The sequence below is a fragment of the Salvelinus alpinus genome, chromosome 28 (assembly GCF_045679555.1).
Source record: "Salvelinus alpinus chromosome 28, SLU_Salpinus.1, whole genome shotgun sequence".
In the NCBI taxonomy this organism is placed as follows: Eukaryota; Metazoa; Chordata; class Actinopteri; order Salmoniformes; family Salmonidae; genus Salvelinus; species Salvelinus alpinus.
Window position 1 is genome coordinate 5,185,867 of NC_092113.1, and position 288,358 is coordinate 5,474,224.

The 288,358-nt window shown below is 41.9% G+C and overlaps 8 protein-coding genes across 15 annotated transcripts; 2 read left to right on the plus strand and 6 right to left on the minus strand.

Moving 5' to 3' along the window:
- Nucleotides 1–436: 436 nt before the first annotated feature.
- On the minus strand, nt 437–34,568 carry LOC139556984 (TBC1 domain family member 25-like). 3 transcript variants are annotated; one of them, XM_071371219.1, is made up of 8 exons: nt 34,395–34,413; nt 22,447–22,556; nt 14,072–14,265; nt 10,794–10,948; nt 8,963–9,087; nt 8,605–8,796; nt 7,815–8,090; nt 437–4,695 (listed from the first exon to the last, which is right to left on the minus strand). In XM_071371219.1, exons 3-8 carry the CDS (start codon nt 14,176–14,178, stop codon nt 3,019–3,021), a joined length of 2,532 nt encoding a protein of 843 aa, XP_071227320.1. In that variant the 5' UTR covers nt 14,179–14,265; nt 22,447–22,556; nt 34,395–34,413; the 3' UTR covers nt 437–3,018. The 3 variants fall into 3 exon arrangements, with proteins under 3 accessions (XP_071227320.1, XP_071227319.1, XP_071227321.1); XM_071371218.1 differs by lacking the exon at nt 14,072–14,265 and having other exon boundaries at nt 34,395–34,568; XM_071371220.1 differs by lacking the exons at nt 10,794–10,948; nt 14,072–14,265; nt 34,395–34,413.
- Nucleotides 34,569–37,909: 3,341 nt separating this feature from the next.
- On the minus strand, nt 37,910–57,981 carry LOC139556987 (5'-nucleotidase domain-containing protein 2-like). The gene is made up of 14 exons (XM_071371222.1): nt 57,281–57,981; nt 56,580–56,764; nt 56,392–56,466; nt 56,202–56,257; nt 55,975–56,068; nt 55,334–55,462; nt 47,661–47,721; nt 46,847–46,949; nt 44,184–44,285; nt 43,952–44,033; nt 40,106–40,192; nt 39,765–39,905; nt 39,417–39,481; nt 37,910–39,264 (listed from the first exon to the last, which is right to left on the minus strand). The coding sequence occupies exons 1-14, from the start codon at nt 57,633–57,635 to the stop codon at nt 39,003–39,005; spliced, it is 1,797 nt and encodes a 598-aa protein (XP_071227323.1). The 5' UTR covers nt 57,636–57,981; the 3' UTR covers nt 37,910–39,002.
- Nucleotides 57,982–58,556: 575 nt separating this feature from the next.
- Nucleotides 58,557–67,220, minus strand: LOC139556986 (coiled-coil domain-containing protein 22-like). Its single transcript, XM_071371221.1, has 15 exons — nt 66,827–67,220; nt 66,138–66,315; nt 65,325–65,457; nt 65,008–65,114; nt 64,614–64,698; nt 62,648–62,817; nt 62,322–62,534; nt 61,990–62,181; nt 61,630–61,866; nt 61,446–61,547; nt 61,221–61,328; nt 61,005–61,100; nt 60,816–60,875; nt 60,601–60,675; nt 58,557–60,455 (listed from the first exon to the last, which is right to left on the minus strand). Exons 1-15 carry the CDS (start codon nt 66,874–66,876, stop codon nt 60,342–60,344), a joined length of 1,920 nt encoding a protein of 639 aa, XP_071227322.1. The 5' UTR covers nt 66,877–67,220; the 3' UTR covers nt 58,557–60,341.
- A 3,803-nt stretch (nt 67,221–71,023) lies between these two features.
- LOC139557007 (sodium-coupled neutral amino acid transporter 3-like) lies at nt 71,024–94,611 on the plus strand. Its single transcript, XM_071371265.1, has 16 exons — nt 71,024–71,187; nt 75,212–75,336; nt 76,586–76,661; nt 76,792–76,907; nt 77,786–77,859; nt 78,252–78,344; nt 78,865–78,946; nt 85,415–85,497; nt 85,745–85,803; nt 87,301–87,426; nt 90,782–90,861; nt 91,088–91,188; nt 91,352–91,476; nt 92,250–92,394; nt 92,628–92,731; nt 92,976–94,611. The coding sequence occupies exons 2-16, from the start codon at nt 75,278–75,280 to the stop codon at nt 93,078–93,080; spliced, it is 1,428 nt and encodes a 475-aa protein (XP_071227366.1). The 5' UTR covers nt 71,024–71,187; nt 75,212–75,277; the 3' UTR covers nt 93,081–94,611.
- A 19,319-nt stretch (nt 94,612–113,930) lies between these two features.
- LOC139556988 (semaphorin-3F-like) lies at nt 113,931–220,734 on the minus strand. Its single transcript, XM_071371224.1, has 19 exons — nt 220,560–220,734; nt 220,336–220,419; nt 181,046–181,179; nt 147,178–147,338; nt 146,749–146,811; nt 146,489–146,608; nt 137,326–137,419; nt 137,095–137,214; nt 136,571–136,716; nt 136,089–136,203; nt 135,834–135,903; nt 134,218–134,362; nt 133,568–133,790; nt 128,215–128,303; nt 128,037–128,078; nt 127,773–127,930; nt 119,405–119,472; nt 119,021–119,151; nt 113,931–118,903 (listed from the first exon to the last, which is right to left on the minus strand). The coding sequence occupies exons 1-19, from the start codon at nt 220,565–220,567 to the stop codon at nt 118,493–118,495; spliced, it is 2,382 nt and encodes a 793-aa protein (XP_071227325.1). The 5' UTR covers nt 220,568–220,734; the 3' UTR covers nt 113,931–118,492.
- A 9,033-nt stretch (nt 220,735–229,767) lies between these two features.
- Nucleotides 229,768–241,317, minus strand: LOC139556989 (forkhead box protein P1-like). Of its 2 annotated transcripts, none has more exons than XM_071371226.1 (14): nt 241,249–241,317; nt 240,578–240,637; nt 234,816–234,988; nt 234,083–234,160; nt 233,769–233,889; nt 232,542–232,728; nt 232,278–232,382; nt 232,091–232,178; nt 231,875–231,949; nt 231,546–231,711; nt 231,277–231,353; nt 230,881–230,982; nt 230,645–230,766; nt 229,768–230,464 (listed from the first exon to the last, which is right to left on the minus strand). In XM_071371226.1, exons 3-14 carry the CDS (start codon nt 234,978–234,980, stop codon nt 230,407–230,409), a joined length of 1,344 nt encoding a protein of 447 aa, XP_071227327.1. In that variant the 5' UTR covers nt 234,981–234,988; nt 240,578–240,637; nt 241,249–241,317; the 3' UTR covers nt 229,768–230,406. The 2 variants fall into 2 exon arrangements, with proteins under 2 accessions (XP_071227327.1, XP_071227326.1); XM_071371225.1 differs by having other exon boundaries at nt 231,546–231,714.
- Nucleotides 241,318–252,508: 11,191 nt separating this feature from the next.
- On the plus strand, nt 252,509–267,141 carry LOC139557009 (probable G-protein coupled receptor 173). Of its 2 annotated transcripts, XM_071371271.1 has the most exons (4): nt 252,509–253,532; nt 253,700–253,762; nt 259,860–259,925; nt 262,167–267,141. In XM_071371271.1, exon 4 carries the CDS (start codon nt 262,410–262,412, stop codon nt 263,571–263,573), a length of 1,164 nt encoding a protein of 387 aa, XP_071227372.1. In that variant the 5' UTR covers nt 252,509–253,532; nt 253,700–253,762; nt 259,860–259,925; nt 262,167–262,409; the 3' UTR covers nt 263,574–267,141. The 2 variants fall into 2 exon arrangements, with proteins under 2 accessions (XP_071227372.1, XP_071227371.1); XM_071371270.1 differs by lacking the exon at nt 259,860–259,925.
- Nucleotides 267,142–270,596: 3,455 nt separating this feature from the next.
- On the minus strand, nt 270,597–285,970 carry LOC139557008 (histone-lysine N-methyltransferase SUV39H1-like). 4 transcript variants are annotated; one of them, XM_071371266.1, is made up of 7 exons: nt 285,858–285,970; nt 284,781–284,926; nt 278,021–278,683; nt 277,197–277,343; nt 273,096–273,225; nt 272,648–272,698; nt 270,597–272,048 (listed from the first exon to the last, which is right to left on the minus strand). In XM_071371266.1, the coding sequence occupies exons 1-7, from the start codon at nt 285,967–285,969 to the stop codon at nt 271,915–271,917; spliced, it is 1,383 nt and encodes a 460-aa protein (XP_071227367.1). In that variant the 5' UTR covers nt 285,970; the 3' UTR covers nt 270,597–271,914. The 4 variants fall into 4 exon arrangements, with proteins under 4 accessions (XP_071227367.1, XP_071227369.1, XP_071227368.1 ...); XM_071371268.1 differs by having other exon boundaries at nt 284,781–284,955; nt 285,858–285,942; XM_071371267.1 differs by lacking the exon at nt 272,648–272,698.
- Nucleotides 285,971–288,358: the final 2,388 nt, after the last annotated feature.

Sequence of the window (288,358 nt, forward strand, 5' to 3'; positions counted from 1 at the left end):
TGCAAATGGAATGTAAAATTTGTGAGGAGTGAGGTTCATTTTGTTTAATGTTCATAGATTGAAAAATATGTATATTTTTTGTTTTTCATTGTATTGTCCACTGATAAATACTTCGTCACGCCCCTGTACATGGATGGAAACTCTGACGATACACACCTCTGCCGGTAAAATGTACATGTAATTTTGAGCGAATATTAGATCATCCACTTGTATATCGATTTTCAAGTGAATTAAAATCTAGCTATTGCCTTCATATAGTGGAAGAAAATTTAGGCCTATGGTTCTGGGAAAGAAATTATCTGACCCTTTCTCTCTGTTAGTATGTGTAATCTAGTGCAAGCTTGTTGAAAGTATAATATTTTTTGGGGTCAATTATGCATTAGTCAGTCATGACTGTTTACTGTTTTGTGCATATATCAAGTAAGAAATAAACAAGTCAAATATTGCATTTGTTTATTGTACAAATACGCATATTGCTAGCATTTCAGTCCAGCAAGTTTTCTCAAGGGGTAAATGTTTAAAACAGGCTTTATAACACTATCATACAAAAACAAAGAAAACAAATAATCATATCAACTGAAATCATAAGGATAACAAATCCAGGACAACTTTTGATCCTTGTTAAAAAGGCCTGGCCCAGTTAAAAAAAAAAAAAAAATCCTGATTTTCATATCATCTTTCTACAACCTCAGATGAAATTAACATTACCAATATGTTAGAAATATGGTCAATGCTGTTGGGGGGGAAAAAATTTACCATTTTTTTTTCAAGAGTTCAGCACATTGCAACAGATATTGCACTCAGAAGGGAGAATCAAAAGGCAGGAACTTAGAACACTTGAGAGAAAATGCAAAGTAATTACATTTATCATAAAATATGCTTTCTCCCACATAGGACTAATGCAGATGGGCATCATGATTATGTTTTCTGGTTCATTAAAATATTCAGTTTGGGCATTATTATCCATTACACCATCTACACCTGGTATATGAATAAGATTTAAAATCCAAATGACAGACAATACGATCACTTAGTGTTCATGAAAAGGTGTCCATGTCTTCTTTCAACATGTGATCATTCACATTAGGCATGGTGTATTACGAGATTATGATCCATTTCAAAATGTGTCCAGCATGCCAGCAACAAGTCCACTCCGACATTGGATTTCACACTTAAATAGACATTATAAACTGGGTAGTTAGGGTCCTGGATGCTGGTTGGCTGAAACAGCATTTCAGCCTTGTGTACATCAGACAATATACCACAGTATGATGCAAAAATACTTGTTTACTGTTCTATTTATGAAGGTAACCAGTTTATAATAGCAATAAGGCAACTCAGGGGTTTGTGGAATATGGCTAATATACCACACATCCTGTGGCCTTATTGCTTAAATATCCTTAGAGACACCAACTCAACCCATTTTCTGGCCTGTCTTCCACATGTCTTCTCTACACCTACAGCTAGATGTACTACTTCACCTGATGAAGGCATTTTGTGCTGGGTATTGGCATTTAAACTGATATCAACCCCCCTTGTCTGATACATAGCACTTAAACCTGGTAAAATAAGGGTTAAATAAAAAGTACTCCTACAAAATGATCCAAAAAAGACCCTGTGGTTTTGGTACGTCGCACAAAGGCATACATTTGCCTTGTGATAACCAACCTTAATGGCTATGCACAAGCTGTTCAATATGAAGATTATTTACTCCACCAAAAAGACTCAATTAAGAGTAGTATCAAGCTCACACAAAAACAAACAAAATCAATGCTACTAAAACACAACTTTTGGAGATAGATGCACGTTCACCCCATTTCCATTGCTACTGCACATGATACCAGGGTAATATTCAATGGGCAAACATTGTGGAACATCGCAGAAAGAAATGTAATGAAAAGAGCTGACGTGACTCCCAAGACTTTGAAAGAGCTCCAAAAATCTATTTAAAAAAAAAATCTATTCCTGAAGTGTACTTTTTGAAGATGAGGCTTTTCCATGAATCCAGCATTATTCTACATGTCAGAGGCATTTTTGTTCTAAATAATATATTTATATCTGGACGTTCAACAATGTTGTGCCCTGCTGAAAGCGGGCAATATCATTCACAGCGAAATGTTTCGCTTCAGAGTACAGCTCAACCAATCAATCAATCCTAGACTAACATAATCCTTAATTTTTTATGTTTACATATATTTATAACCACTCTCCTACAGCCATGATAAATCCTACTCTAATTAAATATTTTAGCACCATATAGTAGCTATGTACAATGTATCCATCCCCTATGATCACAGGGCCATTCATGATCAGGACAAATGCATAATTTGTGCAATGTGACATATTAAACAGTTTGATCGACTGAATGATCCATTGATTCATTAAACCCACGAATAGCAAAACATTCCCCTTAATATAAAGTTCAGTTCATAGCAGTTATATGCGATCTAAAAGCAAACAAAGTCAATTGAGAGAGCAAATGTAGAAACTGGCCATGAAACTACAGTAATGAAACCCATTAATTTCAGAAAAGGCCTCTCCCAATATAACTTTTCTTTGCCGTTCATATTCCTATACAGCACACCATACTTCATAGTTTATTTGGAAAGAACTTAATCTCACCTTGATACTGAAAATGTGACCTTGCAACACAAAATGATATACAGTACTGAAATTATTTTGATAGAAAAGGTAATGATACCAGAGGTGATCAACAGTATGCAATTATGACTCATGAATATAACATTTACAAAACTCAGTTAAGTCCTCATAATCACTATGATGGGATGTGTACGGTCAAATACAGGCATATTTGACATATTCTCAAGAAGAGGGCATTTAAGGGAATCACATGACTCATTCACATGAGTCAGAACTTAAGAACATAAATTTAAGAACATAAATGAGAACTTGTTCTCAACTGGCCTACCTGGCTAAATAAAATGTGAAATAAAAAAATAAAAATACAACATTTGAAATCTGTGTAATGCAAGTGTGTTGGGGATATAGTGACAGAAGTCAAGAGGATGGTGAGAGGGAGACAGGTGACGGGGAAGGTATGGTGTCTGCCAGGTTATAGGTGGAGTTTGGGGAGGATGGTTGTGGGGATGACAAAGGGGTAAAAAGAAGCCTGGTGGCAGAGGGGGGCGGGGAATACAGAGCAGCAGTGACTGTGGTGGGTGAATCCGAGCTGACCTCATCCCCTTCCTCTGAGTCCCATACCTCACTCTGCAGGTAGTCTGCAAACAATGCCTTGGCGCGCTGCAGCACCCTGCCCAGATTGTGTCTACGAACAAGGCGGTCAAAGTGCATAGCCAGCTCGTTGTAATCAAAGCCGTTCTTTATAATGTGGTCTCGATGCTCCAGCAGGATCGACAGGCACAGGAACAACATGAAAGGATTTCCTTTGCCAAACTCTTGAGGAGGTGGCAGGGAACAAGGTTTGATGGTGGTATTCTCTGGTTTGGTTGAATTTGGAGTGTGGGGCGCAGTGCTTAAAGCTCTGCTGCAAGGAGATTGAAGGTTACTAGAAAAGGACTTGTTCACCGGTCCGACGGGTAGCGAAGGAAGAGCTCTCCCAAAGGACAAAATTGGCGAGGAGAGCAACGCTCGAGACAACAGCGGAGAGGAAACTAAGGACCTCCCTGTGGGGGTAGCGGGTGAGTTGGCTCCGGTTCCATTCGGCACCGCCATCCTTCCGTTGGGTAAAATGGGAGAGGTGAACTTTGGTGACGGGGTGTCCGGGGAGGCACCTCTCCAACTTGAGGGGGAGGGAGTGGAGCCTGGAGACAGAGAGGAAACATTTTTCCAGTCTGGCAGACCAGGAGGAAACGAGGAGACCGGAGAGGCTATTTGTCCATTTGGGGAGCTCCTCTCCTCTGTATCTGGGCAGGAAGACTTATTAATGTCCTTTATAAGAGGCGCTCTCTCCCATGGGTGTGAGGCGGCTTCCATCTCAACAGGACCCACTGGTGGGTCTCTCTGCTCGAAATCAAAGCTGTCTTTGTTCCGTGCACTGTAGTATTTGAACTCGCCAAAGCTGGTCTGCTTCTCGAAGGAAGGAACAGGCACGTTGTTGTGAGCTTTCTCCTTTCCCACGTAAGGCATGTCAAAATTCCCCTCACCCGCTCTTCTGGCTCCTCTGTCCTCCCCCTCTCCTTCCTCCATTTTGATCTTTCTCCCCCCATCTGCCTCCACTCTTGAGGGCCTCAACATGTGTCGTCTCCGCTGCTTCTCTTTCAGCTCCCCTTCATTTCCAGCATCCCCTGTAACGGCGGGCCTCTTTTCAACACCACTCTCACATGTCACTATGGTTTGGTCTGTTTCTAGCGGTGGCCCAAGAAGCTCCACTTCTGTTTCGGGAGGGTCAGGGGGCAGGGAGCTCCAGGTGACCTCCAGCATCCTCAGGGCATCGTCGAAGGCAAACTCCCGTTTGAGTTCCAAGAGCAGCCAGCGGTAACAGAAGAACAGGTCATCAGCTCCACGGGACACCAAATAACAGTAGAACTCGGGGTCTGAGTACTGCAGAAGCAGCTTCAGATGCTGGAACTTGACGGACATGAAATGGCCATCTGGACGGAAGTTGCCCTCTAGGCGTTTCATGATGCCACAGAAACAGATGAATGCATGTGCCTCATTGTCCATGACGGCAAGTATCGGCGAAGCAATATCACTCATGCCTTGGCAGTACGACACCTACGAAACAAAGAATTTAAGATAAATTAAACCCAGCAAAAATATACAGGGCTACAGACAAACATTTCTCCCTGGTGCCACTAACTTTTAGTTGATGGCACCAGCCCAGCTTTAATAAAGCACTGTGAATGATTATGAGGTGTAAGTAGACTACTGAGATGATATTGAAGAAAGTGGTTTCATCTAAACATGTCCATGCAGGAATGCATGATTCAAGATATTTTGATGTGCAACCTAACCCAGTGATTGACAAATTGTGTTGACAATTAGGATATTTTTCTTATATTTTACTGTTAAAATAGGTCTCCAGAATTGTATTTTGTTCAATAGAGATTAATTTGCCAACATCTTTATGTGCATTAATATCATATGATAATTTATTTGGGGCTATTACACCACCTGAGTAAGTGTAAACTCAAAACACATTAGCTAGATCGCTAACGCTAAACATAATACCCACATGACATTAGTGGTAGGTGGGTTGTTTGTCCAGATCTGTAAATCGGCTAACCAGTAATCATACCACGGGAAAATCATTCAAAGCTGCACCAATTTTCAATATAAATCCACAAGAACAAAGAGGAATAGCTGATAGGCAGTGGAGAGGCCAGGTGCGTCAATGTGCATGAAAGAACATAATACACGCTGCTCAAAAAGCTCCCCTATTGAACTTGTTTAGGGACAATACAATTATCCTACCGAGATTAGCCTACAACAGCACAATGCATTGAATTATTGCATTATTGTTTAAAAATTAGAACAAAATTCTACTCTATGCTGTAAAATGCAGTGAATGTCATTTGAATAATGGTGCTAAAGCCCTGTGATTTGAATGTTTCATTCCGAATGAACTGCATCTATCCAAGGCAACCATTTGGATCAGTTGTGGGTCTAATCTCGACAGGTTATAGGACTGAATCATTTAAATACGTTTGGAGGAGCGCGTCTTTGGTAACCCGGATGAGAGGCACTCTTTGGAAACGAGGATGGACACTTGAAGCAAAATGACGTATGCAGTTAGGCATGTTTTAGAATGTGCCGTATATTTTCAATTCAAGGCACTCTCAGGAATGGACCATTTAAACACATTTTATGGATAGGCTACTTGGCAGTAATGCCAGGATAAAAGAAAGACACCCAACGACATATTGCTGTTGAACCAGACTCCGTTATAGTAGGGTAAGGTTAGCCTACTGAGGGCTTGGTTTTTAATCAAGTGAAACGGAAAACAAGCAGCTGTTACATTAAAGTAAATGAAACGTTTCCAAAAAAATAAAAATAAAGTCACTGCACTGGCATCATCTAATTTCTCGTTTCATGATGGGCATATATGGAGGGGGATTTAAGCACATCCAAAATAATAATGAGCTGCCTAAAATAATGCACAATACATAGATCAAAAGAGGGATGTCCGCTCACTGTTTTGCTGCTGCCAAACTTGATCTTATAATAACGCTTTGGTGATTAAGATTTATTTCAAAGGGGTCTCACGAGCCAAAGCCTTAAAGGACAAGAAAGGCACAGTAGCAGGCCAGCCTGGCTGTATTTTTGCTTCTGATACTGAGACGTGCTGTCTGTTGCGGTTCATCATTCTCCCAAGTCGTCCTATAATAATGTGGCGACATATGCTTCCAGCAAGCCCAGTTATTCAGGAAAGCTTAATGCACGCTCTGCTTCCTCCACGATCCGAGAGGCTATTCCTCGTGCACTTAGAACCTGACGCTTCAATATTGCCTAATTATTCGTCATTTAACTTTTAAAATGCATGGCCTTTTATTTGCAGCATAAACACAACCAGTTAGTGTTTTTATCTGATTAGAATTCAAAAGTCTCCTGTAGGATACTTGTGCACGTTCGTCCACACTTAACAGAATTCCAGCATCCAAACAGCGCAATGGGCAACGTCCATTTGATGAATGTAAAAAAAACATCAAAAAGTTATGCCATTAGGAGATTGTCAAGCTATGCCTTCGATATAAGGTCAGGAGGGATGTATTTACTCTTTGTCGAGCACGACAGTGTATAATTGTGGTGTTAAAAACGCAAACCATGATGTTGAAGCGCCATATTCTTTGCTTATTGGTTGCGTGGTGCATAGGCACAGAAACCGGTTGGTGGAAGATTTGTTGAATATATTTTATAGCATAAATATATCAAGTAAATGTGAAAAATCTGATGCCCCCCTAGCTGATTATTGTCTGCAGCCGGCTCTGACCGTAGTATAAGGAAACGGGCAGGGATAGTGAGCTCATCTGTGGTGGTCGGCGAACCCTCAACCTTCTGACCCATAGCCCTGCATGGCATCGACTGTGCCACAAAAGCATGCTGAATTACCCCCCCCCCCTCGAACGATCCCTAATCTAATAGTAAATGCAATGTCCTAAAAAAACATTGCAATTAGGCCTCCACTCACAATGGCCAATGCTCATTTAGCACGCTACGTATCATAAATCCATTTCAAATATCTTGGTTGTAAAATAGTTGCTATATAGCTCAATATTGAGAGTCAAGAATTACAAATTGTACCTACAGAAAGCTGATAATCTCTTCTTTTCAACAGTGACAAGCGTAATTGAAATGTTATAGCCTACAATCAGAACAAATGTTTTTCTCCCAGAGTGTGGGGGAGAGGGAGTGCGTGGCTCGCTAAACACAGCAGAAGCCCCCAGCGAAACAGGCACAGGGCAGAGACTTTCATTACAGGAATCATGAGGATAATGCACATTACTGTTTGACCAAATCATGATTTTAGTAGCTTAAAAAAAATAGGATGTTTAGAGTGAGGTGAGCATGTACAATATACAGATCGCATCAATGCGACCAATTACAAATATAACTCGCACAGCCAAATCAAAGGGTCGCAAGATGCGACTAAATGGTCGCAGTCTGGAGCCCTGACATATGAACACCAACAACTGGACTTACATATCACTCACTGCAAGCAGACTGAGTTTACTAATCATAACTCACTCAATAGCAAATACACAGAATCTAAGATGCCAAACACCAGTGTTGAGCATATAATTTGTTCACTGAACATAACACCACACCTCTTAGCATGTCCGCATGTCAAGGAATTTAAAAAGAAAGCAAAACTAAAAAAAAATAGATCCCCACACCTGTGGATGTGTAATGGCAAAGGTGGTGAGCAGGTCGGTGAGAGCGGTGAGGTGGGGGCTGTCCTCGGAGCCGGCGTAATAGGGATGGGCCCGGTCGGTCCTCAGGACGTCCTTCAGTACGTTGCCCCTGATGAACTCCAGGTCCTCTGGACTGGCCCTCGCTGACCACTCCCCCTTCAGTTGGTCATACTCCCTAGTCTTGCTCTTCATGTAGTCCATTCTCTCCTGACCGGTCAGCCCATCGGGGTACACGTTCAGGAGGTATCGCCAGACAACCTGGGCACAGAGGAAAGGGTTTTTGACATACAGGATATCTCTAAAATATCTGCGTTCATACAACACAGTAATATAAAAATATAGCTCTCCTACCGCCAAATGGCATTTCTTTGTGCCATTTGTTCTTGTTCCACACTGAATGACCTACATAGATAGTCAGTTTAGATTCCAAAATACAACAAGGATACATCCAAATGCTCTATTCCCACATCTAATCCACATTTTGGGAAATTATTAACATCCAAAGAGCATAAGTAAACACTTGCCGTCAATGTTTTGGAGACCATAAGCCCTTCTCAATCGAAACTCAAATGTTTGTGCAAATCTCTCATTGACATCATTGCAAGGATAGGGGAAAGTCTAAGTTTCACACACTCAAGTTAGGATTCGGCCCCATGTGATTCGATATTTAAGCAATTTCAATTATATTTGTGAAACTGTCTGGTATTGAGGTTTAAAAGAGCTGTCCGGTAGCAGACTTGCTGTTGAAATCGCTCAGTGAATGTACAATTACCTTGCGTAGAGAGGGCTCCACCCCACCATGATAGATACGTAGCCTCAGTTCCTCTGGCCGGGACAGCTGGCCCTGGCCGTTGAGGTAACTGTGGAACTCGGCATCGCTCAGAGGGGGCTTGAAAGGCTTCACCTCCTCCCCATACGACCAGCTCAAGGCCTGCTGTACTCTAGACAGCGTTCGACCCATCATCTGAACACAGAGACAGACAGCGAGAGATTGAATCCCAGGTGGGTCATTGTAAGCAACACTAACCTAGTGGACATATTTAGCATTAGCAGAAGGACCTGACTCAAGGCAGCACTGGCTGGTAAACAATGTGTCTGACAGGGTGAAGAGTGAGAGCATCATCAGTAACCTGGGAGAGCAGGGACTGGGTGAAGGGAAGGGCGGCAGCAGCCAAAGACCTCCTATCCCCAGGAAGCTGGTCAGAACCAATCACGTCTTTGGGGCTTATTATGTCCCAGTCTTCCATAACGGGACCTTAAGGGAATAAGAAAGTGGGAAAAAACAAGGTGATCAATCAATGGAACTGTATGAATGAGAGGCCCACAATTAAATTACAAAAAAAGTTAAATGGGGAACAGATGCTCTGTACAAACTACAATTGCAAAGACTTTACTGAGTTAGTTCATATATAAAATCAGTCAATTGAAATAAATTAGGCCCTAATCTATGGATTTCACATGACTGGGAATACAGATATGTATTTGTTGGTCACAAATACCTAAAAAAATAAAAAGGGGCTTGGATCAGAAAACAAGTCAGTATCTGGTGTGACCACCATTTGCCTCATGCAGCAGGGCATCTCCTTCACATAGTTATTCAGGCTGTTGATTGTGGCCTGTGGAATGTTGTCCGACTCCTCTTCAATGGCTGTGCGAAGTTTCTGGATATTGGCGTGAACTGGAACACGCTGCTGCACACGTTGATCCAGAGCATCAAACACGCTCAATGGGTGACATGTCTGGTGAGCATGCAGGACATGGAAGAAGTGGGACATGTTCAACTTCCAGGAATTATGTACAGTTCCTTGCGGCATGGGATCGTGCATTATCATGCTGAAACACGAGGTGATGGTAGTGGATGAATGGCACCAAAATGGGCCTCAGAGGATCTCGTCACGGTATCTGTGCATTAAAATTGCCATTGATAAAAATGCAAGTGTTCGTTGTCCGTAGCTTATGCCAACGCATAACATTACCCAACCATGGGGCACTCTATTCACAACATTCATATCAGCAAACCGCTCCCCAACACAACATCGTCTTGACCGGACTGCAATTCGGCGTTGTAACTGACTTGTGGGCAAATGCTCTCCTTCGATGGTCACTGCCTTGCTGGAGAAGTGTGCTCTTCACTGATGAATCCCGGTTTCAACTGTACCAGGCAGATGGCAGACAGACGGATGAGCTTCCCCGAGACAGTTTGACAGTTGTGCAGAAATTCTTTGGTTTTGCAAACCCTCAGTTTCATTAGCTGTCCAGGTGGCTGGTTTCAGACGATCCCACAGGTGAAGAGCCGGATGTGGAGGTCCTGGGCTGGCATGGTTACACGTGGTCTACAGTTGTGAGGCCAGTTGGACGTACTGCTAAATTCTCTAAAACATTGGAGACGGCTTATTAACGTTAAATGTTCTGGCAACAGCTCTGGTGGACATTCCTGCAGTCAGCATGCCAAATGCATGCTCCCTCAAAACTTGAGACATCTGTAGCATTGTGTTGTGACAAAACTGCACATTTTTGAGTGTCATTTTGTCCCCAGCACAAGGTGCACCTAATGATCATGCTGTTTAATCAGTTTCTTGATATGCCACACCTGTCAGGTGGATGGATTACCTTAGCAGAGGAGAAATGCTCACTAATAGGGATGTAAACCAATTTGTGCCCAAAATTTGAGAGCAATAAGCTTTTTGCGCATATGGAACATTTCTGGAATCTTCTATTTCAGCTCATGAAACCATGTTGTGTTTATATTTTTGTTCAGCATAATTTAACACATATCCCCCCAAAATACACAGAGAAATAAGGCTAATACTGAAATCACACACACACACACACACACCAAATCAACGACTGAACTAGTTCTTAAAGTGGTGACCCAAAGGAACACAAACAGAGATAAAAATAAACAGAGATTTGCTTTCACTAAATGACCTAAAATGGTTATACAAGTGAACGTCTGCTTACTGTCTTCAGAGAGATTAATGTCCATCTTGAGCTGTAGATAAGGTTTAGCTGCACTGACAAAAGCAGATTCTAAATCAAAGTCAGAAAGGAGAGATAGATACACTTCCACACCTCCACGGTCCTGGGACAGGTAACTTATCCCAAAGTTGCGTTTGCTAAGTAGGAAACAAGAAATAAAAATAGATAAAAAAATAAAATAATCTGATATCTATTCTAGAAAGCATGCCAATCCAAGGCATTCCATATACAGCGAATTCGGGAAGTATTCAGACCCCTTGACTTTCCACATTTTGTTACATTAAAGCCTTATTCTAAAACAGAATACCCCATAATGACAAAGCAAAAACAGGTTGACATGTTTGCAACTGTATTAAAAATAAACTGAAACTCACATTTATATAAGTATTCAGACCCTTTACTCAGTACTTTGTTGAAGCACCTTTGGCAGCGATTACAGCGTCGGGTCTTCTTGGGTATGACGCTACAAGCTTGGTACACCTGTATTTGGGGAGTTTCTCCCATTCTTCTCCCATTCTCCCCAAAAATGTTTTTTTTATTTTTAATAAATTTGCAAAAAATACAAACCTGTTTTCTCTGTCATTATGGGGTATTGTGTGTAGAATGATGAGGGAAAATGTGTATTTAATCAATTTTACAATAAGGCTGTAACGTAACAAAATGTGGAAAAAGGGAACGGGTCTGAATACTTTCCGAATGCTATGTATTTTTAGTTTTTATTTCATCTTTATTTAACCAGGTAGGCATGTTGAGAACAAGTTCTCATTTACAATTGCGACCTGGCCAAGATAAAGTAAAGCAGTTCGACACATACAACACATAGTTACACATGGAGTAAAACAAACGTACAGTCAATAATACAGTAGAAAAATAAGTCTACATACAATGTGAGCAAATGAGGTGATAAGGGAGGTAAAGGCAAAAAAAGGCCATGGTGGTGAAGTAAATACAATATAGCAAGTAAAACACTGGAATGGTAGATTTGCAGTGGAAGAATGTGCAAAGTAGAAATAGAGGGGTGCAAAGGAGAAAAATAAATAAATACAGTAGGGGAAGAGGTAGTTGTTTGGGCTAAATTATAGATGGGCTATGTACAGGTGCAGTAATCTGTGAGCTGCTCTGACAGCTGGTGCTTAAAGCTAGTGAGGGAGATGAGTGTTTCCAGTTTCAGAGATTTTTGTAGTTCGTTCCAGTCATTGGCAGCAGAGAACTGGAAGGAGGCGGCCAAAGGAGGAATTGGCTTTGGGGGTGACCAGAGAGATATACCTGCTGGAGCGCGTGCTACAGGTGGGTGCTGCTATGGTGACCAGCGAGCTGAGATAAGGGGGGACTTTACCTAGCAGGGTCTTGTAGATGACCTGGAGCCAGTGGGTTTGGCGACGAGTATGAAGCGAGGGCCAGCCAACGAGAGAGTACAGGTCGCAGTGGTGGGTAGTATATGGGGCTTTGGTGACAAAACGGATGGCACTGTGATAGACTGCATCCAATTTATTGAGTAGGGTATTGGAAGCTATTTTGTAAATGACATCGCCGAAGTCGAGGATCGGTAGGATGGTCAGTTTTACGAGGGTATGTTTGGCAGCATGAGTGAAGGATGCTTTGTTGCGAAATAAGAAGCCAATTGTAGATTTAACTTTGGATTGGAAATGTGAGTCTGGAAGGAGAGTTTACAGTTTAACCAGACACCTAGGTATTTGTCCACATATTCTAAGTCAGAACCGTCCAGAGTAGTGATGATGTCCCTCTTCATCATTTATTTTTTAACTTTACTGTAGGCAAAAGCTTTTTCCCACAACAATACTTTCTAATATTTTCTGCAGAATGGCGAAGTTGCATGAAGATGGTGGAATTCAGATAATGCTAAAACGATGACAGCTTATCCATGAAGTGTTTAAGCTACAGCACGTAACAAGGTTCAATGCACCAATAAAAATCAGCACAATCTACTATTGCGGCTTTTCTAAAAGCCGGCATCTTGGAGCTAAAATTGGGATCATGTATACTGTGCTAATGCTAGGGCTGGCATAATTACCGTTTAACCAAAGGTTATGGATGAAGACCGTAAAATAACCATCAGAACTGTTTTACAACAACAAAACACGCCCAGAATTTGCGCAGTTGAGTTCGTTTCTGCAATTACATGGTTTAACTTGAAACTCTGTTGCTCCTTGCTGAAACAAGCAAGGTGTTGAGGCAAACAATGAATAATGGGCCTGTAACCTCTAACCCTGGTCATTTGACTGGTAAACTTATGGGTACACTCGCAATGGCTGCCTGGTATTATGATGCAATAATTTCTATGGTGTTGAGTTCTGAAAATATTAAAAATACTTCTTCATGTCACTGAGGGAGAGGGGAATGTATAACGTTTACATTGTGTCCGGATATGTTATCGTTAGCCATCAGGGATCCTATGGGAGGAAAAGAGTCTGGTACGAGTCAACATGACAGCTGTGAGTTGGGGAGGAGTGAACACTTTGGGGCAGTGGTCAGATCAGAGGAAGAACAGATATCACTAAGGTTCTGTCAAGCAACAGAGATGCATTGACTATTCAGATGTGTAGGAGACTTAGAATAGGAGAAAGGGTTAAATAGCAGTGCTTGTGTGAATATGTCTTGTCTTATGCAGCTGTATTGACCCAATGGGTGAATAAACTTGGTCTAAGCTAATCGTCCGTGAAATTTTATAAAGGTTCATTTTAGTGATGCACGATATGACATTCTTGGCCGATATCAATATCCAATATTTTCCTTGCCACCGATATTTAACATTTTAGTGGCCTTAAGCATTCTAGTACAGTTAAATAGTTCACACACACACAGCAGTCTAAGGCACTGCATCTCAGTGCAAGAGGCGTTACTACAGTCCCTGGTTTGAATCCAGGCTGTTTCACATTGGCCGTGATTGGGAGTCCCATCGGGCGGCGCACAATTGGCCCAGCGTCGTCCGGGTTTTGCCGGGGTAGGCCGTCATTGTAAATAAGAATTTGTTCTTACCTGACTTGCCAAGTTAAGGTTACACACCAAGTTATTTTGTTGGCATTTACATTCAGTACTGTGCATACGTTTTAGGCAGGTGTGAAAAAATGCTGGAAAGTAAGAATTTTTTTATTATTTTTTTAAAACACGTTAATAGATTATATTTATCAATTTACTAAATGCAAAGTGAGTTAACAGAAGAAAAATCTATATCAAAACAATATTTGGTGTGACCACCCTTTGCCTTCAAAACAGCATCAAATTCTTCTAGGTACACTTACACACAGTTTTTGGAAGGAACTCGGCAGGTAGGTTCGCCCACATCTTGGAGAACTAACCACAGTTTTTCTGTGGATTTAGGCAGCATCAGGTGCTTCTCTCTCTTCATGTAATCCTAGACAGACTCGATGAGGTTGAGATCAGGGCTCTGTGGGGGCCATACCATCACTTCCAGGACTCCTTGTTCTTCTTTACACTGAAGATAGGAAAAAGGCATTAAGAACTGTATGTTTGGGGTCGTTGTCATGCTGCAGAAAACATTTCGGGCCAATCAGATGCCTCCCTGATGGTATTGCATAATGGATAAGTATCTGCCTGTACTTCTCAGCATTGAGGAGACCATTAATTCTGACCAAATCCCCAACTCCATTTGCAGAAATGCAGCCCCAAACTTGCAAGGAACCTCCACCATACTTCACTGTTGCCCGCAGACACTCATTCGTGTACCACTCTCCAGCCCGTCGGTGAACAAACTGCCTTCTGCTACAGCCAAATATTTCCAATTTTGACTCATCAGTCCAGAGCACCTGCTGAAATTTTTCTTCACCCCCGTATATAGTTGAGCCGCTTGGCCTTGTTTCCACGTCGGAGGTATGGCTTTTTGGCTGCAAGTCTTCCATGACGGCCACTTCTGACCAGACTTCTCCAGACAGTAGATGGGTGTACCAGGGTCCCACTATTTTCTGCCAATTCTGAGCTGATGGCACTGCTGGACATCTTCCGATTGCGAAGGGAAGTAAACATGATGTGTCTTTCATGCAGTAAGTTTCCTTGGCCGACCACTGCGTCTATGGTCCTCAACGTTGCCCGTTTCTTTGTGCTTCTTCAAGAGCTTGGACAGCACATCTGGGGAAACCCATGTCTGCCTTGACATTTCTGCCTGGGAGAGACCATACTGATACAGTGTAACTACCTTGTTTCTTGTTGCTGTGCTCAGTCTTGCCATGGTATATGACTTAATAGTAAACTGTCTTCAGCAACCTCACCTTGTTAGACGAGTTTGGCTGTTCCTCACCCAGGTTTATTCCTCCTACACAGCTGTTTCGGTTTCAGTTAATGATTGTGTTTCAACCTCCATATTGATGATCATTAGCACCCGTTTGGTATAATTGTTCAATCATACACCTGACTATATGCCTACAAAATCTCAGACTTTGTGCAAGTGTACCTACAAGAATTGAATTGACAACGACCCCAAAACATACAGCGAGTTATTAACTTCTTATGGCTGCAGGGGCAGTATTGAGTAGCTTGGATGAAAGGTGCACAGAGGTGCCCAGAGGAAACGGCCTGCTCCTCAGTCATAGTTGCTAATATTTGCATATTATTATTATTATTGGATAGAAAACTCAGAAGTTTCTAAAACTGTTTGAATTATGTCTGTGAGTATCCTATCCTATCCTTCCTGTTTGGATTTTTTCTGAGGGTGCTAGATTTTCAACCAAGCTCTCATTGAAATTACAGCGAGGTATTGATGAGTCACTTCCTACGGCTTCCACTAGATGTCAACAGTCAATAGAACTTTGATGACTCTAATGTGAAGGAGACAGGAATTAGTCACCACTGCCACGAGCTGACCATACTTTGACCACGCGCGTTCACGTGATAGGCATCTCCGTTCCATCGCTCAACTGAAGTCAATCTAATTCTCCGGTTGGAACGTTATTCAAGATGTATGTTAACAACATTCTAAAGATTGATTCAGTACATCGTTTGACATGTTTCTACTGACTATTATGGAACTTTTGGACATTGTCACATTATAGTGGACGCGCTTTGTGACTTTGGAATTGTTTACCAAACGCGCTAACCAAAGTAGCTAATTGGACATAAATAACGGACATTATCGAACAAATCAAGCATTTATTGTGGACCTGGGATTCCTAGGACTGCATTCTGATGAAGTTCATCAAAGGTAAGGAAACATTTATTATGTATTTTCTGGTTTCTGTTGATCCCAACATGGCGGCTAATTTGGCTATTGTTCTGAGCTCCGTCTCAGATTATAGCATGGTTTGCTTTTTCCGTAAAGTGTTTTTGAAATCTGACACAGCGGTTGCATTAAGGAGAGGTATATCTATAATTCCATGTGTATAACTTGTATTATCATCTACATTTATGATGAGTATTTCTGTTGAAACGATGTGGCTATGCAAAATCACTTGATGTTTTTGGAACTAGTGAATGTAACGCGCCAATGTAAACTCCGATTTTTTAAATATAAATATGAACTTTATCAAACAAAACATGCATGTATTGTGTAACATGAAGTCCTATGAGTGTCATCTGATGAAGATCAAAGGTTAGTGATTCATTTTCATCTCTATTTCTGCTTTTTCTGACTGCTGTCTTTCGCTGGAAAAATGGCTGTGCTTATTGTGGTTTGGTGGTGACCTAACATAAATCGTTTGTAGTGCTTTCGCTGAAAAGCATATTTGAAAATCGGACACTTTGGTGGGATTAACAACAAGATTACCTTTAAAATGATATAAGACACATGTATGTTTGAGGAATTTTAATTATGGGATTTCTGTTGTTTGAATTTGGCGCCCTGCACTTTCACTGGCTGTTGTCATATCGATCCCGGTAGCGGGATGCAGCCATAAGAAGTTAAGAACTAACTTCAGCATAAAGAAGAACAAGGAGTCCTGGAAGTGAAGGTATGGCCCCCACAGAACCCTGATCTCAACAGCGAGTCTGTCTGGGATTACATGAAGAGAGAGAAGCACCCGAGGCTGCTTAAATCCACAGAAAAACTGTGGTTAGTTCTCCAAGATGTTTGGGCCAACCTATTTGCAGAGTTCCTTCAAAGACTGTGTGCAAGTGTACCTAGAAGAATTTGATGCTGTTTTGAAGGCAAAGAGTGGTCACACCAAATATTGATTTAATGTAGATTTTTATTCTGTTCACTCACTTTGCATTTAGTAAATTGATAAATATAATCTATTAACGTGTCTATTTTTGAAAGCATTCTTAATTTACAGCATTTTTCCACACCTGCCTAAACTCTTGCACAATACTACTGTATGTCACCATTACCAGTAAAACATTTTAAAACCAATTTCTTTCACTTACTTGGTGTGCTGTTTTGTTGTTCATTTGTTCAGTCGTTTAATTCTCAACCAGGACTTCTGATACTATGGAACGATGTTAGGGTCTTTGCGTGTCAAATAATACAGGACCTGAATATGACTGCACGTCACATAATAATTTAATGCATTCATTCATTTTCTACGTAGTTATTACACTACCACTCGTATTTCATGTCACGATTCATCGATACGTATGCTATGATGCTGGTAAAGTTGTCTCGCGCACCTACAGTGCTGGTCATTTTTTTTTAAATTAGCTGGATGCATACAATGTTCTCCCAAAAAACATAGTAAAATGACAATCTGTTTCAGTAGCTAACTATATAGCTAGCTGTCATCATCTCAAATAACCAAAATTTATAAGACAGTTCTTATTTGATTAATAGTGGTCGGACCCATCTATGTTAAGCTAATCACAATAAGGAATAGCCACAAGTGGAGTTCGCGGTTAGCCTTCAAAATAAAAGTATGTCATTGACAGTGATGCAAATGAATACAAATAGTAGAATTATGCCATAATTGAATAGGTCATGCTAAACGAGGTTGGAATGTTATATAAAAAACAAAATTTAAATAATTTGTTAATTTGACAAATCTGTTGAAATCACACTGGATGTATTATACTTTAGAATTGCATTGGGGGCAAACTTATTTCACTGTACAGCCTTCACTATGGATTGTGGATCAATGACATGGGGTATCAAGTCTACTCAGTGACACCCAGAGAACATTAGCGTAGTAGCTCTTATTGCGGGACTCTGAAACAACTCAATTGAGCCACATTTATTGTCAACCTGTGTGTATTGAACACTATTCCAGAGGAAAAACAATACTGCGTGGATGTTTGAGTCTGATAACTCAGAGGCGGATGTTGGGGAAAAAATCTCTTGGGTATTGAGTAGACTGAAACCCCATTTCATTGATCCCAATCCTTACATGCTGACCAGACCGGACACGTCGCATGCGCGAGCGTCGCAAAATAAATTTCGAAATCCATGTTATACAATTATTGCGCCAACTAGCGTCTGCGTTATCAAGAGCTAAAATAGAAGTCATTCCTATTTCTGACACAGATCGCTCTGCAAGTCCTGCCTCTCCCATCTCCTGCCTCTCCCATCTCCTCATTGGTTTATAGAAGCAGGTACCCACGTGGGTGATTGAAAGACGAAATGTTTTGCCGGTTGTCGTGGTAATACTATGAAAGTGTAGATGCCAATCACCATATAAGTTCAAAGATGAAAAAGCCTGGAAGGAGGCGAGATGACTAGAAACGATTCGGTTGGCCGTTTTATGTGTGGATTAATTGTCGGAGTAGAGGACCTTGTGCATTTCAGGTAAAATAACAACTCAATGTTTATATCCCAGGACAAATTAGCTAGCAACAGCAAGCTAGCTAAATAGGACAAATTGGCTAGCAAGTGCAAGCTAACTAGCTCAATTGCCATACATGTTTAATGCTTTTCGACCTGTCCCCAAATTAATGTAATTGGTTCAGAGTTTGTTTTGATATTTTAACCTGTGTGTCATGATCGCCTTTGGTGTAGGGGGACAAAATAAATTAATGCACGATGGCGCAAGCGCGCAGCCAGTTTGGGTTACATGTTAGATAAAGCTGTACAGTGCAATCACTTTCAAAAGAGGAACTTTTATTTTGAAGGCAAACGGCAAATTCCAGTATTGTGTCTAATCCTTATTGTGGCTAGCTTCACAACACATAACCCGGTCCGGTCGAGCATCACTAGCCAGATGAAGCTAGCTGGCAGCTTATGACGTTAGCTTTGGTCAACAGGGTTAAGTAGCTGGCTAGCCATTTATTTTCATGAACTAAAGTTCAATTTCAATAGGCGGACAACAATACATACTCACAAGGATTCCTAAATCATTGCTAAGAATAATGAAAATGACTGCAGCTTCTACTGGTCATTGTTTTCAGGCTGGTTGTATCGGTGCTAGCTAGGTACCAAGCTAAAGCTAGCTACCCCAGAAGTTGCGGTCGAACAAATAATGCTTTATTACCAACGCGGTATTGTAAAACACATCGTTCGTGGCCAGTGTTTGCTTGTTTGCAGACTTCTTTGTACAGCTTTGACAGTGCTACTGATAGTAGGGGCGGCTTTCCATGCTTGCACGTGCAAATACAGAACAACATTCTATAATAGAACTGTGTTATTTGACGTGTATCTTTTTTGCCACGCAAAGACCCAAACAGCATTCCATAGCATGTCGTGAAGCTAATAGCACTGACGCTATTACTGTGCAACTCTGGTAGGGCAACATGTGTACCGGTGCTCGACCAGTCTGCGAAAGCCAACATCACCCACGACAGAGAACGGTTGATTGTCAAGGGCAATGAATTCCATTATCTTGGCGTTAATGGATTTTGCCTTTGAGTTGTCTCGCTGAAAATGTATTTCAAATGACTGCTCGACTTGTTGACTGTTCGATCCACACAGCAGACATTGTAGGCTAGGTTAGGATGGCTGTGTTGCATATGTAGCACTTGTCAGCTTTGACATTGGTTTTGCACATGGGCGTTAAACTAGACATCGGGCTGATACCGATTTTGGCATTTTTAGCTAACGTCGGCCGATTCCAATATGTTCACCGAAATATTGTGCATCCCTAGTTCATTTAGAACCTAACAGTGGTAATGTAGAATGTTAATTCAAATAAGGAATTAGAATACTGCAAGTTAAGAGAACCTCTGATTCAAATGACTGATGTGACTCACGCAATGAGATGTATTCTTTGTAATGACAGTTGAGTTGAATCAACAAATCACAGCACATATTGATGGTTTTTACTTCCTGCTTTTACTTCCTGTCTTGTTCCTATGGGTACACTCACGATGGCCTGCCAGTCCACCCATTATGCCATCATTGACTTGAACGGGGACGCCAATTTTATTTCTATGGCAGCACATGCAGTCAGGAGCGGAGGAAAGGAGAAAATGTGCGTCAAAAACATAAATAAAATGTGGCTGGCCGAATACCATCATCCAAAATTCCATGACAGTCACAGCCCTAACTAATGCCAACTGAGAACAATATACAAAAGGGCGAACTTAGTGCATGTCCCCCCCCCTTCATCATATCCAATTAGTAGTTACCGTCTTGTCACATCGCTGCAACTCCCGTACAGACTCAGGAGAGGCAAAGGTCGAGAGCTGTGCATCCTCCGAAACACAACCCCGCCAAACCGCACTGCTTCTTGACACAATGCACGCTTAACACGGAAGCCAGGCGCACCAATGTGTCGGAGAAAACATTGTACACCTGGCAACCGCGTCAGCCTGCATGCGCCCGGCCCCCCACAGGAGTCGCTAGATCGCGATGGGACAAGTAGGGCTGGGCGGTATACCGTATTTTATGATATACCAGAATTGATGCAAGGTCGGTTTGTATTTTTACTTTATCTTCTATACCGGTATTTGAATGTTTGGTTTGTTAAATGTGATACGCCGCGTGTAATATCAATTTTTATAGTTTACTTCGCTACTTGAGTCATCTCTCTCCGCTCTTTGTCTTAGTGCCACTTTCCACACAGACCTAGCCACGCCCCCGTCACTCAAGGAGCGCATTTGATGTTCTTCAAAGATGTAATTCAACCACGAGAAACTTGTGTTCAGTCTGCATGGTCAATGCAGCACATGCAACAATGTTGTTGACAACAATGCTGTTTTCACTTTACTTCTTATTATAAATCCACTAGCCCTAATTAGACGCTAATTGTTAGCCGCTAATGCTAATAGCTTATAAATGTACTGAGTAAGAGCAAACATAGCTAGCTAATACATCCTGATAATACCAGTGATGGTGTAGAACTAAAATCAGCATGTTTGTGCAACAGTATCTTCTAAATCAAGAGGAATATGCAAAGCAAGAATGTTAGCTACATGAAGTAGCTAAGAGAAAACATCCAATGTAGCCAAAGCTTATAGGGTCCCCTTGGAAACACTTAAGTTCCTATCCTGTCACAATAACTCCTCCCTGGCATTTTAATTCGTTGTCATCTCAAACAATGTAATCAAAGTGGCCACTATTATATTCTAACTATAGAATAGTCATTCTATTTCTATGATTCCAACAGTTTTGCTCTAATTCGCAAGTCAAATCATGATTACAACATTTGGTTAAAAATAAGTCCTGGATTATTTGCCCATATCGTGCAGCCCTATGTGGCAGTGTGGAAATTATCTCAATTGAGCAGTGGTGTAAAGTACTTAAGTAGAAATACTTTAAAGTACTACTTAAGTTTTTGTTGTTGTTGGTATCTGTACTTTATTTTTGACAGCTTTACTTCACTACATTCCTAAAGAAAATACTTTTTACTCCATACATTTCCCTGACACCTAAAAGTACTCGTTACATTTTGAATGCTTAGCAGACCAGGCAAATGGTCCAATTCATGCACTTGTCAAGAGAACATCCCTGGTCATCTACTGCCTCTGATCTGGAGGACTCACTAAACACAAATGCTTAGTTTGTAAATTATGTCTGAGTGTTGGAGTGTGCCCCTGGCTATCTGTAAATAAAAAATATATATATATATTCTTTAAATGGTGCCATCTGGTTTGCTTAATATAAGGAATTTGAAATGATTTATACTTTTTCTTTTGATAATTAAGTACATTTTTTCAATTACATTTACTTTGATACTTAAGTATATTTAAAACCAAATACTTTTACTCAAGTAATATTTTACTGGGTGACTTTCACTTGAGTCATTTTCTATTATGGTATCTTCACTTTTACTCAAGTATGACACCACTTCAATTGAGTGCAGGAAATGCTGAAATGCTAAGTGCTGAAATTTGTTTGGTTGAAGTTGAATTGAACAGTATAAACCAATCAGAATGGAGAAAGACTCATTGAAATCACTTAGAATGTATGTGTTGCCACCCTACGATCACTCACTACTCATAAAGCAAATGTAGAACTTGTATTATTCAAAAACAAAAAATACCGTCAAATACCATCATACCGTCCATTTAAAAGAAAAATACTGTGATATAATATTTTGGCCATATCGCCCAGCCCTATGGACAAGGACATCACGGCCGGCTAAACCCTCCCCTAACCCGGACGGCGCTGGGGCAATTGTGCGTCGCCTCATGGGTCTCCCGGTCACGGCCGGCTGCGACACAACTCTGTATTGAATCAGGATCTGTAGTAACGCAGCTAGCACTGTGATGCCTGGGGCTGCCCACTTTTATGCACCTCCGATATTCTGCTTTCCATGTCAATCAACAACACTGTAGACATTATGATGTTGATGCTCCTCACCCATTTAACTCAAAGGCTCGGATGAGGATGTGCTGTAGCACCTCTAGTGATGTTATCTGAGGATCCACAGCAAACGAGCGGAGCTCCACTGGCAGCATCCCCTCCCACTTCTGAGGAAAGTGAGAAACAATCATGTAATTGTAACCATTAATTGTAGGCCCATTTTATAACATCTGTAAATCCCCAAATCAAATTTTATTAGTCACATGGGCCGAATACAACAGGTGGTGTAGTAGACCTTACAGTGAAATATCTTACTTATGAGCCCCTAACCAACAATGCAGTTCCCAAAAAATATATGGATAAGAATAAGAGAAAAGTAACAAGTAATTAAAGAGCAGCAGTAAAAAACAATAGCGAGACTATATACGGGGGGGGGGGGGGGGGGGGTACCAATACAGAGTCAATGTGCGGGGGCACCGGTTAGTTGAGGTAGTATGTACATGTAGGTAGAGTTATTAAAGTGACTATGTATAGATGACAACAAAGAGTAGCAGTGGTGTACAGGAGAGGGGGGGGGGGGCAATGCAAATAGTCTAGGTAGCCATTTGATTAGATGTTCAGGAGTCTTATGGCTTGGTGGTAGAAGCTGTTTAGAAGGCTCCTGGAACTAGACTTGGTGCTCCGGTACCTCTTGCCGTGCGGTAGCAGAGAGAACAGTTTATGACTAGGGTGGCTGGAGTCTGTCAATTTTTAGGGCCTTCCTCTATATCAGGCGGTGTCAAAGGTCCTGGATGGCAGGAAGCTTGGCCCCAGTGATGTACTGGGCCGTTCGCACTTCCCTCTGTAGTGCCTTGTGGTCGGAGGCCGAGCAGTTGCCATACCAGGCAGTGATGCAACCAGTCCGGATGCTCTCGATGGTGCAGCTGTAGAACCTTTTGAGGAATTGAGGACCCATGCCAAATATTTTCAGTCTTCTGAGGTGGAATAGGTTTTGTTGTGTCATCTTCACGACTGTCTTGGTGTGCTTGGACCATGTTAGTTTGTTGATGATGTGGACACCAAGGAACTTGAAGCTCTCAACCTGCTCCACTGCAGCCCGTCGATGAGAATGGGGGCGTGCTCAGTGCTCTTTTTCCTGTAGTCCACAAATCATCTCCAAAATCATGTGACTGAATCAATTTCATTCTTCCTTTCCAATCAAAAGGCTAGCCTGGGTTTCAGACTGATAGTTTAGAAATGTATTGTAACTAAATTCTCAGTTTAGAACCCAGGCTACCAGTCTAGAACCAAAAGGCAACAACAAAATGTAAATGTATTGCATAGCAGACTGACCTTTTACAATCTTTTTATTTTGTACAATGAATGGGTTGTATACCAAATAAGGCGTAGGCTGTGTGTGCCACAAGACAGCAGAAACACCCACTTTTAACTTACTAGCTGACGTGTCACTAGCTACATCATGGAGTTCTCAATGGAGTCGAATTGCGATGAGTTTTGGCGGAGTATACCTCCGACTAGGCCTACATCGAGTCGGTAACCTGTTGCCTTTTCTTTGGGTGCTGCAATCCGTAGTTTGATAAAAACGTTATTCTATGTGATCTCTGTCAAATTGCACCGGCTAATCCACTGTTTTCCAAAGTTAGCGACTTCCAAACCTGCATTACCACTCGATACATTTATAAATAATTATTTACGGCTTACTGTGTACCTGTCCTTGTCATAGAGTTGTCCGTGGGAGTTGGAATGCATAGATTTTATTTAAAGAATTGCATTCTATGCACCCCTTACCGAAACGAAAAAAAAAAAACTTGCCGTGCAATGACGGGCTGCTACTTCTCCATTAACAAACAGCTCCATTGGCCGAGGCTGCGTAAAATGATTTTTCAGTCAAAAACTATTGATTGCAGCACCCAAAGAAAATAACGCAGATATACAGGACAGACATAGGTAAGAGGAATGCATTAAAGAATGGACATTTTTACAAGTATTGACTGTTGTATTCGGAAGTAGGCCTACACTCCGCCAAAACGCTTCGCAACTCAACTCCATTGAGCTGTACAGTTGAAGTCGGAAGTTTACATACACCTTAGCCAACTACATTTAAACTCAGTTTCTCACAATTCCTGACATTTAATCCTAGTAAAAATGTCCTGTTTTAGGATCACCACTTTATTTTAAGAATGTGAAATGTCAGAATAGTAGTAGAGAGAATTAATTATTTCAGCTTTTATTTCTTTCATCACATTCCCAGTGGGTCAGAAGTTTACATACACTCAATTAGTATTTGGTAGCATTGTCTTTAAATTGTTTAACTTGGGTCAAACGTTTTGGGTAGCCTTCCATAAGCTTCCCACAATAAGTTGGGTGAATTTTGGCCCATTCCTCCTGACAGAGCTGGTGTAACTGAGTCAGGTTTGTAGACCTCCTTGCTCGCACACGCTTTTTCAGTTCTTCCTACAAATTTTCTATGGGATTGAGGTCAGGGCTTTGTGATGGCCACTCCAATACCTTGACTTTGTTGACCTTAAGCCATTCTGCCACAACTTTGGAAGTATGCTTGGGGTCATTGTCCATTTGGAAGACCCATTTGCGACCAAGCTTTAACTTCCTGTCTGATGTCTTGAGACGTTGCTTCAATATATTCACATAATTTGCCTTCCTCATGATGCCATCTATTTTGTGAAGTGCACCAGTCCCTCCTGCAGCAAAGCACCCCCACAACATGATGCTGCCACCCCCGTTGGGTTGGGATGGGTCTCGTCGGCTTGCAAGCCTCCCCCTTTTCCCTCCAAACATAACAATGGTCATTATGGCCAAACAGTTGTATTTTTGTGTCATCAGACCAGAGGACATTTCTCCAAAAAGTACAATCTTTGTCCCTATGTGCAGTTGCAAACCGTAGTCTGGATTTTTTATGGCGGTTTTGGAGCATTGGCTTCTTCCTTGCTGAGCGGCCTTTCAGGTTATGTCAATATAGGACTCGTTTTACTGTTGATATAGATACTTTTGTACCGGTTTCCTCCAGCATCTTCACAAGGTCCTTTGCTGTTGTTCTGGGATTGAATTGCACTTTTCGCACCAAAGTACGTTAATCTCTAGGAGACTAAACGCATCTCCTTCCTCAGCGGAATGACGGCTGCGTGGTCCCATGGTGTTCATACTTGCGTACTATTGTTTGTACGGATGAACGTGGTACCTTCAGGCATTTGGAAATTGCTCCCAAGGATGAACCAGACTTGTGGAGGTCTAATTATAAGTGAAATAATCTGTCTGTAAACAATTGTTGGAAAAAGTACTTGTGTCATTCACAAAGTAGATGTCCTAACCGACTTGCCAAAACTATAGCTTGTTAACAAGAAATTTGTGGAGTGGTTGAAAAACAAGTTAATGACTCCAACCTAAGTCTATGTAAACTTCCAACTTCAACTGTATATAGAGCACCACAGTAAGGTCGGTCTTATGTAGTAAAATTTTAAATTGTGTTTTTTACATTGGATAAAAGTAGAGACTCAGAGCTACAAAATGGTATATCATACTGCATTTGAGGAACAATGGGGAAGTAATTCTGCTTTGAAAGTTGATAAACTTGTAAACTCACTTTTGAGAAAATGGCCTTTGAATGTTTTGGTATCTAGTGAAGAGCTCTTCTTTTTTTGGTATATATATATCCATATACATACAGTGGGGAGAACAAGTATTTGATACACTGCCGATTTTGCAGGTTTTCCTACTTACAAAGCATGTAGAGGTCTGTAATTTTTATCATAGGTACACTTCAACTGTGAGAGACGGAATCTAAAACAAAAATCCAGAAAATCACATTGTATGATTTTTAAATAATTAATTTGCATTTTATTGCATGACATAAGTATTTGATCACCTACCAACCAGTAAGAATTCCAGCTCTCACAGACCTGTTAGTTTTTCTTTAAGAAGCCCTCCTGTTCTCCACTCATTACCTGTATTAACTGCACCTGTTTGAACTCGTTACCTGTATAAAAGACACCTGTCCACACACTCAATCAAACAGACTCCAACCTCTCCACAATGGCCAAGACCAGAGAGCTGTGTAAGGACATCAGAGGTAAAATTGTAGACCTGCACAAGGCTGGGATGGGCTACAGGACAATAGGCAAGCAGCTTGGTGAGAAGGAAACAACTGTTGGCGCAATTATTAGAAAATGGAAGAAGTTCAAGATGACGGTCAATCACCCTCGGTCTGGGGCTCCATGCAAGATTTCACCTCGTGGGGCATCAATGATCATGAGGAAGGTGAGGGATCAGCCCAGAACTACACGGCAGGACCTGGTCAATGACCTGAAGAGAGCTGGGACCACAGTCTCAAAGAAAACCATTAGTAACACACTACGCCGCCATGGATTAAAATCCTGCAGCGCACGCAAGGTCCCCCTGCTTAAGCCAGTGCATGTCCAGGCCTGTCTGAAGTTTGCCAATGACCATCTGGATGATCCAGAGGAGGAATGGGAGAAGGTCATGTGGTCTGATGAGACAAAAATAGAGCTTTTTGGTCTAACTCCACTCGCCGTGTTTGGAGGAAGAAGAAGTATGAGTACAACCCCAAGAACACCATCCCAAACGTGAAGCATGGAGGTGGAAACATCATTCTTTGGGGATGCTTTTCTGCAAAGGGGACAGGACGACTGCACCGTATTGAGGGGAGGATGGATGGGGCCATGTATCGCGAGATCTTGGCCAACAACCTCCTTCCCTCAGTAAGAGCATTGAAGATGGGTCGTGGCTGGGTCTTCCAGCATGACAACGACACGAAGCACACAGCCATGGCAACTAAGGAGTGGCTCCGTAAGAAGCATCTCAAGGTCCTGGAGTGGCCTAGCCAGTCTCCAGACCTGAACCCAATAGAAAATCTTTGGAGGGAGCTGAAAGTCCGTATTGCCCAGCGACAGCCCCGAAACCTGAAGGATCTGGAGAAGATCTGTAGGGAGGAGTGGGCCAAAATCCCTGCTGCAGTGTGTGCAAACCTAGTCAAGAACTACAGGAAACGTATGATCTCTGTAATTGCAAACAAAGGTTCCTGTACCCAATATTAAGTTCTGCTTTTCTGATGTATCAAATACTTATGTCATGCAATAAAATGCAAATTAATTACTTAAAAATCATACAATGTGATTTTCTGGATTTTTGTTTTAGATTCCGTCTCTCATAGTTGAAGTGTACCTATGATAAAAATTACAGACCTCTACATGCTTTGTAAGTAGGAAAACCTGCAAAATCGGCAGTGTATCAAATACTTGTTCTCCCCACTGTACATCCTTTTTTAAATTTTCTTTTGAATATACCTTTATTATCCCCCAATTGGAGTAAACTAATAAACATTAACACTTAGGCTTTTACCTTCAGTTTACACATCTTAGACAAACTATTTTACAATAGTTATATTTGGTTTGTTTTTAGTCCTTCCTCTATTTCTGATGTCCATCCAGTTTGATTTCTATTTGTAACTGTGATATTACACAACATTTCTGAACCTATATACATTTTACAGATCCCGTATGTTTTACATTGGTTATCTTGTTGTTTAGTCCCACCCTTCAGCTCCATTCAACCCCTCCAATCTATCTCTTAACACCATCCATTTTGGATTTCTATTTGCCAGATATTTTTCAACTGTGCTGTGATGCTTCACAAAAGTACTGACCCTTTCTATTCTCATAGCTTCTACAGATTGTAAATTTAAAATATTTTTTTTTGCTAAAATAATTTTATTGATTGACTATGGCTTTTCAAATCACCCAGTATTGCTATCTGCAGCGTTAGTTCTAGGCAAATGTTGTACGAGCTACATATGGACAATACCAAAATAAATTATCTAATGACTGCCTCCTCACAGCAAAATCTGTGAAAATCTGCTAAAGTAATTTAAATTGAGAAATTTGAAGTTTTGAATCCGGCGTTGTTTTACGTATCAATTCATAAACCATGTCTCTTCCCAACTCTTTTGCAATTTATATGGCACAGCTGTCAGTTTTTTGGTCCTTAAATTAAATTGGTATATGTTTGAATTTATCACACTTTTCTTTAACCATTTATGTTCTTTAATGCAGGGCCAACATACAAGTTCCTTACTTTTCCCCCTTCTACTTGCCTCTTCCATTTTTGTGGTAATGCTGCAATTAGTTGGGCAGAGCAAACATTTCCATATGTCTGTGTTAGCTGCATGTGTGAAATAACTCAACCAGTCCTATTTATGATATCATTCACAAAAATACCTTTTATAAGCATTTCTTCAAAAAATGTATAAAAAATAATAAAAATAGTACACTGCTCAAAAAAAATAAAGGGAACACTTAAACAACACAATGTAACTCCAAGTCAATCACACTTCTGTGAAATCAAACTGTCCACTTAGGAAGCAACACTGATTGACAATAAATTTCACATGCTGTTGTGCAAATGGAATAGACAAAAGGTGGAAATTATAGGCAATTAGTAAGACACCCCCAATAAAGGAGTGATTCTGCAGGTGGTGAACACAGACCACTTCTCTGTTCCTATGCTTCCTGGCTGATGTTTTGGTCACTTTTGAATGCTGGCGGTGCTCTCACTCTAGTGGTAGCATGAGACGGAGTCTACAACCCACACAAGTGGCTCAGGTAGTGCAGCTCATCCAGGATGGCACATCAATGCGAGCTGTGGCAAGAAGGTTTGCTGTGTCTGTCAGCGTAGTGTCCAGAGCATGGAGGCGCTACCAGGAGACAGGCCAGTACATCAGGAGACGTGGAGGAGGCCGTAGGAGGGCAACAACCCAGCAGCAGGACCGCTACCTCCGCCTTTGTGCAAGGAGGAGCACTGCCAGAGCCCTGCAAAATGACCTCCAGCAGGCCACAAATGTGCATGTGTCTGCTCAAACGGTCAGAAACAGACTCCATGAGGGTGGTATGAGGGCCCGACGTCCACAGGTGGGGGTTGTGCTTACAGCCCAACACCGTGCAGGACGTTTGGCATTTGCCAGAGAACACCAAGATTGGCAAATTCGCCACTGGCGCCCTGTGCTCTTCACAGATGAAAGCAGGTTCACACTGAGCACATGAGCACATGTGACAGACGTGGTAGAGTCTGGGGATGCCGTGGAGAACGTTCTGCTGCCTGCAACATCCTCCAGCATGACCGGTTTGGCGGTGGGTCAGTCATGGTGTGGGGTGGCATTTCTTTGTGGGGCCGCACAGCCCTCCATGTGCTCGCCAGAGGTAGCCTGACTGCCATTAGGTACCGAGATGAGATCCTCAGACCCCTTGTGAGACCATATGCTGGTGCAGTTGGCCCTGGGTTCCTCCTAATGCAAGACAATGCTAGACCTCATGTGGCTGGAGTGTCAGCAGTTCCTGCAAGAGGAAGGCATTGATGCTATGGACTGGCCCGCCCGTTCCCCAGACCTGAATCCAATTGAGCACATCTGGGACATCATGTCTCGCTCCATCCACCAACGCCACGTTGCACCACAGACTGTCCAGGAGTTGGCGGATGCTTTAGTCCAGGTCTGGGAGGAGATCCCTCAGGAGACCATCCGCCACCTCATCAGGAGCATGCCCAGGCGTTGTAGGGAGGTCATTCAGGCACGTGGAGGCCACACACACTACTGAGCCTCATTTTGACTTGTTTTAAGGACATTACATCAAAGTTGGATCAGCCTGTAGTGTGGTTTTCCACTTTAATTTTGAGTGTGACTCCAAATCCAGACCTCCATGGGTTGATAAATTTGATTTCCATTGATAATTTTTGTGTGATTTTGTTGTCAGCACATTCAACTATGTAAAGAAAAAAGTATTTAATAAGAATATTTCATTCATTCAGATCTAGGATGTGTTATTTTAGTGTTCCCTTTATTTTTTTGAGCAGTGTATATTTGAGTTGAAAACTTTGAGATGTAGCCATTATTTACTATTTTACACCTAGGGTTACTATACATAACTTTATCCCATTTTATAAGAGATTCTCCAAAATTGAAATATTCCAGGCATTTATATACAAACTCCAGTCATACTTTATCAAAAGCCTTTTCAAAATCAGCTATGAAAACCAGGCCTGGTGTCCTTGATATTTCATAGTATTCTATTGTTTCCAGTACTTGTCTTATATTATCTCCAATGTATTGTCCATGTAAAAAACCTGTCTGATTAGGATGAATAATATCTGACAAAACTTTTTTAAATTCTATGCACCAAGCATTTTGCTAGGATTTTTGCATCACAACACTGAAGTGTAAGAGGCCTCCATTTTTTTTTTTTAAATGGACTGAATCTTGTGTGTGTGTGTGTGTGTTATATACACACACACACACACACACCACTTGGGTCCTGTTTCAGTAATAATGATATCAGACCTTTCTGCGTGTCCGATAATCTACCATTTATATAGGAGTGGTTAAAACATGCTAATAATGGTCCTCTGAGTATATCAACAAAAAGTTTGGTATACTTCCACTGGTATGCCATCCAGCTCTGGAGTTTTCCCAGCCTTAAAGGCTTTAATTGCGTGAAGAAGTTCCTCCTCTGTAATTTGGCCTTCACGTGAGTCTTTCTGTACAGATGTTAATTTTACATTATTTGTAACAAGTTTCAATAAAAAAAAAAAATTGGTAGCATTTCTATGTTGAAGATTGAAAAAGAATTTGGTACATTTTCCCCCATATTCCATCCAGTTCGCTTTATTTTTTGAATATATTACACTGGATCTTTCTTGAATAAGTTCCATTTATTTTTGTTTTTCCTCTAACTTATTCTGTGCTTCTATGGTACAGTTTTTATTGCTATCAAACGTAGTGTTAGTCCTTCAATTTCCTTTGTTAATATGGACTCTTGATCTAAATTGCTTTTGTTTTATAGATGAGTACTGAATTGCATGCCCTCTAAAGGCACATTTAAAAGTGTCCCATACAATAAAGGGATCTGCTGTACCTATGTTGTCTGAAAGTCAGTTATAAATTATTCTGTCCTAGTTCATAATTTATCATCGAGTATGCTTTGATTAAATTTCCAATATCCTCACCCACGTGGAAATACTGTAAGAGTAATATATATTCCAATTATGTGATGATCCGACCGCATTCTGTCCCCTATCAACACTTACATTTTTGGTGCCAGAGAACGGCATAAGAAAGTAGTCAAGACGACTAGCTTGATTAAGCCTCCGCCATGTATATCTCACTAGGTCAGGGTATTTAAGCCTCCATATATCCACTAATTCCAATATATCCATGACATTCATGATTTCCATATGTGCCTGAGGGTGATAGTTTGTAGTGTGATTTCCTGTCCGGTCCATAGAGGTATTTAAGACCCTATTAAAATCTCCCACCATAATAATAATAGTCTAGTGTTGCTTGTAGAGTTGATAAATTATTATATATATTTTCAAAGAAGCTTGGATCATCATTATTTGGACCGTATAGGTTAATAAGCCATATCTGTTTATTGTCCAATAACATGTTTAACATGTTTTGTCATTTTGTTGACTTTTGATTTTGTGCCACAATAATTATACCCCCTCTCTGAATGTCCGAGTGTGACCCCCTCCCCATGGGTTACTACAGCTAGTATTGCCAGCACTGCCACTGCCTGGGTGGGGGCACCCCACCGGCTAGGTACAAGGTCGTCAAGGTTCTCATTAGCAGCTTTGAGAATTTCCTTGTATATTATGCTCTCCCTCCCTTTAGGGGGCTTTGGCTTTGCAGGACCAACCCTGCCAAGCAGGCTCAGAATCTTGAGGGGGCAGTGCTGCTCTGGTGGAGTGCTTCAGAGATGTTTAATTTCTCATAACAAGAATAGACTGACGAGTTTCAGAAGAAAGTTCTTTGTTTCTGGACATTTTGATCCTGTAATCGAACCCACAAATGCTGATGCTCCAGATACTCAACTAGTCTAAAGAAGGCCAATTTTATTGCTTCTTTAAATCAGCACAACAATTTTCAGCTGTGCTAACATAATTGCAAAAGGATTTTCTAATGATCAATTAGCCTTTTAAAATGATAAACTTGGATTAGCTAAGAACGTGCCATCGGAACACAGGAGTGATGGTTGCTGATAATGGCCCTCTGTACACCTATGTAGATATTCCATTAAATCAGCCCTTTCCCGCTACAATAGTCATTTACACCATTAACAATGTCTACGATGTATTTCTGATCAATTTGATGTTATTTTAATGGACAAAGAAAAAAGCTTTTATTTCAAAAACAAGGACATTTCTAGGTGACCCCAAACTTTTGAACAGCAAAAAATTGCAAAAAAAAAGGTTTCGCTTTGTCATTATGGGGTATTGTGTGTAGATTGAAGAGGAATAAAATCAATGTAATACATATTAGAATAAGGCTGTAACGTAACAAAAGGTGAAAAAACTCAAGGTCTGAATACTTTCCCAATGCACTGTATTCACCAGTATTTACCCACCAAAGCTTTAATGCTAATTAGCTGCTAATGTGGCTATCATAAAGAACTACAAATGCCATGATGATCTGGACGAGACTGCCGAATCGAGACAAAGGTAAGAATCTCTCAATTAACTATCTAATGTTAGCTTAACGTAGTAATTAATAAATTGGCTACATGTCTTTAAACGGACAATTCTGTGAACAGTCTTGTGCAAGTTAATTGACAATACCTGTTAACAAAGGTGTCAGCTAGAGATGACGTGCAGGAGCTTTCAGGGATTTTTAGTTTTGCATGATGTCTACTTTGATGCTAATTAGCATTCGAACCTGAGAGTAAATAAAGCCAAACATATTGATAAAAGTGACCTTGTCCGTGACTTATTTTAAGCCCTTATTTTAAGTGTTTCTAAATCTCCTATGCGAAAATGGAGTGCGAAACAAGACACTCTTGTCTAATGAATCGCACTCCACACTGCCCTTTCCCACCGGGACAAAAGGAACAATTTGTCTAATAAAAGTAACTCGTTTTCATTGCATAACGATTACAGTTTGGAGTAAACGGCTTCCGTTGCAAAACGTTTTGCAACAGACAAAACATTTTGCAACGGAAACCGAATAACGAATACATTAAGCCGAATCTGTTGCAAAACCTAACTCTCGTTTGTGTTTTCCGTTTGGAAGTCTAAGTTCTGAGTCCAAGTTCGGTTTGTTGCAAAACTTTCGCCACAGACTAAACTTTTTGAAAACAGAATCGGCGTAATGAATACACCCCTGGAGTGGTGATGTTTACTAAATTACTTGTACCAAAAACCATTTAGCTAAAGTTATATCATCCTGCCACGTTACTGTGGGGTTCTGTCTCTGAATCACTGAATTAATTATTTGGAATAACACAATTAACCTACTAGCTAACTGTCAAGACTTGCTAAACTCGGTTGACTCTCAATTCTGCTTTCTATTATTTTCCTAGTGCATGACCACAACGCATCACATCAGCAAGTAAGCCCAATGTCAATCACAGAATATTCCTAATTTGTTTAGCTAGCTTTATTTTTTTTAAATCAATCATTTACTTTTTATAGTCAGAAGATCCAAGAGGGTTGAACTGGGAACTAGGAAATCACTGAATTCCGACTTCAACGCGTTCAAGACAACCGGGAACTCGGGGGGGGAAACGAGCTCGACAGGAAAATTCTTTTGAACATTCGTACAATTCGGAAGTCTAAGTCGGAAACTCGTGCATCGTTCTTGAGCTCCGACTTTCCGACCTGGAGATCACTGACGTCAAGATGACCCCCCCCCCCCCCCCCCAGTTAATTCTTGTCTTCAAAACACCATACTGTACACTTTGCTCATTACTATAGACGTTAGCAACTGTAGCCTCAATGCTAAAAACAACAAAGCACTGGTCTGGACTAGGCAGATGAAGTGGTTGCTTAACAGTTCCAAGATCAAAGTAGGCTAGCTACAAGCTACCGCAAATGTCATGTGAAATGGCTCAAATAGGTCGGCCACAGTCATGACAATAACTAGCTTACTATCTGGAAATGTGATACCTGGCAACATAGGCAAGAGTACACCACTTTCACATATTCCTCACCTTGACTTTGACACGCACTACGCCCCTCTCCTCCTCAGTTGTCATGTTTAGGAGTTCACTGAACACACGACAGTTGTATTCAATTATATTTGTCTTGTATTATAGCCATTTGTAAAACGATAACTATCGCGCCGACCAATTTTTCCGTTACCGCTTTGTCCAGACCTGTAAATCTGCGAGAATAAGAGCAATCTATTTCCTGTTTGACTGGAATAAGCTTTCAAAATAAAAGCGCTTCTCAAACATTTGCAGAACTTCACCGAAGCTAATTTGTCAAATTATCAATTCTTATTTCCGTTAACATGTTTTGAGTACCAGAAAACAGATATAATGTACAGATTAACTAAAACATTTGTCAAAATACCTTTCTTGGTAACAAATGGGACTTTTAATATTTCCAAAATGTATTGAAGTTTCAACTTTTACGAATGGAAATCAGGATATGACGCTCATACATATTACATAATTTAGTGATGCTTCTGAATCTTTTTTTGTGGTTGTTGCATGCAGAGGAATGTTAAATCACCAGTATTTTACTTCGGTTTGACAATTCACTGGAATCTACAAATTATCATTATTATATGGTCACGGTTAGTGTGACATGGTTGGGATCAATTACATATTAAATTAGATTGGAAAACAATAATTGAAAACAAACATTTATTTTTTATGAGGGTTTTCCAATTCTTGAATTCACCTTGCATACCTACTTCCCCCCTTCCATAGGGAGTGTTGAGTGTGCTATCCATAAACGTATTCAATAGCTCTGAGTCACTACAAAACAACACCTTTTGTTAAAAGAGCTATGCTTGATTTATGGTGGCATTTGGGCATGGCATTTTGGAAGAAATACATTTTCCAGATGTTTTATTTTAATGTGTTTTGGTACATCTTCCCATTCTACATCAACTAAACTGAACAAAAATACACTACATGGCTCGTCGAATATCTAATTTCAAAATCATGGACATTAATATGGAGTTGGTCCCCCCATTTGCTGCTATAACAGCCTCCACTCTTCTGGGAAGGCTTTCCACTATGTTGGAACATTTCTGCGGGAACTTGCTTCCATTCAGCCACAAGAGCATTAGTGAGGTCAGGTACTGACGTTAGGCGATTAGGCCTGGCTCACTGTCAGGGTTCCAATTTATCACAAAGATGCTCGATGGGGTTGAGGTCAGGGCTCTGTGCAGGCCAGTCAAGTTCTTCCACACCGATCTCAACAAACCATTTCTGTATAGACCTCGCTTTGTGCACTGGGCATTGTCATGCTGAAACAGGAAAGGGCCTTCCCCAAACTGTTGCCACAAAGTTGGAAGCACAGAATTGTCTAGAATGTCATTGTATGCTGTAGCATTATGATTTCCCTTCACTGGAACTAAGGGGCCAAGCCCTAACCATGAAAAACATCCCCAGACCATTATTCCGCCTCCACCAAACTGTACAGTTGGCACTATGCATTGGGGCAGGTAGCATTCTCCTAGCATCCGCCAAATGTCCCAATTTTTCCATGGCCTGCATACTCACCAGACATGTCACCCATTAGGCATGTTTGGTATGCTCTGGAATGAGGTGTACGACAGCGTGTTCCAGTTCCTGCCAATATCCAGCAACTTCGCACAGCCATTGAAGAGGAGTGGGACAACAGGCCACAATCAAACCGCCTGATCAACTCTATGCAAAGGAGATGTGTTGCGCTGCATGAGGCAAATGATGGTCACACCAGATACTGACTGTTTTTCTGATCCACGCTCCTGCATTTTTATAAGGTGTCTGTGTCATCAATCATCAAATGTATGATATACTAAAAGGGTGTGATTAGCTAATCATTTTGTTTAATATAGCCCTTCCCCGATAACAGTTTGCCACTAGAGGGAATGTTCAAGATCCGTGTATATCCTTGTAATTAGTGAATTTCAAGACGGTAAAACCAATGACATAAAACCTAAGGACATAAATTATGTTTGTAAAAAATAAAAATAAACGGTATTTTAATAGCCTTCTTTGTTTTTATTGATTTATACAATATATTATACTTTTGTTTACCTTCTAGAATTCAAAATAATAAATAGACATCTCTAAATCCCAAGAACATGTCACGACATCTCTACTCAACACTACTGGGACAAGGCTTAATTAAAGCCAAGTCGCTGTTGCCCTGCTCAGACGTTGTATGCATCAACCAATGGTTGTGTGACACGTCATTGACAGTGCCATTCAACCACTATAAAACCAGTTATTACGCTGTTAGTATATATTCACTACAGTACGATTTGATACACATTTGGATGTTTTATCGTTTTTGTTAGTCATACTTCACGGTTCTTCTTTTTAGTCACTTCGCGAAGCAGACTCAACAGACCGGGCTTTGGAAAGTCAATGGGAGAAATCCTTCGTCCTTCGTTGTTAATTTTCGTGAATTCTAAAGGCAAAACATAGATTCGAGCCAATGTCTTAAGCAGCTGAACCTGTCATTACTACAACCTCGTGAAAGTGACAAACTGACACATTTAAATTTTTTGTCAAAAACGACTTTATATCAAAAGAGTGCCTTTCGTTGAATGGCCTGCACATGCGCAGTTTGGGCGACACGACGGTTTGGCAAGACGTGTGGCAAGTCAGTTAAGAATGAATTCTTATTTACAATGACGGCCTACCAAAAGGCTAAAGGCCTCCTGCGGGGACGGGGGCTTTTTCATTAAAAATGAAAAAATATATAAATATAGGACAAAACACACATCACGACAAGAGACACAACACATCACCACATAACTATGCTAGCTAACGTACTGTCTTTGATACTAAGACTCCCAGAGCATTTCACCTCCCAGGTTGAAATAATCCACCGAAGGCTGTTAGCTGGCTAGCAAGTAGCATCCCAGCTGAAGTCTAAATAGGCTATATTAGTCCTTGGGCCAGCAGGCCAAATTTCACATAATTTGTCCCCTTTGTGGTGGCAACCATTTCGCTACACTCACATTGACATCTGCAACCATGTGTATGGGACCAATAACATTTGTTTTGAAAGTTGAATTATATGATTTTCATTAAGATCCATGTCTGCGTTATATTTTGGTATGATTGCCACGTATCGGAGTTGGATAAATGTGGTTACCACTGCATTATATGTGATGACCCCTATGGGGCTTTTAATTAACTATGCAAGTTAGGTAAGATTTTTTAAAATATTTACAATGAAGGCCGACTCGTGATACAGCCTGGAATCGAACCAGGGTCTGTAGTGATGCAGTGCCTTAGACCGCTGTGCCACTTGGGAGCCCTTGAGCCTTCTTGGATGGGCACTTCTAATGTAACTATGGCAGCACCTAAGGGGCTTGAATTTTCAAGCTCCACCATTAGATATGGCAGAACACGTGAGCCAATCACGGCGCAATTCGAGAACATTACCAACCCCTACGCTGCGTATTTTCAACTGGCTGCCCCACCACCACAGAAAGCACTATGCTTTAACACCTGCATTTTGGAGCTGTCTTAACTCAAGAAAGCAAAAAATAGACCATGTTTGTATGCAGCTTTATTAACTCAATGATTATTATATATATTTTTTTTTACAATGTTTGCAAAGTGATATGTGACACGTATTATCAAAATAACATGCAAAACAGGCAAAAAGGGTGGAGCAAATATATAAACCATTACCACACAGTTGTCAGCTAAATTACACTTTTATTTCGTATCACTTAACTCTCGTTTATGAGAGGGAGATACCCTATTTTTATTGTTCTGTTTCAGCAGTCATATTTGGTACTCTTTACTCATTTATTACTTTGAAGTGACACAAATGGATAATTAAGCTTTTAAGCAACAAAAGATGTGATATTCATTTGAGACTTAAAGTTTTGCAGTATAAAGGACTTGCATTAGCCTATATTGTATTATTGCAAACAAAAACATGTATGAGGTGTAACTATTTGCCATTTTAAAGTGTTAACTCATGGTTGCAAAAATGCCACTGATTCAAGAATGACCCAAAATAGATTTCTAGTGACTGCAACAACTTAGCTTGCCCTGAACCATACTGCAATGTGAATGGTCATACTCAAATACAGTAACAGCCAAGACTATACCCAATAAACTTAAGATCCATTACTCATAACTCAAACTGATGAGGTCATAAGATCAGTCTGTTACAGTGAAGAGGCTACATGGTTAAAATAAAAAAAATAAAAAAGAGTAATCAAGTAACAGATATCCACACCATGTACAAACAGTTATTGTTCAAATTGTTTTGGTTTTTAATTACAAGTTGCAACCTCAACTTAACTAACCTAAAAAGTAACTAAAGGCTTAACCCATCAACTGTTCTTGCCAACCAAGTGATATTGGGTAACTTGAATAGCCAGATATTCAGATATTTTACTATTACTGTATGCTGGTTCAGAGGGGTTGTGTTAAATACGGAAGACACATTTCGGTTGAATGCATTCAGTTGTGTGACCCTTTTCACTTTCCCTACTGGCATACAACAACCCAGGAGGTGGCACTCATGATCTGTGCACCATGCCCCAATTCTCCTTACACCCGGCATAGCTTCAGTTCCTGCCTCTTTATATCAAGTTTGAGGTTTGTAAAACCTCGGAGCGGCCCTCAGCGGATGTGAGCCATCTCCTCCAGAAAGGGAGTCTTCATGCAGCCAGTGCAAAGCTGGTCCATCCACAGGGGTGCCTCGTGCTGCAGGGGGGTGCGACGAGGGTAGAAGGTGTAGGAGAGGTCGTAGTTGAGCAGACAGCTGATGGAGGCCATGTAGAGGTCAGAGAAGCGACACAGGCGACGGGAGAAGAAGGTGGGGTTGTGGCAGGTGCGGAAAATGCTGCCAAAGTGAGGGTTGAACAGGTTCTTGGTCACAGCTCTGAGGGGGAAAATGAAAGAAAGGGCCGAAGGAAGTTCATAGGTCTGGACGAAGCTTGCCAAGTCAAAACTACACTGAATCCTTAAGGTCTGACTAGCTGTCTGACAGTTTTGATAAATTAAGTATAATTTATCTACTATAACTAGACTCACCGAAGCTCTTCTCTTTCCTTCAACCAATCCTGTAGAACTTCCTTTGACTTTGGATCTCGATGCATCTGCACAGGTTCAATAAAAAATGTTTTACTTGAATACTTTCATCTCAACATTCAAGAAAAACATGGTGTCAAGTGTCTCCATTCTCAAGTGCATGGCTGATGGGTAGCAAAATCGTAATATTAGCTTGTGGTAGTCATGTTTTTTGTGTGGGTACAATTGATTGGGAATTCATCCCATAAAGGCAAGGGACCCGTCATGGTAAATACAAGACGTGTAACTTAACCTATTGCTTTGATCTCACAGTTTACTGAGTTCTATGTGGTAAAATGCCCAATAGTGTACCTGCATGCGTTCCAGCAGACCGGTGAGTGCCTGCAGCCAGGTGAGGCTTTGTGCATACTGCTCCGTATTCACCACCCTGGTCTCCACCTCCAGCTCTGGTACTATGGCCCCCGTCCGCCAGCCGTGACGCAGCATCAGGTCCTGCGGGAGAGCATGAGTAGTCAGCCCAGTACAACGATTAGCCACAGCATGCCACAAGTTATTACATTGTAAGCACCGCAATGCAAGGCACAGTCCTTAAAACAAAATAAATTAATGTGTGCATTTCTTGTGTTCTGAAATCACATTTACACTGCCTGTATCAGTAACCAAAAAATCTGACATAATATAGTATGACTCACTGCCAAGTCACTGTACAGATGATCTCCAAAGTAGAGAACCTTGGATCCCCTCCATCCTGTGAGCCTGAGAAAGTCAAACAGGTTGCCCTACAACAAGGAGACAGCATAATGAATGACACTAGGAATGATGATTAAAGGTCCAATGCAGCCGTTTTGATCTCAATATCAAATCATTTCTGGGTAACAATTAAGTACCTTTCTGTGATTGTTAAAAAATAAAAAATGGCAAAAAAATAAACAAAAGTAGCTTTTTAGCAAAGAGCAATTTCTCAAGCAAGAATTTAGATTGACCACTCCGAGACAGTCCTGAGTGGGGAGGGGAAAACAAAACAAAAATTACGTATTGGCAGAAAGGTTTGGAACACCTTCTAATTGGTCTATGAACTAATTTAATCGCCTGGCCTACCAGGCAGGCCAAAACTCCATCCCACCAAAAACAGGCAAGAATTTCAGGTGGTCTTTCATTTCAGACAGCTCTTACACTAAAAGGGCATTATCATAATATTATTCCAATCTCATAGTGTGGACATATACACTGAGTGCAAAAAACATTAAGGACACCTTCTCTATCGATGACAGACTGACCAGGTGAATCCAGCTGAAAGCTATGATCCCTTATTGATGTCACTTGTTAAATCACCTTCTATCAGTGTAGATGAAGGGGAGGAGACAGGTTAAAGGATTGTTAATCCTTGAGACAATTGAGACATGGATCATGTATAGGTGCCATTCAGCGGGTGAATGGGCATGACAAAAGATTTAAGTGCCTTTGAACGGGGTATGGTAGTTGGTGCCAGGTGCACTGGTTTGTGCTGTGTTATTCATAATTAACAGCTTTGTGTGTATCAAGAATGGTCCACCACCCAAAGGACATCCAGCCAACTTGACAACTGTGGGAAGCATTGCAGTCAACATGGGCCAGCATCCCTGTGGAACGCTTTCAACACCTTGTGGAGTCCATGCCCTGACAAATTGAGGCTGTTCTAAGGGCAAAAGGGTGGGCGGGTGGAACTCAATATTAGGAAGGTGTCCTTAAATGTTTTGTACACTCAGTGTATATGAAACACACATTTTCCGACTGCACTGGGCCTTTAAGTTTTAATGCTTGAAGTAAAAACAGGACTGTGGATTGGCAGAACTATAACATGACTAATGACAATTAATATAAAGATGTGGTCTTCCACCAAATTCTGCTGAGGCCTTAGCAGCAGACAACTATTGGCCTTGACTATGGGTCAATCTGCCAATGATGTTGGCAGTGCTCTTAGGGTGAGAGGAAAAGTACTGCATGGCTACCATGTCCTACTGTGGCAATTAGGGTTGCAAAGCTACTGGTAATTTACCAAAGTTAACAGAATTAACAGGTAATCTATGTCAATTTATGGTAACTTCAGTAATTTATACTTGAATAACTTCATATATAGTATACATTTTTTAAATCTGTGTCCATGTGTTTCTAGTGGATAGACCCTATTGGTCAAGCCAAAATAGCTTAATTCATGGGGGGGAAACATCTAAATCATCAATGGCATTATTTTCAATGAACTCTACAACTCTTTCAACCATTAACTTTTTTCCCAACTGCCACCAGTTTGGTGCAAAAACATTTACAACAAAGACATATTGACATAGTAAAATAAATGTGTGTAAAAAAATGTAGGATATTTCATGCTGAAACGCTCATATTAAAACACCAATGGTATTCACTAAGTTGATGGTTTATATTTAGGATAATGCTTAACAGTTTGGTCATTCAAATGTTTTAGTTTAAAATCATCTTATTTGATTATTTTATATTTACATGTGACAAGACCACACAGAGGGCCAGAGATAATTACAGATAATCTGAAGTACCCAAAAAGGCCACACAAAATGTAATCTGATAAAATACAAATAAAAACTTGAAAGTCACCCAAATTCTGGTAGTTTACAGGTAAACTTTGTTATTGTCCAGTAATATACCCTCCATTTGCAACCCTAGAGGCAATACATGTCACAGCATCAAAATATAATCCACTTTTCACTAAACCTGATCCATTTTCAGCTACAACAGGGAACTAACTTCAAGGACAAGACTAACATCTTTGCGTAGACTTCAAAGGCCATCTTTGTAAGACCAGCATTACTCAGACTAGGGACATCTGATTCAGGTTGATTAAATAGTAACTTGTGATGTGTGGAACTTTAGTCCAATAGTCTTGCAACACCATGGTTGTGGGTTCGATTCCCATGGTGGACCAGTGCGCAAAAGTACGTAAATGTATGCACTCACTACTAAGTAGCGATGGATAAGGGCGTCAGCTAAATTCCTAAAATGTAATGCCATTCCAATCATGTGTCATTCATTTCCCACAGTAAAAGGATCAAATGCAACATTGACATCGTGAATCTCACAAATGACCACTATCTGGAACGCAAGTAGTCAATGCTGGTAAGTCCTGCAACTGAGTTAGTCACTCTGCAATTCAAATGGACAAGTTCATAATTTACAAGCTGGCAAAGAACTTTGGCCCACACTCTCACGTATCATTTTGGGTATATATACAGCGCATTTGAAACTATTCAGACCCCATTACTTTTTCCACATTTTGTTACATGACAGGCTTATTCTAAAATGAAATAGTTTTTTTCCTCATCAATCTACACACAATACCCCAAGACAAAGTGAAAAAAAGGTTTAGAAAATTTTGCAAATGTATAAAAAGAAAATACCTTATTTACATGCAGTAATTATTTAGACTCTTTGCTATGAGACTCGAAATTGAACTCAGGTGCATCCTGTTTCCATTGATCATCCTTGAGATGTTTCTACAACTTGATTGGAGTCCACCTGTGGTAAGTTCAATTGATTGGACATGATTTGGAAAGGTCCCACCTCTATATAAGGTCCCACAGTTGACAGTGTATGTCAGAGCAAAAACCAAGCCATGGGGTCGAAGGAATTGTCCGTCAAGCTCCGAAACAGGATTGTGTTGAGGCACAGATCTGGGGAAGGGTACCAAAAACTTTCTGCAGCATTGAAGTTCCCCAAGAACACAGTTGCCTCCATCAATCATAAATGGAAGACGTTTGGAACCACCAAGACTCTTCCTAGAGCTGGGCGCCCGGCCAAACTGAGCAATCGGGGGAGAAGGGCCTTGATCTGGGAGGTGACCAAGACACCGATGGTCACTCTGACAGAGTGTCACATCTGGAGGAAACCTGGCACCATCCCTATGGTGAAGCATGATGGTGGCAGCATCATGCTGTGGGGAGGTTTTTCAGTGGCAGAGACCAGGAGACTAGTCAGGATCGAGGGAAAGATGAACGGAGCAAAGTACAGAGAGATCCTTGATGAAAACCTGCTCCAGAGCGCTCAGGACCTCAGACTGGGGCCAAGGTTCACCTTCCAACAGGACAACGACCCTAAGGACACAGCCAAGACAACACAGGAGTAGCTTCGGGTCAAATCTCTGAATGTCTGAGTGGCCCAGCCAGAGACCGGACTTGATCAAAAATCTCTGGAGAGATGTGAAAACAGCTGTGCAGCGACGCTCCCCATCCAACCTAACAGAGCTTGAGAGGATCTGCAGAGAATGGGAGAAACTTCCCAAATACAGATGTGCCAAGCTTGTAGCATCATACCTGATATTTCAGGGGGGTTTTCTTCATATATTTGCTCAAATCTAATTTTTCCTTTGTCATTATGGGGTATTCTGTGTAGATTGACTGACATAAAAAAAACAGATTTAATTCATTTTAGAATAAGGCAGTAACGTAACAAAATGTGGAAAAGTTCAAGGGGTCTGAATACTTTCTGAATGCACTGTATAAAGTAATATTTCTGGTTAATGTCTCCGCTCCTACCTGTTTGTAAATCTGGCCCTTATCCAAGCTCTTGATCTTGTCCCACTGAAGGTCCCCGTTGCCATCCAAACGTCTAAAAGGTCTGCAAGTAGAAAATATGATCGGGTCACACAATGACCTGAACAGTATGTAGAGTGCTCTCATTTTCTGTAAATTTGTGTAAAGACCAAGGTTATAGAATTTAGACACTTCTTGGTTGAGAGTATAAAGATATACAGAGTATCAGACTTACTTGCCACAGTTGTTGAAGAAGTGTGGTTTGTCAGCTTGAACAATGACAACGTCAAAAAAGTCCCTCCAGTCCTGTCCTACCATGTATTTCATCCCTTTGTCGCTAAATAATCAGGAAAACAGCTGGTTAGTGAACAACCACGAAATGTACAGTTACTGTTGAGAGCTGAAAGTGCCCACAGATGGCACGTTCATAAGGTTAAAAAAATTTACAAATAAAAAGCAAAGCTTCCCCCGAAAGTCAATTGAATTAAAATTGCCAAAATTATATAACCTAATTAACCTACTCCTGTGTATGCAGAAATAAATTCAATCATTCAAAATAGGCTACTACACCAGAAAGCATGATTTGGCCACAGAGGAACATTAGCTTCTTTAAAAAAATAAAAAATAAGCTGTGGATTGTTTAAATCGCATTGCCTAAAGTCGGAAGGGCTCGGAATTTGGGCAGCGTGTGGGGCAAATACCAAATAGATGATTGTCAAGTTACAACTGTCAGTGAGAGGTAGAGAGCCCCACCCATGCATATCGCAATATTTCAAAATACAAATCGTGAGAAAACAGTTTGGAGAGCAAATGGCTATATTGCTGTAAAGAGAAGACAATAAAAATCCTCATCTGTCTTTTAGTTATCAAAATTCTCAACTTAATTGAGCGACCAGTATAGCCTATTTTATTGGCACCTGAAGAGAGCACAGGCCATATCCCCGGTGAGTGCGCATATTCACTCTTTAACATTGTTGGATCAGTGCCACATGAGTTTGTTTTTGGACAATAATTTCCTCCTCCAGGTTAGATGGACATCATATTGTATTTGTGTCTCCCCGTCTCATAGGCTTATTATATGGATCAGGCAATGTTGTTTTTATTGATCTGTTTGTCAGCAGAGTAGGCTACCCTGTAAGTTGATGTATTAAAACATTCTGCTAATGCCTCCAGTCATATAAAGTTTAGTAGAATTGCATGAAATGTGTTTATAAAAAAGGCCAAATTCTTCCCGTGCAAAGAAAGAATAATCTACTATAGCATAGACCTACTCTACAACGCGCTCAGCCATGCATTAAACAGTATTTTCTGCGAACAGTGATCGAGTTATATCATTGGCCTAAATTATGACTATCCAATCTACTCATCACATTAATAGTAGGCTCTCTTACATAAGTCTGCAAATGCGATGATGCATGGAATGCTTTATTATAAAGGTGCATTTTTATGGTGAACATGAGCTTCCCCAAACAACTTGAAAGCGCACGCCGCCGCCTTTGCCTGTATGTACAGCACCAGTCAAAAGTTTGGACACACCTACTCATTCAAGGGTTTTTCTTTATTTTTACTATTTTCTACATTGTAGAATAATAGTGAAGACATCAAAACTATGAAATAACACATATGGAATCATGTTGTAACATGACAAATCTAAATATATTTTAAAGTAGCCACCCTTTGCCTTGACAGCTTTGCACACTCTTGGCATTCTCTCAACCAGCTTCATGAGGTAGTCACCTGGAATGCATTTCAATTAACAGGTGTGCCTTAAAAGTTAATTTGTGGAATTTCTTTCCTTCTTAATGCTTTTGAGACAATCAGTTATATTGTCACAAGGTAGGGGTGGTATACAGAAGATAGCCACCAAGCGCTATGATGAAACTGGCTCTCATGAGGACCGCCCCAGGAAAGGAAGATCCAGAGTTAAGTGGATTAGAGTTACCAGCCTCGGTTACCAGCCTCGGAAATTGCAGCCCAAATAAATGCTTCAGAGTTCAGGTAACAGACACATCTCAACATCAACTGTTTAGGAGACTTCGTGAATCAGGCCTTCATAGTCTAATTGCTGCAAAGAAACCACTGCTAAAGAACACCAATAATAAGAAGAGACTTGCTTTGGCCAAGAAAAATGAGCAATGGACATTAGACCGGTGGAAATTTGTCCTTTGGTCCGATGAGTCCAAATTTTAGATTTTTGGTTCCAACCACTGTCTTTGTGAGACGCAGAGTAGGTGAACGGATGATCTCTGCATGTGTGGTTCCCACCGTGAAGCATGGAGGAGGTGGTAATGGTGCTTCGCTGGTGATATGGTCACTGATTTATTTAGAACATAGATCTAAATTTAGAATTTAGAACGCCATCCCATCTAGTTTGTGCTTTGTTTTTCAACAGGACAATGACCCAACACAACTCCAGGCTGTGTAAGGGCTATTTGACCAAGAAGGAGTGATGCGTGTCGCATCAGATGACTTGTCCTCCACAATCACCTGACCACAACCCAATTGAGATGGTTTGGGATGAGTTGGACCGCAGAGTGAAGGAAAAGAAGCCAACAAGTGCTCAAGATATGTGGGAACTCCTTCAAGACTGTTGGAAAAGCAGTCCAGGTGAAGCTGGTTGAGAGAATGCCAAGAGCAAAGCTGTCATCAATGCAAAGGGTGGCTACTTTGAAGAATCTGAAATATAACATATTTTTGCTTAACAGTTTTTGGTTACTACATGATTTCATGTGTGTTATTTCCTAGTTGTAATGTCTTCACTATTTTTGTACAATGTAGAAAATAGTAAAAATAAAGAAAAACCCTTGAATGAGTAGCTGTGTCCAAACTTTTGACTGGTACTGTGTATCTCTGATTTTATTTAACTGTCAGTTTGATTTGGTTGATGGTGACACTTACACAAAGCTATATGGGCTGTTGGTTATAAGGAAGAGCTTCTTGCCATGGCTGGCCAGATGGTGCAGAACTGCATATGTCTCATCTCCTCTAAGAATATATTTCTCTGTGGGAGGGAGATGAAAGGGTCAATTCAGACAGGAATATCCCCTTCCCTTGAGTATTTCTCAAGTATGTAAATATTCCACTTCCGTCAGAACGTGTTGTCCCTTGGAAGAAACTGATAGCTTTGTCCATTGGGAAACAGTCATGTACCATTTAAGCAAAATACAAAGGCATTTAAAGTAATTGTGAGACTGTAGTACAGCAGAGTATAAAGAGACATATGATACTGTCTTGAAATGCCCTCTCCTCTCAATTTTTGACAAACCTGAACTCTGTAAACACATCATTAAACAAAACGTATTAACATTATAAATTGTCAAGTGTACTGTCATTTTTTTATACACTTAAAAGTATGTTCCTATTTTTGCACTTTAAAGTATGTTAGCAACATTTGATCAATTATCTTGACTTATCCTTAGCAATTGTTTTGGAAGAATCAGATTTAAAATACTTGAAAAAGATTAGTACTTCTTATCTTATCCCCAAAACTATTATCTGCAGGGCAGTTAAATTGCTCTCCTGTTTATGTTTTCAAATACAGAGAATGAACAGTGGATCAAGACAACTGCTTTTTATTTAGGGGATTCTAACAAGGTTCTGTTTAAAAGAACCTGCAAACTGGGCATGGGTGAGATGGGGAGCATCCAATACAAACATATGAGATTTAATGTCTAAAACCGAAGATGAAAAAAAAAAAAATGGTACATCTCACCCAAGTCTTGCATTATCCACTTGTACATGTAGCCTTTGATATGCACCATTCCAATGGCATCCTGAGGAAAATAAAAAGAGTGTGGATAAGCTCAACTTTCACTGAGAATGTTTGTATACAGTTGTCTTGCTCAAGGTCTAAAAGACATTTGACTGAACACTTTTGTGGGCTTACTCCCATCTAAAAGGGCATTTAACCAGCCACGTTTTTCCTCTCTTGGGAGAGATCCATTGAATGTTTGCAGAGTGTGCTGTAAAGATCTAGCGTTCCTGGAATCTTGCCACTCACTTCTGTAACTGGGAAGTACAGTCTGTTCAGAACCAATCATAGACATCCTGAATCAGCAACTTAACAAAATAATGCACAAGCTACATGCTGTTCATCAAATCAAATTTGATTTGTCACATGTGAAATGCTTACAAGCCCTTAATCAACAATGCAGTTAAGAAAAATATCTAAGAAAAAAAGTCACAAATAATTAGAGTAGTAGTAAAATAACAATAGCGAGGCTATATACAGGGGGTACCGCTACAGAGTCAATGTGCGGGGGCACCAGCTTCGAGGTAATTGAGGTAATAACTCTACCCACATGTGTATAAATTAAAGTGATTTATGCATAAATAATAACAGAGAGTAGCAGCAGTGTAAAGGGGGGGGGGGGGGGGGGGGGCAATGCAAGTAGTCTGGGTAGCCATTGATTACATGTTCAGTAGACTTCTGGCTTGGGGGTAGAAGCTGTTTAGAAGCCTCCTGGACCGGTACCGCTTTCTGTGCGGTAGCAGAGAGAACAGTCTATGACTAGGGTGGCTGACAAGTCTGACAATTTTAGGGCCTTCCTCTGACACCGCCTGGTATAGAGGTCCTGGATGGCAAGAAGCTTGGCCCCAGTGATGTACTGGGCCGTACGCACCACCCTCTGTAGTGCCTTGCGGTCGGAGGCCAAGCAGTTGCCATACTATGCAGTGATGCAACCAGTCAGGATGCTCTCAATGGTGCAGCTGTAGAACCTTTTGAGGATCTGAGGACCCATGCCAAATCTTTTCAGTCTCCTGAGGAGGAATAGGTTTTGTCGTGCCCTCTTCACGACTGTCTTGGCGTGCTTGGACCATGTTTGTTTTAGATGTGGACACCAAGGAACTTGAAGCTCTCAGCCTGCTACACAACAGCCTCGTAGATGAGAATGGGGGCGCACTTGGTCCTCCTTTTCCAGTAGTCCACAATCATCTCCTTTGTCTTGATCAGGTTGAGGGAGAGGTTGTTGTCCTGGCACCACACGACCAGGTCTCTGACCTCCTCCCTATATGCTGTCTCGTTGTTGTTGGTGATCAGGCCTACCACTGTTGTGTCATCTGCAAACTTAATGATGGTGTTGAAGTCGTGCCTGGCCATGCAGTCATGATTGAACAGGGAATACAGGAGGGGACTAAGTACACACCCCTGAGGGCCCCCGTGTAAAGTATCAGCATGGCGGATGTGTTGTTACCTACCCTTACCACCTGGGGGCAGCCCGCCAGGAAGTCCAGGATCCAGTTGCAGAGGGAGGTGTTTAGTCCCAGGGTACTTAGCTTTGTGATGAGCTTTGAGGGCACTATGGTGTTGAACGCTGAGCTGTAGTCAAAGAATAGCATTCTCACATAGGTGTTCCAGGTGTGAAAGGGCAGTGTGGAGTGCAATAGAGATTGCATCATCTGTGGATCTGTTGGGGTGGTATGCAAATTGGAGTGGGTCTAGGGTTTCTGGGATAATGGTGTTGATGTGAGCCATGACCGGCCTTTCAAAGCACTTCATGGCTACAGACGTGAGTGCTACGGGTAGGTAGTCATTTAGGCAGGTTACCTTAGTGTTATTGGGCACAGGGTCTATGGTGGTCTGCTTGAAACATGTTGGTTCATAGACTAAGACAGGGAGAGGTTGAAAATGTCAGTAAAGACAGCAGAGTACACGTCCTGTTAATCTGTCTGGCCCTGAGACCTTGTGAATGTTGACCTGTTTAAAGGTCTTACATCGGCTGCGGAGAGCATGATCACACATTCGTCCGGAACAGTTGGTGCTCTCATGCATGTTTCAATGTTACTTGCCTCAAAGCGAGCATAGAAGTAATTTAGCTCATCTGGTAGGCTTGTGTCACTGGGCAGCTTTCGGCTGTGCTTCCCTTTGTAGTCTGTAATAGTTTGCAAGCCCTGCCACATCCGACGCTTTGCCTGTTTGATGGTTCGTCGGAGGGCATAGCGGGATTTCTTATAAGGTTCCGGGTTAAAGTCCCGCTCCTTGAAAGCGGCAGCTCTACCCTTTAGCTCAGTGCGGATGTTGCCTGTAATCCATGGCTTCTGGTTGGGTTTGTACGTACAGTCACTGTGGGGACATCGTCATCGATGCACTTATTTATGAAGTCAGTGACTGATGTGGTGTACTCATCAATGCCATCGGAAGAATCCCTGAACATATTCCAGTCTGTGTTTGCAAAACAGTCCTGTAGTTTGGTATCTGCTTCATCTGACCACTTTTTTATTGACCGAGTCACTGGTGCTTCCTGCTTTAATTTTTGCTTGAAAGCAGGAATCAGGAGAATAGAATTATGGTCAGATTTGCCAAACGGGAGGCGAGGGAGAGCTTTGTACGCGTCTCTGTGTGTGGAGTAAAGGTTGTCTAGAGTTTCTCTCTCTCTGGTTGCACATTTAACATGCTGATAGAAATTAGGTAAAACGGATTTAAGTTTCCCTACATTTAAGTCCCCGGCCACCAGGAGCGCCACCTCTGGATGAGCGTTTTTGCTTATGGCGGTATACAACTCATTGAGTGCGGTTTTAGTGGCAGCATCGGTCTGTGGTGGTATGTGGACCGCTACAAAAAAATACAGATGAAAACTCTCTAGGTAAATAATGTGGTCTACAGCTTATCATGAGAGGCTCTACCTCAGGCGAGCAAAACCTCGAGACTTCCTGAGATATCATGTACCAGCTGTTGTTTACAAATATACATAGACCGCCACCCCTTGTCTTACCAGAGGCTGCTTTTCTATCCTGCCGATACAGTGTATAACCCGCCAGCTGTATGTTATTCATGTTGTCGTTCAGCCACAACTCGGTGAAACATAAGATTACAGTTTTTAATGTCCCGTTGGTAAGATATACGTCCTTTTAGTTCGTCCAATTTATTTACCAGCGATTGGATGTTGGCCAGTAGTACGGATGGCTGGGGCAGATAAGCCACTCGTCGGGCAGGTCCTCCAAGGCACCCTGATCTCTTTCCGCGATATCTTTTCCATCTCTTTCTCCTGCGAATGACAGGAATGAGGGCCTGTTCGGGTGTCTCAGCCCAGTCAAAACTGTTCGCTGCTCTGGCACCCCAATGGTGGAACAAACTCCCTCACGACGCCAGGTCAGCGGAGTCAATCACCACCTTCCGGAGACACCTGAAACCCCACCTCTTTAAGGAATACCTAGGATAGGATAAAGTAATCCTTCTAACCCCCCCCCCCCCTTAAAAGAGTTAGATGCACTATTGTAAAGTGGTTGTTCCACTGGATATCATAAGGTGAATGCACCAATTTGTAAGTCGCTCTGGATAAGAGCGTCTGCTAAATGACTTAAATGTAATGTAAATGTAATGTAAATGTGTCTGGAGTAAATCCCTCTCGTCCGACTCAAGGAGAAATTCTTCATCCAGTTCAATCACTGTTCTGATTTCCGGAACCTCTTTTCGGTCATAAGAAACAGTAGCAGCAACTTTATGTACAAAATAAGTTACAAAAAATGAAGAAAAAAAATGAACAAAATAGCACGGTTTGTTAAGAGCCCATGAAACGACAGCCATCCTCTCCGGTGCCATCAAACCATTATCAGCGGCCAAAACCACTAGCTAGCTAAGTTCCATCTGTGTTTGTCAATGAAGCTAGCTAGTAGCTAGCAGGCACATTGAGCAGCAGGCCACGTTAGCTAAATCAGCTTATCAAGTCACTGACGAGTGGCAAAGAGCTTCGGTGCCGTTTTGTTTTGAACTTTCTCACTATCTATTACCGGAGTGAGAGGCTGTCTGGCAGTGTTTAATAGTAAATCATGTTACAAAACAGGTTGTGGTGGGACACGAGGGGGCCATACTTGCGAACATTGGAAAAGTTTAGGTTTAAACTTTCTCTCAGTCTCAAAATGGGCATCAGTCAATTACGTGTTGATAGTAGTTGCTTGTGATTAAATGCTGTTCCCATTACATAACCTGGCATATTCAGCCCTATGCTAACTTTAGCAGGTGGCAGTGACTATTTTCTTGTAATAAATTCTGCATCAGCCTATCAAATATCTTAGACTTTATATCTATCAACCAATGGCATTTCTTAAAATAGGTCAACTTGGCCACCAAATTGCATAGACGTGTAGGCTACAGTTTACATGTACAATGTTTTTATATGCATTTTTATAATCATCCACTTTGTCACGTGTTATTTGAATCAAGCATCGAGTACTAGCAGTGAACAGTGTTTTCTTTAACAAAAATGCTTTATGCGAGGGGGCTCGAACCCACGGTTAATGTGCACTGGTTTTAGTCAACCGCTTTGACTCTAAAACCACAGTGAAACAGATGAGCATGGGATTTTCTCATATATACAAAAATGTGCCTTTGAATTTTGTCAAGTCAACGAGGCATCATGCAATATTGGCACTCAACACTTGAGAAGGACCAAGCGGAACAAAAGTAAACCTTGAATTTGGAGTTTTAAAATAGCCCTCTGGTTGCCACGTTGACCTATTTTAAGAAATGCCATTGGTTGGTGGATATAAAGTCTAAGATATTTGATAGGCTGATGCAGAGATTGATGATAAAAAGATTTTGGGGGCTGTTTTGTTAGACTTAAGTTCAGCTTCTGACATTATCGATCAGTCTGCTGCTGGAAAAACCTGTGTGTTATGGCTTTACATACTATATTGTGGATAAGGAGTTACCTGTCTAACAGAACACAGAGGGTGTTTTTTAATGGAAGCCTCTCCAACATAATCCAGGTAGAATCAGGAATTCCCCAGGGAAGCTGTCTAGGCCCCTTACTTTTTCAATCTTTACTTACGACATGCCACTGGCTTTGAGTAAAGCCAATGTGTCTATGTATGCGGATGACTTAACACTATACACGTCAGCTACTACAGCGACTGAAATGACTGCTACACTTAACTGCAGTTAGTCCTAAATATTTCAAAAATTAAAAGCATTTTATTTGGGACAAATCATTCACTAAACTTCAACTAATTATTGTAATAAATAATGTGGAAATTGAGAAAGTTGAGGTGAATAAACTGCTTGGAGTAACCCTGGATTGTAAACTATCATGGTAAAAACATATTTATACAATTGTAGCTAAGATGGGGAGAAGTCTGTCCATAATAAAGGACTGCTCTACCTTCTTAACAGCACTATCAACAAGGCAGGTCCTACAGGCTCTAGTTGTCGCACCTGGACTACTGTTCAGTTGTGTGGTCAGGTGCCACAAAGAGGGACTTAGGAAAATTGCACTTGGCTCTGAACAGGGCAGCACGGCTGGCCCTTGGATGTACACAGAGAGCAAACATTAATAATATGCATGTCAAACTCTCCTGGCTCAAAGTGGAGGAGAGATTGACTTCATCACTACTTGTATTGGTGAGCGGTGTTGACATGTTGAAAGCACCGAGCTGTCCGTTTAAACGCTTAGTACACAGCTCAGACACCCATGCATACCCCACAAGACATGCCACCAGAGGTCTCTTCACTGTCCACATCAGACTATGGGAGGCGCAAATTACTACATGGAACACTATTCCACATCAGGTAACCGATGCAAACAGTAGAAATACACTTCATGGAACTGCGAAGCAACCCAAACACAGGCACAGACACATGCATACATACATACATACGATAACACACACACACGGATTTTGCGTTGTAGATATGTGGTAGTGGAGTAGGGGCCTGAGGGCACACAGTGTGTTGTGAAATCTGTTATGAATGTATTGTAATGTTTTTAAAATAGTATAACTGCCTTAATTTTGCCGGACCCCAGGAAGAGTAGCTGCTGCATGGAGATCCATAATAAACAAATACATTTAGTTAGCAGTGCCAATAGCCTGTGCGTCAGCCTGCAAGAGGGACTTCAACAAGAAGCTCCTAATTAATTGTATTCATAATTTACAAGGTTTTTGCTGCATTTCAACACACAAACACAATAAATAATTCTACATTTCAACAGGGAAAACAACTCGTGTAAAATTCGAGCCCTTGCCACAATCTGCGACAATTACGTGGAGCTAAGCACTCTACACAGAAAGCTAAGCAATTACGTCTACGATTTTAATTGGCTGATGCGCATTTTGAGACTGACAAAAAGTTGAAACTTCAACTTTTTCTAATGTTCGCAAGTATGGCCCCATGATGCTCACAAATGGCTGTGGAATTTTGGATTGTTGACAAGTGGCAGTTGGGATGCAAGTGCGCATTGTCTCAATTCTCATTTTGCCCAAAACTGTGAAAGACTCGAGTGATCACTATCAAACACATCAGCAAGAGGCCACTCAATAAAGGGCTTATGGGCCAAGTATTGTCTTATCGTCGCTGTCTGACGAAAACCTCATGTCCAAAACATAATCTTTTCAGGAAATTCTTAAAAACTACCATATTTTCCCATTAACAAAAATACATGAAACTTTAGAAGCTATTTTGAATACATTTTCTTCCTAGAGTCAGCATACATTAAGAGGTTACTGCTTTGAATAAATAGCTACATTAAAAGGCTAAAATGTTATCAGACAGCGACGATATGTAAACAAGTCTGAGGCACTGCGTCATGTGGGCAGGTCTATCTCACTGCCTGTTGGTTCTGCCACACAGTTGGATAGAGAGCAATCAGCGCAGCTTTTTCTCCATGCATGACAATTGTCCCTAGGTTTTACCATCCCGTGTTAGATGGCATGATCGAAATCAAAATACAACACTCAAATATCCAATGAATCTAGGAATGTAACAGCTTCCCTAAATCTCGCAAATCTCTGTTTTGGAAAATACTGACTATGACCAAATTGATGATATTTACAGTTTTTGTAATTTTTTACATTAAAATCAATGTTCATTACAAATATCGAATTCAGCTGCTATTTAAAGTCAGTGAGAAGATAAAATGGTATGCGACTTTTGGGTTCTCAGGACACAGATGGGGAACCTTTCACTATGTCTTGACAGCATTTGAACAGAGCCCAACACACTGGTGGGCTCTGTTCAAAGGCACCAAAAGTTACCTCACCGACATAGATTTGTCTGTCTTTAGCTATGCCGAACCTTTTCCATTTAGACACACAAAGCAATTGTAAGTGGCTCCACTTGAAGGGGAGGGAGAGAGAGGAGGAATAAAATAGCTTTTGGCACACTGACTGACCGACACCGCATGAAAAACAAAGTTAACCCACATTCTCAACTGCCATGCACAATGGTAGACAAAAAGAAAATTCACAGACATTGACTTCGGTGCAACAACTCAGGAGTCAGGGTGCAGCAATGAACTAAGTTAGACTTTTTAGTTAAAAGCCTTGTATTTTCAGAACCAGCTATTTGCCCACATTTTAAAAACTGGTCCCACTTTGATGTCTGAATTAAAATAAAGTATTATCTTTAAGTGCATCAGAATGTGGGTATGTTTTGTTGCTGAATGCACTCACCGAAACATCTTTGTAGAGATGACCAGGGTCATATTCAATGTCATTGGAGTTGAAGTAGTCATTGGCAGCTGCCAGGAGAGTCATCTCTGGGATGGAGAAAACATCCATGAACTGCTTCATCATTGGACCCTGTAAGATAACGTTAGCCCAACGGGATAGAAGACAAACCAAGTTATACATATTCATGCACACCAGTCAGTTAATAGATTTTTATTCCCGTAGTATAGTATGAGAACACCGACCATTTGGTTTGCAGGGCATTTAATCAAGTGGGCAAATAAACTCAACTTCTCCCAAGGCACTGAAAGAACAGAGCAATTAACGAGTCAGACCATGTCTATTTCTCCAGTAGCTGGCCTAAAGTCTCCATAGGATTGTTTGTGATTAAAAGAAAGAATGTGGTGTAGAGCAGGTCACGGACATGGTAAAACGTGTCTTATAGTTACTGCCATTGCAACTAGAATGAATTGCAATTGTGAACTATTTTACTTTAAAGCTCATCGCTTTTGCATGCTTTTTCAACATTTAGGACTATAGGTCAAATATGTTTATGCACAATCTCCGATCCTTGTCTTTCATCTAGCTCATCTGTTCAGGAAGATACAGGCAAGTGTTGTCGAAGAATGTGGTGAAGTAGTGACCTTTCCATAGAAGCCACTGACTTCCTGAAGAGGGACATGGTGAGTTCCACCGTAGAGCTCCAAAACCTCGTCATCTGGAACAGGCTTCAGACCCCTGTGGGAATTAACATCTCTTTCACTATGGTCTCTTGACTACAGAATTTAATCCATGACATAGCAATAGCAAAGAGTATTGTTATTAGAAAAAAACTTTTGTTTTCCATATAGTCACCTAGCAAGTAACTTACCTGTATACAGTCCCCAGCTGGATGTAATGGAAGGCATCTATTTTCATCAACAGTCCCTGCATGGAAAACAATTTTATTAGTTCAACTACCATTTCACTCTAGTAAAAAAAAAAAATATTCCAGCTAATTTCAAACTTTTCCTGTTGAATGTTTATACTATAAGCTTTTATACAGAAAAAAAAGCACTTACCTTCTGAATGTCATAGTGGAGACCACGTGCAGCGAAGTTGGGAATATAGTCATACTTGCTAATGCCCTCTGGATACTGTTAGGGGAGTTAAAAGTAATAATTTAACAAATTCAAATCAAACAAACGTGCATCATGAACATTTGTATGAGAATATGAGGCAAACAGCATCGCATTTCCATCAAACAAACCTTGTAGTGTTTGACAAGGAAGTCTCGAGCTGTATTGTAGATCATTGTATCAAGAGTGTTGGAGTACAGAGCGAGTGTGTAGTCATAATCAAAGCCATAGATGTCCACTTCGTCCAAGTCAACCTCATTGTTGGCATAGATGGTGGAGGGGTTCAGTAAGTTACATACACCTGGAGGAATCAGATCTGCAGAAAAGAAGGGGGGAGACATTAAACAAAATACCAGATCTACCATGATCAGTCTTCATGAATAGTCTTCAATGCATTGTGTGGGTAAACTGAAGTCTGGACAATTTTGGGCAGTTAGTTAAAAATGGCCAAATATGTATTTCATTAGGTTATGAACATTTCACTCACAGTTAGCACATCCTTCAGAGTTTATTACAGACAAAATAATTGGAATGGGAGGGGGGGGGTGTTAATATAAAAGACTAGGTTTATTGGTCAACCTTATTCTAATCAAGGGGGGAATTTTGTTACTAAAATGACAAATGAGAGGTTGAAAAGTTTCCAGAGTGTAGCAATAATAAGATGATATGGCAGGAGTCTAACATTTGTCAACTGACAACCAACAATCTATCTGGTATGGATGGTAAAACTGTATTGACAAAAGGGAAATGGGTTAGTGATTATACAGTTTCAGTTGGCAAAAAAACTAACATATTTTAGGCAAACTTTAACAGTTACATAAAACCATCTTACCGTGCACAAGCCGTTTCATTTCATTATACCTTGACCAAAGGTAAGTCTTGGAGTCAATCTTGAGTCCTGTAGTGAATGCCCTTTCAGACAAGGTAGGCGACACCTTCTGTTTGTTGCCCGCTACGTGTCTGTGATTTGCGGGTGATGGAGAAGTTGGGATGGCTGTGGACGGTGCAGGCTGGATACCTAAATCTGCTCCACAACTTTGTTCATTTTCGCAGCATTTTCCTATTTGGGTGGTCGGACCTGTAGATGCCACGCTACCACAAGAAGCCACATAAACTTTGCAAAGCGACGTTGACTTACTTGCCTGCCATAACGCATGACTAAACGTTCTTATTTTTTGACAGGACATTAGTACTTGGCATTTATCAGAGTATCTTTAGAACGTTATCTCAATCAAAAAAATATGTCGTGGATAGCCTATAATATGCACTGAGTCTGATGCACAAGTAAGATCCAGTGCATATTAGACACTCCCATTGCCGGACAGATTTTGGGGCGGAGTCAGCTCTCTCGCTTCGCCTCTTCCTCTGTGGTATCAACGTCCCCATCGTATCATGCGCCGTGAGACGATGACTGATTTCACGTTCAGCCTATGGTGGGAAAGAATGCAGTCTTCCCAAAATGTGTTTCCATGCACAGTTCGACCTACGCCTGCTACGTGACTGATCTAAGCCTCCAGCTGGCAGAAGCATCTCATGTTTTATTTCATGGATGAAATATTTATAAAACCTGGGAACCGTAATTAGATTAAATCTAGGTTTTATTCTAATAATCATATTTTAAGAAAATTGTCTGTGGTGAAAAATGTTGGTAAAAATTAGCGTTACATGTTATTAGACGCCAATGGATTCAGCAAGTGGTTTCCCGCAGTAACAAGTTACACATTGTACGGTTGGTAGCCCATCTAGTGAATATTACGAGATCAACCATGTCATGTGTCAATTGTAACTGCATGACTAGTTTGGAACACATCAATTTATATTAAAACATTGAAAATATATTAATACATGCAACTCAATATTGCAAGTACATTCTTGAAAATAACAGCATGATGGATCCAAGAGAGGTACATGTGTGGATATACTAATGATTGATAATGGATATTTGTGCCTGATGCAAATGTTCCAAAAACAAGAAGCCTTGTTTACATGTGTTATGTGAGTTTTGTGATCTGATCAAGGTGATGCATCTACCAAGCCACTGTCCACATTATGAACAGATTAGCTGGTGTCTCCCTGCATGCACATTTTTGACAGATATTCTTTCAAAACAATATTCATGTATTTATTTTAAGACAATTGCTGATGCCATAAGTCAATGGTGCTCAGTGTCAATGATCTTAGAGGCCAGTATGATGATTTAGTTTGACCATCAGGATCTGTTAACACTTGACTGATATCCAGAAACAATGGCAGTGATTACACAGGCAGCATAATACTTTTTTCCCTAATTGGCATTTTGACCAATCAGATAAGCTCTTTTGTTAATAAATGGTTAAAAGATCAGAATTGGACTGCCTGTGTGAACACAGCCACCTCCTGAGGTGATCAGGAAGAGCTGATCACAAAGAGATCACAATGTGTTTTTTAATCGTCTACACCCGTCAAACAATGTGGCACAATTAGAACGTTGACAAGATCAGGACAAAGGACACATGTTGGCACCAGGTATAAACAGGGCTAAAGAGCCAGTACAACAGGCATTCCCATAGGATCATGGGAAAAAAGGCCAGAATACAAACGTGATGCAAAGGACGTCTCAGCATTTCAACATTAACTAAACCTTAACATGTGAAAGAAAACGCAACATAGCACAGGACTTTAAATGTTCATTTGCTGCTGACTAACATTTTTATACAAGTTTTGCATGAATCATTGTCAATCAATGTAGTTTATTTGTTATCTAATCTTGGCCATTTCAGGAGATCAATGCCCAAAAGGCAAGGCAATTTACCCTAAGCCAAATAATACTCAGCAAGAGACAAAAGCAGCATTTGATTTCAAGGCATGAGAATGACCTAGAAAGGACAAACCTAGTAATCTCCTTATCGATTCCAGTTTGTAAGACAAAATATGGCATGGATCTCTTTCAGCACAAGTCAACAGTATCTTAGGCCATACCTAGACCTTGCATTTGTCTGTGGAATGGGAGGGGCAAAATTAAGAAATTCACCTTAACACATGGAACTGCATTGCATTTCAAAGTAGCATCAAGATTACTTGAAGTATTGTACATTGAAAAAAAAAGCTTAAAGCTGGTCATTTGTACAGCAACCATTACTCAGGGGGATTGTGATGGTGCATGTTACTTCTGAAACATAGTGCACTTTGAGGGTACATAGACCTGACATTTTCAAAGCACACTAACCTCATCCGATTCAGCAGAATCACTTACAATGACTAGGTTTACTAGTCTAGGACTGGATGACATTCAAACGACCTCGTGAGTTCTAAATCAATCATTCATTTCCAATGACTGGTCTAAGAATGTAGGTAATGATTGATGTACTCAAATTCATAGGGACGTAAATCAGTGCTTGTGTAATTGTACCTCGATCATCAAGACATTCACTTGATGGGTCAATCAGAACTACTGCAATTGAGATAAGATCTACTACACATTTCTAATAGAAAGTATGAGAGCATCATTTGTACAGAACCTATTTTTTGATTGTGTGGAATCAATATGGAACCAGTATGGGACACCAGGGATGCAAGGCAAGTATAATTAATTCATCACTGTTTTATGCATCACACATCTCTTTTCTATATCCTGCATGGATTTTGTTCAGCCAAGGTTTGTGCATAAAAAATTAAGTATTTTCAGTACAAAATTCAATCTCCCCTCCCCCACATGCTGTCAGTGCTCCCAGAATGCAAAACCAAAGGTGACGTTGGACGAAGGAAAGCGTTGAAAGTCTTGAGACGAGATGGAGTGTGCTTTCTTGGTTCCACACACAGGACAGGCAGTCTCGAGGGCATGCTACCTACCGGTCAGTTTGACCAGCAGACAAGTAAGGCGGCCACTACGGTGCATCATGCTGAGGAGGGTCACATCAGGCCTCTCTGATCTTGGCAGCCAGAGCAGAGTTCTCCTGGCGAATGGCTTTGTAGTCCTCCAGGATCTTCTCCAGGTTGCTTACAGTCTTTTTACCATTCTCTGTTTCAATCTATGGAGAAGGGAACTTTAAAAGTTTGCTCTACCAAGTCAGACCTATATCGCTATGCCAAATAAAATCACAAACTATGACTCATGTTGTACAGTAGCAGTGCAAGTTAGTGGTTTGGTATAAAATAAGAGGTCCATATATATACCTGTTCCTCCAGGTCTCTGATCTCTCTCATGATTGTGCCAGTGTCCTCAATAGTTTGGATCAACTGAGTGCAGTTCTATACCAGGAAAGAGAATCAAGTCACACAACTAACCAATATAGTTATAAGGCCCTAAAATTACCAGTGCACCACACCCAAGGATATACACATTGCTCTTCAGTTTCTACAAAGGTTATATTCTGCCAACAAGCTCTTACCTCATGCAAGGCTGCCAGGTACTTGTAGGATTTGCGGACAGATTCGTCTTTCTTCGCATCCTGCACAGTATGAGGAAAAGTATGATTAGGCAATTGAAGACAACTGTGGTATAGAGAACAATTGAAATAAAATGATCAGGTATTCCTTAGACCCCTAATATAAAAAAGTAAAATCATGGAGTTCTCCACCTTGAAGACCAGCTCATCAGTCACAGCGAACGTTCGGTCCAGTTTTCCAGTCAGGCTGTTAATCTCTTTCTGCAGCTCCTTAGTGTCAGACAGAATCTACAGAGAAAAATACCATACTTAAAATCACTCTACTCAGATTCAAATTTTGTTTTAATTACTTTGTTTTTAAGGAGATACTCAGGACTGTATTGATGCGAGGTGTCTCAGACAGTGCACCTTTGTAATTTCTTCCTTCTGTTTCCGAATGTTGCCAACGATCTCCAGGATCCTCGCAGTGTACGCTGAGCGGGAGATATCTTTGGGGAGATTCTCAAACTCTGTTATCTGAAGGACAAATCAGATTTCCAAAAACTGGTGTTAGACATAATGCTTGGACAGGAACCAAATTAATACACATTGTGGAAGTAAATCATCCCAAATACATTTAATTAGTTCTAATACCAGTTGTTTATACAGTCCCTCCTTCTTCTTGGCCTCCTCCGCAGATTGACTGATTTTTTCATGAAGCTCTTTGATTTCAGATAGCTTTCGGGAGGACTCCATCTAAAGAAAAGAATGGAAGTTGAATTAAGAGTTTCTTTCTGTCACACACACACTTGGGGATATCTAAGGAGATGAACACTACCTCTTGGTTGCTGCAGAGCTCCTTGAGCCTGCGGTGCTCGTCGATAAGTGGAGCTCTGTGTTTCTCCCACTGGGCGGCCAGGTTGACCACTCGCTCGGCACTTCCCTCCACTAGGGCCTGCAGCTTGGCCAGGTTGTTCTCCCCGTCCGGCAGCAGGTATATGGTCTGCTTCTTTACCCGCACAGAGTCCTCCTCCTCCGTGTTGCTCAGCTCTTTCTGCTTCAGCTCATCTGACACCTGCACACAGACAAGTGTCGCAGGGTGACTATATCTTACATATCATAGTTCATTCCACTGTGTTAACTCTGGTCCGAGGTCTACGCAAATACAGTTTGTCTATTTTGAAGAGGCTCCAATTACCTGATGTATGGACACAGTGAGCTGCCTCATGTCTCCGCCCACCTCCTCTAGGCTGAGGGAGAGCTGCTGGAGCTGCTGCTGCAGGGAGGCCAGCTCCTCCTGCTGTCGGGCCTGCAGGTCCTCCTCCGACTGATGTGAGCTGGGGAGGGAGTTGGCCGCTGCTGCCATCTGCTTGGCAGCTTTCTCAGGCTCCTGACAAACACACCCAGAGAGAGGCATGGACCGGTTAGAGAGAAACAAAGGCTGGATTCAGATTGGAAATCAAAAAGGGGGAACATTTGGAGATCTTGCTCAATGTCTTTGGAGCAGGCTTTGTTTAACCCATCATTCACCTCTGTGAAAGTTAATTTTTCAGTGTGGGTGAAGCGGGTGCCCTTGGCGAGGATGTCACCAATGAGGGGAGAGCCCCCGAAGGACTGCAGCAGCTCTGTGAGGTCAGAGCCCGACCCGTGAGCACCGAGGTTGTCCGGGCGGGTCTGGGCTGCAGTGCGCAGCTGCTCTTCGATCCGCTTCTGTAGACGGGCACGCTTCCTGGAGCGATATTCCTGGGTGGACACAAGGAGACAGGAGTTCACAGATGAAAACACTGCATTGAACACATATTATTTTTGTTCTCAAATTCATGTCAAAAACTTAAACTATCCCTTAAAGAGCATACCTCAGGCGTGAGGCGGGAGAGTAGGCCTTGGCTGTTCCACTCGTTCTCCCACTCCTGGGCGGCACTGAGCTCCCCTGCATGCTGCTCCAGCAGGGAGGCCGGCACAGAGGCATGCTGCGACGGCTGGGCAGTTACAGGGAGAAGGAAGTCCCTGTGGTAGTCATTTTCCTCTGAAGAGGGGGAGAAAAGAATGACGTGGTATACTGGTATTGAACTGTCACCATATGCTCTCATTTCAGTAGCAAAGAAGATCTTGTACCAAGCCTAATGTAACACCTGCTTATGTACAGTACCAGTCAAAGGTTTAGACACACCTACTCATTCAAGGTTCTTTATTATTTTTATTTTTTTTCTACATTGTAGAATAATAGGGAAGACATCAAAATTATGAAATAACACTTTGCACACTCTTGGCATTCTCTCAACCAGCTTCTTGAGGTAGTCACCTGGAATGCTTTTCAATTAACAGGAATGCCTTGTTAAAAGTTAATTTGTGGAATTTCTTTCCTTCTTAATGCATTTGAGCCAATCAATTGTGTTGTGACAAGGTAGGGGTGGTATACAGGAGATGGTCTTTTACCATATAGGGCTAAGTCCCGTGTGTGCGGTCCCGTGTGGCTCAGTTGGTAGAGCATGGCGCTTGCAATGCCAGGGTTGTGGGTTCATTCCCCACGGGGGGACCAGGATGAATATGTATGAACTTTCCAATTTGTAAGTCGCTCTGGATAAGAGCGTCTGCTAAATGACTTAAATGTAAATGTTAAATGTAAGGCAAGACCAGCTCAAATAAGCAAAGAAAAATGACAGTCCATCATAAAATTAAAACATGAAGGTCAGTCAATCCGGAAAATGTCAAGAACTTTGAAAGTGTCCTCAAGTGCAGCAAAAAAAAAAAGGTGCTATGATGCAACTGGCTCTCATGAGGACCGCCACAGGAAAGGAAGACCCAGAGTTACCTCTGCTGCAGAGCACAAGTTCATTAGAGTTACCAGCCTCAGAAATTGCAGCGCAAATAAATTCCTTACAGAGTTCAAGTAACAGACATCAAATGTTCAGACGAGACTGCGTGAATCAGGCCTTCATGGTCTAATTGCTGCAAAGAAACCACTACTAAAGGACACCAATAAGAGACTTGCTTGGGCCAAGAAACACGAGCAATGGACATTAGACCGATGGAAATCTGTCCAATCGCTATGTCTTTGTGAGACGCAGAGTAGGTGAACGGATGATCTCTGCATGAGTGGTTCCCACCGTGAAACATAGAGGAGGTGGTGTGATGGTGCTTTGCTGGAGACACTGTCTGTGATTTATTTAGAATTCAAGGCACACAACTAGCATGGCTACTACAGCATTCTGCAGCGATACGCCATCCCAACTGGTTTGCGCTTAGTGGGACTATCATTTGTTTTTCAACAGGACAATGACCCAACACATCGCCAGGCTGTGTAAGGGATATTTGACCAAGAACGAGAGTGATGAGTGCTGCATCAGATGACCTGGCCTCCACAATCACCCAACCTCAACCCAATTGAGATGGTTTGGGATGAGTTGGACCACAGTGTGAAGGAAAAGCAGCCAACAAGTGCTCAGCATATGTGAGAACTCATTCAAGACTGTTGGAAAAGCAGTCCAGGTGAAGCTGGTTGAGAGAATGCCAAGAGTGTGCAAAGCTGTCATCAAGGCAAAGGGTGGATACTTCAAAGAATCTAAAATATGTTTAACACTTTTTTGGTTACTACATCATTCCACGTGTTATTTCATAGTTTTGATGTCTTCGCTATTATTCAAAATTTTTGAAAATAGTAAAAATAAAGAAAAACCCTTGATTGAGTAGGTGTGTCCAAACTTTTGACTGGTACTGTATATAGGCTACTCATTCAGAATCCTACACAACTGGAAGAATTGGATTACAGAATGATATGCAATGACAGTAAGTTAAGAGAGTCCTGTGTATTCTGGGGTTTACCTTTCAATTGCTTTTTCCCAGGCACTTTGAGGCAGTGGGGTAAACTAAGGGTCTGAGAGTGGAAACTGTGGGACGGTCCTGGGTTCTAAAAAAAAACGTGAAGTGAGAACGCATACAATAAGAGGGAACACTGTTGACACAAAGACGCATAGATTCAAATAGGAAGTGTGTATAGATTCAAATTGGAAGTTTGTAGTTCTGGGGAATATTGACTTGAGTAAATATCCATGAAGCCATGAAAAACAGGATGAACATGAGTCATTATTGCCTCACTACACAGCCTTAATCTAGCTTCCTTCATGATCTAGGCAACCCAAAGTTATTTGTCAGTGTATATTCAACTTAGCAGGCCACGTCATTGATAATGCTTTGTAGCATAGCTAGCAGGACGTACCTGTGTTTTACAGAGGAGGGGTAGTCTGCAGGATGGAGAGAGCCAGGGCAAGGCCAGCTGAGCTTTAATCTGGGCAGCTATGGATTTCTGGAGGAGGGCCGATTTACCTGTTAGGGGGTACAATGTATGAGACAAAGAAATACTTTCTGATAATTGTCATTTTTAGAAGTTCACAAACATTCAATGTCTTTTTATTGATCAGATTACAGTTCAGAAAGCAAAAAATAAAACCAATTTATAATGGGAGAACTAAGGCTAAGGGATGAATGGTATTTATTAATGACAAGAAGTACAATGGTGGGACATTGAGTCTGTACCTGCTGGTTGGTCCGAGGCCTCAGCACTTTCTCTGGGCAGCTTCTCCACTAGGAACATGAGCAGGGAGCGGATCTCTGGCTCATTGCTGTACAGAAAGGTCTGGTAGCCAATCTCTCCCTTGTAGCCAAGGTCCTGCAAATAAAACACATGTCAACCTCGTTATGGAGTCTGTTCATACACAGGCCATTGACCTTAGCATAATGCCTCACCCTTTAGAACATGAGGGTCATTCCGGGTAAGAAATGGAACCAGAAATGTCTATGAGATTTCCATGAACATGTCCAATGATGTAGCCTGCTTCACAAAATGATCAAACCAAATGTATTCACACTTGGCAGATTCTAAATCTTGTAAGTAAACTGTTAATCTCAGTAGACCACTCAACTGAAGTTACGCAAGCAATTGGGCTATTCAATAGTCAATCAAGCAAGGAAACAAAAACAGTTCAAAACAATGCTCAATGAGATGGAATGGCATTAGTCTATATGACATGACTTCACATTGTAGCAGGAGGTCAAATTGGTTGCTGAATGACTTCTATTCAGGCATCAGTGGTCCAGACTGCATGCATGTAGTTGGGACCATGAACAACTGAGCTTGATCTAATGGCAGTAAATTCATTTCAGAATACCAAAGAAACCCTGGACTGAGTGTCATGCAAAGGGGGTATAGGTCAAATGGGTACATCAATAAGTCATGCGTGGTTATCCATTTACAGCCAACAATATCTTAATCTTCATGTGATCAAAAGGAGTGAGCCCCATTTTGCAACAGGAGGGGGAGCACTATGACTATCCCTTTCGACCTCTCACCTGACAGGCCTGTGCCAGGCTCATGCCCACACGGAAGCGGGCAGACATGCCTGGGGGTAAGGAGGGGGACAGTCCGCTTCCCAGGGCCGGGTCGATCACTCGCAGACATCTCACCACCGCCTCCACTATCAGCTCACTGGTGAAGTGCTTCACACTCTGCACATCCTTCCCCACTTCCCTGTGCAAACAGACACAGCATGAGGTGCAGGTGCACAGGGTTAACCTCCCACTTGTGTCACACCCACTTCTCATGTGATCAGCCGGTTAAACTTTCAAATGACATTCAAAGTTCTGTGGTGTAACTAACATGCTAGATAGAAAGATGGACGAATTCTGCTCATTACACTATCGACCATGTTTTATTATTGGCAGAGTGAAAATTAAACAACTAACCGTAGCTGTTAGAACAAAATAAGCACATTTTAAACGTTTGGATGAATGTAGCCATGATTTGCGCTCTACACTTCAACAAACGTTCACAAGGAAAATATTGGCTGATAACTTAATGGCTCTGGTGAGTGAGTAAATGTAGATATGGGTATCAGTGGCTATCAAATCAAAGACAAGGGTTAGCCAAACTCACTACAGTAGACACATGAGCTAGCAAACGTTAGCTAACTAAATTGCAAGCTAGCAACAACAGGTTATTTATTGATAATGTTAGAAAGTAACTTTAGCTAGATACTTACGTGCCAGTCTGTCTAAGCGAGTGAATTAAAATCTTATCAACTTCATCCATCACTGTAAGAAGTGCCTTGCAATTTCTTTTGAAAAAAAATCTTCCCCTAAATTACATATAATTAGGCTTCTGTTGGCTAGCTAGACAGCGGTTTAACAGGCTTGTCCATTGGAAAAAGCTAGCTAGCGAGCCTGTGTTAGATGGCGAAATAGCTAGCTAAGCTAACGTTATCACTCCACAGCGCATGAACAAAAGGCACTGGCTATTTCAGCAACCGTTCCATTTAAAAAAATGCTGTGTGTTTTCCTAAATGTCTTGCAAATTGCTTTTCATTTTACGAAAGCTAGCTAATACATTCGTTTAATCTAAAATTGTGCATCTCTAAACTAAAGGGAGGAAGTCGTATGGGAGGAGTACATGGTAGCAGTGCTTTATGGGATGCTGAGTTTCAACAATCTTCTGCGAGTATTGGGGAAAAAACTGGAGAGCTCGGCAAGTAAAACTCTGATTCCCAGCAAGCCCCCACTATTCGCTTAGTGACAACCCATGACTGGCAACTGCGAGTTGGCACGTGCATTTTGGAAATTGTATTATTTTAAACGTGTGCCTGTTTTCAGTGGGATGTGTATTAATAGGACTTGTTAATTACACTTTAAATATTGTACAACTTATTTCGGACTTATTTTTATTTGGTACAACATTTTTTTGTACACTGTTTAAAGGGGCAATCTGCATTTGCTACATCCATTTTTTTTTAAATAAACTAATGATATGTACCAATTAATACTTGAAGAATATAATTTATAAATGCCTCACGAGTTTAGTTAATCTATCATAACCCATCATAACCCAAAATATAAGCTTGTTTTACTCCAAACTTTGTAAACAAAGTATATGTAAACCAACACTATACAGCCTCAAAACATGGTTAAAACTACAATGTTGATATCATGGATAGTCAGTCCTTGCATCCATAGCTCTATCTATGAATTTGAGAGTGGTTACATTTCTCTAGCCCCATCCCTCAGCCTTTTACCGAAACAGGGGTGGGGATCTCACTTTGTTTGATATTGTTTCAGCTGCTGATTGCCCCTTTAAGGTAGAAACATAATTCAAACTTTAAAATGTGTAGACTGGTCAGGACCAGTGTGCTTGTATACAACTTTTTGATAACATTCATACTTTTTGTCCTTCATCCACATTAATGGGATTTCTTTAACATTCTAAAGCTCCCATTGTTGAAAACTCCTGTGAATTCCAACATTCTATTGACTGTAAAGAACGTAACTTTTGACACAAATCAGCTACTTTGACCACTTTCCCAACAACTTATGAAATCTTGGCCTACTTCCTGCGTTTCAAATCTGAAATCAGAACAGTATACCAATCAAACGATGCAGCTGTTTTTGTAACCACATCAAAAAGGGGCGTCAGGTAACATGGCGGTTAGGAGCGTTGGGCTAGTAACTGAAAGGTTGCTGGGTCAAATCCCTGAGCAAGGCAAATAACCGTAATTGCTCCATGGTCACTATCAATAATGGCTGATCCCCTGGCTGTGACCCCACAGGGGAAGTGGGATATGCAGAAACACATTTCCATTTCACACCTCACACTTGTACAGGTTACCCATTTGTACATACAGTGAAACAGGACTATATAAGCACCCTCTAATTATATTTATTATAACTACATTTCATCTCAACTTTTACAAACAACTGAACTTTCTCAACAACTTACATAAAAACGTACCTACCTATTCACTATTACAGTATTACTGCTACACGTACTTCTGGGCTACTTACAATTAAACAAGTCAACATTTTTCAACACTAACAAACTTCTAAACTTCTTCCACTAGATGCAACATCATATAGCTCTCCCCAAATAATAACCCAAAACTTTTCTAATTCCTTGTGAGTAAAAGTCTACTAATCTGAACAATTATTTGTGATGAAATATGGGATCTAACTGCCCCACACTCCTAAGTAATACGGTTGATAAGTAGTCTATCAAAGTAATCAGACAAGCTATTTTAATATATTTAACTATGACTATATTTCACTGCTTCACTTAAAGGGGGCAATCTGTGATTGCCACATCCATTTTTTGACTTTTAAATTGGTGATATATACCCATTGATTCTTGAAGAATACAACTTATTAGTGCTGAGTGATTAGTGTTTTTTGAGGTCGGTTCTGTTTTGGAAAAATAATAATAAAACATTTGATTTCTGTTTCGATAATTTAAAAAAATTTAAAAATACATTATGACATATGACATTGAAATAATTTTAGAGCTATTTAATTGAAATTCCAAAGCCAAATATTGAGAACATTAATTTGCCAAAACATTGAAAACATTCCATTGTCTAACAACACAGAAGAAAACAATTAATAAGAGCCCAATGATGGTAGTGACTGTCCATCACTGCATACTTATTAACCATAATGTATTCACATGACCATACTTTCATAAAATATTTCAGTTGTGTATATAACTTTTTTTTTATTTGATGACTTTATTATTTCATTTCCTAAAGTCATCATCTCATCTCTGCTCAGGCAGTAGCAGCCAGCCAGATAACCATGTAACGTTATCTCTGTTTCTCTCAATTGAGTCATCCTATTTAGCTAGGCTATTAGCTAGCTGGTAGATGCCTGTGCTGCAGAGCCGTCTGACAAAATTAGTCTAGTAGTTCTTCAAAGTAGATAAAGCATACTTTCAAGATTTGCTTATTACCAACTACTATTCAGTGTTTAATAGTCACATGTACCGGGTTGCAGGTGTGATTGAAGGGTACAGTGAAAATCTTATGCTTCGAAGTCCAACATGCAGGACCAAGTTAAATAAAATAATGAAAATGGTGTTAAAAAACAACAATATACATAGAAATAGCACTTTACACATAATAACAACTGTGGCAGTGATGAAAAAATATATGTCCATTGGGGTGGAGGTAGACTACTACAACTATCAATCGGGTAGAGCTACCTCACGAACTGTCTCTATCCATCCCTCTTGTTGTTGTGTTGTGTACATTCTTCTCTCATGCTGTCTCATGTGGTCTGTGTCAAAGATTATGGATGTACTGACAAGATACATGTCTCTCTGCCCTAACAATGGGAGACTACAAAGCGGCACGGTGGACTGTCTAGCTCCCACCTATCCTTTCTTTAGATTGGTGGATACATGTTGACGTCAACTGCCTGTATTCAACGGAGAGCGTGCTGCGCTACTAGCCTCATGCCATAAATATGTATAGCCATCTCGAGACAAGTTCGATACAAAAATAAATTCTCAAAATTTCCCGGGATGTCACGTGTCCTATATCAGTACACTCACAACAACTTAAGCGTTACGACATATCTATTCGATCAAATAAACCTTGCGCAGCAAATAAGCCATACAGAATATGTTATGTACACACCGCTTTATTGCACAGAAAAGGGGGGTCAGAGGGTGTTTTATGTGCTGCCATATACTTTCCCTTTTTTCAGGCACATTTGTTTCCTTCACTCACTCAGAAACTCAGCCTTGGTACAGTATCATATAAATAGCTTAATACTAGATACAGTAACAGAGGGAAGTTGCCACCATCGCAATTGGATGAATAAAAAATGACAGAGCTATCTAGATAGATTCACATTCACACAAGACATAGTCAACATATGAATAAGTCCCTCAAGGTTTTTAATTTGTACAAAGAGCCCTCTTATTGTTTCTCAGTTTTAGAAAGACAATGTCTATCCACCTTTCCAAACTAGCGTCACATGGTGGCACTTATTTGTGGGTCCTCTGTTGGCCGAATGCACTGTTACTCTCATAGTGGTGCCTTGTGGTTTACCTTTCCCTTCCAGTGTATTTCTCATGGGGGGCTGAACTCATTCCACTGAGCCAGACTCTTATGCAACCTGAGATTGATCACCTCACCATATTTATTTCTAATATTGCAATTTTTGGGAGGAGAGGGCATGTGAGAATACAGTCTTCTGATAAGAAAAGTCAATGCCTCTTCCAAATGTGATGGAATCCCAATGGAGCAATTCACCAGAGTTGTTGTGAGAATATGCCCCTGCATGCCTGTTTTTGACAGCAGAGATGGGAGTGGCCATGTGTGACATCACAAGAAACTTGAGACCATCATTTTGAAAGGCCCTCCCTTTTAGTGCTTTTTCCTATACATGTGCTCCCACCCAAATCGTCTCCCTTTCCCCTAAGCAGACACTCTCTGTTCTTTCTTCTTGTCTCTAAACTCAGGCCAATTACAACTGAGAAAAACAACACCTTGGTCAAGAAAACATATATTTTTCTCAGGACACCCTTCACTATCTCTCTGTCTTCATTGAAACTATACATGTTCTGCATTAGAAGGTAAGAGAACCCAGTCCTTTTTTTCTTCTCTATGTATTGCCATGCCACGTGTGGGTCATATGAAGTACTTTACAAGAAGGGTTAAATACTATGGGAATTTCACTGATCCACATCAGTGAGGTTTGTTGTGAGGTAGTGTTTGTGGAATTTGTCATTATCAGTTGAACTACTTGATTTTCTTGACTTCCACAACATATTGAAGCACTAAAGTCTTTTTTTCATTATTCATGATTGGGAATGTTTTCCTGACCAGTTTCATGTGTGGATTTTTGACTGTTTTTGGTTGTCAGCTTTTGAAGCTTTTAAAAGCCCTTTTATTTCTACCAATATGGATTGAGTAGGTGGGTGTCAAATGACTTGTTGGAAGACTGGTCTGAATATGCCCATTTGGAAAGGTTACAGACAGACACTGTGTGATAGGTCGAGTGAGCTCATGAGAGTAAGGACACCAACTGACAGTGAATTCAGTGGCCACTGTCTCTTTCTTTGTGTGACTGACACTGTATTCAAGAAATTGCTCAGAATAGCATTTGACTGTTTTGTAATGTGAATCATACAACCCAACACAACAGTATCTTGGATCTTTGTCTGTAAATGCAAAACCCCCTTGACCGAAACGTCACAGTATGTTTTTAACAATGGATCTATAATAAACTCTATTGTTATAATGGAGAGAGTGTCTATTGGACAATAGTGTCTAATGGAGTGCCTTCGAATATAGTTGTTTGAGCACAAAACCCCCTTTTCCTCTTTGTCTATAAATACAAAAATCAGTTGATCCTACTGTACCATTGGAGACCTTAATTTATAGCTCTTCCTCAAATAGAATCTCATGACAGAATCTCATACATAGTTTATTTACCCAGTCAATTTTCTTATCCACTAGCCTCGATGTCAAGTATACAACTACACCTAACTCCAGGACTATTGCTAAAGCATAAAAACCTCTCAATCGGCCAATGGAAAGCAATAAATTATATTAAGGTTATTACATAATATGTAATGTATACACTGCTTTATTGCACAGAAAAGGGGGATCAGAGGGTGTTTTATGTGCTGCACTCTGCTGCAATATACTTTCCCTATTTACAGGCACATTTGTTTCCCTCACTCACTCAGAAACTCAGCCTTGGTACAGTATCATATAAATAGTTTAATACTAGATACAGTAACAGAGGGAAGTTACCACCATCACAATTGGATGAATCAAAAGCGACAGAGCTATCTAGATAGATTCTCATTCACACAAGACATAGTCAACATATGAATATGTCCCTCAAGGTTTTTAATTTGTACAAAGAGCCCTCTTATTGTCTCTAAGTTTTAGAAAGGCAATGTCTATCCACCTTTCCAAACTAGCGTCACATGGTGGCACTTATTTGTGGGTCCTCTGTTGGCCGAATGCACGATTCAACAGGTTACACAGGACTTTTTCTTCCCATTACAGATTAGGCTATAGGTTTTCTGATAGGTCAGTCAATAATAATAATACATAAGATCAGAAATCTATCTAGTTTTCTTTTTTAGCGAAATCTTAAAACAGCCATTTTATCGGAAATGATAGATGGTTTCCATACCACTCTAATTTTAGACCATTGCATTTTTTACCTGACATCACACAATTGATTTACATTACCAGACATCTTTCTTCACTCAGAGAGGACTTCCTGGCTGTATTGGTTGCCGACCACTATGGCTTCCTAAAATATCCAACATAAACATCAGAAAAAGACTACATTTCAACGAAAGAGCCTTGCGATGTAAATAACGCATACAAAAATAGATGGTGTGTCTGCGCGCTTGCGTGTCTAGGTGTGTGTGCATGTGTGTGAATGGGTCACCAGTGCATGTATGTGTGTGTTTGTTTGTAGTTGTGGTCGTTGGGTGTTGATTTCAACAGAGACATTTTGTGTTGGTGCGAAGTGAGAACCGAGCAGAAAGGCATATTCTGGAGTTTGATTCCAAAAACACAATGCAAGTATGGGCTTGCCCGACAGTTCCCGTTCACTCACAACAAGGTGCCTGTCATAAAAAAAGCATTTGGGTTACGTAAGAAACGTATTTCCAGGGGCTCTTAATGTATTGGAATAGATATAGGGAGTAGGGAGAGATTTAGCAAGGAGAAAAATCCCACACGTAACGTAGAAATGTCGAAATGTGAAAAGGAAGAGAGACAGAGAAAGGAATGTTGGTGAAATGGCTGTAGGAACAGCAGACCAACACCTACTGTACTCTAATCTGCAGGAACCAATGGGAGCTGAACACTACCAGAATTTATGTTTGGTAGATTTCTTTCCACTGAACTGGTGTGATTTTACATGTGGCTTTTCTAAATGCTGTTGGGTATTATTGATATAGAAACTAGAGTTGGCCCAAAGGGTAGAATTTAGGTACAATTTACCCATATCAAAGTACTGTACACTTAGTATGGGTCATCATCAGAAGGCACATTCTGAGGGATCATCCAATATATTAGGGTATGTAGGGTGCCCGCTACCTGAATCACCTTTGAAAAGCATGTGATGCATCATGTGATGTCAGAGTGAGTCGAACCATTATCAAAATCGCGTTTGACATGATAGGTTACAAGGCTGAGATCTCCAGCAACTGGTGGGGAGTTGCAGCTGGTAAAAACCTGGACTTGCTCCAAACTGCAACTTGGGAGCCAGTGAGCCACGTATCCATCTCAGGGGTTAGGAAAAATTCTGGCGTGCATATAAATGTGAATTCCAACGTCCCACATCACTTGTGTTATAAAACACACCTCCCTAGGGTCATTGGATTCAGCAGCGCAACACAGTTTGTAAGAAGCAGTAATGTTTTCTATGGTAAAGGTCAAACAGAAAAGCTTACTTTCAAAAGCACTATCCAAGATATTTAGGTTTTACTTTCATGCCATAATACAATAGACAGAAATGTTGTGTGGGGGTAGCAAACAACATTAGTTATGAGTTAATCATAGGACTACATTTTTAAAGTTTCGTTTTCTTTGGCTAGTAAGACCGTATGTTTCTGAATGAAAAGACTATTGTCTGTAAATACAGCACACTGAGAACAAAGGTAGCCTAGCTATAAAAATATAATATACAACATTGCCTAAGCTGTGAGCCAACACAACTCACTAGGCTTGATAAAGGGCCACATGCCTTATTTTGTCAATGTATCAGAAGGCGATATGTAAGCAGCCTCGTATGACACTATTTGTTCAGCAAATTGCAATATTTATTGTTTGCCAATTTCGTCTGTACTGACATCAAATCACAGCTGGCACCTCAGTTAGCATAGTGCTGGTATCTTACCCTATGGTAGCCCTGCAGTGGAGAGGGACAAGAGTGAAATCCAAATCGATTAAAAAAGAGACGAATGGCACTCTGGATAAATAAAATCTAGAAAAATAACAGTGAACAACAAAGTCTGTGTTCACAATAGAGTCTGTGTTCACAACAAAGTCTGTGATGACAACACAGTGCTTCCAGGTGTTGGTAATGGATACTGTTATTACGTTTGTTAGCCTCTTCTATTGAAAGGAATTCTATTGGAAGGATTTCAAAAGTAGTCAGACGTCTCATTACTGGCATTGCAACCTGAGCTGTCAAATGAAATGACACATGCAAGGAGAGAGTGGTGCTATAGATTCCACTGGTGGGAAGCAGACATGTGGTCCCATAGTGACAGCAGACACCTTGACAACTCCCACAGTTACCCTAGAGCAGGGCTCTCCAACCCTTTTCCTGGAGAGCTACCGTCCTGTAGGTTTTCGCTCCAACCCTAATTAGCTGGTTGATAAGCTGTATCAGAATAGTTACAACTGGGGTTGGAGTGAAAACCTACTCAAGGGTAGCTCTCCAGGAACAGGGTTGGAGAGCCCAGCCCAAGAGTCTAGGCTTTGCGACGTGCAAATTCCCCAAACCGTTTTCATTGAAGGTCAAACCTGACTATACATTTTTTTGTCTATCATCTTGAATGACATGCAAACGATAACTTGCTCATTTATCTAAGGTCAATCCTCTTTGCTTTGTTTCAGATTGGAACTCTAGCCAGTAAAGAACCATCAGTCACACCCACCCGTCTTTGTATCAGCTAAAACAATATGGAACTCCAAAAGCTATCAAATGGCCTCCACCATGGCTTTGTCCCTTTCGAAGATGGGTATGTGTCCTCTTTGACTGCACATATTGCTACCTGGCATGCATGATAATATCTTTCCCCCAGTTGTGTGCATGATAGTATTTTTTTGTGTATTTCTGTTTGTTTTCTGACAAAGAAGACTATTACCACCCTATAATTACACTCATTGGCCAGTTTATTAGGTACACCACCCATTCATGAAAATGGTTCGCTCCTACAGAGAGTAAGTCACATGGCCATGGCTTGCTATATAAAGCAGGCAGACATGCATCAAGGCATTCAGTTACTGTTCGATTGAACATTAGAATGGGTAAAACAAGTGACCTACGCGACATTGAGCGTGGTATGATTGTCGGTGCCAGGCGCACCGGTTCCAGTATCTCAGAAACAGCTGGCCTCCTGGGCTTTTCATGCATGAAAGTGTCTAGGGTTTACCAAGAATGGTGCGACAAACAAAAAATATCCAGTCAGCGGCAGTCCTGTGGGCGGAAACAGCTCGTTGATGAGAGGTTGGGGGAGAATCATGCAAGCTAACAGGTGGGCCACAAACAGGCAAATAACGACGTAGTACAACAGCGGTGTGCAGAATGACATCTCGGAACGCACAACTCCTCGGTCCTTGTCACGAATGGGCTATTGTAGCAGACGACCACACCGGGTTCTACTCCTATCAGATAAAAACAAGAAGAAGTGGGTCCAGTGGGCACACGGTCACCAACACTGGACAATTGAGGAGTGGAAAAACATTGCCTGGTCCTATGAATCCCGTTTCCTGTTGTGTCATCCTGATAAAGTCAGGATTTAGCTTAAGCTGCACGAGTCCATGGCTCCATCCTGTCTGGTTTCAACGGTATAGGCTGGTGGTGGTGGTGTAATGGTGTGGAGAATGTTTTCTGGCACACGTTAGGTCCCTTGATATCAATTGAGCAAAGTTTCCATGCCCCGAAGGATTCAGATTGTTCAGGAGACAAAGGGGGGTCCGACCCGGTACTAAATGAGTGTACCTAATAAACTGGCCACTGAGTGTATATTATCTATACCTGGAAAAATGCCTGTGAAAACGTGCTTTTCGGAAATACTAGTTTTTACATTTCACCGTTTTTACATTTATGCATTTTAAACATTTAAATGGATACAGCACTCTTTCATGGACAGCATTTTCAAGCACCCAATTGATTATAATGATGCTTGGCTGATTTATGACATTGATAAAACTGAGTGTTGTTTAACCTCAGTGTTTTCTATTTCCTTGGTTTGATTGACATAATAGCATCCCGCAGGCAGAAGAGGAAGAGGAGATGTTACCACATAAGAGTGATGGGACCAAGAAGCCCCAGTTTACAGATGTGAGTATGACGAACTATGGCCACAGGTCTGGAGCCGACAGTCATCGTTTTTATGCTGAGATGTCATGTCATGAAATGTCATTATGAGGAGTTATAACAACTGACATTCATGTATTTGTATCCTTGGCAGTTTGAGGGAAAAACCTCTTTCGGAATGTCCGTCTTTAACCTCAGTAACGCCATCATGGGAAGTGGAATTCTGGGATTGTCATACGCCATGTCAAACACAGGCATCGTTCTCTTTATGTGAGTACAGCAGCACACTCATGTGTGCCGTGTCCCTATGTGATTCCCTGAAGTGACAACAGACAACCCACTGGGCAAAGACGTCAATTCAACGATTTATCCACGTTGGTTGAACGTAAGTTGTTGAAATGACGTGGAAACAACGTTGATTCAACCAGTGTGTGCCCAGTGGGGAATTAGTACACACACACACCCCCACCAAGTTAAATATTAACTTGCCAGGTCAAGATTTGGGGGGAAGGATTATTTATCTCGTGTTTCTTTTTGTCAAAAGGTCACAGATGCAGCTACTCCCAATATGGTTTGATACACACTGTTACTGCATAATGCGTTGCAACAATGTTACCAAAACAGTACAGTGGAAAGCTGACAAAAATGTAATTAAAAATAGTCAATATAATATTTCACATTTATGGTCTTTGAATGGTTAAAAGAACAGTGGAGAAGAGTGGTGTGTGTTGGTGTGTCCATATGTCATTTTAATGGTGAGATTTGAGACACATGCAACTTCGAAATCAAATTTCAGGAGTTAAATATAGCTTAGAGTTGGCAGATGAATCACAGCTTGCGTGTGGGCAAACCACATATATGGCTCCCAAGCATGCTTTGCACTTTGGGTTGCTCACATTCATGTCAGGTTCAGGCAGGAGTCAATTTTTTTTTGAATGCTTATGAATAAATAATTTGAGCATTGTCGTTATCAAGTTGCTATCACAGGAGGCCAGTTTCTTCTTCCAGTGTTTACTTCGTAGTAAACTGTTTGATTAATCTGTGAAGAGGTCGGCTACTCATTATTTTAACATTGGATGAAACCACATGAAATCAATTATGTTGTTTACCATTCCAAAATGTCTAAGTCAGTTGTTTGTGCTTCGCAGAATCCTGTTGATATGTATCGCCTGTCTGTCCAGCTACTCGGTTCACCTTCTGCTTAAGAGTGCTGGAGTTGTGGGTGAGTATGTGTCACTAAGGACCAGCCCATGGAATCAAAGACAAATTAGTAGCTGAATCATAGAGTGTATCATTACAAAATGAGAAAAGTAAACTTTCTGTGAACAAACTTTCCCTTCACATCTGGACCATTGAAAAACCTGTTGTTTTACCCCTTCACAGAAATACATAGCTTTTTTATAGAGAAAACTGTAGTAGGGATCCACTATATGAACCAAGCTGTCTGTAAATTAGTAGTTGTGGGTTTGATTTCCTGCTGGGGTCACATATACTGAAATGTATGCACTATCTGTTGTACGTTGCTTTAGATAAAAGTGTATTCTTATGACATGACAGATAGATTCTGTTCCATTTCTACTCTTTCACAGACTAATGTCTCTTTTGTTGCTTCAGGTATTCGTGCGTATGAACAGCTGGGTTTCCGTGCTTTTGGACAACCAGGAAAAATAGCAGCGGGAGTCATTATAACCTTTCACAACATCGGCGGTAAGTGGCCAGGGGGGCCATGGTCTCATTCGTCGGATCAGGCAATGTTTTTCCACTCCTTAATTGTCCAGTGTTGGTGATCGTGCGCCCCACTGGAACCGCTTCTTCTTGTTTTTAGCTGATAGGAGTGGAACGTGGTATTGTCGTCCAGTGGTGGAAAAAGTACCTAATTGTCATACTTGAGTAAAAGTAAAGATACCTTAATAGAAAATGTCTGTAGGAGCGAATCATGTGTGAACGGGTGGTGTACCTAATAAACTGGCCACTGAGTGTATATCCATGTACAGTACTTCCACTAACACATAGTATCTGTTTTGAAAATAACCACAGTGACACATACAAATGCACTCATGGCTTCGCGACACTCATGGATTTCATGGCTCATAAAAGTTTAAGTGGTTCAGGACAGAACTTTTTCCTCCAATGTTTGTGTTTTAAACACAGGTAAATGGGCTTTGTATGTCTGTTTTCTTTTGAAAATAGAAGTTAACAACTCTGAAATATGTTTAATCCCCTCCAGCAATGTCCAGTTACCTCTTCATTGTGAAGTATGAGTTGCCTCTGGTCATTCAAGCCTTCCTGGGCTTGTCATCGAACACTGGGTAAGTGGAGCAGCACATTTCTTTTTTTGTTTAAAAATAATCTTTATTAAAGTTTTTCACATTTTACAATTAAGCAATAAGGCCCGTGTGGTATATGGCCAATATACCACGGCTAAGGGCTGTTCTTAGGCACGACCCATTGGCCATATACTGCAAACCCCCGAGGTGCCTTATTGCTATTATAAACGGGTTACCAACATAATTAGAGCAGTAAAATAAATGTTTTGTCATACCCGTTGTAAGGGGTGCGTGTTGGTGGCAGGGAAGTCAGGTGCAGGAGAACGAACTTGGTATAAACGGAGTTGTTTAATAAATGCTGACAAAACTCCAAAACAACCAAAATTTACAAAATAACAAAGTGGGTACAAAACCCGAATCACACCAACACTAAATAGCACATCACAAACAAACAAAACAAACTTTAACAAGGACATGAGGGGAAACAGAGGGTTAAATACACAACATGTAATGAATGGGATTGGAACCAGGTGTGTAGGAAGACAAGACAAAACCAATGGAAATGAAAAATGGATCAATGATGGCTAGAAGGTCGGTGACATCGACCGCCGAACACCACCCGAACAAGGAGAGGGACCGACTTCACACCCGTGGTATACAGTCTGATATACCACGGCTGTCAGACAATCAGCATTCAGGGCTTGAACCACCCAGTTTATAATCATAAATAATTCACACAAATACAAATAAACTTTCACATCAATGTATTTGAGTTCACAATTACATAACATGATTTACAGATTAAATAGTATCCATGGAAGTTTTTTGGAGTCCATCATATTTCTTATTCTTTTATTACATTTTTATTTGTAAAATAATAAATATAAATAGTGTTTGAGCAAAAAAATGGTTTTATAAACTTATAGGCATCTTGTCTTCCAAATTGTACTTTTCACAATGCATTGTCCACAATTATTGTCCACAATATTTGTTTAGTAATGTCAATGCATAATATTGTCCACCATCCTTCTTTAGTAATGTCATCCATGTGAATATTGAAGACGGACTTGGGATTTATACATAGGCCTACGTCATAATTCTCATCAGATTCCATATTTCTTTAGTTTTGTAGTATTTCACTAAAAGGTGTTATATTTTCTTCGTCATGACAAAACAATTCCACTTTACTACAGCACGCACTGGTAAACGTCGTACTGAAATCAACCAGGCAGGATCTCTGACATTTTCTGACATTTGCGCGCAGAGTAGATTTTTTAAAACATTATTTTCTATCTGCATGGAAGCCCATTCCCGCCACCCACATTTTTTTATCTGACTACGAGTTATGTGATAGAAAGTCATAATTATGAGATATGTAAGTCATAATAATGAGATAGTACGTCATTATTATGAGATAGTAAGTCATTATTATGAGATACAGCTGAAGTCGGAAGTTTACATACACTTAGGTTGGAGTCATTAAAACAAGTTTTTCAAATACTCCACAAATTTCTTGTTAACCAACTATAGTTTTGGAAAGTCGGTTAGGACATCTACTTTGTGCATGACACAAGTCATTTTTCCAACAATTGTTTACTGACAGATTATTTCACTTATAATTCGCTGTATCACAATTCTAGTGGGTCAGAAGTTTACATACACTAAGTTGACTGTGCCTTTAAAAAGCTTGGAAAATTCCTGAAAATTATGTCATGGCTTTAGAAGCTTTTGATAGGCTAATTGACATAATTTGAGTCAATTGGAGGTGTACCTGTTGGAGGTGTACCTGTACCTGCCTCTTGATTTTCCCATGATGTCAAGCAAAAAGAAATCAGCCAAGACCGCAGAAAAAAATGTGTAGACCTCCACAAGTCTGGTTCATCCTTGGGAGCAATTTCCAAACGCATGAAGGTACCACGTTTGTCTGTACAAACAATAGTACGCAAGTATAAACAACATGGGACCACACAGCCGTCATACCACTCAGGAAGGAGACACGTTCTGTCTCCTAGAGATGAACGTACTTTGGTGTGAAAAGTGCAAGTCAATCCCAGAACAACAGCAAAGGACCTTGTGAAGATGCTGGAGGAAACAGGTACAAAAGCATCTATATCCACAGTAAAACAAGTCCTATATCGACATAACCTGACAGGCCGCTCAGCAAGGAAGAAGCCTCTGCTCCAAAACCGCCATAAAAAGCCAGACTACAGTTTGCAACTGCACATGGGACAAAGATTGTACTTTTTGGAGAAATGTCCTCTGGTCTGATGAAACAAAAATATAACTGTTTGGACATAATGACCATCGTTATGTTTGGAGGAAAAAGGGGGATGCTTGCAAGCCGAAGAACACCATCCCAGCTGTGAAGCACGGGGGTGGCAGCATCATGTTGTGGGGGTGCTTTGCTGCAGGAGTGAATGGGTCTTCCAAATGGACAATGACACCTAGCATACTTCCAAACTTGTGGCAAAATGGCTTAAGGACAACAAAGTCAAGGTATTGGAGTGGCCATCACAAAGCCCTGACCTCAATCCTATAGAAAATGTGTGGGCATAACCATCCCTACGGTGAAGCATGGTGGTGGCAGCGTCATGCTGTGGGGATGTTTTTCAGCGGCAGTGACTAGGAGACTTGTCAGGATTGAGGGAAAGATGAACGGAGCAAAGTACAGAGAGATTCTTGATGAAAACCTGCTCCAGAGCGCTCAGGACCTCAAACTGGGGCGAAGGTTCACCTTCCAGCAGGACAACGACCCTAAGCACACAGCCAAGACAATGCAGAAGTGGTTTCGGGACATTCTCTGAATGTCCTTGAGTGGCCCAGCCAGAGCCCGGACTTGAACCCGATCTAACATCTCTGGAGAGACCTGAAAATAGCTGTGCAGCGACACTCCCCATCCAACCTGACAGAGCTTGAGGGGATCTGCAGAGAAGAATGGGAGAAACTCCCAAAATATAGGTGTGCCAAGCTTGTAGCGTCATACCCAAGAAGACTCAAGGCTCTAGTCGCTGCCAAAGGTGCTTCAACAAAGTACTGAGTAAAGGGTCTGAATACTTATGTAAATGTAATATTTCAGATTATTTGTTTTTATAAATTTGCTAACATTTCTAAAAACATGTTTTTGCATTGTCATTATAGGGTATTGTGTGTAGATTGATGAGGGGAAAAACACAATTTAATCAATTTTAGAATAAGGCTGTAACGTGTGGTGGTTAATTTCTGTATTACAAAATGAGGAGAGAGACAAACTTCACACACCAGTCAGAGTTATACTTAAAACTTCATATGGCTGCAATCCCGCTAACGGGATTGATATGACAACAGCCAGTGAAAGTGCAGGGCGCCAAATTCAAAAATTCCTCAGACATACATGTGTTTTATACCATTGTAAGGTAATCTTGTTGTTAATCCCACCAAAGTGTCCGATTTCAAATATGCTTTTCAGCGAAAGCACTACAAACGATTATGTTAGGTCACACCAAACCACAGTAAGCACAGCCATTTTTCCAGCGAAAGATAGCTTTCACAAAAAGCAGAAATATAGCTAAAATGAATCACTAACCTTTGATGATCTTCATCAGATGACACTCATAGGACTTCATGTTACACCATACATGCATGTTTTGTTTGATAAAGTTCATATTTATATAAATGTGAAAGACAAGCCTGTCCTCTCCCCTCTCTGGGCCCCAAGTGACTGAGCCCCAGCTGAGGGAAAAGTGCAACTGCCAACACCAGAGTCCGAAGGGATACATTCTAATAACAAGTATATCACATAAGCATATTATGCAGATAAGACATCTTAATTATTTATGTTATCCAACTAATTCTGATTCATCCGCCACAAACGTAACAAAATGTTGACATGTTGAAAAAAAAATCTTATTTGCATCAGATGCTGTGTATACATTTATCACTCTTATTTTCGTTCCTCTAAAGATGCACTCCAATATCAAATCATCATTGTCTACAAAGTCTGTTTTTCTAAATTATTTTCGATTATTTACTTACCCTCTGCTGGGGACTTGGTTTCTCAGCCTGGTCTCATAGACTAGACGTAACATAGTAAATGTTAATCCAAGACACTGAAATTAGTAGGGTTATTGGTAGGGGTGGATAGCTAACATTAGCCACAACAAATAGTAATTCGTAACATATCATACATTTTGCAAATTTGTAACATATTGTACGTATTGCAATTCACAACATATTGTACGAATTGTAATTTGTAACACATCATACGAAATGGATGATGGACATCCACAAATTAATACATACCATACGAAACGTAACATATTATACTAAATGGAGTGTCTCAGATGTACTTTTACTGTGTTCCATCTACCACTTGGGTTTCTCATCTTTCTTCTTAACTTGGTTTTAGATTGAGAAGTGTGAACGGTGTTTCACTCCACCTGCTTGAGCGGTGTGGGGAACTAGCTCTGGGGGGAAGGGAGCAGAGGGGCGGGGGCAGGGGGAAAGGGAATCGTCCTCTTCTCTCTCTCTCTTTTCGGGGGTCGGGTAATTAGTACTGAAGTCTGACTCGCTCTCGTCCTCAAAGGAGTTCCTCACTCTCTCTGTGGCTGAACTTGGAGGATTGGATACTCTCGCCGACACCTTCCTCGGAGATCTGGTCGCCTTCACTCTTGGATTCAGCTCCCTCGGCTTCTCTCTCATTCACTGGCACCTGTCTCTCAGCTGCGCTCGGACCAGTCGAGCGATGGAACTCGTTGTCGGGGTCGGTGGCTCTGTCTCTGTCTCCTCTTCTGGCTCTTCCTCTGGGCTGGATTGTGGACCAACCTTCACTTTGTAGGCATAAGACTGGGGACACTTGAAGAAGTCATGGCCCTCTTTTACACACAGGGTGCACTTGCTTGTAGACTCACATACCCTGGATTTGTGTCTAAGATCTCCACATCTCCAACACTTCACCTCTGGGCATTCCTTGTCCTGATGGTCTAGCCCCTGGCAGATGTAACAATGAGGGGCCTGTCCAGGGCAGGAGATCTTCCTCTTGTATGGGCCTAGGGAGATTGAGTTACGGATTGTTATCAAATGCCCACTTGTTGTTTCGCGCACGTGCACTTTGTACTTGCGTACTCCATACCATATCCCAAACATATCCACAGGTTTCAATGAAGGTTGTAAAACAGTGAAGTACCTGTTTGGAAACATTTCGACATTGTGTTTTGGAACTCTTCCCGTCCAGAACTTTCAAAGACCATCTTGACGTCCAGCTCTTTCCACTTTGCGGCTGCCTCTTGGGCTGACTGGACTTCTAGAAAGAAACGTAATGGGGGTTGTTCCTCTAAATTTCTCCTGTTCGGCAGCGCAATGATATAGTAAATATTGAGATCAAATGTTTCAAATGAGGTGACAGTACAGAATGTCACCTTTTTATTTGAGGGTATTTTCATACATATCTGTTTTACTGTTTAGAAATGAAAGCACTTTATTTATCTAGTCTGAAGGTGTCATAAGTATTTGGACAAAGTCACTTATATGTGTACTGGAATTAAAGTAGTCAAAAGTTTAGCATTTGATCCCATATTCCTAGCACACAATAACTACATCAATCGTGTATTATTTTGGTTGTGTTTCAGATTATGTTGTGCCCAATAGAAATTAATGGTAAATAATGTATTGTGTCATTTTGGAGTCACTTTTATTGTAAATAAGAATGTAATATGTTTCTGAACACTTCTACATTAATGTGGATGCTACCATGATTACGGATAATCTTTTTTTATTTATTTATTTTTTTTTTTTATAAATTTTATCCCCTTTTCTCCCCAATTTTTGTGGTATCCAATCGCTAGTAATTACTATCTTGTCTCATCGCTACAACTCCCGTACGGGCTCGGGAGAGACGAAGGTCGAAAGTCATGCGTCCTCCGAAGCACAACCCAACCTAGCCGCACTGCTTCTTAACACAGCGCGCCTCCAACCCGGAAGCCAGCCGCACCAATGTGTCGGAGGAAACACCGTGCACCCGCCCCCTCGGTTAGCGCGCACTGCGCCCGGCCCGCCACAGGAGTCGCTGGAGCGCGATGAGACAAGGATATCCCTACCGGCCAAACCCTCCCTAACCCGGACGACGCTAAGCCAATTGTGCGTCGCCCCACGGACCTCCCGGTCGCGGCCGGCTGCGACAGAGCCTGGGCGCGAACCCAGACTCTGGTGGCGCAGCATAGCACTGCGATGCAGTGCTCTAGACCACTGCGCCACCCGGGAGGCTCTATTACGGATAATCTTGAATGAATCGTGAATAATGATGAGTGAGAAAGTTACAGAGGCATAAATATTATCCCCCCCCAAAAAATGCAAACCTCCCCTGTTATTGGTAATGGTGAGAGGTTAGTAAAAGCCAATCTATTTCTCCCTTAGATTAAATCAATTGCCCCTAAACAGTATGTTTTCTACATAGTCTACATTGCATGCCTTAATGAAACTAGAAGTAACTAACTTTTGTGTCTGGCTGTGTTTTTTTATTTTTATGTTTTAAACTAGAGAGTGGTTCCTGAACGGGAATTACCTCATCATCATCGTCAGTGTGTGCGTCATCCTTCCACTTGCCCTGATGAGACAATTGGGTATGTGACTGATCTCATCATGAACTTCGACCTTTCATAATGGCCGCTAATGACCTCTATGTCTGTCAATCATTCAATCAGCACCTCTTGATTCATATATTCATAAAACAAAACATTTGGATGTGTATCTGTTTAGGACCTATTTTAGGTCAGGAGCAGACGTGTTCTGGAAACCAAATATTGTCAGCTGGGCTGTGGGATGGTTGTTGTTTTTGTTGTAGTAACAATCCTTGACTGCATCTTGCAGGGTATTTGGGCTACACCAGTGGCTTCTCCCTAACCTGCATGGTCTTCTTCCTTTCCTCGGTGAGTGACTTTTTGATGACATCTGATGACAGATGTCTATGTTGTATTATTATATTACTCTATATATTATACCAACAATCATACATTTCAATGTTAAACTAATACTGCATATGCTTTTCACCATTTTGGGAAATTAAATCTCTCCTGGTGATTGTCTGTTTTAGTGATTCTTTACCCTTGTTAATGTGCTAGATGTGTTCATAGTGTTCAGAGCTTATCATAGGACATGACTAACGACTGTGATTCTAATGTGCCCTTGATAATTTATGAGGAGATATTTTTATCTTGTGCCACTCTACCTCGCATGACATTTCATGTGAGCTCCTGTTTCCTATACTCACTGCCAGCCAGGCCTTGTTGGGGAAATTTGCTAACATGGATACAGGTGTAGGATCTTAATTTGAGCCAGTTTGCTACTGCAGGAAAATACTGCACCAACAGGAAATTTGAAGTATTATGTGGATTATAGTGAATGACTGTTTTTGTGGGAGTTGATACATTTTTCATAAGGGAAAATGTAGTCTGAAATTTCAAAGTGGAAATTACAAATGTCATTAGCCTTTTTAAACGTCAAGTTTTACATTTCCTGCATTGCAAATTGAGATCCTACATCTAAGTTAACCTTCTGAAATAGGTAATTATCTAATTATGTTGACATACAAGGAAAAAGGGGGGCAACATTATAAATGAACCATATTCATCCCAATAATTATTTAGATATTGTCAAATGTAAAATCTATACCTCAACAATTGTTGATACTATTCATGTAATGAATACTCAGGGAGAAAAAGGTGTAGATTCACACGAAGAGCGCGGTAGGTGTTTATTTCCCCTTCGCAGAATACAGGAATCATGGTCATACACAGGCAGGCAATGGTCATACACAGGTAGGTGAATCAAAACTAGGACAGAAGGCTATAACTGGTTCTCACAAATGAGCTAGGAAAAGGCTTAGTAGAGTCAAAATTAACAATACCTCACAAAGGCACAAACAGAATGAACTGAACTAAATAAGGAGCTGATGAGCCCAGGTGAGTAACTAACACAGGTGAAATCAATTAACAAAAATGAAAGACAGGGCTATGTTGAAGAACACAAAGAAGCAGGGCTACGTTCAAGAACACAACGAAACAGAACACAAGGTTGACTAAGAAAATAAATACAGAACCTTACAATTCAAGGTTGCTTGAATAATTGAGCACAATCCTAGATTATACTATTGTGCATGTTGCTGATGCAGTTCTGGGCATTAACAAGATACTTTTAAAAATGCTGCAGAAAGGTACATTAATAATGTAATAAATTCTATCGTTGAACTTGATCAATTAACCGAAGGAGGAATGAGGCTTGGGACAGGAATTCACAAATTAACCAGAGATACAGTATGTCATCATGGTTGTCAGTGATAGAGGGTCAAGCTGTTCCGCTAACTCTGACAGCTCAGCTTCTTTCTTTCTTTCTTTCTTTCTCCCTCTATCTCTTTCTCTATCTCAAAGGTCATATACAAGAAGTTCAACATCCCCTGTCCCCTGGTGCCATATGGCAGAAATCACACAACAATCATCAACACCACCGTGGAAGAGGGACAGTGCGAAGGCAGAATGTTCACCATCAACCAGGAGGTTAGGAAATTAAGTGTTTACGGCACTGCTACACAAATATCAGTTCAAATATAATTGTTTGTGTTTATTCCACATCACCTCTGCTCTTAGGTTCTTACTGTGTTAAGACCACATAAGGTTAGGAGCTATTTGCAGTTGGAGCAGAGGTCATTCAATATTATAATGACATGATATCATGTTACTGCCGGGCAGGGCTGGGTAGGTTACTTTCTAAATGTAATCCATTACAGTTACTTGTTACCTGTCCAAAATTGTAATCAGTAATTTAACTTTTGGATTACCCAAACTCAGTAACGTAATCTGATTACATTCAGTTACTTTTAGATTACTTTCCCCTTTAGAAGAAGACAAAAATGTATGTTACCAATTAAATTATATTTATTGCAGGATAAATCAATCTCAAAGTTTACATAGCTGGCCATATATGGATGTTCAATTTTACTTTATGGGTTGATTATGTAGGCTTCTTCTAACCCATCGCTTTCTACTACATATAATACAATAATATTATGTATTTACATTAAAAACCAAAGTCTATCAGAATTCCTGTCATTCCAATAAATGTTATACCCCTTGATCTGCAAGAATAGGACTCGGAAATATAGATTAGCCAACTGATTTTATGCAAGCATGACCCCAAAACTAAGGACTTATTAGCCAGCCCCACTCTGTTGTTTATGATTTTGTTGTCATGGAGGACTGATTGGGCTCATTGATTTCGAGTTGAAAAATAAATGCTGGAATGGCATGCTTTGAGCACTACTGAAAAGTGCTAATTACATGTGAAAAATGAATGCCATATGCTGCATTTGCTATAGGCCTATTGTTGACCTTTTTGTTGGTGACAATTTGATATCTTGATCATATGCAGCTGTTTAAATGACAAATCCACAGATGAAACAATAACAAAACGGTCGCCCCGCCTCTGTTTTGGTAAAAAGCTGAGGGATGGGCCTGGAGAAATGTAACCACTCTCAGATTAATAGACAGAGCTATGGATGCAAGGACTGACCATCCATGATATAAAAAATATTGTTTTAACCATGTTATGAGGCTATACAGTGTTTGTTTACATTTACAATGTTTACAAACATTGGAGTAATACAAGCTTATATTTTAGGTTCTCATGGAGTGTGACAGTTGAACTAAACTCGCATTTATAAGTTATATTCTTCAACAATCAATGGATATATACAGTGAGGGAAAAAAGTATTTGATCCCCTGCTGATTTTGTACGTTTGCCCACTGACAAAGAAATTATCAGTCTATAATTTTAATGGTAGGTTTATTTGAACAGTGAGAGACAGAATAACAACAAAAATATCCAGAAAAATGCATGTCAAAAATGTTATAAATTGATTTGCATTTTAATGAGGGAAATAAGTATTTGACCCCTTCTCAATCAAAAAGATTTCTGGCTCCCAGGTGTCTTTCATACAGGTAACGAACGGAGATTAGGAGCACACTCTTAAAGGGAGTGCTCCTAATCTCAGTTTCTTACCTGTATAAAAGATACCTGTCCACAGAAGCAATCAATCAATCAGATTCCAAACTCTCCACCATGGCCAAGACCAAAGAGCTTTCCAAGGATGTCAGGGACAAGATTGTAGACCTACACAAGGCTGGAATGGGCTACAAGACCATCGCCAAGCAGCTTGGTGAGAAGGTGACAACAGTTTCTGTGATTATTCGCAAATGGAAGAAACACAAAAGAACTGTCAATCTCCCTCAGCCTGGGGCTCCATGCAAGATCTCACCTCGTGGAGTTGCAATGATCATGAGAACGGTGAGGAATCAGCCCAGAACTACACAGGAGGATCTTGTCAATGATCTCAAGGCAGCTGGGACCATAGTCATCAAGAAAACAATTGGTAACACACTATGCCGTGAAGGACTGAAATCCTGCAGCGCCCGCAAGGTCCCCCTGCTCAAGAAAGCACATATACATGCCCGTCTGAAGTTTGCCAATGAACATCTGAATGATTCAGAGGACAACTGGGTGAACGTGTTGTGGTCAGATGAGACCAAAATGGAGTTCTTTGGCATCAACCCAACTTGCCGTGTTTGGAGGAGGAGGAATGCTGCCTATGACCCCAAGAAACCATCCCCACCGTCAAACATGGAGGTGGAAACATTATGCTTTGCGGGTGTTTTTCTGCTAAAGGGACAGGACAACTTCACCGCATCAAAGGGACGATGGACGGGGCCATGTACCGTCAAATCTTGGGTGAAAACCTCCTTCCCTCAGCCAGGGTATTGAAAATGGGTCGTGGATGGGTATTCCAGCATGACAATGACCCAAAACACACGGCCAAGGCAACAAAGGAGTGGCTCAAGAAGAAGCACATTAAGGTCCTGGAGTGGCCTAGCCAGTCTCCAGACCTTAATCCCATAGAAAATCTGTGGAGGGAGCTGAAGGTTCGAGTTGCCAAACGTCAGCCTCGAAACCTTAATGACTTGAAGAAGATCTGCAAAGAGGAGTGGGACAAAATCCCTCCTGAGATGTGTGCAAACCTGGTGGCCAACTACAAGAAACGTCTGACCTCTGTGATTGCCAACAAGGGTTTTGCCACCAAGTACTAAGTCATGTTTTGCAGAGGGGTCAAATACTTATTTCCCTCATTAAAATGCAAATCAATTCATAACATTTTTGACATGCGTTTTTCTGGATTTTTTTGTTGATATTCTGTCTCTCACTGTTCAAATAAACCTACCATTAAAATTATAGACTGATCATTTCTTTGTCAGTGGGCAAACGTACAAAATCAGCAGGGGATCAAATACTTTTTTCCCTCACTGTATATACAGTACCAGTCAAAAGTTTAGACACATCTACTCATTGAAGGGATTTTCTTTATTTTTACTATTTTCTACATTGTAGAATAATAGTGAAGACATCAAAACTATGAAATAACACATTTGGAATCATGTAGTAACCAAAAAATGTTAAGCAAACAAAATATATTTTATATTTGAGATTCTTCAAATTAGCCACCCTTTGCCTTGATGACAGCTTTGCACACTCTTGGCATTCTCTCATTGAGAAAACAGAAGTGTCAAAGTTTTTTCCCCACAAACATCCTTTCTGAATTTAAAAGTAATCCTGGAAGTTATCATCTAGTTTTTCAAAAGTATCTGTAATCGGATTATAATATTCTTGCTGGTAACGTAACGGATTACAGTTACTGTTTTTTGGTAATCCATTTCTCCTCAACCCTGCTGCCCGGACAAGTGCTTGTCCATGTGTTTTGAGGCAGAGCCAGTGTGGCACAATTATCCACACAGTCTTGTGAGTTTCCTCAAACACTCCTCATGCGACGCCTCTAATTTTAGTTAACCTTTATATGGTTTTCAGACGGCGTATACCATCCCCATCTTAGCGTTCGCCTTTGTTTGTCACCCCGAGGTGCTTCCCATCTACACTGAACTGAAAAAGTAAGTCGATAAAACTCCCAATTAGCTCCCTTCATAAACACCATAGCATGCTGGGATGACAGCCTTTATCTTTCTTTACTGATACTCATTTGCAGTACAATACATACGCATGTACCTACACCTTTTGGCTTTTGATTAAATCAAGGGTCATTTTTTATGTAATAAATGTAATATCATTACTCTACCTCATTAATTGAAAAAAAAACTGCTTTCTTTTCCACCAAAGTGCCACCAAGAGGCGTATGCAGGGTATTGCTAATGTGTCCATCATGGGCATGTTCGTCATGTACCTCCTCACCGCCATTTTTGGTTACCTCACCTTCTACGGTAAGACCAGGGCTTCAAGAGGGCTTAAGTTGTATACAATCTACAGAAAAAAAGAATGATTTTAGTATTTCAAATGATACTCAATTTGTGTGTGTGCATGTGTGCATGCGTGTTTGTGTGCGTGCGTGTGTGTATGCGTGTTTGCGTATATATGTTTATGTAGTGAACACAGAATCTGAGCTCCTGCACACCTACAGCAAAGTGGACCCTCTGGACACACTTATCCTGTGTGTGCGTGTGGCCGTACTGGTGGCAGTCACCCTTACTGTCCCTGTGGTTCTCTTCCCTGTAAGAGCCTCCTCTCATAAGCTCTAATTACATACTCAAATTACTGTATTTCTAAAGACACTTCAAGTGGTTTTCATTTCAAACATTGTTTGCATTTAAAAACCGACATAGCCTTGATGTACAGGTAACTGCCAAAATAAAGGAAACACCAACATACATTGTCTTAGTAGGTTGTTGGGCCACCACGAGCAGAACAGCTTCAATGCGCCTTGACATAGATTCAACAACTGTCTGGAACTCTATTGCATGAGAAATTCCATAATTTGGTGTTTTGTTGATGGTGGTGGAAAACGCTGTCTCAGGCGCCGCTCCAGAATCTTCCATTAGTGTTCAATTGGATTGAGATCTGGTGACTCACACACACACACACACACACACACACACACACACACACACACACACACACACACACACACACACACACACACACACACACACACACACACACACACACACACACACACACACACACACACACACACACACACACACACTCTCTCTCCCTATGCTCCTATGTGTGAAAGCACCTGCTTTTAATATAATTTGTATCCTTCATTTACTCAGTTGTTTCCTTTATTTTGGCAGTTACTTTTTTATCCATTTCACTCTAAATGTTAACCTATTGTGTCACACAGAATAGCTGATGCCAGATTGTACATTCTACATTCTGTTCATTTAGATTGACTTTACACATACCTCATAACTTGACAGCCATGTTTCAAGTTTCACCCTAGACACTCCTCTGAGTCTTCTCTGTTGTGTATGGTTTCCAGATTCGCAGAGCCATTCTCCAGCTCCTGTTCCCAGCGAAACCCTTCCACTGGGCACGTCACATCACCATCGCCCTGTGTCTCCTCTTCGTGGTCAACGTACTCGTCATCCTTGTGCCCAACATCCGAGACATCTTTGGCATCATTGGTGAGACTTATATATTCATGAATATAGACTACTACAGTTCTTGCCGTCCAGCCTCCGATGCTCATTCTCTCCATACTCACAAACCAACCAGACACACTGTACCATGTTTCATCATCATCATCCTTATTAACACTATGGGAAGGAAGACCTTCATATTGACATTATATATTACAAATGCCTCATACAAGAGTACTTACCAGTGGAACAACTCATTGTCTCCTTTATCTGTCCAGGGGCCACCACTGCACCTAGCCTGATCTTCATTCTCCCAGGATTATTCTACATCCGCATTGTTCCCACTGAACAAGAACCAATGAAGTCAAGACCAAAGATCACAGTAGGTCTTCATATCATTCATACATTTTCCTTCCATTGTCTAGACACGTTTGTTAAAACTCCCCACACAATCCCCAGGTTTTGGCACCATATAGCATGACCCTTTCGCTACAGTTTGGAGTGGGTGGGTGGTATCACAATGGGTGCCAGTAAAAACATCCTAAACCCGGGTTTGGGTGGAGATTTTTAACAACATGAATGACTTCAAGGCAAATTCCAACAACTCTTTCTCTGGCTGGTTTCAGGCTGCCTGTTTCACAGCCATGGGCTTCATCTTCATGTCAATGAGCCTGACGTTCATCATCATCGACTGGACGACCGGAGAGAAACGAGCTGGAGGTGGACATTAGAGCACATCCATTGACGATAAGGGTCCAAACGCCACACAGCAGCACGCCCTGTCGCCGTGCCACTTCTCAATCCCGTCTGGATTGTAAGAAGGATCAAACACCGTCGAAATGCTGGACCCACATGATCATGAGTCTTACCATACCACCACAATGGTAAGACCATTTCCCCACCAATTCAAATCAAATGGACATGCTACACTTCAATGGAGGCGAGTCTTTGAGGAACCCAGTGATGTCACTTTCTTTGTGGTAGGAGTTCTAGGCAGTGTCAGAGGAGCTGACGAGGGTGTTGCCTGTGGAAACCCCTAAACCACTACTTGCTGCCTGTGTCAAAAGCCATTAAAAAAGTGACAGAGATAGAAGAGGGGAAGGGTTAATTTTCTCTATGCAAGGGGACTTGATCTCTTGAACAGTCAGTCCTTAGCTACCCAACTGCCAAACAATTCACCCCAGGTTCGTTTCTCGATCAAATATCGGCTGTGGTTTAATCAACCAGCTTTAAGGAGAAGAAAATGTTTTCTAAAAGGGATTTACTTTTATGTCATTACCCTGTTTGTGAAACCCTATATTTGGTTGTTGAACGTCATTTCAGCAACATTTGTTGAGGTAATTGACCGAGTTGTGGGACTGGTAGTGTCCAGTTTTTTTTCTCAGAAGCTGCAGACCATAATAAACCAAATGAGCCAAGAATGATAAATTAAACACTTTTCTGTATGGTTTACCTATTTATATTTTATCATGTTGCTTCATGCCAAATAATGTATTTACTCAAATGTTCCAGTTATCATGGAGCAACCAGTCTTTTCTGTATCTCTATTAGAATGAGAAAGATATAGTTAATATTTTTAGCTATCTAATTTCATCATTCTGTAGAATCAGTCTCTTCAAGATATTGCAAGTTTGGCTTTGAAATCTGTTGGACACTATGTCTTCAATTTGGTATCCCATCTAGTCTTCACCACAATATTCAGAACAATGAAATGACACGTTTCAAAACACATAATGAGCATAGTGAACAAAACAACTGTGAACCCAAAATACTTTGTATAGTATAATTATCATACGTTCTCCTTTTGTGAAAAAGTTTTAAGCTGGTGTTATGCAAATAGGGAATCCGCAATAATGTCTCTGTATATTTGACATCCAACAAAGCAATGAGGCAATAATGAAGAAGCGAGTGCCATATAAACTGAATGATGACATTCAGCTGTGTCTTATTTGACATGAATAGTCTGTGCAAATGTTCAGTTCATGTCCCTGCTTATAATGATTTGTATAGTGGAGACTGAGGTCAAATATTGACATACAAGCAATAGTTAATGTGGCGCAAGAGGATCTCGGAGCCCATTTGGGTGGCTGAATGCTTGTTAAGGAAGGACACGGCTGAGTGTCTTGGAGACATCGTTACAAAAAGGTGACAGCTTTTTGTAATGTCACCAGCCTACCGTCTGTTGCTAAGCACATTTTGTGTTTGACATGGCACCATTGTCAATTATATTCTATTTTCAATAAAGACGAATGGTTGTCAGTATTTATTGAGACGTCTTTACTGTGATCTGCATGCTCTATGTCTTTTGCTTTTCACAACATTCACAAATTAAATTGTAATTCTCCTTCAGCATGCAGACAATAATAATTAAAGAGGAACTCCAACCACAATCAAGCTTTTAAAGTTAGATTTTTGGTTATAGACATGTTGATTGGTTTTGGTCCTAAGATTTACAGCTCAGTAAAACTAACTTTTAAAACTAGACTGAAAGGAAGTCGGGAACATAATGAAATCCATGCTAAATTAAATTGATTCCTCATAAAGAACATGAGTGACATCATTCACACTCGATAACATATACCCATTTAATAAATATTCACAATATGACCACTTCTCACAAACCAGCCCCATATTTCAGAATTTCCTCAGGAAGTGTAGCAAAAATCAGAAAGGCTGGAGTTACTCTATGGTTTCCCATTTTTTGCCAATGCAATTAACTATGAAGTACAAAGAATAAGAAAGGCAGCCAACCAGGAGAAATAGTGTACAGACACTTACTACAGCCTCCATTAACCAGGGAACCACTTTTCCTTTTTTATACGAGTGCACCATCAGTACATGCTTATAAGACATGCTAAAACCATTGATCGAACAAAACAAAGGCTGACCAACAGCACGCATGCTGCCCACACAACAATGTACAGAGTGGTTCCGGATTCAGAGAGAGAACGATCTCTTTCCTGCTGTGCTGCTCTTACATCACATAGCATAAAACAGAACAAGGAAGTCCTCGCAATAGATCTATGTCTCTAGCATTCAGAAGTTTCAGGGGCCTCATAAGCTGTATCTGAACTTAATCCAATGAGTTCCATTGTGACACCATCTTGTTTTGGAATATAAAACCTTTTAAAACATTGTGTGTTTGAGCTACAGACTTTGTTGTACCATTGGATTTGTCTATTTCTTCTGCATCCGTAGATATCATTAGTCTGTGTGATTAACGGTGGCTGAGCTAGAGCGGTGTTTGTGAGACAAGGGGCAGATCCCGAAGGGGCCCGGGGTCCAGTGGCGTTCGGTGTGGTTTAAAATGAGGGAGGATGATAAAAAAAATGATGAGCATGGCCTTATTTCTATTACAGCTTATCGTATGACTGTTATTCATAATCCATTCACCCAGCTCAATGTAACATCGATAGGTTTAGGCTACGACATGATACTCTAATTTTCCCTGGACCCATCATGAGGTTGCTACAACCTAGCCTATGAATGGAAGTTTACAACGAAGGTGCACAGGTCGAGAGAAATTTGAGTAATTAAGGTGACAGTTACACATTCAATACCCCTTGCACGCTCTTACCTGCATCTAGCTGATCTAGGGTGTAATCATTAGTACAACAGCTGCAAACAAGTTTGTTTTGGACAAATTCAGGTATTCAAATCCCGTTGTGTTTGCTTCCATTTAAGAACGTTTTTCAACAGAATAGGTGGAATGAATACACCCCTGATCACACGTAAACACAGTCACCTTCATAGCAGCCACAAACAAACAGTATGATCACTCTGATAGTTGTAGCTGTAAGTCCTTCTCACATCTAAGCGCGCTCCTCTCACCTTTTCCCTTCACTTGGGGACTTCAATGTACAACACATCAGCTGTCTGTGACATGGCGAAAAATCCTTTCCAAGCCAAACTCTTATATCGTAACCGTTAACCGCTACACACGGCCTACATCATTGTCACCGTTATTAGCTAGCGTTATAGTCAACATAGCTACTAGAACTAACGTGTTAGCAACCCGCTACAATCATGCAGTACAGTGTAAAAGTCAGCAAGCAGTTTTAGCAGTTACACTGGTGGGCTTGGAATAGTTCCAGTGTTGGATAGCCATAGCCAGCTACCTAACATAGCATCCCTCTCTGTTTGAGCTGGTTGTTTGAGTAGGCTAAACTAACTACAGTAGCTGCATTTGCTAGCTCAGTGAAAGTCAAATAAAATACAATGAAATATAGCTAGCTCTCTCTCGCTCTCTCTCTTGCTTCTCCTTCATTTTTTAAGAAATGTATTTGTTCAAAACTGTTCAACTATTGTCTTTCTCTCTCTTCGAGTCAACTACTCACCACATTTTATGCACTGCAGTGCTAGCTAGCTGTAGCTTATGGTTTCAGTACTAGATTCATTATCTTATCCTTTGATTGGGTGGGCAACATGCCAGTTCGTGCTGCAAGAACTCTGATAGGTTGGAGGACGTCCTCCGAAAGTTGTCATAATTACTGTGTAAGTCTACGGAAGGTGGTGAGAACCATGAGAATCCTAGGTTTTGTATTGAAGTTAAAGTTCCCAGAGAAGGATGGAAACTAGCTGTCCTACAGAGTGATGTTGAGACAACTGTAGACGTCATTGCAAAACAATGTGTTTTAGTCAATTATTTGGTGACGTGAATAAATTTAGTATAGTTTTATCTAAAAGGACAACTTTTTAATGTTTCACAATTTTTATTTTCATGAAATTCACTGAGGAGGATGGTCTTCCCCCTTCTCCTCTTAGGAGCCTCCACTGCCAGGGCCGGATATCTTTATAAAAACGTCTGTAGAGTCTGAACGGTTTGAGCTACAAACTATTTAAAGTTATCTATGAAAAGCTGAGACTCTCACAAACATGTTTTGCTTCATGACTCTCACAAGCTACACAAGAGTCATAAGAAGGTAAGAGGTTATTTTACATAGAAGATTATATGAAATCCCAGGACATAGCGTCTATAATACTGTAATAAGCTCACGTAATTGCTGTCACAAACTCCAAACTACACACAGTTGTCACTGACTAGTTGGATAGTCATTTCCCAGTTAGAAAACAATAGCTGCACTTACAGCATTCATATAAATTCATTTTTATCAGGTTTTCGCTTTGGCAGATCTTATTTGTTTTTTTGAAATGTGTCATTAAAACTCATGAACGCAATTGTTTGTCAAATTGTTTTGTATTGTACTTATAGCCCTGGTTGTCCTGAAAATATAATGGTTAAACACTTCATGGTGAGGCTAAGTGCTGGATGTAATATCTAGCTTAGATGTCAAAGAACGCACATCTGCAGTTTCACATTGCACATCGCTTTCTCGTTTAATGACGTGCCACTCATCCTGACAACCCATTAGTCCGTAAAGCAGCACACTGTCGTAAACCATAGCAACGTACAGTATGACGAACAGCACGTCGAACCATACATAACACCCCCCCCCCCCCCCTTTCCAAAACCAGGGATTGGTACCATATATAAAAATGTCCATAGGGCAAGAACCTAGAGTGATACCTGTAAGAAAGAAACATTAACCCTTAAACGGAAGAGGTAAATAACGGCTCTCCGAACTAGCCAGTTCAGTCCATTAACCTGGAGGTTGACTAAGACACCTAACGGAGCTGTCGTGTCTTTGGTTATGCCGGATTAAGTGATATGACATGCTATTCTATAAAATCCTTTCTCCGTAATTAATATTACCTGATTGAGCTAATCATGTAAATGTAATTAACTAGAAAGTCGGGGCACCACGAAATAATATTTATAAAGCTGTTATCTTCCGAATAAACTGAAAGACCTAGTAATACTTTACATCAATAGCAGTCAATATTAATCGTCACCTTATTTCAGTCTCATCCGAAAGTTGTAAATTCTTGGTTATCTTCACGAACCCTGGCTAACAAGTTGAATCAGCAATACAAAATTGGGTTTAATTATTTATTTACTAAATACCTAACTAATCACACAGAATTACATATACACAGAATGAATCATACCTTGATTACAAATTATGTCATAAAGGAAAACGTCCCTAGCGGACGGAAAAGATATGACAGCTGGTTACACAAAGAATGGGGGTTGGGTTTGAGTGAAAGAGCAGGAAGACTGGAGAACAAAGGGAGAAGCTATGTCTCTATCGTAAATACAGTATCTTATGCATTTGGAAAAGGAAAATGCAATAAATATTTACTCTGAGCTGCGCTTCGGTAGGTTGGTGGTAGATGGAAGGCCGTGTAGCCCAACAGAGTCCTTTGTCCTTTGAAGAACGTCTCTGCTGGTGGTCGATCCGGGTAGAGTATCTGCAAATGAAGAAGTCCGATCCATGACTCGGCAGCGGATGTTCGGATTGGGATCGCCGTTGCAGTCCCCCCTCTGGTGGTTGACCCGGGTAGGGTGTCTGCAAATGAAGATGTCCGCTCCATGGCTGGGCAGCGGATGTCCGGATTGGGATCGCGTTCCGGACCCGTCGTCTGGTCGTCCAGACTGGAAGATCTGGGCAGTAACTTAGGCAGATGTTAACAACGCACACACACTCATGAAATATATCATTATATTTCCTCCCAAATGAGCGGCGTTGTGGCACTAACTGATGGTTGTATGGGGAAGTTGTTTATGGCTCTATCACTTTCTACGTGCCGAAGAAAATGAAACAAAATGAATGAAAGCATAAACAAAACAAAATATAGTTATGCCACCTTAATCATCTAATTGGACTGTATTCCATCTACGTCCATGGTCTTGGCAAAATGACCCTATCATGGCATTGTCTAATGTCATATCTAGGGCTTTCCTAATTTGTGGGGTGTTGCTTAGGGTACTATCCTAAGTTGATAACTATATGATAAGTCTACAGCTGTAAGGCACTAGTTTTGGGCAGTCTACAGGGATGACCTATGGACTTCTGGGAAGAAAACTGGTGAGTACTGTAGCTGTAGAAAATAAATTGAAATAAATGTTCAACTTTACTAAGGTTGGTATTTTGCTCGGACCCTTAAGTGATCCTAGCATAAATCCTAATTGGATGTTCCGTTGTGCATGTGTGTTTATGCTTACGCAAGCGCACATGTCAAGGGAAGGAAACCAAGTATCCTGGCAGATTACAACTTGTTCAGAATGAGTCTGACGTAGTCAGGTCATTTTCAGGTCAATGCCTGGAGGTCAGTCAGAATTGGTGTCGAGGGAGTCTGTAGTGGTTTTATTACCAGTCACTCTCTTCCACTATTGTAGTGGCGGTAGGTATGAAGAAGTCTACTTCATAGCTATGTTATCCACGGAGGAGCTAACCTCATGACGGAAGTACTCTAAGTATTAGACCAGTCGTACGTGGTGTGATCATGGTTCATGACTTCTAATAACTTTTCTCCTGAACAGAGGGTTCTATTTATTAGTGGCGTGTGTTAACCATTGGAAGAGTGCCATGGAGATTCCCTTCCCCGTGTTGCACTCTGAGTGACTCCTATGTTGCTATTATCAATAGCAATTTAACTTGTGAGGTTACTAATCCTCTTACTGAGTGTTGCTAGACTGACTGTGGTATTGGTACTGGTACTCAAGGGGTCCAGTTGTCCTACCAATTTATTCTGAAATGTTATCCTACAGGAATACATGATTAGAGCATTTTACTAGTTGTCTTGTAGTGACAACTACACATGGCAAGGAATGATTATTGTTGCCATTTGTTTTGGAGGTGGACAAGTCCACTGGACTTCCTTTACGACCAGTGTGGTACACCTCAGTACTATCTTAGATGTGTTCTAAGATAATCCCCGTCTAGGAGCCTGTCTGCTCCTCACTGTTCTTAAAGGGGAGTTTACAACTAGATTTGATTTATGCTCTGGCGGCCTTGTACGGTGTTGTCCGTAGTCTCGACCCCCCCACCGGCCTCGATAAGGCTCATCATGGGTCTGGGTTACTATTCCCCCCCTTTGTGTCTCGGGACCCCCCCATCAGCATGTGGTGTTGGTATCCGAAGCGCAAACGAAAGGTTCGTACCCTATGTTCGAGTTGTCAGTGGCCGCGTTATTATGAGAATGGCTGTAACCTTTCAACCAAATCTCCTGGTGTTTGTGCTTCAACACCCTCAGTGGCTGTCGAGGTCTGTCAGTCACCACCGCGTCCGCGTGTGGCAACCTCTTCAGTACCTGCAAACGGAGACGAGGATATCGGTCTGTGATATCGCAAAGTGTTTCACCAGTGGGAGTCATCGGGTCAATTGCTGGACTGACGCCATTAGTGTCATTGTAAGGGTTGACAGTCCCCCACAAAGCGGAAGGTGTGTCAATGTTTTTCTTGCTGAGACGACCGCAGTGCTTGCGGAAGTGTCCGAAGGGCAAGAGAAGTTAATCTCAACTACTGTATTGCACGACTGCAAGGAGGAGGGAAGTTGCTCATTCACAGAGACAGCTGGCTCAAAATCATGAAAAGAATGGTCAATCAGATTGGCTGATGGAATGTGTCGAGATATCGTAATATCTCCTTGGATTGGATTCTGCTCCAAGAGGTTTCTAAACGTCTTTTTCCCAAGGGGTGCTTTCGACAGATACCCCTCGTGACTGACTGCGCTGCAGCTAGCATTAGGGGAAGACAGTGTGGTCGGTGGAGAAGGCACTGTAGCCTGTGACCATACCTGGTTGGTTTTCCAATCCATCAATGGGAGTAACCGATCCATCAAGTCTGCTCCCAGTAGCAGGGGTACAGTTTCGAGGCTGGTAACATACACAGGGTGAACGAGCGATACGTCCTTGAAGTGTAGTTTCAGCATGACTCTCAATGTGAGAGGCGAGGTAGTCTGAGTGACCCCTCGAAGTGTAGTGTCGCATCGTTCCACTTTTAACCAACGTTTAGTTGGCTTCAAAGCTCTTTTGAGATCATCGAACAATGTTTGAGAGATGAGTGATATTGTCGCACCCGAATCAATTTGCGCATGACAAGTTAAGCAGTCCTTCAGGACTGTTTCCAGGTATGGTCGTTTCGATTCGTGTTTAGTGGACATATTCCCCACAAAGTGGAGTGGTCGTTCGCAACGACATGATGTGTCATTTCTGTTCAAGATGGAAGCAGATCGACGTTTCAGATTTTGAGTGAGCTTGGCTTTAACGAAGCGTTTGAACTTTTTCTTCGCAACCTTTGTATCAGAGTCTATAGACAAAGCACGTGGGCTTGTTTCTTGATCAAGCGGGCCCTGGATAGGGTCTCGAGTGAGAGCGGGAGAGATTTTAATTTTAACGTCCTTGCTATGGGTGTTAATTCCTGCGGACCTGGTGTCCGGTAATTCCCCGTCTAGTCCTTCCTCTCAAATGTTTCTCGCTTTAGTTCTTCACGTAGTGGAACTTCTGGAGAACATTGGTCTACGTTTTGATCATCCTTCAACCCTTTGTTACCCTTGTGCTCTGACACTTTGTGTGGGTTGGGTGCAGGAACGTAGTGAACAGGTCGATTGTAGCGGTAGTCGTTTTGATGGTGACGTACTCTACAGTTATTTCAACCGCGGAGGTTATTGGAATCATGGTTTCGTGGTTGTGCGTCATCTCTTAACGCTCCAATACCTGATAATGCACCCACAAACTGGAGTGAGTGCTCCTGGTCAAACTTCAAAACCGAGTGGTCAAGGCTCTTAGCGTTGCGAGCTTTTGATGCCTCAAAGGCTGTGCTTGCAATCTCTCTGGGTTGTAAGATAGGCAGGCCAACGTGGGCTGCAGGGCCCAAGTAGGTAATGAAGGTGGGATACATGTTCGACAGAAACATTCGTTTAAATGGTAACCGGTCTTCCATTCCTGTTTCAGTGAGTAGGCCAAAGTAAGCTGAACGAAGCCTATGATAGTAAGCTTGTGGGTGCTGTTACGAGCTTGTTTGACCATGTTAGCCAGTGAGCTATCGTGTTTGCTAGTCGCAGAACCACTGAATTCTAATTTCAAAGCTGTGGCAAGTTTAGCGTAGTCATTTAGCACAGCTAGGAACGTCTCAGTATCGTTTGCCTGACAAGGAACCGGGTCAAAGGTGGGTAAATTCTTGACGAGTTTGTCAAGGTATTCCGCGTCAAGCGGGCGGAGAGGGTTGGCTTCATCCTTTGGGGAAAGTGGGGACGAAAGGCCAAAAGGAGAAGCCAAGCTTTGGCTTTGTTGGCCAAGAGGCGCCATATTACTCAGTGCCGAATGGCCAAGAGGAGAAGACTGAGGGACACTTGATGGAGGCAATGTCTGAAACCTATCGTCTTCACTCCTTTGAGTACAGGGCTCCGGTTGCTTGGATGGGTAGTCACGCTGAAGAGCGTGACCATTCTGGATTTCCTCCAGATGGTACCTAAGGGTGGTATTCTGCTGCATTGCAGAGTCCACTTGAGCGCTTAAAAAAATTGTACTGATTTTGGACACGTGAGTGTCGCACTTGATCCTTTCGGTCTCAAACTTATCTGTCATGGTTTGCAGATAGAGGTCTTGAGTACTGATTGAGAGATTCAGTGATGAGATTTCTTCCACTTGCTAAGAAATCAAGATTTCCATCTTCATCACCCGAGTTCTCTCATCATTCATTTGGTCAGCGTTCTGAGTTCTGCTGATTTGTCATCCAACTTAGTCATTGTGTTCATCAACTGATCGTCTTTGGTCTGCAGAATTTGGAGTAGAACATTGTTACCTTGTGTAACGTTCGACAAAACTGCCTGCATGTTATCAAATTGTGCGCTCCTGTTTGTAGATAATTTGACAGATTTATCTAGTTTGGACTGGACTACATCGTATTTAGTTTTGGCTAAATCGAGTTGTTCCTGGAGACAACGATTTTGTTGGAGAGTTTGTGCTCGTTCATCGTCATAAGTATTTGCAATTACTTTTAATTGTTCAGATTTCAAACGCAGTTCCTCGACGAGCAGAATGTTTTCATTTCCTGCTTTAGTCAATAGTTGCTCAGTTCTCTCCACCTGTCCCCTCATGTTAGCCATGTCTGGCACGTGCTTCAGCTGTGCACTGTGGTATTGGACCGATGCCACATTTTTATGGCGAGACATCAGTGCAAAAGTGGGGAGAACCGTCACAAAGCCTGTGTTTTGATGGTGGATTTTGGAGAGCGTTCGCAATTTCGGCTGTTTTTTCGCTAATGGCATAATTAGGGTTGGTATCGCTGCTGAGGTCAGAGATCAATTATGGGTGGAGGTTCACTAATTAGCGGAGGAGTGGTGACCACCTCCTTTGATAGCTTACACATTATTAGAAAAAGTTTGAGGAAAATTTTCCTATTTTTTGGGGTTCTTTCCCCAGGCGTTATTGTTTCTGTTTCATGTCTGTACATTGCTCATGTTTCTTGTTTGGGCCATGTTCATATATTTATGAAATTATTCACTCCCTGTACAGTACTTGCTTCCCGACTCACTCCGTCACAGAAAAGCGCCTCACCCAAGGGGAGCGTTAGGGAGTGTTTTTTGTTGTTGTAGTGTTGGTAGGTGATGTCGGGTCCAGGTGCCGCTGCCAGAGCAACCGAGGATGCCTTAGCCGGCTCGTCAGGCTTCCATGCCTCAGCCCGGCACCCCAGGTTAACAAGACTCGGTTGGCCGGTCAAGCGTCTGTTGCCGAGTCCATCGAGGATGCTTCAGCTAGCTCGTCAGGCTTCCATGCCTTAGCTGGCTCGCCAGGTTCACAAGACTCGATAAGCTCGTCAGGCTCCCGTGCCTCAGCTGGCTCATCAGGCTCCTGCGCCTCAGCCGGCTCGTCAGATTCCCGCGCCTTAGGCGGTTTGTCAGGTTCCTGCGCCTCAGCCGGCTCGTCAGGTTCCCGCGCCTCAGCCAGCTCGTCAGGTTCCCGTGCCTCAGCAGAGGCGACCGGTCTGCTCCTGGTCCCCGGAATCGTCCCTTTGGTCTGCGTCCTGCAGCTGGAGCATCACGTATACTCCCTCTCCGGCGCTCTAGGTCACCAGGCTGCTCATTATTACGCACAGCTGTCACCATCGTTACGCGCACCAGTGTCTCATCAGACTCACCTGGACTTACCTTCCTGATTACCTTCCCTATATCTGTCACTCCCTTTGATTCCTTCCCCAGGCGTTATTGTTTCTGTCTGTACGCTGCTTGTGTTTCTTGGTCCATGTTTGTTTATTTACTAAATGATTCATTCCCTGTACTTGCTTCCCGACTCACATTGTCTGTGTTACACTGGGAGCCTATTCATTGTGGACATCCAGAACCCTGACATCCTAGCATTCCGCTAATGCTGACCAGCCATGCCCACTCCCTCCCCTGCCTGTATAACTATTCAGAGGTGAAATAAGCAAAAGAAGAGCAAGAATAAGATAGTTAAACCGACCAAGGCTGATATGGGATCCACCAGTGGATTTAAGTCAGTAACCTATACAGCCATACTGTTAGTGCTCAATCAACGAGATCAACTGTAGTTTTGAAGCCTTACGTCAACTTCTTAATACTGTTTTATTTTCTCAATTTAAATCCACTTACAGTAGTAACTGGACTAAACCAAAAGTAATGGCAGATCTTGCTTGTAATAATGAAATGACTGCAAAATAAAATAAATGTACATTATTTCTCATCTAATCAACAGCGAAGAGGCGACTCCGGGATGCTTGCCTTCTAGGCAGAGTTGCAAAGAAAAAGCTATATCTCAGACTTGCCAATAAAAAGAAAAGATGAAGATGGGCAAAAGAACACAGACACTGGACAGAGGAACTCTGCCTAGAAGGCCAGCATCCCGGAGTCGCCTCTTCACTGTTGACGTTGAGACTGGTGTTTTGCGGGTACTATTTAATGAAGCTGCCAGTTGAGGACTAATGAGGCGTCTGTTTCTCAAACTAGACACTCTAATGTACTTGTCCTCTTGCTCAGTTGTGCACCGGGGCCTTCCACTTCTCTTTCTATTCTGGTTAGAGACAGTTTGCGCTGTTCTGTGAAGGGAGTAGTACACAGCGTTGTACGAGATCTCAGTTTCTTGGCAATTCCTCGCATGGAATAGCCTTCATTTCTCAGAACAATTATAGAATGATGAGTTTCAGAAGAAAGTTATTTGTTTCTGGCCATTTTGAGCCTGTAATCGAACCCACAAATGCTGATGCTCCAGATACTCAAACTAGTCTAAAGAAGGCCAGTAGTTTTATTGCTTCTTTAATCAGAACAACAGTTTTCAGCTGTGCTAACATAATTGCAAAAGGGTTTTCTAATGATCAATTAGCCTTTTAAAATGATAAACTTGGATTAGCTAACACAACGTGCCATTGGAACACAGGAGTGATGGTTGCTGATAATGGGCCTCTGTACGCCTATGTAGATATTCCATTAAAAATCTGCCGTTTCCAGCTACAATAGTCATTTACAGCATTAACCATGTCTACACTGTATTTCTGATCAATTTGATGTTCTTTAATGTACAAAAAAATGGGCATATGAACGTTAATCCTGAAGCCGGGAACAGAGCAGGGGGACAAACAGATATAGGGGAGGTAATGGCACATGTGAGTCCAATAATTGCTGATGCGTGTGACGAAGGAAGGCAGGTGTGCGTAATGATGGGGACCCTGGAGCCTTCGGGGGCCAGGGAGGGGGAGCGGGAGCGGGAGCGGGAGCAGGCGTGACAAATGTAGATGCTTTTTCAATTTGGAACCGGTAGGTTCGCTAGACCTTATTCATGGTTTGCACGTAAACGTAGTGGAGTTATTAGGTAATTAAGTCAAGGTCAGAATATGTCGTATCTGTAGACACACCTCTGTCACACCTTCATTTATTCGATCTACATCCCAAACGAATAGCGAGTAAGTAGCATGCTATTCTCATGCTTAAGTTCAAGGTTAAAGTACACGTAGAGAGAAAAGTCCATAAATAAATTATGTTCCATTTACGCACGCTTAACTTGGGTTGGAATCGGGCACCTAAGCATAAATTATATCATAGTTGAGAGGTTATCTATAGTAGGGCTGGGCAATATATCATAAATACCGATATACATACTGGTATGGATTTTTACAATACCATCTTAAGGTATTTTTATACAGTGATAAATAAATGAAAAGTTCAACAAGTTGGACAACTTCACTGTCAGTTTTGTCCTAGTTTAGTTGAGAATAAAACCATCAGAATGGAGAGAGCCTATTAAAATTGCTTAGAATTAATTTGCTGCCATTCTAGGGTCATGCACTACTCATCAAACATATTAAGAACTTGTATTATTTAGAAACTGAATCATAAATTGTCAAATACCGCCATACCTTCAAAAATGTATATGATATATTGGCTATATCACCCAGCCCTAGTCTATAGCCATCAATGCCTGCTTTCTCTTGAAAACAATAAGTAAAGTTAACCAACATTAACTCATAGGTCACTTCAATTGCAACTCAAAGTTATGAACACATTTATTCTACAGAAATACATTATGTCTTACGGGGATACATTAGAGCCATGAACATGTGTTGCTAACTGCTAATTATCTGATTGTAGACCCACAACCTGGACCCTGACCTGAAGAACTTGTTATCCAGCGCTGGGATCAGTGAAGACCAGCTGACCAATGCAGAGACCTCAAGACTAATCTATGCTTCGATCAGTCTTGGGGGCTAGATGCCGTCAAATAGGAGATGAGGAGACAAGGTTGTAAACTAATGTATTCAAAGTATTTATATATTGAAAATACTCAAATACACAGACAAGTGTATTTTCAAATATTTAAATACTTAATGCATTTGAATCCAGGTCTGTTTGGTTTTAGTGGTATTTGAAATGTATTTGGAAACAAGTGTCTGAACATTTCAAGTAGTATTTATTGGAAATTATTAGAAAATACTTTCAAATACTTCAAATAAAAGATACCCTTTCAAATACGACATCATCCCAGGCACACTAGACCCAATCCAATTCGCATACCACGCATACAACAGATCCACAGATGATGCAATCTCAATTGCACTTCACACTGCCCTCGCCCACGTACACAAGAGGTGAAATAACTATGTGAGAATGCTGTTCATAGACTACAGCTCAGCGTTCAACATCATAGTTTACAATTGGCTTATTCATCCCCCTCCTCTCCCCTGTAACTATTCCCCAGGTCGTTGCTGCAAATGAGAATGTGTTCTCAGTCAACTTACCTGGTAAAATAACGGATAAATAAATAAAAAATAAAATAAATAAATAGTCCCCTCCAAGCTCATCCGCCACGCTGACCCTCAACACAATCCCCTCAGAGGTATGTGCTTAGTCACTTCCTGTACTCCCTGTTCACCCACGACCGCGTGGCCAGGCTTGACTCCAACACCATCATCAAGTTTGCTGACGAAACGACGGTGGTAGGACTGATCACCGACGGCAATGAGACAGCCTACAGGGAGGTCAGAGACGTAGCAGTGTGGTGCCAGGACAACAACCTCTTCCTCAACATCAGTAAGACCAAGGAGCTGATCGTGGACTATAAGAGAAAGAGGTGAGAGCACGGCCCCATCCATATCGAAAAGGCTATTGTGAAGTGGGTCGCGAGCTTCAAGTCCCTTGGTGTCCACACAGTGGAGGCTCCTGAGGGGAGGACGGCTTATAATAATAGCTAGAACGGAGAAAATTAAATGGCATCAAACACATTGTGTTGTGTTGTGTAGTGGCTTTGCTGGCATGCACCCCCCCACATTTTTTTTTTGCCCCACCAAGATTTACATGCTAAAATCTCCACTGATCATAGCAAGTTTGATTTCAAAAATGGTTATTATTGTAATTCTGGCTTCTCAAACCAATGTGGACGTTTTGATAATTACTGATGTGTCTCTGAATGGATAAAATGTTTATAGATCTGACAGAGGTGGGGGTGTTAACATATTCATAAAGAACAACTTGAATGTTGCTGTGTGTATTACCACCTCTGTACCCAAGAAATTTGAATGTCTTGTCCTAAATGTGGGCCTTGGTAATGATTCCCAACTAAAATTAGTGGGAGTTTATCGCCCATCCTCGGCCCTCTCAATCGCTCTAAGCAAATTGTCTGACTTGCTGTCTAACAATGCTGAATCTGAATGTTGATGCCAGCATCAGATAGACTGAAATATATTTGTACTGAGCTAAATTTGACTCAACTGATAATTAAACCAACCCGCCCCAACTTAAAACATGCTGAAAAATCTACTATTTTGGATATTATTCTGACAAACGCCCCTAACAAGTATACAGCCAATGGAATCTTTGCTAACAAGATCAGTGACCAATGTAAAATTGTCTGCAATAGAGATACTAGCCTACCTATATTGCGTCCGCCCATTATTACAAAGATTTTTTTTAAATACTTTCAATTAGCAATATTTCATGTATGACCTGACGTTGTATGATTGGGAGGGTGTGTCCTTTATCTCTGATTCAGATCAGGCCCTTACATTTTTTTGTTCTTTGTTTAACTCGGTTGCAGATAAGAATGCCCCATATATAAGATTAAGGGTAAAGGACAGATCTAACCCATGGTTCACGCATGAATTGTCTGAAAGAGTTCATGAAAAAAACTTAGCTTGGGCTAAGGCTAGATTGACTGATTCTAGCTCTGACTGACAGACCTTCAGACATTTGAGAAATAGATGTCTTACTCTGGTTAGAAAAGCAAAGTCAACATACAGTACTTCTTGAATTGTGTATATGAGAGTGCTGAAATTCCAGCTAAATTCTAGAAAGTGATAAGATCTTTTAAACAAAACTCCACCCCCTCATTAACTGCCCCAGCAGGTTATGACAGCCTCTGGTCCCATAATGTGGTTCTTCTAATAATAATTGTGTCTCAGCTGGCCACCTATTTGAAAGAATAGATTCCAAAAATACCTCAAGTTCTACTAGAGGGAGTCCTTTATTCACCTCTAAACATAGTAGAGAATGATGCACGTCCAGGCACTCACTTTTTTTTCTCCATTTGAACCATTTTATGTCAATGACGTACTAAGTGCCTTTATACTGCAGATTTCTGACCCCGTCATTGTAGACCCTTTCACCCACATTTTTTTATTTAACTATTTCTTCTGGTGCTATCCCTAAGATCTAAAGATCTAAAAGGTGACGCATGTCCTCCCCATTCACAAAGGTGGGGTCTCTTCTAAACTACACTGAAAAATATAAACGCATTTCTAAGAACCGCTAAATACACAGTATTCCTTCTGAGAGGGGTCGACTTGTTCTAATGCTGGCTTCATGTGGGAAATGGTAAACTGGGAAGTCCGACATGATTGGGTGCGTTCGACATTGCAGGCGACTTTAAAGCCAAGGCGAGACTGAGTAATATGCAAATCACCTTGCATCATAAATAACTACTCAATATTATTTATAGATCAGTCAGTCGGTCACAATTTTAGCAACCAGGAAATGGCGGAGCGATTTCCGCATAGTGCATCTTTAAGGGGTATGCAGTAGATTGATAATGACATCACCAAAGTACGTTGAATCGCTAAGCTAGCTAACATTGATAATAATGATCTTAGCTAGCATGCTAGCATTGACAAGAAACTACTGGTCGCTACATTATACATATTGTAATTGTCAAAACTGGATTTGTTGTCAGGTCAGTGGTGAAACGTCACAACCCGGCAACAAAATGTTGAGGTTCCCTGTAATTCCAATTTGGAGGGTCACTCAAGTGAAATTTCCCAGTGAGAACAAGGATCTTCCGATAACTCTGATAGCACGTGAATGCCACAGTGGACTTTCCTGCTGGAGTAAGTCATTGTGGTTTGCATATAAGCCAATCTGATTGGCTAACTGGTTATGTGCAGTAGGGAGTAGAAAAGGCCGCTGTAATATTTCACGTGAATATTCAAAATCTGCTTAAAACAATATGCACATTTTCCCACCAGAGATGTTTCCATCAAACAAACTTTTTGCAGATAAAAGACGGTGCGTGATGACGTTATAAGCGTAAAAATTACTTTTGACGTTAAATTCCCATGTACCGAATGCAAAATACAAGTTAAATGGGTTTCCATCGCATTTTCAACTCTACTGATGGTTATATCACAAAAACTGCATTATATAGCAAATGTGCGCACTGTTTTATGAGATTGGAGAACACATTATGTAGGTATGGTCTTAGACCATTCCTCCATACATAATCTTTACATATCTTTGATATTCTTCGTCTGCATTTATGGACTGCCCTTTTCAATTCAAACCACATGTTTCCAATAGGGTGTTCAAGTCCGGATACTGAGATGGCTAATGAAAATCAGTAGTTGTATTATTTATTTTATAGTCTTTTTTCCTCAGTTCTATCAAGGGTGCCAATAATTTGGGACCTGACTAAATCAGACAGAGTTATTCGAATTGTAACACAACTTAATACACATGTTCAAAACGCTGTCAATCTCAACATATTGAGTCTTGACAGTGTTCTTGACAGCGTTTTGAACATGTGTATTAAGTTTTGTTACAATACGAACTGTATGCAAGCACATTTAGATTGACCACAGGGTGGCACTTCAACGGGCACATATTTACAGTGCCTTCAGAAAGTATTCACGCCCCTTGACTTTTTTCACATTTTGTTGTGTTACAACCTGAATTTAAAATTGATTAAATAAAACATTGTTGTGACTGGCCTCCACACAATACCCCATAATCTCAAAGTGGAATTATATTTTTTTGAATTTTTACAAATTAATAAAAAATGAAAAGCTGAAATGTCTTGAGTCAATAAATATTCAACCCCTTTATTAATGGCAAGCCTAAATAAGTTCAGGAGTAAATATTTGCTTAACCAGTCACATAATAAGTTGCATGAACTCACTCTGTGTGCATTAATAGTGCTTAACATGATTTTTGAATGACTACCTTTTCTCTGTACCCTACACACAGTTATTAGTTCAAATCAAATTGTATTTGTCACATGCACCGAATACAACAGGTGTAGACCTTACAGTGAAATGCTTACTTACAAGCCCTTAACCAACAATTACATTTTAAGAAAAATACAACAAAAAAAAGAAATAAAAGTAACAAATAATTAAAGAGCAGCAGTAAAATAACAATAGCAGGGCTATATACAGGGGGTACCTGTCAATGTCAATGTACCTGTCAATGTGCTGGGGCACCGGTTAGTCGAGGTAATTGAGGTAATATGTACATGTAGGTAGTTATTAAAGTGACTATGCATAGACAACAGAGAGTAGCAGCAGCGTAAAAAAACGGGCAGAGGGGGCAATGCAAATAGTCTGGGGTAGCTATTTGATTAGATATTCAGGAGACTTATGGCTTGGGGGTAGAAGCTGTTTCGAAGCATCTTGGACCTAGACATGGCGCTCCGGTACCGCCTGCCGTGCGGTAGCAGAGAGAACAGTCTATGACTAGAGTGGCTGGAGTCTTTGACAATTTTAGGGCCTTCCTCTGACAACGCCTGGTATAGAGGTCCTGGATGGCAGGAAGCTTGGCCCTGGTGATGTACTGGGCCGTACGCACTACCCTCTGTAGTGCCTTACGGTCGGAGGCCGAGCAGTTGCCATACCAGGCAGTGATGCAACCCGTCAGGATGCTCTCGATGCTCTCAGCTGTAGAACCTTTTTGAGGATTTGAAGACCCATGCCGAATCTTTTCAGTCTCCTGAGGGGGAATAGGTTTTGTCGTGCCCTCTTCACGACTGTCTTGGTGTGCTTGGACCATGTTAGTTTGTTGGTGATATGGATGCCAAGGAACTTGAAGCTCTCAACCTGCTCCACTACAGCCCCGTCGATGAGAATGGGGGCGTGCTTTGTTCTCCTTTTCCTGTAGTCCACAATCATCTTCTTTCTCTTGTGGTGTACTCCTCAATGCCATCCTGGAACATATTCCAGTCTGTGCTAGCAAAACAGTCCTGTAGCTTAGCATTTGCTTCATCTGACCACTTTTTTATTGACCGAGTCACTGGTGCTTCCTGCTTTAATTGTTGCTTGTCAGCAGGAATCAGGATAGAATTATGGTCAGATTTGCCAAATGGGGGGCGAGGGAGAGCTTTGTACACATCTCTGTGTGTGGAGTAAAGGTGGTCTAGAGTTTTTTCCCCCTCTGGTTGCACATTTAACATGCTGATAGAAATGACGTAAAACGGATTTAAGTTTCCCTGCATTACAGTCCCTGGCCACTAGGAGCGCCACCTCTGGATTAGCGTTTTCCTGTTTGCTTATGGCGGCATACAGCTCATTGAGTGCAGTCTTAGTGCCAGCATCGGTCTGTGGTGGTATGTAGACAGCTATGAAAAATACAGACAAAATCTCTCTAGTTAGATAGTGTGGTCTACAGCTTATCATGAGATACTCTACCTCAGGTGAGCAAAACCTTGAGACTTCCTTAGATATCGTGCACCAGCTGTTGTTTACAAATATACATAGATCGCCACCCCGTCTTACCAGAGGCTGCGGTTCTATCCTGTCGATACAGTGTATAACCTGCCAGCTGTATGTTATTCATGTAGTCGTTCAGCCACGACTCGCTGAAACATAAGATATTACAGTTTTTAATGTCCTGTTGGTAGGATATATGTGCTTTAAGTTCGTCCAATTTATTATCCAGTGATTGTACATTGGCCAATAGTACAGATAGCAAAGGCAGATTAGCCACTCGTCGCCTGATCCTCACAAGGCACCCCGATCTCCTTTCGAGAAATCTCTGTCTTTTTCTCCTGCGAATGACGGGGATGAGGGCCTGTTCGGGTGTCTGGAGTAAATCCCTCTCGTCCGAGTAATTAAAGGAAAATTCTTCATCCAATTCAAGGTGAGTAATCGCTGTTCTGATGTCCAAAAGCTCTTTTCGGTCATAAGAGATGGTAGCAGCAACATTATGTACAAAAATAAGTTAAAAACAATGCAAAAAAACTAACAAAATAGCATGGATGGATGGTGTATCAAAACACCCAGTCACTACAAAGATACAGTTGTCCTTCCTAACTCAGTTGCCAGAGAGGAAGGAAACCGCTCAGGGATTTCACTATGAGGCCAATTGTGACTTTAAAACAGTTAAGAGTTTAATGGCTGTGATAGGAGAACACTGAGGATGGATCAACAACATTGTAGTTACTCCACAATACTAACCTAATTGACAGAGTGAAAAGGACGCCTGTACAGAATAAAAAATATTCCAAAACATGCATCCTGTTTTGCAACAAGGCATTAAAGTAATAGTGCAAACAATTTGGCAAAGCAATACACTTTTTGTCTTGAATACAAAGTGTTATGTATGTTTGGGAAAAATCCAATACAGCTGATTACTGAGTACCACTCTCCTTATTTTCAAGTATAGTGGTGGTTGCATAATGTTAATGGTATACTTGTAATCGTTATGGACTGGGGAGTTTTTCAGGATAAAAAAGAAATGGAACAGAACTAAGCACAGGCAAAATCTTTGAGGGAAACTTGGTTAAGTCTGCTTTCACCAGACACTGGGAGATGAATTCACCTTTTATCAGGACAATAACATAAAACAGAAGGCCAAATCTACAATGGAGTTGCTTACCAAGACAGTGAATGTTCCTAAGGGACATACAGTTTTGACTTAAATCTACTTTAAAATCTATGGCAAGACCTGAAAATGGTTGTCTATGTAACGGTTTTCCTCCTCCTCTTCATCCGAAGAGGAGGAGCAGGGATTGAACCAAAATGCAGCGGGTTGTGATGACATATTGATTTATTAAATAAACAAAACAGACAAAGACGAAAACAAACTATACTTGATATAACTAACAAAATAACAAAACGATGTAGACAGACCTGAACAAACGAACTTACAAATACACGAAGCACGCTGACACAGGAACAGACTACATAAACGCACGAACAAACCGAAACATTCCCGTATGGTGTAACATCGACACAGACACAGGAGACAACCACCCACAACGAACACTGTGAAACAACCTACCTAAATATGACTCTCAATTAGAGGAAACGCCAAACACCTGCCTCTAATTGAGAGCCATACCAGGCAACCCTAAACCAACATAGAAACAGAAAACATAGAATGCCCACCCAAACTCACGTCCTGACCAACTAACACATAAAACAAACTAACAGAAATAGGTCAGGAACGTGACAGTCTAGCAATGATCAAAAACCAATGTTACAGAGCTTGAAGAATTTTGAAAAGAACAATGGGCAAATGTTGCACAATCCAGGTGTGAAAAGCTCTTAAAGACTTACCCAGAAAGACTCACAGCTGTAATCGCTGCCAAAGGTGCTTCCACAATGAATTGACTCAAGGGTGTGAATACTTAAGTAAATTAGATATTTCTGTATTTCATTTTCAATAAATGTGCAAACAATTAAAACATGTCACCTTGTCATTATGGGGTATTGTGTGGAGATGGGTGAGAAAATATACAGTTGAAGTCGGAAGTTTACATACACTTTAGCCAAATACATTTAAACTCAGTTTTTCACAATTCCTGACAGTTAATCAGAGTAAAAATTCCCTGTCTTAGGTCAGTTAGGATCACCACTTTATTTTAAGAATGTGAAATGTCAGAATAATAGCAGAGAGAATGATTTATTTCAGCTTTTATTTCTTTCATCACATTCCCAGTGGGTCAGAAGTTTACATACACTCAATTAGTATTTGGTAGCATTGCCTTTAAATTGTTTAACTTGGGTCAAACATTTCGTGTAGCTTTCCACAAGCTTCCCACAATAAGTTGGGTGAATTTTGGCCCATTCCTCCTGACAGAGCTGGTGTAACGGAGTCAGGTTTCTAGACCTCCTTGCTCGCACAAGCTTTTTCAGTTCTGCCCACAATATTTCTATAGGATTGAGGTCAGGGCTTTGTGATGGCCACTCCAATACCTTGACTTTGTTGTCCTTAAGCCATTTTGCCACAACTTTGGAAGTATGCTTGGGGTCATTGTCCATTTGGAAGACCCATTTGCGACCAAGCTTTAACTTCCTGACTGATGTCTTGAGATGTTGCTTCAATATATCCACATAATTTTCCTCCCTCACGATGCCATCTATTTTGTGAAGTGCACCAGTCCCTCCTGCAGCAAAGCACCCTCACAACATGATGCTGCCACCCCCGTGCTTCACAGTTGGGATGGTGCTCTTTGGCTTGCAAGCATCCCCCTTTTCCCCCCAAACATAACGATGGTCATTATGGCCAAACAGTTCTATTTTTGTTTTATCAGACCAGAGGACGTCTCTAAAAAGTACGATCTTTATCCCCATGTGCAGTTGCAAACCGTAGTCTGACTTTTTTAATGGAGGTTTTAGAGCAGTGGCTTCTTCCTTGCTGAGCGGCCTGTCAGGTTATGTCGATATAGGACTCGTTTTAATGTGGATATAGATACTTTTGTACCTAATTCCTCCAGCATCTTCACAAGGTCCTTTGCTGTTGTTCTGGGATTGATTTGCACTTTTCGGACCGAAGTACGTTCATCTCTAGGAGACAGAACGCGTCTCCTTCCTGAGCGGTATGACGGCTGCGTGGTCCCATGGTGTTTATACTTGCGTACTATTGTTTGTACAGATGAACGTGGTACCTTCAGGCGTTTGGAAATTGCTCCCAAGGATGAACCAGACTTGTAGAGGTCTACAATTTTTTTGATTTTCCCATGATGTCAAGCAAAGAGGCACTGAGTTTGAAGTTAGGCCTTGAAATACATCCACAGGAAAACCTCCAATTGACTCAAATGATGTCAATTAGCCTATCAGAAGCTTCTAAAACCATGACATCATTTTCTGGAATTTTCCAAGCTGTTTAAAGGCACAGTCAATTAAGTGTATGACCCACTGGAATTGTGATACAGTGAATTATAAGTGAAATAATCTGTCTGTAAACAATTGTTGGAAAAATTACTTATGTCATGCACAAATTAGATGTCCTAACCGACTTGCCAAAACTATAATTTGTTAACAAGAAATTTGTGGAGTGGTTGAAAAATATGGAATAAGGCGTATGAAAACCTTTTGAAGGAACTGCATATCTCTTGATCTGTTTGACTCAGAGTCATGGAATTTGGCACATATGCTCAGGGACGTAAGTATAGCTAACCTGTAGAGTGGTTCTGTTTGGCCGCATGGTGGCGCTGTTGGGCCATAGCTTGACCCCCACCATGGCTGCTTGCAGCTATATTTTTTTTTACTCATGTCACTCGTGGCGTCATGAATCAGCTCACATAAACATTTTTACCTGCTCTAGAAGGAATATGGTATCGAGTGTTACTTTGTTTTGTTTGAGTGATTTTTGTTTTGGTACATATTATATTCCAGAAACGAGAGGTAGACATTTCTGGATTCAAACTCTATAGCTAAGAAAAGGCAAAGAAGCCACGTGAAGCCACAAACAATGTGAATATAGTGCAAAATATGTTAAATAGAACACATTTTCATTCAAATAAGAGTATTCTTTGGCTTCAGAGTTGAGTAATCTGTTAGAGCGTTCCTGTCCATAACAATTTATTAATTCAAATCTTTCTACTTTTAGTTTCCAAAAAGGTCTACCTCTTTTTCCTCAAATCCTCTTTCTGTTAATACTGGTCCTGTAAATCACATGATAATAATAATATCCCCTTCCCCATCCCAGCCCTCACACCCCCACCACCAAAGTGCAGAACAGGAATATCTAGTCTCAAAATAAATATGTTTCATGGCGTGGGTGAGAGTGCAGTGGATTCATGAAAAGTCCAAACCTAACATAGATCTCTGTGAGATCTAAAAGTCCATATGAATGCACTGGTCACACGTAGTACATGGCATAAGGTCGAAAGATGACCACAGCTTATGAATCAGGCAAAAGGAGCTCTAAGCAACATGGTTGATAGAGCCAGGTGAGTGCTAGTGAGTATAATAATCATGTCATACAGTGTGGCCATGTCATATAGTCAAACTTCAAAGAGCCTTCCAGTCCAGTTTCTGTTGTTGGATCAGGTTCATATCAGGGGTCAGGCTGTGTAAAAGTAATGTAGCTCCCATAGAAGAGATCATATGTATTGTCATTTAGAAGCAATACAATAGCAAACTCCTGTACTGTCTCCATTTCTTTTCTCACTGCAATAATCAACAGCTAATGAATCTCTTTTTCTGAATGAATCGTTCCAAACCAAACTTGCTCTATTTACATGTACATTTTTTAATCCCTCTATAGTCTTGGCTGGAGAATGGAACAGCGTTTGGTCCAAAATATTGTCTCTGCCTAACACACTGTTGAAGTGCTGAGCAGAAAGAAGCACAAGGTCGGAGACTTGGATAGCTTTTTAGCTGACGCTAATGGTTTTGTATCCAGTAATTGTTGTATTGGGAAAATATATATGCATAAACCCAAAGAGTCCAACAAATAAAAAGAAGTAGAGACTCATTTGGTCAGTTTCTTCCTGCTAACAAATACGTTTGGTCAAATTAAGCAGGAGTTTCTGATTATCCACATTTTCTGTGACACGTCATTTTAAAAACACAATCGAAACAATGTAAATTTGCTAAAATTGATCACCTCATTGTTATATCAGAATCTTAAAAAATGGCGGATGAAAAACTGAGCCGTATTCTTTCTGATTTGACATTGGCAGGATTCTACTGTTAAAATATTTCGAATGGAAACACAATACACATAATAATACAAAAATTGCCCATGTTTCATCAATTAGTTAAAATGAATGTTTGAAACACAGATTTTTGAAAATGTTGGATTCAGGGGAACATATGGATTGTAAAAGTATGGTTTTACAATGATTCATATGATAGGGTCTCCCTATCGCCTAACTACCATGGTACTGGCTAGACAACTCTTGTGTACACTAACAATCCTCTGCAGTTTCTAAAACTGCTTATACTGAGTGAGACATACTATAACATAAGTAGCAATCCAATTGATAATACCCAGGCTTATAGGATCAGGGATTACATTCAGGATACTAGTTACTAATTTGGACTGAATAGGGCAGTTCATTTGCTAAATAATGGGAAGATTTTTAGGCCCAAACCCTCTGTGCGTGTAACTCCAATTGGACCTCAAATCTCATTGACATCAATAGATGATTTACAAGAAAGCACATAGCTATGTGCACGGATCTAAAGTCAGAATTGGGCCCATGGAGACTAACCCTGAATGGGAATGGGAGGAACAATACACATAACAACAACATCACAACATGAGTGAGTGACTCTGCACGTTACCAGTGTGGAGGGCCACTGTGACCCTCCAGGACCTGGCCCGTGCACCAGTGAAGGAGAGGGGAGAGAAGGGGTCTAGGAGGGGATAGGGCCCCCTGGGGCTGGCTCTGGCTGGCTCTTGACATGCCTCCTGTTGGTGCGTTTTGTGGGAAGGTTGGAGTTGAATTGCTGCCAGTAGGACTGACAGTACTGGTTGATGAGGCGGATCTCAGGCTGGGAGGAGAACTGCGGTGGCAGAGTTTGAGGCGGGGGCGGTGGGTGGTGGGGGTGCCGGTGGTGATGGGGGTTCTGGTCCTCCGGTGGGGCATCCAGGGAGGTGAGGGCCTCCACTATCTCCCGGTCCAGGATGCGGAGGGCCACGCGGACCACCGTGTGCTTGAAGTTGTTCTCAGTGGCCAGGCAGTGGTACAGCCCCCTGTCAGCGTGGCTCAGAGACTTGAGCAAGATGCCATGAGCTGTCTTCAGCACCTCTCCGTCTCGGCTCAGCTGGGGGAAGGGGAGAGAAGGGATAAGGAACATCAGCGTGGGCGAAAAGGAGAAGACAACATTATCTACAGCCATCATACAAAAGTTAAATAAACGGTCCGTTAGGCCTTGTCTTACCACTTTCCTCCTGCCGTCTGGTTTCTGGTAGAGCCATTTGACTGTCGCTTGTGGAGATCTAGGTTGGCACTCCAGGAACGTACTGCTCCCCTTCACCCCAAACTGCACCGTTTCACTGAGACGCTTCTCCACTGAAGGAGACAGAATCAGAGAAATAAAGTGAAGTATAGATTACGGCATCATCTGAATAAAAGGCCTTTTGACTCCATTTGACCCATTAACAGTGGTTAACTCCTTCGTGAGATTGTGTTGCGAGACCATTGTATGCAGAAAATAATTAAACTCCTTTTACAAAAATCTATTCGCCAGACCAGGCTTTCAGATACACACTCTATATAAGATGTAAGGGAGATATTGTTCAGTGCTTTGGCCGGAATCACGTACCTTTTGCATTGAACCCTCTGCACTGCCGCAAGGGGTTTCCATGCTTAATATCCTGTCTTCTGCTTCGCCTGTGAACAAGTATAGGAACAGTGAATTACCCTCTATACATTATCACAACTTTGACTTATGCCTGAAACCCGGTAAGCAGTTTGGATGGAATTACTTCAGCTAAACTAATGTCATGACTGTCCTGTGAGGATCCAAATAGGTCAGATCAGCTTGGCAATAAATAACTTCAGCCAGATCCCCTCTCACCCACAGAGGGGGGAGATGGGAGCTGGTGGGAGGTTGACAGTTCACACCCTGTTGTAAATCAAGGATTAGAATATTCAGTTATCTCCCTCTCTAAATTCACACAGGAATGTGCCTTTGTTTCACAGACATTTTCTAGCCGAAACTCTTAACACATTGTAAAGTGAATACTGGAACAACATTTCTAACATAGAACTTGGGGAATGGTCAAAGGCCATCTAAAGAATAATAATGTCATTTTGGTTGTTATTTTGTGATGTCATTAAAAATTCTATAAAGGAAATACTGTAACATGAAAAGTATATACACAACATGTACAAAGCTTCCATCCTCTACATTGTGTATGAAAAATTATTCGTGTTTTTGTTAAGAGAGGGATGTGATCTTAGAAACTATAAGAGGAAATTGTTCCTATAACTTTGATAAGTAAGTAGTCACCACCCCCTTGAGTGAGGTCAGAGAGCATGTCAGCCTCACGAACCGCCTCTTTTGAAGAACTGTATAGAATGATGGGTTAAGTATTGACATATCAGACCAGGCATGCATGTACAGTTGAAGTCGTAAGTTTACATACAGCTTAGCTAAATACATTTATACTTAGTTTTTCACAATTTTTGAAATTTAATCAGAGTAAAAATTCTCTGTCTTAGGTCAGTTAGGATCACCACTATATTTTAAGAAATTTTGAAATGTCAGAATAATAGTAGCGAGAATGATTTCTTTCTTTCATCACATTCCCAGTAGGTCAGAAGTTTACATACACTGAATGAGTATTTGGTAGCATTGCCTTTAAATTGTTTAACTTGGGTCAAACATTTTGGGTAGCCTTCCACACGCTTCCCACAATAAGTTGGGTGAATTTTGGCCCATTCCTCCTGACAGAGCTGGTGTAACTGAGTCAGGTTTGTAGGCCTCCTTACTCGCACACACGTTTTCAGTTCTGCCCACAAATTTTCTATAGGATTGAGGTCAGGGCTTTGTGATGGCCACTCCAATACCTTGACTTTGTTGTCCTTAAGCCATTTTGCCACAACTTTGGAAGTATGCTTGGAGTCATTGTCCATTTGGAAGACCCATTTGCGACCAAGCTTTAACTTCCTGACTGATGTCTTGAGATGTTGCTTCAATATATCCACATAATTTTCCTCATGATGCCATCTATTTTGTGAAGTCCCCCAGTCCCTCCTGCAACAAAGCACCCCCACAATATGATGCTGTCACCCCCGTGCTTCAAGGTTGGGATGTTGGGATGGTGTTCTTTGGCTTGCAAACCTCCCCCATTTTCCTCCAAACATAACGATGGTCGTTATGGCCAAACAGTCCTATTTTTGTTTCATCAGACCAGAGGACATATGCAGTTGCAAACCGTAGTCTGGCTTTTTTATGGCGGTTTTGGAGCAGTGGCTTCTTCCTTGCGGAAGAACCAAAGTATGTTAATCTCTAGGAGACAGAATGCGTCTTCTTCCTGAGCGGTATGACGGCTGCGTGGTCCCATGGTGTTTATACTTGCGTACTATTGTTTGTACAGATGAACGTGGTACCTTCAGGCGTTTGGAAATTGCTCCCAAGGATGAACCAGACTTGAGGTCTTGACTGATTTCTTTTGATTTTCCAATGAGCAAAGAGGCACTGAGTTTGAAGGTAGGCCTTGAAATACATCCACAGGTACACCTCCAATTGACTCAAATGATGTCAATTAGCCTACCAGAAGCTTCTAAAGCCATGAAACCATTTTCAGGAATTTTCAAAGCTGTTTAAAGGCACAGTGAACTTAGTGTATGTAAACTTCTGACCCACTGGAATTGTGATACAGTGAATTAAAAGTGAAATAATCTGTCTGTAAAAATTATTGGGAAAAGTACTTGTCATGCACAAAGTTGATATCCTAGCCGACTTCCCAAAACAATAGTTTTTAACAAGAAATTTGTGGAGTGGTTGAAAAACGAGTTTTAATCACTCCAAACTAAGTGTATGTAAACTTCCGACTTCAACTGTAGCTGCAGCTCACGTCCAAAGTGGTTCGAACTCAATCTCAACACGAGGTAGAGGCGATAACATCACCTCCCCAACAATCACTGGTATGGCTGATAAGCTGTCCTAAGTAAATTATCTAGAAAAGTGAATTTAAGTGGGACCATTATCCTACTCTTCTCAAATCACTGTAGAACGCTACTCTCATCACCCCAATGGGAACCATTGACATGGCTGGCTAGCCTATCTTCAGGAGCGAATGGAAGGGAAATCAACTCTGTAGTTCTGTTCAGGACTACACGACGAACCATGACATTTACATGTAAATACATTCATTTCTTTCTACAAAAGGGTGACGGTTCGTGTAAAGTATATGATTACTGTGAGAGCAGTTTCTAAATGTACCAAAGTATTATGTCTTTGTCCCTCTGCCCATCTCTTTTGTAACAAGCCGCCATATTGTGTCAGTCCGCTAGGGACCTTGTTGTATGTATTAAGTGTGTATGTTTATCCTGAGTTATCATTTAGTTAGCTAGTAAATAAATAATAATTTGTGTAGTACTGAATCATAAGTAAGGCTGGGTTTTTTGAAGATGCAGGAGGTTACGACTGTTCAGAATGATGATATGATACGAGGTTATGATTAATGAGTTAACTGTTTATGAATGTAATAGGTAAAAACCTTTAGAGTTGTCGTGTCTTTGGCATCATTAAATGAAGACTTTTAGTTATCAAAGATTCTCTGTAATTAGTATTACGCGATTAAACTGATTAATCATGTAACTGTAATTAACTAGGAAGTCGGGGCACCAAGGAAAATATTCAGATTACAAAGTTAGAATTTCCTAATATAACCTTTCAGATATTTTCATATCTGATCAATAGTCTTCTGATTAATTAATTATTTACTTTACCTCACGTTAGTCTCATTCCAAACATCGTAAATTGTTGGTTATCTGCACGAACCCAGTCTTCACTATGAGTCATCCATACATCAATTGTCTTAAATCATTTATTTATTACTAACTAAGTAATTCACAGAAATGCATAAACAAACAAACAATGTAAATATGGTTACAAGAAATGATAGGAGAATGTGCCCTAGTGGGCTAAACCGGCATGGCGGCTTGTTAGACAAAAGGGGGAGTGGGGGTCGACTGAGAAGACAACCCACAGTTGATAATTATAACAATTGAAATGCTAATCTTATGCACATGAACGCTCACTCATTCGGGAACAATTGCAATCAATATATATATTTACGCTCAGTGTGTCGTCTTGATCGCTGTTGAAAAGTTAGTTTATTTTGTAGAATTGTCCGTCTCTCTCTCTCTGTCTGTTAGAGGGGATAGTTCAGAGTGACATTCATTCATATTGTTGTAGAATGGTTGTTTCTGGCGGTTGTCGTTCTTCGCGTTCAATGATACCGAATTCCTAGCTGCAGACTAGTAATTAATATCAAAGACTTGTTCTCATTCTGTTGGTATCAATAGTCTAAGAGTTTAACCACGTGGTATGGTTCAAAGATTCAGCAATGGTCTGCAACCTTTGTCCTCCGTGATTGAGAGAAACATGGTCTATTTGAGGAATTCTCAAGATTGAGGTGTTATTCGGAATTGCAGAAAAGGGGCTGTCCCAGGATGCCTGACCTTAACTGGGTTCATGGGCGGTCCTCAACTCAAAAGGGAATTGGAGTTTCCTTCATTTAACAGTCCAAAATACACAATTTTACAAACAGTATCATACTCACTCATTCATCTTATACAACAATTAAATGTAAACCTCATATCTGAGGCTATTATATAAACACCGTTATGGTAATGTGGCCGCACCGTCTCCCATGAGCTTCCCCAAGTTGTAACAAACGGACCAGTTCGTAGCTGGATTCTTCACCGATCTTTTATACCTTCTCCGGAACGTAAACGTTGTTCGGACCTCAAGTTCTGTGAGGTGGAAGAAATTCCTTTGTTCTCTATGAAACTTCACTCTCTCTCAATACTGTGTGGCCATGAGGCAGGGTCTTCCCTAGGAATTTACGACCTCACTGACCACAGCAGCCTAGTTGTAGGGGGCAGAGAGAGGCAGGGAGAGGGGGATGGGGCTTGCTGTACCCAAAGAGGGCAACGTCATGACAGAGTTTAATTCGGAAGATGGTAACTCTAAAGAAATACTCTCGTGGTGTCCCAAATTCCTAATGAGTTAATTGTTACATGATTAATTTAAATCGGGTAACAATTAAACATAGTTGATTAGATAAATAACAGTAATCAGATTAATTAAAGTAAAGTCACAACACTAATAAAGAACATAAATACCTTCAGAAAGTACAGTGGGGAGAACAAGTATTTGATACACTGCCGATTTTGCAGATTTTCCTACTTAAAAAGCATGTAGAGGTCTGTAATTTTTATCATAGGTACACTTCAACTGTGAGAGACGGAATCTAAAACAAAAATCCAGAAAATCACATTGTATGATTTTTAAGTAATTAATTTGCATTTTATTGCATGACATAAGTATTTGATACATCAGAAAAGCAGAACTTAATATTTGGTACAGAATCCTTTGTTTGCAATTACAGAGATCATACGTTTCCTGTAGTTCTTGACCAGGTTTGCACACACTGCAGCAGGGATTTTGGCCCACTCCTCCATACAGACCTTCTCCAGATCCTTCAGGTTTCGGGGCTGTCGCTGGGCAATACGGACTTTCAGCTCCCTCCAAAGATTTTCTATTGGGTTCAGGTCTGGAGACTGGCTAGGCCACTCCAGGACCTTGAGATACTTCTTACGGAGCCACTCCTTAGTTGCCATGGCTGTGTGTTTCGGGTCGTTGTCATGCTGGAAGACCCAGCCACGACCCATCATCAATGCTCTTACTGAGGGAAGGAGGTTGTTGGCTAAGATCTCGCAATACATGGCCCCATCCATCCTCCCCTCAATACGGTGCAGTCGTCCTGTCCCCTTTGCAGAAAAGCATCCCCAAAGAATGATGTTTCCACCTCCATGCTTCACGGTTGGGATGGTGTTCTTGGGGTTGTACTCATCCTTCTTCTTCCTCCAAACACGGCGAGTGGAGTTTAGACCAAAAAGCTCTATTTTTGAATCATCAGACCACATGACCTTCTCCCATTCCTCCTCTGGATCATCCAGATGGTCATTGGCAAACTTCAGACGGGCCTGGACATGCGCCTGCTTGAGCAGGGGGACCTTGTGTGCGCTGCAGGATTTTGATCCATGACGGCGTAGTGTGTTACTAATGGTTTTCTTTGAGACTGTGGTCCCAGCTCTCTTCAGGTCATTGACCAGGTCCTGCCGTGTAGTTCTGGGCTGATCCCTCACCTTCCTCATGATCATTGATGCCCCACGAGGTGAGATCTTGCATGGAGCCCCAGACCGAGGGTGATTGACCATCATCTTGAACTTCTTCTATTTTCTTCTATTTTCTAATAATTGCGCCAACAGTTGTTGCCTTCTCACCAAGCTGCTTGCCTATTGTCCTGTAGCCCATCCCAGCCTTGTGCAGGTCTACAATTTTATCCCTGATGTCCTTACACAGCTCTCTGGTCTTGGCCATTGTGGAGAGGTTGGAGTCTGTTTGATTGAGTGTGTGGACAGGTGTCTTTTATACAGGTAACGAGTTCAAACAGGTGCAGTTAATACAGGTAATGAGTGGAGAACAGGAGGGCTTCTTAAAGAAAAACTAACAGGTCTGTGAGAGCCGGAATTCTTACTGGTTGGTAGGTGATCAAATACTTATGTCATGCAATAAAATGCAAATGAATTACTTAAAAATCATACAATGTGATTTTCTGGATTTTTGTTTTAGATTCCGTCTCTCACAGTTGAAGTGTACCTATGATAAAAATTACAGACCTCTACATGCTTTGTAAGTAGGAAAACCTGCAAAATCGGCAGTGTATCAAATACTTGTTCTCCCCACTGTAGGTACACCCATCTACACAGAATATCCCATAATCACTAAGTGAAAATATGTTTTTAGAAATGTATTGAAAATTAAATACAGAAATATCTAATTTACATACAGTACCAGTCAAAATTTTGGACACACCTACACATTCAAGGGTTTTTATTTATTTTGTACTATTTTCTACATTGTAGAATAATAGTGAAGACATCAAAACTATGAAATAATACATATGGAATCATGTAGTAATCAAAAACAAATAAAAATATATTTTATATTTGAGATTCTTCAAAGTAGCCACCCTTTGCACACTCTTGGCATTCTCTCAACCAGCTTCATGAGGTAGTCACCTGGAATGCATTTCAATTAATATCTTTCCTTCTTAATGCGTTTGAGCCAGTCAGTTGTGTTGTGACAAGGTAGGGGTGGTATACAGAAGATAGCCCTATTTGGTAAAAGACATAGCCCATATTATGGCAAGAACAGCTCAAATAAGCAAAGAGAAATTTCAGTCCATCATTACTTAGAGACATGAAGATCAGACAATGCGGAAAATGTGCATTTGCAAAAACCATCAAGCGATACGATGAAACTGGCTCTCATGAGGACCGCCACAGGAAAGGAAGACCCAGTTACCTCTGCTGCTGAGGATAAATTCATCAGAGTTAACTGCACCTCAGATTGCAGTCCAAATAAATGCTTCACAGAGTTCAAGTAAAAGACACATCTCAACATCAACTGTTCAGAGGAGACTGCGTGAATCAGGCCTTCATGGTCAAATTGCTGCAAAGAAACCACTACTAAAGGACACCAATAAGAAAAAGAGACTTGCTTTGGGCCAAGAAACACGAGCAATGGAAATTTGTCCTTTGGTCTGATGAGTCCAAATTTGAGATTTTTGGTTCCAACCCCCGTGTCTTTGGGAGATGCAGAGTAGGTGAACGGATTATCTCTGCATGTGTGGTTCCCACCGTGAAGCATGGAGGAGGAGGTGTGATGGTGTGGGGGTGCTTTGCTGATGACACTGTTAGTGATTTTTTTTTGAATTCAAGGCACACTTAACCAGCATGGCTACCACAGCATTCTGCAGTGATACGCCATCCCATCTGGTTTGTGCTTAGTGGGACTATCATTTGTTTTTCAACAGGACAATGACCCAAAACACACCTAACAGGCTGTGTAAGGGCTATTTGACCAAGAAGGAGAGTGATGGATTGCTGCATCAGATGACCTGGCCTCCACAATCACCCAACCTCAACCCAATTGAGATGGTTTGGGACGAGTTGGACAACTGTCTCTATAGGACTTCACTAATCTGGGCTTTATGGGAGAGCGGCCAAAAATAAGCAACTCTCGAGACAAAGGCACATGACAGCACGCCTGGAGTTTGCAAAAAGGCAAGTGAAAGACAGAGCATAAGACAAAAGATTCAGTGGTCTGATGAGACAACATTTTAACTTTTTGACCTGAATGCAAAGCGATATGTCTGGAGAAAACCCATCACCCATCTAATACCATTCCTACCGTGAAGCATGGTGGTGGCAGCATAATGCTATGGGGGATGCATTTCAGCAGCAGGGCCTGGGAGACTGGTAAGGATAGAGGGAACAATGAATGGAACCAAATAAAAGCTAATCCTTGATGAGAACCTGCTTCAGAGTGCAAACAACCTTAGACTGGGGCAAAGATTTACTATCCAACAGACCCCAAGCATACAGCCAAAGCAACCCTGGAATGGCTTCAGATCAAGGATGTGAAAGTGCTTGAGTTGCCCAGCCAAAGACCAGACTTGAATCCCATTGAAAATCTATAGAAAGACTTGAAGATTACTGTTCACCGCCGCTCCCCATCTAACTTAACAGAGCTTGAGAAAATCTGCAAGGACGAATGGGAGAAAATCCCCAAATCCAGATGTGCAAAGCTGATACAGATGACTCAAAGCTGTAATCACCGCCAAAGGTGCTTCTACAAAGTATTGACTCAGGGCTGTGAATACTTATGTAAATGAGATATTTCTGTATTTCATTTTCAATAAATTAGCAAAAATGTCTAAAAACATGTTGTTTTCACTGTGTGTAGACGGGTGAGAAAAAACATTATTTAATCAATTTTGAATTCAGGCCGTAACATAACAAAATGTGGAATAAGTCAAGGGGTATAAATACTTTCTGAAGGCACTCTATTATGTAACCCCCTCATTGGTGCTAAGGTGCCTCACCTCTTGGTGGAGGGGCTAAAGGCGGCGCATGTCTCCCCATCCCAGGCACAGTAAGGGTCTCTGGCCAGGCAGCAGTCTGAACAGGCCTTCCCATAGACGTTACACCTGTGCAGGGACAACTGGGTAAGCCCCCTCTCTGACGACACATACAGCTGTTGCTGTGGGTCAGAAGGGAAGAGGAAGGACAATCAGAGGCATACAAACAACAGCAACACAACAACAGCAGTAATCATAGATAAACAAGTGATAATTGATGAAACCTACCCTTTTTGATGATAACATCATAGTCTTAATAGGAGCTGGAGTCTGCAAAAAAGAACAACAAATAGGTGTTAGGAGAAGATAATACTGCAGAATGAAGCTTTTGGCTTGTCCCATCTCCCTTCTTGTATTAATTCATACTAGACAGTGATTTACATGAAATAGTAATGATTGTCATTACCCTGAACATTTCCACTTCCTCTAATGTGAGTTCTTCTGTTGTGCTAGTGTCTTTAGGAAGTACTATCACCTTTTGGACTGTCCCACGATCTACAAAAAGAGGGGAGAGCGGTTCATAGCGTACATAGTACCACAGATAGCCTAAATATCCTAGAAACATATTCAGAGAAGGTATGTGTGAAATGTAAAAATATAAAAAATCTAACACTTTTTTTTCATCGTATAAACGTTAAATAAAATATCATAAAATGGCGTAAATTCATAATCTAGATATGGTTCTGCGTGTGACCGTTAGGGGGCAATGCATTTCAATCTACAGCAGCCCTGGCTACATACAGGTCGTCACTAGTTATCACAGCCACAAAGTCCGCCTATTTCTACATTTCTCTTCTTAAAATGTTTTTTTTAACCCTAACCACACTGCTAACCCGAACCTTAAATTAAGACCAAAAACATTTTTATTTTAAGATATAGTCAAGATATAGTCAATTTTTACTTTGTGGCAGTGGTTACTACTAGAAACCCAACCAGACAGCGTTCACTTTACTGCCGTCCCCCACCCACTCAGCAACGATGGTATTAATGCCATTTTAGGTTCTCCGTTGTCAGTACGTACTTCATGTCCCACTTTTCATCAATGTGATGGCTCGTTGCAGTGATGTATGAGAGCGTGTTCATAAATGTCCTACAAGAGCGTGTTCATAAATGTCCAACAATCTGTTGTTAACGCCACGTATGCTGTTTGAGAGCTCTCCATCAGGGCCATCACGGTTCTTCGACATGGCATCTTGTAGTCTGGTTCTAGATATGCCATTAGGGTATTGAAGCCGACATCCTCTACCATTGACAATGGCTGGACATCAACAGCAATCATTTCTCTAATCAGCGATGTGATTTCCTTACTCCGTCCATTATCACACTCTTTCAGCAATGCACCTGTACTGCTGCTGTAGCCCAATTCCACCTGGCTAAGTTTGTATTTCATCACCTTCTCCTTTAACTTCTCAAAGTATTGCCATACAGGACTTCGCCGCTTTCGCTTCCTCTCCATTTTTCCAATTGTTAACGAAGATGACGTGTGGAACACTTTATTTATATCCATGGCAAATCATTTGAAAGACGCGTATCTTCTCCTACTTACAGCATTATTGCGGTACGTATTTATAAAATATATATATTTGAGCCTTTTAGATGAGGACCGGGACCTGTTAAACGTAGCTTTGTGATAGTACACAGATTTTTATTTTGTACAATTTATTTTACAAAATTTACGGTTAGGGATTTTTTTCTAAAGGTTAATGATCCCAAATGTGTTTGTCTTTTTCAATTTACAGTTACCTTCTCTTGTTTTTCAATCAACAAACAAAACACATTCCACATTCACAGATGTGGCAGACATAAATAATAAAATTAAATATAAAACAAAACAAACCGATTTGCAGCAGCACTATCTGTGATCATCTTAGCTATTTCCAGTTTTAGCTGAGACAAGGAGCAAATAATGAGTTTTTACAGCACCTTACACAACATGTATATACACTAATTTCCCTAATCACCCCATTGACTCTGTCCAATTTGAAATATAGTTGAGTAGAGGAGACCAGAGTCTATCAAACCTGGGATCACTTGCGGAGGTCATAAGTAGGGTTGCACATTTTGGGGAATATTTAGAGGTGGAAACCTTCCGTCTGAATTAACGGGAATATATGGGAATTAACAGAAGTATATGCAAATTAAATATGAATACCATTTAAATGTAGATGTTTTTTGCATTGGATATATTTACCATATATGGAGACATAATTGCAAATGATTAAATCCTTCCAATAGAAATGTAAAAAACAATTTAGTTAAGAATTCAACTTTAATTAAATGAGTTTACTTTTCACATGGGAAGATTTTACTGAACAACAAAAGAAAGGGAATATTGAATGATCCCCAATGATCCATCGCATCTCTCAAAAACGTTTTCAACATACATCTGTAAAATGATAGTCTAGAAACTAAAGCTTTGGTTGTCTTCCTCTCAGGCTTCCATGTTTTCTCCCTGGACCTTCCCAATGTCCACCTCTTGAACATCAGACTCTGAGGCCTCATCTTCACTGTCACTTTCCAACCTTGTTGATTGATGGCTCGCTGTCATGCTCAAAAAGCAAAAGATTTGCCCAGATGGCCACCAATTTTTCAACCCTTTTATTGGTCAGCCTGTTGCGTGTTTGGTGTGTGTGTTCCCAAACAAGGACCAGTTGCGCTCTGAGGTGGCTGATGTTGGTGGGATTTGGAGGATGATGGAGGCAACAGGGGAAAGAGCCTCAGATCCACAAAGTCCCTTCCACCAGGTGGCTGATGAGGAAGGAATGGAGTTTTGCATCCGTATGTTCTCTCAGAAGTATAATTTGCAGTAAAAATAATGAAAAGTTAAATGTATCTGATTTGGATCATATGTGACCTTGTCATCTGCTGTTCGGATGGCCATGATTGTACGCTCTTTTTTTAATTGGTAAGCAAGCAATCTGCAAGGCCTATTGCTATACTCATGGTATTTCTGTTTAGTGACTATACTCTCCCGAGTATAGTCCAAGTTTAGTTTGGGTTTGGCTGCTTTAAGTTGACTCCAGGAGGAGCTGTCTGGGGATTGTTTATGTACTTTTTCGCAGCGTTCCAGCTCCCCCTCAAGATCTAACCTGTGTGCTTCCATTGCTTTTTTCTTAGAGGAAGCATATGCAATTAGATGACCTCTTAGTGTGGCTTTAGCAGCGTCCCACATTGTGGCCGGAGAAACAGGAGAATCTTTGTTGTCTTGTGTGTAGTTGTCTATCCATGTAGTAACCAATATATAGAATGCTTTGTTTGATAACTTGGAGGTGGTAAATTTCCAGCTCATTAACCTCAGGATGTTTTTACAGAGGTCAAAGCGGAGATGGACAAGGCGTGATCTGAAAGTGCTATGGGTCCGATTGTACAAGTGGCAGAATTTATGAAAATCGTTGCGATAAAAATCTAATCTATACGAGAGTAGGTGTTATGGACATTAGAGTAGTATGTATAGTCCATAATTGAGCTATTAGTCTCTCTCCAGATATCTATCAGTCCCATCTCTTTAGTAAGAGAGTTAAACATTGCCGATCTAGGGTTTGTGGTGGGGACTTGAGATGATTTGTCCAGGGTTGAGTTGAGGATACACTTAAAATCTCCAGCCAGCACTCCAAAGGAAATACAATGCTCATAGAACAGGGTTATCATTTTCGACATGAAAGCAGGAGTATCTGTGTTAGGGGCATATATATTTAAAATAGGAATTGGTTGCCCATATAGGGACCCAGATATCAGAATAAATTTACCCTCCGGATCAGATATGGTTTTATCAATGATGAATGGAACATGCTTATGGATAAGTATGGCTGTGCCTCTACTGTTTGATTTGAGAAATGGGAAATACAGCTGTCCCACCCAAGCTCTGTGGAGTTTAGCATGTTCAGTAACACAGAGGGTGGTCTCTCGTAATAGAGCAATGTCTGCTTTTTCCTTTTTGAGAGCACATAAACTCAGCAAAAAAAGAAACGTCCCTTTTTCAGTACCCTGTCTTTCAAAGATAATTCGTAAAAATCCAAATGCTTTCACAGATATTAATTGTAAAGGGTTTAAACATGCTTGTTCAATGACCCATAAACAATTAATGAACATGCACCTGTGGAACGGTCGTTAAGACACTAATGTAACAGTATAACTTTAAACTGTCCCCTCGCCCCGACACGGGCGCGAACCAGGGACCCTCTGCACACATCAACAACAGTCACCCACGAAGCGTCGTTACCCATCGCTCCACAAAAGCCACGGCCCTTGCAGAGCAAGGGGCAACACTACTTCTAGGTTTCAGAGCAAGTGACGTAACTGATTGAAATGCTAGTAGCGCGTACCCACTAACTAGCTAGCCATTTCACATCCGTTACACTCACCCCCCTTTCAACCTCCTCCTTTTCCACAGCAACCAGTGATCCGGGTCAACAGCATCAATGTAACAGTTTAACTTTAAACCGTCCCCTCGCCCCGACACGGGCGCGAACCAGGGACCCTCTGCACACATCAACAATGGTCGCCCACGAAGCATCGTTACCCATCGCTCCACAAAGGCCACGGCTCTTGCAGAGCAAGGGGCAACACTACTTCTAGGTTTCAGAGCAAGTGACGTAACTGATTGAAATGCTAGTAGCGCGTACCCGCTAACTAGCTAGCCATTTCACATCCGTTACACTAACACCTTACAGACGGTAGGCAATTAAGGTCACAGTTATGAAAACTTAGGACACTAAAGAGGCCTTTCTACTCACTCTGAAAAACACCAAAAGAAAGATGCCCAGGATCCCTGCTCATCTGCGTGAAAGTGCCTTAGGCGTGCTGCAAGGAGGCATGAGGACGGCAGATGTGGCCAGGGCAATAAATTGCAATGTCCGTACTGTGAGACGCCTAAGACAGCGCTACAGGGAGACAGGATGGACAGCTGATAGTCCTCGCAGTGGCAGACCACTTGTAACACCTGCACAGGATCGGTACATCCAAACATCACACCTGCGGTACAGGTATAGGATGGCAACAACAACTGCCTGAGTTACACCAGGAATGCACAATCCCTCCATCAGTGCTCAGACTGTCCTCAATAGGCTGAGAGAGGCTGGACTGAGGGCTTGTAGGCATGTTGTAAGACAGGTCCTCACCAGACATCACTGGCAACAATGGGCACCTATGGGCATAAACGCACCGTCGCTGGACCAGACAGGACTGGCAAAAAGTGCTCTTCACTGACGAGTCACGGTGTGTCACAGCATCATCGGACTGAGCTTGTTGTCATTTCAGGCAATCTCAACGCTGTACGTTACAGGCAAGACATCCTCCTCCCTCATGTGGTACCCTTCCTGCAGGCTCATTCTGACATGACCCTCCAGCATGACAATGCCACCAGCCATACTGCTCGTTCTGTGCGTGATTTCCTGCAAGTCTGTTACTTTTGATTTTGACACCCCTTTTGTTCAGGGACACATTATTCCATTTCTGTTAGTCACATGTCTGTGGAACTTGTTCAGTTTATGTCTCAGTTGTTGAATCTTAATATGTTCATACAAATATTTACACATGTTAAGTTTGCTGAAAATAAACGCAGTTGACAGTGAGAGGACGTTTCTTTTTTTTGCTGAGTTTAGTATCTTTTTCAGTCTTATTGCATGACCTAAATCATGACAGTTCCATGTCAGTAGATTTAAGGTACTAGTCAACGTCATCGAACAGTAATCGAACTCTAGTGCAAGTCATCTCTGGGAATAGGTGGATAATAGTTACAGCTGCTAGCTAGCATGACTCACCTGTGCCCAGGAAGAGCACCTCATACCTCCCGTCCACAGCATCCACCAGGTCCACCACGATGGAGGTGAATTGGTAGTCCACCCCTGTTCGGACCACCAGAGGGCGCTTGTGTATGGTGTAGACAGGGTGGTACATGAGGGGGTGCGCCCTCACAAAGTTCACTGCCTCATCCGAAAACTCCTTGGTGGAGCGGAGGCCCGGGGTGAACGTTCCTCCTGGACACTGTAGACGAAGAGGACAGAGAGCTCTGGTTGAACTGGGTCATGTTCAGTGGCACCAAAAATAAGAAGACCGTCTGAAACAGGGAAGAACTACTGTATCTGGACTTGGCCAATCAAAACTGCATGTTTCATTTTCCATTGCACAACGTTTTGCTACGATGTACATCAATGAATACGGCCGTCATGTAGCTCAACATGTTCTTGTGTGTTGGATCATGGGAATGATGTGATTTTGACCACACCAAGACACTGACAGTTTGACACATTGTTTCTTTTGATGATTTGTTGATCTAGATTTGACTCTATGATCAATAGCAACTTCAAAGCTACCCATAATTTGTTTGTTTATTAGGCTACTGTCTACTAGTAAAATGATCTACCATTCATTTTCGACATTCCTGGAGGCATTTAGTCCTGAGTGTACGTACCGTTCCAGGGCGAGGGTAGGGGATCTTTCCAGTGTAGGGGGTCCACTGGTAGTTGTGTCCATGCTTGTGTGAGAAGGGGCCATTGAAGACATTGCGAATGTCGGACATAGAGTACACACACACGGCTGAGCCCTTAAACACAGACCTAAGGAAGGAGGTGGAAAGGTGGTGGAAGAGAGTCATCAAAATAAACTACCCCAGTGGTGTGTATTTATGGATGCCAAGGGAAGAAAGGCATCTGAGCAAAGCGAAACAGCGCCCCTCTGTCTCTGTATGCGTAGCCCATCTATCTGATGCTGTCTGGTCAAAAAGAGTATGACATTGTTGCCGTCTGTAGCACTGAATGCAAAAGAAGCCAACGAGCATTTGGCCTCTCTTGATAATTTTTAAAATAAAATAATAGCCAATCAGCGTTGAGCTAAACTGAGTGAGCTCAACTGTGAATGGTCCTGGTGCACCAGAAAAAAGTGTCAAGGGAAGAGTGTCAAGGGACTTGTGGTTTTATTTAATTATTTGTACTAGCCAATGATTATAACAGCGATTCTGATACAACCATAAATTCATAAATTGTGCCCCTGGCCTGAGAGGATGGAAATTCAATATGAAGCTAAATGTTGGCTAATTTTAACTAGCTGGCTCATCATTCCCCATGAAAGGAAGGTCGGCTAGAGAACATGCATTTTAGCCAGGTAGCCTAGGACAACAAAAACTAAAAGTGTGTACTGTATGACAGAATCATAGACCATTTCAGCAACATGGAAGAGAGGAGGATGGCAATGGTGTTTCTCTACAAGTAGAGTGAGTCAAGTTTTTACTACTTTCACGTACGCACACACACAGGCACACACACACACACACACAAACACAGAAATCAGTTCCATGGACAGCCACATCATATTTAGCTTACGTTAATTAGACTGATTCAGAGGGGTTGGGTTAAATGCGGAAGGCACATTTCAGTTGAATGCATTCAGTTATACAACTGACTAGGTATCCCCCTTTCCCTTTCCCTAAACTGTTTTTGGTATATTTTAGTTGTAACTGTATTAGACTAAGCATAGGTGATTTGATGATGATGAAATATTGAAATTGATATGGTGCTGGAATAGTGGAGGCAGCTCCTTTTTTCTTTGAGACTTGCGGTAATCCTCCATGGTTCTAAATCAATAGTTGTTCAGTAGTCTGAAAATGTCGGAAACATTAACTTGCTTGAACTGTTTGTTACATGCAATATGCTTTGTGGACTTCACAGGACAGATGTTGCTCTCCGGTTTTGTGATAAACAAAGGTGTGGTTAAATGTATTAAGGAATATAAACTAACAGGTTGTAGGGCAAACAACACAATTATCACAACACATGCAATATGGCTTTTTTTCCCTGGCTTGGCTTCCCCAGTGATTTTACACGTAGGTTGTAATATGACTTTTTCCCGTGGCTTGGCTTCCCCAGTGATTTTACCCACGCACCGCTACTGAACTACCCCAAGGTTCTAGTACTTAATTTGTGGAGAACTACTGGGCGGGCAGGCTTTTGTTTTAGCCCGACACTAACAAAGGACATAGAATGTATGGTTGTGTAAAAAAAACATTTTGGAATGATTCAAGTGATATATTACCCCGCAGTGGAAAAGACAGCGTACACGACAGGATTGCGTTCGTCTTGTGTTGGCTGAATGAAGACATCCTCTGATGGGAAGCAAGTTGACAAAGGTGTTAACAGTGCCTTTTCTATAAACAAGTGTCAAAATAAGACTAAGCCTTCAATTCAATCAAAGCGTAAACATTCGGAACATTTTCCTTTATCTGCAACTGATTGAATTGCAGCCTACTGTACAGCATGTCAATGCCGCAGGAATGGAAAGCAGTCTCACTCAGCTCATCGAAATAGGTCTCCACACCATCACTGCCTATCACTGAGCACACCAGCCGAGCCTTCAGGAAGGTAGTCCACTTGTTGACCAGTGACCTCTGACCCCCATCATCATTCTGGGAAGGTGAAACAAAGTTAGGGGGAATTTACGTAAAATGGTAGATCATTCAATATCATCACCACAACCACTTGGCTTTCTAGTGTCCAATGGTTGTGCGTTTAGTAGGAACGAAATGGGAGAAAATGATTTGAAACTGAGGTATTACCCCCTAACTTGGGGAAGACGGGCTCATAGTGTCGGCTGGAACAGAATAAATGGAATCCAACACATCAAACACACGATTTCCATGTGGTTGATGCCATCCCATTCACTCCATTCCAGCCTTTATTATGAGCCATCCTCCCCTTCAGCAGCCTCCTGTGGTGTGTGTGTATGTGTCTGTGTGTTTGTGAGGTCAGGGGGGATATACGAGGGCCTCTCACCAGGCATACTCGGCCCACCCTGGCCAGGACACTGGGGCTGCCCCCCCCAGCCGAATCCAGGCTCTTCTCCCGAAAGAAGAAGTAGAGCTTATCATCGTTCCTCTCAGAGCTGTCAGGAATGTGCTGGATCTTCACAAACACAGGCTCTGGAGATGGAGACAGACATTAGTCAATTTGAGAAAAGAGGGTAATAGAGAACGAGAGAGACAGAGAGAGAGATTATTATTATTTATCTTGTTACCAGTGACCTTCTCCTAATCCCTGCCTACATGTACATACAGTATCTACCTCAACTACTCCAGTATCCCTGCAAATTGTAATTTGGTACTGCACTTTTGGGAAGGGCTTGCAAGGTAAGCATTTCGCTGTATTTGTGCAAGTGACAAATGAAAGAGAGAGAGAGAGACATAGAGAGAGAGAGAGAGAGAGAGAGAGAGAGAGAGAGAGGTGTGGCTGACTTTTTCTCAGGGCAAAATAGTAATGAGTTGCTCAAAGTGTCACCTGTGGGTCAGGGGCAAGCTTACCATTCAGCCAGCGGGAGTCATATTGCTCAGTCCTGACGGCAGGTCTGTCTCCCAGGGTTCTGAAGATGGCCGGGTCCGTGCCCATGAAGTCAACGTGGACCCCTGCATACAGATTCCCATCTAACAAAGAGGGAACAAAAGAGGAAGATGGATGATGATGATGGCTTTTGGTATTGTAAGTGAGAACTGTGGGGGGAACTGTTATGATGAACAGACAAGAAGAGGTCTCACTGATAAGGGCCACAGCATTCTCCTGCCGCGGATCGTAGGAACATTTCCCTTTCCCTGAGTCCACATAGCCAGGGACCAGCCTGAACAGGTACTCCTGCACAGAGAGGACAATACATGGATGTAGGTATGTTTCAGACTTGGCTTCAGATACTATTTTAGGTACTTCAATTACTTTTTATTACATTTCAAAACTAATATTTAGATAACCTTTATTTGAAAAAACAAATAGTTGAATATTGGAATGCATTTCAAAATACCATTTGGAAAGTATTGGCATGTATTTACAATTACTTAAAAATACATATCGTTGGTGTTAAGCTGGTGAATGAGGACCCAAAAGCGACGTAATAGAAACAGAGTCTTTATTCCAGTCTTAAACAAACAATGATTCTCCTGGATATTATCAAAGGTAAATCCAAAACAGGAAACTGAAATCCTCTCGTCAGTAGAGAGGAACGACTGGAGACGCGACCACAGACTGCAGGTCGCTTCAGGAAGGCACAGGCCGTAGCTGACATAGACACCTGCTCACACGCAGCATCTGAAGAAGGCAAAAACACGACAGGGCGGAACAAGGACACAGAACAGCAAACATCAAACAAGAATCCGACAAGGACAGAAGCGGAAAACAGAGGGAGAAATAGGGACTCTAATCAGAGGGCAAAATAGGGGACAGGTGTGAAAGAGTAAATGAGGTCGTTAGGAGAATGAGAAACAGCTGGGAGCAGGAACGGAACGATAGAGAGAGAGAGCGGGAGAGGGAGAGAGGGAGGAGGAGAGAGAGGGATAGAAAGAGGGAAAGAACCTAATAAGACCAGCAGAGGGAAGCACAGGGACAAGACATGATGATCAAAGACAAAACATGACAGTACCCCCCCACTCACCGAGCGCCTCCTGGCGCACTCGAGGAGGAACCCTGGCGGCAACGAAGGAAATCATCAATCAACGAACGGTCCAGCACGTCCCGAGATGGAACCCAACTCCTCTCCTCAGGACCGTAACCCTCCCAATCCACTAAGTACTGGTGACCACGTCCCCGAGAACGCATGTCCATGATCCTCCGTACCTTGTAAATAGGTGCGCCCTCGACAAGGACGGGGGGGGGGGAGGGAAGACGAACGGGGGCGCGAAGAAAAGGCTTGACACAAGAGACATGGAAGACAGGGTGGACGCGACGAAGATGTCGCGGAAGAAGCAGTCGCACAGCGACAGGATTGACGACCTGAGAGACACGGAACGGACCAATGAACCGCGGAGTCAACTTGCGAGAAGTTGTCGTAAGGGGAAGGTTACGAGTGGAAAGCCACACTCTCTGACCGCGACAATACCTAGGACTCTTAATCCTACGTTTATTGGCGGCTCTCACAGTCTGCGCCCTGTAACGGCAAAGTGCAGACCTGACCCTCCTCCAGGTGCGCTCACAACGTTGGACAAAAGCCTGAGCGGAGGGAACGCTGGACTCGGCGAGCTGGGACGAGAACAGAGGAGGCTGGTAACCAAGACTACTCTGAAACGGAGATAGCCCGGTAGCAGACGAAGGAAGCGAGTTGTGAGCGTACTCAGCCCAGGGGAGCTGTTCTGCCCAAGACGCAGGGTTTCGAAACGAAAGGCTGCGTAATATGCGACCAATCGACTGATTGGCCCTTTCTGCTTGACCGTTAGACTGGGGATGAAACCCGGAAGAGAGACTGACGGAAGCACCAATCAAACGACAGAACTCCCTCCAAAACTGTGACGTGAATTGCGGGCCTCTGTCTGAAACGGCGTCTAACGGGAGGCCATGAATTCTGAACACATTCTCAATGATGACTTGTGCCGTCTCCTTAGCGGAAGGAAGCTTAGCGAGGGGAATGAAATGTGCCGCCTTAGAGAACCTATCGATAACCGTAAGAATCACAGTCTTCCCCGCAGACGAAGGCAGACCGGTAATAAAGTCTAAGGCGATGTGAGACCATGGTCGGGAAGGAATGGGAAGCGGTCTGAGACAACCGGCAGGAGGAGAGTTACCTGACTTAGTCTGCGCGCAGTCCGAACAAGCAGCCACGAAACGGCGCGTGTCCCGCTCCTGAGTAGGCCACCAAAACCGCTGGCGAATAGAAGCAAGCGTACCCCGAACGCCGGGGTGGCCAGCTAACTTGGCAGAATGAGCCCACTGAAGAACAGCCAGACGAGTAGAGACAGGAACGAACAGAAGGTTACTAGGACAAGCGCGCGGCGACGCAGTGTGAGTGAGTGCTTGCTTTACCTGTCTCTCAATTCCCCAGACAGTCAACCCGACAACACGCCCTTCAGGGAGAATCCCCTCGGGGTCGGTAGAAGCCACAGGAGAACTAAAGAGACGGGATAAGGCATCAGGCTTGGTGTTCTTATTTCCCGGGCGATAGGAAATCACGAACTCGAAACGAGCGAAAAACAACGCCCAACGAGCTTGACGTGCATTAAGTCGTTTGGCAGAACGAATGTACTCAAGGTTCTTATGGTCAGTCCAAACGACAAAAGGGACGGTCGCCCCCTCCAACCACTGTCGCCATTCGCCTATGGCTAAGCGGATGGCGAGCAGTTCGCGGTTACCCACATCATAGTTGCGTTCCGATGGCGACAGGCGATGAGAAAAGTAAGCGCAAGGATGGACCTTATCGTCAGACTGGAAGCGCTGGGACAGAATGGCTCCCACGCCCACCTCTGAAGCGTCAACCTCGACAATGAATTGTTTAGTGACGTCAGGAGTAACAAGGATAGGGGCGGATGTAAAACGCTTCTTGAGGAGATCAAAAGCTCCCTGGGCGGAACCGGACCACTTAAAGCAAGTCTTGACAGAAGTCAGAGCTGTGAGAGGAGCAGCCACTTGACCGAAATTACGAATGAAACGCCGATAGAAATTAGCGAAACCGAGAAAGCGCTGTAACTCGACACGTGACTTAGGAACGGGCCAATCGCTGACAGCCTGGACCTTAGCGGGATCCATCTGAATGCCTTCAGCGGAAATAACAGAACCGAGAAATGTGACAGAGGAGACATGAAAGGCGCACTTCTCAGCCTTCACGTAGAGACAATTCTCTAAAAGGCGCTGGAGTACACGTCGAACGTGCTGAACATGAATCTCGAGTGACGGTGAAAAAAATCAGGATATCGTCAAGGTAAACGAAAACAAAGATGTTCAGCATGTCTCTCAGTACATCATTAACTAATGCCTGAAAGACAGCTGGAGCATTAGCGAGACCGAACGGCAGAACCCGGTATTCAAAATGCCCTAACGGAGTGTTAAACGCCGTTTTCCACTCGTCCCCCTCTCTGATGCGTACGAGATGGTAAGCGTTACGAAGGTCCAACTTAGTAAAGAACCTGGCTCCCTGCAGAATCTCGAAGGCTGACGACATAAGGGGAAGCGGATAACGATTCTTAACCGTTATGTCATTCAGCCCTCGATAATCCACGCAGGGGCGCAGAGTACCGTCCTTCTTCTTAACAAAGAAAAACCCCGCTCCGGCGGGAGAGGAAGAAGGCACCACGGTACCGGCGTCGAGAGAAACAGACAGATAATCCTCGAGAGCCTTACGTTCGGGAGCCGACAGAGAGTATAGTCTACCCCGAGGGGGAGTGGTCCCCGGAAGGAGATCAATACAACAATCATACGACCGGTGAGGAGGAAGAGAGTTGGCTCTGGACCGACTGAAGACCGTGCGTAGATCATGATATTCCTCCGGCACTCCTGTCAAATCACCAGGTTCCTCCTGAGTAGAGGGGACAGAAGAAACAGGAGGGATAGCAGACATTAAACACTTCACATGACAAGAAACGTTCCAGGATAGGATAGAATTACTAGACCAATTAATAGAAGGATTATGACATACTAGCCAGGGATGACCCAAAACAACAGGTGTAAAAGGTGAACGAAAAATCAAAAAGGAAATGGTCTCACTGTGGTTACCAGATACTGTGAGGGTTAAAGGTAGTGTCTCACATCTGATACTGGGGAGAGGACTACCATCTAAGGCGAACATGGGCGTGGGCTTCCCTAACTGTCTGAGAGGAATGTCATGTTTCCGAGCCCATGCTTCGTCCATAAAACAACCCTCAGCCCCAGAGTCTATCAAGGCACTGCAGGAAGCAGCCGAACCGGTCCAGCGTAGATGGACCGACAAGGTAGTACAGGATCTTGATGGAGAGACCTGAGTAGTAGCGCTCACCAGTAGCCCTCCGCTTACTGATGAGCTCTGGCCTTTTACTGGACATGACATGACAAAATGTCCAGCAGAACCGCAATAGAGGCAAAGGCGGTTGGTGATTCTCCGTTCCCTCTCCTTAGTCGAGATGCGAATACCTCCCAGCTGCATGGGCTCAGTCTCTGAGCCGATGGGAGGAGATGGTTGAGATGCGGAGAGGGGAAACACCGTTAACGCGAGCTCTCTTCCACGAGCTCGGTGACGAAGATCTACCCGTCGTTCTATGCGGATGGCGAGTGCAATCAAAGAGTCCACGCTGGAAGGAACCTCCCGGGAGAGAATCTCATCCTTAACCTCAGCGTGGAGTCCCTCCAGAAAACGAGCGAGCAACGCCGGCTCGTTCCAGTCACTGGATGCAGCAAGAGTGCGAAACTCTATAGAGTAATCCGTTATGGATCGATCACCTTGACATAGGGAAGCCAGGGCCCTGGAAGCCTCCTTCCCAAAAACTGAACGATCAAAAACCCGTATCATCTCCTCCTTAAAGTTCTGATAAACGTTAGAACACTCAGCCCTTGCCTCCCAGATAGCTGTGCCCCACTCCCGAGCCCGACCAGTAAGGAGTGATATGACGTAAGCGATCCGAGCTCTCTCTCCTGAGTATGTGTTGGGCTGGAGAGAGAACACAATATCACACTGGGTGAGAAAGAAGCGACACTCAGTGGGCTGCCCAGAGTAACATGGTGGGTTATTAACCCTAGGCTCCGGAGACTCGGAAGACCAGGAAGTAGCTGGTGGCACGAGACGAAGACTCTGAAACTGTCCTGAGAGATCGGAGACATGAGCGGCCAGGGTCTCAACGGCATGACGAGCAGCAGACAATTCCTGCTCGTGTCTGCCGAGCATTGCTCCCTGGATCTCGACGGCAGTGTTGCGAGAATCCGTAGTCGCTGGGTCCATTCTTGGTCGGATTCTTCTGTTAAGCTGGTGAATGAGGACCCAAAAGCGACGTAATAGAAACAGAGTCTTTATTCCAGTCTTAAACAAACAATGATTCTCCTGGATATTATCAAAGGTAAATCCAAAACAGGAAACTGAAATCCTCTCGTCAGTAGAGAGGAACGACTGGAGACGCGACCACAGACTGCAGGTCGCTTCAGGAAGGCACAGGCCGTAGCTGACATAGACACCTGCTCACACGCAGCATCTGAAGAAGGCAAAAACACGACAGGGCGGAACAAGGACACAGAACAGCAAACATCAAACAAGAATCCGACAAGGACAGAAGCGGAAAACAGAGGGTGAAATAGGGGACAGGTGTGAAAGAGTAAATGAGGTCGTTAGGAGAATGAGAAACAGCTGGGAGCAGGAACGGAACGATAGAGAGAGAGAGCGGGAGAGAGGGAGGAGGAGAGAGAGGGATAGAAAGAGGGAAAGAACCTAATAAGACCAGCAGAGGGAAGCACAGGGACAAGACATGATGATCAAAGACAAAACATGACAGTTGGAAGTATTTGGAAAACAAAATAGTTGTAAATGTACATAGTAGTTTAATTTCATGACCGCAGTCGATTTCCACGTGTCCATTGAGTCACGGTAACTGGGCTTCTCCAAAACTGCGCTCTGATGCCACTTATGGTCATTAGTAGCCTACCAAACTTGCTAATGGCCTGGTGCTCAGCGCTCCATTGTCTCTCTAATCACACTGACATCAATGCAAATGTAATAGAAAAACAAATCAATCACTTCATGAGAGCCTTGGTATTCAGAGTTTGAGCGGAATAGGATCACCTGGTGTGCAGCGAGAGCCAGCTCCTCATAGCTGGTTGATGCATAGAATGAAATGAGTGTTCCCATAAGCCTATGTTGCACAACATTTCTATAGGCTATGCTATGCAAGAAAACAGAGTTTTAATGGCCTCTAAAAAGAACAGGTCACATCAGCTTTCTATAGGCTAGGGCCAATATTAAGCACATTGCTTCTCTTTACAACCGGAGTAGCCTACCTGGCTGGCATGTAAATGAACCAGAAAAGCTAGCATTCGCTATTCAATGACATGTATTTTATTCCTCTGCCCCTGTTCCGACTGGTACGTGATAATGGTCCATATTATCACTCGTGAATTAGAGGACGACCGATTGTGATTTTTCAACGCCGATACCGATTATTGGAGGACCAAAAAAGGCTGATACCGATTAATCAGACATTTTTTAAAATGTATTTGTAATAATGACAATTACAACAATAGTGAATGAACACTTATTTTAACTTAATATAATACATCAATAAAATCAATTTAGCCTCAAATAAATAATGAAACATGTTCAATTTGGTTTAAATAATGCAAAAACAAAGTGTTGGAGAAGAAAGTAAAAGTGCAATATGTGCCATGTAAAAAAGCTAACGTTTAAGTTCCTTGCTCAGAACATGAGAACATATGAAAGCTGGTGGTTCCTTTTAACATGAGTCTTCAATATTCCCAGGTAAGAAGTTTTAGGTTGTAGTTATTATAGGAATTATAGGACTATTTCTCTCTATACCATTTGTATTTCATATACCTTTGACTATTGGATGTTCTTATAGGCACTTTAGTATTGCCAGTGTAACAGTATAGCTTCCGTCCCTCTCCTCGCCCCTACCTGGGCTCGAACCAGGAACACATCGACAACAGCCACCCTCGAAGCATCGTTACCCATCGCTCCACAAAAGCCGCGGCCCTTGCAGAGCAAGGGGAACAACTACTCCAAGTCTCAGAGCGAGTGACGTCACCGATTGAAACGCTATTAGCGCGCACCCCGCTAACTAGCTAGCCGTTTCACATCGGTTACACCAGCCTAATCTCGGGAGTTGATAGGCTTTAAGTCATAAACAGCTCAATGCTTGAAGCATTGCGAAGAGCTGCTGGCAAACGCACGAAAGTGCTGTTTGAATGAATGCTTACGAGCCTGCTGCTGCCTACCATCGCTCAGTCAGACTGCTCTATCAAATATCAAATCATAGACTTAATTATAACATAATAACACACAGAAATACGAGCCTTTGGTCATTAATATGGTCGAATCCGGAAACTATCATTTCGAAAAGAAAAAAAACTTTATTCTTTCAGTGAAATACGAAACTGTTCCGTATTTTATCTAACGGGTGGCATCCTTAAGTCTAAATATTGCTGTTACATTGTACAACTTTCAATGTTATGTCATAATTATGTACAATTCTGGCAAATTAATTACGGTCTTTGTTAGGAATAAATGGACTTCACACAGTTCGCAACGAGCCAGGCGGCCCAAACTGCTGCATATACCCTGACTGCTTGCACGGTACGCAAGAGGAGTGACACAATTTCCCTAATGATAAGAAATTCATGTTAGCAGGCAATATTAACTAAATATGCAGGTTTAAAAATATATACTTGTGTATTAATTTTAAAGAAAGGCATTGATGTTTATGGTTAGGTTTGGTGCAACGACAGTGCTAAATCATCACCCGTTTGGCGAAGTAGGCTGTGATTCAATGAGAAATTAACAGGCACCGCATCGATTATATGCAACGCAGGACACGCTAGATAAACTAGTAATATCATCAACCATGTGTAGTTAACTAGTGATTATGTGAAGATTGATTGTTTTTTATAAGTTTAATGCTAGCTAGCAACTTACCTTGGCTTCTTGCTGCCCTCGCGTAACAGGTAGTCAGCCTGCCACGCAGGCTCCTCGTGGAGTGCAATGTAAGGCAGGTGGTTAGAGCATTGGACTAGTAACCGGAAGGTTGCAAAAACGAATCCCCGAGCTGACAAGGTAAAAATCTGTCGTTCTGCCCCTGAACAAGGCAGTTAACCCACCGTTCCTAGGCCATCATTGAAAATAAGAATGTGTTCTTAACTGACTTGCCTAGTTAAATAAAGGTGTAAAATAAAATATATATATATTTTTTTCGGACAAATCGGTGTCCAAAAATACCGATTTCCGATTGTTGTGAAAACTTGAAATCGGCCCTAATTAATCGGCCATTCCGATTAATCGGTCGACCTCTATCGTGAATGATGGCCACCGTGTGCTGTCTAAGGCAATGCATTTTTTGGGGACTTTTTCTAATCATAGTCACATGCAGCCTACCCAATATGCCTATATGTTTTGATGAGGGTTGTATCACAACTAAAGTGGCCAAATAACTCTAAGCGTAGCCTATAGGCCTAGGACCCCTCGAACAGGGTCGGAGAGCCCATAGCCTACAGAGCCTAGGGAAACGTGTTATTATAAGCCCAGTCATTTGCACAATCAGGTGTGAAAACAGAGTTTTGACTGGACACTATTTAAAAGAAGTTAAGCACATTAATCACTGGCCTAACACAGTTTATCTGGACCCACGCAAGGTCCGAGTTCTCTTTATTATGTTTTACTATCCTGTGCAAATGTTGATTTGTGGTAGTGGGAGACAATGTTGGAGGCTTTGGAAATGACTCTATTGTGGTTATTTGCAGATTTAAAGTCATTTTTAAGAGTGAGCTGTATTGTGTCAGAAAAGCATCTTCTTCTTCTTCGGATGTCGTCTTCAAAATTAGCAAAAGCAACAACCTTATTATTTGCATTAGCGGTGACCACGGTGTTGATTTTGGTTGAGATCTTGTAGTGATCCAAGATTTCCTCATATGTACTGACAATGCATTGTCCAGTATGGCTGCCTTTGAACTGTTTACATGCCAGCATAATACTGCAAAGAGTCCAATCATGTAGGAAGTGTACATCCTTTTAGCTCAATTTTTATAGCAAGGTATTTGAAATATGTTTGGGGGAAAGATATTTGAAAAGTGTTTCAAATAGTATTCCAGGAAAGTATTTAAAATAAAAGTAATTGTTTTATGTGGTGTATTAAAAAATACTCAAATACACACAAAAAAGTATCTTAAATAACAAATACTCAAATACACATGCATTTGAACCCAGATCTGGCATGTTTGTGTGTGCGTCTGTCTGTGCGTGTGCATGTTTGTTTGTGTCCGTACCTCTGCTCTCCATCCTCTGTTGATGAAGGTGCAGATGGGCTTGTACGCCCCTGTGCCACAGGTGTACAGGTGTGTGCGATTCCAGGGTTCGATCAGACGCACAAAGTTTGCACATTCCCCCTGATTAGGACAGAGGGAACAGAGTTACAATCAATACACTTGACATACTGTGCATATTTACTGTACTACAAATAACAACAGTATTTGTGTAGCCCTTTTTATACATTAAAGCTAATGGTCAAGACGTAAAGGACACTAACCTGCCCACCCTTTCCAGTCATTCTACACTCTCCTTTCCTCTGGGTAGTGGCCGGCCAGTGAATCTGAAGGAAGAAGTGTAGAAAATGCAACATTTCAGATCTGGTGCATTGTATGATTTTCTGCGTGTAGACATTACATATTCTAAGCCTTAAAATAGGACATCATAAAGGCTCATACATGCTTATAAATAGGTCATAATAAAATAAAAGCATTATACCTGTGGACGTCAAGTGTGACTTATTTGCACTCATAGGCGTACAGATGGCTACAGTGGCTGAATATTTCATCAAATGTAATTAAACACAAGAATGGATGCTGGCAACTTGACTCCATGGCGGCCATCTTCGTCAGGGAAATCTTATCAGATAATATATGTATCTGTCTCTATGGAATTTTATCATAGGAGTCATCATAGTGTTTGCTCTTACTATGAGGGGCTCCTTGTTGATGTTGTGCATGTCCAGAGCCACCAGGTACTCCCGGCTGCCCAAGTAGAGACGGCCCTGGTCTTGGTCCATGTGCAGGATGCGGTAGTCACTGGTGTTGAAGGAGAAGGAGAAAGGCCGTGCCGTCCGCGTCTCCATCAGCTCTGGACCAACACACACACACACACACACACACACACACACACACACACACACACACACACACACACACACACACACACACACACACACACACACACACGTAGGGAGAGCGAGACAGACAAACAGACAGACAGACAGGAGAGAGAAAGAGAGAGAAACACAAAGACAGGCATCATTCATTTGGATCAGAATACATTTGCGGACAGGATATAGCTGGGACTTAGCTTGAGAAGCATGAAAGCTGGAATCCTTAATGGTGAAATTGCCACGTCCATTTGGGATATGACAACAATAAAGAAGTTACTGCAAACAACGAACACCTCGACATTATTGCACACGCGATAAAACAGCAGCATACAGTGCCTTCAGAAAGTATTCAGACCCCTTTACTTTTCCCACGTTTTGTTACGTTACAGCCGTATCCAAAAATCTATTAAATAGTATTTTTCCTCATCAATCTACACACAATACCCCATAATGACAAAGCAAAACCACGTTTTTAGACATTTTTGCTAATTTATAAAGAAAAAAAACCCTGATATCTAATTTACATAATTATTCAGACCCTTTACTCAGTACTTTGTTGAAGCATCTTTGGCAGCGATTACAGCATCGGATCTTCTTTGGTATGACGCTACAAACTTGGCACACCTGTATTTGGGGAGTTTCTCCCATTCTTAACTGCAGATCCTCTCAAGCCCTGTCAGGTTGGATGGGGAGTGCTGCTGCACAGCTATTTTCAGGTCTCTCTAGAGATAGTAGATCGGGTTCAAGTCCGGGCTCTGGCTGGGCCACTCAAGGATCTTTAGAGACATGTCCCGAAGCCACTCCTGCAATATCTTGGCTGTGTGCTTACTGTAGGTCGTTGTCCTGTTGGAAGGTGAGCCTTTGCCCTAGTCTGAGGTACTGAGCGCTCTGGAGCAGGTTGCCTGGCCTGCACCCTATTTCATAGCGCCACAATGAAATAGGGTGCAGGCCAGGCAGCAGGCTGTTAGCCAGCCTGTCAGCTTAGTGGAGTCTGCCACTAGCACAGTCAGTGTAGTCAGCTCAGCTATCCCCATTGAGACTGTGTCTGTGTCTCGACCTAGGTTGGGCAAAACTAAATATAACGGTGTTCGCCTTAGCAATCTCACTAGAATAAAGACCTCCTCCATTCCTGCCATTATTGAAAGAGATCGTGATACCTCACATCTCAAAATAGGGCTACTTAATGTTAGATCCCACACTACCAAGGCAGTCATAGTCAATGAACTAATCACTGATCATAATCTTGATGTGATTGGCCTGACTGAAACATGGCTTAAGCCTGATGAATTTACTGTGTTAAATGAGGCCTCACCTCCTGGTTACACTAGTGACCATACCCCCCCCCACGCATCCCGCAAAAGGCGGAGGTGCTGCTAACATTTACGATAGCAAATTTCAATTTACAAAACCCCCCCGACGTTTTCATCTTTAGAGCTTCTAGTCATGAAATCTATGCAGCCTACTCAATCACCTTTTATAGCTACTGTTAACAGGCCTCCTGGGCCATATACAGCGTTCCTCACTGAGTTCCCTGAAATCCTATCGGACCTTGTAGTCACAGCAGATAATGTTCACATTTTTGGTGACTTTAATATTCACATGGAAAAGTCCACAGACCCACTCCAAAAGGCTTTCGGAGCCATCATCGACTCAGTGGGTTTTGTCCAACATGTCTCCGGACCTACTCACTGCCACAGTCATACTCTGGACCTAGTTTTGTCCCATGGAATAAATGTTGTGGATCTAAATGTTTTTCCTCATAATCCTGGACTATTGGACCACCATTTATTACGTTTGCAATCGCAACAAATAATCTGCTCAGACCTCAACCAAGGAGCATCAAAAGTCGTGCTATAAATTCTCAGACAACCCAAAGATTCCTTGATGCCCTTCCAAACTCCCTCTGCCTACCCAAGGATGTCAGAGGACAAAAATCAGTTAACCACCTAACTGAGGAACTCAATTTAACCTTGCGCAATACCCTAGATGCAGTTGCAGCCCTAAAAACTAAAAACATTTGTCATAAGAAACTAGCTCCCTGGTATACAGAAAATGCCCAAGCTCTGAAGCAAGCTCCCAGGAAATTGGAATGGAAATGGCGCCACACCAAACTGGAAGTCTTCCGACTAGCTTGGAAAGACAGTACCATGCAGTATCGAAGAGCCCTCACTGCTGCTCGATCATCCTATTTTTTCCAACTTAATTGAGGAGAATAAGAACAATCCAAAATGTCTTTTTGATACTGTCGCAAAGCTAACTAAAAAGCAGCATTCCTCAAGAGAGGATGGCTTTCACTTCAGCAGTAATAAATTCATGAACTTCTTTGAGGAAAAGATCATGATCATTAGAAAGCAAATTACGGACTCCTATTTAAATCTGCGTATTCCTCCATAGCTCAGTTGTCCTGAGTCTGCACAACTCTGCCAGGACCTAGGATCAAGGGAGACACTCAAGTGTTTTAGTACTATATCTCTTGACACAATGATGAAAATAATCATGGCCTCTAAACCTTCAAGCTGTATACTGGACCCTATTCCAACTAAACTACTGAAAGAGCTGCTTCCTGTGCTTGACCCTCCTATGTTGAACATAATAAACGGCTCTCTATCCAAAGGATGTGTACCAAACTCACTAAAAGTGGCAGTAATAAACCCTCTCTTGAAAAAGCCAAACCTTGACCCAGAAAATATTAAAAACTATCGGCCTATATCGAATCTCCCATTCCTCTCAACATTTTTAGAAAAAGCTTTTGCGCAGCGACTCACTGCCTTCCTGAAGAAAAACAATGTATACGAAATGCTTCAGTCTGGTTTTAGACCCCATCATAGCACTGAGACTGCACTTGTGAATGTGGTAAATTACCTTTTAATGGCGTCAGACCGAGGCTCTGCATCTGTCCTCGTGCTCCTAGACCTTAGTGCTGCTTTTGATACCATCGATCACCACATTCTTTTGGAGAGATTGGAAACCCAAATTGGTCTACACGGACAAGTTCCGGCCTGGTTTAGATCTTATCTGTCGGAAAGATATCAGTTTGTCTCTGTGAATGGTTTGTCCTCTGACAAATCAACTGTACATTTCGTTGTTCCTCAAGGTTCCGTTTTAGGACCACTATTGTTTTCACTATATATTTTACCTCTTGGGGATGTCATTCGAAAACATAATGTTAACTTTCACTGCTATGAGGATGACACACAGCTGTACATTTCAATGAAACATGGTGAAGCCCCAAAATTGCCCTCGCTGGAAGCCTGTGTTTCGGACATAAGGACATACAGTGGATGGCTGCATACTTTCTACTTTTAAACTCGGACAAAACAGAGATGCTTGTTCTAGGTCCCAAGAAACAAAGAGATCTTCTGTTGAATCTGACAATTAATCTTGATGGTTGTACAGTCGTCTCAAATAAAACTGTGAAGGACCTCGGCGTTACTCTGGACCCTGATCTCTCTTTTGACGAACATATCAAGACTGTTTCAAGGACAGCTTTTTTGCATTTACGTAACATTGCAAACTTCAGAAATGTTCTGTCCAAAAATTATGCAGAAAAATTAATCCATGCTTTTGTTACTTCTAGGTTAGACTACTACAATGCTCTACTTTCCGGCTACCCGGATAAAGCACTAAATAAACTTCAGTAAGTGCTAAATACGGCTGCTAGAATCCTGACAAGAACCAAAACATTTGATCATATTACTCCAGTGCTAGCCTCCCTACACTGGCTTCCTGTTAAGGCAAGGGCTGATTTCAAGGTTTTACTGCTAACCTACAAAGCATTACATGGGCTTGCTCCTACCTATCTTTCCGATTTGGTCCTGCCGTACATACCTACACACACGCTACGGTCACAAGACGCAGGCCTCCTAATTGTCCCTAGAATTAAGATCTAAACCAGGCAAGAACTTGTCCGTGTAGACCAATTAGGGTTTCTAATCTCTCCAAAAGAGTGATTAATGGTGATCAATGGTATCAAAAGCAGCACTAAGGTCTAGGAGCATGAGGACAGATGCAGAGCCTTGGTCTGACGCCATTAAAATGTAATTTACCACCTTCACTAGTGCAGTCTCAGTGCTACGATGGGGTATAAAACCAGACTAAAGCATTTCATATACATTGTTTGTCTTCAGGAAGGCAGTGAGTTGCCTAAAGCTTCTTCAAAAAATGTTGAGAGAAAATGGAGATTCAATATAGACCAATATTTTTTTTTACATTTTCCGGGTCAAGGTTTGGCTTTTTCAAGAGAGGCTGTATTACTGCCACTTTTAGTGAGTACACATCCGGTGGATAGGGAGCCATTTATTTTGTTCAACATAGGATGGCCAAGCACAGGAAGCAGCTCTTTCAGTAGTTTAGTTGGAATTGGGTCCAGTATGCATCTTGACGATTTAGAGGCCATGACTATTTTCGTGAATGTGTTAAGAGATATAGGATTAAAAAACTTGAGTGTCTCCATTGATCCTAGGTCCTGGCAGTTCTGTGCAGACTCAGAACAACTGAGCTTTGGAGAAATAAGCAGATTCAAAGAGTCCGTAATTTGCTTTCGAATGATCATGATCTTTTCATCACTGCTGAAGTGAAAGCTCTCCTCTCTTGTTGAATGCTGATTTTTAGTTATCTTTGTGACAGTATCAAAAATACATTTAGGATTGTTCTTATTCTCCTCAATTATGTTGGAAAAATATAGGATGATCGAGCAGGGCTCTTCGATATTGCACGGTACTGTCTTTCCAAGCGAGTCGGAAGACTTCCAGTTTGGTGGAGCGCCATTTCCGTTCCAATGTTCTGGAAGCTTGCTTCAGGGCTCGGGTCTTTTCTGTATAGCAGGGAGCAAATTTCTTGTGACAAATGTTTTTTGTTTTTAGGGGTACGACTGCATCTAGGGTATCACGCAAGGTTAAATTAAGATCCTCAGTTAGGTGGTTAACCGATTTTTGGGTAGGTGGAGGGAGTCTGGAATGGCATCTAGGAATCTTTGGGTTGTCCGAGAATTTATAGCACGACTTTTGATGATCCTTGGTTGAGGTCTGAGCAGATTACTTGTTGCGATTGCAAACGTAATAAAATGGTGGTCCAATAGTCCAGGATTATGAGGAAAAACATTTAGATCCACAATATTTATTTCACTGGACAAAACTAGATCTGGGTATGACTGTGGCAATGACTAGATCCATAGACATGTTGGACAAAACCCATTGAGTCGGTGATGGCTCCAAAAGCCTTTTGGAGTGGGTCTGTGGACTTTTCCATGTGAATGAAAAAAAAAAAAAATGTATAATATTATCTGCCATGACTACAAGGTCCAATAGGAATTCAGGGAACTCAGTGAAGAACAATGTATACGGCCCAGGAGGCCTGTAAATAGTGGCTATAAAAAGTGATTGAGTAGGCTGCATAGATTTCATGACTAGAAACTCAAAAGACGAAAACGCAGTCTTTTTTTTTGTAAATTGAAATTTGCTGTCATAAATGTCAGCAACACCTCCGCTTTTGCGGGATGCTCGGGGGTTATGGTCACTCGTGTAACCAGGAGGAGAGGCCTCATTTAACACAGTCAATTCCTCAGGCTTGAGCCATGTTTCAGTCAGGCCAATCACATAAAGATTATGATCAGTGATTCGTTCATTGACTATAACTACCTTGGAAGTTAGGGATCTAACATTAAGTAGCCCTATTTTGAGATGTGAGGTATCACGATCTCTTTCAATAATGGCAGGAATGGAGGAGGTCTTTATTCTAGTGAGATTGCTAAGGCGAACACCGTCATGTTTAGTTTTGCCCAACCTAGGTCGAGGCACAGACACGGTCTCAATGGGGATAGCTGAGCTGACTACACTGACTGTGCTAGTGGCAGACTCCACTAAGCTGGCAGGGTGGCTAATGCTGCCTGGCCTGCACCCTATCTCCTTGTGGAGCTAGAGGAGTTAGAGCCCTGTCTATGTTCATAGATAAGATGAGAGCACCCTTCCAGCTAGGATGGAGTCCGTCACTCCTCAGCAGGCCAGGCTTGGTCCTGTTTGTGGGTGAGTCCCAGACAGAGGGCCAATTATCTACAAATTCTATATTTTGGGAGGAGCAGAAAACAGTTTTCAACCAGCGATTGAGTTGTTAGACTCTGCTGTAGAGCTCATCACTCCCCCTAACTGGGAGGGGGCCAGAGACAATTACTCAATGCTATGTTGCGCTTGGTGACCTCTAACGTCGTTGGTGCCGATGTGGATAACAATATCCCTATATTCTCTACACACCAGTTTTAGCCTTAGCCAGCACCATCTTCAGATTAGCCTTTACGTCGGTTGCCCTGCCCCCTGGTAAACAGGGTATGATCGCTGGATAATTATTTTTAAGTCTAATATTGCGGGTAATGGAGTCGCCAATGACTAGGGTTTTCAATTTGTCAGAGCTAATGGTGGGAGGCTTCGGCAGCTCAGACCCCGTAACGGGTGGAGGAGAGACCTGAGAAGGCTGGGCCTCTGACTTCGACTCGTTGCTTAATGGGGAGAACCGGTTGAAAGTTTGTCGGCTGAATGAGCGACACCGGTTGAGAATGCCGAGAGCATTTCTTTCCAGAAGCCTTGAGAAAATTGTCCTGCTGCGGGGACTGTGCAGGGGGATTTATACTACTATCTGTACTTACTGGTGGCACAGACGCTGTTTCATCCTTTCCTACATTTAAATTGCCCTTGCCTAACGATTGCATCTGAAGCTGTGCTTGCAACACGGCTTTCCTCACAATAAGACGATAGTTCTCCTGTATATTATGAATACAGCGACTCCAATTAGATAGCATAGTCTTAATGTTACTACTTTGCTTTTCGGCTGGTGGAGGTCCTGTAGAACCATGTCCAGATAAAGCGTCCGGGGTGAAAAAGTTGAATGAAAAAAGTTGAGCAAGGAAAACACGAAGACGTTGGTAAATGCATTAAAAGTAAAAACTAAAAGGTTTAGCATTTGGCCAAGTAGCAACAAACAGTACGACAGCACGGAGACAAGGAACATATCGCCGGCATATCTCTCTCTTGTCTCTCTCTAATAGGCCTAAGCTTCTCTTTGTCCTTTATATATATTTTTTCAATATTAATATAATTTATTGGATGTCTAGGCCTATAGGCCTATGTACGCAGTGCCCTGATGCATTTAGTTCTTAAATGTCTGACAGCTGAACAGTGAGGTGGACAAAAGGTGTTTAAGGAAAGTAAAAACCAAAGAAACAATAGGCTATGACGTTTTGATTATGCTACACATCGAAACACAATTAATTGTAATTTGTTATAGGCTATCTTTCAGGTCATAACTGTGTCTCATCTGGCCAGGTCGGAGGTTTCTTTCTCCCTCTCTTTCTCCTCTCAGATCTGAACGGGTCTCTCGGATCCGAATGGGCATGAATCTGTTTTTACAAAGGGCTTTTTCGGAACGCGTCTGAATGTCCTAGGGCCCATTCGGAACGGGTCTCTGTCCACATGTTTCTTTATGCTAGGAAAGCCAAGGGTTCATTCGGGTGGGAAAGCCAAGGGTCCATTTCGGAACAGGTCCACCTTCTTGGACCCGTGAAGACCTCTATAGCCAAGGCCCCGAAGCAGGTGGAGAGATGAAAGATGGGTTCAGCTGTCTCTCAACCAAGGCCTAAACTGCGTGCTTTAGTTTGTGTGTTCGTGTCTCTTTGTGTGTCTGTCAAGTCTCTTATTGTCTCTATTAGTTTGGGTTCTAGCTCAGAGTTTACTGGCCTGCCACAATGGGGATGGATACCATGCCACAATTCAAAGGAATGTGTTTTATGATCAACTGTCTAATATACCACAGGATAATGGCACTTCTCTATTGGACGGACAATTTCAATCCTCACATTCATGTGACCTACAGGTAGAGCAGCTTGTTGACTTTAGACATAAATCTCTGGTTATGAGAGTGTGAAGACAACGCCGCCCTCCAACTATATGAGAGCTGGCCCTAGTTTGGCTGTGGGGCCTTGGGGGGAGCAGTGACACAGACCATATCTATAAATTGCTCACGTTAGCCTCATACCAGACACACTTTGATCTCACGAGGTATTACTGCCCTTCCAACTGCTAACCTGTCTGGGCTCGGTCTGAAACGTTAAATACATAAAAATAGCTTGAGCCGTAGTGGTGTGAAGGTCACGGTCGTACACTATCCAAGGTTCTGGGAACAAGCTTTGGACGATGCTCAATGTAGAGAATCTTTTTAGACCTTTTCTTTTGAAAGATACCTACTGTTAACCTACATTGAAGCAGGACCTTGTTTTAGCTCAACTAAGTGCCAGAAAAAGACTAATAATTTGTGCTTGAAAACAAAAATGAAGATGCATCTTTTGTAGTAGACATGCATATCTTTATGGCAGATAATGTCTTCATGAAGGACCATACACTTACAAGAGTCTATGCATACCCTTAGTGTGTGTGTATGTGTGTAGTCTGTGTGTGTACACATCAAAGAAGAGAGTGGGCAGCAGAGAGGGGCATGTGAATGTCTTTGGTGCCGTTATCTGGCCCTCTAACTAGGTGGCGAAGTGTGGCCGTCTGTCTGTCTCTCTTGCAGCTGTGTGACTGATCCGCAAACAATCTGTAGAATTCCGTCAGTCACTGCTCTGCGGAGCGCCTGGGATTCTGTTCACTCGGTGTGCGTAGGTAGGCAGGGGGAGTGGCAAGGCAGCACGCTTCTATTCTCAGGACTTCTCTCATCCCATTATAAGTGGCTTTATCCCGAAAATCCACTATCTTTGGGCAAGAGTAGGACAGAGGGCTGACTGTTTGAAAAAGGACACACCTGCTGGCCATAAAGGTCAGGACTATTGGGGCCCTGTGAGGCTGTTTCTACGCTGTGTGGGGAACAGAAGGCTGTTGAGATGTACTTACGTAGAATATGCTGGATATGCATACACTACCTTGAACTACAGTATATCATACATCCTACAATCACCTAAGAGTAGTATCATGAAATGTCATGCAAAGGTCATGCAAAATTGGCGACTTAAATTACATTTATTGAGTGCCATTGAGTCTGACACATCGTTTCTGCTGGTTTGTGATAAGAGAATAGGGGGGAAAATGGGCTTATAAATAATTTCACTGTCCATAGCATTGTTCCATTTGTAAAGCCGTGACAATCTCACAATTTAACGATTCGGTTCCATTATTAAACTTTAAATCCAACGTTATCTTAGCCACATTGATCCGTAGGAACAAGAGTTCAATAACTAGAGTAGCCTACATTTCCAAACCGGATCATTCTGGATCACACTCTCATAGTGACCTTTAACCTTTCCATCTCACAACCTCCATCTTTTAGATTATAAATTAGCTTTTAATTCATCCCATTAATAATGGAACAAATATGTTTATCTTTTAACCAACAGCTTTACATGATGTGAGAATAATGAGGACAACCTAATGCTACTGTATTGGCCTACTGTAGGACGTCAGCAATAACCTAAATCTGAGGTTAACCGTGATGAGATGCTTAACCTACTGAATCAAATTTTTGGGTTGTATTGTCTTTTCCCCTCTCTTTTAATTTACACACAGTGTAGACTTGATTAGAAGTTGTGTGCAGGCACTGGGTGTTTGGGGTATAGTAGTAGTATTTCAGGCCTTGCAAATCAAATCACACAAAAAATGTATTAGTCACATGCGCCGAATACAACAGGAATACAACCTTACAGGGAAATGCTTACTTACAAGCCCTTAACCAACAATGATTTAAGAAGTTAAGAAAAACAATTAAAATAAGTGTTAAGTAAAAAATAGATAAGTACATTAAAAAAAATAAAAGTAAAAAATAATTAAACAGTAGCAGTAAAATAACAAGCAAGGCTACATACAGGGGGTACCGGTACAGAGTCAATTTGCGGGAGCACCGGTTACCGGGAGCACCGGTTAGAGGTAATTGAGGTAATATGTACATGTAGGTAGAGTTAAAGTGACTATGCATAGATTATAAACAGAGTAGCAGCAGCGTAAAAGAGGGGTCTGGGTAGCCCTTTGATTAGCTGTTCAGGAGTCTTATGGCTTGGGGGTAGAAGCTGTTAACCTTTCATGAGCCTCTACCCCGGGTCCGGGATCACCCCCCACCCCCCCACACACTGATTAGCATAGCTAGCATAGCTTCACAAGTAGATAGTAGCATCTAAATATCATTAAATCACAAGTCCAAGACACCAGATGAAAGATACAGATCTTGTGAATAAACCCATCATTTCTGTTTTTTAAAATGTTTTACAGGGAAGACACAATATGTAAATCTATTAGCTAAACACGTTAGCAAAATACACCATTTCTTTGTCCACCATTTTTTCTCTCCACCAGTAGCTATCACCAATTCGGCTAAACTAAGATATTGATAGCCACTAACCAAGAAAAAAACTCATCAGATGACAGTCTGATAACATATTTATGGTATAGGATAGGTTTTGTTAGAGAAATGTGCATATTTCAGGTAGAAATCACAGTTTACAATTGCACCGACCATCACAACTCGACTAGAATTACTATAGAGAGCAACGTGTATGACCAATTTACTCATCATAAAACATTTCATAAGAATAGACAAAGCATAGCAATGGAAAGACCCAGATCTTGTGATTCCAGACAATATTTCAGATTTTCTAAGCGTTTTACAGCGAAAACACAATAAATCGATAAGTTAGCATACCACATGTGCAAACGTTACCAGAGCATCGATTCAAGCCAAAGAGAGCTATAACGTAATCATCGCCAAAATATATTAATTTTTTCACTAACCTTCTCAGAATTCTTCCGATGACACTCCTGTAACATCATTTTACAACATACATATACAGTTTGTTCGAAAATGTGCATATTTAGCCATACAAAACCGTGGTTACACAATGAAAATAGTAGGAAATCAAGCCTCAAAATGTCGGACGTCATCTTTCAGAGTGATCTAGTTTAATCGAAAGCTAATCATATACTTGACTAAAAAATACAGGGTTGACAGGAATCGAAAGACAAATTAGTTCTTAATGCAATCGCTGATTTACATTTCTAAAATTATCCTTACTTTCTTATACAGCGTTCGCCAAGAGAAGCTATAACAAACAAAATGGCGTAATATGCGTTTAAAATATTTCGACAGAACAACGATTTATCATATTAAATATTTCTTACTATGAGGTGATTTTCCATCAGATTCTTGGGCAATGTATCCTTTCTTGGGTCTAATCTTCTTTTGGTCGATAGATGTCCTCTGTCCTTCGAAATGTCCACTAACGATCGAACGGGACCCCGAAACGTGCCCAAAGTTTCAGAGTGCACGACAAAGAAATTCCTCAAAATCGCACTAAACGGATATAAATTGCTATAAAACGGTTCAAATTAACTACATTATGATGTTTTTAACAACTATAACGACTAAAAACATGACCGGAGAAATATCACTGGCTAAACAACCATTTGGAAGGAGGCAGGTCTGATGTCCATCTTGCGCAAGACGCATGCAGGAAGAGAGCGGTACTTCCACGTTTTCGTGTTTTATAGTGGCTCTGATTGCGCAATCGAATCCATTCAAAGCGTGATGACGTACTGACACCCAGAGGAAGACGTAGGCAGTGTCGGTTTCTCCATAGCATCTACAGGCACCTTAAAACCGACCCCAGATCAGGGGTCAAAATTTCTGAAATCTGACTCCCTGTCAGGAAAAGTGCTGTAGAAGTAGTTCTGTACCACTCAGAGACAAAATTCCAACGGCTATAGAAACTAGAAAGTGTTTTCTATCCAATAATAACAATAATATGCATATTGTACGATCAAGAATTGAGCACGAGGCAGTTTAATTTGGAGACCAAAAAATGCTAATGCGGAACAGCACCCCCTATAGTTGCAAGAAGAAGCGTTTTGTACCTCAACTTGGAGCTCCGGTACCGCTTGCCGTGCGGTAGCAGAGAGAACAGTTTATGACTGGGGTGGCTGGAGTCTTTGACAATTTTTAGGGCCTTACTCTGACATCGCCTGATATAGAGGTCCTGGATGGCAGGAAGCTTGACCCCAGTGATGTACTGGGCCGTACGCACTACCCTCTGTAGTGCCTTGCTGTTGGAGGCCGAGCAGTTGCCATACCATGCTACCAGTCAGGATGCTCTCGATGGTGCAGCTGTAGGACCCTTTTTTTTTTAAACCCCCTTTTCTCCCCAATTTCGTGGTATCCAATTGTTAGTAATTACTATCTTGTTTCATCGCTACAACTCCCGTACGGGCTCGGGAGAGACGAAGGTCGAAAGCCATGCGTCCTCCGAAACAACCCAACCAAGCCGCACTGCTTCTTAACACAGCGCGCCTCCAACCCGGAAGCCAGCCGCACCAATGTGTCGGAGGAAACACCGTGCACCTGGCTACCTTGGTTAGCGCGCACTGCGCCCGGCCCGCCACAGGAGTCCTTGGTGCGCGATGAGACAAGGATATCCCTAACGGCCAAACCCTCCCTAACCCGGACGACGCTAGGCCAATTGTGCGTCGCCCCACGGACCTCCCGGGCGCGGCCGGCTGCAACAGAGCCTGGGTGCGATCCCAGAGTCTCTGGTGGCACAGCTAGCGCTGCGATGCAGTGCCCTAGACCACTGCGCCACCCGGGAGGCCCCAGCTGTAGAACCTTTTGAGGACTTTTTGAGGACCCATGCTAAATCTTTTCAGTCTCCTGATGGGGAATAGGTTTTGTTGTGCCCTCTTCACGACTGTCTTGGTGTGTATGGACCATGATAGTTTGTTGGTGATGTGGACACCAAGGAACCTGAAGCTCTCAACCTGTTCCACTACAGCCCCATCGATGAGAATGGGGGCGTGCTCTGTCCTCTTTTTCTTGTAGTCCACAATCATCTCCTTTGTCTTGATCACATTGAGAGAGAGGTTGTTGTTGTATTTCAGGCCTTGCATGCATTGAAAGTATGTGAGTGGAGCGGAGCTGGAGTGGAGCGAGGAGTGTGCCCAATTTGACTGGAGTTTGGAGCGAGACTCCAATTTCACTCCAGTAGCACTCACTTCACGAGTTCAGGGCATGCCCACCCCAGCATGCGTTTGTAGTCTACTTGTGTGCTGCTATAGTCCCTTGCTTTAGCTACTATCATGGAGTTTGCTCAATATTTTCATAAAGAAACTGATAAAACACACAGGTGCTAAATCAAGGTGACTTACAAAGATGAGGACCAAGAGAAGGAGAGGGAGTGCGGTGATGTAGTGTCCACAACTAAATAATCATTGTGGAATCTGAAAAGACACGTATCCCAAAAGCATGATGGTGTACTTATTATGTGCACATGCTAAATGAAAGGGACGAGGTGGGTAGATAACTAAGTATGTCACTGTTGCAAAGTATTTATAAACTAAAAATCTGACATTTTGTTCATTTTTGTTCTATTATCTATACAATAGGCCATAATTATTCCCACGTTCAAGGAGCTTTCCATTTTGATTGGGTTATTTTGTCTAAAAACCTTTAGGTCCAACTATAGAAAAATAAATAAACAACTCTGCATCTCTGCTCAGCCTGGCAAGAGTGGCCAAAAGGGTGTTTAGCATCCCCAGTGGCTCTACAAGTGTGGACAGGATATTCTCTGCTGCTGGCCGGCTCTCCAGGCACCATCACATAAGCCTGAAGCCACAGACTGGCCAAACTCATGTTTCTAAAAATGAATTCAAAGGCATTAATAAGTCATTTTTCGTTTCATTTGTATGTGTGCAAAGCTGTCATCGAGGCAAAGGGTGGCTACTTTGAAGAATCTCAAAAAATATATATATTTTGATTTGTTTAACACTTTTTTGGTTACTACATGATTCCATATGTGTTGTTTCATAGTTTTGATGTCTTCACTATTATTCTACAAAGTAGAAAATATATATATATTTTTTTAAACCTTGAATGAGTAGGTGTGTCCAAACTTTTGACTGGTACTGTATATGCTCAATTTATAGACTATAATGATACAATGAAATGTTGTTTAAATACTGAGCACTTTATGTTCTAACAGCCTACTGTGTCACACTCGCAAATGCTTCAAAATGTATTTATTTGTAGGCTATAGCCTTGAAATAACTGAAATAATATAGCCTAAATAATTCCTTTTCATTCATTCCCGGGCTCCCTGTCTGGCTCCTGACCTTTACGGTGCCTCTCAAGCTCTGTCAGGTTGGATGGGGAGCGTCGCTGCACAGCAATTTTCGGGTCTCTCTACAGATGTTTGATCACGTTCAAGTTCGGGCTCTGGCTGGGCCACTCAAGGACATTCAGAGACTTGTCCCGAAGACACTCTTGCGTTGTCTTGGCTGTGTGCTTAGGATCGTTGTCCTGTCAGAAGGTGAACCTTCGCCCAGTCTGAGGCCCTGAGCGCTCTGGAGCTGGTTTTCATCAAGGATCTCTCTGTACTTTGCTCTGTTGATCTGTCCCTAGATCCTGACTAGTCTCCCAGTCTCTGGCGCTGAAAAACATCCCCACAGCATGATGTTGCCACCACCATGCTTCACCATAGGGATGGTGCCAGATTTCCTCCAGACGTGACGCTTGGCATTCAGGCCAAAGAGTTCAATCTTGGTTTCATCAGACCAGATAATCTTGTTTCTCATGGTCTGAGCGTCCTTTAGTGTGCCTTTTGGCAAATTCCAAGCGGGCTGTCATATGCCTTCTACTGAGGAGTGGCTTCCGTATGGCCATTTTACCATTAAGGCCTGATTGGTGGAGTGCTGCAGAGATGGGTGTCCTTCTGGAAGGTTCTCCCATCTCCACATAGGAACTCTGGAGCTCTGTCAGAGTGACCATCGGGTTCTTGGTCACCTCCCTTACCAAGGCCCTTCTCCCCCGATTGCTCAGTTTGGCCAGGCAGCCAGCTCCAGGAAGAGTCTTGGAGGTTCCAAACTTCTTCCATTTAAGAATGTTGGAGGCCACTGTGTTCTTGGGGACCTTCAATGCTGCAGAAAATGTTTGGTACCCTTCCCCAGATCTGTGCCTCGACATAATCCTGTCTCGGAGCTCTATGGATAATTCCTTCGACCTCATGGCTTTTTCTCTGACATGCACTGTCAACTGTGGTGTGTGCCTTTCCAAATCATGTCCATTCAATTGAATGTACTACAAGTGGACTCCAATCAAATTGTAGAAACATCTCAAGGATGATCAATGGAAACAGGATGCACATTTTCTAAAAACCTTTTTTTCGCTTTGTCATTATGGGATATTGTGTGTAGATTGATGAGGGATAAAAAAAAAAATCGGGTTAGAAAAAGGCTGTAACGTAACAGTGCATTTCCGAATGCACTGTATATGCTGTTTAATATAACATGTAGCCTATTTGAAATTATGTTTGCTTCTTATATTCGCTTTTTCATGTTTATTCAAATACTTTTCATTAAAATCCATAAGGTTTGGTTTCAATACTTAAAAACCAATTGGTAGGTCCAGGTAGTCCCAAAAATAGATGGGTGTTAGTTCAATTGTGATTTTAATAAATGGAGCGAATTTGGAACAGCAGTTCATTTTCCTGTGAGCGCAGAGAGGTTTTTACGCTGCTCTGCACTGAATCAACACCAAAGAATGTACGAGTTCCCAGTGTTCCTACTTCCCAGTGTTATAATGGATCTATTTTATGTCACAGTGCACAGTGCAAGACTGATATATAATAACATCAGAGTGGTGATTATGTTAGAGGTAGTTTGGGCAAGTCAGTCATCATACAGTATGTTAAGTTGTCCTATGTAATTATCATTCTGTTAATAATAAACTTCATATCACCTCTGGGCTCATCCTGACAATAATAACACTCCCTTAGCCCCAATCCATGTTAGAGCAGCACTGGAGGGAGACAGAGCGATGTTTGGGGGGGAATTCCTTCTTTACCACAGTGGAATCTAGTTTAGTTTGTTTTTGTTCGTTTTGGCTGTGATGGCTGTGTGCGTGTCACTGTGCCATGGCCAAAAAAGCTACCAGATAGTCTTGTAATATAATTTATTAGTGAGGTACAAAAAGTGGTCACATTTTCCACTTGCAACATTAACTAAGGGGTGCTATAAGAATCAGGACTGCCCACAAATACAGTAAATAAAACTAGGCCCAGGGTGCCAATTCTAGTCATCTACAGTGCCTTGAAAAATGATTTGCCCCCTTTCAAATTTTCTCTGCTTTTGCATATTTTTTATACTGAATGTTATCAGATCTTCAACCAAAACCTAATATTAGATAAAGGGAACCTGAGTGAACAAATACCACAACAATTACATACATGTCATTTATTTCATAAACAAAGTGTAAACAAAGCAACACCCAATGCCCCTGTGTGAAAAAGTAATTGCCCCCTTACACTCAATAACTGGTTGTGTCACCTTTAGCTGCAATGACTCCAACCAAACGCTTCCTGTAATCCAAAAAGTTACACCTTTGAATCACCTGTCCATAGAACATTCTTCCAAGAGCCTTGATAACCACCCAGGTGCTCCCAGGTGCTTTTTGGCAAATTTGAGTCAACTTTTTGGATGACATGGGTCCCATTATGACTGGTGCAAACCCAACGCTGCATTCCACAGTAAGAACCTCATACCAGCGGTCAAGCATAGTGGTGGTAGTGTGATGTTTTGAGGATGCTTTGCTGCCTCAGGACCTGGACAACTTGCTTTAATAGAAGGAACCTTGAATTTTGCTCTGTATCTGAGAATTCTATAGGAGAATGTCAGGCCATCCGTCTGTGAGCTGAAGCTGAAGCGCAGCTGGGTCATGCAGCAAGACAATGATCCAAAACACACAATCAAGTCTACATGAAAATGGCTAAAAAGCAACACATTTGACGTTTTGGAATGGCCTAGTCAAAGTCCAGACCTAATCCAAATTGAGATGTTGTGGCAAGACATGAAATATGCAGTTCATGCTTGAAAACCCACAAATGTCGCTGAGTTAAAGCAGTTCTGCATGCAAGACTGGGCCTAAATTCCTCCACAGCGATGTGAGAGACAGATCAACAACTACAGGAAGCATTTGGTTGCAGTCGTTGCAGCTGAAGGTGACAACCAGTTGACTGTAAGGGGACAATTACTTTTTCACACAGAATTGGATGTTGCATAACTTTGTTAATTAAATAAATAAAATAAGTATCCATTTTTTTTGTTATTTGTAAAAATAGAGAAAATAAGAAAGGGGGCAAATACTTTTTCACTGTACTGTATTTGCACTTACAGAAGTAATGTCAAATTCTCTAATATTACAGCCATTAGGTAACCACATTATGTTACCTATTATCTGAATCTAGGTAGATTGTTAACTTTTTTATACAAAGTTGTCTGTCAATCAAACTTTGCAGTAGTTTAGTAGGCTCTATACCAGAGGTGTGGACTCAAGTCACATGACTTGGACTCGAGTCAGACTCGAGTCACAAATATGATGATTTGCAACTCGACTTTGACTATAACACCAATGACTCGTGACTTGACTTGGAGTTGAGCCTTGACTCGACCTGACTTGATACCCTCCCCAAGCCCAAATATTCAAAATTATGCTTTTTAAAAGTGTGCAGCGCATCCACTCTTCATTTAACGGATTACAGTTTGAATCGGACAGCAGCCAATCCAATTGTGCGTGGCAGTGCAGAGGAACGTCGGCGGGTGAATTCAGATGGAGCCCTTGGAATGATGATACCCAAAACCCAAAATTATTATTTTCGGATATAAAAACGACGCTGTATCAACAAAAAACGGATCGCAACTTGTAAAACATGCGGGAAGAAAATTACAGACGGAGGCGCAAAAAATGTCCAACTTTGTTCAACATTTGAGGCTGCACAAAGAATGGTAAATCGTGGCTAATATAGCCGACAGCTATCCATCACACAAGGTTGTGTGTTTATGAGTGTGTGTAACTTGTTTCATGAGTTTCTTTTTGCTGGCTTGTGATGTCTGGAGCCTGTATTGTTATGTGCGCTCCTCACTGCTTGCCTAGATTAGACTTGCAGATTGACTCGCCACCACGCTGTTTGGAGCTGGAAAAGATAAAATGAGCACATTTGTGGCAGAGTGCCTCCTAGAATGGTTGTGTACTCTTCCTAACCTGCTGATTACGGCGAGTGCTTGAACCTCTGATTGTGTTTATGCTTCACACAAATCCCACCATCCCCCTCTCTGCTGTCCGCCGCAGTTTTGAGCTTTCGCCATTGATAATGAATGAAGAACGGCGGCTTATTTCATCTGAGGCACCGCATTCAGATAGTTTTCCGGATAGAAATGCAATATATAGATCTGTACTCGATTCTCTATTCTACACGGCAAAGGCTGTTGTAGGTGATGTATTTCTATGCAACCACCCGACCCAGCCTACCACGCCTCTCCCGCTGTCACAGAGAGAGAGAGAGAGTAGGAGAGAGAGAGAGAGAGAGGGGGGGGGGTCTTTCTCATGGCTACCCATGTATAACGTTTATTGGAAAGTAATAAATATATAGATATTTTAAAAGCATTCATGATTTGCGTAAATGTAATATACTAACTATTACCCCTGGTAAAAATATGAAATGGTATTACATTTGGTGAAGAGCACATTATGACTTGTTCAGGACTCAAAACTCAAAGTTTAGGACTTGAGACTTGACTTGATACTTGTCGGTCTTGACTTGAGACTTGACTCAGACTTGCCTGTCTTGACTTGGGACTTGAGTGCTAAGACTTGAGACTTACTTGTGACTTGTAAAACAATGACTTGGTCCCACCTCTGCTCTATACCCAATGAAGGCCTAAATGGCTATTGTTATTGTTAACTTTATTGCTTATAATAAAGTTTGCCAGAAGTGTTTCAGTGTTCTCATTTCTATGGAAACAACTCAATGAATCTGATGAGTTTTCCAAGTGTAGTATTAATTATCTCTCATTAGCAGATTGGGCTGACTTCTAACTGGAGAATTTTAATGAACATAATTTTTTGACCTTTTTTGGATCATCCATAGAGGTCTCACCTAAGGACTGTCGCCCAAAGTATATGTGGGACCGGCTATGGGAGCCTCAGCTTCTCTGACCTGGACTAACCGGACGACATGGCAATCTTGGCAGAGCTCATGGACATTTTACATCTTACCCTCGAGATCATGAGCCATCTCCCAACTGTCCACGCTCAAGAGGAAGACAAGAGCCAGGTGATCCAACCATTTGGAGGACGACCTACACAACTTGGGACTCAACACCACATCAGCCTGAGACCTGGCCGTCATGAAAATGAAATAAATGTTGCGGTATCTCTGGAGATCTACCCTGGGGATTGGGGATAAGAAGGTACGTGCCGCAAAGTTGGCTCTCTCTGCTGGGAGTACCCGGGCTGGGCAACCCGACGCTGATGGCACCAAGTAGGGGTAATTAGGGGAGACTGCCAATCAGCCATGTAAGCCACATAAAGGGAGCACCATGGCACACCGCGAGGGAGAAAAAGTGAGAGTTAAGGAGTGAGCCTACAGAGGGGAATGAAGCTCCCGGAGGCACGGAGCCTAAATGAGAAGAAGGACCGAGCCGACCTTAAGTTATTTTGTTGTTATGTTTATTTTTATTGCCTAGTAAAGTTGTGTTTTCTGACTAGAACCTCCCTGTCTCTCTGTCCATCTCTGTGTGCTCAACCCAACACCCCATGGTTTACCACATATGGTGGAGAATATGGACAACTCAGTAGCTTTGGGTGTTGTGGGGTCAAGCGTACGGAGATTACCATGGAGGAACTGGTGGCTCAGTTTATCATCAGCCAGCAGAAGCAACAGGCTCTCCAGGAGCAAGTGCTGGAGGAGCAGTGCCAACAAAACCTCAGACTGGTAGCAGAGGTAGCCCAGTGGAAAGGTGGTATGGCTCAGGAGTCTAGCCCGAATCAGTTCCTGGTCAAGCTAATGGAGTAAGATGACGTGGATAGTTTTTTGTGCACCTTCAAGAGGACGGCACAGAGGGAAGGATGGCCCAAGTGGGCCAGCCTTTTGGCACCCTACCTCTCCGGGAAGGCCCAGAAGGCCAACTTTCACTTGAACGCCGACCAGGCAGCAAATTATGAGGGACTCAAATGTGAGATCCTGAGCCGTTATTGATTCAGCCTCGCACGCCGTCCACAACTGGGCCTTTGACTACACCATCTCTCCCCACGCTCAGATGAGCGACCTGGTGCGCCTTACCAAGGGCTGGCTACTGACCGACGTAATGTCCTTGCCGATAATCGATAAGGTCGTCCTGGAACGGTATCTTCGGGCCCTCCCCTATGAGATGAAGAAGGCGGCAAGCATGCAGAGCCCCCAAAGCCTGGAGGATCTGCTGACCATGGTGGAGACCCACCAGAACACCCAGCATCTGCTGAAAGGGGCCCGGGCAGAGAGAACGGACGGGGGGAGGGGGAAGAAAAGCACTGAGAGAGGTGAGGGGCTGAAGGGGGCCCGGACGGAACCAGCCGTGAAGCAGGAGGGCGACCCTAACCGACGACGACATCCGCTGCTAGACCCAGATCAGAGGAGCTGCTGTGAGTGCAGTGAGCCGGCGCACACTGAGATGGCATCTTCGATGGTTCTAGTACGAATTGATGGTGTTGACATCAGCGCTCTGACCCTGGCCTAAATGCAGTGGGCTCACACGAGAGAGGAAAGACAAACTGGGGGATGAGGAGACAATGGTGTCCTGGGGACAGAAAGCGGTTCCCAACCGTGCCGGTGTGGATAACCCCAAGGGGGAGTGACAGATGCGCATGGGGGCCATTGGTAACCTGCCTGTGCCCATTCTCCTCGGTAGAGGTTTCCCTCTCTTCCAGGCACTGTGGAGGAGAGACCTGGGGAAGCGCGCACACGAGGTAGGAAGAAGAGGAAAATGGATGGTCACCTGCGCAACCCAAGCCCTGCTGTGAGAGATGTCCACTGGGCCCAAGTCGGACCAGGAGGAGGGAGACGACCCTGCGCCGGGAAGCGAGCCATCGTCCGAGGAGGACCTCAGGCTCCACTTTATGGAGGTGGAGGCACCAGAAACGGGAATCCTCACGGGCCAGTTCGGGACAGCCAGATTAGAGGACCCCAACCTCTCGAATGCGAGGAGCCAGGTGATCAAGGTGGATGGCACACTGTTACCTGGGGTAAGTGAGTGGCGCTACCCATACTACGACATCATGCATAATTTATTGTATCAGGTAGTAAAGGACAATGGGGAGACGAAAGACTTGTCACTCATACCCAGTATGTTAGTACTGTCTTGCAGCTCGCACACCCCCACCTGCTCGGGGCACACCTGGGTATAGGAAATCAGTTCCACTGGCCCGGAGTCAAGCGCACCATGGAGAACTACTGTCATACCTGCCTGGAGTGCCAGATCACAGCCCTGAGGGCACATTACAGAAACCCTTTGATTCCCTTGCCCGTTATAGGGGTGCTGTTTGAGCTGGTGGTGATGGATCTGGTGGGTCCATTGGTGAAGACCACGAGGGGACACCAATAAATCCTGGTAATCGTGGATTACGCCACCTGGTATCCAGAGGCGATCCCGTTACACATGGAGGCAGCGAAAGGTATCGCACGGGAGCTCTTCCATCTATTCAGTCGGGTGGGTATCCCGCGGGAAATCTTGATGGACCAGGGCACCGCATTTATATCTTGTGTAATGAAAGCGGTGCCAGCAATCTTTTACGAATCAAACAGGTGAGGACCAGTGTGTACCATCCACAAACGGACAGTCTAGTCGAACGCTTCAATAAGACCCTAAAGCAGGTGCTGAAAAAGGTAATTGAGCTGCCGCACCTGATGTACTCGGAGTGCGAGGTACCCCAAGCGTCCACTGGGTTCTTCCCCTCTTGTATGGCCGTCGGCCCGGCGGACTGATGGACCTAGCCAAAGAGGTCTGGGAGAACCAACCGATCCCCCTTCGCAGCGTGGTGGAAAATGTGGAGGAGATGAGGGAGAGGATGAAGTCAATTTGGCCAGTGGTGAGGGAGCACATGGCCCAGGCGCAATGAAAAAGGTACTGGTGCTGATCCCCACCATGGAGAGCAAATTCCTGGCTACGTGGTATAGGCCCTACGACATCGTTGAGCGGGTAGGCGACGTCAAATATTATGTCCGCCAACCGGGGCAGAAAAAAACCCTTCAGCTTTACCATGTGAACCTAGTGAAGAGGTGGCACACACGAGCGGCGCTGTGTGCAACGTGGAACCGGCCACCACAGAACCCACCCTCTGTCGAAGTTTCCATGGGGGAAGACCTAAGCCCGACCAAACGACAAGCGCTCCGACAGTTGGTCCAGCGGAATACGGCCGTGTTCTCCGAGGCGCCGGGAGGAAAGGATCTCGTGGAACATATCAAATCAAATCAAATTATATTTGTCACATGTGCCAAATACATTTCACCTTACAGTAAAATGCTTACTTACAAGCCCTGAACCAACAATGCAGTTCTAAGGGAATAAAAAAAAAAAAGTTACAAATAATTAAAGAGCAGCAGTAAAATAACAACAGTGAGGCTATATACAGGGGGTACCGGTACAGAGTTATTAAAGTGACTATGCATAGATAATAAACAGACAGTAGCAGCAGCGTAAAAGAGGGGTGCAATGCAAATAGTCTGGGTAGCCATTTGATTAGATGTTCAGGAGTCTTATGGCTTGGGGGTAGAAGCTGTTTAGAAGCCTCTTGGACCTAGACATTGTAACGGCTTTCCTCCATCTCTTCATCCGAAGAGGAGTAGCAAGGATTGGACCAAAGTGCAGCGCGGCTAGTGTTCAACATGTTTAATACAGAACAAGTGAAACACTACAAACAACAATACAAAATAACAAATGTGCAAAACCGATACAGACCTATCTGGTGCAGAACACAAACACAGAGACAGGTAACAAACACCCACAAAATCCCAACACAAAACAAGCCTCCTATATATGATTCTCAATCAGGGACAACGATTACCATCTGCCTCTGATTGAGAACCATATTAGGCTGGACATAGAAACAGACAAACTAGACACACAACATAGAATTCCCACCCAGCTCACGTCCTGACCAACTAAACACATACAAAACAACAGAAAACAGGTCAGGAACGTGACAGACATGGTGCTCCGGTACCGCTTGCCAAGCGGTAGCAGAGAGAACAGTCTATGACTAGGGTGGTAAGAGTCTTTGACAATTTTTAGAGCCTTCCTCTGACACTGCCTACTATAGAGGATGGCAGGAAGCTTGGCCCCAGTGATGTACTGCGCCGTACACACTACTCTCTGTAGTGCCTTGCGATCGGAGGCCGAGCAGTTGCCATACCAGGCAGTGATGCAACCAGTCAGTGTAACGGCAGTCGTAATCCTCCTCCTCGGACGAGGAGAGGCGAGACGGATCGGACCAATACGCAGAGTGGTTAGTTTCCATAGTGATTTAATAATTAACAAAAACAATATGCGATACAAAATAACTACCGTGACAGTCCTGTGTGGCGGAACACTGACACAAGAACAAACACCCACAAAACACACGTGAAACCCCGGCTGCCTTAGTATGATTCTCAATCAGGGACAACGATTGACAGCTGCCTCTGATTGAGAATCATACCAGGCCGAACACAAACCCCCAAAATAGAAAATCACACATAGACAGCCCAACCCAACTCACGCCCTGACCAACTAAATAAATACAAGAAAAAGGAAAAACAGGTCAGGAACGTGACAGTCAGGATGCTTTCGATGGTGCAGCTGTAGAATCTTTTGAGGATCTGAGGACCCATCCCAAATATTTTCAGTCTTCTGAGGGGGAATAGGTTTTGTCATGCCCTCTTCATGACTATCTTGGTGTGCTTGGACCATGTTAGTTTATTGGTGATGTGGACACCAAGGAACTTGAAACTCTTAACCTGCTCCACTACAGCCCCGTCGATGAGAATGGGGGCGTGCTTGGTCCTCCTTTTCCTGTCGTCCACAATCATCTCCTTTGTCTTGATCACGTTGAGGGAGAGGATGCTGTCCTGGCACCACACGGCCAGGTCTTTGACCTCCTTCCTATAGGCTGTCACATCGTTGTCGGTGATCAGGCCTACCACTGTTGTGTCATCGGCAAACTTAATGATGGTGTTGGAGTCGTGACTGGCCGTGCAGTCATGAGTGAACAGGGAGGGGACTGTACGCACGCACCTCTGAGGGGCCCCCATGTTGAGGATCGCGTGGCGGATGTGTTGTTACCTACCCTTACCACCTGGGGTGGCCCATCAGGAAGTCCAGGATCCAGTTGCAGAGGGAGGTGCTTAGTCCCAGGGTCCTTAGCTTAGTGATGTGTTTTGAGGGCACTATAGTGTTGAACGCTGAGCTGTAGTCAAAGAATAGCCTTCTCACATAGGTGTTCCTTTTGTCCAGGTGGGAAATGGCAGTAGAGATTGCATAATCTGTAGATCAGTTGGGGCGGTATGCAAAATGGATTTCTGGGATAATGGTGTTGATGTGAGCCATGACCAGCCTTTCAAAGCACTTCATGGCTACAGACGTGAGTGCTACGGATCGGTAGTCATTTAGGCAGGTTACCTTAGTGTTCTTGGGCACAGGGACTATGGTGGTCTGCTTGAAACATGTTGGTATTACAGACTCAGACAGGGAGAGGTTAAAAATGTCAGTGAAGACACTTGCCAGTTGGTCAGCGCATGCTCGGAGTACACATCCTGGTTATCTGTCTGGTCCTGCGGCCTTGTGAATGTTGACCTGTTTAAAAGGTCTTACTCACATCGGCTACGGAGAGCGTAATCACAGTCGTCTGGAACAGCTCGAAGCGAGCATAGAAGTAATTTAACTTGTCTGGAAGGCAAGTGTTACTGGGCAGCTCGTGGCTGTCCTTCCCTTTCTAGTCTGTAATAGTTTGCAAGCCCTGCCGCATCCGACGAGCGTCGGAGCCGGTGTAGTACAATTCGATTTTAGTCCTGTATTGACGCTTTGCCTGTTTGATGGTTAGTCAGAGGTCATAGCGGGATTTCCACACATATCCGGCAGAAAAAGTGCGTAAACAGCCATACCGGATACCAGAAGCCCGGAGGGCGGTGGTCCAGTGGGAATTGACGACAATGCTAGAGATGGGGGTACTGGAGGAGTCCCACAGTGAGTGGTCTAGCCCTATAGTGCCGGTACCGAAACCGGACGGAACCGTCTGCTTCTGCAACAACTTCCGGGGCCTGAACGAGGTCAGTAAAGTCGACGCATACCCCATGCCTGGATGGACGAACTGATCGTCCGCTTGGGGAAGGCGAGATAAGTCAGCACCCTTCACCTGACATTAGGGATACTGTCAGGTGCCCGCTGGCAGCAGACTCCCAGGAGAAGATGGACTTCTACACCCAGGGTGGGCTATCACTACCAGGTTCTTCCTTTGGGGCTTCACATGGCGCCAGCGACCTTCCAGCGACTCATGGACGGCATCCCGCGCCTGCTGCTGCTAATTTGGATGATATAATCGTGCACAGAGACAGTAGGGAGTTCCATCTCTCTGTAGGTTACAAGCGGTGGTGGATGCACTAAGGGATGCGGGGCTGGCCGCAAACCCCAAGAAGTGCAAGCTGGGCTACGCCGAGGTGGAGTACCTGGGATATTGAATCGGGCGGGGAAATGTGGCTACTACTATTTGTATCTAACTTTGCCACAATAGCTTCTCCCCTCACAGACCTAAAGAAAGGCACGCCTACCGCAGACGGTGCGATGGATGGAGGACACAGAGGCAGCGTTCCAAGCCCTGAAGGACGCACTATATTCGCACCCGGTATTCGTCACCCCAGACTTCTCAAAAAACCTCCTGGTCCAGACAGACGCGTGCGTCTGACTTAGGGGTAGGGGCAGTTTCTTTTTTTCCGGAACAAACAGCTGACTGAAGATGGGACGGCCTGGCATTTGTGAGGTTGAGTCCGTTTCTGCGATAACATGGACTCTTAACAAACTTTGTTGCCCCTTGCTGAAATTAGCAAGGTGTTGTAGCAAACGATGAATAGAATGGGCTTGGAACCTCTAACCCTGGCAATTTGACTGGTAAACTCATGGTTACACTTGCAATGGCTGCCTGGTATTGTGATGCAATAATTTCCATGGTAATGTAGAATGTTCATTCAAATGACGTTAACTGATGTGGCTCATACAATGGAATTTATTTTTTGTATGTCAGTTGTTGAATCAACAAATCACATCACATATTGATGGGTACATGTCCTGCATTTACTTCCTGCTCTTACTTCCTGCTTTGCGCCTATGGATACACTCGCAATGGCTGCCTGTCCCCACCCATTATGCCACCATTGACTTGAATGGGGGCGCCGGTTCTATTCATTCTATTTATATGGCAGCACATGCAGTCAGGAGCGGAGGAAAGGAGAAAATGTGCATCCCCCAAAATATTTTGTCTGGCCAATTACCGTCATCCAAAATTCCATGACCTTCACAGCCATAGGGGGTGCAATCCTAAGAGCTAGCGAAGAGTCAGTGATTGAATGAGTGAGTGAGTGAGTGAGTGAGTGAGTGAGTGAGTGAGTGAGTGAGTGAGTGAGTGAGTGAGTGAGTGATCTGATTTCTGGTGTCTTCCCTAATGACTGGCTCAACAGCGTACCACTGGCCCCCCTGACAAGGGTCCCTTAGTTTTCAATCATTAGAAGCACTTGGAACTGTTTTAATGTCAGTTAGCCAAGTGCTGGCAGGTGGCCAGCTCTCTAGACAGAGACTGTTATTGCCACAAGGGTCCTTCAAGGGGTTGACTTTTTACAAAGCTGGGCCGGTCAAGTACTCATTTGGGCTGAGTCCCACAAACATTCTCAAGGGAAAGAAATGTAATCAGGCAATGCTTGGTTCTCAGCCGCTGGACCTTGAGTGTCTGCCGGCTTTCTATCCATCAATGTTCCAATGAACATTTTATTTCCAAATAGAGCATTACCGAATATAACTATTTGGGACATTTGCATACTTTTTCATCTAGAAATAGTGTAATGCATTAACTCATACAATATATCTTGAACTCAAAACACTGCACAAGGGTCACCGGCTGGAAATTGCCATTATACTGAAGCTATAGATTTAAGTTGATAATAAAAAGCACACTCTTAAAACAGAGGAGCCAGCTAATGTAATCCATTCCCTCAGAGCCTGAACTGGGGTTAGTAAATACAATAAGAATCACTTATTATGTACTGAATCATTTTTTGATTCTTATGACAAATTTATTTGTACAAGCAAAGTAGGCTAAAATGTTAGTTGGTCCCACATTTTTTGGCCTCTACATTTATTTGGTTCTTTTATATGTAAATCTTATTAAGCAGAATTGACTGTAATGTAATCTATCCTATAGCCATACACCCCATTACACTAAGATATGATCACCTTATAATGGATTTTCTGCAAGAATGTTGTGGGAATAGCACAGCTAGCTACCAGGCTAGAAGACTATGCAAAGGGAAGCGTAAAGTATTTCATATTTTTCTGAAATTATATAACTGGAATTGGATGTAGCTCTTTCTGAAGTGATATCATCGGATTGATGTTACTCTTTCTGAAGTGATATCATCGGATTGATGTTACTCTTTCTGAAGTGATATCATAGGATTGATGTTACTCTTTCTGAAGTGATATCATAGGGTTGATGTTACTCTTTCTGAAGTGATATCATAGGGTTGATGTTACTCTTTCTGAAGTGATATCATCGGATTAGAGCCCGGCCGATATATCGGTTTACCGATATTATCGTCTGATATTGTCTTTTTCCTGCTACATCGGTATCGAACGATAATTCCACCGATAACCAATTTTCAACAAATAGGGTGAGAAAAAGGAATCTCATGCTTATCTGAACACTTACTGTCATTCTCATGATGTGTCCTTGTTGTCACAATGTATGAAATCAACATTTGAAGCATAGTTATTGGACATTCACTTGCCTTCATTCACTTCCGGAAGTTTACTCGAAACATGAGGTGAAGGGATGGCTCACTCATGTTTCGAGTAAACTTCCGCAAGTGAATGAAGGGAAGTGAATGATGGTAGACGACACACCCCCTTCAACATGTATACTGCAAACAGACCAAACTCATCTCTTATCATCTTTGGTTGACGTGAAAAAACAAACATGGTGGCTCGCTACCCATCATCGGATTACTTTTGATTTTTAGAAAGTGTTTTACTCTATTGTTTCGATCAATGGTAAGGTCACCAGATTAATTGTAAATAGTAATTGCTATTAGCTAATTCATATTATGGTTTCTGTCAGCCGAGAGTTAGCTATATATGACAGCTTGTGTAACATCAATCTTTTCTCAGTTATCGCTAGGACTAATGTAGCTATCGCATCCAAAAATAAACTCGTCACACTAACGTTGTAAAGAGTGTGTTTGTGCAAAATGTTTCAGTGAAAAAACAGTGTGGCCATCTCAAACGCTCATTGTTGCGTCAATCAAAATAAGCGTTCTAATCACACTGGTTTGAGCGTACGCTGCAGGGACCACTATAGAATGATCACACCCATGTGTTGGTACGTGTCAAAGGGTTAAATACTCTTCCCAGATCTCGGTGCGTTTTACACTAATTGACACAGTGGTTGTTATTCTTTCCCAATTAAAGTATTTCTCACATTTGTGGAGAAGTGTCATGTGTCATTGTCACTCCAGAGGTGGTTGAGGACTCTGGGAAAGTTCCTCAGTTCCTGCTATTGCAAATAGCCTGGTCTGTGTCAGAGATCGATGGAAAAACCATCAAACACCAAGGATGAAGGAGAGAGTAAGTATGCTGCTAGTGCTTCTGTTTCAACAGAGGCAGAATGGGATGACAAAGAGTGGACCAGACAATTTGGTAGAAGGGTTGTTAGGAATTTTGTTAATAAATAGTTAAAACAAATTCTAGCTTTTAGATAAAACTATAACTAATTGAACTCTGCACGCCTGGTGAAAAGAGATTTGTGTTGTGGGTCATAAAATAAGCAGAAAGGGTCGTTAAACTATGGTTGAACTGACCCAACTTAGCCCTGAGATGTTTAGATAAGGCTGTGGGTAACTTTTTAGGTCTTCCATTATCTTGAGTTGTCTGCTAAAGTGGTAATAAATTATAGTGAGCCTTCAGGATAATTGATTATATTATGTGTCATGTGTGTGTGCCGTGAAGTTGGAATTAACTTTTGAACCTGTTTTCTATTTGTCAGGACAATGAGACTTATTCTGTAACCTATGACGTCATATCTTGTATATAAGCCTGTGTTTATGATCAAATGGCAGCGTGCTCCGAGAATAAACACTATTATGTAATTTTAATAAGACTGTATCCTGTCTATTTTATGTTAATAAGTATCTTACAAATTCTTATAAATAGACAGATTGAATTTAATGAATGAGTATATTAGAGGAATTATTTAATTCCACTAACAAGGGTTTAAGGAGATACGGGACAATATTGCCGGACAAAAGGTTGTTTTCCAAATGGATATTTGCACTTTAAAATTTGGACAGACATTTGATGCATCCTTCCAAATATTCTATTATTTTCTGTGTGTGAGGTTTTTGTCTTCTCTGCCTGTAATACTAGGTTTCAGAATATGATCATGGGTTTGAATTTTATTGTGCCACTACACAGTCATTAAACTGATTCAGACACAGTGCAGGATAAACCAACTGAGACGGCAGTAGCTTCTGCAGTCTGCTTTGATAGTGCGTCTGGAACAAGATGACAGGCCCCGCTCTGGATAACAGACATGTCTGTCTTGCATGTTGAAGCAGGTTGTTGGAGCTAGGCCCTCGCATTCTTCAGGGGGTTTCCCTGTGCGTTTGCTGAGATAAACACAGCAACAATGGCAGGCTATTTCTGACAGACTGTCTCTCCGAAGAGGAATCTGTTTCACTGTCACCTACTAGGTTTCACTCAGGACAGCCCACATAACCCAGGACAGCCCACCATCCCGTCACCGCTCTCTCCTTCACAGTGACACCTCTCCTCTTCTCTCCCTCAATACCCACACCCATGTCTGTCTCATTTCTCATTCTCACCACTCTTCCTCACACTCTCTCTCTCGCTCTCTACAGTACATATCCACAAAATGTACATCTCGCTCCCTTTCCCTCTAGCATATATTTTATTTTCTCCATGCCTGTATCTCAAACTCTCTTTCCTTCTCCATCTACACCAGATTTCTCCTCTTCCTTCCTCACCCCTCCCTTCTGTGTGGTTCTAGTGTTACATGGTGAGCTTAGATCTCCTGAGATGTGGGCACCACCAGTGTACCCCTGTGCCCTGGCAGAGTGCCGACAGATCCCGTACCCCCTCGCCTGCACAGAGGGTAGCAAGGTGTGTCCCTTTGTGTCACATATAGCAAATTCAGAGAGAGACGCAGGCACACACATGCACACAGAGCTCAACAGAGACATCATCAGGAAGGAGGAGTGATATGTTCAGAAAAAGAAACAAAATATATACAGTGGGGAGAACAAGTATTTGATACACTGCCGATTTTGCAGGTTTTCCTACTTACAAAGCATGTAGAGGTCTGTAATTTTTATCATAGGTACACTTCAACTGTGAGAGACGGAATCTAAAACAAAAATCCAGAAAATCACATTGTATGATTTTTAAGTAATTAATTTGCATTTTATTGCATGACATAAGTATTTGATCACCTACCAACCAGTAAGAATTCCGGCTCTCACAGACCTGTTAGTTTTTCTTTAAGAAGCCCTCCTGTTCTCCACTCATTACCTGTATTAACTGCACCTGTTTGAACTCGTTACCTGTATAAAAGACACCTGTCCACACACAATCAAACAGATTCCAACCTCTCCACAATGGCCAAGACCAGAGAGCTGTGTAAGGACATCAGGGATAAAATTGTAGACCTGCACAAGGCTGGGATGGGCTACAGGACAATAGGCAAGCAGCTTGGTGAGAAGGAAACAACTGTTGGCGCAATTATTAGAAAATGGAAGAAGTTCAAGATGACGGTCAATCACCCTCGGTCTGGGGCTCCATGCAAGATTTCACCTCGTGGGGCATCAATGATCATGAGGAAGGTGAGGGATCAGCCCAGAACTACACGGCAGGACCTGGTCAATGACCTGAAGAGAGCTGGGACCACAGTCTCAAAGAAAACCATTAGTAACACACTACGCCGTCATGGATTAAAATCCTGCAGCGCACGCAAGGTCCCCCTGCTCAAGCCAGCGCATGTCCAGGCCCGTCTGAAGTTTGCCAATGACCATCTGGATGATCCAGAGGAGGAATGGGAGAAGGTCATGTGGTCTGATGAGACAAAAATATAACTTTTTGGTCTAAACTCCACTCGCTGTGTTTGGAGGAAGAAGAAGGATGAGTACAACCCCAAGAACCCATCCCAAACGTGAAGCATGGAGGTGGAAACATCATTCTTTGGGGCTGCTTTTCTGCAAAGGGGACAGGACGACTGCACCGTATTGAGGGGAGGATGGATGGGGCCATGTATCGCGAGATCTTGGCCAACAACCTCCTTCCCTCAGTAAGAGCATTGAAGATGGGTCGTGGCTGGGTCTTCCAGCATGACAACGACCCGAAACACACAGCCAGGGCAACTAAGGAGTGGCTCCGTAAGAAGCATCTCAAGTTCCTGGAGTGGTCTAGCCAGTCTCCAGACCTGAATCCAATAGAAAATCTTTGGAGGGAGCTGAAATTCCGTATTGCCCAGCGACAGCCCCGAAACCTGAAGGATCTGGAGAAGGTCTGTATGGAGGAGTGGGCCAAAATCCCTGCTGCAGTGTGTGCAAACCTGGTCAAGAACTACAGGAAACGTATGATCTCTGTAATTGCAAACAAAGGTTTCTGTACCAAATATTAAGTTCTGCTTTTCTGATGTATCAAATACTTATGTCATGCAATAAAATGCAAATTAATTACTTAAAAATCATACAATGTGATTTTCTGGATTTTTGTTTTAGATTCCGTCTCTCACAGTTGAAGTGTACCTATGATAAAAATTACAGACCTCTACATGCTTTGTAAGTAGGAAAACCTGCAAAATCGGCAGTGTATCAAATACTTGTTCTCCCCACTGTATATACACTACTGGTCAAAAGTTTTAGAAAACCTACTCATTCAAGGGTTTTTCTTTATATTTACTATGTTCTACATTGTAGAATAATAGTGAAGACATCAAGACTATGAAATAACATATATGGAATCATGTAGTAACAAAAAAAGTGTTAAACAAATCAAAATATATTTTATATTCAAATAGCCACCATTTGCCTTGATGACAGCTTTGCACACTCTTGGCATTCTCTCAACCAGCTTTACCTGGAATGCTTTTCCAACAGTCTTGAAGGAGTTCCCACATATGCTGAGCACTTGTTGGCTGCTTTTCCTTCACTCTGCGGTCCGACTCATCCCAAACATTCTCAATTTGGTTTAGGTCGGGGGATTGTGGAGGCCAGGTCATCTGATGCAGCACTCCATCGCTGTCCTTCTTGGTAAAATAGCCCTTACACAGCCTGGAGGTGTGTTGGGTCATTGTCCTTTTGAAAAACAAATGATAGTCCCACTAAGCCCAAACCAGATGGGATGGCGTATCGCTGCAGACCGATGTGGGAAACATGCTGGTTAAGTGTGCCTTGGAATCTAAATAAATCACAGGCAGTGTCACCAGCAAAGCACCCCTCCATCATAACACCTCCTCCTCCATGCTTTACGGTGAGAAATACACATGCAGAGATCTTCCGTTCACCCACACCGCGTCTCGCAAAGACACAAATTCAGACCAAAGGACAGATTTCTTGGCCCAAGCAAGTCTCTTCTTATTATTGGTGTCCTTTAGTAGTGGTTTCTTTGTAGCAATTCGACCATGAAGGCCTGATTCTCCTCTGAACAGTTGATGTTGAGATGTGTCTGTTACTCTATGAAGCATTTATTTGGGCTGCAATTTCTGAGGCTGGTAACTCTAATGAACTTGTCTTTTGCAGCAGAGGTAACTCTGGGTCTTCCATTCCTGTAGCGGTCCTCATGAGAGCCAGTTTCATCATAGCGCTTGATGGTTTTTGAGACTGCACTTGAATTTGAATGGATTTGTTTAACACTTTTTTGGTTACTACATGATTCCATGTGTTATTTCATAGTTTTGATGTCTTCACTATTATTCTACAATGTAGAAAATAGTACAAATAAAGAAAAACCCTTGAATGAGGTGGTGTTCTAAAACTTTTGACCGGTAGTGTATATGAGAAAGAGTCTTACTGTCAATATCGAAGAAAGGTATCCTTTTGCTTTTGGGCCACAATGCACGTCAACGTTTGGGGTTCTAAATTACTATTATGTTCAAAGGGTGCCTGCTTTAATTTTATAATAGTTTTTTGGTGAATAAAGTGAAATGTATGTATTTTATTGGAAGACTTATGTCGCTCTCAAGACTCCAGCTCTGAAGTCTCACATAAAACTAAAATTAAAAGATTAGGGCATTCATAGTTAAATACATTGACTGTAATTGTCTTAAGTGTTGGGGAATGTTGCTGTTGGATAATTATCACAATATCAGCCTTAAAGCATCAGTGTGTATACATCTACCAGCATTAACTTTAAAAGCAGTCCACGAAAAGTAATTCAGTTAAGCTGCAGATCTGTTTTGCTTTGAAAGAAAAGATTAGGTTGTTTTGAAGTTTTAAGAGCTTCCTATTTCAATTACACTGAATTTCACTAAAGCTATGGTTATCTTCATACTAAGAATATCCAAAACATTATCTATTTGGTGAACACTCACATAAAATTAGTAAGGTAAGGCTCACCTTTGTATGACAAATGCACTCTGGGAGCAGTACGGGCGTTGGCATGGCAACTGTAGACACATAAACTCAGTAGAAAGAGGAGGAGGGCTTGGGTGGTCTCCATAGCAATGACAGCAGTGTTAACCTTTGGAGTCCTACAAAGGGGAAAGGTAAAAGCAGTACAGATTAACTGAACATCACTTAAAACCGTCATATCATTGCAACCATTTAGAGAGACTTCGACATAGAGGCCTTCACGGGTCTAAAAAGTTAGAGCCATTCCAAAATGGACCTGGGTCTTTTTTTACATCCGGACCCGATACACATGAATACATTTTTTAAATATAGAGACCAGTTCCAAACGGACCCTAGGACAGCTAGACCCATTCCGTACAGACTTCGTCGGATCCAGAACCTTTCCGATCAGAGCCGAGTGACGGAAGCAGCAGAAAGGGACGTTTTTTTGCTACTTTATTAACCAGAGGGGATAAAGCACGAGGGAGAGGAGGTAGAGATAGGTGACGCTCTAGCAGGGGCCGTGCTGTGTGTAGGCTACTGTGAGTGTGAGCGATTATACAATCTCTCTCTCTCTACTGCAGCAGTCGCGTTTGGAACGGTATGTGTCCTTCCGGACAAGTCAGTTAAAATTACACATACCTGAGACCTATGACCCGTTACATTATTTCGAATTCTGGGTCAGGACCCGCTCGGGTCCCTGATCGGGTCTCGGTTATTCGGGTACAGGTGGATCCGTAAAGATCTCTACCTCCACATCCACTGAAATATCCCTTGCACAGAAAAGCGCAGTTTTGAGAAGTTACAAATAACTTCCAGTCCTCTGAAATGTCCCATTCACACTGAAATCACCCACTCAAAAGCCTTGACCCTGATAATAATCTGTTTGCAGGTCAGTGAGCATCGAAGCTTTCAGAGTTAAGACTAAAATGTCCTCATTACTGTGATATATCATTAGCATGTCAATAGCTACAAATTCTAATTTCAAGAACACTATCAATAACAAGACAAGAAAATAGAGGGCACTTACAACTACCATCTGATGCAGAAATATTGGGAACTAGTAAACATTAGGTGCCGGTTTCCCTGTCACAGATTTAGCTAAGTCCTGGACTAAAAAGCACATTCAGTGAAGATTCCTCATTGAGAATGTTTTTTTGTTGTTGTCCAGGACAAGGCCTACTACTGTGTCTGGGAAACCCGCCCTAAGAAAGCTATCCTATTTAAAGAGCAACTGAACGTACAGTAATAAGCAACTTCTCCTTTTGAAAACGGCCTATGTGGCATCATATGAGTCAAAAACATTTCCTCTAGTGTTAAAATTGACTACAAAGTGTAAATAGGATCATTTCGGTCAGTCATAAAGTCAGTCTCATCCAAAACTGAGACTTGTCTTGCTTTAAATCTGAAACTCTTTTACAAAGAGACTGTCTAAAAGCAAGAGCACCACCAATAAGGATCACACACACTCACTCACTAGGCCTCGAAATCGAATGTAAATCATGTCTGTTTAAGTTAGGGTGCTGTACTTTATTTCCCCACATATACCCAAGATTAATGACGGGTTATCATAACGTAACATAAACAGCTCAGACACAACACAAAGATGAACAGTTTAAAGAAGTGGGTGGCAGTCCTATCACCTCTGACCAGATGTTGAATCGGCGCAAACAGCCACCGTTCGTAGTCACCCAGCAGGTGATCACTTACACAACATGGCCACTTGCTGATTTTAGCCGTTCATTGACACGGTGGGTCTGAGCTGTTACCTTTAATGATAATATTGTTTTTCTCTGTCAACATGCTTACAGTGCAATCGGAAAGTATTCAGACCCCTTCAGATTTTCCACATTTTGTTACGTTACATTCTTACTCTAAATTTAAAAAAAAGAATCCTTATCAATCTACATACAACACCCCATAATGACAAAGCGAAAACAGGTTTATAGACATTTTTGCAAATGTATTAAAAACAAAAAACAGAAATACCTTATTTACATACAGTTGAAGTCGGAAGTTTACATACACCTTTAGCCAAATACATTTAAACTCAGTTTTTCACAATTCCTGGCATTTAATCCAAGTAACAATTCCCTGTCTTGGGTCAGTTAGGATGACCACTTTATTTTAAGAATGTGAAATGTCAGAATAATAGTAGAGAGAATGATTTATTTCAGCTTTTATTTATTTCATTACATTCCCAGTGAGTCAGAAGTTTACATACACTCAATTAGTATTTGGTAGCATTGCCTTTAAATTGTTTAACTAACGTCAAACGTTTTGGGTAGCCTTCCACAAGCTTCCCACAATAAGTTGGGTGAATGTTGGCCCATTCCTCCTAACAGAGTTGGTGTAACTGAATCAGGTTTGTAGGATCCTTGCTTGCACACGCTTTTCAGTTCTGCCCACAAATGTTCTATAGGATTGAGGTCAGGGCTTCGTGATGGCCACTCCAATACCTTGACTTTGTTGACCTTAAGCCATTTTGCCACAACTTTGGAAGTGTCCTTGCTGTCATTGTCCATTTGGAAGACACATTTGCGACCAAGCTTTAACTTTCTGTCTGATGTTTTGAGATGTTGCTTCAATATATCCACATCATTTTCCTACCTCATGATGCCATCTATTTTGTGAAGTCCCCCAGTCCCTCCTGCAGCAAAGCACCCCCACAACATGATGCTGCCACCCCGGTGCTTCACTGTTGGGATGGTGTTCTTCGGCTTGCAAGCCTCCCCCTTTTTCCTCCAAACATAACGATGGTCATTATGGCCAAACAGTTCTATATTTGTTTCATCAGATCAGAGGACATTTCTCCAAAAAGTACAATCTTTGTCCCCATTTGCAGTTGCAAACCGTAGTCTGGCTTTTTTATGGCGGTTTTGGAGCAGTGGCTTCTTCCTTGCTGAGCTGACTTTCAGGTTATGTCGATATAGGACTCGTTTTACTGTGGATATATATACTTTTGTACCTGTTTCCTCCAGCATCTTCACAAGGTCCTTTGCTGTTGTTCTGGGATTGATTTGCACCACAGTACGTTCATCTCTAGGAAACAGAATGCGTCTCCTTGTGTGTGGTATGACGGCTGTGTGGTCCCATGGTGTTTATACTTGCGTACTGTTGTTTGTACAGATGATCATTTTCTGGAATTTCCCAAGCTGTTTAAAGTCACAGTCAACTTAGTGTATGTAAACTTCTGACCCACTGGAATTGTGATACAGTGAATGATGAGTGAAATAATCTGTCTGTAAACAATTGTTGGAAAAATTACTTGTCATGCACAAAGTAGATGTCCTAACCGACTTGCCAAAACTATAGTTTGTTCACAAGAAATTTGTGGAGTGGTTGAAAAACAAGTTTTAATGACACCAATCTAAGGGTATGTAAACTTCCAACTTCAACTGTAGTTTTTTCCCCTCCTCAAACCACACACAATAGCCCAAAATAAAAAAACAAACCTCTACGGAGCTCTACGGACTTCCTAATGACCTCATGGCTTGGTATAGACAGGTGATATAGACAGGTTTTTTGCCTTACATTTTTTTGGGGGGGGTCTGAATACTAAGGTTTTTCTGTTTTGTATTTTTTCATAAATGTGCAACATTTTCTTAACCCGTTTTCGCTTTGTCATTATGGGGTATTGTGTGTAGATTGGTGAGGGGAATGTTTTATTTAATCCCATTTAGAATAAGTCTGCGGCATTCTGGATAAGTTGAAGGGGTTTGATGGCACAAGCATAGAGCCCAGCCAACAGTGAGTTGCAGTAGTCCAGACGGGAGATGTGCCTGGATTGGGACCCGCGCCACTTCCCGTGTGAGGAAAGGTCATACTCCGGATGTTGTAGAGCATGAACCTGTAGGAACGAGTCACTGCTTGGATGTTTGCAGAGAATGACAGGGTGTTGTCCAGGGTAAAGCCAAGGTTCTTTGAAATCTGGGAGGGGGACACCATTGCGTTGTCAAGCGTGATGGAGAGGTCTTAGACCGGGCAGGCCTTCCCCGGGAGAAAGAGCAGACCAGTTTTGCCTATACAGTGCATTCGGAAAGTATTCAGACCGCTTGACTCGTTCCACATTTTGTTACGTTACAGCCTTATTCAAACATTTATTAAATCGTTTTTTCCCTCATCAATTTACACACAATACCCCATAATGACAAAGCAAAAACAGGTTTGTAGGCACAGATATTTTCAAGTCAATCTAGAGATGTTTGATCGGGTTCAAGTCCGAACTCTGGCTGGTCCACTCAAGGATATTCAGAGACCTGTCCCGAAGCCACTCCTGCGTTTTCTTGGCTGCGTGCTTAGGGTCGTTGTCCTGTTGGAAGGTAAACCTTCGCTCCAGTCTGAGGTCCTGAGCGCTCTGGAGCAGGTTTTCACCAAAGATCTCTCTGTACTTTGCTCCGTTCCTATTTCCCTCGATCCTGACTTAGTGTTCCAATCCCTGTCGCTGAAAAACCTCCCCACAGCATGATGCTGCCATCACCAGATGTGACGCTTGGTATTCAGGCCAAAGAGTTCAATCTTGTTTCTCATGGTCTGAGATTCCTTTTGGTGCCTTTTGGCAAACTCCAAGCGGGCTGTCATGTGCTATTTACTGAGGAGTGGCTTCCGTCTGGCCACTTTACCATAAAGGCCTGTTTGGTGGAGTGCTGCAGAGCTGGTTGCCCTTCTCGAAGGTTCTCCCATCTCCACAGAGGAACTCTGGAGCTCTGTCAGAGTGACCATCAGGTTCTTGGTCACCTCCCTGAACAAGGCCCTTTTGCCCTGATTGGGGGTTCCAAACGTCTTCCATTTAAGAATGATGGAGGCCACTGTGTTCTTGGGGACCTTCAATGGAGCAGAAATGGTTTGGTACAGTACCCTTCCCCAGATCTGTGCCTCGACACAATCCTGTCTTGGATCTCTACAGACAATTTCTTTGACCTCATGGCTTGGTTTTTTGGTCTGACATGCACTGTCAACTGTGGGACCATATATAGACAGGTGTATGCCTTTCCAAATCATGTCCAATCAATTTAATTTACCACAGGTGGACTCCAATCAAGTTGTAGACACATTTCAAGGATGATCAATGGAAACGGGAGGCACCTGAGCTCAATTTCGAGTCTTATAGCAAAGGTTCTGAATACTAATGTAAATAAGGTATTTCAGTTTTGTATTTAAAAAACAATTCGCACACAAAAAAACTGTTTTCGCTTCATCATTATGGGGTATTGTGTGTAATGTAGATTGATGAGTAAAAAATAACAATTAAATCAATTTTAGAATAAGGTGTAACGTAACAAAAACTCCAAGTAACAAAATGTGGAAAAAGTCAAGGGGTTTGAATACTTTCCGAATGCACTGTATATGAGCCCAAGCCTGGGAAAAAAATGGAATTCAAATAATGATTGTGCTGTTATACAATACATAGCCTAATATCCTACCGCATATTACGCATAGCAGAAAAACATTAACGAAACATAGATTTAAGATGTCTTTGTTACAAAATGAAACAAATACAAAATGAAACAAATTCTGGTAATCGCCTTTAAGTGTGGACTGTATTATTATGCATACTGGATGGACTGGTTACCTTATGCTACGCTCCAAACTTTCTATCCATGAGTCTGAGAGAAAATGTATAGGCCTAGGCGATGCTATTAGTTCATTGATTGTGCAGGGCGACTTACAGAGTTAGCCTACAATTGTAGTGAATTTCTATTTGATTTTGAATTGCCTAGTAATAGGGAATCTTAGATATTTTATAATGAATAGGCTGACACATTACCTTTAGCTACAGAATATCTCACCACCATGCTTTTCCATCTCCTCCTTTCTCTCCTTCATTCCTTTCTTGAGTGCAGAGATAGGGGCTGTCAACAGTTTAATTAAATATGTTTTGTTGTGGGGCCTCCCGAGTGGTGCAGCGGTCTAAGGCACTGCATCGCAGTGCTAGCTGCGTCACTACAGATCCTGGTTCGATACTGGGCTGTGTCACAGCCGGCCACGACCGGTAGAACCATGAGGCGGCGCACAATTGGCCCAGCGACGTCAGAGTTAGGGGAGGGTTTGGCCGGCTGGGATGTCCTTGTCCCATCGCGCTCTAGCGACTCCTGTGGCGTGCCAGGCGCACGCACGCTGACACGGTTACCATGTGTACAGTGTTTCCTCCAACACATTGGTGTGGCTGGCTCCCGGTTTAAGCAAGCATTGAGTCAAGAAGCAGTGCAGATTGGCGGGGTCGTGTTTCGGAGGAAGCACAGCTCTCGACCTTCGCCTCTCCCGAGTCCGTATGGGAGTTGCAGCGATGGGACAAGACTGTTACTACCAATTAGATATCATGAAATCAGCATGAAGTGAAATAAGTGTTCTTATAAGCCCAGATATTTCTATATGCAATCCCGTGTGAAAGCAGAGTTTTGATGCTTGCCACTAAAAAGAGCAGGATCCCAGCTGATACTATATTTAGGCCTATTTCTCAGCTGCTCCACTATAAAACCAGAGTAGCCTACCCGACATGATTTAAACTGCGGGAAAACAGCCTCCATTCACTATTCGAGTGAATATAGATGATATGTCTTTTCCCCCTGCCCCTGTTCCTATCCGTTTGATAATGGGCCATTCTAAATCAATTTGAAAATGTATATATTAGTAAAGGCAAGAGTAAATTGGGAAGGGTCCAATGGGTGAAAATATGATCGCTTGATGAGAGAACAGGGTCTGCAGCCTAAGGCAAGGAACAGAGCAAGCATTTTTGAGACTTTTTCAAATAGTCAATAGCCTATAGTCACATCATGCAGTTTTGATTTCTAAGACATTCTAAGGTTTGTGTCATTCACAACTAACTTAGCCAAATAACTCTAAATCTAGCGTATAGAACCTGTTTCAAATGATCACTTTTACACTCAACATAGCCACTTCATATGCACTCGCTCTGGAATAGAAAAATATCCTTATATATTTTATTCAATTATATTATCTTATTACATTATATTATTCTTACAATAAAATCATATAACATGAAATAATGGCATAGGACTTATTAGTATATCTTGTCTGCTAAATGAACTAGCCTACAGCCTATGGAATGACTTATAGCCAGATAACATAGGACGACTACATTTTGTTCATATCATTATGTTTCTTTAGACCTGCCTAAAAAAAAATCATGAATTTATTGTGATGGTGTATATTAAATGCATTTTAAATATAGATGTTCCAAAGGCGCACATCAGCGGCTTGTATGCTTGGAGGCCTGGAGATGCTAAACGTGTTTATGTTAATTAATGGTCAATTGGTTTCTTGAGGGGCGGAACTCTGGACATCTTGAAATCAGTGGTCAGGGATGAGTTGATGAGGGAAGTGAGGAATAGGAGAAGATCTCCAGAGATGGTCTGGAGAAGGGAGGAGGGGATGGGGTCAAGTTGGCAGATTGTTGGGAGGCTGGACATCACTAGTCGCAGGTTTTTAACTGGAGAGACAGGAGAGAAAGAAGTCAAGGTGTAGGGTAGTTCTGTGTGTGAGGAGCAGATGTCGTCAACCTTATTTTCAAAGTGGTTGACAAAGTTTTCCGCAGAAGGAGGAGGGAAGGGGATGAGGTGGAGGATTAAGAAGGGAGGAGAAAGTGGAGAAGAGTTTCCCAGAGTTGGAGGCAGACGCTTGGAATTTAGAGTGATAGGAAGTGGCTTTAGCACTGATACAGAGGAAGAGGAGGGAGTGGAAGGATAATAGGTCCTCTGGAAGTTTTGTTTCCCTCCATTCAGCTGCCCGGAGCCCTGTTCTGTTAGCATGCCATTCAGTCATTCAGCCACGGAGCGGGAGGGGAAGGTCGAGCCGGTCGGGAGGTAAAGGGACAGTGAGAGTCAAAGGATGTGGAAAGGGAGGAGAGTAGGGTCGAACAGGCAGAGTCAGGAGGCAGGAGGGAAAAGGATTTAGAAAAAGGGAGAGGATAGGATAGAAGAGGACAGAGTAGTGGGAGAGAGAGAGCGAAGATTGCGGTGGCACAAATCAAATCAAAGTTTACTGGTCGCATACGCAGATTTGCAGATGTTATCGCACGTGCAGATAAATGCTTATGTTTCTAGCTCCAACAGTGCACTAATATATAATATAAAACTAGAAATAAAAAAAATATCAGAATGAGCAATATCAGAAAGAGTCCAGAATATAAATATATATAAATGGTGTGTATAGCAGTGGAGGCTACTGAGAGGGGACGGCTCATAATAATGGCTGGAACGGAGCGAATGAAATGGCATCAAACAATTGGAAACCATGTGTTTGATGTATTTGATACCATTCCACTAATTCCACTCCAGCCATTACCACAAGTCCGTCCTCCCCAATTAAGGTGCCACCAACCTCCTGTGGTGTATAGACAGTATGGACAGTACATGAATAGAAAGGTGTGTATAGCAGTAGTTATATACAGGCACTGTTGCGCCTTCTTCACCACGCTGTTGGTGTAGAGGGACCATTTCAGGTCCTCAGTGATGTGCACGCTGAGTAACTTGAAGCTTTTGAACCTCTCTACTGCTCTCTTGGCTGTTGCCTGTAGTCCATGATCAGCTCCTTTGTTTTGTTAACGTTGAGGGAGAGGTTATTTTCCTGACACCACTCCGCCAGGGTTCTCACCTCCTCCATGTAGGCTGTCTCGTCGTTGTTGGTAATCAGGCCTACAACTGATGTGACGTCAGAAAACTTGATGATTGAGTTGGAGACGTGCATAGCCATGAAGCCATGTGTTAACAGGGAGTACAGGAGGGGGCTGAGCACACACCACTGTGGGGCCAACGTGTTGAGGATCAGAGTGGCGGAGGGGTTGTTCCCTACCTCACCACCTGAGGTCGGCCCGTCAGGAAGTCTAGGACCCAATTGCACAGGGAAGGGTTCAGACGCAGGGCACTGAGCATAGTGATGAGCTTGGAGGGCACTATATTGTTGAAGGCTGAGCTGTAGTCGATGAACAGCATTCCCAGATAGGTATTCCTCAGGTGGGATAGGGCAGTGTGCAGTGCAATGGCGATTACGTCGTCCGTGGATCTGTTGGGGCTATGATCCTTAACTAAGCACTTCATGGCTACTGACGTGTTTGCTAAGTTACCTTCGCTTTCTTGGGTACATGAACAATGGTGGACATCTTGAAGCAAGTGGGAACAACTTGGGAGAGATTGGATATGTAGTAAACACACCAGCTGGTCTGCACATGCTCTGTGGACACGGCTTGGGCCGGCAGCCTTGCGAGGGTTAACACCACACTGACCTGTGGTGCAAAGCCCATGAATATTATCTGGTGTTCACAGATGTATTCTGGAGTTAGTTCCAAATGACAAACAGTTCACCTCAGAAGTCTAGATAGGGGTGGTCCTATCAATTGCAATAAGGAATGCACAGATCCACAAAACAGGACAAACAGGGAAGCCTCAAAGGATCCCTCAAATGAAATTCAAGGACAAAGGGATGGAATAAACAAGCTGGTACATAGTGTTCAAGCAAAGTTTTACATGTTAATTTTGTCTGAGACAAAAAAAAAATGGTCTTATCAAAAAAATGTAATAATTTTGTTTGACATTAGTTGACTAAGTCAACCTGCCCTTGGCGTTGCAACAGAAATCTGAATCCCGTCATCCATCCTGTCATAGGTTTAAGCCGACCGGGTGGTGGCCATCGCTCCTGAGAACATGTCAACATCTCTTAGCTCACACGCCACTGGGCAAAAACTGGTTGAATCAATGTTGTTTCCACATAATTTCAACAAAATAATCAAGGTGGAACACTGATTGTATTTGCAAAAAGTAATCAACGTAAGGAAATGTCTTTTTTTCACCCAACTTTTTACCTAAATCCAATGTCATGGTGCCATTTTTTGTTTATTTCAGGTTGAATTCACGTTAGTTGACAACAGAACCAATTGCAAATCAAAAATAGATGTTGAACTGACATATGTGCCCAATGGCACACTACTGTCTGCCCACATTTCACGCTGCAATCAGTCATTAAAGTGGTGTGGAAAGAGCTGTGTGCTGCCCCCAGAGAAAACATGTTGGGGCCTGAAAACCTATGACAGTTGATACAACTTTTCACAGCATTATTGTCCCATAAAGTAGCAACGTGCATGCCCTGCCCACCTGAGCATCTGTCTTTTTCAGCCATTTATTTCCTGTGTTTGAGGGGTGCAAAATCCACTTGTCACTTACAGTTGAAGCCAGAAGTTTACATACACCTTAGCCAAATACATTTAAACTCAGTTATTCACAATTACTGACATTTAATCCTAGGAAAAATTCCCCATCTTAGGTCAGTTAGGATCACCACTTTATTTTAAGAATGTGAAAAGTCAGAATAATAGTAGAGAGAATGACTTATTTCAGCTTTTATTTCTTTCTTCACATTCCCAGTGGCTCAGAAGTTTACATACACTCAATTAGTATTTGGCACCAGTCCCTCCTGCAGCAAAGCACCCCCACAATATGATGCTGCCACCCCCGTGATTCACAGTTGGGATGGTGTTCTTCGGCTTGCAAGTCTCCCCCTTTTACCTCCAAACATAACAATGGTCATTATGGCCAAACAGTTCTATTTTTGTTTCATCAGACCAGAGGACATTTCTCCAAAAAGTACAATCTTTGTACCCATGTGCAGTTGCAAACCGTAGTCTGGCTTTTTTATGACGGTTTTGGAGCAGTGGCTTCTTCCTTTGCTGAGCAGCCTTTCAGGTTATGTCGATATAGAACTAATTTTACTGTGGATATAGATACTTTTGTACCTGTTTCCTCCAGCATCTTCACAAGGTCCTTTGTTGTTGTTCTGAGATTGATCTGCACTTTTTAAACCAAAGTACGTTCATCTCTAGGAGACAGAATGTGTCTCCTTCCTGAGCGGTATGTCGGTTGCGTGATCCCATGGTGTTTATACTTGTGTACTATTGTTTGTACAGATGAATGTGGTACCTTCAGGCGTCTGGAAATTGCTCCCAAATCAGGTCTTGGCTGATTTCTTTTGATTTTCCCATGATGTCAAGCAAAGAGGCACTGACTTTGAAGGTAGGCCTTGAAATACATCCACAGGTACACCTTCAATTGACTCAAATGATGTCAATTAGCCTATCAGAAGCTTCTAAAGCCATGACATCATTTTCTGGAATTTACCAAGCTGTTTAAAGGCACAGTCAACTTAATGTATGTAAACTTCTGACCAACTGGAATTGTGATACAGTGAATTATAAGTGAAATAATCTGTCTGTAAACAATTGTTGGAAAAATTACTTGTGTCATGCACAAAGTAGATGTCCTAACCGACTTGCCAAAACTATAGTTTGTTAACAATATATTTGTGGAGTGGTTGAAAAACGATTTTTAATGACTTCAACCTAAGTGTATGTAAACTTCCGACTTCAACTGTAAATCTCGCTGGATTGATTGCTTTCATTTTACTCCTACAACTCTTTCATACTCTTGCTTGTGCCTGTTGTTTCCCATTAACGTTATGACTGTGGAAATGTTTGCAATGGCCCGTAAAACACCCCGGTAATGGCTGAAATGGGCTCAATGGAATACATTGGCTTTCGTTGAATCTATAAGAACAGCTTCGTTTGGGATTTAACGCACAGTCTCGACACTAACATCACGAGAAAGATAACTTTATGGGTGTAAATTTTTTGTGGAATTGAAAAAAGTAACCAAGTAAAACAGTTGAAATGTTTACAAATTAGATGTGCTGAAATGAAAGCAACTTCCGAAAATGAACACTCGGATTATGGTGATATTATCTCTGACCTCGCAAACAATGTAAAGTATGTTTAGATAAGTGTAATCTAGAGCCAAGTGTGTTGATATTTAATCTGAGGGTATCCTGCTATTGACACACTTGAGAATTATGCAGGAGAACGTGACAACAACAGTAATTAATAAGGAAGTCTAGACAGCACAGGTGAGTGCAGGAAAGTAAGTGTTTGGTGGATGCAGCCCTGCTCCACCCCTTTATGTTAATGTATTAATATATGTCAATTAACTCCGTGTATTTGTGCAAATGTCACACATACCATTTTTTTTATTTTAACACCAAATATTAAAAAATACCTGATACAATAAGAAAAACTATGAGTGCATTCTAAGGGGGGAAAAAGCTTAATTTTACAATAAATGTAATACCTGAATTCCCACCAAAATTCCTGAACTCATTCAATATTTGTCCGTTCAAGTAAAATGTTTTATGTACCATAATTCAGTCAATATCTGATAGATTAAAACATTGAAAAAGTTTGGAGTATCTTCATCAACAGTCCAACTGTTGCATTTATTATAATTGTTTTTAAAACCTTTTTAACAATTTTGATGATTGTTGCTACATAAATAACCAGGGACAGGCTATAGCTGAGTGCTAATCCTAATCCTTGATCTTAGAATACTGTATAATGATTCAATTCATTACTAAGAAATCCATTAAAAGTTACAGTAAATGGATGTAGTAACTGCACAGGAATTCCCCAAGATATATGACTTTCCTTGAGGCATGAAGGTATTGAATCAGTGCCGTCAAACTAATTTCCACTATTTGTCTTAAGCATTTTCTTTTTAAACAATGGCCTTCACTTTGATATTAGAAAAGCTCAAATGCTCTGGAGTACTGTACTTATTAAGTTTATAGTTAAGCCATGAGGTCGAAGGAATTGTCTGTCGAGCTCTGAAACACGATTGTGTCGAGGCACAAATTTGGGGAAGGTTACCAAAAAAATCTGCAGCATTGAAGGTCCCGAAGAACACAGTGGCCTCCATCCTAATTAAATGGAAGAAGTTTGGAACCACGAAGACTCTTCCTAGAGCTGGTCGCCCGGCCAAACTGAGCAATCGGGGGAGAAGGGCCTTGGTGACCAAGAACCCGATGGTCAATCTGACAGAGCACTTGAGTTCCTCTATGGAGATTGGAAAACCTTCCAGAAGGACAACAATCTCTGCAGCACTCCACCAATCAGGTCTTATGAAAATGTTATTATTTGGCCTGAATGCCAAGCATCACATCTGGAGGAAACCTGCCACCATCCCTACGGTGAAGCATGGTGGTGGCGGCTTCATGCTGAGGGGAGGTTTTCAGCAGCAGGAAATGGGAGACTAGTCAGGATCGAGGGAAAGATGAACAGAGCAAGGTACAGAGAGAACCTTGATGAAAACCTGCTCCAGGGCGCTCAGGACCTCAGACTGGGGTGAAGGTTCACCTTCCAACAGGACAATGACCCTAAGCACACAGCCAAGACAATGCAGGAGTGGCTTCGGGACATGTCTCTGAATGTCCTTGAGTGGCCCAGCCAGAGCCCGGACTTGAACCCAATCGAACATCTCTGGAGTGACCTGAAAATAGCTGTGCAGCAACGCTCCCCGTCCAACTTGACAGAGCTTGAGAGGATCTGCAGAGAAGAATGGGAGAAACTCCCCAAATACAGGTGTGCTAGGTTTGTAGCATCATACCTACTGTAAGAAGACTAGAGGCTGTAATTGCTGCAAAAGGTGCTTCAACAAAGTACTGAGTTAACCTTTCTGGTGCATGCGTTCCGCTAGGTATCCACCTCGACAACATCCGGTGAAATTGCAGAGCGAAAGCATACCATGCGATTATCTGAGGACAGCGCCCCACTTACAAAAGCATACAAACATTTTCCAACCAAGTAGAGGAGTCACGAAAGTCAGAAATAGCGATAAAATTAATCACTTAGCTTTGAAGATCTTCATCTGGTTGCAGTCACAAGAGTCCCAGCTACACAATAAATGTTTGTTTTGTTCGATAAAGTCCCTCTTTATATCCCAAAAACTCAGTTTTGTTGGCACGTTTTGTTCAGTAATCCACTGGCTCAAAGGTGGTCAAAACATGCAGACGAATACATCCTAATAGTACCGTTCGTCGAAACATGTCAAACGATGTTCAAAATTAATCCTCAGGTTGTAAATTGTCTAAATAATCGATCATATTTCAACCGGACAATAGCGTATTCAATAGAAAGGAAAAACAACGAAGGGCGCGCACTCGGTCACGCACGCAAACCAGCACTGCATGATTCTACAATCCACTGACAGAAAGGTCTCATTCTTCTTCATTTTTCAGAAAACAAGCCTGAAACAATGTCTAAAGACTGTTGCCATATAGTGGAAGCCATAGGAACTGCAATCTGGGTCCTAACCCATTAGATACTCTTTAGGCATTCAATTGAAAACTACCCACATCAAAGAAATCCCACTTCATGGATGGATTTTCCTCAGATTTTCGCCTGCCTTATCAGTTCTGTTATACTCACAGACATTATGTTAACAGTTTTGGAAACTTTAGAGTGTTTTCTATCCAAATCTACCAATTCTATGCATATCCTAGCTTCTGGGCCTGAGTAACAGGCAGTTTACTTTGAGCACGCTTCTCATCCAGACGTCAAAATACTGCCAAGCCATAAGAAGTTTTAAGGGTCTAAATACTTATGCAAATGTGATATTTTTCATAAATTTGCAAACATTTCTAAAAACCAATTTTTGCTTCATCATTATGGGGTATTGTGTGTAGATTGATGAGGGGAAAAAACGATTTAATACATTTTAGAATAAGGCTGTAACGTAACAAAATGTGGAAAAAGTCAAGGGGTCTGAATACTTTCCAAATGCACTGTATATCTAGACAACGGTAATTTGACCCAGAATGCACTAAGTATACAAACATCTCAGAAGTTCACCACAGGTGAAACAAAGACTAAAGAGTTTGCACAAGAGAGCAGAAGTTTACCCAGGACTTTGAGGGTTTAGTGTCCATAAAGAATGTTGATACATTTCCAAAAGCCACCATTCATAGTAATCCTCCATCTCTTGGTTTCTCTGTTTCATATAACCAGGCTTATGGAGGTTATTTTTTCCTAAAAGCACATTCCTGGCAGGAGAACTGTGGATATGGATGGTAAAAATAAAAGCATACAATAAGTGGTTCATAAGGCTTTTGGATCCTTCTGCAGATTTCAAGTGCAGATTAAGAGCTGGTTGAAGTAACAGATTGCATATGGTTTTCTAGGGCACATGGTCACAGGGGAAATGGAAGGAGGTGCCCAAGAGGCCATCTCTTGTGTATGTCACCATGCATACTGCATCTCCAACAGTACAGGGCCCATAGAGATAAAACTAGTGTTCGATCTCTATGACTGGGCCCTTATTTCCCCTCCAATTCTTTGCCCCACCATTCATTCATGAAAGTATATTGATGAAGACTGGGATCATATCAAATTGGGTTCTCCGTGCTTCAGCAAACAATAGATTCACAGAAGAGGGGTTCAACAACCAAGACAGAAGTTGAAAAATAATGGCTTGCCCAGGAAACTCTTCCAACTGTACCTATGTGTTTCCATCTGGAATAAAGTCTAAGACAAACATGATTATCTCATCTCTGACTGGTGTTTTGAGTGCCCTAACGCTAGGAACCTTGAATTAGTCAAACTGTAGAAATTGTTACTGTATTTCACTGCCTCCAAGTCAAATAGCATCAGTTTAAATAAACCTAATCAAAATTATATGTCCTGTGATCCCTCTGAGGGTTTCCATCTTTGATTTGATCATGTGGACGTCGAGCATTCCACAAGTCAAATTAATTCAACACAATAAAAAGACAAAGGCTGAAATTAAACATTGCATCATTTCCTCACTGTGACTCAGACTAGAAGTGTTACACAGTTCAGCAAGCTTGGCCTTGAGTTTTAGCCTAAAGTTCTCTGGTTTTGTCTACCCTAACATCAATCAAGTGAAGCTCCTGAACGCTAAGGGAATGCATGCCACAGACACTGACCATAGAAGAAAACTTGTAGGAGCCTGGCAGTCATGGCTAGTCAGTCTAGTATTTAGCTGAGGGGAATGTGACTTCGGATCATGTGAGCGCCTGGCCAGCGATTAGTGCCTGATAATGGTCTGAGTGGTCGTCCCTACACTTTTAGAAAAAAGGGTGCCAAAAGGGTGCTTCGGCTGTCCCCATGGGAGCACACTTTTTGGGTTCCATGTAGAATCCTCTTTGTAAATAACACCTTTTTTTCAAAGAGTGTAGGGCTGTTACGGTGACCATATTGTGGTCAGTACCACAGTTAAATTCCACGTAACCGTTTAGTCACGGTAACTAGGCTTCTCCAAAACTGCCCTCTGATGCTGCTGATAGCCATTAGTAGCCTACTAAATTTGCTAACTGCCAGTCGCTAATGGCCTGGTACACAACAATTGATTGTTCCTCTAATCACTCTGATATCAATGCAAATCAAATCAAACACTATGAAGACCCATGAGGCATGAGCTCATGTTGCGCAACATTTCTATAGGCTATGCAATTGTGAGAAAACAGAGTTTTGATGGCCTCTATTAAAAAGAGGAGGATCCCATCAGCATTCTATAGGCTAAGCCTACTATATTTATTTCTCAACTCTCCTAATATTAAGCATATTGCTTCGCTTTACAACATGAGTATAGCCTACCTGGCTGGCATGAAAATGAACAGTGGGAAAAGCGTCCTCCATATGCTAATTAAGTGCATAGATTACGTGTTTTTTCCCCCTGCCCCTGTTCCGACAGGTGCATGGTAATGGTCCATTTTAAATAAAAACTAATTTCACACATATATTATTTACTATTTGTAAAGACAATATTAAATTAATAAAAGTCTGATGGGTGACAATATTATCACTTGTGAATGATGTCTTATCACTTGTGAATGATGTCTTATCACTTGTGAATGATGTCTTATCACTTGTGAATGATGTCTTACCAATTGTGAATGTTTTATCACTTGTGAATAATGCCCAGCATGTGCTGTAAGGCAAGAAACAGCATATGCCTTATTTTGCAGCTTTTTCGAATCAGTCGTACACATCATTTAGCCTAGCCCCATAGGCCTATATGTTTTGATAAGGTTTGTATCACAACTAAAGTGGAAAAATAACTCAAAACGTAGTCTATAGGACCTGTGGAACACAGTTAGAGAGCACATAGCCTACAGAGCCTAGTGAAACGTGTTCTTATTAGCCTAGTCATTGCGCAATCGCATGTAAAAGCAGAGTTTTGACTGGCCACCATTTAAAAGAGGATCCCAGCTTTCACGTTCTTCTATATTTATTGCTAAATTCTTAAAATGAAGCACATTATTCCATAATGACTGACCTTCATGTCTTAAAGTAATTATGGACTGTTGTTTCTCTTTGCTTATTTGAGCTGTTCTTGTCATAATATGGACTTGGTCTTTTACCAAATAGGGCCATCTTCTGTATACCACCCCCTACCTTGTCACAACACAACTAATTGGCTCAAATGCATTAAGGAAAGAAATTCCTCAAATTAACTTTTAACAAGGCACACCTGTTAATTTAAATGCATTCCAGGTGACTACCTCAAGAAGCTGGTTGAGAGAATGCCAAGAGTGTGCAAAGCTGTCATCAAGGCAAAGGGTGGCTACTTTTGAGATTCTTCAATATGAAATATATTTTGATTTGTTTAACACTTTTTTGGTTACTACATGATTCCATATGTGTTATTTCATAGTTTTGATGTCTTCACTATTATTCTACAATGTAGAAAATAGTAAAAATAAAGAAAAACTCTTGAATGGGTAGGTGTGTCCAAACTTTTGACTGGTACTGTATATTCCTCATATTATAAAATAATATAAAATAATTAGACAGAATTCTAAGCAAATCTTGTCTGCTAAATTAACTCGTGTAGCCCACAGCCATATGGCATAGCCAGATCAGGGCCTAACATAAGGACAACTCAGAATATGCTATTCTGTTCTTCTGAAAAAGGCTACATTTTCTTCGTATCATGTTTCTGTAGACCTGTCTAAAATAAATAATGGATTTATTGTGATGGTGTAGGCTATATTAAATGGATTTATTTGACTTTAAAAAAATATTGTCTGCATCAATGGCTTGTAGACTATGCGTGGCAGCCAGGAAATTCTAAAAGTGGTTATGTTAATTAACAGTAAATTATAGTGAGACTGGTAGTTAATTGCGTGACAATCACCATCTGACAAAATTTCATGACCGCTACAGCCCTAGTCGTCCCCATGCAGCACCTCTCCACACGTGCCGGCTGGGGGACAGGGCTGTCAACGTGAGAGCTCATTAGCACGGTCTCTTGGAAAGAAAGCTGCGACAGGCTTGGAGGGTGACCCCAGGAGGGACAGCGACCGCCAGTGCGGGTCATGTTTCCACATCGTCCACAAAAAACCTAAGAATTATTTACCCAAGCCCAACCCTTGCAGTTAGTGCCATCTCCTGCAACACCGGGTGGGTCTCTCTCTCTGTCTTTCTGTCTCTCATTCTCTCTCTATCTCTGGAATGGCAACAGCACATGCCATATAAAGTGCCTTCAGAGAGTATTCATACCTTTTGACTTATTCCACATTTTGTTGTGTTACAGCCTGAAATCAAAATTGATTAAATATATACAAAAAATTACACATCTACACATAATACCCCATAATGACAAAGCTAAAACATGTTTTTAGAAATGTTTGCAAATGTATTGAAAATTAAGTACAGAAATTTCTCATTTACATATCTCGTAAGTATTCACACCCCTGAGTCAATACGTGTTAGAATCACCTTTGGCAGCGATTACAGCTGTGTATTTCTGGGTACGTCTCAAAGAGCTTAGTACACCTGGCATGTACAATATTTGCACATTATTCTTTTCAAAATTCTTCAACCTATGTCAAATTGGTTGTTGATCATTGCTAGACAACCATTTTCAAGTCTTGCCATATATTTTCAAGCATATTGTCACATGTGCTCCCTCTCCGGCCTCTAGATCACCAGGCTGCTCGTTAGGGCGCACACGTGTCACCAGCGTTACGCGCATAATGACACTCACCTGGACTCCATCACCTCCTTGATTACCTGCCCTTTATATGTCACTCCCTTTGGTTTCTTCCCCAGTCGTCATTGTTCCTGTTTCATGTCGGTGCGCTGTTTGTGTTTCTTGTTTTGTTAATTAATTAATTAAATGTATTCACTCCCTGAACTTGCTTCCCGACTCTAAGCGTACATCGTTACACATATTTAAGTCAAAACTGTAACTTGACCACTCAGGAACATTCACTGTCTTTTTGGTAAGCAACTCAAGTGTAGATTTGCCCTTCTGTTTTAGGTTATTGTCCTGCTGAAAGGTGAATTCATCGCCCAGTGTCTGGTGGAAAGCAGCCTGAACCAGGTTTTCTTATAGGATTTTGCCTGTGCTTAGCTACAATCCGTTTATTTTTATCCTGAAAAATTCCCCAGTCCTTAACGATTACAAGCATACCCATAACATGATGCAGCCACCACTATGCTTGAAAATATGGAGAGCGGTACTCACTAATGTGTTGTATGTTTGAGGCAAATCCAATAACACTTTGTATTCAGGACAAAAAGTGAATTGCTTTGCCACATTTTTTGCAGTATTACTTTAGTGCCTTGTTACAAACAGGATGCATGTTTTGGAATATTTTTTATTCTGTACAGGCTTCCTTCTTTTCACTATGTCAATTAGGTTAGCATTGTGGAGTAACTACACTGTGTTGATCCATCCTCAGTTTTCTCCTATTATAGCCATTAAACTCTGTAAGTGTTTTAAAATCACCATTAGCCTCATGGTGAAATCCCTGAGCAGTTTCCTTCCTCTCTGGCAATTGAGTTAGGAAGGTGCCTGTAGCTTTGTAGTGAATGGGAGTATTGCTACAGCAACCAAAGTGTAATTAATAACTTCACCATGCTCAAGTGGATATTCAATGTAAGATATTTTTATTTCTACCCATCTACCAATAGGTTCCTTTCTTAGCGAGGCATTGGAAAACCTCCCTGGTCTTTGTGGTTGAATCTGTGTTTTGAAATTCACTGCTCGACTGAGGGACCTTACAGATAATTATATGTGTGGGTTACAGAGATTTAAGCACTATTATTGCACACAGACTGAGTCCATTCAACATCTTATGTAACTTGTTAAGCACATTTTTACTCCTAAACTTATTTAGGATTACCCAAATAAAGGGGTTGAATACTTATCAACTTTTAGATTTAAATTTTGCAAAACAATCGAAAACATAAATCCCTTTTGACATTATGGGGTATTGTGTGTCGGGGCCAATGACAAAAAAAATCTCAATTTAATATTTTGAAATTCAGGCTGTAACACAACAAAATGTGGAAAAAGTCAAGAGGTGTGAATACTTTCTGAAGGCAATGTAGATCATAGAATAATGAAAGTCAATCAAATACCCCTGTGAAACGTTTACTAATACAATGCTGTATCACCTATCATGATCCGTACAACATTGAAGATGGCGCCGATAGATAAGAGCTGTGTTCGAATTCTCATACTAACATACTGTATACTACATACTTAATGAGTATATACTATTCATTCATTTTAATATACTGTAAACAAAGGGTATCATTTCAGTTGAGCATACTAGCGCTACGCCTGTCTACTGGAAGTTGATGCTGTTGCTTTGCAACCTCTTGCTAGCTTGTTAGCATAACAAATTACTAGCTAGACACTATGGTGTGTTCATAAATTCAATCTGGAGTGCCAAAGTGCGCTTTGGGCATTCGTAAATTCAGAGCATTGCCATATTGTCCGTTTGTAAATTCAGAGCGTTTCACTCTCGGAGCATTCAGAGCCCATACTGGAAGCTCTGGCCGAGGTGTAGGGTTGATCCGAGCGTACTGACCGTCACAATGGTCAGAACGCCTCCCCCATTTCTCCTTCACCCAAATCCAGATAGCTGATGTTCTGAAAGACCTGCAAAATCTGGACCCCTACAAATCAGCTGGGCTAGACAATCTGGACCCTCTCTTTCTAAAATTATCCACCGCAATTGTTGCTACCCCTATTACCAGTCTGTTCAACATCTCTTTTGTATCGTCTGAGATCCCTAAAGATTGGAAAGCTGCCGCGGTCATCCCCCTCTTCAAAGGGGGAGACACTCTAGACCCAAACTGTTACAGACCTACAGTTGAAGTCGGAAGTTTACATACACCTTAGCCAAATACATTTAAATGCATTTTTTCACAATTCCTGACATTTAATCGCAGTAAAGATTCCCTGTCTTGGGTCAGTTAGGATCACCACTTTATTTTAAGAATGTGAAATGTCTGAATAATAGTACAGATGATTTATTTCAGCTTTTATTTCTTTCATCACATTCTTAGTGGGTCAGAAGTTTACATACACTCAATTAGTATTTGGTAGCATTGCCTTTAAATTGTTTAACTTGGGTCAAACGTTTCGGGTAGCCTTCCACAAGCTTCCCACAATAAGTTGGGTGAATTGTGGCTCATTCCTCCTGACAGAGCCGGTGTAACGGAGTCAGGTTTGTAGGCCTCCTTGCTCGCACACGCTTTTTCAGTTCTGCCCACACATTTTCTATAGGATTAAGGTCAGGGCTTTGTGATGGCTACTCCAATACCTTGACTTTGTTGTCCTTAAGCCATTTTGCCACAACTTTGGAAGTATGCTTGGGGTCATTGTCCATTTGGAAGACCCATTTGCGACCAAGCTTTAACTTCCTGACGTCTTAAGATGTTGCTTCAATATATCCACATAATTGTCCTTCCTCATGATGCCATCTATTTTGTGAAGTGCACCAGTCCCTCCTGCAGCAAAGCACCCTCACAACATGACGCTGCCACCCCCGTGCTTCACGGTTGGGATGGTGTTCTTCGGCTTGCAAGCCGCCCCCTTTTTCCTCCAAACATAACGATGGTCATTATGGCCAAACAGTTCTATTTTGTTTCATCAGACCAGAGAACATTTCTCCAATAAGTAGTCTGGCTTTTTTATGGCGGTTTTGGAGCAGTGGCTTCTTCCTTGCTGAGCAGCCTTTCAGGTTATGTTGATATAGGACTAATTTTACTGTGGATATAGATACTTTTGTATCTGTTTCCTCCAGCATCTTCACAAGGTTCTTTGCTGTTGTTCTGGGATTGATTTGCACTTTTACATTCATCTCTAGGAGATAGAACGCATCTCCTTCCTGAGCGGTATGTTGGCTGTGTGGTTCCATGCTGTTTATACTTGTGTACTATTGTTTGTACAGATGAACGTGGTACCTTTAGGCATTTGGAAAATGCTCCCAAGGATGAACCAGACATGTGGAGGTCTACAATTTATTTTCTGTGGTCTTGGCTGATTTCTTTTGATTTTCCCATGATGTCAAGCAAAGAGGCACTGAGTTTGAAGTTAGGCCTTGAAATACATCCACAGGTACACCTCCAATTGACTCAAATTATGTCAATTAGCCTATCAGAAGCTTCTAAAGCCATGACATCTTTTTCTGGAATTTTCCAAGCTGTTTAAAGTCACAGTCAACTTAGTGTATGTAAACTTCTGACCCACTGGAATTGTAATACAGTGAATTATAAGTGAAATAATCTGTCTGTAAACAATTGTTGGAAAAATGACTTGTGTCATGCACAAAGTAGATGACCTAACCGACTTGACAAAACTATAGGTTGTTAACAAGAAATGTGTGGAGTGATTGAAAAAACGAGTTTTAATGACTTCAACATAAGTGTATGTAAACTTCTGACTTCAACGGTATATCTATTCTACCCTGCCTTTCTAATGTCTTCGAAAGCCAGGTTAATAAACAGATCACCGACCATTTCGAATCCCACCGTACCTTCTCCGCAATGCAATCTGGTTTCCTCGTGGGTCATGGGTGCACCTCAGCCACGCTCAAGGTCCTAAACGATATCATAACCGCCACCGATAAAAGACAATACTGTGCAGCCGTCTTCATCGACCTGGCCAAGGCTTTCAACTCTGTCAATCACCGTATTCTTATCGGCAGACTCAACAGCCTTGGTTTCTCAAATGACTGCCTCGCCTGGTTCACTAACTACTTCTCAGATAGGGTTCAGTGTGTCAAATCGGAAGGCCTGTTGTCCAGACCTCTGGCAGTCTCTATGGGGGTGCCACAGGGTTCAATTCTCAGGCCGACTCTCTTCTCTGTATACATCAAGGATGTCGCTCTTGCTGATGCTGGTGATGCTCTGATCCACCTCTCTGCAGACGACACCATTCTGTATACTTCTGGCCCTTCTTTGGACACTATGTTAACAAACCTCCAGACGAGCTTCAATGCCATACAACACTCCTTCCGTGGCCTCAAACTGCTCTTAAATGTAAGTCAAACTAAATGCATGCTCTCCAACCGATCGCTGCCCGCATCCGCCCGCCCGTCTAGCATCACTACGGTTCTGACTTAGAATATGTGAACAACTACAAATACCTAGGTGTCTGGTTAGACTGTAAACTCTCCTTCCAGACTCACATTAAGCATCTCCAATCAAAAATGAAATCTAGAATTGGCTTCCTATTCCAAAACAAAGCATCCTTCACTCATGCAGCCAAACATACCCTCGTAAAACTGACTATCCTACCGATCCTTGACTTCGGCGATGTCATTTACAAAATAGCCTCCAACACTCTACTCAGCAAATTGGATGTAGTCTATCACAGTGCCATCCGTTTTGTCACCAAAGCCCCATATATTACCCACCACTGCGACCTGTATGCTCTCATTGGCTGGCCCTCGCTTCATATTTGTCGCCAAACCCACTGGCTCAAGGTCATCTATAAGTCTTTGCTAGGTAAAGCCCCGCCTTATCTCAGCTCACTGGTCACCATAGCACCACCCACCCGTAGCACGCGCTCCAGCAGATAAATTTCACTGGTCATCCCCAAAGCCAACTCCTACTTTGGCTGCCTTTCCTTCCAGTTCTCTGCTGCCAATGACTGGAACGAATTGCAAAAATCACTGAAGCTGGAGTCTTATATCTCCCTCACTAACTTTAAGCATCAGCTGTCAGAGCAGCTTACCGATCATTGTACCTGTACACAGGCCATCTGTAAATAGCCCACCCAACTACCTCATCCCCATATTGCTATTTATTGTTTTGCTCCTTCTGTATCTCTACTTGCACATTCATATTCTGCACTATCTATCACTCCAGTGTTTAATTGCTAAATTGTAATTATTTCGCCACTATGGCCTATTTATTGCCTTACCTCCCTAATCTTACTGCATTTGCACACACTGTATATAGATTTTTCTATTGTGTTATTGACTGTATGTTTGTTTATCCCATGTGTAACTCTGTTTTGTTTCTGTCGCACTGCTTTGCTTTATCTTGGCCAGGTCGCAGTTGTAAATGAGAACTTGTTCTCAACTGGCCTACCTGCTTAAATAAAGGTGAAATATAAAATTCAAATAAAAAAGCACACAAACCTATTCCCCCTCAGGAAACTAAAAAGATTTGGCATGGGTCCTCAAATGGTTCTAAAGCTGCAACATCAAAAGCATCCTGACTGGTTGCATCACCGCCTGGTATGGCAACTGCTCGGCCTCCGACCGCAAGGCACTACAGAGGGTAGTGCGTACAGCCCATTACATCACCGAGGTTAAGATGCCTGCCATCCAGGACCTCTACCGCAGGCGGTGTCAGAGGAAGGCCCTAAAAATTGTCAAAGACCCCAGTCATTGACTGTTCTCTCTATATTACCGCATTGCAAGCGGTTCTTTCCATGCGGTAGGACCAAAAGGCTTCTCAACAGCTTTTACCCACAAGCCATAAGACTCCTGAACAGACTATTTGCATTGTGCCCCCCCCTCCCAACCCAACCACTCTTTTACGCTGCTGCTACTCTCTGTTTATCATATATGCATAGTCACTTTAACCATACCTACATGTACATACTACCTCAATTAGCCCGACTAACCAGTGCCTGTATAAAGTCTCGCTACTGTTATAGCCTCGCTACTGCTATTTTTATTTTTACTGTTGTTTTTATTTCTTTACTTATCTATTGTTCACCGAATACCTATTTTTTACTTAAAAATTACACTGTTGGTTAGGACCTGTAAGTAAGCATTTCACTGTAAGGTCTACACCTATTGTATTCGGCACACGTGACAAATAAACTTTGATTTGATTTGAAGCTAACTGGTTAGCTACTTCCATACACAAATAAGAGAACACCTCACTCTGACCATTTTCCTCGCTTAGCAGAGCTGGTTAGGCTGTTTTCATGTTATCCAGAGCATTGGTGACTGTAACTGTGCTGCTGGCAACAATTTAATTATGCTTTTTTGACGGACGTTTACTGACACCAGCCATATTCAATAGGTGTTGAGCGTTCGGAAATTCAGCAGTTATTTTGCGCTCTGGCACACTCAGATGAGAGTGCTCTGAAATCGGTGTAGATAGCCAGAGCTAATTTATGTCCATTGAGAACACACAACGACTATACCACTTAGCTAAGAATGATGTGAATAATCAAGTCAATAAACGATGGGTAGTTAGTTAGATAGCATATAGTTAATGTATTATTAGCCAACTAACATTAGGTAGCTAGCTAACATACCGGTACCTACTGCTGTAATGATATGCTATGCGGGTCGTAAGGATAGCGTAGCCAACAAATTGTCCACCGACGTGTAGCGTAACTTATTTGAAAAGTAATTACTTTATTACATTGCTCAACATTTTCTTAACATTTGTAATAATTAGTTAAAGCAATGAATTTGTATCCGCTCTCGTCAGACTTCGGCTGCATATTTTCCGCCATTTTCTTCAAATCTGAAAACGTTGTGAAGTCACGCCTATTTTCGGAAGAATTGCATTATGTATACATCATATTTTGGCGAATGTAGTACGACATCCGGGAACTTTCTGCATATTAACTCTGCATACTATAACCAATAAGCATACTACATACTCAATTTACGTCACAAATAGTACAGTTAGTGCGGTTAGTATGAGTATTCGAACACAGCTATAGTCACCCTGTTCATGGCTCCTTAGCAACTTTGCAGTATTTCCTTTTTTTGTGTGTTATTTCTCAAATTATTGGCTCAGAACGTCCTCTGCACTATTACATACAGCCAGAAAGAACTTAGAGCGGTGGTAATTCACCACCATTTCGACCAGAAATACGACTTTCCTGAACTGAACCTGTGTTTGTACCCCCCAAGGCAATTCCACTTGTCCCAGAGACTGCTCCAAGACGCCGCCGGCAGAGATGAGGTATTCAGAGTGGACTTTAATTCTGACTCAGGAGGTGTGCATACCATCCACCACGAGCTCAGGGCGAGGATCTTCTTCCAGAGAGACAACAGGGACTGTAACATACTCTGTTTCACGGAATCATAGCTCAATCCTGATATACTGTCCCCTTCCAGCCAGCTGGGTTGTCAGTACATCGCGCAGACAGGAATAAAGACCTCTCCGGGAAAAAGAAAGGCAGAGGTGTATGTTTCATGATTAACTACTTATGGTGTGATTGTGGTAACGTACAGAAACTCAAGTCCTTTTGTTCACCAGATCTAGAATACCTCACAATAAAATGCCGACCACATTACCTCCTGAGAGAATTCTCTTCGGTCATCGTCACAGCTGTGTATATTCCCCGTCAAGCCAATACCATGACGGCTCTCAAGGAACTACACTGGACTTTGGGTAAACTGGAAACCGCATATCCTGAGGCCGCATTTATTGTAGCTGGGGACTTTAATAAAGCAAATATTAGAAAAACGCTACCCAAGTTTTATCAACACATTGCCTGTGCCACTCGCGTATCAAAAACTCTCGACCATTGCTACTCCCCCTACCGGGACGGCTACAAGGCCCTCCCTCGCCCTCCCTTCGGCAAATCAGATCACGCCTCCATCCTGCTCCCCGCTTCCTATAGGCAAAGACTCAAACAGGAAGTACCGATGGAAAGGACTGGTCTGACCAATCGGAATCCATGCTTCAAGGTTGTTTTGATCAAGCGGACTGAGATATGTTCCGGGTTTGCCTCTGAGAATAACATTGACGTATCCACTGACACGGTGACTGAGCTCATCAGGAAGTGTATAGGGGATGTTGTTCCCACTGTGACGATTAAAACCTATCCAAACCAAAAACAGTGAATAGATGGCAGCATTCGCGTAAAACTGAAAGTGCGAACCACCGCATTTAACCATGGCAAGGTGACTGGGACTATGGTTGATTACAAACAGTCCAGTTATGCCCTTCGTAAAGCAATTAAACGGGCATAAAGTCAGTAAGGAGACAGAGTGGAGTCGCAATTCAACGCCACAGTCACAAGATGAATGTGGCAGGGACTCCAGACAATCATGGATTATAAGGGGAAAACCAGCCACGTCGCGGACACCGGCGTCTTGCTCCCGGACATGCTCCCGGACAGTGCCGCCGATTTGGAGACCGTAAGCATCCCTAGTCGCGTCCTCAGAGCATGAGCAGACCAGCTGGCTTGTTTATTCCATGTGTAACTCTGTGTTGTTGTTTGTGTCGCACTGCTTTGCTTTATCTTGGCCAGGTCGCAGTTGTAAATGAGAACTTGTTCTCAACTAGCCTACCTGGTTAAATAAAGGTGAAATAAATACACATTTTAAAAATGCTTGGCTAGTCAGAGGGCCTCCAACTCACAGAAGGAATATTTTGTTCACAGACTATGACAGACTCCCCTCCACCTGCGGATGCACCTGTGCCGTAGTCTTGAGACATTTAACCAATCATGACTCATATTGTTTACACATCACGAGAACAGTCTGTTCATTGAGCTATGACACCATGCATCCAAAGCATACATAGCTTATTTTGTTGTAGGGAGTTGTGTCTCCTGTTACTCTGCTGTCTCTTTTGTCACTTTAGGCTCCATGTGTTATGACTTCATTGCATAAATCAAGAGCCCAGTGTTCAAGAACCCAATTATGTGTTTGAGGAGGTGCGTGCTGCTACCCGAATGTCTGTCTGGAGGGTCCAACAGTGTGTGTGTTGTGGCTCCTCTCCAGTAGCAGCTGTAACCAGGCTCCCTCCACGCTGGTCTAGGGTCCAATGTGTAATCTAGGCCAAGTGGTGAACTTTGGAGTTGACCATTAAGCTCTTGCACTCCTAAATACTGGATTCAGCACCTCCCTTCAAAGGCTGTTAAGACCCTGCTGTCTTATCTGCTCCTATTTGAAGTCCTTCACTTCCATCGTACTTTTTTCAATTTACTGATTTCTTTATATGAACTGTAACTCAGTCAAATATTTTAAATTGTTGCATGTTGCATTTACAATACCAGTCAAAAGTGTATTTTTTTTTTTACTATTTACGTTGTAGAATAATAGTGAAGACATCAAAACTATGAAATAACACATATGGAATCATGTATTAACCAAAAAAGTGTGGACTCTGCGGTCCAACTCATCCCAAACGATCTCAATTGGGTTGAGGTCGGGTGATTGTGGAGGCCAGGTCATCTGATGCAGCACTCCATTATTCTCCTTCCTGGACAAATAGCCCTTACACAGCCTGGAGGTGTGTTGGGTCATTGTCCTGTTGAAAAACAAATGATAGTCCCACTAAGCGCAAACCAGATGGGATGGCGTATCGCTGCAGAATGCTGTGATAGCCATGCTGGTTAAGTGTGCCTTGAATACTAAATAAATCATTGACAGTGTCACCAGCAAAGCACCCCTACACCATCCCACCTCCTCCTCCATGCTTCACGGTGGGAACCACACATGCAGAGATAATCTGTTGACCTACTCCTCGTCTCACAAAGACACGGCGGTTGGAATCAAAAATCTCAAATTTGGACTCATCAGACCAAGGGACAGATTTCCACCAGTTTAATGTCCATTGCTCGTGTTTCTTGTCCCAAGCAAGTCTCTTATTATTATTGGTGTCCTTTAGTAGTGATTTCTTTGCAACAATTCGACCATGAAGGCCTGATTCACGCAGTCTCCTCTGAACATTTGATGTTGAGATGTGTCTGTTACTTGAACTGTGAAGCATTTATTTGGGCTGCAATCTGAACTAATGAACTTATCCTCTGCAGCAGAGGTAACTCTGCGTCTTCCTTTCCTGTGGCAGTCCTCATGAGAGCCAGTTTCATCATAGCGCTTGATGGTTTTTGCAACTGTACTTGAAGAAACTTTCAAAGTTCTTGAAATTTTCAGGATTGACTGACCTTCTGTAACGTTCATCGTTGGGAGAAAGAGAGGAGGACCAAGATGCAGCGAGGTGAGTATTCATATTCCTTTTAATGAAAACCGAATACTCGAACAAAGCAAAAAAATAACGATAAAAGAGAATAACACGAAACGAAACAGTCCTGTCTGGTGACATACACAAAGACACAGGAAACAGGAACAATCACCCACAACCCACAATGACAAAACAGGCTACCTAAATATGGCTCCCAATCAGAGACAACGACTGACACCTGCCTCTGATTGAGAACCATATCAGGCCAAACACATAGAAACAGACAAACTAGACATACAACATAGAATGCCCACTCACATCACACCCTGACCAAACAAAACATAGAAACATACAAAGCAAACTATGGTCAGGGCGTGACACCTTCATGTCTTAAAGCAATGATGCACTGTCGTTTCTCTTTGCTTATTTGAGCTGTTCTTGCCATAATATGGACTTGGTCTTTTACCAAATAGGGCTATCTTCTGTATACCACCCTACCTTGTCACAACACAACTGATGGGCTCAAACGCATTAACAAATTAACTTTTAACAAAGCACACCTGTTAATTGAAATGCATTCCGAGGACTACCTCATGAAGCTGGTTGAGAGAATGCCAAGAGTGTGCAAAGCTGTCATCAAGGTAAAGGGTGGCTACTTCGAAGAATCTCAAATATTAAATATATTTTGAGTTATTTAACACTTTTTTGCTTACTACATGATTCCATACATGTTAATTCATAGTTTTGATGTCTTCACTGTTATTTTACAATGTAGAAATAGTACAAATAAAGAAAAACCTGGGAATGAGTAGGTGTGTCCAAACTGTTGACTGGTACTGTATATTTTTGTTCAGTGCATCTAGCAAGCTGGGCAATAGTCCTTGAAATGTCGCCAGTCATTCAGGTGTAACCAGAGCCATATGTGTTAGTGAGCATGTTTGTTCTGCTGCGTCCAAGCTCACTCTCTGACAAAATTATTTCCAGACACTCAAAGTAAACTGGGCAAAGTAAACACAATATCACAGCGCCTGACTACAAAACTACTGGCAGCAACAACAAAAAATGTATTCAGAAGATAAATTAGCATCTGCTTTTGTTTGGGTCACCTAAACATCAAAAGAGCTCCAAAGATAGTCTCAAACACTGTTAGCAAACAAACTCAAGCTGTGTCCATGAATCTAGATGGACAGGGAGGGACAAGACAGGTATGCCCCCTGCTCTCCCCCTTATGTGATAGAACAAAAGTGGAGCTTTTGCGTCACCCCACATTTATGCAGTCCATCGACCCTCCCCCGCCTGTCTCTGTTGGTAATCCAGGCCCCCAGGTCTCAATCCCTTGAAGCGGAGGTCCTGTGTGTTGTAATGGTACAACATGAGCGAGGCAGCATTAGAGAGCTATTTTGCCGAGAGGAAAAAAAGAAAGGGCGATCTATGGACACCCACCCATCACATTCCAACACCTGTTTCAAATGGGCTTGCTCTTTTTATTTAAACAATAAACACTGGATTCTTTTGTAATTACCACTATGTCTTGCCCTACTATTTATACCCAACAGCTGTTTTCCAGCATTGGATTGGCTTATGAAAGAACATTATTTATTTAATTTTTACATGCATGTTTGTTTTTGCCAGACCAAAATCCTGGCTTAACAGACCTTCAGTAATGTTGCCATTATTTTGATATAGATTTCACACACATTACAGTCCAATACAGTCAAGGCTGCACTGCACATCCAGAAGTATATGTTCAGTAGAACATGCTTTATCAGAATCAGAACTTAGAAAATGCAACACTGAACTCTAAAGTAGAAGTAGAAGAATCCAAGACAACAAGCACTTCAGTCTCCGGGCCAAGAGACCAGTGAACAAGTGAGCAAATCAAAGTGAGACACAGAGACACCAGTCATGATAAATGCCTCTCTAGAGTCCTACTATCACTGGCTACATCTTCACTCTGTAAAAAGATTTAAGAATGGTGCATTGGGTTCCCAAAATTCACTTCAGTCAAAGTACAGTGGATATAGTAGGCATAGCACCAGGCCGTCCATGCCGCTACTCCATGCTTGTCTGAAAAAGACTGGCTCTATTTCTGGCAGGGGGCCAATAATCTTCAGAATGGAGGCTTAATACCCCGCGGGTTGACAGCTGCATGGATTAGCTCCCCTTGCCCGCTGTCAATGATGCCCCTGTATTGTGCCATTCCCTGTAAAAGCGGCACCAGATTTAGGAAGGAGGGTAAAGGAGAGGAGAGGGAGGGGGGTTAACAGTCAGGTGCTTCTGCTTTTGAAGTCTTGGTGACATGCACAAGTGCTTTGTGCTGGCAGTATACAGTATTTATATGCTATTAATAGTATATAATCAGTCTGATACTATCTCTCACTGTCAGTGGACGTACACTGATAATAAAAGAGAACTCTGCCCTTCCTCACCAGAGAGCTACTTGTCTTTTACATGGAGGGCCACATTGGGTGTTTTTCAATATGCATACTACTGTGCTCCACACTCTCATGCTCCAAGTGCATTATCCGAAGATGTTCTCTTGAGTACGTTCTTGTGAGGACGAGAGTGTGGAGAAAGCATAAAACATTTAATTTGAGAAGCACTCGCACTCCCCCTACTGTATTAACTCACGCTGCATCTCCCCATTCACTGAACCTTCTTCCAGCCAGAACAATGGCAACAATAGAGACGAAACAAAATATACACGAAGCAAATGTTTTACTTCATAATTATCAGCTAGATATGTGAATCGTAGTCTAGCTAGACAGATAGCTGGTTAAACAGGCAAAAATGACCTAAAACGAATGTTATGCAAGGTAGATGTCAATTATTTGTGGGCAGCGAGCTAAAAATGATTTGTGGCTAGCTAGCTAGCCAGTTAGTCCTATTGACTTACTACCGACTTACCCATTCACTGAACCTTCCTTCTTCTAGCCAGGACAATGGCAATAGAGACGAAACAAGATATACACAAAGCAAACATTTTACTTCATAACTATCAGCTAGCTATATGTGAAAACAGACAAAAATGAACTAAAACCAATTTTATCAAAGGTAGATAAAAACAGTTTGCGATCATTGTGAGGGGTTTTCTCCAATGGTTTGAACTAGGATTTTGACTTCCTGGGAAAATGGAGGTGAGCTTAGGGAATGGTCAATTAGGTGGGTGAGTGCACCTGTGAACTTCGACTAATGCTCTCCTGCTATCTCTCTCAGAATGACCTTCTTGATCCAAATCAGTCAGGTTTCAAGACTAGTCATTCAACTGAGACTGCTCTTCTCTGTGTCACGGAGGCGCTCCGCACTGCTAAAGCTAACTCTCTCTCCTCTGCTCTCATCCTTCTAGACCTATCGGCTGCCTTTGATACTGTGAACCATCAGATCCTCCTCTCCACCCTCTCCGAGCTGGGCATCTCCGGCAAGGTCCACGCTTGGATTGCGTCCTACCTGACAGGTCGCTCCTACCAGGTGGCGTGGCGAGAATCTGTCTCCGCACCACGTGCTCTCACCACTGGTGTCCCCCAGGGCTCTGTTCTAGGCCCTCTCCTATTCTCGCTATACACCAAGTCACTTGGCTCTGTCATATCCTCACATGGTCTCTCCTATCATTGCTATGCAGACGACACACAATTAATCTTCTCCTTTCCTTCCCCGGGTGAATCGCATCTCTGCATGTCTGGCAGACATATCAGTGTGGATGACGGATCACCACCTCAAGCTGAACCTCGGCAAGACGGAGCTGCTCTTCCTCCCGGGGAAGGACTGCCCGTTCCATGATCTCGCCATCACGGTTGACAACTCCATTGTGTCCTCCTCCCAGAGTGCTAAGAACCTTGGCGTGATCCTGGACAACACCCTGTCGTTCTCAACTAACATCAAGGCGGTGACCCGTTCCTGTAGGTTCATGCTCTACAACATTCGCAGAGTACGACCCTGCCTCACGCAGGAAGCGGCGCAGGTCCTAATCCAGGCACTTGTCATCTCCCGTCTGGATTACTGCAACTCGCTGTTGGCTGGGCTCCCTGCCTGTGCCATTAAACCCCTACAACTCATCCAGAACGCCGCAGCCCGTCTGGTGTTCAACTTTCCCAAGTTCTCTCACGTCACCCCGCTCCTCCGCTCTCTCCACTGGCTTCCAGTTGAAGCTCGCATCCGCTACAAGACCATGGTGCTTGCCTACGGAGCTGTGAGGGGAACGGCACCTCCGTACCTTCAGGCTCTGATCAGGCCCTACACCCAAACAAGGGCACTGCGTTCATCCACCTCTGGCCTGCTCGCCTCCCTACCTCTGAGGAAGTACAGTTCCCGCTCAGCCCAGTCAAAACTGTTCGCTGCTCTGGCACCCCAATGGTGGAACAAACTCCCTCACGACGCCAGGTCAGCGGAGTCAATCACCACCTTCCGGAGACACCTGAAACCCCACCTCTTTAAGGAATACCTAGGATAGGATAAAGTAATCCTTCTAACCCCCCCCCCCCCCCCCCTTAAAAGAGTTAGATGCACTATTGTAAAGTGGTTGTTCCACTGGATATCATAAGGTGAATGCACCAATTTGTAAGTCGCTCTGGATAAGAGCGTCTGCTAAATGACTTAAATGTAAATGTAAATGTAGATGTCAATTATTCGTGTGTAGCTAGCTAACAATTATCTGTGGCTATCTGGATAGCTAACAGTAGTAGCTAGCCAGTTATCTCTATTGACTTAGTATGGGATTACGACCTACTCACACTACAGTGCGTATTGTAGGCAGGTAACCATGTCACAAATAACACAGCATGTACTATTAACATATTAAGATAAAATATTGTAGTCAAGCAACATATGAGATGTGAATAGGCAACATTTCATTCCTAAAACCGGGAGTGTATTTTCTCTCGCTTCAGCGCAAATAATGGCCGCCATTAACTTCAAGAAAATGTGCAACATTTTTACGTGATTGCGTAATATTTCTTTGAATACTTTCCGTTGATGCATGCTTCAAAAAATGTACAAACGGAATACGCATTCGAGAAGTGCCCTCCGTACTCTGTTGAGCATACTTTGATTTGGACTCATACTCCGACCCTCCCATACTCTAATTTGCATGCTCGGAGCACAGTAGTATGCATTTTGAGAAACACCCAATGTCTTTGATGTGGTGAGGTCAAATTTGTGGGTACAAAAAAAAGTCCTTTTACATTTTAGTCATTTAGCAGATGCTCTTATCCAGAGAGACTTACAGTTAGTGCATTAATCTTAAGATAGCTAGGCGGGACAACCACATATCACAATCATAGTAAGTACATTTTTCTTCAATAAAGTACATAAAAAGTTAAGTGTGAGTGTTATTTAGCTACGGGATTATTTAAGATACTCTTTGAAGAGGTAGGGTTTCAGAAGAGGGTAAGGGATTCTGCTGTCGTAGCTTCAGGGGGGGAGCTGGTTCCATCATTAGGGTGCAAGGACAGAGAAGAGCTTGGACAGGGCTGAGCGGGAGCTGCCCTACCGCAGAGGGCAGGGCCAAGAGAGGGCCAAGAGACCAGAGCTGGCACAATGTCTGGAGTAATGAAAAAACATTTAATTCCAAAGTCGGCATCATACAGCCTAGTATATCTTAGGTCTTGTGTTCTTAAAGATTTGTCACAATAATTGTAATAATTGAAAGTGACTTTTATAAGAAAAAAAGAAGGCACAAAACCGAGAATCACGTCTCAGAAATTATTTAACGATGGCACTGCTCATAAAAATAATATAGACTCATAATGGCACCAACAGTAGCGGGCCTATGTATTTTAAGTCTGCCACACTCACTGATATCACCAATTATCACTCTCTTCCCCACTTCCCCCTCCTCTTGACCTCTAGGGCCCATGCTGGCCCTCATATTACCCCAGCAAAACTCACTGAGGATGTCATGACAACCGTCTCAAGAGGCCAGTTGTATTTGTGGTGAGTTGGAGCCTGGCAACTGCTTGAATGCACCAAATCCTTGACGCCAAATTTAAGGAACGGAGAGTGTCAGAGAAAGTGATGATGAACAATAGCCAGGTCCCTATCTGAACATATATCTACATGATACCAGCTTTGTGGTGGGTTTCTGATGCACTGAAGTTCCCTCCAGTTGTTCTCTTACATCAAATGTCAAGATGGAACAATTAATGAACATGCTTCATTGCAAGTCTGCTACATAAAGATACATAATAAATTATAAGCATTATTATAAGACATTATAAAGGCTCATATGTCGTTATAACAAGTAATGCAGTATTATACTATACCTCTCTGCTTTATGTAAAGTTTTACTTACCACAATAACAACGTCATTAGTATATCACCTTCAAACATGCAATGCAAAGTGATTTACAAAAACAAGTACAATAGACAACTGAGACATATAACACATAGTTATTACTAGGGTTTCAGAGTAGGGATTCATATTTCCCAGTGAACCTACGAATGTTCAATCCCTGCAATAAAGCATATATTTCCATCAATAAAGCTTGTAAATGCAGAGATTCCCCCTAAACTGAAAATTACATTTAAAAGCATAATACCATTATTATACAGCATGTGCCACTGTAAATTACACCATCCCAAATATATTTTGACCATTTACTGCAAGATGTCAGCCAGATTTCTCTTCTCTCCCTTTCTTCTTACATTGTCACCTGTCTATCTAATTCACAGGTATTGTGAATTACTTGGAGATGTTATGGCAATCTCTTTTTAAGAGATAAGACAAACACTAAGATAAAAGTTAAAGGTAAATCTCAAATAAAAATAGAGCTATTATGCACATCCTTAGGAGTCGGACAAACAGGACTTAGGAGCTGTCCAATTATACATAGTAGCAATGAAAACTGTCGCTCAACCAACCTTTGCCAGGTGACTGTGCCAGGACTCAAGGATAAGTCACAGTTGGATAGGTGGTGTTGCAAAATGAAATGAATCCACACTGGAGTATGAGAGCCTACATAGCCTGTTTCTATTTCAAAGAGTAGGGGAGATAAAGTTTTAGGAAACAGAATGGCGGTCAACAGAAATGAGTCAAGCAAGGCTCAAGATGAGAGATGGAGTATAAACTATACAGACAGGCAGGCTAAAGAAAGGTCAAAGTTATCGGTTCAGATAAGAGGAATACAGTATGTACATAGAAGTGCATGTGAACAAGAGAGATGAATGATCATACAGAGATGGACTTTTTTTTAAACGCTCGTTATGAAAATAATGCATATTAAAAGCTTCAGAGAGCCTTTCCTTTATCATACGCTTGATTTATTTAATACTCTTTAATAGTCCTATAATCTTTTTTCTTCAAACTCACTGTGACCGAAGTTCCATCATTAATAGTACATTCCAATAACCTACTGTATGATTTCTTTCATGTTTTCTTTCATGTTTTCTAAATCTTACCATACCAACCTTACCATATTGACATATTTCTAAAGGCAAAGACAATTATAGAAGGATGCCGAATGTTGGTAAATGTTGTAAATGTTGGTAAACATCCATTTAAGGACCATAATCTGCCTTTTCACCACTCACAGACCTTTTCCCTGGATTGCACGTGTTAGCAAATCTACCATAACTTTCTTTTCCCCCGTTTTCATCCATACACTTAAAATGAAAAACCATTCTATGATTTCACTAAAGAGATGTCCTTGAGTCTATCCTTTAATATTTCAACCATGGCTGTAAAGGGCGAAAACCACTGAGAGCTTTTCCATGTTTTCCCCTCATGTATTTGTCGAGGCCCTCGCTCCTACCACAACGCTAGACCACTGTTTGACGCACTAAAAAAAGGAGGAGCAGTAAGTGTAGAATATATATTTCCATGTCAGAAATTACAGTGTGTCCATGCTTGTGTTTTTTCAGCTTCATGTCATTTGTTCATAAGGTCTTAGTGTAGAGTTTCCAGTGTCATGTGGGATAGTGTGCAGGTAGGGGAAACACTTGCAACATGACCACGTGTCACAGGACCACAAAACTTGTGAACAACTAGTAGGCCTACACTGAACACATCCTGCATTTATCTCTTAGATTAAACACTACACAAACAACACTATGAGAGTGGGCCCTATTCTAATAATAGTCTAGCTAAGAGGATAATAATATGTGCTGACATTATTTGAGCATGGACAGATAGCATAGGGGTGAATCAGATAGCATAGGGGTAAATCAGATAGCATAGGGGTGCATCAGATAGCATAGGGGTGCATCAGATAGCATAGGGGTGCATCAGATAGCATAGGGGTGAATCAGATAGCATAGGGGTGCATCAGATAGCATAGGGGTGCATCAGATAGCATAGGGGTGAATCAGATAGCATAGGGGTGAATCAGATAGCATAGGGGTAAATCAGATAGCATAGGGGTGAATCAGATAGCATAGGGGTGAATCAGATAGCATAGGGGTAAATCAGATAGCATAGGGGTGAATCAGATAGCATAGGGGTGCATCAGATAGCATAGGGGTGAATCAGATAGCATAGGGGTGAATCAGAGACCATAGGGGTGAATCCATTTGAAATCAATCACTTTTTGACAGCACCCCTTTTGATTTGAATGAAACCTTCCATACATATTTGCCCATTGTGCTCAGAAAGTGACTTTTTGGACCTGAATGCCAAAACGTTCAAGAGATAAAGGTGCTTGTGTCCATCTGGCTAGTATCAAAAAGGGCTTTCTACAAAATAGCAGCCTTAGCGCAGAAAGCTTAGAATCTAGACCATAAGCAACACGCACGGATATGCATTGCCAAACAACGCTACTGCCACCTTCTGGTTTGGAGTATTTTAACAAGGCTGAGTGGCTGGCGACTTCCAAGGTCTTTGCTGTGTGAACACAAAAGAGATTGACAGATTGACAAACGTTTGACAATCCTACCGTGTGTCTGACCATTTACCGTGACCATTTTTAAATGTCAACTTCAAATGGGAAATGGACATCCCAAGGATCCAGGGGGGCGCAAAGACCATTCACTGGGGCAATGCTTGGGGCAAGACGCATCGCTGTGCCAGCTGTAAATTTAGTGATTGCTGTTTTTCCTTTCAAGTGACAACTACCAGAACGCAGTGGCTACAGCCTTACAATCGATGAAAACATACCTAAATATCAATATATTGCAAATGTGTCCTATGTTGTTGTTTTCCAGCTGGCTAGCATGAGGCAGTTCAGTCTTCAGAGGCACGTTATTTGCTGGAATCTTCAGTTTATTCTCCTTTCACTAGAGTAACACACTGTTTTTCAATTTAAAAAATGTGTCTTTCTGGTGCTCCTAAATATATTGGCAAATATATCAGTTATTGGTTAATATTTCCACTCTAAAATCGGTATCGGATCCAAAAATCCCTTATCGGTGGGGCTCTACCAAAAAGTCACATTCTGACTACTTCTTCCATGAGCAAACATGTATGGAAAGTTATGTTTAAATTAAAAGGGATGCTGTCAAAAAGTGATTGAATTCAAATGGATTTACCCCTAGGTCATAAAAAGTGTTGTGCTTTTAACTTAAAATACATTATGCAGAAGCTCTTCAGCCAGGAAAGCTGAGTATGAATTATACATAGGCACACTAAGCGGGAAACATATCATGTGCATTTTGAAACCTCATCTCTGGTCCTCAAAAAGTTGTCTCAGGAGTTTGTAACGAAAATAAGAAATAATCAACTCAGGCAGAAGTTTGCCTGCCATGTGGGGAGTGATTTCATACCAACATTATCAATCAGATCAGTAAACCTAAAATGAGATGATAGAGAGCCTAATAAAAGCCCCATCAGGAAAGTAGGCATATTTGCAAATGTGAAATAAGGAAACATCAGAGCATGTGGAATCATTTGCCATAATTGTATCATTTTGAGGGAGGCTGATGGGGCAAAAACTCTTACGTTGAACCACGTTTTTAATAAAGCCTTTATAACCTCGTTATTGCTAATGTCTTTATAGCTGCTTCATAAATAAATAATTCATAAGCAAACGCATGCCAGGATGGTAAGGGTTTTGGAACATTTTGGCAAAGCAGTACACGTAGCCTACACCTTTTTTTTATAACACCGTTTCTGTAGTATGACTTGACTAAGACATTATTTCTGAATCCTGAGGATGTTATGAGTTATAACGTTACCTATAAAGCTTTAGAAATTGTTGGACTCCTTGTAGCCTATAGCGTAAGCCTAGCGCGCTCTAACTGCGACTGAAGATGCCACAGGCCAATATGCATTACACAATGGTATTGCAAGAAAAGTAGACTCGTTTTCAAGACAACAATTGGCCTTTCTCTGTGACACAAACGTGCTCTAAAAATAAATTAGTATTAAACTCACTTGAAATGCAGGTTGGCTCTGCCGGCGATGTCGATGGACAGTAGACTAGATTTCACATTCCGTGGCGTTGAGTAGACTTCCAAACTAAAAGTAGAAAATGTGTATCTCTGTAAGGCAACTTGTAATTCGGCTTCGCTGCTTTGTTAAGGTTTCGCAAGTTGTCAAAAAGTTTTTCCTTTAATTATAGTCAATAGGAATTACGTGATGCTTTAGAAATCTCTTACGTTTCCATTTACCAGTAAATCCTCCCCTGAAAACGTCGGAATGACAAATCCGGGCAATATTAGAATTTTGCGTTAAATTAGTGCTGGCAGGTGTTATGAGCTTGTTCTTCTTCCTCCAACGCCCTCTGAGCTCTACTGTTGAAGGCGCTTGTCCCATTCTTGCTACCTCTGACCAAGCCAACCATGTCATAGTTAACTACCTCAATGCCAGGCAGAGCAGAGTGAATAGGAACTAACACTTTTTTCCTCTAGCAAGACCAATGTGAGATGTTCTTTCTGTCCTGTTTTTATTTGCATTTCGGGACTGAACTATATTGAATGAGTACGAATCAGAAACGAAAACTTAATCCAGTTTCATTTTTAAATGTGAAATACTTTTTTATTGACCAAATTGACAATTACAATTACAATTGCAATGTTAATTGGTCTACCAAACAATTTAAATAGGTAGCCTAGTTCCCTATGTGTCACGTTCCTGACCTATTTTTATGTTATTTTGATTATGTTTAGTTGGTCAGGGCGTGAGTTGGGGTGGGCATTGTATGTTGTGTGTGTTTTGTTTAGTCTATGGGTGTTGTATTGTGTATGGGATAGATAATTGTGAGGTTGTCTAGTTATGTCTATGGCTGCCTAGATTGGGTCTCAATCAGAGACAGCTGTCATTCATTTGTCTCTGATTGGGAGCCATATTTAAGGTAGCCATAGGCAGTAGGCTTTTGTGGGTAGTTGTCTTGTTTAACGTTTGTTGCTTGTCTGTGCACTTGCGTTATTTAGCTTCACGATCATTTGTTGTTTTGTTTGTTTGTCTAGTGTTTTCGTTTCATGTTCATCTTCGTTCATTTAATTAAAAGAAGATGGCTTATTTTCCTCATGCTGCGTTTTGGTCCGAATCTCTTCCACACGATCGTGACAGAACTACCCACCACAACAGGATCAAGCAGCGTGAGCGGAACCAACAACAGTGGCAAAGTAAACAGGACTCATGGACATGGGAGGATGTTTTGGACGGTAAAGGTTGCTACACATGGGAGGAGATCCTGGCTGGAAGGGATCGCCTCCCATGGGAACAGCTGGAGGCACTGAGGAGAGCAGAGGCTACCGGAGTGAAGAACCGGAGTTATGAGGGGACCCGTCTTGCACGGAAGCCTGAAAAGCCCGTGAGTAACACCCAAAAATTTCTTGGGGGGGGGGATAAAGGGGAGTGTGGCGAAGCCGGGTTGGATACCTGAGCCAACTCCTCGGGCTTGCCGTGGAGTGAGAAAGCGTCGTACTGGTCAGACACCGTGTTATGCGGTAAAGCGCACGGTGTCCCCAGTACGCGTGCTTAGCCCAGTGCGGGCTATTCCACCTTGCCGCACTGGGAGGGCTAGGTTGGGCATCGAGCCGAGTGCCATGAAGCCGGCCCAACGTATCTGGTCTCCAGTACGTCTCCTCGGGCCGGCGTACATGGCACCAGCCTTACAGGTGGTGTCCCCGGTTCGCCTGCATAGCCCAGTGCGGGCTATTCCACCTCGCCGCACTGGCAGGGCTACGGGGACCATTCAACCTGGTAAGGTTGGGGAGGCTCGGTGCTCAAGAGCACGTGTCCTCCTTCACGGTCCGGTATATCCGGCGCCACCTTCCCACCCCAGTTCAGTACCACCAGTGCCTACACCACGCACCAGGCTTCCAGTGCATCTCCAGAGCCCTGTTCCTCCTCCACGCACTCTCCCTATGGTGCGTGTCTCCAGCCCAGTGCCTCCAGTTCCGGCACCACGCACCAAGCCTCCTGTGCGTCTCCAGAGCCCTGTACGCACTGTTCCTTCTCCCCGCACTCGCCCTGAGGTGCGTGCCCTCAGCCCGGTACCTCCAGTTCCGGTACCACGCACCAGGCCTAGAGTGCGCCACGAGAGTCCAGTGTGCCCTGTTGTTGTTCCCCGCACTAGCCTGAAGGTGCGTGTCCTTAGCCCGGTACCTCCAGTTCCGGTACCACGCACCAGGCCTACAGTGCGCCTCAGCCGGCCAGAGTCTGCCGTCTGCCCAGCAGCGCCTGAACTGCCCGTCTGCCCAGCGGCGCCTGAACTGCCCGTCTGCCCAGCGGCGCCTGAACTGCCCGTCTGCCCAGCGGCGCCTGAACTGCCCGTCTGCCCAGCGGCGCCTGAACTGCCCGTCTGCCCAGCGGCGCCTGAACTGCCCGTCTGCCCAGCGGCGCCTGAACTGCCCGTCTGCCCAGCGGCGCCTGAACTGCCCGTCTGCCCAGCGGCGCCTGAACTGCCCGTCTGCCCAGCGGCATCTGAACTGCCCGTCTGCCATACGCCGTCTGAACTGTCCGTCTGCCATGAGCCTGCAAAGCCGCCCGTCTGCCATGAGCCTGCAAAGCCGCCCGTCTGCCATGAGCCTGCAAAGCCGCCCGTCTGCCATGAGCCTACAGAGCCGTCCGCCAGACAGGAGCCGCTAGAGCCGTCCGCCAGACAGGAGCCGCTAGAGCCTTCCGCCAGACCGGATCAGCCAGAGCCTTCCGCCAGACCGGATCAGCCAGAGCCTTCCGCCAGACCGGATCAGCCAGAGCCTTCCGCCAGACCGGATCAGCCAGAGCCTTCCGCCAGACCGGATCAGCCAGAGCCTTCCGCCAGACCGGATCAGCCAGAGCCTTCCGCCAGACCGGATCAGCCAGTGCCTTCCGCCAGACCGGATCAGCCAGTGCCTTCCGCCAGACCGGATCAGCCAGAGCCTTCCGCCAGACCGGATCAGCCAGAGCCTTCCGCCAGACCGGATCAGCCAGAGCCTTCCGCCAGACCGGATCAGCCAGAGCCTTCCGCCAGACCGGATCAGCCAGAGCCTTCCGCCAGACCGGATCAGCCAGAGCCTTCCGCCAGACCGGATCAGCCAGAGCCTTCCGCCAGACCGGATCAGCCAGAGCCTTCCGCGAGCCATGACCGTCCAGAGCCGTCAGCGAGCCATGACCGTCCAGAGCCGTCAGCGAGCCATGACCGTCCAGAGCCGTCAGCGAGCCATGACCGTCCAGAGCCGTCAGCGAGCCATGACCGTCCAGAGCCGTCAGCGAGCCATGACCGTCCAGAGCCGTCAGCGAGCCATGACCGTCCAGAGCCGTCAGCGAGCCATGACCGTCCAGAGCCGTCAGCCAGCCATGACCGTCCAGAGCCGTCAGCCAGCCATGACCGTCCAGAGCCGTCAGCCAGCCAAGAGCGTCCAGAGCCAGCCAGCCAGGATCCGCCAGTCATTCTGGTGTTGCCCCTCATTCTGGTGTTGCCCCTCATTCTGGTGTTGCCCCTCATTCCGGTGTTGCCCCTCATTCCGGTGCTGCTCCTTATCCTGATGATGCCCCTTAATTTAGGTGGGGTTATTTGGAGGGTGGGCATTGTGAGGGGGATAAAGAAGCGGGGATTGATTATGGTGGGGTGGGGACCTCGCCCTCAGCCTGAGCCACCACCGTGGACAGATGCCCACCCAGACCCTCCCCTAGACTTTTGGTGGTGCGTTCGGAGTACGCACCTTGAGGGGGGGGTTATGTCACGTTCCTGACCTATTTTTATGTTATTTTGATTATGTTTAGTTGGTCAGGGCGTGAGTTGGGGTGGGCATTGTATGTTGTGTGTGTTTTGTTTAGTCTATGGGTGTTGTATTGTGTATGGGATAGATAATTGTGAGGTTGTCTAGTTATGTCTATGGCTGCCTAGATTGGGTCTCAATCAGAGACAGCTGTCATTCATTTGTCTCTGATTGGGAGCCATATTTAAGGTAGCCATAGGCAGTAGGCTTTTGTGGGTAGTTGTCTTGTTTAACGTTTGTTGCTTGTCTGTGCACTTGCGTTATTTAGCTTCACGATCATTTGTTGTTTTGTTTGTTTGTCTAGTGTTTTCGTTTCATGTTCATCTTCGTTCATTTAATTAAAAGAAGATGGCTTATTTTCCTCATGCTGCGTTTTGGTCCGAATCTCTTCCACACGATCGTGACACTATGGTAGCTTCCTGTTTAAGACATCGCTCTGTTGTCCCTGCTTAAGATTTTGTTAGGCGAGTGTTTTCTGGAAAACTTTAAAACAAGTGTAAATAGTTGAGCCAGTACTATACTATGTGGTGTTCACTACCAATTTGGAACTGAATCCTGTAATGGATAAGTCACCTCCTCAAAAAGGAAAGCTTAGTTCCCAGTGGACATTACTTCCCAGAACAGTATAGTGTCAATGAGTCATCATTAGCGTGTAGAGAGTATATGGAATTTCATGAAGTAGGCCCACGGTGCCCAGGTGGACCTAGAAAGGACACCCCTTGGTCACAATGATGATGAGTCATCTTTCCTTTTTGTCACTGTAGATTAACACAGTTGACATCAAGGGACCACCCACATTTGTCTTTGCCTTTCAGTTACTCACTAAGGAAGATTTTTCACTGAGATCTTGCTCCATAGTGTTGAAGGTTAGCTACCATTTTGCACAATGGCCAATGGAGACCCCTGGTTTGTTTTGGGAGTTTACAGGCAGGTGAGGAATGGCTTTGCTGTGATGTGAATACCTGTCTTATCCACCCCTCATGGTTGCCCTTTCTCCACTCGCCTGTTGTATGCCACCAAGCTGCAGGAATCGCTGAAGTTCCCAGACACTGGAATTACCCCACGCTGCCACATGAACAATGACAGCAGCAACATCTTTCTTAAATTGCACAGCATGAACTCAGTGGCCATGCCCACTTGTCTCCCTCCTCCCTTTCTCGTTCATTGTCATCTCCATCTAAATTCCTTAATGTATTTTGTTCTGAGTCAGTGTATCCCTGAAAGTGTAGGGATAGAAATATAGACACATTTTAGGAGAGATCATCCTGATGTTTCATAGAGCAATAGCTACAGTATGACTGATGATGGCGCTGTGACTTTGTGTGATCCCTAGGTCAACTGGCCCAAAGGAAATGTAGTGTGACTACCACCTGCCTTTATTCATATTTTGGGATGACAGAGAATGATGGAGAATTTTACTTCAATTGAACTGCAATGACAGCTAAACTCTCTTCCTTTACTAAGCTGATTATTGTGTTTTGTTAAGATTGAGTGTTTTGGTATGATAAATCATCATGAATTATAAACCATAGCCCTGGTTGTTCTTAGGGTGAAAAACCAACGTTGTGCAAAAGTTACACAATTAATAATTATGCATAAAACGGTCAGATCTGATGTTCGTGGAAATATTTGTTTAAAAATGCATAATGAACACATGGATATTAGAAAGAATCAAATTAAAATGATTTTTAAAAACGTTGTTCGTTGACATTCCTAAGTCGCCACATAAGTCATTCATTGGCTGGGTGATTCCAGTACCTTGGGTTGATCTAGACACCAGTGTCATTTACATTCAGGGTGTGTGTGACAGAGTTTCCTGAGCTGGAAATTAATAATATCCCTTACGAGATGTAAAACAGGATACAGGTCCAGGAGTTGAGATGCCACCTCTGCGTGTGGGTGTTCTCTCACAAACTTGCTGCCTCAATACCGAAAAAATCACCACCTGGTGTTGAACCAACCTTCTATGTGCTTTGACCAAAAACATTAAAATATCAAACTTTTCTGTGAATATGTATTGTGGACATGACATACCCTGTTGTTGTTGGCCTTCACAAGCCTTAGTTCTCTGAGTTTGAATAACCAGTGGGTGAAAGGAAATACCAGTGGTGGAATAAGTATCCAATTGTCATACCTCAGTAAAAGTAAGGATACCTTAATAGAAAATGACTCAGGTAAAAGTAAAAGTTACCCAGTAAAATAATACTTCAGTAAAAGACTAAAAGTATTTGGTTTTAAATATACTTAAGTATCAAAAGTAAATGTTACTGCTAAAATAAATAATTTAAAATTCCCTATATTAAGCAAAGCAGATGGCACCATTTTCTTGTTTTTAAAATGTATGTATAGCCAGGGGCACACTCCAACACTCCAACATTATTTACAAAATATGCATTTGTGTTTAGTGAGTCCGCCAGGCCAGAGGCAGTAGGGATGACCACATGTTTTCTCTTGATAAGTGCGTGATTTTGATAATTTTCCTGTCTTGCTAATCATTCAAAATATACTTTTGGTTGTCAGGGACAATGTATGGAATAAAAAGTACAATATTTTCTTGTACTGTATGTAGTGAATGTAGTGAAGTAAAAGTTCTCAAAAATATAAATAATAAAGTAAAGTACAGATACTCAAAAAACTACTTAAGCAGTACTTTAAAGTATTTTTACTAAAGTACTTTACACCACTGCATTTTAGCCATAACAGAGCCATAACTTGCTCAATAGGCAAGTTGTTGGACATATTTCCTCCAAAGCATACTAATGATAGTACTCAGGCTGCAGAGATGGAATTTGGGAGTCTGGAACATCTGTCCAATGAAAGTATAAATCTATCATTCCTTAGTGCTAAGTGCAGGAAACTGCAAACAAATATGTTTCTGGTAATGCTTTAACTCATCAATGATGTATGCTCTTTTCATTTGGCACAGATCATTCTCCAAGATAGCTCTTCAAAAGTAATGAGACAGATCAGCTCAAATTTATCTGGATTACTGTAATGGTTTATAGCATATAGTTATAGTTTTATTGACATTCAGTAGGTTATCAGGGATGGGAATGTTTGGAAAACAGCTAAAACAAATGATTGTCAACAGGCTTAAAAAAAACATATTGGGAATAATCTTCTTGTGCAAGGATATACAATAATTCCAAAGTACATTTTTGGGGGGAGAAAACATCCATAACATTTAGACATGGATGAAGGCCGTTAACATCTAGTTGTTCAAGTTACCACAACGGACTTAATTTACCCAACTCAAAAGATGCCAGTGTGGTTTCTTTGAACGTTAACAACCTCTCACCCTAGCGGAATGGTGGTGTTGGTGGTGGTGTGTGTGTGCGTGGAGGGGGGATATTGGGGTGGATAGCATTTAGGCAATGGGGCATGGAGTGTTGGATCAAGCCATTCATCTGGTTTGCATAACTCTGTCATAACCAAGGAGATGGGGCTACGCATCATTCTGCTCTCTACTAGAATCTGTGTGTGTGTGTGTGTGTGTGTGTGTGTGTGTGTGTGTGTGTGTGTGTGTGTGTGTGTGTGTGTGTGTGTGTGTGTGTGTGTGTGTGTGTGTGTGTGTGTGTGTGTGTGTGTGCGTGCGTGCGTGCGTGCGTGCGTGCGTGCGTGCGTGCGTGCGTGCGTGCGTGCGTGCGTGCGCGTGCATGCGTGGGTGAATATGCCGATGTGCTGGTGAGGAAGGGGGTTGTCTGTCATTGTGGTTGTGTGTGCGTGTGTATTTGAGTCAATGAGTGTAGATGCATAGCTATGTGTAGCTCTGCTGTGTGAAATCACAGACAATAGTATTGTTGTTAACAAAAGCATGTTTAGTGCCAAAATGGGACAATTCCATTGCAATAGCCAAGAACCGGTGGGCATGTAAATCCACCCAAGGGATTAACCTTAAATGTAGTATAAACTGTCCCTCTGTGTCAACTGTTGTGAAGCACATCACAATTCATTTTTCTTTTATTATTTTATCTGAGGCTATGAGATATGTTTCAAAGTCACAAGGGTGTTGCGTCTCTCTTTTGACTGCTAAGGGAGTTCAAGGGGTGTGTTTAATGTGTTTACACCTCGCTGAAGGACTTTAATCATGCTCTGAGCAATTATACTTTATACAGCCCGCCAGCAGGAGACAGAGAAATGGGTAAACTCATGCAAGTTATCATCTGTCTCCCCCCAGGCTGCTCCATTCAAATGTCATGGCATCAAAGTGGTGGAAAGTTCTGGGCTGTCAGACGGCATCAGAAGCTTGTCATGGCCTCCGGTGGGACAACCCCATCCAGTGAAATGGAAACCAGCTTTCTGTTCATGTTCTCTGTTTAGATACACCGTCTTCTCTCTCAAAGATTGAGTGGCACCATCACAGAGGAATCACTTATGGGAAGACACAGACAATGCCATTTCTCTGAAATAAATCCTTTGAATTTATATCTTGCAATCATTATAAAATTCAAATCAGACATGAATCCCGTTATATATAAAACAGGATAAAAAAAATTATAGATTGGGTTCAAGTGTGTCCCCCGTAGGCTGGGCTTGGAGGGCTGTGATACTCGTCTGGGACCTTTGAAACCATAATTCCCAACAGCAAAACACTGAGAGCTGGAAAAGGACTACAACTCTGTCAAGACTGCAGTCACCAGGTCATACAGTATTTCTGAGCTGTGACAGAATGATAACAGAACCAAATTGTTTTATCCAAAGGGTACACTTATCCATTCATACACAAACATACCCGCCGATTAAGTGCTAGCTTGCAAAATCTGTATTTTATTATGGTCCTTTTGGACGTTACGTTGCTATAAGTACAGGTCAGAATGTGAATCTGATGTATCTATGTATCTGTTATGAGTAAAAATGTGAATCATGATATGAAATCAGTTTGTTCTTGATTTACAGGTGAACACTTTTATATGTTAGTGGTTGCCTTGAACAGGCAATTGCTAGTTATTATTTATGACTATGCCCTGAAATGTGTAATCAAGGTCTGAAAAGTGGAAATGTGTCATATTTACTGTACTCTCTCTGTCTTGTCCTGTCAAAAATACCTTGCCTGAGGACCTTTTCTGAGAGCTAGCAGGTTTGTGGATGTGAGATTGTCAGTGAGAGAGACGAGGTAGACACTTTACAGACTTAAAACAAATATGGGGGTAATTTGCATATTGGGGGGGTGCATTTTCTCTCTCTGGTAGAGAAAAGGAATGTGCAAAAACACCCCCCCCCCCTAATATGGAATTACAGTTAAATGGTTTTAGTATACTTTTGAATTTGGAAAGCACATACATTAACTTAGCATTAACTTCCATGGATCTGGTCCAGACTGAGGTTTGCTCATATCAAACAGTCTCATGCTTACCCATGCACACCAGATAAAGACATGTTGTCCTTTAGAAAAGTAACTCTGGATATAAATAACTGGATAACCCTTTCTAGGGAAAGCCTGGTTCACACAGAAGGACAACTGCTGGGTCTGTGGCAAAACGGATTAATAGCAGTGGAACAAAAAAAACACAATGGAGATGTTTAGAAACCAAATGCTACTGTATAGACAATATTTAGCTTGATGTCAATGGAATGTTAGATCCATTGTTTTGATGAGATATCAGAGTAACCCCCTTCCTTTAAAGGATAGATTGATTAGACAGATCACATCCACAAGATATAACCAAAGATACATTTAATTGCAGAGTATTTTTTGTTGTTGTACACAATGTAAAATTGTACTTTCTTGCTGTAACACCCCACTGGGCACACCATTTCATTTCAACGAGGACATTTGGGTAATATTTGGTAAAAACGTTGAACAATGAGATTTCAACCTTTATTCACCCACTCAATAAATCAGCCAGAAGTTTGTTGTCTGACTTATTGAGTGATGATCTGACATTATTTCAAAGGTACAAATTCATTATATTTCATACGAGGTTTGTCTATGTTGTAGCCAACACAACAAAACAATTGTTTACCTTTTCACTATGTTTTGATTGACAAATGATTGCTAAGTATATATTTTTCTTTCAAATGCTGCAAAACATATAGCCATTCCAGCCGTCAGCCGTGCACACATCTTCATGATAAGAGAGTCTAGAGGCAAAAGAGTCCTGGGCTGTGCTATGTTGGAGCACCATCTGCTGCTGAACAAAGAAGGTGATGATAGGTTCTGTAGATACTGTAGACCAGGACTGGTCAACCCTCCTGGAGGGCTTTTTCTCCAGCCCTGTTAAAAAATACCTGATTCAGTTATAGGTCCTAGTGACTTCCTTTTCCAGTAGTTTTTCATTCACTGAAGGGGTGGCTATGTTCAAGGTTCCTCTGGACGAAATAAGGAGTAGGGTGCCAGCCATTTCACATGATGATCCCTGAAAAGATGGTTCATATTATTACAATATAATTTTAAAAAACATGCCTTTGTTAGCGGGTGGGTTAAGCTGTGTTTTATTAACAGGGTTAACAATAGCACCCTCACTTGTTGAGTTGGAATGAAGCTGCAAAACTAAGAATGAATCAAGAGAGCACATCCAAAGCATAGGTCTGTCTACCTGTGGTATTTTTGTCCCTTTCTCCTTTGATATTCCATTTCATCCACTGTCCAGACGGCCCCCTTGCCTCCCTCCACTCGCACAAAACACTTGTGGAGGCTAAGATTATGACGGACAGCGTTCTGTGGTGGCAAATGAATACAGCTTGTGTAAGCAGTTCAGGAGCTAATATTGTTTAAGACTCAAATATAGGACTCATATGAAAGCGAGCATAATGATCCAATAATGAGCCTAACCTTCCATGTGGCCGTGTTGTGTCGGAAGTAGAAGAACATGGTGGTGAACCAGTTGTAGATGTCATTCAGAGAGCGCTGCTTGTCTGGACACTCCAGTATAGACTGCAGACAGACATGGTGGACAGTCACAATATGCTTGTGCAATTGAAAGAACTCACATGAGGTCTAGACATAGATTGAAGTATTGCTACACATGTAGTCCAATACAACAGATTTTATATTAATGTCACACTTGTCGCTGTCTTGCAGTCCAACAAGGACGCATGAACTACTGAGCAAACTGTGTGTTCCTCAGCCACTCAGCCAGACTCTCGGCAGTCTACCTTTCACTTTTCTCAAGTGCTCCTTTTACACAAGTGTTCAGAGAGACACTACTGTCTAAATCAGACAACTCACCCATCTTATCATGCAGGCGTAGGTGTACAGTGGCCTAATGTTGTTGTATTTGTAACACTCAACACTCGGGATAAGATCTGTGGGAAGGCCAACGAAAGCAAACATACCAGGTCTTGAGTTTGGATCAGATTTCACAGCAACGCGAAAGGCAACATTACCAAAACAGACAAGCAAAACACTTGTAGGAATGCACTCAGAGTGGCATTCAGAAACAAAATGGAGTGGAACTCCCTCGGGCTTAAGAAGAGCGGGAGGGGGGGCAGTGTTACCTGGCCGTAGGTGGTGGGGAGCAGCAGAGGGCCAATACTCGTGCTGCACCACCTCCTCTGGCTCTTTAGTGGTGCAGCGTGACACTCCATCTGGCACCCGGGCCAGGGCTGGGTTCTGGGGCAGGCCTAGTGACAGGCTGTGCCTGTAGGGCCAGTCTGAACCTGCCTTCTGACAGGGAGAGAGACCATGACCCAACAACACAGACATTCAACAAGGACAAGTTGGGGTAGATAGAAATTGTCTTAAAAAGTGCAGGATAATGGACAATGGCCGGTTACTATAGTCACTTGAGGGAATTAGCCAAAAGAGGGAAGCCTTGAGAAGTTACCAAGACAGTTGATTTGTGTCCAGATAGGTGCAGATGAAGTTGCATTGCGAAGAGTTTCTGTTTTTCCACAGTCAGCTAAAAAAGAGAGAATGTTCATTAAGGGCCGCATTTTCACTTAGTTGGACTTGGAGCTTTACAACCTTTCTCGGTTGTCTGTGTTCACTAGTTGTAGTTTTTCTGTAAAACTCTATAATATGTAGAACTACAGGAACAAACCTGGGTCTCCATGAATTGCACCATGTCTTGTTGTACCCTCCACTGTGCAATGCTTCTGTCTCCATGACCATGGTCAGAGTGGAGGTGTCTGGAAACACCATAAAGAGCATCACAGTTATGACTATAAACAACAGCGCAACAACTGTATCACAATGACTAATGAAATATACTGGTGCTCATTACCTACTTCAAAAAACTGGGAAATTCTTCAAATACTGCATCGCAGCCAGGCCAGCAGCAGAGTCCGTTGAGAAACAGAGCACTGGACCCCTCTAAGGCTGGGTGACCTGCCCTGCAGAATGAGGGGAGGAATATTACAAACTTAGGATTTAACGCAATCAATCAAACCAACCTGGCATTGTTTATGCAGTTTCTGTTCATGTCACATGCGCGCGCACAAGCTTAGATGCACGTACATGCACACAGATGCACACACACACGCGGAACTCACTCATGTTGCCTGGTGATGATGGAGCTCTGCTTAGGACTGGCTGTCCTCAGGGGAGAGGGGTGACGAGTTGGCCCAGGAGAGTGCTCAGAGTGTGGGGGAGAGGACTGTCCACGGCTCCCTGTGTCCACCTCCACCTTGCACAGTGAGATGGGCTGAGCTGAACTGGCCTCTGTTAGAGTGCATGGTGCTGGAGAAGCAGAAGGTAGAGAAAAATTGATCTTTATGGAGAAAGACCTAGATACACTTTCCATGAACCTCCTTTGAATAATGTACAGTATAATGGCTGTATAGAATTGTATGCAACATATGGAATGACACCATGCTTTTAAAGCCGCTAGTGTTTCCATTGAAAAGTGTGACTGTACACACACATTATATAGGGTGAGGGAAAAGGGGAAATGTTTTGACAATGATTTAATGGTCCAGTTGTGAATGTAAGGATGCTGCAGCGTGTCAGTCCAAGCGGACAGAAGTGTACTGTGGGGTTAGTTATGGATTCTATACATCCATTATACACTTGAGGGTCATGGACAGTGTTTCTACAGTAGGTCTTTCTCCATAAAGAGCTGTTTTATAGAGAGCAATAATAATGGCGTCTTTTAGTAAGCACCAACACCGCCATGGTCCGTGGAACAAAGCCTAAAGGGAAATGAATGGAGTTTTATATGTCTGTGGTAAACACAGGCTCAGGAGAACTTATACGTTTTGTTCTATGAGATAATCTTCATCAGCTAACGTCACTTTTTGTGCATTTTGAAGCATTTACTGTATGTAATGAAAAAAAGCACATGAAGGCTTCATAATTCATAAATGTCATGTCAACTGACTGATATTATCTCATATAACCAAACGTATAAGATCTCCTAAGCCTGTGTTAACCTTCTCCCAAAACCCTATTCTTTCCCCATTCATTTTCCCCATAAGAATGGCTGAACGAACCAGAGGAAACTCATTTCCATTTTTTAGGACTACAAGCTGGCTTTATATCTTCTCCTAAGACATACTACATTTGCACACACTATATAGATTGTTCTATTGTTTATCCCATGTGTAACTCTGTGTTGTTGTTTTTGTCGCACTGCTATGCTTTATCTTGGCCAGGTCGCAGTTGTAAATGAGAACTTGTTCTCAACTGGCCTACCTGGTTAAATAAAGGTGGAATAAAAAATAAATAAAAAACATGTGTACGCAAGGGGGCTGCAGAGAGTCAGTCAGAGCAAAGCGTACCCTGCGGTCGTACGTGGGCAGCCTGAACACCCTGGCGTAGAACAGAGGGTCTGTGCTGGCTCAACTGGGGGCACAGAGACACCCGTTGCAGGACCGGTCTCCCCTCCTCCTCACTGGAACACTGGGGAGGACACGCAACAAGATACTTACAGTACCCCCTTTCACCAGCAGGGAGTTCTCCGAGCAAATACAAGCAACTTTCTTGTGCTAATGTCAGTGAAACTGAAACAATAATGTATGGGTTACATGTATCTCAGGTCAGAATAGGGCATCGGGACGCGTTATAATAGGAGGTATAAGAAGGAATATCATACCTGCTGTGACAATATGCTTTGGAGCTGAGACGAGGCCATAAGTGAACCTCCATGTCTGATCATCAATGGGAAGCCCATCTATGAATAATGGACATGTATTTACATCATTCCTCTCACTATAAGGACAACAAATATTCCATGTAATGAAAATATAAATATTTCCTCCAAGCTAGAATCCTTAGTTGCAACATTAATGTTTGGACTTAACAATTACCCATTGATTCTTGAAGACAATAACTTATAAAGGCCTGATAAGCTTAGTTCAACTGTCGCACCCCATCAGAACACAAAATAAAAGTTTGTTTTCCTTCAATGTTTGTAAATAAAGTAAATGTAAACAACCACTGTATAGCCTCAAAACATGGTTAAAACGGTCATTTTGATATCATGGATGGCCAGTCCTTGCATCCATAGCGTAGTCTATGAATTTGAGAGTGGTTCCATTTCTTTAGGTCCATCCCTCAGCTTTTTATCGAAACAGAGGCTGGGTGTGGCTTTGTTATTTTTATGGATTCTAGCTTTAATAGTCTTAAATTAGTATTATTATACAAAAAAATTGTAGACCAAAAACCAAATGAAAAAGCAAACGGTATGAAACCAATTGATGTACACTTTAGCTTGAGCTCTTAACTTTCAATTCATGTTTATTTTAGTATTCGTTATGTATTATTATTTTTCTTTGTAAATCTGGCTCAAATTTTGCTTGAAACCACAGTAACAGCTCAACCAGTACCTGCGTAACAGAGGTACGAGCACAGAGCTGAGGTGAGGCAGAATCTTTGGGCTGGGTACGTGCGTCTGGCTCCTCTCCCTGTTCACCCCGCCGCTCTCGCTGCTGCTGATGTCGCCCACTGTTCAGTCGCTCACTCTTCAACCTCTCACTCTCAGTCTGTGGCATCCCTGGGCCTGGTGCAGAAGAGCATAAATGGATGGTTAGTGCTAAGTGCATGTTACCCCTAGGAATGCAGGGGTGGTGGTGGATAAAGGTGGACTCTCACGCTGCAAATGTGTAGACAACATAAACAATCGTAAATAAACACACATCGCAATAGATCATCTCCACACAGGGCACCAATTATGTAGGTATGTTCCTATTTGTAAGGATATGTTGTATTCAGTCCAGCATATTGTTCAATGTATGACATTAAAACAACATATTGCTACAATATAATATAATAAGAGAGAGGGGGGGGGGGGTTACAAATTTGCTCTTTGGTAAATGTTAGACAGCTACAGGTTTGGAGGCATGGTATCTTTGTTCCTTTATCAGACATAATGAAAGGGAGAGGAGTTCAAACACAGTCTGGGCTGAGAGATTTTGTGGTTGTGCACAGGTGCAACCTTTGACTACACAGACAGTGGAGGGTACAGAGATGAACTGATAGCAGCAGGTATCTCAAAAATATAGCACAGGAAAGAGGGAAGGGGAGAGGGTGCTCCAATTCTTTTTTTCCCTCGTACCCCTGGTGCTGGTACTGTTTCAGTGGCATTCACCTTGTATTTAGAAGGAAATAATGTGGTATCAATGGCTACGTTATTGTGCTTAGTATACTTGAAAGGACTACTTGGTACCAAAATCTGTTAAAACTCCCAAAGAAACAAACATGTAATTATATCATGTCATTTTTAGGTAAATATGTAAATATCTGGTCATTTATTACTGTAAAATAAAGTGCTACCCAAGAGCTTCTAAAGGCAACCTCATAGAACTCTATACCTCAAATGTTTAAAAGTCTATGGGTGACCACTGTGTACATTTGCAAATGCACGCTCTCACCCAGGAAGAGGAAACAGGAATTCAGTAGAAAGAGAAAGTACTGAAGCTCTTTGTGGCTTCTCACTTTTATCTCCACTTCACTAGCAAAACCAAACATTTCTGCTTTACAGAAAGCTCAGATCAAAGCAAAGTATTTGTTGTAATGCAAAGTGACAATTGAATCAAGTCACATAAAACAGGCATTAAATGAATAAGCACATCTTTTGGATTTGTAATTGAGAGCTACAGTACATGTTTATGTCACACAGGTTTGTAGGGTGTGATTTGATGAATGGATGTGCTACAATGACATTACAAGTAGAAGATTGTGATATATTAACACTTCTTTCAACACTTCTCTCAACTGAGGACAATTACGTTCAGCTTTTACTACAGTCTAGGACTGGGTTTGATTATCAAAATGCTATATTTACAATCAACTACATATGGAAAGTTATTAATTCTGTATCATATTGAAACTTTTTTCTCATTGAGTTTTCTTATTACTCACTATGCTTCCATATCTAAAATATCTGTCTGATCTTGGCGCTTTGGAAGGAACCTGTGGGTGATATTGATTTGTAGATTCGCTTTCTTTGACCTATAACACTACAGTAGGGGAGGAAGGAATTTATAAGCAGAGTAATCATTCTTTTTGATCTTTGATCCACAAAGGACAGTATTAAACAGAATATGATTTTTTCCCCCAATATTATATTATGTTCAATTTATAATATGCTTTCTTCTAATTCCATTTTTCTTTTTGAATGAGAAGAAAAACATTTATAAAAATAGATTAGAGTAAATACTATACTGTAGTGGTGACTTAGACACAGCTACATTAACATTTATGTCCAAAATTATTGAATGAATCTAAATGGTAAAATAAGCATGAAGACTAACTTTCAATTTGATGGTCATATAATACCAGTCCTACAGACAATAAAAAAAAAAAGATATTGCAGTTTATATTACAAAGTTAGGATGTTTCTTGAACATTTATGTCCAACTTCTGTATTTCCAGAGTTTGCAAAATTTTGGGCAAAAAGGTGAACTCAGCTCCATCATTCATTGAATCAGATGGCTCATTCATCACAAAACCCACTGATATTGCCAACTACTTTCATAGTTTTTTTATTGGCAAGATTAGCCAATTTAGGCATGCCAACAACAAACCCTGAACCTACACATCCATTAATAAATTACCAAATTATGAAATACAAGCATTGTAATTTTGAATTCCGTAAAGTGAGTGTGGAAGAGGTGAATAAATAATTGTCTAACTTCTCAAATGTAACATTTCATTCTGTGATAAGTCACTGACTCAAAGCCACAAGAAGGTAGAACATATTTCAAACGTTGCTTGTAAGGGGGCGGTAGTTGCAGAAATGTTGTGTCTGACAACTTGGATGGAAAATTACTGAGCATGATAGCGGACTATATTGACCCTCCTATTTGCCATCTGTTCAATCTAGGCCTACAGGAAAGCGTGTGCCCTCAGGCCTGGAGGGAAGCAAAAGTCATTCCGCTACCCAAGAATAGCAAAGCACCCTTTACTGGCTCAAACAGCCTGCTACAAATCCTTAGTAAACTTTTGGAAAAAATGGTGTTTGACCAGATACAACGCTATTACAGAGTAAACAAATCAACAATTGACTTTCAGCATACTTATAGGGAAGGGCAAATCACTGATGATTGGCTGAAATAAATTGATAATAAGAAGCTTGTGGTTGCTGTTTTGTGTTCTTTAATGGAAGCCTCTCCAACATAATCCAGGTAGAGTTGGGCATTTCCCAGGTCAGTTGTCTAGGCCCTCATGTTTTTAAATCTTTACCAATGACCTGCCACTTGCACTGAGTAAAGCCTGTGAGTCTATGTATGCTGATGGCTCAACATTATAAACATCAGCTATCACAGCAAGTGAAATCACTTAACAAAAAGCTGCAGTCAGTTTTAGAATGGCCTGTGCTATCTGCGATCCTTAAGACGTCCCTACCCCCATAAAGGTTGACATGTTAAATGGTTACGGTAAGGGTTAAGGTTAGAGTTAGGGTTAGGGTAAGGATAGGGGTTAAGGTTAGGAATGTCCCAAAGATCCCAGATAGCACTGACAAGTAAAAAGCTAGAACAAAATAGTTAAGACTATAAGCATTGTATTTGGGCCAACATTCACAAAACCCTGAACCTCAACTAAATCTTCTAATGAATAATGTGAAAATTTAGCAAGTTTAGGAGACTAAACTGCTTGGTGTAACCTTGGATTGTTAACTGTCATGGTTAAAACACATTGATGTAACAGTAGCTAACATGGGGAGAGGTTGTCTGCCCGTAATAAAGTGCTGCTCTGCTTTCTTGACATTCCTATCAACAAAACAAGTCCTACAGGCCCTAGTTTTATCGCACCTGGACTACTGCCCAGTCATATGGTCAAGTGCCACAAAGAGGGACATCGGCAAATTACAGTTGACCCAGAACAGAGCAGCACGGTTGGCCCTTAAGTGTACATGGAGAACTAACATCAATGGCATGCATGTCAATCTCTGCTGTCTCAAAGTAGAGGAGAGACTGACTGCATCACTACTTGTCTTTGCGAGAGGTACTGACATGTTGAAAGCACAGAGCTGTCTGTTCAAACTAGCACACAGCTCAGAAACCCACGCATACCCCACACAACATGTCACAAGGGGTCTTTTCACAGTTCCCAAGTCCAGAACAGACTTTGGGAAACGCACAGTACTACACAGAGCCATGATTACATGGAACTCTATTCCACATTAAGTAACTCATGCAAGCAGTAAAATCTGATTTAAAAAAAACAGAATAAAACCACCTTATGGAACAAGGTGGACTGTAAAGAGACACACACACACACACACAGAGGCACACACAGAGGCACACACACGCTAGCGCACTCACTCTACACACACGTACATTGTAATATTGTTGTATGGTGGTATTATACATTTTGTATTGTAGATATGTAGTGGTGTAATACTTTTATATGATGTACTGTTTTATTATTTGTTTTTTGTGTAATGTAAGTGCCATTATGTGTTTGGACCCCAGGAAGAGTAGCTGCTGCCTTGGCAACAGCTAATCGGGATCCCTAATAGTACAAATACAATTAAATACAAATAAAAAGCAATTGAGATAGAACTACTACTCACGATTACTAATGTCACATTAGTGTGCAGCGTAAATCCAGCTACAACAAGTGAAGGGTGTAAATGCTGGAGTGAGAAGATCCCACACCCTACAATCATGTCACACTGACTCAGAGCTTCCATTTATAACTATGACTAGTACATCACTATTGGCATTTGCCAGAATTTGACCTACATGTATTATTCTATAAACTACAATACAAAAAAATGTGCATGTATTAATCTGTTCATCCTAATCTGATCTTTAAATTAGGTTAACTGAATAAAAACCTAATCTACCTGGAATATTTTGGTGATTTGCAGATTAAATGCATGTTGTGATTGTAGTGTAAGCCTCAATACTTACATTTTTATATTGACAAAAAAATATTCATAGAGAGAAAATGCTTTCTGGTTTTCTCACAGATCAAAAGAAACACAATTGAAAGACCAAAGTATAACAGTGTAATTCCTGTAAGGTGATTCATCGTCTTTGACATTGTGGTACCGAAAATATTACTATATTCCATAATTTGCTTTTTTTGTGGTAACAATGTACAGATATTGACAACCGTCAGACAAATCTGAATGTATGATCATTTTGATGACACAGCAACATGTGATACCGGTACACATTCTTGACATAAATTTAAAAAAATCCCAGTATCCTTTAATGATAAAAGACAAATTCTGGACAAGCCCCCAGATTCGTCACAAATGACCTTTTTGCATCATGAGACTTCAATCCACCAACAGTCCATCATGTTATGAATATCAGGTCTTGGGTCTAAACCCAAATCATTTAAAGAATTACATTTACAATGAGATTGTACATTTTTTTAGTAACGCATAGATATTTCAGAGTTTCAATTATTACATTTTTTTCACCAAGTATTTCCTTGAATATAGTGAGTTCAAATGAATCTACCCTAACCGTGATAGATATCATACCAAAGTCATTTCAATTTTGTGAATGAACGTGCCCAGTGTTAGAATTGTGTCGACTGGGTTGTCATTGAATAATCCATTCAATGAGAAGTTAAAAGTAATCTTGAACATAATGTTTAAAAAATGTGTAGAAGAAAGATTGGATTGTTTTAGCCTATATGTTTAGTGATGCTTTAAATACTTACTTTTACACCTGTTAACACCTTTTAACAGATTCCTCACTAAAGCAGTCATTACAAACTAAGTTATTTTCTTAGTTGTGTTTACTTAATATTAAGACCTATCATGACCCTTTCACCCTTTTGCTATATGCCTACAATCTGTGTTACCCAACTGATATACAGTATTGATATTTTTTACGCTTTTAGAAGTAAGGTACATGATCATTAGACTACACTATAAAATAGCTTATACACCACAGCTACAAACAATCCACCATTACAGATTACACCAAACCAGATTACACCATGGTCTTGAGTTTTGCGTACTGTACGTACCTCTGGGGGACACGCACCCCAATTTGGGAGACACTTGTCCACTGAATTATCTCCCTTCTGATACACAGAATGGTTGCCAACTCTAGCTGAAAGCAAAGAAGTACATTCCTAAAATGTAAAGGTCACACGTTAAAACAGACAGTTTTCTCACCTTACACCTTCCGTATCTCCTGCTCGCTTTCTGTCTTCCTGTTCTTAAGAGGATGAGATGCTAGAAAATGAAAAAAAAGCTAACAAATGTCAGAGAGAGGGGGTAGTATTCCACAAGTGATGTTTGAAGTTTATTATGTTTAAAAGAACACAGACTACCAGCAATATTCACTGTAACGGTGAAACAGGTTATGGTAAGAGCAAAGAAATGTTGAAAAGGAAATGTTTCTTCAAATATGTTTATAAATATAAAAATGTTTATGAAAAGTATATTTCTTTGATGATATAAAACAATTATATTTGATTTCAGCATTAACTATTAATTTGTTAGGCAAGTAGACCAAAACCTATTAGCATGTTTTGTCTAAGGTACAAATAAATGTTAACATTGACGCTAATCTCCTCCAATAGTATCTTATTTTGGCTTGTCCAACACATCGTATTCAGGTAACTTTCACAATAGCTACATTAAAAAAAATCTTAATACAGACTAAACATAATCATGCGGCCTTGTATAATTTCACTGTGTCAACACAATGGATAGCCATGATGAGTAGAATTGTTGAAATAACGTTGCGTAATCACAATAACATGCTCAAATAAAGAGAAATCACTCGGATTACAGAGAGCATGAATAATGCAAAATCATGATCCCCTTCATTCAACACTCACCTGAAAATGTCACAAGCAATGTGTGAGAGAGGGAACAGATGCGTGAAATGTGTGTTTGCAGAATCCAGTCTGTATTTATACCTGGAAGTTACAGTAGGAAAAAAAGTTTGCGCCTGCCATCGAAATGGAAATGTCCTACACAACTGTAACAGGTTTGACACAAATAAGCTTAAGTGACTTACCCTACCCTCAATAGTCTGAAGCACAACCTATTTCAGAAAAAATAAATGCTACAAGCCACAATGGCAGTGCACAGAAATGGTTTGTTTTGTGATTGTTGATTACTTGATCCACCGTATTGTACTGAATTAGTGTAAATTAAATTAATCTGGGTTGTCTGTGTTAGCCCGGTGGTCTGAAACCTAGGCATTAGCTTGGGGAGCTTTCGCAAGTCTTCAGGACCTCCTCTCCCTCTCCACAATGACCCCAGCAGCTAATAGGCATCAACTGAATGACTGGCACCGATGGGACCGACTCGGTTGCAGCCCTGGTCGTCTGCGCACCACAAAATTGTTTTGGCTCACTGAGCTAAAGCCTAAGCTTGGGAAGTTAACGCAAGTCTTTAGGTTTCGGACAAAGTTACTCAACATGCAAGCATGGCTCATTGAACCACCTCTGTTACAAAGGCAATGCCACACCATGACCCTGAGGGGCCTACACAGTCTGCAGTGATATCGGCAGGCTCTAAACCCTACAATTACCCAACACATTCTCCAAACCACATTGTTAAATAACTTTCCATCGCTAAAATACTCTTCTAGCTCTCCTTTTACCCCTGTTTAAGTCTTGGACTGGCTATGCCGAGGAGTACGATTTCTCATGTGTACCAAGACACATTTACTTGAAACTTGTATTCTCGTGTGAACGTAACACACACCTGAGGGAAAACAATGAAATTATGTACTTTCTCACCGACCTCATTCTGCGGAGGAACAGAGAAAGGACACAGACTGCTCCTTCTTTTACCACATATTATGTCATTCCTGACCACACATACTGTAATGATAGTTGCTGACAAGACGTTCAAAAAGTCATATGTTGTCAATTTGCATCCTTACATCTTTGGATGTAATTCATCATGAAATAAAAATGTTGTCTGTGATTCAACTTTTCCTTGTGTGTGAGGATCTCTAGAAGAAGCAGAGGAGTGGTGATAGGGGGCTAGAGCGGGAGGTTGCTGACCTCAGGTGAGTCCTAATCGTGACTAGCTGAAGTAAGATTACATTTTTTCGTTATGACATATATGCTCAAATGGTTAATAGCATGAGCAGTATATGAAAATATCAACTTTACAATTGTGATAATGACATCAAAAGGTGTATTTCTTGTGAGAAATTGATTTGTTTTGCTGTTGTTGTGTCTACCGTACTTATTTTATTTTGTAATAAAGATAATAATCATCATTATCATTAATACCAGCATCACCACCAAAAATTGTTAACAAGGCATTTTACAGAGGAAACATTAACATAACCAACGAAAAATAGTCCATTACGCAACGGGGAAGCCCGCGCGAGGTAAAGTATGACATTCTAAGCAGGTGTAAAACACTTTGTTCTGAAGAGTTATTTTTCAGGTTCTCAAAGGTCATCTATCTAAAATATACCACAGAACGTTGCAAGGAAGCGGTCTGCTTGAGCATCTCAATTTCCTTTTTAATCTTAACAAACATTCCCCTTATTAGATAACAACTGTACACAGGCTTTCACAAAAACCTTTGTGGGGGTTGTTTTTCATAACTTTTCTCAATTAATGTCATGATGTGTTTTTGAAAATCATAATTATTTGGCCAAATTCACTTACAGTGTATTAAACTACTCAGTTTAGTATTTAGTATTTGGTCAGTTTAGTATTTGGTCTGATATTCCTTGAACACAAGGACTTGTGACTCCACAAACTTGTTGGATGCAATACTGGGTGATAGCAATACTGGGTGATTTGAAAAGCCATAGTCAATCAATCAATAATATAATAATTATTTTAGCAAAAAAAAAGTATTTTAATTTACAATCTGTAGAAGCTATGAGAATAGGAAGGTTCAATTATTTTGTGAAGCATCACAGCACAGTTGAAAAATATATGGCAAATAGAAAACCCGAAATGGATGATGTTGAGAGATAGATGGGAGGGGTTGAATGGAGCTGAAGGGTGGGACTAATAACAAGATAAACAATGTAAAGCATACGGGATCTGTAAAATGTATATAGGCTCGGGAACTTTTGTGAAATAGCACAGTTACAAATCGAAACTGTAAAATGTGTATAAGATGTATAAATTGAAGGTAAAAGCAGAAGTGTTTATTAGTTTACTCCAATTGGGGGATCGGTGGTAGGGTTTGCGGGGAATAATAATAAAGGTATATTCTTTAAAAAAGTATGTACGTCTATATACAGTGGGGCAAAAAAGTATTTAGTCAGCCACCAATTGTGCAAGTTCTCCCACTTAAAAAGATAAGAGAGGCCTGTAATTTTCATCATAGGTACACTTCAACTATGACAGACAAAATGAGAAAAAAAAATCCAGAAAATCACATTGTAGGATTTTTTATGAATTTATTTGCAAATTATGGTGGAAAATAAGTATTTGGTCAATAACAAAAGTTTATCTCAATACTTTGTTATACACCCTTTGTTGGCAATGACAGAGGTCAAACGTTTTCTGTAAGTCTTCACAAGGTTTTCACACACTGTTGCTGGTATTTTGGCACATTCCTCCATGCAGATCTCCTCTAGAGCAGTGATGTTTTGGGGCTGTTGCTGGGCAACACGGACTTTCAACTCCCTCCAAAGATTTTCTATGGGGTTGAGATCTGGAGACTGGCTAGGCCACTCCAGGACCTTGAAATGCTTCTTACGAAGCCACTCCTTCGTTGCCCGGGCGGTGTGTTTGGGATCATTGTCATGCTGAAAGACCCAGCCACGTTTCATCTTCAATGCCCTTGCTGATGGAAGGAGGTTTTCACTCAAAATCTCACGATACATGGCCCCATTCATTCTTTCCTTTACACGAATCGGTCGTCCTGGTCCCTTTGCAGAAAAACAGCCCCAAAGCATGATGTTTCCACCCCCATGCTTCACAGTAGGTATGGTGTTCTTTGGATGCAACTCAGCATTCTTTGTCCTCCAAACACGACGAGTTGAGTTTTTACCAAAAAGCTCTATTTTGGTTTCATCTGACCATATGACATTCTCCCAATCTTCTTCTGGATCATCCAAATGCTCTCTAGCAAACTTCAGACGGGCCTGGACATGTACTGGCTTAAGCAGGGGGACACGTTTGGCACTGCAGGATTTGAGTCCCTGGCGGCGTAGTGTGTTACTGATGGTAGGCTTTGTTACTTCCCAGCTCTCTGCAGGTCATTCACTAGGTCTCCCCGTGTGGTTCTGGGATTTTTGCTCACCGTTCTTGTGATCATTTTGACCCCACGGGGTGAGATCTTGCGTGGAGCCCCAGATCGAGGGAGATTATCAGTGGTCTTGTATGTCTTCCATTTCCTAATAATTGCTCCCACAGTTGATTTCTTCAAACCAAGCTGCTTACCTATTGCAGATTCAGTCTTCCCAGCCTGGTGCAGGTCTACAATTTTGTTTCTGGTGTCCTTTGACAGCTCTTTGGTCTTGGCCATAGTGGAGTTTGGAGTGTGACTGTTTGAGGTTGTGGACAGGTGTCTTTTATACTGATAACAAGTTCAAACAGGTGCCATTAATACAGGTAACGAGTGGAGGACAGAGGAGCCTCTTAAAGAAGAAGTTACAGGTCTGTGAGAGCCAGAAATCTTGCTTGTTTGTAGGTGACCAAATACTTATTTTCCACCATAATTTTCAAATAAATTCATTAAAAATCCTACAATGTGATTTTCTGGATTTGTTTTTCTCATTTTGTCTGTCATAATTGAAGTGTACCTATGATGAAAATTACAGGCCTCTCTCATCTTTTTAAGTGGGAGAACTTGCACAATTGGTGGCTGACTAAATACTTTTTTGCCCCACTGTAGGTATGTGTATGTATATATGTGTATATGTATGCATGCGTGTATGGATATATATATTTACCCCAAAAATATGGGGGATTTGAAATGCTGCAGACAATTACATTGGAAGCAACATTCTTTCCGCAATATTAAGCTGATCCACCACTTAAATTAAAAAAATAATAATAATTAAAAATTAAAACTATTTTTTAATAATTTTTTTTACTTGTTGGATGCATTTGCGGTTTGTTTTGGTTGTGTTTTGGATTATGTTTTGCCCAGTAGGAACTGAGTTTGTAGAGTCACTTTGCCATTTTGGAGTCACATTTATTGTAAGAAAAGAAGAAGTTTCTAAACACTTCTACATTTATGTGGATGCTACCATGATTATGGATAATCAAATCAAATCAAATCAAATCAAATTTTATTAGTCACATACACATGGTTAGCAGATGTTAATGCGAGTGTAGCGAAATGCTTGTGCTTCTAGTTCCGACAATGCAGTAATAACCAACAAGTAATCTAACCTAACAATTCCACAACTACTACCTTACACACACACACAAGTGTAAAGGGATAAAGAATATGTACATAAAGATATATGAATGAGTGGTGGTACAGAACGGCATGGCAGATGCAGTAGATGGTATAGAGTACGGTATATACATATGAGATGAGTACTGTAGGGTATGTAAACATAAAGTGGCATAGTTTAAAGTGGCTAGTGGTACATGTATTACATAAAGATGGCAAGATGCAGTAGATGATATAGAGTACAGTATATACATATGAGATGGGTAATGTAGGGTATGTAAACATTATATTAAGTGGCATTGTTTAAAGTGGCTAGTGGTACATTTTTACATAATTTCCATCAATTCCCATTTTTAAAGTGGCTGGAGTTGAGTCAGTATGTTGGCAGCGGCCGCTAAATGTTAGTGGTGGCTGTTTAACAGTCTGATGGCCTTGAGATAGAAGCTGTTTTTCAGTCTCTCGGTCCCTGCTTTGATGCACCTGTACTGACCTCGCCTTCTGGATGATAGCGGGGTGAACAGGCAGTGGCTTGGGTGGTTGTTGTCCTTGATGATCTTTATGGCCTTCCTGTGACATCGGGTGGTGTAGGTGTCCTGGAGGGCAGGTAGTTTGCCCCTGGTGATGCGTTCTGCAGACCTCACTACCCTCTGGAGAGCCTTACGGTTGTGGGCGGAGCAGTTGCCGTACCAGGCGGTGATACAGCCCGACAGGATGCTCTCGATTGTGCATCTGTAGAAGTTTGTGAGTGCTTTTGGTGACAAGCCGAATTTCTTCAGCCTCCTGAGGTTGAAGAGGCGCTGCTGCGCCTTCTTCACAACGCTGTCTGTGTGGGTGGACCAATTCAGTTTGTCCGTGATGTGTACACCGAGGAACTTAAAACTTTCCACCTTCTCCACTACTGACCCGTCGATGTGGATAGGGGGGTGCTCCCTCTGCTGTTTCCTGAAGTCCACAATCATCTCCTTTGTTTTGTTGACGTTGAGTGTGAGGTTATTTTCCTGACACCACACTCCGAGGGCCCTCACCTCCTCCCTGTAGGCCGTCTCGTCGTTGTTGGTAATCAAGCCTACCACTGTAGTGTCATCCGCAAACTTGATGATTGAGTTGGAGGCGTGCATGGCCACGCAGTCGTGGGTGAACAGGGAGTACAGGAGAGGGCTCAGAACGCACCCTTGTGGGGCCCCAGTGTTGAGGATCAGCGGGGTGGAGATGTTGTTACCTACCCTCACCACCTGGGGGCGGCCCGTCAGGAAGTCCAGGACCCAGTTGCACAGGGCGGGGTCGAGACCCAGGGTCTCGAGCTTGATGACGAGTTTGGAGGGTACTATGGTGTTAAATGCTGAGCTGTAATCGATGAACAGCATTCTCACATGGGTATTCCTCTTGTCCAGATGGGTTAGGGCAGTGTGCAGTGTGGTTGCGATTGCATCGTCTGTGGACCTATTGGGTCGGTAAGCAAATTGGAGTGGGTCTAGGGTGTCCGGTAGGGTGGAGGTGATATGGTCCTTGACTAGTCTCTCAAAGCACTTCATGATGACGGAAGTGAGTGCTACGGGGCGGTAGTCGTTTAGCTCAGTTACCTTAGCTTTCTTGGGAACAGGAACAATGGTGGCCCTCTTGAAGCATGTGGGAACAGCAGACTGGGATAAGGATTGATTGAATATGTCCGTAAACACACCAGCCAGCTGGTCTGCGCATGCTCTGAGGACGCGGCTGGGAATGCCGTCTGGGCCTGCAGCCTTGCGAGGGTTAACACGTTTAAATGTTTTACTCACCTCGGCTGCAGTGAAGGAGAGCCCGCAGGTTTTGGTAGGGGGCCGTGTCAGTGGCACTGTATTGTCCTCAAAGCGGGCAAAAAAGTTGTTTAGCCTGTCTGGGAGCAAGACATCCTGGTCCGCGACGGGGCTGGTTTTCTTTTTGTAATCCGTGATTGACTGTAGACCCTGCCACATACCTCTTGTGTCTGAGCTGTTGAATTGCGACTCGATTTTGTCTCTGTACTGGGACTTAGCCTGTTTGATTGCCTTGCGGAGAGAATAGCTACACTGTTTGTATTCGGTCATGCTTCCGGTCACCTTGCCCTGGTTAAAAGCAGTGGTTCGCGCTTTCAGTTTCACGCGAATGCTGCCGTCAATCCACGGTTTCTGGTTTGGGAATGTTTTTATCGTTGCTGTGGGTACGACATCGTCAATGCACTTCCTAATGAACTCGCTCACCGAATCAGCATATTCGTCAATATTGTTGTTGGACGCGATGCGGAACATATTCCAATCCGCGTGATCGAAGCAGTCTTGAAGCGTGGATTCAGATTGGTCGGACCAGCGTTGAACAGACCTGAGCGCGGGAGCTTGTTGTTTGAGTTTCTGTTTGTAGGCTGGAATCAACAAAATGGAGTCGTGGTCAGCTTTTCCGAAAGGGGGGCGGGGGAGGGCCTTATATGCGTCGCGGAAATTAGTATAACAATGATCTAGGGTTTTTCCAGCCCTGGTAGCACAATCGATATGCTGATAGAATTTAGGGAGTTTTGTTTTTAGATTAGCCTTGTTAAAATCCCCAGCTACGATGAATGCAGCCTCAGGGTGTGTGGTTTCCAGTTTACAAAGAGTCAGGTGAATGGATCATGAATAATGATGCGTGAGAAGGTTACAGAGGCACAAAGATCATACCCCCCCAAAAATGCTTACCTCCTCTATTATTGGTAATGGTGAGAGATTTTGTGGTAGCCTCTGTAACTTTCTCACTCATCATTATTCTAGATTCATTCAGGATTTTTTAAATCATGGCATTATCAGGATTAATTTAGAAGTGGTCAGAAACATAAGGGTAAATGTTAAAACATTTTAGTAATTGATCAGACGCACTTACTCAGAGCAACTCATTCATCTTAAGATAGATGTGGTTGTCTCACCTAGCTAAGATAAAGTAAGTACATTTTTTCTCAATAAAGTAGCTACAGTGCCTTTAGAAAGTATTCACAGCCCTTGACATTTTCCATATTTTGATGTGTTAAAGCCTGAATTTGAAATTGATTAAATTGAGATTTTGTGTCACCGGCCTACACACAATATCCCATAATGTCAAAGTGGAATTATATTATAAATTCATTCAAATGAAAAGCTGAAATATCTTGAGTCAATAATTATTCAACTACTTTGATATAACAAGCCTAAATAAGTTCAGGAGTAAAAATGTGCTTAAAATTCACATAATAAGTTGCATGGACTCACTCTGTGTGCAATAATAGTGTTTAACATTATTTGAATGACTACCTCATCTCTGTATCCCACACATACAATCATTCTGTAAGGTCCCTCAGTTGAGCAGTGAATTTCAAACACAGATTCAATCACAAAGACCAGAGATTTTTTCCAATGCCTTGCAAATAAAGGGCACCTATTGGTAGATGGGTAAAAATGTAAAACGCAGACATTGAATATCCTTTTGAGCATGTTGAAGTTATTAATTACACTTTGGATGGGGCACCAATACAATCAGTCACTACAAAGATACAGGTGTCCTTCCTAACTCAATTGCCGGAGAGGAAGGACACCGCTCAGGGAATTCCCCATGAGGCCAATGTTGACTTTAAAAGAGTTACAGAGTTTAATGGCTGTGACAGGAGAACACTGAGGATGGATCAGTATTGTAAAACTAACCTAAATGACAGAGTGAAAATAAGGAAGCATGTACAGAATAATATTCCAAAACATGCATCCTGTTTGCAATAAAGCGCTAAAGTAAAACTGCAAGAAATGTGGCAATGAAATTAACTTTAGGCCATGAATACAAAGCATTATGTTTGGGGAAAATCCAACACAACACATCACTGAGTACCACTCTTCATATTTTCAAGCATGATGGTGGCTGCATCATGTTATGGGTATGCTTGTCATCAGCAAGGACTGGGGAGTTTTTCAGGATAAAAATTAAATGGAATGGAGCTAAGCACAGGTAAAATCCTCAAGCAAAACCTGGTTCAGTCTGCTTTCCACCAGGCACTGGGAGATGAATTCCCCTTTCAAGAGGACAATAACCTAAAACACACGGCCAAATCTACACTGGAGTTGCTTACCAAGAATGTTCCTAAGTGGCCGAGGTACAGTTTTGACTTAAATCTACTTGAAAATCTATGGCAAGACCTGAAAATGTTTGTCTAGCAATGATCAACAACTAATTTGACAGAGCTTGAAGGATTTTGAAAATAATAATAGGCAAATGTTGCACAATCCAGGTGTGGAAAGCTCTTAGAGACTTACCCAGAAAGACTCACAGCTGTAATTCTTGCCAAAAGTGTTTCTACAAAGTATTGACTCAGGGACGTCATTACTCATGTAAATGAGATATTTCTGTATTTCATTTTCAATACGTTTGCAAGCATTTCTACAAACATGTTTTCACTTTGTCATTATGGAGTATTAGGTGTAGATGGGTGAGAAAAACATAGATTTCTCTGTCAAATTGGTTGTTGATCATTGCTAGACAAACATTTTCAGGTCTTGCCATTGATTTTCAAGTTGATTTTCCATTTGAATTCAGGCTGTAACACAACAAAATGTGGATAAGAATAAGTCATTGGGTATGAATACTTTCTGAATGCACTGTATCAGCAAAGCCAGTGCTAGTAGAAAAAAGTCAAGTGCGAGTGTTAGTTCACGAAAGGCAAGTGCGTTAGGGCAAATGTTTGGGTAAAATATGATCCCCAAAAAACAAAAACAAAAAACTGCAAATGCATCCAAAGAGTTTGATGAGTCACAAGCTTGATGTAATCATTGTGAGCAAGGAATATGGGACCAAATACTAAACTTTGAATTAATTTAATACAGTATAAGTGACTTTTTGCAGATACTTATGACTTCTTCTTCACATGGGGAGACAAGACACATAAAGTGATGTCCTTTCTAAACAGTAAAACTGTTATGTATAAAAACTACCCTCAAATAAAACAATCTGTACTGTTGCCTCATGAAACATTTTCTCAAATGGAGTGTAAAGCCAAATTAAAACACTTAGCTTCACTGTCCAAATACATATGGAGGGGACTGTATGTTAATTCATCATCACAAATCTATTAGTTGAAAACCAATAGTTTATCTGCAGTCCCTGGTTACATGTTGAAACTAAAGCAACAAAATACATCGAAAATGACTGATATATATCTATTGATATCACAAAATAAAGATAAAGAAAATAATAATGCGTTGTAAAAATCTATTGATGCTTTATGCATGAAAATACCACCAATTAATGAATTAATTGTATTATTTAAAAAAATTCAAGGCTTTGACTGAGAATGCAGATTGACCAAATGTTGTTTAGTTTTGTCCTAAAACTTATTTCAGAACTCAGCCTAGTTGTATTACTCTCATCAAATTTCAGTTAGTTAATGTTAAAGTTAGATAATTATACTTTTCTTGGTAATACTCATATGTGGTTCACCCTGTACGGACCTGACATTGAGTAATGCAGATGGATTTCAGACTTTTTAGTTCCAGTAAAATAATCTTGAGGTCATATAATACCGTTATTGTAAAACAATCTTGATAAGTCAACTACCCAATGGTAAACATTACGCAACATCTTTCAGTCATTTATATTGTCATTGAACATAAACATGTCTGGCCCTCATTCTAGAGAATTTACTCATCAGTTTCACACGCCTACCTTCATGTGGGCTTTATTCAGATAACACTGTAGTAGTTATACCAACAGATGGCACCACAAACCTGTGAGCACAAGGTTATTGAGAGAGCTGGACCATCTCTGTTAAAGAGAAAGTTCACCCAAATTACAGATTTACCAAATCTTATTAACAAAGTAGTGTAAAAACCTACAGAATCTGCCATCCATAGTTTTGGTATGATTACTACTATATAGCTTAATATTAGTACCGTAACATATAAAACAATGGGGGGTAATAACCACTGTTTATTGGGTCGCAGACTCCCAGGTCCATACACATCAGAGACTGGGACTAATCCATACGATATTCAGCTCTTTTTTTATGGTCCTTTGAGCCAGATAGAAACAGTTGTCTAGGAATCATGACCGGAAGGGACAGGGTGTAGTTCACTCTGCCTCCCAGCCAAGATCAAACCTATGACCAGGCTTCCCGGTTGGGGGTGCACATTATGCCTCACTTGCCATACACACAATGGCAAGAAAAGTCCAGCTCCTAGAAGTCCATTGTTATTTAATATATTCACCATTTACTTTGATATTGACCTTGGATGAACAAGCTAATACTCTACAGTTTTATATTATTTCCCGGCCCCACAGAACAAAGCAAAACCTCCAATGGGTTGTTGTTATAATTTTGGGGAGAGTTACACTGTATCCCGCTCTCTTTCCTGAACATTTCCCTTTGTCAGGAGATGCCATCTGCTCCCTTGGCTTCCAGCGGTTTGGACAGCTGTTAATGCAGGCATGAGGGCACTCGGCACAGTCTTGTGTCATGCCGAGACAAAACAACGTTTTACCAGGGATTTAGAGCAGGATTAAATGATTGGGCACCAAGAGCCTTACAAGGGAGGTGATTTACATCACTGCATTTTATGTCAATACCATCATCACCTGGTGAAGCCATGTGGCCTGATGCATCCATGATGCAGTCTGACCTTCTCTAATATTATGGAGGTACGTGTAGACATGATGATGATTATGATGATAAGGATGAGGGTGAGGATGACGATGGTGATAATGGGCAGATAATGAGGATGATGATTCATCAAGTAAAAAAACATGACCTCAAAACAGATAGTCATGTAAACTAAATCACGATGAGGTGTTCTCAAACAGAAATAGCAGTGGACCTGACTTTTTCTTTAGCTTTCTACAACGGCAGCTGTTGCTTCAGTCTGAAGTTATGTGACAGATTGTGTATATCACACGCATTCATTTTTACTACAGAACGCTGCACAACGCGCCTATCCTCTGCCGAAAGATCCCGAATCTTGCCTCGCCGATTCCAAAGGGAGCCGAGGGAGAACCGATGCTCAGCGCATAGACGAGAGCCGCTGTTTCCAATTCACCATCGCTTTAACAGCCCTATCATGTTGGTCATTTTCCTAGTTTCCATTATTTAAACAATGACTGAGGCTGGATTCCGAACGACTTGACATGTCCGTGAAAGATATGGTATTTGGGGATTTATCACCGCAAACAAGGATTTTTTTCAATCTCATTAAAGACCAAACAAGGCGGGTACATGTTTAAATATATAGGGCGCCTACAGGCACAGTGTAGGCTACATATTTTCACATACGATCTGTACTCTGTGAACCGAGAGTCCGCATATACATTTAGTTTGATATGCAAAAGGATGTATTATCACTGAAAAGATAAAGACAGCTCTTTGCGCTGGAGACTAGAATGATCGAAAAAAGGCGTCTCTGTTTTTGATGGAGAATCCAACAAGCAGAGCAAGATCCGTAGACCCTGAATAAAAGTGTCTTGTGCTGGAGTCTAATAGGACCACCGTTATTTTCAGAATTTAGATGTATTTACCAGTGACAGGATCCAGTTGATGACATTCACCGAGATATAAGTATTTGAAAACAGCCAACATTGTCAGCAATTCGAATTTACTCATTTGTTCTATTCTGCCAGTGTGATGGGAATTTATTGCTGAACATTGGGAGAGCTTTATGGAAAACCTGAAGACATGACATGCACACGAAAAAAGAGGAAACGATCCTTTTTGTTCTTTAAAACCTGTGTTTATTTAAGAAGTCTGCAAAAAGCGACATTATTTTTGCATTAAGATCTGGCCGATTCTATGGAGGTGACAATATCCTGTATTAATTATTTAATCTATTCTTTATGTTTTCAGTCATTTATCATTGTGGATTATATTTGGAATTGACGCTCGTTTTGTTGAACCCTCTATGCCATTTACTGTTGCTTTACTTGATTTTGAATCCTTATATATATAATGTGGACCGCAACAAGCTCCCCAAACGGCCTAGAATGAAACCGTAAGCCTTTGTCTCGAGGACAAGTATAATACATGAGGTAAGATTTCCTTTCACCTTCCTATGCCATTTTTTAGTTTCTGTGGTTTTGTAAGTACTCCTAGGCCTCACATTGCCATGTTTTTTTCCCTCAGGTACCTGGTTAATTCGTTGAAACCCTTGTGAAACCCCTTTTTGTGCCTACAACATAGCCTATACTGTTATGATTCAGGCAGCCCCATGACGCATGCCACAGACAAACTGTAGGCTACACGTAGGCCCTTCTAATCTTCTTGTTATTATAGACACACACACACCACTGCAGATTTGAGTGGCCTTTATGTGATCTAGGCCCAATGGTAAATTATAACAGGGAACCGCATTATGGACACAGGCAGGGAGGTAGAAGAGGCCGATATCAATCGGTGGCTGTATATTATTCACTGGGCGAATGTCCATCATCGATACAGGTTATCTATCCATTTGCAAATGCGATGCAACTGGGATGTTGGGGTACCGTCATCAGCCCTCTTTGATTAATTATCATAAACTTCAACTGTTCTTGAATTTTGACAGGATCGGAGCTGGTTGAACACTTCGCATGAGACAGCCTACAATATGCTCTAGGCCTATACGCAATTGTTTATGCATTTCTTTGGATTCAAACATGACGCGTCAAGCACAACACTACCTATTGTTCACAATTGTAATTAAATAGTATTTCCCCCAGCCCCGGATGCGTTAATTCATATTCTAATATCGTTGTTTATAATTGCATTCGGTCGGTGTTGAACAGTGTCAGAGTGATTCCGGAACCTTTGGTTGGTGAATTCCGCGTCGCCTCCTCCCACCGCGACCATGGCAGCGGTACTCGATTGCTGTTGCTATCCAGTTCTTGACAATGGCTCAGTCCTCTATCACCAACCAACTCCCATTTCTCCAGGCCCCTCCCTTCATGAGCCATAGCGTCTCGTTATTCCCATGAAGCTCTTAGGATACGGCCTAAATATCCCTATCCTGTATATTCATTTAGCAATCAAAATGATATACACGTGACGATGTAATCTTCCTTCGTCAATGTCTTTGTTTTACTGTAGGCCTATTTTCCATCTTTTGAACACTTTTTCCACTCACCTGTTTGTAGAAAGCGGTGTGGTGTCATTTGACACTTCACATGATGTAATTCACCACGGTTACATTTGTGAAATACTATAATTTACAACAGGCACTGTGGCACCTAATTTATCACGTTAGTAGATAGATCAACAATAGATAGATACAGTCGCTGAAGTCTACACACCCTTTGCACTGCCTTCACATTTTGCTGCCTTACAACGAAATCTTAAAGGTAATAATACAATGTCTCCCAACACGGTTTGAGCAATTTTGACAAAAACGATAGATATACATTATGTTGCCCTAAGAGTTGTGAAAAGTTGGTATAATCTTATTCACAAAGATTCATAGCTGTAATGGCGGCCAAATGTGCTTCCACCAAGTATTAACTCTGGGGTGTGAAGACGTCAGCAATCAAGGCATCTTCGTTTTTATTTTATTAATTTGAAAAGTATTCCATAATTTTTCTTCCACTTTGGAAATGTGGAGTAGGTTGTGTACATCAGTAGATGTAATTAAGGTAGCAAACAGACATTTTCAAGTCTTGCCATATACTTTTAAGCCGATTTGAGTCAAAACTGTAACTAGGCCACTTGGTATATTTGGCCTTGTGTTTTAGGTTATTGTCCTGCTGGAAGGTGAATATGTCTCCTGGTGTCTGTTGGAAAGCAGACTGAACCAACAAATTCCCCTTTCAGCAGGACAATAACCTAAACCACAAGGCCAAATATACACTGGAGTTGCTTACCAAGACGACATTGAATGTTCCTGAGTGGCATAGTTACAGTTTTGATCCAAATCAGCTTAAAAGTCTATGCCATTTACCAACAGGTGCCCTTCTTTGCAGGCATTGGAAAACCTCCCTGGTCATTGTGGTTAAATCTGTTTTTGAAATTCACTGCTTGACTGAAGGACCTTACAGATAATTGTATGTGTGGGGTAGAGAGATGTGGTCATTCAAAAATCATGTTAAACACTATTATTGCACACAGTGTGAGTCCATGCAATTTATTATGTGACTTGTTAAGCACATTTTTATTCCTGAACTTAATTAGGCTTTCCATAACAAAGGGCTTGAATACTTATTGAAAATACATTTTTTACAAAAAATCAAAATAAATAATTCCACTTTGACATTATGGTGTATTCTATGTAGGCCAGTGCCACAAAATCACAATTTACAAAATTTTAAATTCAGGCTGTAACACAACAAAATGTGGAAAAAGTCAAGGGGCGTGAATACTTTCTGAAGGCACAGTATGTCTTCAAAATAGCATTCAACAAATTTACATTTGTGGAACACTAAAGATTACAACAGGCACTCTATATTGAGTTAGATCAACAATAGCTATATACAGTTGAAATCGGAAGTTTACATACACCCCAGCCAAAAACATTTAAATGCGTTTTTTCACAATTCCTGACAATTAATCCTAGTAAAAATTCCCTGTCTTAGGTCAGTTAGGATCACCACTTTATTTTAAGAATGTGAAATGTCAGAATAATAGTAGAGAAAATGATTTATTTCAGCTTTTATTTCTTTCATCACATTCCCAGTGGGTGAGAAGTTTACATACACTCAATTAGTATTTGGTAGCATTGCCTTTAAATTGTTTTAACTTGGGTCAAACGTTTCAGGTAGCCTTCCACAAGCTTCCCACAATAAGTTGGGTGAATTTTGGCCCATTCCTCCTGACAGAGCTGGTGTAACGGAGTCAGGTTTCTAGACCTCCTTGCTCGCACAAGCTTTTTCAGTTCTGCCCACAAATTTTCTATAGGATTATAAGGTCAGGGCTATGTGATGGCCACTCCAATTCCTTGACTTTGTTGTCCTTAAGCCATTTTGCCACAACTCTGGAAGTATGCTTGGGGGTCATTGTCCATTTGGAAGACCCATTTGCGACCAAGCTTTAACTTCCTGACTGATGTCTTGAGATATTGCTTCAATATATCCACATAATTTCCCTCATCTATTTTGTGAAGTGCACCAGTCCCTCCTGCAGCAAAGCACCCCCACAACATGATGCTGCCACCCCCGTGCTTCACAGTTGGGATGGTGTTCTTCGGCTTGCAAGCCTCCCCCTGTTTCATTAGACCAGAGGACATTTCTCCAAAATTTACAATCTTTGTCCCCATGTGCAGTTGCAAACCGTAGTCTGGCTTTTTTATGGCGGTTTTGGAGCAGTGGCTTCTTCCTTGCTGAGCGGCCTTTCAGGTTATGTCGATATAGGACTCATTTTACTGTGGTTATAGATACTTTTGTACCCGTTTCCTCCAGCATCTTCACAAAGTCCTTTGCTGTTGTTCTGGGATTGATTTGCACTTTTCGCAACAACGTACGTTCATCTCTAGGAGACAGAACGCATCTCCTTCCTGAGCAGTATGATGGCTGCGTGGTCCCATGCTGTTTATACTTGCGTACTATTGTTTGTACAGATGAACGTGGTACCTTCAGTCGTTTGGAAATTGCTCCCAAGGATGAACTAGACTTGTGGAGGTCTACAATTTTTTTTGCTGAAGTCTTGGCTGATTTCTTTTGATTTTCCCATGATATCAAACAAAGAGGCAATGAGTTTGAAGGTAGGCCTTGAAATACATCCACAGGTACACCTCCAATTGACTCAAATGATGTCAATTAGCCTATCAGAAGCTTCTAAAGCCATGACATAATTTTCTGGAATTTTCCAAGCTGTTTAAAGGCACAGTCAAGTTGACTGTGCCTTTAAACAGCTTGGAAAATTCCAGAAAATTATGTCATGGCTTTAGAAGCTTCTGATATGTATTTCAAGGCCTACCTTCAAACTCATTGCCTCTTTGTTTGACATCATGGGTAAACTTCTGACCCACTGGAATTGTGATACAGTGAATTATAAGTGAAATAATCTGTCTGTAAACAATTGAAACAATTGTTGGAAAAAGTACTTGTGTCATGCATAAAGTAGATGTCCTAAACGACTTGCCAAAACTATAGTTTGTTAACAAGAAATTTGTGGAGTGGTTGAAAAACAAGTTTTAATGACTCCAACCTAAGTGTATGTAAACTTCCGACTTCAACTGTATGTGGTTGAGGGTCACTTGTCTGTGTCAATAGCAGAAACTCACATCATGGGTAAACTTCTGACCCACTGGAATTGTGATACAGTGAATTATAAGTGAAATAATCTGTCTGTAAACAATTGAAACAATTGTTGGAAAAAGTACTTGTGTCATGCATAAAGTAGATGTCCTAAACGACTTGCCAAAACTATAGTTTGTTAACAAGAAATTTGTGGAGTGGTTGAAAAACAAGTTTTAATGACTCCAACCTAAGTGTATGTAAACTTCCGACTTCAACTGTATGTGGTTGAGGGTCACTTGTCTGTGTCAATAGCAGAAACTCACATCATGGGTAAACTTCTGACCCACTGGAATTGTGATACAGTGAATTATAAGTGAAATAATCTGTCTGTAAACAATTGAAACAATTGTTGGAAAAAGTACTTGTGTCATGCATAAAGTAGATGTCCTAAACGACTTGCCAAAACTATAGTTTGTTAACAAGAAATTTGTGGAGTGGTTGAAAAACAAGTTTTAATGACTCCAACCTAAGTGTATGTAAACTTCCGACTTCAACTGTATGTGGTTGAGGGTCACTTGTCTGTGTCAATAGCAGAAACTCACATTTGTTATAGCCTAGTAGTTGGTAAATGAATAGAGGAATAATTGTTTATAGTAGCCTACACTATTGGTGCCTCCCATTCAAGCACCACCATCCTTGTAGGCCTATGTCCTATGATGTTTGAATGAATTAGTCTGTTCCAGAGCATTATATTGAGATAAATAATCAATAATCCAAATATAAGGCTCTGGGCTATTACATGTGACATCATGTGACATGGACCTTGGTGGATAAAACATTAGAATATGCTGTAAGAAGGCCTACTGTTGGTAAGGCGCAACAAAGCCTGGTGACACCATTTTAGAGACGCAAACAAGTAGTATATGGATGTTTGATTTGAAGAATGGGGTAGGCCTAGTTACGGTATCCTTTCATTAACTAGCAACACAAAACTGTGACATTGCTTTGGTTTTGAAAAAAAACAAATCGCAAGTCCATGGAGTACAATTCTCATGACTGATTTGGTGAGCCCGTTTAAAAGAATATCTCAAATATTATAACACAGCAAGAAATAAAACTAGATCCTTACATATGAGAGATTTTGCATGAAAGGCAATTAACAAGAATGTAGGCCGTATTGCCGTATTGAAATTGCCATATTGAAATTAGTTTAATGTACATTTAGCTAGGTATTTCAGTTCTTATTCATTAATAGTCGTGGCCAAATATATTGGCACCCTTGCACCTTTGTTAAATAATTCCCTAGTTCTTCTACAAGGAGGTTGCTTGGCTGTCTCTGGCATTGGGGCCCTTGAATGTGCGCAAGGCATTATGATATTAGCAGATTATCAGGTGTTTCGAGTCCAATGTTCAACACAGTGTCCAAAAACTGGGGCTCCATTGAAGGCTGTGGTCTTCCAGAAGGACAACGAGTCCAAACACACATCAAAAGAGCACCCAGGAATGACCAGCAAATAGTCCAGATCTGAATCACTTCCAAAACCTATGGTGAGATCTGAAAACAGCAGTTGGTGGAGGGCAGCCCTCAAATACTGAAGTAGAGCAGTTTGCTGCTGAAGAGCAGGCCAAATTGCCAGTAGAAAGGTGCAGAAAGCTCATTGATGGCTACAAGAGTTTGTCTGCAGTTATCTTGGCCATAGGCTGTGCAACCAAGTACTAGTTCCAGAGTGCCAGTCATTCTGTCCTTGCCATTGTCTGTGTTTTATAAATTAAAATTGTAAACTTAGGTTTACAAAAATACAATTGGTTCTGAAATGTTAAAAATCCAATAACAAGGTGTGGAGACAACACTATTTTTTTCCTATTGCAACTTATTTGAGAAGAAATAGGAAACTATTTAAGAAAGGTGCAAGGGTGCCAATATATTTGACCGCAACTGTATCGGTATTACTGTTCAATAACATGGGTGTTATTTTGAATGAAGGAGGACTGGGGTCACCAAGGAACACTGGGATACGAGGAACTGCGGTAGCACTTTATAATAACTAAGGTATGCTTAGAAATTATTCTAAATGTGTATAATGATTGTACTCTATGTATAAATTATTCATGTTTATTAAGAAGGTTATTCTAAAGTGTTATCATATACTGTGAGAACTAGCTATGGGTGCCAAATTTCAGGCCATAATATTCATTTGAAAATACTTACCAAGTATTTAACTGGTTATTCTGTCAAAGCAAATGTTGCCAAAACTATTATGATGGTAACACACTAACAGCTTTTTACACATTTCATAAATGGACAAAAGACACTGAACGTGGCAAGCTACATTTGCCATTGTATTACAAGGCACAAGAAAATATAGACTAGAACTTAATTGTCCATCCAAGGATTGAAATTCGTCTTTGTTATCATCAGTGAACTATGAGCATGACACACCATACTCTACATAAACGCATACAGGGGGTATATAATAATAATAAATACATACAGCAGGCTTATACACATTCATACCTGACCTCTAACCTTATTGTACCTTTGGAGACATGTGCAATGTGTACAGAGTAGCTAATACAACATGTTTCTGCTCCGATTCATATTCTCCACTAATAACGGAACACAACTCAGTTTATCGTGTGTTACTTTCATTGGCCTTCTCATATTGTATGCGTGCCTCAGATAAAATGAAACCATCAGTATTCTCCACACAATCTTCTAGACATTTTGGGCCGGTTTCCCAGACAAAGTTTAAGCCTAGTCCTTGACTTAAAAGCATGCTCACTCCGGAATCTCCATTTAATTCACGTTTTAGTCCTGGACTAGGCTTAAACTGTGTCTGGGAAACCGACACTAAGTTTAGTGTCAGTATGTCACTGCTGGAAGGACTGTGTTGGTGGGTGTCTTATTTGTTGCTGATCATATCTGAAACTTTCCAATGCCCCCACCATTCCTCACAACAGTCCTTACAGTCTTATACACACACAAACGCACGCACAGCATAAGGCAGAGTAGTCCTGTAGCTTAGCAACAAGCTGCTGTAATTACTGTGACAGAAATACATTAGTATGCCTGCGCTGAAACAATGGGCCTGAGCCCTTCTCTCTTTTTGGCTCATACTCCATAATCATCACCTGTACATTCCCCGATCACTCTCGAAGCGTTCATCAATACAAATGAGGGTGGTGGCATGGTCAATACAGATCGACTCCCCTCACACACACACACTCATATACAAGCGCGCACACACACACCTACGCATGCACACTACTGAGCTATCAGACATACTGTATATCTCATGTGTCACTGTGCAATGCAACCTCTTTTGGAAATGCCTCGTCAGTGGTCCCCAAAGTGACTGCACCTATGAGGCCTCAGCAAGCAAATCCCGTTAGCTTTTCCTCCCCAATCTGCTTCACACACACCAACCCTCATACACACACACACACACACACACACACACACACACACACACAGAAAAATTATATAAGGTGTTGTAGCCTAGCAACAAGCGAGGTAATTACCGTGACAGACTAGTTGCTGGCATGCCATGTAGCGTGTGGAGAAAACAGCTGATCTGATTGGTGCTAAGGGGGAAGGAGAAGATGTTCCACAGCATGCTACAGCAGATGCCTATGTGAGCCCTGTTTCGCCCATTGGAAAAACAATTGATTGATTCCGTGGGACAAATTATTTGTGTAATACTGAGGATGATGTTTTCAGACTTGAACGTCTTTCTCCACTATTATGACAATGGATTCTGTATTACGTTTGAAGATAGGGGCTTTAGTACAATGTATTCATGTTGTTAACAACAGTCAGAACTTTATTTTGGGATAAACCCAGATGGGATAGACTTAACAAATTTTTCATCTTTATGTGAAAAACACATGTTCTTATTACCATGTACTTTGTCTGTAATTATAGGTAGTTACATGGTTGGGGAGAATGGTCACATTTCTTTCACATTTCATACTCTTACCTAACTGCATATTGGCCTAGCGCAGTTAGGTAATCACTGGATATAATAACCACCACTTCCTGGAAATGCTTTCTGATAAAAAAAACAACTGCTGCTTTTTGCAATTCAGCTAAGGCTAATGCTGGAATCATAAAAGCAATGTATTGTAATATTAGAAAAGCCTCAAGTCACACACGTGAAGTCACACCTCTCATATTTAACCTTATACGGTATATTCCCTGCAAATGCTTACACTGTATTATCCCCCAGTGATGTCAGACCAGGATGCCCATCCAAACTTAATGCTTATTCTTCATACTTCCTGTTTACAGGAGCTGACGCTGTAAGAACAAGAGGCACCGAGGGGTAGCGCTACAGGAAACGAGGGGCTCAGTGCAAAATGGGGCAATGCAGAGTGAAGCACTCCGGTTCCATGTGAGCTCCAGAGAAGAGGCAACCACGAGGACGAACGAAAGGGCAGCTGGAGGAGGAGGAGGTGGCGGTGGAGGAGGAGAGGGAGAAGGAAGAGGGGTGGATTTCAGGAGAAAAGAGGGCTTGACACGGGAGCCAAAGGGATGGCCAATGGCAACGAGAGCAGCGAGGGGCTTGGCGGTCCCATGGCTGCAGTGGTGGCCACGACGGGAGGAATGGCAGTCGGGGGCCCATCGTCGGTCGTGTCCACATACATCAAACTGGTCCTACTGGGTCTGATCATCTGCATCAGCCTGGTGGGCAACCTGGTGGTGTCTCTGCTGGTCCTCAGGGACCGGGCCCTGCACAAGGCCCCCTACTACTTCCTGTTGGACCTGTGCCTGGCCGACACCATCCGCTCGGCTGTCTGCTTCCCCTTCGTGCTGGTGTCCATTAAGAACGGCTCGGCCTGGACCTACAGCGTGCTCAGCTGCAAGGTGGTGGCCTTCATGGCCGTGCTCTTCTGCTTCCATGCCGCCTTCATGCTCTTTTGCATCAGCGTGACACGTTACATGGCCATCGCCCACCACCGCTTCTACTCCAAGCGCATGACCTTCTGGACGTGCGTGGCGGTGGTGTGCATGGTGTGGACGCTGTCAGTGGCCATGGCCTTCCCACCCGTCTTTGATGTGGGCACCTACAAGTTCATCCGCGAGGAGGACCAGTGCATCTTTGAGCACCGCTACTTTAAGGCAAACGACACACTGGGCTTTATGCTGATGCTGGCCGTGCTGATCCTGGCCACGCACGTGGTCTACATGAAGCTGCTGCTCTTCGAGTACAAGCACCGCAAGATGAAGCCTGTCCAGATGGTGCCAGCCATCAGCCAAAACTGGACCTTCCACGGGCCCGGCGCTACTGGCCAGGCGGCAGCCAACTGGATCGCAGGCTTCGGCCGGGGCCCCATGCCACCCACCCTGCTGGGCATCCGGCAGAACTTGCACAACCAGAACCGGCGCCTGCTGGGCATGGAGGAGTTCAAGGCAGAGAAGCAGCTTGGCAGGATGTTCTACGTGATCACCCTGTTGTTCCTGGTGCTGTGGTCGCCCTACATAGTGGCCTGCTACTGGCGGGTGTTTGTCAAGGCCTGCACTATACCGCACAGATACCTCTCCACCACCGTATGGATGAGCTTTGCCCAGGCAGGGGTCAACCCCATCGTCTGCTTCTTCCTCAACAAGGACCTGAAGAAGGGGCTCCTGGCCCACCTGCCAGCCTGCTGTAGGACTAAACCTCATCTGCCCCGAGAGCCTTACTTTGTCATGTGAGGGGGACGGTGGGCGGTTGTTACCTGGGGAGGGTGTGGAGGGGCGGTGGCAGGGATGTCTGTGAGTGGTTAGGATGGCATGAGGGACCATTTTAGTTGTTGTGGCCTTTGATTCAGTGCAAGATGCTTTAAAAGCAGTGGGTTCAATCGGGAACTGGTGGTGGGAACTGGTGGTGAGAATTTCAGAATTTAATTTCACCTCCGTGTGATGTATCTGGGTTTCTCCTTGTCAGAGGCGAGCAGAGGCATTTCCAACACATTTGGAATGTTATAAATTGTTTAAAAATTACTTATTGAGGGAGTATTACACACAGTAACAGGCATGTGGTTGCTGCAGTGTAGAAACAATGAAACCAATTGTTGGTCTAAAATTATTATAGGAAGGATGTATTATTTCATCATTCTATTATCAAACCAAAAACACCTTTGACACCAGCATATAGATTTGGCATCATTTGAGATCAGTTACATTGCTAACTGACATTTAAAAAATATATATATATTTCCTTTTTATAAATGGCCTTGGTCAGGAAACAAATTTAAGAGAGGGATTCCTTCTACACACAGACAGAATACGAGACTAAACCAACAACTCAAACAGTCTCTCTCAGATGCATGTTTGTATTCTTAATTTTAATGTGGAACCAATGAAACTGGTAGGCAGTCTTTAAACAGGCGAGGCCAAGAGAATGATCATTCTGGGCCTGCTATTGTGAAAGAGATTGAAGTGAGGGTGACAATATTTCTGTAGGTTGTGGGGACAACCTGGTCATATTTCTCAGTCACTCCCTCGTCTGTTCTCTCAGACCAAAAATATCAGATGGTCCTCTGACAATTTGCTAGTGAATGACTAATAGGAGAGTGTTCTAGCACTGCTTCCTTCCTTCATCCGCTTGAATCAAAGGCATCATTAATACAGTCAAACAGAGAAATTATGAGTTTTGTACAAATAGCATATTCAGGCACTGTTGGCTTCATTTGGAGTTTATTTGGGGTTTCTTACATTCTAATTTGGTCTAACACTTCAGATGAGTACACTATTGGATATGGGAAAACGTTAAAAGAGCTGCCATCGAGAACAGTTTGATCTTGTGTTCATTAGCGTTTAACAGAAATGAGCAGATAATAATTGGGAAGTGCTAATAGGCAGACAGAATTATGAAATGCATGTTTAGCTGATATGTGTAATCACATGATTTCTGAGGATAACTTAAACAGACCAATGCCCCAATCAGTGACAAACTGAGAACTTGAGACCACACAAAAATCTATGATAAATTGACAGAAAATGCGCCATGCTCTTGCCAAATTCCTTTTGCTGTAGGTGATATTGCTGCAGATGATTGAACCTTGGAAATCTTTTTCAGCAATCTGAAATTGTTGATAGACAGTTGATAGAAAATTTTCATAAAACCTAAACCAGAATGTTTAGATCTTCAGATAGGATAAAGTTATTTATCTTTGATGACATCATCACTTCACATGAAGGTCTTTGTAGAGAGGTGGGGGGAAATTCAGCCCATTCATATTTTTGCACACATTTGAGTAATTGATGACAAATCAATTGTTTTTTTCTTAACATGATTTAGACTTGAACCAGAATGCTAACTAAGTGTAGGCCGGGACACAGAGATTGTAATATCTTAAGTGAATGTCAAGCAGAGGTCTGGAACATGATACTATCCCTTCGTGGGTACAAATGTACATTTATTTTAGTTTTCAAAATGCTCTAATGTTGTCTGCAAACAATAACAACAAAAACTAACAATAACAATGAAGCTACAGATAACTGAATTGTTATTTCTATTATCTGCATTATGGCCTTACTCTTCGCTCTCTCTCTCAAAAAAAAGGTTTGTTTATAACCAATGCAAGAAAGAGTTGACAGCTGTATGCCTCTATGTGTTGATGTAATAAACATAGAGATTATTCCAACCAATGGGGAAACACAAAACTGTGTAATCTCCCCCTCGCAACCTTAAAAAAAACACCAGTCAAAAACTTTAACAAGGATGGTAATAAAGAAAAAACACTTGCCAAATTGTAACACAGGAGTGTGCAATTGTGTGTAAAGGACAGAGGAAACTTTAATCCAACATCGACAATTAATGGAATTAACAAAAGCCCTTCCTGGATTATTGTGTATTTCTTTTAGACTTTTTGTTGTTGTTTCTTCTCTTATCAGTCAGTGGGAGGGGGTGGGGGGTGAGGCTGGTGTTGTGTATTGATCTGTGAAAACAAGGATTAAAAAAATGTGTGTGGATTTTGGGGTTGGTTGTTGTTGGGGAGGGAAGGAGGGAGACCGGGAGTGATTTTTTGATAAGCAGAAATGCCTGACAGTGCTTTTTTAGTTGCTTCAGGCACACTATCTTTTGTAAATGATCTATGACCTCCGTTCTATTTAATGTGTATTATATGGACAATGGAGTGACTGGAATTGAGGGGGGGGGGGGGAAGGGGGTTCCTGGTCATCGCATTTTTACAACACGTGTGTGTGTGTGTTTCTGTACGCAAGTATGAATGTGCGTATGTTTAGAGGCTAGAGGGATGAAAATAAAGGACATGTGGGAAATAGGAATGGCCAGAAATTTTGCATTTTGAAATGTCACTCCTGCAAATGCTTATTCAGTCTTTTTCATCCTCAGCCTGTTCCTGACACAGAGAATTGAATGTGCTAAAACCAATGAGGTTCATTCAAAAATCTGAGACGAGTGTCTTCTTAAACCATTCAACTGCAGAGCCTCAAGAGGTAGCCTATAACATTTTATACACATGAAGTTCCTCTAAATTGGACTACAGAGCCTTCTATCTCAATGGAGATTCTGTTCTTGCATACATGTATGGGAATATGAAGGGTGAAGTCCGTTTGAGATTGTGTCTTGGGGCGAGTGGTTCTATCCACATAGCTTCTATGATTATTGCACTCTTATTAAGTTCCAATGTGTCTCAGTGAAAGGAATAACTTGTATACATGATCTTGGCTTGGGTTTTAAATTTGAAATACACTGAGTTATGTTGGTCATAGAACTAACATTCTAATACTTTCCGTATTTCTAATTTCTGACTCTTCTGTAGTGTTTTGACTTTGTAAAAGCCCAAAGCCAGCCAAAACCCAATTTGACATCTGAATGTCTTATTTAATAACACACTGATTTTAGTGTGGCTGTAGTTATTATGACCCTGTATGTGGAGAGACTACATGTTATGGATGAAAAAAAAATGTAAAGACAGAAAAAGCTGTCTCAGACACATGTGCAACCACAGTGTTATCATACATTAAATCTATGAAAAGACAGACTCATAAGGATAGTCCTGTATGTCTCTGAATAGTGGAACAAATCCTGAATCTCAGAACTGAAATGCTTTTGACTTTACCCTTTAAGCTGAACCACAAAATGTCAAAGCTCACGAAAAAATCTGCAGTTGAATATCAAATCTAAAATAGCAGAGGTTTGAAGGATACCTATGTAAATGTCTTTGGGCCCCTAAATATCTTGGAAGTCAGAGGGTGTGGTATCCATATATTTTCTGTATTATATAAAAAATAAAAAAACTGCCTGAGCTGTTAAGCATGTCTCTGGCCATTTATGATTTTTGTCATTGGTTTTTGTAATGAAAAATTAATTTCCTTTGAAACTATTGACAGATTGCAATGACTAAACGTAACACATTCCTTATGTGCAGCAGATAAGGACACGCTAAAAGTTAGGAGCAAGTAATAAAGTTATTCTATGCTGTGAATGCAAACATAAGACAACCAAATTCGCCAACCAGTCATCGAGACATGACTCCGGTTATAAAACAGTCAGCTACCGGTAACTAACAAAATAAAAAGTTAACACCAACATAAAGTGTATTTATAGAGTTGGTCCACCACGAGCAAGAACAGCTTCAAAGAATCTTGGCATAGACCCTACAAGTATCTGGAACTCTACTGGAGGGAGGCGACAAATTCAATCATTTGAGTGTTTTGTTGATGGTGGTGGAAATCACTGTCTCAGGTGCTGCTCCAGAATCTCCCATAAGTGTTCAATTGGGTTGAGATCTGGTGACTGAGACGGCCATGGCATATGGTTTACATTGTTTTCATGCTCATCAAACCATTCAGTGACCACTCGTGCCCTGTGAATGAGGGCATTGCCATGATAGCCAAAATAATGGCCTGCCCAGTATTTTTATAAATGATTATACTAAGCCTGATGGGACGTTAATTACTTAATAATTAACTCAGGAACCACACCTGTTTTGAAGCACCTGCTTTCAATACACTTTGAATCCCTCATTTACTCAAGTGTTTCCATTATTTTGGCAGTTACCTTTATGTTGCACCTCAGCTGGGGTATTATTGACAACATTTATTGTGGGTATTGGACACACAATTGTTTTCAGCCCACGCAACAGAAAGAGGACATAACCCCACCCCAAAAGTATGATGTCAAAGGGTTACAAGATACCATCTTGTACAGTTAATACATTTAAAGGCAGTAAATATACTGTCTTCCTTTCCCGTGCCTTGTTATCCAACTTCATAAGGTCACCAAGTTGCAAAGAGTTTACAAAGCCCCAGATTAGCTCACTTGTGGAAAGGTTGGAAAGAGGCTCATGATCAGCTTGCAGAACCGTAACATTAAGTTTCAACTTGTGATGCCATCTTTCCTTTATACTAACTTTCAGCATCAAACTTGCAAAGCTTCCCCACAAATGTATACTGAACAAAAATATTAAAAGCAACATGTAAAGTGTTGGTCCTAGGTTTCATACACAAAAAGCTTATTTCTCAACAACAACAAAAAATGCACAAATTTGTTTACATCCCTGTTAGAGCATTTCTCCTCTGCCAAGATAATCCATCCACCTGACAGGTGTGGCATATCAAGAAGCTGATTAAATAGCATGATCATTACACAGGTGCCCCTTGTGCTGGGGACAATAAAAGGCCACTCTAAAATGTGCAGTTTTGTCACACAACACAATGTCACAAATGTCTCAAGTTGAGGGAGCGTGCAATTGGCATGGTGACTGCAGGAATGTCCACCTGAGCTCTTGCCAGATAATTTTATGTTAATTTGACTACCATAAGCCAACCTCCGTCATTTTACAGAATTTGGCAGTACGTCCAACCGGCCTCAAAAACGCAGACCACGTGTAACCCCGCCAGCCCAGGACCTCAACCTCTGACTTCTTCAACTGCAGGATCGTCTGAGACCCGCCACCCAGACAGCTGATGAAACTGTGGGTTTGCACAACTAAATAATTTCTACAAACTCTACGAAACCGTCTCAGGGAAGCTCATCTGCGTGCTCGTCGTCCTCACCAGGGTCTTGACCTGATTGCAGTTCGGCCTCATAACAGACTTCAGTGGGAAAATGTTCACCTTTAATGGCCACTGGCACGCTGGAGAAGTGTGCTCGTCACGGATGAATACTGGTTTCAGCTGACTGGGCAGATGGCAGACAGCGTGTATGGCATCATGTGGGCGAGCGCTTTGCTGATGTCAAAGTTGTGAACAGAGTGCCCCATGGTGGCGGTGAGGTTATGGTATGGGCAGGCATGAGCTACGAACAACGAACACAACTGCATTTTAGCGATGGCAATTTAAATAGAGATACCGTGACGAGATCCGGAGGCCTATTGTCGTGCCATTCATCCGTCGCCATAACCTCATGTTTCAGCAAGGATCTGTACACAATTCCTGGAAGCTGAAAATGTCCCAGTTCTTCCATGGCCTGCATACCCACCAGACATGTCACCCATTGAGCATATTTGGGATGCTCTGGATCGACATGTACGACAGCGTGTTCCAATTCCCACCAAACTCCAGCTATTTCGCACAGCCATTGAAGAGGAGTGGAACAGCGACTGGTTTTCTGATCCACGGACCTACCATTTTTTTTTTTAAAGGCATCTGTGACCAACAGATGCATATCTGTATTCCCAATCATGTGAAATCTATAGATTAGTGCCTAATGAATTTATTTCAATTGACTGATTCCCTTATATGAACTGTAACACAGTAAAATCTTTGAAATTATTCCATGTGGCATTTAAATTTGTTCAGTGTATTTTAATTTGATGCTATCCCACATGCTGTAGATTAAATCGCCATACCTATACATATATTGTCTTCAATATGACCAAAGTTAAAAAATAGTTTAATATCTTTCTAATGGTTCTTCAGAGAATTAATGTGTTACACTGTATATCCTCATTAATCATCATTGTTGATGAGCAAACTGAAAACGCTCTAGTCAACCTACTCATATAATCAAATCCCTGTTCTCACACATGGCCGTTCCACACTAGGGCCATCTGGGTGCTTTGTCTTATGCTCCATTTCCCTAGCCTCGTGTTTCTTTGCCTGTGCTTAGCGCCGCTGATCGTCCATAAATCCAGCGAATTCAATAAGGGTCTCAGCATACATCTAACCTACCCTTGCGCTGCCACCCACGGGTCCTTTGCTACCCCAGGCTCTGGTGCTCCCGCACACGATCTGACCTCCAAAGGAAAGCAAATGTCTCAGAGCACTGAGATCGTTAGCTATCAGGGAATATCATACTAACAGGGAACAGCCTCCTGACTCTTAACATATCAATTAAAAAAAATGCCGTGTATTGGTAAAATTTCAATGACGTTGGGGGGGGGGGCTATGCTCACTAATGCCAGTTACTGCCTATGCAGCCATGACTAAAGAGCTCCGGTACATATCCTTGAGCCAAGAGCAGAGGCAGCTGTGGCCTGGTGATTTCATCTGAGAGAGTGGGAGGTGAGAACAGGCAGAGTGGAGGGGACACGGACAGTGTGTGTCATGTGTGTGGGTAACACAGTGAGTAACAAGCACTACTCTTAACTGAAAGATAATACAGGTATTGCTGTCTAAATGTCTACCCAGAGACATGTCATATTTTTGCCGTTAGAGCTGTTGCAAATACTTACGCTGCATTTCCACAGGCAGCCCAATTCTAAAATTTTGCCCAATTATTGGCAAAATAGCTGATCGGTCAAAAGACCAACTACTGGGAAAAAATAACAGCATTGGACTTTTTTATTTATTTTTTATAAACGCAGCCATAACGTCAGGCCAAGTATATAAGGAAAGTGTACATTTTCAGTTGTTGGATATCGCCAGTAAAATCATGCATTGATCTGAAAGTCATAGGAATGCAGTTACACCATCTAGTGGTGTTGTGGTTGTACTAAAAATAATTTTAGTACAACTACATTTTGCGTCGGGTAAATTTTCATTACATTTTCCAGAACAATACATCTGATTAAAACATTTACTTACATTGTTTTTGCTGGCTGCAAACCTTTATATTTTATCAATGTAATAATGTAATGTGAAAAAACAGAACTGTGTTTACTTTGGCTATCAGAGCTACATGAAAAGTAAAATGACTAACTACACAAAGGATATTTTCCATCTGCTTCACACAAAAATAGGTTAAAAGCATGGAGAGCGGTTTCATGGTACTGCTTGCTTGCCGTGAATTGCAGGACAACAAAATGGGAGCGTCAGAATGGAATCATTCACCTTTAAGAAAAAGTAGGCAGATTGAAAACCAACAAGCACCGGGACAGTTTGGGGGTAAACTAATTCATACCTTATTTTAAGACAAGAATATACAGCACTACTTGCAAGAAGTGTGGAAGAATTGCACTTACCGGTAATTGTAAGTGCAACTGAAAGCATATCAGTATGAACGTGTAAGTACACCTATTCATTACATTACTTTTGTGTCAAGTTTGCTGGATGTCCTTTGGGTGGTGGACCATTCTTGATATACAGAGGAAACTGTTGCGCATGAAACGCTGGCACCTACTACCATACCTCGTTCAAAGGCACTTACATCTTTTGTCCTGCCCATTCATCCTCTGAATGGCACAGAAACACATCTCAATTGCCTCAAGGCTTAAAAAAGTATTTCTTTAACCTGTCTCCTCCCCTTCATCTACACTGATTGAAGTGGATTTAACAATTGACATCAATAAGGTATCATAGCTTCACCAGGTCAGTCTGTCATGGAAAGAGCAGGTGTTGTTAATGTTTTGTACACGCAGTGTATAATCTCTGAAGAAATTTTTTTAAACGCAGATTTGTGGATGTAGATCATGTTCATTGTTTCACTAAAATTGTTTACCAACATACTAAATAGGTTTAGGGACATAAAAAAATAAATCACCATATCAGTTTTGATATCACCCATGCGCCAATGTGGCTTAAAAGTCAAAGTAAAATAAAAGTAGACAAATAAAAATTCATGTAAAACGCTGTACAACTTTCAGAATTCCCCAAAATATATGATGTGTCTGTTCTAGCTTTGACGTTCCGTTTCCAATCTATATCAGAAGAGATACTTTCGACATGTGTCAGATCCACACCTGCACTCCACCCGAATCCGCTTTTTGGGAGAGCTCGGGAGTCCCGCTAAACTGAAATTTGAGTCCATCCTTGTGCTCTCTGCATCAACTGGATCAACTGCAACGACAATGTCAAAAGCCAAATTCAGCCAAGATAGCCAACACAACTGAGAAAGGTGTTATGGTTATCTTGGCTGCACCACATAATTGTCAAACTGTTTAACAAGCCAAATATGAAAAGCAGTATTGCCCAAGCATCAAACACTAAAAAGCAAAACAAAGTTTAATGTTGGAATTTCCAGTGCTCACTGATTCCATTGCATTATACAATTTCAAGGTGTGTTACTGTGTTACTACAAAGACAAGAGGGTTTACCCAATTGCACTTGCCTACCTAGCCCTGAAAGGACTGAGTAGGTGATTTGACACATTTGGTGTCCACTGCCCACACCCACCTATGTAGTTAGTCAATGTAGCTAGTAAGTTAACGGCAATGTCTGCTAGCAGCAATGGGTGATGCCAAAATGACGGAGCCCATTAATTTTCAATGGAAGGAAAATGACACGCCTAAATGAGCCAGGTGAAATGTGCAAAGCAAAGAAAGCGATGCACATTTTTTGAGGAAAGCTGGACTCCAGCGATATTGAGGCAAGATTGACAATTGAAGCTCACAATAGCTTCCTGCCGGTGCTGTATCGGAGGTTGATAAAGTCATTACCTATCACGCTGTGGGCCTGCTGCTCGGAAGAAACACCCACATGGTGATCAACTGTTGAAAATCAAGTGACTTTCAGTTGATATCAACTGTTAGTCACTATTAGTAACAGCAGCTGTATTATCTACCTTTAAAGGGATACTGCAGGATTCTGTTTTTTCCACTTACCCAGTCAAATGAACTTGTGGATACCATTTATACGTCTTTGAGTGTAGTATGAAGAAAGTTAGAGCTGGTTTCTTGAGCCAATGCAAACTAGCGTTAGCGCAATGACTTCAAAGTACACAGGTACGGTAGCATACGCTAGCAGAGACAAAAAATACGGTATCCAGGAGTTCATCCGACTCTGGGTAAGAAGAAAAACAGCTTAATTGCCAATATCTCTCAGTATCCCTTTAAAGTTTAAAATGTCACGTTGGGGTCATATTAGGCAGTGGAACATCACACTTACTTTGCATCTTGTAGTCAAAAGTGAGCTCTTCTCCTGCCCTGATGGAGCGTGTTGAAAATAATGCTATCCTCGGGAGCCTCTCATCCAGGTTGTCTATAAACACATTGTATACTTGCAGGTTGGGGTTGCACTGCAAAACAGAGACAAGACAACTTAAAAAGGTAAACAATTTTTTTAAAGGTCCAATGTAGCATTTTTTTTTTATTTATCTCAAAATCAAATATTTTCTGGGTAACAATTAAGTATCTCACTGTGATTTTTTCAATTTAAAAAAAGTAAAAAATAAACCTAAATAGTTTCTTAGCAAAGGGCAATTTCTCAAGCAATAATTTAGCTAAGAATGTCTGGGAGTGGTCTGAATTGGGAGGGGAAAACTGACAATTTGCCGTTATTGGCAGAGGTTTAGAACGCTTTCTTATTGGTTTATTAAACTAATTTACCACACGGTGTTGTCACCATGGAAGGCCAAAACTCTATCCCACCAACAAAGTCAGAAATGTCTGGTGTTTTTTTTCTTTTCCAAACAGCTTTTACACTAAAAGGGCATTAACCTGATGAGGACAGAGGGCGCCGTTTTCACTTTGGGGGAAAATCGTGCCCAATTTAAACGGCCTCGTACTCAATTCTTGCTCGTACAATATGCATATTATTATTACTATTGGATAGAAAACACTCTAGTTTCTAAAACCGTTTGAATTTTGTCTGTGGGTAAAACAGAACTCATTTGGCAGCACACTTTCTGACCAGGAAGTGGAAAGTCTGAAATCGATGTTCTGTTCAAGGACCTGCCTATAAATGGGCATGATACGTATGACTATACGTGCACGTCATACACCTTCCCCTAGATGTCAAGAGGAAGTGAGAGAAGAAATGAGTTGATTATCTCGGTCTGAGATGGAATGAATCCTCTTGGAACAACGTGTCCTCCATTTTCTGTTTTCTGCAAGGCGCGTGGAGGGACCTGTTATTGCCTTCTGACAAAATGTTGTTATAGGCGAATACTATCTCCGGCTTTGATTTTATTTGATACATGTCACAATATCATCGTAAAGTATGTTTTTTCAATATAGTTTAATTAGATTATTGAAATTTTTTCGGGACGTTAGGCGTGTTGCTTTGTCTGCATATGTTCAGGAAGGATAGCTTCGCGCCACTTGGCCAGTGTGCTTGCTAATTCAAGAGGGAAAAAGAACGTTCTAATACCAAACAAAGACGGTTCTGGACAAAGGACCCCTTGTACAACATTCTGATGGAAGATCACCAAAAGTAGGAACCATTTTGTGATGCTATTACATATATCTGTCGAACTGTGTACTAGTAGCTTTGCGCTCAGGTTTTGGGCATTCCCTTACCATAACTAAGTCTTATGTCGTAATGAAGATATTTTTAGAATTCTAACACTGCGATTGCATTAAGAACTAATGGATCTATCGTTTCCTATACAACATGTATTTTTTTGTAATGTTTATGAATAGCTATTTGGTCAGAATAGGTGAGAGTCTAATAGAAATATCCGCACATTCTGGGAAAAAGATGCTACGTTAGCACATTGTATAACCACTGATTTCAGCTCTAAATATGCACATTTTCGAACAAAACATAAGTGTATGTATAACCTGATGTTATAGGACTGTCATCTGAGGAAGGTTTATGAAGGTTAGTGAAATGTAATATCTTTTGCTGGTTTATTCGCTAACGCGCCTATTGCTATCGCTAACGTGCCTTGATGAATGAATGCGGTAGTGTGGTAGGCTATTGTAGTAAGCTAATATAATGCTATATTGTGTTTTCGCTGTAAAACACTTAAAAAATCGGAAATATTGGCTGGATTCACAAGATGTTTGTCTTTAATTTGCTGTACACCATCGATTTTTCAGAAATGTTTTATGATGAGTATTTAGGTAATTCACGTTGGTCTCTAATTACTCTGGCTGCTTCGGTGCTATTTTTGACGGTAGCTGTGATGGTAGCTGCAATGTAAAACTGATTTATACCTCAAATATGCAAATTTTTCGAACAAAACATCTATTTATTGTTTAACATGTTATAGGACTGTCATCTGATGAAGTTGTTTCTAGGTTAGTTTGGTTGGATCTTGGTTAGTTATGTTGGTTTTGTGCATGCTACCTGTGCTGTGAAAAATGTCTGTCTTTTTTTGTATTTGGTGGTGAGCTAACATAAATATATGTGGTGTTTTCGCTGTAAAACATTTTAAAAATCGGACATGTTGGCTGGATTCACAAGATGTGTATCTTTCATTTGCTGTATTGGACTTGTTAATGTGTGAAAGTTAAATATTTCAACAAAAAAAAATTTTGAATTTCGCACTCTGGCTTTTCAGTGGAATGTGGGAGGAGTTCCGCCAGAGTCAGACAGGTTAACCTCTCTTGGGTACGTGAGACGTTAGCGTCCCACCTCTTCAACAGCCAGTGAAACTGCTGGGCGCCAAATTCAAATACAGAAATACTCATAAAAATTCATTAAACAAAACATATTTTACATAGGTTTAAAGATTAACTTCTTGTGAATCCAACCACGGTGTAAGATTTAAAAAATGCTTTACAACGAAAGCATACCATACGATTATTTGAGAACATAGCCAAGCAGACAAATCATTACAAACTGTAACCAGCCAAGTAGAAGAGTTACACAAGTCAGAAAGAGATAAAATAATCCCTTACCTTTGATGATCTTCATATGGTTGCACTCAGCAGACATTCATTTACTCAATAAATGTTCCTTTTGTTCGATAAAGTCTCTTTATATCCAAAAACCTCTGTTTTGTTCACACGTTTTCTTCAGTAATCCACAGGCTCAAAGTTTCCAAAACTGTTCAAATAATGTCTGTGAGTATAACATAACTGAATTGGCAGGCGAAAACCTGAGGAAAATCCATCCAGGAAGTGCTATTATTTTGAAATGGGTGTTTTTCCATTGAAAGCCTATCCACCATATAAATGGTTATGACCAAGATTGCGTTCCCTATGGCTTCCACTAGCTGTGAACAGTCTTTAGACATTGTTTCAGGCCTTTATTCTGAAAAATTAGGGAGAATGAGCAGTTTCAATGAGAGGCCAGTGGAAAGTCCCCAACCTGTTTGGTGCGCAATCCCGAGAGAACGCCTTACATTGTTTTTCTTTTATATTGACAACGCTATTGTCCAGTTGAAATATTATTGATTATTTAGGCTATAAACAACCTGAGGCTTGATTATAAACATCATTTGACATGTTTCTACGAACTTCACGGATACTATTTGGAATTTGTCTGCCTCTTGTGACCGCATTTGAGCCATTGGATTACTGAACAAAACGCACCAACAAAAATTGAGGTTTTTGGATATAAAGAGGGACTTACTCGAACAAAACAAACATTTATTGTGTAACTGGGAGTCTTGTGAATGCAACCATACGAAGATCAAAGGTAAGTGATTAACTTTATTGCTATTTCTGACTTTCGTGAATAATCTACTTGGCTGCTAACTGTTTGTAATGTTTTGTGTGCTGAGCTCTGTCCTCAGATAATCGCATGGTTTGCTATCGCCGTAAAGCCTTTTTGAAATCTGACAAGGCGGCTACATTAACAACAAGTTAAGCTTTATTTTGATGTATTGCACTTGTGATTTCATGAAGGTTAAATATTTATAGTAATTTAATTTTGGCGCTCTGCAATTTCACCGGAAGTTGTCGAGGTGATCCATAAGAAGTTGTTTAAGGTCAAAGCATATCTACAGCAATCAATGCTATATTTCAGAATAGTCAAACGCTTATAATACATTCCACAAAAACACAATTATATTATATGATTTTCATTGAGAGAAAAAAAATGTTTGTTCACTATAAATCTTATTCAGTTGGAAAAATTTGGTGCACTTCTTGTTCCGTATGCGAAAGCATATTACAGTGCAATACTAGAACACGTCCATGGGAACTCAAGTGGCATTTTGAACGGCTTCTATTCTGATGTGTCTACGATACGTCTGCTTTCACTTGCGCGTAGAATACCAAAATATACTACTACCGAAAGGTACGACATTGTGCTTTGGCTATTCTGCAGGTATGTTTTTTGAAAGGTTAACTCGTATGATAATGTGCCACTCACACTGTGGTTGACAAAGTGGGAGATGTTGCCATGGTTAGCAGCATCCACCGTATAAACGTCCTCCACGTAGTCCAGGTCAAACAGGTAGGTGGCGCCTTGCCGGTCGTACAGGTGTCCTCTCTTCTCCGCCTCATCCGATGTGATGATCTGACGGAGGCAGACGAACACACCACTTTAGCAACTGCTCACAAACACCCTGAATGGAAAGTTAAAGTAAGCTTCTGTTAAAAAAGCAGACTCAGACATTTGTCTAATGTCCTTTGTCTATTACTCTAATCCAGGCGTCTGAGACTATGGGCCACCCTTCAGAGAACATCAAGACAACGCCCCCCCCCCCCATCGCAACTATTTATTTTTCAGTTGTAAATAGTTGTAATGAATCTGTTAGAGAACCACTATTTTTGGCCACTCCATCCAATCCAATATTTATAATAGCTAGCAATCTGATTTATTTTACAAGGCATGTCATTGCCCCTTTAAGACATCTGTTGCGCAGTTGCACCTAAAGCATGCTCCAAACTTATTTTTATGGCGCCACAAGTGTAATTTTAGAAGTTGAGAAATAAACATTGTAGCACTGGAAATCAATTATTATTTTTAAATGTAGCCATCAAAACTTCTTTTAAATGACAAATGTAAAAAATAACCTTATAAACCCTTAAAAATATATTAAATGCTGGTGCTTCCCTAGGGAGGCACGCCTCACACTTTAATCCAATTTTAACATTCGCTTCGTGACAGAATAGCTAATTCCGGTAAATGCAGCGGACATGATCGGCCAATACTTTCCCCCCAAATATTGGCCAATACTTTATACTACTTACCTCTCCAACGTACTCCATGACAAAGGTGTTCTTTTTGATGTGCTGTAGTGCACGCACACCCCAGCCTCGGCCATTCCCAGTCTTGAAGATGCACAGGTCGAACTGAATGCCCTTCTGGACCAAGCGGTTGGAGCAGTCAGGCCCGCAGCTGCAGCGGGCGTTACACTCATAGATGGGCTCCCCGGCCCGCACTCGCACCTGGCCCTTGTCAGTGTAGGCCAGGCGGTGGAGGGAGGCCCCGGGGCAGCAGCCGCCGATCGGATCACTAAAGCAGTCCTTACACTCACAGCCCACGGCCATCTCGTTGAGCACGATGCCCTCGCCCACCTTATAGTTAGTGATGTAGGTGAAGTCCCTAGGCGGGCCGTCCAGGTCCACCTCGTTCAGGACAAAGATGCGGCCCGGGTGGTTACGAGTCTTGTTCAGGTCGGCTTCCCAGCACTGGAGCCTCTTGCGGAGCTTGGCTTTCTGCACCAGGGTCCAGGCCACGTCCTTGTCCAGCCGCTTGGGGCAGGTGGTCCGTCTCTTCTGCCGCCTCAGCTCATGCTCCATGTCCTCGTGGAACTGCGTCATTAGCTTCCTGCACTTGAGGTTTTTGCGGGGCTCCCAGGTGTTGCTCGACTCGGGGTAGCCCTTCCATTTAACCAGGTAGAACTCCTGCTCCTGATTCACAAAAGGAGACATGACTTGGGTTGCATATTATGGCACAAAATATTAAACATTTTATACATTATGCACGCATATAGTCCATTCGAAAAGTATTCAGACCCCTTGACTTCTTCCACATTGTTATGTTATAGCCTTATTCTAAAATGGATGAAATTGGTATTTTTCCTCAATCTAAACACAAGATCTCATAATGACAAAGCAAAACCAGATTTTTAGAATTGTTTGCAAATTCATAAAATAAAAAAACAAAGCACATTTACATAAGTATTCAGACCCTTTACTCAGTACTTTGTTGGAACACCTTTGGCAGCGATTACAGCCTCGAGTCTTCTTGGGTATGACGCTACAAGCCTGGCACACCTGTATTTGGGGAGTTTCTCCCATTCTTCTCTGCAGATCCTCTCAAGCTTTGTCAGGTTTGATGGGGAGTGCTGCTGCAGAGCTAAAAACTCAGCAAAAAAAGAAACATCCTCTCACTGTCAACTGTGTTTATTGTGAGCAAACTTAACATGTGTAAAGTCAGCCCCCACCCTCCGATCCAACAGTTCCCAGACGTGCTCAATGGGATTGAGATCCGTGCACTTCGCTGGCCATGGCAGAACACTGACATTCCTGTCTTGCAGGAAATCACGCACAGAACGAGCAGTATGGTGGCATTGTCTCAGGTGGCATTGTCATGCTGGAGGGTCACGTCAGGATGAGCCTGCAGGAAGGGTACCACATGAGGGAGGATGTCTTCCCTGTAACGCACAGCGTTGAGATTGCCTGCAATGACAACAAGCTCAGTCCGATGATGCTGTGACATACTGCCCCAGACCATGACGGAAACTCCACCTCCAAATCGATCATGCTCCAGAGTACAGACCTTGGTGTAACGCTCAGTCCTTTGACAATAAACGCAAATCCGACCATCACCCCCCCGGTGAAACAAAACCGCGACTCGTCAGTGAAGAGCACTTTTTGCCAGACCTGTCTGGTCCAGCGACGGTGGGTTTGTGCCCATAGGAGATATTGTTGCCGGTGATGTCTGGTGAGGACCTGCCTTACAACAGGGCTACAAGCCCTCAGTCCAGCCTCTCTCAGCCTATTGCGGACAGTCTGAGCACTGATGCAGGGATTGTGCATTCCTGGTGTAACTCAGGTAGTTGTTGCCATCCTGTACCTGTCCTGCAGGTGTGATGTTCCGATCCTGTGCAGGTGTTGTTACACGTGGTCTGCCACTGCGAGGACGATCAGCTGTCCGTTCCTGTCTCCCTGTAGCGCTGTCTTAGGCGTCTCACAGTACGGACATTGCAATTTATTGCCCTGGCCACATCTGCAGTCCTAATGCATCCTTGCAGCATGCATAAGGCACGTTCACACAGATGAGCAGGGACCCTGGGCATCTTTCTTTTGGTGTTTTTCAGTCAGTAGAAAGGCCTCTTTAGTGTCCTAAGTTTTCATAACTGTGACCTTAATTGCCTACCATCTGTAAGCACACTGTTCCACAGGTGCAAGTTCATTAATTGTTTATGGCTCATTGAACAAGCATGGCAAACAGTTTTTAAACCCTTTACAATGAAGATATTTGGATTTTTACGAATTATCTTTGAGACAGGGTCCTGAAAACGGGGCGTTTCTTTTTTTGCCGAGTTTATTTTCAGGGGTTTGATCAGGTTCAAGTCTGGGCACTGGGTACTTTGCTCCGTTCCTCTTTCCCTCGATCCTGACTAGTCTCCTAATCCCTGCTGCTGAAAAACATCCCCACGGGATGATGCTGCCACCAATATGCTTCACCGCAGGGATGGTGCCAGGTTTCCTCCAGACATGACGTTTGGCATTCTGGCCAAAGAGTTCAATCTTGGTTTCATCAGACCAGAAAATCTTATCTCTCGTGGTCAGAGTCCTTTAGGTGCCTTTTGGCAAACTCCAAGCAGGCTGTCATATGCCTTTTACTGATGAGTGGCTTCCGTCTGGCCACTCTACCATAAAGGCCTGATTGGTGGAGTGCTGCAGAGCTGGTTGTCCTTCTCGAAGGCTCTCCCATCTCAACAGATGAACTCTTGAGCTCTGTTAGAGTGACCATTTGGTTCTTGGTTACCTCCCTGACCAAGGTCACTTTCCCCCAATTTCCCTGAGCTGGCCGCCCAGCCAAAATGAGCAGAGTCTTCGTGGTTCCAAACGTCTTCCATTTAAGAATGATGAGGCCACTGTGTTCTTAGGGACCTTCAATGCTGCAGAAATGTTTTGGTACCCTTCCCCAGATCTGTGCTGCTCTACAGACAATTCCTTCAACCTCATGGCTTGTTTTTTGCTCTGACATGCACTGTCAACTGTGAGACCTTAAATAGAAAGTTGTGAGCCTTTCCAAACCATGTCCAATTAATTGAATTTACCACAGGTGGACTCCCAATCAAGTTGTAGAAACATCTCAAGGATGATCAATGGAAATAGAAGGCACCTGAGCTTACCCAATTTCGAGTCTCATAGCAAAGGGTCTGAATACTTACGTAAATAAAGTATTTTGTTTATAATACATTTGCAAAAAAATTATAGAAACGTGTTTTCTCTGTCATTATGGGGTATTGTGTGTAGATTGACTTTTTTTTATTTTATCCATTTTAGAATAAGGCTGTGACCTAATAAAAAAAGTCAAGGGCAGGGAGGCAAACTGGTGAGGGCCCAAAAAAGTGACACTTTTTTTGCACTGAAACATGCAAAACATGACAGCTTTGCACACTCTTGGCATTCTCTCAACCAGCTTTTTGAGGTAGTCACCTGAAATGCATTTAAATTAACAGGTATTCCTTGTTAAAAGTTAATTTGTGGAATTTCTTTGCTTCTGAATGCGTTTCAGCCAATCAGTTGTGTTGTGACAAGGTAGGGGTGGTATACAGAAGATAGCCCTATTTGGTAAAAGATCAAGTCCATATTATGGCAAGAACAGCTCAAAAAAGCAATGAGAAATGACAGACCATTACTTGAAGACATGAAGGTCAAGTCAATCAGGAAAATTTCAAGAACTTTGAAAGTTTCTTCAAGTGCAGTCGCAAAAACCATCAAGTGCTGTGATGAAACTGGCTCTCATGAGGACCGCCACAGGAAAGGAAGACCCAGAGTTACCTCTGCTGCAGAGGACAAGTTCACTATAGTTAACTGCACCTCGGATTGCAGCCCAAATAAATGCTTCAGAGTTCAAGAGACAGACACATCTCAACATCAACTGTTCAGAGAAGACTGCATGAATCAGGCCTTAATTGTTGAATTGCTGCAAAGAAACCACTACTAAAAGGACACCAAAAAGAAGACTTGCTTGGGCCAAGAAATACGAGCAATGGATATTAGACCGGTGGAAATCTGTTTTTTGGTCTGATAAGTCCAAATGTTCGATTTTTGGTTCCAACCTCTGTCTTTGTGAGATGCAGAGTAGGTACACGGATGATCTCTGCATGTGTGGTTCCCACCGTGAAGCATAGAGGAGGAGGTGTGATGGTGTGGGGGTGCTTGGCTGGTGACACGGTCAGTGATTTATTTAGAATTCAAGGCACCCTTAAACAGAATGATTCTGCAGCAATACGCCATCCCATCTGGTTTGCGCTTAGTGGGACTATCACTTGTTTTTTAACAGGACAACGACCCAACACACCTCCAGGCTGTGTAAGGGCTATTTGACCAAGAAGAAGAGTGATGGAGTGCTGCATCAGAACACCCGACCTCAACCAATTGAGATGGTTTGGGATGAGTTGGACCGCAAAGTGAAGGAAAAGCAGCCAACAAGTGCTCAGCACATGTGGGAACTCCTTCAAGACTGTTGGAAAAGCATTCCATGTAAAGGTGGTTGAGAGAATGCCAAGAGTGTGCAAAGCGGTCATCAAGGCAACGGGTGGCTACTTTGAAGAATATAAAATATATTTTGATTTGCGTAACACTTTTTGGTTACTACATGATTCCATATGTGTTACTTAATAGTTTTGATGTCCACTATTATTCTACAATGCAGAAAATAGTAAAAATAAAGAAAACCCTTTAATGACTATGTCTGTCCACATTTTTGACTGGTACTGTATAAACGTTCATATTTTATAAAAGAGCAGACCCGAGCAGCAAATTGGAGATTCAAGTCGCTGTTCGCTAGAAGAGTCTGATGTTTCAGCGTATATAAAAGGTGCCTATTGTATTTCTTTACAGCGCACACATCATTTCAGATTTTCAAAACTGATAAAATCTTAAATCTAGTGCAAAGGCATTTTAGAAGCATTGCCTCTATAGCTAATACCAGACACTCACTCATTCTTCATCGCACAGTCTTCTAAACTCCTGACTCCATTTAATGCCAAGATGTTTATATTTATTTTTGATTATGCTTTTGTAATGCTTTTTGTGACGTGGATCATAATTACAGTTAGCCTATCAGGTCCTCGTAACGTTACGTGGAAAATACAATTAACGGGACACAGAATTAAATGTAAATTACACTCGCACAAATGCGACCAGTTATTTTTCGTATTTACATATAATTTCTTTCACTAGCAAATGCGAGTGAACTGCTGGCACTTCAGAGCCCACTGAATGTCCATCTTATGTTCGCTAACGTTAGCTTTAAACAATCAGTGTTTACCTTTCCACAACACATGGTGTCGAAAAGGGATTTGGCCATGTGTTAACGTACAGCTGACAGTCTGCAAACTCAGCATCACAACAAACAGGAAGAGGGGCAGACACGGGGTAGCTACTTCGAATAATGATGTATTAATCTCCATGTCTGTTGACACAAACTCCGTACATGTCTGTGTGTCGCAGCTCGAGAAACGGGATGTTAGATTTACTCAGCGGATTTATTTTTTATGAAAATGTTAAAAAAATAAAAATCAGGCCCTATTCATTTCTGCGCACTTTTAACTCAGATCTTGTTACCTGCATACATGGACTATTTTCATAGTTGGTACGCAAAATGTCTTGGCAGGTCTGAAAGTGCTTTTTGCATATACAGTTCCAAGTTTCTAACAGTTGGTTAGCCCAAGATGTACTGTTAAGGAGTGTAGGCTAACCGACTCCTTTAATGTCCAAGGACCTTTATATGTTATGTTCAAAGGTAAACTGGGTCTGGCAGCCAAAACAGCTAAGTACTCCATCTAAATGTGAATCTATTCTCAATTGCGATACTGTTCTAGAACCATAAAGCCCTCTACTTTTATGACACATCAAAATAGTTTATAAAATATATACGTATTGTACACTGTTTTAACAGTTGCAGCCAACAGGACATCACTTTTCTGGCATCCTTCTTCCATTACACCCAGGTGTTCAGAGACCCTAGATAGCTAATTAGAACAGGTGGACGCCTGTTGGAAATATCACCGTGTGGTGGGCCATGTTAAAAGGTGAATAGTAATTAGCAGACAGAGCGTCGGGACAGCACGGTACAGCATCTGGGAATATCCCCCGGACTGCAGATATGTTAATAGACGGTATATGTTTAGTATTAGGCTACCGTCTATGAAAGGGCTAACAGTTGGACACAAACACAGATTAGGGCTGGGAATTGCCATGGAACTCTCAATACAATATTATCACGATACTTAGGTGCCGATACGATATGTATTGCAATTCGATATTGTTATTTTATTGCGATACAATGTTCCAAACATATTACTCACCATATGTCTGCTGCAGAAAGACAAGATAGAGACATGATAAAACGAGTTTGGATCAGTCATGGCAATAAGTGTTGAAAACAAACTGGCTCCCTATTTAAAAGATAGACTGAGAACAAGGAAAAATACTAGCGTTTTGGTGCAGGTACAGCCAACTAGCACAGAAATAATATTGCAATGTTGTCAAAATGATATATCATCAAAAATAATATCCTGATTTGTAACTATTGATTTCCCCCCCATCACTAATAGAGATCCTATTAAATTACATCATTATATGGTCACATGCCTGTAGCTGTAAATTCTGACTGATGATCTGTTTCCATGGACTGCTTTATGGACTGTGGCTTTAAGAAACCAAAAGTTAAAATTAATCACTAACTGAAGGTTGCAATTCTTGAGATAACTCCAGGACTTGCCTCAGCCTTCATAGTCCCTTAGAGAATGAATTCACTCACCTTAGACTTCTTGTAGTCACAGAGGTACTCAACCTCATAGTCGTCGATGTTATGCTTGTTCACCCGTAGCTGTTTACAATGGAGCCTTTCCCGGCGGCAGACAGCCTGCAGATCGTCCAAAGACAGCTTGCAGGATACGCTACAACCTGCAATTGTAGCCACCATGTTTAGCTAGCTAAGTTACAAATAAACGACAAAAAAAAGATATTCAGCTTGAGTATTCTTATTTGTAATTGCAGACACTGCCAGACAGTTCTACAAAAAAGACAGTTTGAAGACAGGTAGAAACTGCTCATCCAATACAAATCCCTGATATCGCATGTAGGCGATGTCATGGCGAAGTTAGCTAGTTAAACTCATGCGCAGAAACACCTCACCGAGTCTAACGGTTGTTTCCTGCCGAACAAATCAAAGGCGTGCCCTCAAATCAAAGGCACGCCTTCGATGTAGTCGTATTTGACGAAAATGAAAGCGTGTCACGAGATTAGATTAATAAAATGTTCAACTACTTAAGACATTCATTCGAATCTAGGTTGTGTCTTTAGATTGAGACAATAAACTACTAAAGAAGAATTATTCACTTCTCAAACCCAAGCCTGGTCTACTTTGTCTGTTTAGCTAGCGTTCCTGGAAGTCTCGCGATGTTACGCCTCTGGTTTCAGAAACTGTGGTTCTACAGAATAAGGTCTCTGTTTTGGCGCGCTAAATGAGGTTTGCAAGCAAGTAGGGCTGTCAGAAAAACACGCGAATTTTCATAAAATTTACGCGTCCTAATGACACGCAGCTTGCTAACTAGCTAGTTCTTGGGCTACTTTAGTTAGCTAGTAGTTACTCCATATCCGCATGCATTCGTTTTAAAAGTTAACGGTATCAACTTCAAGCTGTTAGTATTAAAAAAAGACCACACAATCCACATGCGCAGATAAAATTGCCTACTCAACATCGTTCTTGCTTTAACCTGGCTAGGTATTCTACGACAAGCGTGTGATAAAGGTCGCGGAATTAAGTGTAAGATTTTAATTTCAAACAGCAAGAAACACAACACATATATACGTATTAACTTCCCACTCTCCTTACCTCCCAACTCTTCCGCCATGTTTACTGCACCGCCAAAATGGAACAATCCTTCGATTGGGGGAAAATACTTTCGAGGAAGCAGCTGTTCTATGCTGTTGATTGGATGCAGCATATTCTAGCGGTATTTCTATTGGAGCAGAAAAAGCTCTGTGACTGCAAAACTTTGCAAATATGTAATCATTTTGCAAGATCAGCAAGGTATGGAAAAAGAATACTCATATTCTCACTAATGTTCAGCGAATATTGGTGTAAAAAAATAAAACATATCCTTATTTCTTAATTCAATCATTTGAAATGTGTAACACTAGAGGGTGCAGTAGACACACCATTTCAAAATTGGCTCTACTACATACATGGGAGTTAAAAATCAAATCAAATTTTATTGGTCATGTACACATGGTTAGCAGATGTAATTGCGAGTGTAGCGAAATGCTTGTGCTTCTAGTTCCGACAGTGCAGCAATATATAACAAGTAATCTAACAATTCCACAACAATTATCTAATATACACAAATCTAAGTAAAGGAATGGAATAGGAATATATAAATATATGGATGAGCAATGACCGAGCGGCTTAGGCATGATGCAATAGAAGGAATAAAATATACATATGAGATGAGTAATGCAATATATGTAAACATTAAAGTGACTAGTGATCCATTTATTAAAGTGGCCAATGATTTCAAGTCTGTATGTAGGCAGCAGCCTCTCTGTTAATGATGGCTGTTTAACAGGCAGTGGCTCAGGTGGTTGTTGTCCTTGAAGATCTGTTTGGCCTTCCTGTGACATCGGGTGCTGTAGGTGTTCTGGAGGGCAGGTAGTTTTCCCCCGGTGATGCGTTGTGCAGACCGCACAACCCTTTGGAGAGCCCTGCGGTTGTGGGCAGTTCAGTTACCGTACCAGGCGGTGATACAGCCCGACAGGATGCTCTCAATTGTGCATCTGTAGAAGTCTGTGAGGGTTTTAGGTGACAAGCCAAATTTCTTCAGCCTCCTGAGGTTGAAGAGGTGCTGTTTGTTGCACCTTCTTCACCTCACTTTCTGTGTGGGTGGACCATTTCAGTTTGTAGCCAGAGCAGTGCTTGATTTAGGATGAAAGTAGTGCAGGAGCTGTCTTCTTCCAAGTCTGTCTGTCTAGACTATGTTCACCGAAATTCGCAAATTACATTATGCTATAGAGACCTCTGATTATTCAATGTTAAGGGTTCATACACATTTTATGACTTTTAACCAAATGTTCATGACTATTATAGCCTACATGAAAAAGTAAGCATCATTGAAGGCTACTGGGTCTGATCCCATGTAGGCCTACCATCTCCTGCTGTTGTGCCCTTGATCAAAGCAAGGCACTTAACCCCCCCCAAAGTAGAACTGCACTGTTAGTCACATGTTGTCAACCCTCCATCTGGATAGCTCCTGGGTGTGCAGGCTTGGCTTTTGATCCAGCCCTGAAACACCCAAGTTCGCTTATCAAGGTCCTGTTGAGCAGATTATGTTTAGGCTACAATGTCGTTAGAGCAGGGCTTGAACAAAAGCCTGCACACCCAGTAGCTATCCTGGAGGATGGTTGCCACCCTTGACATAAAATATTGCATTACAATAAATATTTTTGGCTATCTTTATAAAATGATTCACTCATTTATATATAAGTCAAAACATATTAATGTTTCAGGGGAGATCTATGCACAGCACGTTATTTGTCAATATGATATTTGTAGAATATTTTTAACGTTGTCGCAATTATGACTATTGTTTAGAGGGGAATCACAGCTTTCCAATGGTGCAGATTTATTTAGGTCAGTGGAAAGGCGAAAACTACTTAAATGATTAGTTAGCTATAGTTAACTGCTACAAGTTATGTTTTGAATTGGCTATCTAGATACTGTCATTATTTTATACCTGCAGCTGAAATGTTGAACTCTCCTCTCAGGCAACAGCCCACTTGCACTGGCACACACAGATACGCACTGAAGAGTCATTCCGATAATGGTTGATATGTAGATTTTTAAGTGATTGATAATATTTAAGTGTGTCTAAATGAATTAAATTAACAAAAGTATGACACTAATTTCCATTACTTTTTATAATCTTACAAGCCCTAATTTGAAAACCTGGAACAGCACATCATGCCCATTCAGGTTGGCGCCTTTTCAATCTGCACAATCTCGAACAGCCTACTGTCATGCACAGATTCACAGCCTAGCAGCAAACTTGAACAAAGCCGAATCAGAAAATGAATGCCCACTCTCCATAGCGCCCCAGAGTGGAGGTGTCATAATACCCATAAAAAATGTAATCCCTTATGGGAAAAACAAATGGTGGAAAAATGATTGGAACAATTTCCCTGTTTGACCGCTAGGTTATCATAGCTGCGAGAACTAAACTCAGCAAAAAAAGAAACGTCCTCGCTGTCAACTGCGTTCATTTTCAGCAAACGTGTAAATATTTGTATGAACATAACAAGATTCAACAACTGAGACATAAACTGAACAAGTTCCACAGA

Bases quoted from the DNA above. Each gene is read 5' to 3' on its own strand.
- LOC139557009 (XM_071371271.1), top strand. From the start codon at position 262,410: ATGGCCAATGGCAACGAGAGCAGCGAGGGGCTTGGCGGTCCCATGGCT.
- LOC139557007 (XM_071371265.1), top strand. From the start codon at position 75,278: ATGGAACTCCAAAAGCTATCAAATGGCCTCCACCATGGCTTTGTCCCT. The intron at 85,498-85,744 runs GTATGTGACTGA...TGCATCTTGCAG, and splicing joins TGCCCTGATGAGACAATTGG to GGTATTTGGGCTACACCAGT. The intron at 92,732-92,975 runs GTAGGTCTTCAT...GGCTGGTTTCAG, and splicing joins AGTCAAGACCAAAGATCACA to GCTGCCTGTTTCACAGCCAT.
- LOC139556987 (XM_071371222.1), bottom strand. From the start codon at position 57,635: ATGTCCTGTCAAAAAATAAGAACGTTTAGTCATGCGTTATGGCAGGCA. The intron at 56,467-56,579 runs GTTTGTTTGATG...CTCCCCTAACAG, and splicing joins TCCTTGTCAAACACTACAAG to TATCCAGAGGGCATTAGCAA. The intron at 55,463-55,974 runs GTCACTACTTCA...GTTATCTTACAG, and splicing joins TCAGTGGCTTCTATGGAAAG to GGTCCAATGATGAAGCAGTT.
- LOC139556984 (XM_071371218.1), bottom strand. From the start codon at position 34,439: ATGACAACTGAGGAGGAGAGGGGCGTAGTGCGTGTCAAAGTCAAG. The intron at 22,557-34,394 runs GTGAGGAATATG...CACTTTCCTCAG, and splicing joins TAGTGCGTGTCAAAGTCAAG to AAGTGGGAGGGGATGCTGCC. The intron at 8,091-8,604 runs GTAATTGTACAT...CTCTGTGCCCAG, and splicing joins TGGAGCCCTCTCTACGCAAG to GTTGTCTGGCGATACCTCCT.
- LOC139556989 (XM_071371225.1), bottom strand. From the start codon at position 234,980: ATGCCACAGACTGAGAGTGAGAGGTTGAAGAGTGAGCGACTGAACAGT. The intron at 232,729-233,768 runs GTACGCTTTGCT...CTGCTTCTCCAG, and splicing joins TGCCCACGTACGACCGCAGG to CACCATGCACTCTAACAGAG. The intron at 231,354-231,545 runs GTAACACTGCCC...GCCTTCCCACAG, and splicing joins TCCCCACCACCTACGGCCAG to ATCTTATCCCGAGTGTTGAG.
- LOC139556986 (XM_071371221.1), bottom strand. From the start codon at position 66,876: ATGGATGAAGTTGATAAGATTTTAATTCACTCGCTTAGACAGACTGGC. The intron at 62,818-64,613 runs GTAAACCCCAGA...CCCCCTCTTCAG, and splicing joins TGGGAAAAAGCAATTGAAAG to AGGAAAATGACTACCACAGG. The intron at 62,182-62,321 runs GTGAATGATGGG...TGTGTTTGTCAG, and splicing joins AAAAATTAACTTTCACAGAG to GAGCCTGAGAAAGCTGCCAA.
- LOC139556988 (XM_071371224.1), bottom strand. The intron at 146,812-147,177 runs GTAAGAGCAAAC...TTCTTCCTTCAG, and splicing joins TCAACAAGGAGCCCCTCATA to ATTCACTGGCCGGCCACTAC. The intron at 137,420-146,488 runs GTACGGACACAA...CTCTCTGTGCAG, and splicing joins ACAGAGGATGGAGAGCAGAG to GAGTACCTGTTCAGGCTGGT.
- LOC139557008 (XM_071371266.1), bottom strand. From the start codon at position 285,969: ATGCTGCATCCAATCAACAGCATAGAACAGCTGCTTCCTCGAAAGTAT. The intron at 284,927-285,857 runs GTAAGGAGAGTG...CTACAATTGCAG, and splicing joins CATGGCGGAAGAGTTGGGAG to GTTGTAGCGTATCCTGCAAG. The intron at 272,699-273,095 runs GTAAGTGTGATG...GATTTTCAACAG, and splicing joins TTTTGACTACAAGATGCAAA to TTGATCACCATGTGGGTGTT.